The 212,494-nt window shown below is 49.4% G+C and overlaps 1 protein-coding gene across 2 annotated transcripts; it reads right to left on the bottom strand.

Annotated features, from left to right (window-relative positions):
- Window positions 1-33,985: 33,985 nt before the first annotated feature.
- On the bottom strand, window positions 33,986-164,627 carry PBX1 (PBX homeobox 1). Of its 2 annotated transcripts, XM_071564786.1 has the most exons (9): window positions 163,753-164,627; window positions 161,193-161,266; window positions 61,674-61,918; window positions 58,311-58,501; window positions 57,284-57,419; window positions 54,039-54,198; window positions 46,416-46,528; window positions 44,842-44,931; window positions 33,986-38,756 (listed from the first exon to the last, which is right to left on the bottom strand). In XM_071564786.1, the coding sequence occupies exons 1-9, from the start codon at window positions 163,941-163,943 to the stop codon at window positions 38,664-38,666; spliced, it is 1,293 nt and encodes a 430-aa protein (XP_071420887.1). In that variant the 5' UTR covers window positions 163,944-164,627; the 3' UTR covers window positions 33,986-38,663. The 2 variants fall into 2 exon arrangements, with proteins under 2 accessions (XP_071420887.1, XP_071420888.1); XM_071564787.1 differs by lacking the exon at window positions 46,416-46,528 and having other exon boundaries at window positions 38,666-38,756.
- Window positions 164,628-212,494: the final 47,867 nt, after the last annotated feature.

Genomic DNA, 212,494 nt, shown 5'->3' with positions numbered 1-212,494 from the left:
AATGGTCTGTCAGTATGGAGAAATACTGGGATTTTCATTTTACAAGTTGTAAAATAAAAAGCAGTCTAGGAGTAGCTTGGATCTCCTGAGTTAATGTGAGGTTTTTCTCTCTTTCAGGACAGCAGCAGGGAAAAGTGTTGGACTTGGCTTGTGGTGGACGTGTTGGGGAAATTATGGCCTGAGGTTTCTCTGTCACTGGGCTTGGTGGTATTGGAGAAATACTTGGCTGGTGCTGTTGGAGAAGAGGGGATCTGGGCTGAGGTGAAGCTCATAGTCACGAGGGACTGGAGGTGGAGATGTGCCTTGCTCTTGGAACGGGGGCAGTGTGGGAGACGTGGAGTATAAGGATCCAGCTGTAGGCAATGACTGGGTAAACACCACCCAGGCTTGCAGGATAAAAATAGATGTTTTCCTTAGTGCTTATTAAAATTGCCTTAAGAATTCCCCTCACTTGAACACTTCTTAAAACATCATGTTTAAATCTGTGGGGTTTTAATCTTTTGAAGATAAAAGGTGTGTTTTCCCCACCCACAGTTATCTCCTATTTGAAAAATGCTTAAGTACATCAGTCTGGCTTTCCATCAGCCTAACTACCAATTTACACTTACCAAATTGCTTCCCCCAAATTAAAACCCCCATAAAACCCATGTCATACAGACTGGTTGCCTAGTTTTGAAACCTTGCAAAAATGTAATGACAAGCTCTAATAGCAGTTTCTCAAGGTAAGTGCATGTATATGTATAAAATTATTACATATAGTATATAATTCTGGGAAAGGATCGGTATTGCAAATGAGGGCAGATCTTTGTCTAGTAAAATCAGCAGAATTCATGTTTTTAAACCTGTTCTCCTGCAAGTTGGCCTGTGTGCTTGACACAGCCCGAACATGAGCCCAGTTTACAACTGTGCCATGCAGTAGCAGATGTGGGTCCTCCTGTCATCTGGATTTCATATTCTATTGTGCCTTATTTCAGGGTGTGGATGGATCCTGCCAAAGCAAAACTGGCTGGGCCTTATCTTCTGCAGGTGGTGGAGTCACTGCATGGCAGATGACTCTTTTCAGGCGGGGTGGGTTGTCAGGTGTCCTTTGGTTTGCCCACTGGGATGTCCTTTCACGGTGCTGCTTTGCAATACTGTGCTCCAAGTCTGAGCCCACTCTCGGCCTGGGGACCGACTCCCTAGGGCAAATGATACCTTCTTGTCAAAGCCAGGAGGAAAAGAACAAGGCCTGACATGAAAACAGGTTCTACCTTGCTCTCCAAGGCAAGGGCAATGCCAGGAACGGGTTGGGAGCTGACCTTTTGTGTCTCTAGTGACTCAAAACAAAGCTCCTTCTGTTCAGACACTGCTCCGTGGCCAAGGAAAGATCAAGTCAGAGATTAGTTGTCAGTTGAGGACACTGATTAGATGATACTGATAGCCAGCCAGCTCTGAGTGATAATACGTTAATTAACTTGCTCTTTGTGAATGGACTGTACAGGAGCTTGTGGCAGATGCAGGCGGGAGTGAAAGTCAAAATGGCACTGGCCAACGCCGGCTGGGTTTGCATTTGGGTATTTGAATCTTGATGGTATTTTTAGGTATGTGTTGGAGACTTGTAGTGCACAGACATAGGAGCCGGAGCAACCTTCCGGGAAGGATGTGACCTTTATGTCTGGGAAAACCACCTCCAGATGAAGAGCTGGATCCTTGCCCCGAGTGGCCTGGTTCAGCATGTAAGTGAAGTCAGTGGAGCTGTGCTGGCTCCTGCCAGCTGCAGTGTGGGCCTGAGGAACCCCCAAACCTAGCAAAGATCCTGGAGCAGTGAGGAGACCCATGTGTGACCCCCAGGGCACGACCACCTCCCCAGTCCCTGCTGCACAGGGTGTCTGGGGGCTGCCTTCGGGTGGGGTGTGGGCATGATCTCCTATGTGAGAAGAACTTCCAGGAGAATTTCTCATGTGCCCACATCAGTGGATCATCTTTCTGCACGTACGAGGTGGAAAGGACATCCCAAGGAAGCCACAGGCAGGGTGTTTCCTTGGAACTAGACATGGGAGGTGACAAATACTGGTGGGGTTTTTTTCGGTGGGATAATGCCAAAGCTTTGGTTGCTCCTGGCACTTTTCCAGAGTGAAATAATTTGCCAGATGTTTGATACCTACACTGATGCTGTTCTGGGCACTAAATGTCACCCATCATTAGAAAATGCCTGTCTTGTGACACATGATAGGGCTCAAATCACTGAGGATGAGTGTCTTGGCTTTATGGTAGGTCTGTGAGCAAGATCCCAGGTAACACCAACTGCCCAAATTTGTGAATTACATTTCTGAAGTATTTTCTTCCACTGCTGATCATCTGCATGGTAAGTTCAGTATAAAAGCAACCCAAAAACTCTTTATAAAATGGTGAGGACTTGCAACAGAAAGGCAAGAAAAGGGTTAGAAGCTCTTCAGGTGTAAAAAGGTGAGTAAAAACCTCCTATCTTGTTGGAGATCAGACCAAATTCTTGTCTCTGTTCCTCTAAGTAGCAACTGTGTTGGTCATGAAAAGGTTATCTTGTCAGCTGTAGACCTCCTAGACACTGATGTGGAGGCTGACATGTGCCAGCCTGATTGACATGTATAAGTTCACAGGCTGAGGACGAGCGTATCCAACTGCAAACCATGTCAAAACACTCCAAGTGATCAAATACTGACAGCACTTTCGGTGAAGAACAGCAGATTCCCACTGCCTCGGGCCCTCTGAGCTGCTCTTCAGAGGGGAGATCAGATTTCCCCTGTGATGACCCCGAGAACAGGGGGCTCATTCAGAGAGATGCTTGGTGAGTTGAATCATGGTCTCGGGGCAGAGTAAATCCATGGCAGGAGGCAGGGCAGGCAGGCCCTGTGGCACAGAGATGGGGAGCTGGTGGTGAACCCCAACAGGCACTCCCCAAGGGTCCTATTGATTTGGTGGCTTCAAGTGGAGTGAAGAGCTGATGACCTGTTTCTGACCCATCTTATTTAGGACTCAGAGAACCCAGACAGGATCAGTGCTCTGGAGAAATGAGCTTTGACATCTCAGATCTGTGCTCTGAAACTGTCCAGCCCTCAGCAGCTCTGGCTCTCCTCTCTGTTCCTTGCAGTACAGATGCAATAGTATCTGCTTTGGAGAGGAGGGGCTGTGAAGGGAGGTATCCACGAAGCCCTAGGCTTTTCTACACATTCCCAAGAGCATCTGTGAGGAAACAAGTCTGTGCTCAACACAAAATAATATGCAAGCACGGAGAGCCCTCAGGCTGTGAATGAGAGAGTGAGGAGGAGATGGGAAACAGTGAGCAACCACCCATTTGCTCAGCAAGGCAGGGACTGTATGGAAAATACAGCATGAGGTCATGGAACTAGAGATGCAGCGTAACACCTGTGCCTTGGGTGGCTGGTTATGTTGTCCTGACAACCTCACACTGGTGTCCCAGGCTTGGAGGGTTTGGCTCTGCAGCTGAGTGCATGTAGGTATTTGGGAAGTAACTAGAGAGCCCCTGAGGAGTTTGGGAAGAGGAGACTGGTGAAACTCTTCCAAAAGGATTAGCTGGAGCTTGCCAGAAGCTATAACTGACTGTTGGCTGCTCTGTCTCCTCCTGGAGTAGGCGGAGGGGTGAGGAAGAAGTGGTGACATCTCTGCAGAAGACCTGGGGGCTGAGGCACATGAAGCCTAATCCCATGGGACAAAGTCTGCTTTTTCAGGAAGCTCTTCAACAGAGGCTGGGGTGTCAGAGCTGGAGGCAGGATGGGAAGCTGAGGCAGGACACAGTGGATACAGGACAGTAGCAAATGTGGTAGAACATCTTATCTTAAAAAGGAGATGTTAGCTGGGACCAGGGTGGTTGGGGAAGATGAGGCAGTCACTTCCCTGTAGGGCCAACAGAGCAGCCCCACTGTGCATGACCAGGAGGCCTGAGCAGAGGCACTGTGAACAATCTGAAAGCCTGTTTTGATCCTCAAATTAAGCTATGAGAAATGGGGCCAATTGTCAGCACCAGCTGGCTGAGAATGGCCAGGAACCTGCAAATGGTGACAGGGAAGGAGAACAGCATGGCTGGTGTTTGACTGCCTGGGTTACCTGGTAGTGTGAGATGGAGGAGGGACACTGAGCCAGATAAAAATATCAGCGAGTCTTTGGCAAGTGGTTAGGTCCATAAAGAAGCCCGATGGCAGGTGCCATCCTCAAAGGCATTCCAGTGTGCTGGGCAGCAGTGGTGGGACCCATAGCCTGTGCCATGCCCCAGAAATTCTTGTACAAACTGAGCTGCTCTGCCTCTTTCCTGGGCTTTACAGTACCCATCAATTAGAGGCTAATCACCTCCTTCAGAAAGCTCTTAAATGCAAGCAAGCTTCTTCAAGATGATGAAATTGCCTCCTAATTGATTATTCCTGCAGTCTAACAGCTGTTTCCCGACTCACTTACATTTCCTTTTCGCAAAATAAAAATCTGCTGTTGATATGACCAGCTCACTTCCAGCCAGGAGCTCGTGAGGAGCTAACAAATGTTTGTGGCAGTGGTGGCTTTCATGAAGGGATTGACAGAAGCGCCTGGTGAGGAGTGTGTTAGCCAAGGCTGGAGCTTCCCTGTGAAATATGAATAAGCAGAGGAGATGCTACATTTTCAGTCCTCCCCATGATGGCCTCAAAGCTGTGATGTGCTGGGGGAGGAGGAAGAGTCCTGTTTCATCCCACATCTCTGGGCCACCCGAGCTTAGGTGCTGCCTGACCGCGTGCACCCGGCCAGCCCCTCCCGATAGCATCGGGGCGAGTACAGTAGGCGCTTTGTGGCTGGGGGGATCTGGTTACTTGGGAGCAACTCTGCTCCTGGGGAAGATGATGACAATGTGCTCAGGGGAAGCGGGGCTTGCAAAAAAAATGACAATGCCAGTTTGTAAATTTCTCCAGGATTGCTTCAAGGTGCTTCCTAAGGAAGAAGTCAGTGAGTGTGCAAGGGCTTTATAGGTGGATTACGTGGTCTGCATCTACCTGCTGCTGTTGACATCTGCAGTGCTGTGTTGAGTTTGTGCTTTACCACAGGTGTGTTCCCCAGGACACGTAGTCCCTTTTTAGCTGTTCTTATGGATCCCACTCTGCATTCCCAGCAAGACTGGTGGTGGCTCTTCTTTTCCTTGGCAAATGTTTCTCCCTTGCTTTTCTGTTCAGACAAGACTTATGCAATTGCCTGGCCTGTCACCTCCTTGACAAAATAAAAAATGGTGGGGATTGTTACCTAATTTCAGCCAGCTGTGATGAGTTTTTAAAAAATAGGTTTATTTATATATATATATATAAAAAGTCCTTTACTCTTTTTTCTAGCTAAAGGCCTGTCTATCTCTCAGCAGAGAGTTCTAGTGAACATGAGGCTGACAAAACCTCTGGAGGCTCTCACTTGGAGTTTAACAGTGTGCAAGACTCTTCCTGTGTGCAAGTCTTGAGTCACCGTAATGTTAACAGTTCCTGGTGGGGCATGGGATGCTTCAGCGAGGGAGCAGGACTCTTAGCTAAAAGGCAAAAGTCTTAGAAGGTCCATGGGAAATAGAGCAGTGAAATACAGAGATGGTGATGAAACTTTGCCATCTGCTCCAGAGCAAACCTACTGTGGGGAATATTCAGAGCGGTGCCAACACACACAAACTTGCTCTGGCAATGTGTTTCCAGTCCTGCTGGTGCAGGAACCCACTGGAGGTGCCATCTCAGCTGCTGGTCCCTAATAAAATCTACAATGCACCTGGAAGCCTCACCTTTATGTTGGAGAGCAATAGGAAGCTGTTCTTCAGTGCCAGGCAGGTTGCAATTCTATTATTCTGAGCTGTGCTTTTCATGTGGTACATACTGGTTGGTAACTGGTGTGCCACTCAGGTAGCAGGCTGGCTGTCCTAGGAGAGACCCTCTGAGCTGCTTTCTTCAGGAGGGTGCACCTGGTTGTCCTGTCTGTTAACATCCATGGATTGGAGCACACAAAATACAGCTCTTGGCACACCACCTGTATGACACAGCCCAGACTGAGGGCTCTGTCATAACCAGACAATAAAACCATACCTGAAACCGCAGCGATGCGCTGGCTTGGGCAAACTCCCCTTGTGGGGTGAACAGATCCAGTTTCAGCACTAATGGGTTTCCCAGGATTTGCAGATGTGAATTATTTGCATTCTTGACTCGAAGGTGAGTGCAGGTGCATCAGATGGTCGCAGTGAGCACCCCTCCAGAGTGCTGTCCCCCACCTCCCGAGTGCACAGAGCCACTATTGTGCACCGCTGCCTGTGCACCAGCTGCCCGTGGGACTGCCCACCAGCAGCTCTGTGTGTCACTCAGTGCTCACTGGGTGCTTTCTAAAGGTGTCCCTTCTTTCTCTCCTCAAGAGAAGCCGTTTAGGGAGTCAGACCCTGAGATGGCCCTTGGACTTTTGGTCAGAGGTCCACAGAAAATGGCCTTTGCTTTAAACCACCCTGCTTGCATTCGCTCTGCTTAAACTCCAAGACTATTTAACACGCTTCAGCTTCTTATAAAGTTTCTGTCAAGACGGATTAGCAGCAGGCTGACAGATTGCTATTACAGCCCCAGTGAACTTTTAATACCTGCCAGTAAGTTCTGTGAGTCCCTTAAATCCTCCTGTGGATGCTCAGGTTGGGGAGCAAAGGCTGCTGCTTACACTGCTGGTATTCAGGGTACCTCTGCCTCTCTCCCAGCTGTCAGCATTAAGGAATGACCTCTAGCAATTTCTGACTTTACATTCCCCAAGGCCTCAAAACAGTTTCTTCATTGCAAACTCCATCCCCTCTCGTTGTGGGGTGAGGTGATGCTCAGATAGGGCTGGAGGTCCCCCAGCAGGCAGAGGAGGGGCAGCAACACATCTCAGGTCTTGCTTGTCCAGGGGAGGGTGTTAGGGTGTGAGCAGAACTTAGGGTGATTTGGGGGTCCCTCAAGGACTGCAGTCTGGCAGCTAAGGATCAGAGTATCCCTGAGACAAGCTGCTGGCTGCCCTTCAGGCAGGCATGGTTTCATCTAGAGAAGTCATGAGCCGCAGCCCAGGAACCCGAGTATGGGTCAGCAGACTGGTGGGTCTGGAGTGTGATTTTTCTTCCTTCTGCTGAATTTTCATCTTTCGATTTGAATTTTGATGCACCTTTTTCTACTACTGTCACCAAAACTGAAACAACCTCAGAACAGAGGTGAGCCAGGAAACAACTGCCAGATATCCATGTGGTGAAGTGGCTGCCATGTGAAGGCATGGTGCGTGGCAGTGGGTGGTGGTGCAACTTAAATTGCTTTTGTCCAAGATTTTTGGGCCTCTGCTAGGTACCAGCACACCTCCCACTCCTTTCCTCCCACAGCTTTTTTCTCCCACCTTCTAAATTCCCAGCTTCTGGAAACAAGATCTGTGCAGGAAGACATTGGCTATACTGGATAGCTTTCAGTGGAAGAAAAAGGTTGAAACTGTCTTTGCCAAACTCCCTAAACTCAAAAACCAGACATCACCAAGTACTTACTTTGTGTCTGAATGTGTTCTGCTCTTTAGGTTTCACTTACTGGGATACACATTCTCCCAGCAGGAAATTTGCATCCAAAGTCTTCTTAGCCCTTTGAAATGCCATTTTTCTCTTGTGCAGTGTTGGACAAGTTTGTGTAGCTTGGCAGAGATACAGTTGTTCAACAAGAGGCTGCAGCTGAGCAAGATGTCTTGTCTTGGCATGGCCAACACATTGTGGCTGGTATTCCGGCTGGTATTTTGGCCTCCCGCCTGCAGGACGTGCCTCAAGGCACCCAGCAAGTGCTGTGGAGGTGGATGCCGTGTGTCCTGATGCCATGGGTATGCTGAGGTGGTGTTTGCTATGGTTCAAGGCAGGGGTTGCTAGAAACTCTAGCCAAAACTGGCCCTCTGACTGGGGCTGTGTTTGTGGCCGGCAGGAGCCAGGACACAGAGGTCCCTGTACCAAAGGTATGGTGGATGCAGGTACAAGGGGCAGCCTCTTGTCCATGGAGGAAGATTTGGGGTATGGGGAGCTAGGAAGCCCAGATTTGCTGCTGGACAGGAGGGTGACAGACCTTGGTTTCTTGGTGACTGTCCTAGGCCTGCCCGGCTTGAACTGGGTTAACTTGGGCAGCTGCTCTTTAAGCATCTTTGATTTTTTTTTTTAATTGTACAGCAAAATGCCTTTTTGGGAAGCTGGGCTATTATCCCTCCAATAGCAAATCCAACCCAGAAGAGAGAAAGGGAGGGAGGGAGCACGAGAAGGGGGCCTTTGAAGTGAGCTGCCCAAATGAAACGTGTGACATCAGAGAGATGGCAGATAGCTGGCAGAACAAGGCTGCCTTTGAGCCCGCCTTGGGCCCGGCCAGCACGCACTTTACACCCCACCTCCCGAAGTCGGAGATGAAAGATGCCCCAGGCAGCCTGCCTGACCCCATTGCCTCTGCTATCTCCACTTGATTGCACAGTGTTTTGCTCCAAACAATTCTTCACTGTCTGGGCCGCACAGGTGAATCTCCTGGCTTGGCTCGCGACAGGGGATGCCGTGCATAGCACGGCTGCTTTGTGCGGTCCCTCACCTGCTTAAGGGGTGGTTTCTTAGGATAGGCATTGTTTGATGGCAGGGCATGGAGGAGGGGTGGGGATGAGAGGAGGGGGCAGCCCTGGGCAGCCTGGGGACAGGGAAAGGTCTGGCAAGGTATGGAGTTAGGGAGCATCCTCGGCCAGCAGAGAGTCTTGTGTTGGATGGGCCTAGAAAGGATCGAGGCTGGATTTGAAATTAATCTCTTTCTTCATTTGTTACTGGATTCAACCTGCTTGTAGGTTTAAAGCACTCTGCTTTTCCCTGGCATGAGCCATGAAACCAGCCCTCACAGACTGCTTTAACACTCTCCCACTGAACATCATGGGACTGTGGAGTTCTCTGCATGGAGAAAAATCAGACCAGATCCCAAATTGGAGTCCCTAAACCATCAGCCAGGACACAACCAGTGCTTCCACAAGCAAGGCTAGAATAGACTCCTGGCTGGTTAATTTCTGAGCACCTTCCAGCAGTGTAAAGGTCCATGCATCCACTAACTGGTTGTTCAGGACTGCTCTCATGGGACCTATGTCCTTCCAGTTGGGCTGGGATGGGAAGGATAGGGAGACATCCTGCTAGTAAGAGCCATTGCAACAGGAAAAAAATCACAGGGCTGGCCAATATCAGCTCCTGGTTAGGAAAGATGGATCGAGTGCTAGAGTCAGTCTTCAGATCAACAGACAATGCAACTCAACCCCTACTTGTGCTCTGTAGATGGACAGGCTCAGGAAAGCTTTGAGTGTTCAAACAGTACTACAGATGTGTCCACACAACCTTCTCAGAGGGTTCTTCCTCAGCAAATGCAATCAGAGGCAATTCCTGGATTCGTGATTGGGGCAGATGTCAAAACTCTGAAGGGCATTTGAGCAGGTGAGCTTCCATACAAAGATCCGACCACCCTTTTGACCTTTACCGAAAAGATCAGAGCCAAGTTTTCCCTTGCATTCAATGACTTGTAAAGAGTGAATGCCCTAAAATTAATGTTACTAGTGGCAACATGGAAATTAATTGTGTCAATCTATCACTCATCTTGCCCTATTACATCCAGTGATTAGAACTTTGCCTCAAATATATGAACAAAGTGTCTTCTGTGACAGATAACTGCAGCATGGGAGATGGCAGCACATGGAGTGATCAAAAGCAGTGAACAAGAGAAAAGCTTGGGTCTAACACTGTTTGTGTTGGGTTTGGGTTTTTTTAGGGCAATGCAATGCTTTTCCTGCTTGGGTCTAGTCCAGTCATGTGACAACTTGGGAACAAGAGATTAAGTACAAAAAGATAAAATTTGCAAAAGTCTGAGTAGCAAAGGAAGCAAAGTCTTCAGGGCACATCCCTTACTCTCTTTGCTGATGGGCAACAAGTAACTTGCAGATATTTGCTTAGTAAGGACTTGTGAAATGGTGAAGTTAGAAAAAGGTAAAATAGCATGAAACCAGCAGTAGGAGGAGGTACATGCAAAAGGTAAGCATTCTGTTCTGAACTGTCTCTGAGCAGTGCTAAGGAATGACACACCAGGCTGATTGGTCATCTGCAAGTAGCCCCTGGGGCCAAGGAATAGACTTGCATGTCTGCCTATAGGTACACAGTGACCTCCCAAAAAACTGTTTAGGGCCAGGCTGTTTGAAGGTGTGAATGACAACAGTGCTGTGGGCATTTTTGCATCTCCAGCTATCACATCACCCTACCCAAATCTGGCCTCAGGGATCAAATGGTGTTGATGGTGACCTCTATGTCTCATCTTCACCCACAGACAGCCTGGAGGCTGGATGATGTGGTCAGGTTGTAGACATGGCTGTGAAACACACTGAGGTGGCTGATGGCTGGAGGGTGGATGTAATTGTGCTGACTTCAGGAGAGCCTGGCTGGGTAGCAATAAACAGTTCTGGCAGCACAGAGCTTGGATTGGGCTGAAAATTACTCCACCTGGCTATGGTTTTAAGTTCAATTCATGTCCAGCTTAGCTTTAGACTAGCTACTATGAAAAAATTAGAGCTCTGCTGTGCCCACAGCTCACCTGGAGAGCTTTCATCCTGCCCCAGAGCCATGCCACTTTGTCCAAATAAAAAGCTGACTCCCACCCAAGGTGCCTACTGAACTCTAGGCACCTCCAGGTCTCTTGGAGTGAGGTGCAGTTGGCCTGGGGCTGCATGGAGGTGGCAGATGGATGACAACCCCCCTCAGCAGCAGTGAAAGTTCATCTGTCTTCACTCATGGTAATCCAAGGCTTACAGCTTGAGGCAGCAGGTCAGCTTGGAAACTTGCTGATACCTGTAATGCAAGGCTCATTTCACGAGTGTTTCTCAAACTAGTGCTGGTAGAAGAAAAGTCTTACTGCCCTATGGCAGCATCCCCATGTGCTCCCTGTTGCCCTCCAGCATGGCCAGAATTCATACAACAAAGGTGAATTTGGGATGGAGGAGGACCAGCTATTCTCACTAGGCAGCGTGAGATTTGTGTTGGTTAGGCTAAACAGGCTGATGACCAGTTTGAAAACCTCATGAGAACACCTGGATGGGGACATTTAGGCAAGTCCCTGGAGTGGGTGGCACAGTCATGCTGCACCTCAGTTTTACACCCAACACTTTTCCAAGGGATACCTTGTCAAACCAACCAGGACAAGATCTCAAGATGCATAAATCATGTAGGCTCTAAGGGTTCTGGACAGCTGGAGGGCTTTGTGGCTCCATATCTGAATTTCCTTCCTCTGCAAAATGGGGAGAACAGTGTTTTCCTCTGATTCCTCCTGCTTTGGGGCAGGGTTGTCCATCAGAGGGCAGAAACATTGCCCACTGTCACTGAGCCTTGTGAAGATTGCAGGGCTAATACCAAACATCTCTGTGCTTTTCTGTTTCACCAACATCTGTATTCACCAAAAGCTTTTCCATGGACTGTGTCCAGGCACAGAGCTCAGCACATCTCTGTCCCAGCTGGTGGGAAGGGGAGAGAGAGCCCATATCAGAAGCATTTTTCATGCCAAAAAGGAGTTGATTTGAGTGTAGAAATTTGGAAGGGGACCTCAGTAGGGTAAGAGGGGAAAATGACAGCTGGAGCAGGCACTAGGGGCCTCCTACACCCTGCGCTTGCCCTGCATGCTCTGAGTATCCTCCCATAGCCAAGGCAGCCATGCTGTCCTGGAGCTGCCATTTGGGAGCTTCCCCAAGCCTTTTACTGTGTTCTCTTCCCCTTCAGAGCAAGAAAAAGGAGGTGAGGAACAAACACAAGGAGAGAGACTGATACCTGTAAACATGGGTGAAGCACAGAGATGGGGTTCCCATGCCGTGCTTATCCCCTGATTTGGAAGGGTCCAGGAAGATACTTCCATCTCTTCATAGTAATCCATCTCTGGGGTTGACTGTGGGTTTGGTGCACTGGTGAAGAACCCAGTGTTGTGCCATTCCATGGCTCTGGGTTTTTCCAGCCTCCCTGTGCCATGAGGACAGGACAGGAGCTTTCCCTCCCCATGGGACCTCTGCCTCAGAGGTGACTGAGCTTCTCAGTACCTGCATGTCCTCTTTCTCCCTCTCCTTCATTAAGGCTCTGGTCTCTTCCCAATAACAAGGGGGCTTCTGTTCGACAAAACCTGCCAATTAGTCATTCTGGCTGGGTATAAACGTGGCACTTGAACAGCTGAGGGGACGGCGGGCAGTCCTGCCCCTTCTCGCGGCGTTGCCAAGCTTGCCATTAACACAATGTGACAACTAATCTCTCTATAGCATCTGACTGAGCAATTTTAATTAATAGCTCTGTACGCTTGCACACACACCCCCACCCCCTCCACCTCGCACAGGTACCGCATGCCTTTAAAGCTGCTTCCCTCACATTGCAGCCTGCGTGGACAAAAGGAGGAAAAAAGTCTCATCCTGCCCCATTTAGTGCAGAAATGCTGCTTGCTGGTGGCTCTGGCCCTTGGACTGAACCAGGACTTGCTGCCCACCATTCCCTGTCCCCTCTGTGGGTTTGAGGACCTCGATAAATGTGGTGGCTTCAGGGGAGAGGTGTTTTCTCAGCTCTGCTGGTGGTTGAGGCATCCCTGTGGTGGCCTGGGGGAGGTGAGGGGCTGGCAGGGCTGAGATTTCTTGGATGTGAGGAGCTGGAGGGCACTGAGGGGGCATTTGTGCTGCTCCTCCAAAATAGGCTCCCCAGCTTTGTCCAAGTGCATGATAACATTAAAAAAAATCCCATTTCCATGGCCAGGTTCTCCCCTAATGTGAACAGCCACAGCTTGGCAGATGGCTGCTCTTGGGGTCACTGTGGTTTTGGTGCAGAGGGGTTCTGGTTTGTTTTAGGACAACTGAGAGAGCTCATCCATGGTGATCTTGAATACCACTTTAGGCAAAGATTAGCTTGATGATGCCTATTTTGGGACATGGCTCTTGGTGTGTGTTCCCAGATGTGTCTCTTGCCCTGGACAAATAGATGTGTGGGACATGGGGGTACTCTTTAAAAGCCCCTTTCCTGGAGATGGCATCTATGAAGAAATGACCAACCAGCTTCAAATCCCTTTCCCTCTGCTTGAGCTTGTCCTTCCTGGCTTGGTCTTTGCTGGTGACTCCTGGCTTGGGCTTTATTTTTCTCTTGGTCCCTCTCTTGCTTTGGGGGATGCCCAGGCAGTGTATCAGAGCTCTGTCTGCTGTTGCTGGAGAGTGTCTGCCTTCCTTTGGCAGGGAATGCCTCCTGGTGGGGGTTGGACTGCTCAAGAGCACCCTCGGTACCTACAGTGACTTGTTGAACACTACACCCTGTACACCCAAAGCACAGCACCAGGCTGTGGGATGTCCCCTCATCCTAGGGCATGGGCCTTGCTCCCTGGGTAAAGCTGCCTTCATGCTTTGAGCACCTTGGCCCTTCAAGGATCACCAAGGCTGTTGCACTGCACAGAGCCACAAGAGTTTCCCTGCTTCCAGCTCACCCTCCTGACAGAGAGATCACATGCCGAGATGCACAAGAGTCACCTCAGCCAGGCAGCTGGCGAACACAGCCACCCATCCACAACTGGGAGAACACGATGTGGTCCAGCCGTGCGCACACCTAGTCGTGGGGAGAGCATCTCCTCCCCGCAGTGAAGACGAGGGGCTGTGTCAGGGAGCCGCGCCGAAGCCGGTGCCCCGCAGCACGCCAGCGGCGTGGCGGTGGCAGGCGGATGCGGGACCTGCCCCATCTGCCCGTGCAGCAGCGCGGCGGGGAGCTAATGAGAAGCAAGGTGAGAGGCAGGAGACGGTCTGACAACTTACTGGCTCCGCAAGCTGCCGGTGTGGCACGGGCGGCAGAAGGACGGCATCTGCCCCCCCTGCCCGGCATCTCCAGCCTCATAATGAGGTTATTACTGGCCCGCTGCTTGACGGCCGGCACCAACATCTCTCGCCTCTTCCTCCTCCCAATTCCCACTTGTGGCTACGGGAGCGGTGAGTCAGGGAGGAAAGGATCGCCCTGCCCTCGCGGTTGTGTTTGGCGCAGGGCTTCGGTGGGAGGGAAGGGATGGTTTTGACCTTGCTTTCAGAGGAGACGGCACTCCCGTGCTCACTGCCTGTCCACCCGTTATTATCTCTTGAAGGCTGCTGGCCCGTTGCAGCCTGGTTTGACAGGGGGAGAATTCTCAAAGATAATTAAGTTCCTACAAGTTTTGTGAAATATGCAGGTGAGGGAGAAGGATGTGATGAGGGCTTCTGCCGTGGGAAGGCTGAGCCAGGAAGTGGCGGCTGCCTTGTTAGAGGGAAGGCCTTCCTGGGACCTGACTTGGGAAACCAGGGAATGATGCTTAACAGGGGTTTCTCCCACTTTGGGTCAGCTGGGAAAAGGATAGGATTTCATACAGTATGCCCATGAGCAGCAAGATCCTTGTGCATCCTACAGAGAAACACGTGGATAACAAAGGCAGTACTTGTCCCATCAGCTCCTTAAAAATTTCTTAAGGATAAAAAGCCCTATCTGTGTGTGTGCTAGCCATCAGGACAGCATAGCGTGTGCTCTCTGTCTGGCTGCAGAGCTCTGGTTCAAAGACTCCAAACACTTGCCATCGTCTCACCCCATCTAACAGCAGCTGTAAGCGGCTTTGCTGAGCCAATCACCCCCAGCACGCTATTAATGATTGTATTAATTACTAATGCAGCATGAGAAACCAGTGTGGCACCAGACTCCTCCGATATCCAAAGGTTTGCAAGGCACGGTACAGAATGGCTGCTGCACACCTGGCTCGGCTCCCCTCCTGTCTCAGCATAAGGGACTCTCTGGGAGGGACAGGCAGGTGCCACCGCTCGCTGCCCCCGACCCCACAGCTGACCACGGGGACCCACTTCCAGGCACCCACGTAGCGCCTTGGCAGGAGCTGTCTGCGGTCGGGATGCCGGGCAGGGACCGGCCGGCGCTTTTGCCGCTCGGAGCAGCTGGCGCGGATGTCGCAGCCGATTACGTCGGGGAAGGAGGTGAGCGGGAAAGCGGTGACACCTCGCTTATGGCGCCCTGCTGTCGAGGGGCACATGTGGAGGCCGACACATGTTCACCGCCGCCACGCCGCTAATTAATCACCTCCGCCACAGCCCCTGCCCCACGAGGAGGGTGCGGTGGCGCTGCCGGGGTGGCGCTGGGTGTTTGTCCCCGTGCTGTCCCTTGGAGCCACATCGCCCCATCTGTGGGATGGCGGGATGACAAGTCACTCCACCAGCAAGAAGTGATGCAGTCAGGTTTTGGCTACTGCAAGAAAGCGGTTGGAAAAGCAGAGCGCTTTGTTCTCACTCTTCACACAGACACAGCTATCCTATGAATCAATAGGATCCCTGCTGGCATCACCCTGGCTTGAGCACCTGTGGGAAATTGGGCACCCCAAGTCCCTGGCCTCTCACCTGCACTGCAGGGGTCAGGGAGACAAGTGTAGTTTGCAGCTGTGAAGGGTTCAGACAGACAGGAAAGGGGATTCCCTTCCCACTGGTAAAACCTGCAAATTCTAAGTAATACAGAGAGCAGGACTTCTTTTTACAGGAAAATGTGGATAAAACTGGGACTTTGTGGGTGTTGTTCTGTTTGCTCTGGCACAGCCAGGCATTGCTGCTCCAGTTCAGCTCACCAGAAGCACAGAATCTCAAGTACCCACCCAAACTGCTTTTTTCCAATTTCCCTGTTAGCCAGATGAAAAAAAATCCCAAATGGAGAGCATCACGGAATTGCTGAAACCTGGTTTTTTTTTTTGCTGGGAACGTCTTGACTCAAATTCCTGACGGTTTTTCCCCTGCCAGGAGCCACCCAAGCCCCCTGTGCCTGCATAGCCTGTCCCCAGGGTCCCGAGAGGGCCAGCGGTTCTGGGGAAGGGAGCAAGAAGGCCCCTCCCATCTGTTTACTCCAGCTTTCCACCTAGTTGAACTACTATATTTTTCAGCAAACCCCGGTCGTGACCAGGCTTCAGGGATGGGTGATGAGGATGCAGCGGCCACCTTCGGGAATGCTCCGGGGCCAGGTCCCAATCCATCCCCAAAGCATCGCAGTGCCTGGGAAGTCCCGACGTGTCCCTGGGAGATGGGGACACCACAACCGGCTGGGGACTTCTCTGGGGCCTCCGCAGGTCTGCCCCGCTCCTCTCTGTGGGCAGAAGCCTCCACCTCGTGGCCGATCCCCGAACGACAGACTGAGGACAGGAGGGCTGCGACCTGGGGCTGTGTCCTTGCCTGAGGGGCTGAGGAGGAGCCCATCAACCCACTGCCTTGCTCTTTCTCACTGGCCATGGAATTACCTTTCCCCCACTGCAAATTCATCGAGTACCCCCTAGTAAACAAGCTGTTATTTTATCTCTCCCGTGCAAGCATTATTTCAGCAGCCAGAAGTTTTCCAGAAGGTTACAAATCTTTATTATTTTTTTCCTCCCCATTTTTATTTCTGAAGCTGGCAACCAAGGAGGCAGAGGGTAAAATTAGGCAGTGGTGCACCCTTGCTCCTCTGCCTGCTCCAGGCCCTGGCTGAGTGCAAAAGAGAGAGGGAACCTCCGTGAGTTCTGAGTTCTCATCCCTTCAGACTCTGCTGCCTCTTGGCTGGGGGCATCAGGAATGGGGCTGTGCCTGGGCAGGATTCTCTCATCGTATTTGCCAGCCTGCTTTCTTGTAACCTGTGTGTTCCTCAAACATGGAGGGTGTGGAATGCTAGCCCTGGTTGGCCCAGGTGAGACAAGCCTGTCTGTGTGCCTCAGTTTCCCTATTTCCCAGGAGCTTGTTCTGCCTTTGCTTCTCCCCCAGCCTGGCCCTTATGCCAGCCCCTTTAATCAATACAGGGACTAGCATGCAGCAGGTTTGTCACCTAAAATCCTCAGCTCACTTAACTCATGAGCTCTCTGGCTGTTCTTTCTCTTTTTAAAGCAATGGGGCAGCTTTTATAAGACTTTATTTCTGACTCAGCCACCTGTGCTGCACGGCTCTCTCAGTGCTGATTCATGCTGGTCTCGGGGTCCTGCAGCCTCAGTGGCTCTCAGGACAAGACACACCAAGCAGGTGTGAGAACACCACGATGCTACCCACTTTCTAGCCTAATTCTTCCCTGCGATGTATTTTGCATGGGTTGCCTGCAGATTTGGCAAACCTGGTTAGGTAGAGGGCACCTCTGGACACCTGGAGAGAGAGGAACCTGTGCCAACCTCAGCCATTGTGTTCTGCTTTCTGGCTTCTTTCTGCTTTTCTTCCCTCTTTTCTGGAGGGGTGATGGAGCCTTGGTGGTTCTCTCGTGGAGAAGGGCATCTCCTGTCCTTGCTGTCTCCCATCAGTGGTACAGGTCTGGCATGTCTGCCCATGTGCTTCCAAGGTGTTATTGTATTTAAACAATTCCCAGCTGCAGCTCCTCAGTTTACCCACTCTCATCCTGGAGATGGCTGCCTCAGACAGCATTTGCCTGGGAAGGCCATTTTGCACAGATCAAAGACTAAGTTTGACAAAACCCCAAAGAGACAAACAGCAGCTAAAAGTGAAGCCTTCAACCAGGGCTGGGAGACTCTGACACCCATCAACTGAAACCTGGGGTTCTGGGGGATTGGGAATTAACCTTCTCACTGCCAGTGAAGACCATGAGGTGACTTGCAATGGGCCAAGCACCTCATTGTGATGGGAAACCTCTTGCATGTGTCCTCCTGGTCCCCAAGGTGGAGGTCCCACCAGCTGCATCCCCACCACTGCTGCAGGGCTCAGATTTCCATCCAGCATCACCCACCCCATGCCTGGAGCTCCCCCTTGCCTCATTTACCCAGGCAATCGTGCAAATGGACAGCGTTTCTCTCCAACTTCTTTATTTTCTTGCTTTTCAAAAATTAAAATTTCAGCATCAGCACAGGATATTTTTTTCCCATTTCTGAAATTCCACAGGGAATTTCAAGAAAAATGGAAACATTTGCAAGACATCCCAGGACAGAGAACTGGATTGTGAGCAGCTTTCATCTGGTGCAGCCTTCGCTTCCTGCCCTGTGGGATAAAAGTCACAGCAGAAGTGACAAAGACTCATAAATTCTGCAGAACAATTTAGTTCTTTCTGGAAAAAATCTGACTGTTCCCTGAAGTGGGATTGAGAGCTGGGTGTGACTTGGGGTAAAGAAAGTTTCTGCGAATGTCTGTCTCTTAATTAATATTAATACCACTGTAGCTTTTAATCTCTGCTTTAAATAAAAGGAACCCAGCCATGGCAGAGTTCCCACCACATTAAGAAACCCATGAAAGCGAAGTGATGGATGCTTTGGAAGATGGCTCTCATTAATGTCTAATCCTTCCCATCAGCCCCACTTGTCCTAACACTTCAAGCTTGTTAACCATTTTTTGCAACAGTTTTCAGCGACTTCTGGATCTAGGGGGAGATGGCATGGCCTCCTTCCCTTGTCTTTAGGTGACAGTGCAAAGAAGAGCATGAAAAGTGGTTTCTGCTTTGGGTGCCACTGGCTGCCACTCTTTCCTGCTCCACGTTTATTTTAAAATGTCTCTCTCAGGCAAACCCAAGGTTGCAAAGCCAGAGCTTGCTGGAGGTACAGAAAAATATTTCTGTTTCTTTATAATTTTATTTTATTTATACAGGTTTAAAGGCCAGGTGTACAGCAGTTGTTTCTGGCTGCAGGACTGTGTGGAGTTGGGGAGCCAAGGCATGGGGCCTCTGCTGCCTCCTCTTGCTGCTTTGCTGGTATGAAGGACAATCAATGTGAGGACCTTTTGGAAAGCAGCATCTCCTGGATTTATGTGAACAAGTAAGTAACTTTTTCTTTTTTGAAATAAAATCACTTTAGTGCTTGTGGAAAATACAATAGCTTTTGAGGCTAGAAGGAAGCAAGAGGTGGGTTTGATCTCCATGGGGTTACACCGAGAAAATCCAGTGAAAGGGCCTTTTCCTGAGCACAGATATGCCAGGGAAGCACTTTGTCAGCAGAGGAAAGCTTGTCATGCTCATTCCTAATGTTTTTGGCGGCTCCTTGTAACCATTCACCTTTGCAGCAAGTGTTTGCTTATTGCAATGATGGTAGTGAAGGTTCCTTCACTGAACGTTGATTTTCCTAATTTATACCCAGATTGCAATGCTAATTGAGATTCTGTCTCAGGGGCTGGTGATGGCACAGAACACCCCAGGAGGAAGGTGCCCATCCTTCTGCTCCCAGCCTTGCTGAGTGTCCTTACAGGGAGGTCACAGAGCCCTGACAAATGAGTCACTCTGGGGAAAAAATGGGTCTCTGATTCTGCTTGTAGTCTTGCAAAATCGCTGGCGAGAGGATGACCAGGATGCTGGGGCTGTTGGGAGCAGCTCAGTGGGGTCTTAAACAACGTGGAGCTTCTGCATCCAGCCCAGCCATACGGGATAAGCAGGTCCTGGCATTTCTGGAAGAGAAAGTCCACCAAACCCATGACAATTTCTAGACTTAGTCATACACATCCGTGTTTGGGTTGAGGGTGATGGGGTGAAGTTTTTCTCGCTGCTAAATATCGCAGTAAGTCTGCCAGGCAGGGGAATCCAGAGCCCCTCGGAGCGGATCAAGCCCCTGGCTCGGCCGTGGTGCTGCTTCTCCCTGCCTTCCACTAGAGGTAGCTGGAGCCACGCACAACCCGCCCAGCAGCCCTGGGATTTCCATATTCCCAACCCTAAATCAGCATCGATAGGGGTGATTAGCCTGCCATTAAAGGCACATATCCCAGCGCAGGAGGTTCTCGGTCCGCAGCTCTCACTCCCCGGCGTGGCTCCTCTGCTATGCCCGCATCCCCCGCACCACGAGAGCTGCGTCAGCGCTTTCTTGCTGTAAACCCCGTAGTTTGGGGGCTTTTGAAAAACCAGAGGCAAACCCCCTCTCTCTGCTGCTGCAATTCATCACGCGATTCCTCAGCCTTGAGGACACACGTCTGTGGTTCTGGAGAAGGGAAGAGTAAACCGCTCTGAGCTGTTTATTCTGCAGAGGAGGAATAGGAGAGAAGTTTGGTGGTTTAAGGCGCTTTTCCTTTTGTGGATTTTTTCTTTACTTTTTCTTATCCCCTCCCCCCCTTCTTTCTGCCCTTCTAGTAGGTCTAAAATACTATTGCCAGCTGACTCTGCAGCTGCTCTTTATGAAGGATGAAGAATAACCATCCAGCCCATGTGGATGATGGGGTGCTTGGGGGACATCTGGTGCTTGGGGGGGCATCTGACTCCTGCTGCAGGGACCCCTCTGGCTGATCCAGGGTGAAAATGTCTTTTTTTTTTTTTTTGAAAAAGAGTGCATCATACAGAGCAGCTACTCCTGGGGAGTTGCAATAAGCTTGCAAAGTGAGGAGGGAAAGAAGGTCAGAAAGAGTGAGGATTATCTTCCTTCCCCACTCCCAAAGGGATTTTAGCCCTGACTTTTAATAACAGCCAGGAAAGAGCCAGACTTAATGCTTACCCAGAGGAAAAGGCCTTCATAGCATAAAGGATCAACTAGAAAAAGCCCTTTTCTCTTACTTTGCCATCCCCATGGAGATTGCTGTGCCAGGAGCTGCAGCCATTGCCTCGAGCCTCCCTGGACCCTCTGCAGTGGGAGAGAGTCCTGGCTGGCAACAGGAATGCTCAAATGCTCATGCCACCGGTCTGGCTGTGATTTGCTGATGGTGTGACTTCCCTGGACAAGGTCACTGGCACAGCTTTGTGTGACATGGGGGATTCAGGCATGGGATGGAGGGAGAGCCGTTGGGCCCCTCTCTGTGGCCACCATGTTGCCCAGTCCTTGCATGGACTTAGCAAGTGTGTGTCCAGACAAGTGAGGTCTCATGGAGCTGCAGATACTGGAGAAGAATAAATTTGGGTCATGTGGGTGGGGCCATCTGCAGCTCCTAAAAAGATGCCCCAAGCCTGCAGCATGTCACACCAACAATGGCTCCTGGTCTTTTCCTGATACCATGTCAGATGTGACTGCAAGTCCTTGGTTGGATCATCCTCTTTGGTCAGGTCTTCTGACCACCAAGTGTCAGTCTTGTTGTGTCTGACCAAGGCCAGCAGCCACCTTGGTGCTTCCCTGGGCCATCAGGCAGGAGAAGGCTAATGAGTCAAGAGAAAGAAGCCTGGGAGGCTGGCACTTGTGGTGCTTCAGTCTAATCCCTAAACCTTGAAGTGCTTGAAAGTGGTCTCAAAACCATCCTTGACTTCTCCAGAGGGTTTTCCGAGGGCACTGTTTGGGGATGGTGGAGCACTCTCCCAGCCCCGTGGGACAAGGACGGGTGTGTGCCAGCGAGCTGTGACAGATGGAGACCGTTAATATTGAACATATCATTACGCTGGCCAAGGCCGAGAGTCCTTCCACATCAGAGCATGTGGAGGGCATCAATATTAAGGTGAGTTACTAAATGTATCTTGAAGGTGAACTCAAAGGCATTTTGGAGGTCCAGGGCTGAGATTTGAGACTCTGCCATGCTGCAGCCAGCGCTGAGAAGGTACTTGCTGGCAGCACAGCAGAAGAGCTGCTTTCCCTGAGCTGCTTGAGGTGTCCCTGTGTTTGACAGCCAAAAGAGGAGACACACACAGCCACCCCATGCTCCTGAAATCAGCTTTTCTGAAATCAGGGGATCCACTTGAAATGTTTGCTTTTAAAGACCACATGCTGTAAACAAATCAACCTAATTAAAAAAAAATCCTCCCCTCAGGTTGGGGTTTATAGGGTGATTGACTTTCCTCTTGTATAGGATGGCTGGAAACTTTGTTGTGGTTGATTTCTAACACCCAAGCCCTCAAAGGCACTTTGGGTACCTTAGGGAGGACCTGGAAACTGTGCTGGGAGCTCCCAGCTCCCTAGTGAGAACTTTTTTATATTTATGGAGGAAATGGAGTAATTTCTCTCTATCAAAAATGAATGAAAACTTGAAAAATCTCTACCAGGTTTTATTTATTGCCTCATCTATTAAAATAGCCACATATCTATTCAAGTGTGGGGGCTGTGCTTTATCTTACCTTTTCCATGAGTCACAGAATATACTTTTTTTTTTTTCCCCAGGGAAAAGATACTGCTGAGTCTCTCACAAGGGGAAAATGTCCTGGAGGACACCAAGGGCATGACTTGTCATTGCAGCATCCAAGCAGCACCATTATCCTCCTGCTGCTGCTATCCTGCAGCCCTGGCCAATGCCAGCCTGATAGACCATTCCTACCCTTGATGCTGAGGTGAATCCAGGGTTTTCTTCACCTCTAAACCTGGAGCCATCCACTGCTGTGAGTGTTTGTTGTATTAGAGATGCTCTGGGATCCCTGAGACACCGCCAGACCTACCTGCATTGGACCTCTCCAGGGCTGACAGGCTGTTTCTGGCAGATTTGGACATTTGTGCCTCTGTTTCTGTGCTGTAGTATGAAGGAGATATACACACATACACACACACATACAACCTCCTCTACCTTTCCTGCTTTGCATTCAGTGAAACTGCTCATAGTAACCATAAGCTCCAAGTTTCTGCTAAGCCAGCCCAGTGCAGGAGCTGATCTGTTTGGGCTGGAAGGCACATGGTTTGCATTTGAACACAAGATGCCCCAAAATGTGTTAATTCAACCCCCAGAACAGAAACCCCTTCCACTTCTTTTCTCGCCTTGTCTCACACTGAATTGCAAACTCACAGCAGGGGAGGAAACTGAACCTGCTTCCTATGGTCATATCCCTGAACGTGACTTTACCTAGCACTTAGCTACACAACTTTGCTGCAGCCTGGGCTTTCCCTCTGTCCCCAGGAGTCACCACACCCAACTGATGTCAAAGGCTTGTGGGTAACCTGCTGTGAAAATCTGGCCATGGGCGTTGCTGCTGAACCAGCAAATCGATGGCTCAGCAATGGGGATAAGGAGGGGCAGCCCCCCCAGGTTCCTGCCACGGGAGCTCCATGGGATTCTCTGCCATGGCTTTGTCTTTCCACCCCTCACCACAAGCACCCTTTGGTGCAGGAGACTAGCAGATTTACTGTGGGATAAACTTTATTACAGGTTATCCATAATACTGTGAATACTATTCACCAGACTTGATGCTATTCTGCGTACAGTAAGTGCCAGTTTTGCTACAGCTGTGAAACTGCAATGAGCCAGTACCTTTTTCCATAAAATCAGGCAAGTTTTAGCTTTTCACAGTATGGGGCTAATTTTAACTTTCCACAGTATTCTTTCTTGGTGTGAATCAAGCTGAGGATGGCTTTTGCCACGGGCATGGCTCAGCACCACCGGGGGCCGCAAGGACGTGGGGCTCTGTCAGGGGTTGAGTAAAGCCCACTGATGGAGACTTTATTCCTTGGGGAGTGGCAGCAGGGGAGGTACCGGGGCAAAAGTACCGCTTTGCAAGTTTTTTTGTCAGCACATCAGTCTGGGCAAAGCAGGATCGGTGACACTTTCTCCTGCTGTGGGTATTTTACTTTGGGAGCCCCACCCTCGTCCCATGAGCCTCTCTCCCCGCACACCCTTCCTGCCCACTCCCTGCCACAGCTCAGAAAAAGCTTTATTTATACTCATTTAGCTGCTTGCCTTCTCTCTAATTGAAATCATTAACCTTCTCGCTTAATGAACAAGAGGACCGGGGGAGGGCGGGGGGTGCCGGGGCCGCCAGACCCCCTCCCGGGCTGCCCCGCTGACTCCGTCGACCGGCTGAAAACGTGATTCTGAATTTGACCACCGGGAGCTAAAAGGAAAAAAAGCCTGAACAGCCGCGCCGTGGTCGGGGGCTGGCGGGGTACGGTTCCCTGTGCCCCCCGGGCCGCGGCGGGGCTGACGCCAGCATTTCATCTCGGCGGAGAAGTCATCGGCTCTGACCACGGGGAGGGCTTTGCCCGCCAGGTCCCACTTTGCTCCCCTATATTTAGCCCATTATGAATATGGAAGAGCGTTGAAAATGATTCGCCCAGACATCCCTCTGTCCAGCCGAATAACATCAAAGGTGGGAGCGGGGACGGGAGCCGCTCACCCTGACAGCGGCCCCGGCCCCGCCTGGCCTCGTGGGTCACAGAGTGGGGTCCCTGCAGCCGCGTGGGGGGAAGTTCACACTGCTGGCTGTCGGGACCCTCATGGCGGGTGTTCGGAGGGTGCTTTGGGGGTGTGAGCATGGTGGGATGCTGGGTGGGGGAACGCTCCCCCCGCCGCAGTGTGCCGAGCAGGCGCCCGGGGTCTCAGCTGGCTTTGGAAGGGGCCGTGGCGGGGATGCCGCGCGGTGCCCAGCTGCGCTCTCCAAGGGCACCGCGGCCCCGTCCGTCCCTGCCGCCACCCACCGCCCCCCGGCAGCTGGGCACGGCCCTGCGAAGGGCCACGGAGCCTGCGATCCGCAGCCTCGGGACTGCTGGCGCTTGCTGCTTCTCATCGAGCTCTCCCCTCCCTAGCGTTGAGGAAGAGGGACGCTGCCGTCCTGGTGGGTTTGCCGATGCCTCGGTGTCCCCGCTCCACTGTGCTCGGGCTCCTGCATCAAACGTGTGCTGAACATCCCGGGTGTGTGAGCTGGTAGCTTCTCAGCCGTGCTCTGCTGGGCTGTTCCAGGTATTAGACACCTTTTCCCAACTTGGGACGCTCTCCATTTTGGGAGCCCAAGCCTGCATTTGGGCATCCTCCTGCCCAGCTCCAGAGCACAGACATTCCTCCTTGGACGGCCACGCCTTTTCACCCACTGTTTTCCTCCCCTTTTGCAAGGAGCATTGCTCTGTCCCAAAAGCTGGGAACTGATGGGGGAGAGGACACAGAGGGCAAATCCTCTCCCAGAAGAGCCCCCCAGCTCGGCTGGGTTGGATTTGGGTTTGAAGAGCACTTTGCGCGAAAGATTACTGTAGCTTTTGGGCATAGCGGAAAAGAGGAAAAACAGCTTTATTCAAGCCGTTAATGAAATGTCATTTGCAATTCACTTCCAGCGCTGTCACGTGGCAGATCTGCAGCAACCCCGGGTTGCACCGGCTCACACAGAGGGGGTGTTACTTTGGAGGGGGTTTTGGGAAGGGGGAGCACATGCTCAAAAGCATCAGAACACAACTGCCCCGTCCCTGGAGCTTGGGGTCTGTGTTTGCCATGAGTGCTATCGCCAGGTGAGATGACTCAGCCTCCCGTCTCAGCTCAGGGGACAAGAAGGACGTCAGCAGAGACCCGGCAGAGCAACGTACCTTTTCTATGGGGTCTGTCCCCAAAAGTACCTCTGCATTTTATTTTTCCAATTCTATCACCGTGTATCTATATCCTTCGTGTTTCTTATGGGTTGCCAGCAGAGTTCGGCTGCCTTTTTGTCCCCTGCCAAGCTCAAAGACACAATTTGGAAGCCCTTTTCAATCCCCCTCTTGCTACCCAACCCCCCTGTCTCCCCTTCTCTACCCTTTCCCAATTTCTGAGTGATCCTCCACAGTCGTGAGCAGGTTTAACTAATCTTTCTGTCAGTGGGGTACTTCATGGAAATTGAAAACTAATTAACTTTCATCTCAGCAGCTAATTGTGTAAAAAGCCCAGCACCTTTACCTCCCTGGTCTTAAAATAATAATGGCACAGGAGCGGGGAATATCTTGATAAAGCCCACCAGGATGGGATCACCCCTAAGACAGAGCTCGGATGTCCCCGAAACCCCATACCCAGGTATGGATCACCTTCTGCTGGGGCTGGACCTCGCTCCTAAATCCATCTTGCCCATCCTACAGCCCTTCCCTCTGGCTACCTCAACCCAAGAGGTGGAAAAAACGTATTTTGAGGCAGTTTGGGAAGAGGGTGGGTGTGGGGCTGGGAGGGCAATAATGATCTGTGGTCAAAGATGCTCTCACGAGCCACAGTGATTCATTCGGCTTTAATTACTCCCTGAAGTTGCGGGCTGCTGGCGGCACCACATCAGAGATGTCACGTTATAGTCATGCGTGAAGAGCTAATGGTCAAGGGGGTGACACCACCAACAAAACATCCTCGGGGAAGCTGTCAGTGGCGGGGAGGATCAAAGGGCAGGGAGAGCGGCTGTCCCTGTCCCGCTGCCAGGGGTTGGGGCTGCTGCTGGAGATGCAGGTGCCCAGCACAGGAGTGGTAGCAGCACCCCTGGAGATTTGTGGCCAGAAAATCATCCTGCCACATCAGGGCAGTTCAAGGAGTGCCTGAGCTGAGAGTGCTGGTCCATCTCACAACCCCTGGAAAAGATTTCTTTTGGCTTTGAAGATTTTGGCTGGTACGAGTTGGGAGGGCTCATGTTGGCAGTGTCATCTGTGGCTGGTCTCTGCTGTCCCCCAAGCCAAAGGGAGGCAGCCCAGCTGTAATAAACCAGGATGTGAAGGTGGATCTTGGATGTGCAGTCATGGGAGCACCACCTTGTCCCTTTGGGTGTCTGTACCATCCTGTGTACCGGGCAGTTAAATGCCTCCCTGACATCCGATCCCGTCAGATCTCGGAAGCTAAGCAGGGTCAGCCCCGGATTAGTACTTGGATGGGAGACCTCCTGGGAAATGCTGGGTGCTGTAGGTTCTAGTCCTGAGGACTTCACTGGCACTGTCCAAGTTCGCTCGGCCGTGGCAGATGAACCTCAGGACTTAAACGGTGGGGCCAGTTCTGCGCACGCTGAGCCTCACCTAAAATCCACTGCGCAGGCTGGAAGGGCACACCCACGTGGGGAGAGTCCTTCCCAAATCTTCGCTCGCGAAGTTTGGCCATACATATACATACATACATACCCTCCTGTGTCCTGGCTGGGATGCTGCTGGGCCTGGGCTGATTGGCACCTCTCAGGAGTTGAAGGGAAGATCTGGATAAGACCCCTCTGTCACCAGTACAGGAGGTTGGGTGCTACAGTGTGGTGGGGTTGCTTTTTTGGATGCTCCCAACAGTACAAGTTCCAGCACGCCCATTTGCTGACTGTGCTGCATTGACAGTGGCACGGTACAAAGTGCCCTTTCCTGATATTTTTATCCCCAGGGGCCACAGCAAGGCACAGGCTGTTCCTCAGCTTTGCAGCAGTGCCTGTGTGATCCTGGTTTGCATTTGGCTCAGTGCTCCAGTTTCCTCTGTGCTGCTGCTTGGGAGGAACATCTCTCCCTGTGCTGCCTCTCCAGCGGTATAAGGCAGCACCTTCCTGCCCTCCATCAGCAGGAATGATGGAAAAAGCCAAGTGAGAATGGCCAGGCTGCTGGAGCACAGAGATCAGCCTGCTGAAGAAGCAGCCCTGGCCACAGCCATCCTGCTGAGAAGCATGGCAAGGGAGGAAGAGTTATTGCTGCAGTCACACACCAGCTATTACCTCCCAACAAAAGGCAGCGTCTGCACAGCCGGGAGAGAGCCCGAGGACAGGGACAGCCCTGGTGACCTTCAGCGGACATGCAGCAGACAGGCCGGAGCCCTGATCGCCGCAGACAGGTACGCCTGCAGGCGCCCCTCCACCTGGCCCAGCGCAGTGGGAGCCTCCCAGGATGCTCCCCACAAGCCTTCAGCCGCTATCAGCTTCAAAGTCTCCTCACCAGCCCCTGGCCTGGGTGGGTTTTTTATCCTTCCAGCACATGTCAAGCTTTCAGGTTTCTAAAAGGAGGCAAAGGAGATGTTGTTGGTGGTGCTTAGCTGCTGAGAGGTGCCCAGTCTAGTGCTGGAGTTTGGACACCTCCCTGCAAAGCATCATTTTCCAGGCCCTGCCTGGCAGCCAGGGCTCAACAAGGAACATGCTTAGAATAACAAAGGGTGAAGGCTAAGACCCAGGAGGTGGGAGGGTTGAACTGGGACATTCACCTTGAGAACCATGGGTCAGGATCTGCTGGCTGTATCATAGAAACATGGAATGGTTTGTGCTGGATGACCTCAGAGATCATGGTTCCAACCCCCATGCCATGGACAGGGACACACCTTCCACCAGACCAGGTTGCTCAAAGCCCCATCCAGCCTGATCTTCAACACTGCCAGGGATGGGGCAGCCCCAGCTTCTCTGGGCAGCCCATACCAGAGCCTCACCACCCACACAGGAAAGAATTTCTTTCTAATATCTGAACTAAACCTGACCTCTATCAGTTTAAAACATTCTATCAGTAAGGATAACCTCTATCACTGGCTCTGGGACACTGGGACTCGAGGGTGTTGTTCTTGTATTGTCTCTTGCTCTGTGAGTAAAAGTATTTGAGGGAATTCTCATGCCGTGGTGAGAAACCATCTGTAGCCAAGCAGAAATGACCCCTTAGTTTGACTTCTGCTCTCTGCCTTTAAACTGACCTAAATTCACCCTGGGGAGATGTTGGGGGGTGGGAGCAAGAGCAAGGGAAGCCCCATCATCCCCACATTCAGCTACCTATGCAGAGAGAGCTGGAGAGGAGCAAAGGGCCAGGGCTAAATGTGGAAGGAGGGAGGGGTGTCAGTAAATGTCAAAAAGCGAAAAGCAGGACTTTAGATCCAATTAAATGTGTATAATGTGAGAGGAAGTGCTGGTTAAAGACATGGTAGCAGCTGAGCGGTGTATCCATTTATTCCAATGCAGTTTTCCATGGTAGCGGAGTACATGCATGTCATTAGCACCAAATATTTCTAATAAGGCTGTCTCCACTAATAAGCAAAAAAAAAAGCTTAATTAACTTTGTTTTTCAGTGAGCCAGGGGTGGCCCCTCCAATGCATTTTCAGAGGAAAATGTGTCTTGACACATGGGTACAGATGTGGGAGAGCAGGTAGGGATAGCATGGCTGGATTGTCCCATGCAGGAAAGTGCCACCAAGCTGAGGGTAACCCCAGAGGTCCCATCTGGCCACAATGTCTGACATCTCTTAGCTGGTTGGGAGGAGCTGCAAAGGCAGGTTTGTGTGCCTAAGTTCAATCAGAAGCATCAGAGCAGCATTGGGACTATCCAGAGTGAGGTGCCTCCCCAGGGCACACAGGGCCATTGCTGCTCGGTGCCACCACTACTGCCTGTGATTAGAGGGATGGAGGAACCAGACTGAGGTGAAAGTGGCTGCCGATTGTACCTGTCCCTTCCCGTACCTCCCAGTGCATGACCAAAAGTATTCAGCCACAGCTTTCCCAAGTCCACTGTGTCCTCTCCATCAAATCCCTTGTCTGGAGGTTCCAGCAGGGCTTGTCCCTGTGCTCCTTCACACAATTCTGCACCACCAGCAGCACTGCAGAGCACTGATGCTGTTGTAACATGCACCATGCAGAAGGGAGCCTGGCCTTTGAGGGGTGACACTGGTGTTGGCATCCCAGCACTGATGGCACTGGCCACACTCAGCCCCTGCTGCAGGAGGGCTCAGTGTCCAAAGGAGTTTCATGGTGGCAACTCCTACAATTTTTTCACTCCCGTTTTTCCAAGCATGAAACACATTTCTTGGCCTCACCAGGATTACAAATCCTGTGGATTCACAGGTCCAGGTCCCTTCTACCCAAATTCATACACTTGTGTGTATGTAAATACATCATATAGATGATTATATTTATGCCGTGTGTTTCATACAGAGGTCACAGCTGTGCAGCTGCCAGCCCTTTAGCACAGAGACTATTCCACAAGCCCAGCCATGCTGGAAGCAAGGGTGATTTATCAGAGACCCCTGCTCGTCAGAGGGCAGCTGGGAGCCCTCTGTGCCTGCACCAGCCCCGGGCAACACTCCCTGCTTCCCTCACAAACCTCCTAGTCCCCGGCTAATTAATTGTCAGCTAATAACCTGCATGGCCGCAGCTGGGACAGCAGCTTCACCTTCACCGTGGCTTGTTCCTCTGGTTCTGGACTCCAAAATGCAGCCCCAGAGTGGGAGTCTTGCTAGGAGAAGGTGGCCTCAGTTGGAGGGGAGGTCTTGATAAGAAAGGAGGGATCTCGGTGAGTGGGGGGGTCTTGATAAAAGAGGAGGTCCCAATAGGAGAGGGGTCTTGATAGGAGAGGGGAGGTCTCAAGGAGGAGGAGGGGTCTTAGTATGATAGAAAATAGGAGAGGAGGGATCTCTTGGTAAGGGAAGGGTCTTGATAGGACAGGGGGTCTCAATAAGAAAGGATGTCTCGAAAGGCAGGGTCTCAATAAGAGAGGGGATCTTGACAGGAAGGGAGTCTCAATAGGAAGGGGTCTCAATAAGAGAGGACAGGTCTCAGCTGAGGAGTCCCTCAATAAGAGGGGGATCTTGATAGGAGAGGGGTCTGGGCAGGAGCAGGGTCTCACTAGCATGGCTGGGAGGGCGTTTCGTGCAATGACTGCACATGGCCCACAGGACAAGTTATAAGGACACTTGATGGGATTATCCACTTAATGACCCAAACCAGGCTCTGGAAATGCTGCAAACCATGGTCACTGATCTCAGGAGCTGAAATTCCCTGTACTTTGCAGCATCATCCCATCGCCCTGGGGGCTTGCAATAGCTGTGTGCTGGTGGGCACTGATGGGGACCCTCCACAGGATGTCCCTTACAGCGTGGAGGTCTGGCTGGGAGAGGCTGGTAGGCAGGGGAAGGTCCAGGATCTGCTGGAACAGATGCTTCTGTGCCATAATAAAAGGTTAAATATTTTAATAAGCATTAGCCACATGTTGAAGGTAAAACGAGCTGCTTGTTTTCACTCTCTCTTTTTTCTTCCTTTTTTTTTGTATGCAAATGAACTGGAAGCTTATTAACGAGATGAGAGGCTGGAGCCTAATTAGCAGCAGGACAAGGGAGCTGTGCTGGAGCTGAGTCAGCGAGTGTGAGAATCGCTGGCGTGGTCCCTGCCATCACTGCCTGCTACTGCCAAACTGCCCCAAAACCCAGAACTGGGTAAAATCCACGTGTCTTTGGAAGGGTCGGGGAGGATCAGCTTTGCTTGGGATCTTGTCTGGGCACAGCCCATGTGGGTCACCCCAAAGCCACCTTCCTGACATTGTTCTCCATCCTGTGTGTTTTGCAGCTGGGACTTTGCAGTGTCCGTCTCCAAGTGTATATTGAATATCTGGGGAAGCGCCACCATGCCGGGTAGTGATGGACAGAGCAGGACTGAGGTGTTTGTGGTGTGGGCTCATGATGCCACTGACAGGGGGCAGTCCCTGTGGAATTTCTTTTAGTGAATATTTGCTTCCGAATGTCTCTTTCTTCCCTTCCTTCTGAAGAATCATTTTCCCACAAAGAAAACAAAGGGGAAAAAAGAAAGCCAGCAAAAATCAGGGAATTTGTTTTTAAATAATCTGTGTTCTCTCCCATCCGTTTTCCTGTCACCTTTTCCCTGCTCTGAGTTCCTTCACGCACAGGAAAGACCAAGCTTGACCCGGCGGTGCGGGCGGGGACTGCCCACCCTGCGAGGGGGACGCGGGGGATGAGGACTCGGACTCGCCTCCGGATAAGAAGCTGCCGATAAACCCCTCTTGTAATTTGCACCTTCAGAAGGCGACAGCAGCCGTGCGGCCCCTTCGTTCATTTGCATTTTTAATTAGCTGGGCTCTCCCCTCGCCCCTCAGCTGCCCTGCCCGGGGCCAGCGATGGCTATAGACAACCAGGCTTCATTTTGGGGCTGAATGAAGTGTTTTAGTGGCCCAGAGGATGGGCGAGCCGGCAAGGCAACGACAACATTCCACTTTAATTTTTTTCCCTGTTTTCTGATATATTTTTCTTCTACTTGGTCTTGGTCCAGCCCTGCCTCTGTGTCATCCATCTGCCCCCTCCTCTAGGTTCCTTCCTCACCATCTTCCTCCTCTCCCAGCCCCGTGCTCCCCCCTCCACATCACATCTGTGGGTTTCCTCTTCCCACGCAACCCCCAGCACAGGCAGCACACAGGAGGATGCCACAATTCCCCTATGAAGCTATTAAAACTACCTCATTAACAATAATTGAAAGGTGTAGCACAGATTCTCAATAGCTCATGCTTGTGGGCAGAGTATTTTATTTTGTTATTATTTTGGTTTGGGTTTATTTTATCTTATTTTTTAATTTTAGCTTTTATGCTTTTATTTTTTTATTGCACTGTAATTTTATTTTATTAAAATTTAATGATTTCTTTTCTAGGCTCCTACACCCAAAGGATGGGCAGCATCACCCCTTCACCCCATCTCCCTGGTGCTGGCAGAGGAGGGACATGGGGACAGCCACCATCTCCCATCCCTCCTGAGGAGGTGGGGGGCTGCCTGCATCCAAGGCACAATAAAGTATTTTAGTACAAAGCAGAATTACTCCAAAGACTGATGGGCTGACTTGTGAGACCCACTCACATTTATGGAGGTCGTAAGTTATAGACTCACAGTGAACTGGAGGAAAACATAACCCTTGCCTTTTATAGGCGAAACTTCTGCCGTATATTAAATTCTCCAGCAAATGGACGGGGCTTTACTGCAAACTGTAACTTTAACATCTCCCAACCCCTCGGTTAGCTGGGAAGGATTATTAATAACTGGGGTGTGCATTGCCAGCCCTCATTGCTTGCTCTGGTGATGGTGGTGGTGGCGGCGGCTCTTGGATGGAGCCCCTGGGGTAGGGACCCCACCCTGGGGGGTGCCAGCAGCTGCCTGTGGGGAGAAAAACCTGCCAGAGGCAATGCACAGGTCAAGAAATACCCCAGGGAGCTTGGGAGGGACTTGGAGCATCCCAGGGCATTGGCACATCACCAAGCTGGTTTCTGATCACCAAAAGCCTTTTGAAGTTTCTGCTGTGGGAATCTATGGGGCTCAGTGCATGCCATGTCTTCTCCCCTTGCCCCCATTTTTGGTCTAAAGTGAAATGGGAAAAGTGCAGGAGCCTATCCTTGGGGTTTGCCCTCACCCAGAGAGAAAACACATTTTTTGTTGCTCAAATGCAGGGAAATGGGGGGGGGGGGGGAAATCCCATTGGTAAGTGAGTGGCCAGAGAAGGAAAAGGTGTGAATGCAGAGAGGGGGAAGGGGATAGCAAGGAGAAGGCAAACAATCCAGTTTAGATCCCGTGGGTTTGGTTTCTTTTTGACCCACAATCAGGCCAGAGAGGGGAAGTAGTGGGAGGGTGGGTGCTGTGCCTCCTTCAGCCGCCCCCAAACATTCTGGGAGGTTGCATGTGTCCTTTCCACCTTAAAATCATCTTTTATGCAGGGAGGGGGAAAGACTTGAGCTGGTCAAGGTGCAACATGCTCAAACCCACCTTGGCACCCAAAGGATGTGTGCCAGGACCTCCCAGCCCAAAGGGCATCCCATCACCCCCTCCCACCATCATCACCTGCCACCCGCCTTTTTGGGGCGATTCTCTCACTGGGGCCCAGTGAGACTTAGCATTTCTCTGTTTGGAGCTGGGATGAGCATTTATTAGAACAAAACAGCTGGGAGCAAGATGATATTTAAACTGGTATTAGGAGAGCACCGGTGGAGGGAGATAATTCCTGGGGCGGTCTGGCAGCGCGGCGGCCGGGGAGCTCCTGGGGTCTCCTGCCTGAGAGCGATACAGTTAATTTGCAGCCGGAGCTGGAGGCTGGCCCGTGCTGATATTGCTGTGTTATTTAGAAGAGAAAGGTCAGGCTGGAGATTGAATAATCATTGACAAGAAATCCATGGGGGAGTGGGGCAGCAGCTCCAGGCGAGATGCAGCAGCCCTGTGCTGGCTTCCCGAGGGGATTCTTTCCATCCGCTCTGGTCCCTGTGGGGTGTCAGAGGTGTTTGTGGCAGAGATCTAGCCCCCCTTTCTCCATCTTAGGGAATCATGGCCACCCCCTCCAGCTGCCCCCTTTTCCATCTAATACCTCCATCTCTGGGGACATGGCAGAGCTGTCATCGTTTTTGTCCTATGCACAGGCTCTTTTTTAAATTGCAAATTATTTAAAAATTTAAAATTACTTTTTTCTCAGAAACATTTTCCTGTTTTTTCTTTTTTAAAACTAAAACCCTCCTGAAAAACAGAAGAAGCTACAAAGCCTCTCCCTGTTCCCCAGCCCTGCCCCAGTCCCAAGTGTGATAAGGAAAATCCCCATTCTACCTTTTTTTTGGAAAGAAGTGCACTAACAAGTCCAACAAAGCAGTGAACCAACCATGAAAATGAAAGATTGAAAATGGGGTTTTTTGCATGGAAAAATCCATGTGTCCAGGAGCACTCGCCTCCTCCTGCCTGGGGAAACTGAGGCACAGTGGGAGGTCCCAGGGATGCTGTGCCTCAGGCAGCATCCCAATTCGCATCCCTCCAGCTCCCCCACTCATACCAATGGGAGCAGGACCCAGCATCAGGGTATTAATTACCTCTGCTCTACCCCAAAACCTTCCTGCCCCCTTCACCCCATGGAGAAGGCCCCACTGCATCTTGCTTTCCAATTTTTTTCTCCCAAAAAATACACCAGGTTTGGTTTCAGGGTTTTTTTGAATTTTTTTTTTTTTTTGCAACAAAAGAAACTATTTATTTGGAATATGCATTACCAGTACAAATCAGGAAACTGTAAAACCTACACCTTGTTAGTATCGTCATAGAACATAAAAGTCTCAATTGGGATCAGAAAGACAGAGGCCTTTTTTCTCTCTTTACAGAAGCAGAAAAGCTTAAAAGTTTCAAAACCAGGTTGGAACAGAGAGTCTTTTTTTTTTTAGGGTTTTTCTTTTTTTTTTTTTAATATTTGGAATCCATTAGAAAGAGAAAAAAAAAGATGGGGGAAAAATAGAAAAGAAAAAGCAACTCCGAACTGGATCATCTTTACAAGGGATAGAAAGGGCTTTGCAAGAACAAAAAAAGCAAACCGACAAAACCAACCCCCCAGGCAATGTCTGATTTACATCGTCTTAATAATAATAAAATAATAATAATAATAAAGGTGTACGAAAACAAAAGGACTCCAGGAAACCTTGGGATTAAAAGTTAACACCCCAAACCCTAAACCATTCAGTGATGTGAAAAGCTCAGTTTTTTTGGGAGGAGCAGGGGAACTGTTTTAAGGGACAACTAAAGTGATGCCAACTGGCATCTTGCTCAGCGCTTTTCCTTCAATCTCATGCCACAGCCACCGAGATTTTGGGCTGTATCTGGGGGCATTTGGGCTATGTCCCACCATGGGTGGGGGCTGCCATGTCCTGTCCCTTGTCCCTCACCTTTGTCAGCAGCCTGGTGCAGCTGGGGCTGGGGGCCAGGCTGTGAGACACCCCCATCCTCAGCAAGGTCCATGAGCAAAACCAGGTTGGAGCCTTCCCTGCTTTGAATCCCTCAGTTTTGGGCCAAGAGGAACACTGGGATTCAGGGCAGAGCATACAGGTGTCTTACACGTCTTGGGGAGTACTCAAGTCCTTTTGTGGGTCCCTGCCAACTCAGAATAGTCTGTGATTCTGTGATCACTCCCAGGCAGCTCAGCAAAACTCCCAGCATGGTGACCCATGGGGGTTCAGCACCTGACTCCCCATCTCCTCCCCAAAACTCCTTGGAATTCTGGCTCTCTTCAGAGAAATAATTCCACCCCTGAGCTCCAGAGCAGCCACAGAAGGATCTTCTGGAGCTGGGAGTCAACGGGAGTGGGGAGAAAAGGAACACCCCCCAAAAAACACCAGCATCACTTTTCACATCACTCTGGTCACAGCTCAAAAGCGCAAGGGAAGCGGCAAGGCCATCGTCTCGGACAGGTCAAAATAAACTCAGCATCATCATCAAAGCCCCCCCTCCCCATCCCAAATAATGCCAAAAAAATAAAATAAAATGTCATTTCTGGGTCTCAACGTTAAGAAACATAAAGTGTTAGACTGTACCTATTAATGCTCACTATTCCAACCATTTTTTTTCTTTTTAAAGTTTTACAAAATGAATTACCGTCACTTTTTAAACATTGTGTAAGAAGAAATGAGTGTGCACAACTCTACACTTTTCTAGCATTCTTGAACTAATTCACAAATGCAAGAAAATGGAAAAAAAAACAAACCATGGGAAAAAACAAACAAACAAAAAAAAGGAAGATGAATGTAGGTAGTTTGATGTTATAAACTATACAGGAATGAAGCGCTTGTTGCCACAGAAAGAACAGGGATGGGACCTTGGCCCTGTTCAATTTTGCGTGCTAAGAGGGTCATTTTTTATTCTTTTATTATAAACACTATTAAATTCCGACTGCGTTTTTGGTTTTTTTTTCTCCTTTATCTGAATATACAAGAACATTCATTATCAAATGTTCGTTATCATCAATACTACAAAGAACGAGACACAAATCGCAAGAAACAATGGAAAATGTTAATAAAGCTGAAAGAATCGTCGAGTTTTTTTTGTGATTTTTTTTCATTTTTATTTTTTTTGAGTTTCTGCAGGTTTTTTTTGTTTGTGTTTTTTTTGTGGTTTTTTTGTTTCGTTTTGTTTTGTTTTTTTGGTATCGAAGTCAGGTTTTTCTGGGCAGAAAAAAAAATAATAAAAAAAGAAGAAGAAAAAAACCCACAACACTCGGGGCTGGATAGAGGAGGAGAATGGGGAGGAGAAACAAAACCCAAAAATAAAAAAAAGCAAAGAAAAAGGCAAGCAAGCAGCTACGCCAACACAAACTGGGGGGACCAACCAGGGAACACAGAGGGTGAATTGCAAAGTACCGTGGAGGAGCGAGTGCCTGGAAAGGGGCACAGGCAGGAGGGGCAGTGGCTGCAGGGCAGGGGAAGGCAGCACCAGCTTGGGCTGGCTCCGGTGAGCGAGAGGCTTCAGCTCATTCCCAGTTGGTTTCCAAGAGGGACTGTGGCATTCCCACAGGCATGGCACTGCTGCTGCTCCGGAGAACAGACCTGACCTAGTCCCATGTCCCTGAAATGCTTTGCCAGAACAGTTTCATGTAAAATAAACTGGAAATGGATAAAAGGCAGCACTGAGGGAGGCCATGGGAGAAGGAAGAGAGTGGGAAGTGCAGGGTTGGAGAAGGTGGACAGCACCTCCCAACTGTCTTTGCAGGGAAACAACCTTCTTGGTGCTCTTAACACAGCTGGGAGGCAGCCCTAGACCTCACATGTCACATCCCATTCTGCCATAAGGTCCCTATTCCCAGCACGGATGTGAAAGGAGCAGAAAGTGTCTCACCACTGGACACATAAAGCCCCTATGCTGCAAGGTGACAGTGTGTCAGAGCTGTGGGCACACCAGTGCTGTGCCCTGCAGGCCAACAACCACTATCTTTTCCAGCAGAAGGGTGCAAATTTTTTTGGCAGAGCTTTAAGTGAAAATGGTTCGTGCTTAATGCAGCTCTGTGCTGGCAGCTCCATCTCAAGACCAGCACACGCAGGGTGGGCATGGACATTCAAAAGCATGAGACGCAGCCAAGAGGTATTGGGATCCATCACAAGGTGCCAGACATGCTGCACCCACACCAGTCCCCATGACACCCAGGGTCTTGCTGCAGGCTGGCTCAGCCTCCTCGTGCCTGCTGGAAGAACTGAAGGCCAAAAGTAATGCCCTGGCACAAAGCTCAGACCACTGCCCAGGGCAATTGGTGGTGCCTTTCCCTGCTTTTCTATGGAAACCATGTCCTCCCAGCATCAGGTACCTGGATGGGTGTTTGGGCAGGATGAAGCCTTGCTTACCAGCCATTATGGCTTGTCCAAACAGTGGACCAGAAAAGCTGGGCAGAAAATCTCACGATTTCTCCCATGGCCACTGTTCAGCATAACTCTTGGGATAAAAACAGCACCTGCAGCAGAAAGACATTCCCAAGGCAAGCACCCACCTGTCCTTGAGGGCTTCACCCTCAAGCAAACTTGTGCCATTGTGACCAAAAGCATCCAACATGCTCAACCCACTACATCCAGCCCTGGGATCCTGCTGCCTGTCCCTCACTGCCAGCTCAGCAGGGCTTTGGGAATGCAGAGGGTGGCACAAACCTCTGTGCATCCTGCCTGCGCTGGGGAATTCACCTCCTCCTCTCCAATATTGTAGCACACTGCTGGAAACATGAGTGAACACCCCGTGACACTCTCCTCAGGAGCAAAGGTCCACTGCCAGCTTCCGTAGGTGCTGTGGGAAACCTGCTGGGATCCCACTGACCATCCATGTCTGATCCCACACACCTCCATGAGTGCTCAGTGCCTTGTTATCAGCAATGGCTGTTTCTCACCCCCCTGTGCCTCCTTTCTTTCCCCCTCTTCTCCCTTCCAAAAACTGGCAGGGAGGATGGTAGGGTCTCATGGCTCATCCAGCTCACAGCAGCCAGTGGGATGTGTGACAGACTAGGGCAGGGACTGGGAACTGCTGGCAGTTTTCCTGGGGCTGGGAATGGGCTGGTACCTACTGGAAATGACGAGGAGTACACTGGCTCCTTCTACGTGCACAGGGGCTGTGCCCACCCGCCCCGTCCCCACGGCGCCCGAGGTACAGCTCACCAAGGCAGGGCTGGGCACGGGAGGCGATGCCAGGGCCAGCAGAGATGAGGTGGCAGCAGGCCTGCGGTGGCCATTCCCTGCGGAGAGGTAGCGTGAGAGACAGAGGGGCGAGGGGGACTGCCTGCCAGTGAGGGAGTGAGGCGTGACTGAGGTACATTCGTGGCTCCTCAGAAAGACACCGAACATGAGGCTGTACACCGGTCTGGGAGTGGTTTGTGTGGTGGCGGTGGATTTTTGTTTTTCCTCCTTAAAATCCTTCTACCTGCTGATACATCCTTCGGTGGGAAGGGGTGAGGGGAAGGGAGTGGTGTTGTGGCGGTGGTGGGGAGGTGGGGAGCGGCTTCTACCCAGAAAAGAAAGGGAAGAGAGTATAAAGAAGTGTCCAGATTGGCTGAAAAAAGCATCCCGACGAAGAGAAGAGAAGAGAAGGAGTCTTCTTGTGTGTGCTGATTGGGTTCACCTCCAGTCTGACTGCTGCGGTGTTAGGAGAGGCCCCCTCCCCTCCCGCCCCCGCCGGGGCCGGCTCAGCCAGGGATGCAATTTGCTGGGAGATCAGTTGGAGGTATCAGAGTGAACGCTGCCAGGGCCTTCTGTGGGGGAGGTCACCGACGATGGGGTAGTAGCGTCTTGCCAACCTCCATTAGCCTGTGGGAAGGGAGACACAGAGATGTCAGTCACCCAACAGCATGGCATGCATGACCCATCCACCTCAGAGCCCCCATTCCTCCCTCAGCGGGAGGCAATGTAGCAGACAAAGATTTCCCATCTGGCTCCTCCCACTCCCACCCTATCCACGGGAATGGGGCCAGAAACAATTCTGTTTAAAACAGGAGTTCTGATAAACTCTGAGTGCTCATGCCAAGTCCACCTCTTAAAAGAAAACTATTTCTCCACAAACTCTGAGTTCTAGCTGCTTGGGTTTTTTTTATCCCCAGATATGACCCTTTCCCATATGGAAGGAGGAAAATAGCAAACATCTCACTCTAGAGCCTCCAGCCTGGATGTTATCTGAACCCAAGTGCTATGAACATGCAGAACAAGCAATGGGTCCCAGGGGACTGCTAAGCTGTGCTGTGTCCCCCAGAATAGCTCCACGTCTTCACCTTCTGGAGGGAAGCCAAAGCACAGGACAACAGAGTTGCCACCACCATACCCCACTCGAGGGTTTGCACAACAAAGCATGGCAGACAACTTGTGCTGAGCCAAATTCTCCAGCCTCTCAAGAGCAGAGCTACTGGAGGGCCCTGGCTGCTGCAGGGAGGAGCCAGTGGTGCGCAGAAGCTGCTCCTCCATGGCTGCCATCCCCTTTGGAGAGGAGCAGATGTCACACCCAACCTCCTCTGCTCACTGTGACATTGATTCAGTGCTTGGCTAATTAATCCTTCCCAACCACTGCCCAAGCTACAGTTGGCAGCAGTCGCTATCCTGCTTTAGCAGTTTAGCAAACCCCACTCCACCTTGGGTGCAAGTGTGAAAACAGACTATGCCCCGTGTACCCCTTGCCTGCAGAGTCTCCCTGCTCGCTGCCCCCACCAGCTTCCACCCACACCCAGGCCCCGACCCACCATCCCTGTGCTCCCTGAGATGCAATATCCAGCCTTACACGTCTTGGACCGCTGCAAGAGGCAGCAATTACTGTAGATTATCAGCCCGACAATGACAGGCCGCGTAAAGAGAGACACAGAGCCAACTCCACCGCCCCGAGACTGGCATATTCAAGTACACTTAGGACATTAATAGCAATTTACGTGCCATCAGTGAGAGAGAACCACAATAGCTGTGCTGGCAGCCTCTTATTACCAAGCCTGTTATTTGTTGGAGTTACAAGCTATAATCACAACAGAAACTTTCAAAACCCTTATCTTCCGTGACGCACCAAATCTATTTCAGAGCCGTAATTGCTATGTCACCGGAGAGTTTGCTGCTTAATGCACTCAGATGCCATTTAGTGTTTGCAGGGTCATTACGGCGAGCAGGAGGGGGGAGAGCAGAGGGGGCTGTGTAGAGCAGGGCTCCGTCCCTATTGTGCTCAACTATTTTTAGTGAGGCTTTTGCACGCCAGTCACGGTTGGAAGGAGTGAGAGTGTCTTGCAGGCAGCGACTGCAGTGCCTCGATGTTTAGCACCCTTCTCCCCTAAATGCAGGGAAGCCCCACGGTACTCCAGTCTGGGAATCAGCCTTCCTGTGTTGCAGGTGTTTGTGTGGCTGAACACCACCTTGGTCACATCCAGTGGCAAGTCAAGAGGACAGTGTTATAGACAAGCACTCTATAAGGAGGCCAGATCCTTCTGCAGGCAGATGGTGGGCAGGCACCATCCCCACTCCTTCAGTGGAATTCACTCCATTGCTGCATGCTCCCAGCCACATGCATGATGCATCCAATTTCACCCAGAGAGCCCAGCCTCTTTTTGAAGCAAGGGGATCCCTCGGGATCTGAGTATAGTAAATCACTTGGAATCTCCCTCAAAGACAAGGGAATCTTTTGAGGAGGCTGTTGCTCCTTGCAGATCATCTGAGGAGCGTCTGCACACAGCTCTGACTTCCTCAGGAGGGGCAGAAGCGAAAGACAGAGCAATGGTCTCCAAGACATCTCTTCAGATGTCCCCTTCTGGTGCCAAAGAACAGGCAAGGCCTTGGTGACTATCCAAGCCTGGATCCTCAGTGATGGATTGCTGAAGCAACTGGTTTTGGTGCCCATTTCCACAGGCCTCAGCATTTTTGTCACCTCCAGCAAGTCTGGCTGGCTCCCTGCCCAGGCCTCCTACATGGGGCTGAGAGATACTTTCTGCCAATTTTTAAAGGCGCCTTCTGCTTAGCACGGAAGCTGTCTCGGCATCCCACCTTCTGTGACCAAATCCCTGTCCCACCACTGATGGCACAGAGTATCAGGTCAGCCTTCAAACAAACCAGATACTGGCAAGTCTGACAGAATAAAGTAGCATTAAAGAGGTTTCAGACTTCCGAGCTTTTAAGAGCTTGTATCAGGGCCTCATTACAATATGCACTGAAGGTCTTATTACATACGAGAGAATCCACCCTCGTCTAGACATCTCTTTCCAAGGGTCATGGCCAGGCATCCCTGACCACCAGAAGACACTAAGACATCCCTGATGGATGGAGCTTGGGCACTGAAGCCCTGCCAGACCAATTTCCATACCCTAGCCGGTGGTTATGACCATAAACCATAGCTTAACTATGATGGTGAAACACAGCTTGCTACCCAAAGCTCGGATTCTTAAGAGTAAAAAGTCTCAGCCCAAGTAAGGAGCTCTCAGCTCCTACAGGTAGCAGTGCCTGGTGATCCTTGCTGACAAGAGTGGATCTAAAACTCCCCATCACACCCTGCCATTGGCTACCACCATCTCTGTCACACACACTGCTTTGTAAACAGGAACAACTCTGCACAGCAGTGGTTTTAAACCAGAAACCTCACACTCTGATGAACTTTAAAAACAGTCTCTCATTTTAGATTTTTAAACAATCTATAAATTAAATAACAAAAAGCAATTTCTGAAAGGGTTTTTCTTTAAGATTACTGTAGTTCACTCATTCACTACCATATGGGGGAACTAGAACACTTTGTGGATTTACAGCCATGGGGCAGTGGCAGGATGGGCAGTGTTCTAGGGTGGGCCCCTCCAGAGGACTATGGCAATAAAGATCCAACTTGTACTGGAATCCAACAGAACCTGAGCACCTAAATGCTTTGAAACCCCTAGACTCAGGGACCTCCTGGGTACACAGGTGGAACCCCACAACAAACACTGTCCAGACAGCCCAGACACTTATCACTTAATGGTGCAAAACCATACAACCTCAAAGTTTGCCAAAAGGGCTGGCTCAGGCCCCAAACACCCCCTCATTTCAGGTGGGGGAGTCTCTTTTTCCTCTTAGTGTGACCCAAGACTGGGTATCCTTAAGACAGCTCCTGCCTCTACCACCTCTCCATCACCACCAGCATCCCGTCCCTTGCTGGGACCAGTGCTGCCCAACACTGTCTCCGCCCGTGGAGAAGAAATCTGTTCTTCCTCTGCCTCAGCCATCCCTGCAGGTCACAGGGATGGTGATGGCTGGGACATCGCCCATTATCCTGCTAATGATGCAGAACCGACTCCAGCCCTTTCCGCCCTGCGGAGTGGCCTGTCAGCCACTGAGCAGCAGAGCCACGGAGGGAGCTGGGCTTTGGGTAGATTCCTCTTCTCAGCTGTCACAACTTACACGCATTTAAAAATTCATCCTCCATCAAGGAAAGCAAACCCTGAGTGCTGTGTCCCTTGCCAAGGTTTCCAGCGGTGGAGTCGGGCAACCTGCCGCTGACTTCCCGGCGCTGATGGGCTCCGGGGATGACTTAACCTCAGCCTCCTGCAGACATCATTGTGACAGGGCTCTTGACTAGGTTTCGGCTCATCTCCTTCCAGCAGCTCACGGGGACGCTCGGGTGATGTGGGGACGGCAGCTTTCTGTGTCACAATCAGCTTTCCTCCACATTCCGCTGCCCCTCCTTAGCATTAAAGGGTTCAGGGAGAGTCAGGGAAGCCCTGCCTGCCATGAGACAGCCACCCTGAGGAGTGGCTCCTGCACTGAGGAGTTTCCCAGGACCTTTTCCAGGACCACTGCTTCCAAGAGGGCAGCCACACTTCAAGGTGGACAAACTGGGATCCATTAAGGGACTTCACTGGGTAGGAACACATTAAGTGACAATAAGAGCTCCAGGCCGGAGCACACTGCCAAGTACACAGAGGAAACAAAACATTTGGGGATAGAGAGGCAACTCAGAAGATGTTTCCTAAACTATCTGCTCAGCTCCCTGCCTCATTCCTCATGCCTACAAAAGCTTCACGTGGAAATGAGGAGCTACCCAGAGTTACCTATGCCATGAACACTTTGCCACCCTGTTCATCTCTTAGCATTCCAAATGGGCCATTTTGGGCTCCTGCCCTCTCTGAAAACCAGCCCGAGAAGGCATCAGGTGCCGAACATGCCAGGTCCCCATTTGAAAAGGACAGGGAGGACAGTAGAACCCCTGCCACTCTCAGGGCACCATTTCCCAGTGCTGCTCATGGGAACAGTGGTTCTCCAATTACCACAGCCAGAAACACCAGTCCAGTTCTTCTCATCCTATTCAGCTTTCAAGTTTCCACTATCTCTTTCTTCTCCTCTTCCCTGTTGTCCCCTCCCTGCCTTGTAATCCCTGGCAGCAATTCTCCCCCCTTCACCAAATTTTGGCTTAACCCAGGCCACTGTTATTTTCCAAGCCAACTGCAAGTGTAATCAGCTCAGCCTCTTTCCTTGGGGGTATTTTAATTTATACAAAAGTATCATCTCTTATCATGATCAGCCTGCGATTCATTTACTCTCCAAGTATTAAAAAGCCAGAAAGGGAATAAATTCAGCGCATGGAGAAATTAATGCGGAACGATAGGCTCTTTCATGTGGCATTTCCAAGCGCCGTTTTTGCAAGGGGCTTATGTAATGAGACATAATTATCTGCACATGTTCAATTACATTACTTCACAAATCTCCCTGCCTCTGCCTCCTGACGTCAAGCCGCCCACTAAGCCCTGGCACCCGCAGGAGAGGAGAGCACAGCCCCCCGTCCCACTGCACCCCTCTCCCTGCACTCCCTCCCCACCCTGGCAGTGGCCATCATACAGTGATGACCCAAAGATGGTCACATACCAGGTGACAAATGGCACAAAGCTTGGCTGGGAGAGTGACAGGACTGGGCGGTGCACCATACTGAGGTCTTGGCTGCAGGATGACCATCCCACCCGAAGGGCCATCATCTCCTTGCCCAGCTCAAGACTACCCCATTTCAACCTTCAGCCTTCTGGATGGGCACCGTGGCAGCCTGTCATGTCCAGGGCCAGCTGTCCCCTCCTCTGTGCCACCCCGGACACCACTGCCACCACCCACTCGGCGCTCACAGCCTCCTTTTCCAGGCTGCCCTCCTCTCCCAGCTTGCTGTCACCGCTGCTGAGATGGTGGACGATTGATCTGAGAAATGAAGTTGGATTGCTGTCCCGAATCTACACTGGGTTCTCCTTGTGTGTGTCTGATCGATTTCCCCCTGTGCGACACAGCTTGTCGCTACGAATTTTCATGCTAGTCAGAACCCGCCAGCGCACCCAAGAACAAGGAGAAGATGCTCCAGATACTGCCCTCCCCCTCGCATCCTCCCCCAGCCCAGCTGGGCGAGGTTTTCTTGGGTTGACGTTGGTTGGCTCTGTGGGTTTTTTTTCTCCCATTTATTTGTGACCGTTAATGCCGCCAACCCCACCGCCACTGCGCTTTCAGATGCCGGCCAGGGATCGGTTATTTTTAGATGGTTGCTCCAGGATGGCGCCATTGGCCTCTGTGTGGAGCCATCTCTGAACCAGGGTGTTTGCGGTGACATTCCCCACCGTGGTTACACGAGGTGTCACCTGTTTAGCAGCTCCTCTCGGCGGAGCGCGTGTGGCCGCAGGTGCCAGGCGAACGCTGATCGGCTCTGACAGTCCGAGACGCCAGCTGCCTGCACAGAGCCTGCCCCGTCGCCACTTTTTTTGTGGGCAAAGCTCTGCCGTTGGCGTGACCGATACAGAAGCAATAAACTAGGTGACCGTAAAAGCAAAGACAAGTCCTACTAAGTGGCATTCTGAGCCCTATGGCTTTGAAATAATTGGCAGTGAGAGAACAAGGAAAAAAAAAACCCAAAAAACAAGAACCCGACCCTATTTTTTTTTCTTACACTGATGCCCTGCGGACTATACATCTGACTTGCCGCGAGTCCGTCACTGTATCCTCCTGTCTGGCTGATAACATGGCGAAGGGTATCCACCTAAACAGACCAACGACAACAAAGACACAAATTAGAGTGAAATAAAGTTTAGTGGCCAAAGCTGCTTCTGTTTATCTTTGGCAAGATAAAACCAAACAGTAATAATAATCATGATAGTCATCATATAAAAATAAAGGCATATATTCCAAGAGGGGTAAAAGAGAGCCACAGTTGGTCTTGCTGAGAGAGACGAGCCAGAGGACTGCTCCTGCCTCCCTCACCATCCCTTGCCTGCCCCGGTGGCCCTGTCATACTCTCCTTGGTCCCAAGTGTTTAGAGAAAAAGAGTGGAGAAGGAGAACAGTGTGGCAAGCGTGGTGTGGGATCACCTGGAACACATCACTGTGGCCAGCTCCACCATCATGCTCAGGTTCCTACCCCTACCCCCCTTCCACCCTTGACCCCAAGCACTGGGAAGCTCACAGCAGTGGAAGGAGATCCTCAGAGCTGGCCAAGCACCTTCCCTGCAGAGGGCCCAGAGTGGAAATATACCTACCATGGTAAAGGCACCAGCAGTTCTCCTCCAGGTGCCCTGTTCCTCTCCCTGCACCTCCCCTAGCCCAATCCCAGCAGTGGTAGATGTGCTGAGCATGTCTCATTGCCCATGGATGACATGCATGCTCCACGTCCAGCACCATCAGGGAGCAGCCTTGGCTTTAGAGAGCTCTCCTTGTCCAGTGCAGAAGTGTCAAAGTGGCTGCCATCTCTCAACACAGAACAGAGCCTTAGATGCCAGAAAGGGGACTCATGGCATATCTGGACATCGTACAGGAGGTGGGAGATCTGAGTGAGATCCTGGCTCTTTTAAATTCTTTCTTTTTGTCCCAAGCATGGGTTGACGTTTCAGCAACGCTTCTCAAAGCTCCCTTGTTCTCTCCTGCCGGTGTGTTGGTGTGTACATGGGTGGTGTGAGTGCCTGTGCTTTGGGGAGGTGGGGAGATGGTGAAGGGTGGCTTTTAATTATAAAAAAAATAAAAAAAATTTAGCTATGTATTTGAACATTTATTGCCTTTCAGCAGATACCTGGTTTGGCATCAAAGGAGTAAGTGCAAGCCTTGTAAAACGAGACACCAGTCCAAACATCTGGCCCCTTCCCTTGGAAGAATAAAGCAAGCAGAACCTAAACCTCAGCTGCTTTTGTTTGACTTTGTGCCTACTCTCCTACACCTTCTTTCCTCCTAGTACAACTATCAAGCCAGAGCCAAATGCATTCACAAAGTGTGGGCAAGTCTCCTCAAGACTATGGTTGTTGGTTTGATTGGGCATTTGGTTTTAGTTTCTTTTGGATTTTTTTTTTGTGGTTGTTGCTGTTGCCTTTTTTGGTTGGTTGGTTTTTCAGTTTGGTTTGCCTTTTTTAAGTGTTGATTGGTTTGTTTGTGCTGGTTGAGATTTGCTCTTTTCAGACGGGAGGGAGAAGTGCCAATACAATCAAAGGCTCCTCCAACACTAATGCATTCACTGGCAGTACATTGGATGGGTCCCTACCTGTGACTGCACGTTGGCTCCAACCTGGGCCCCTTGGTAAGAATCCCCATTGAGAGACTGCACGCTCATGAACAAATCTCCAGAGTTTGACATGTTAAAAGAACTGGAAGAACCTGGAAAGGAAAGAGTGAGGCACCTGAATCACAGAAAGGAAAAAGATCCACCCCATGACTCTCAGCCAAGAGGAAGGAACAACATGCAAAGCAACCACAAAAACAAAACACACAGTCAGGTTAGTAGTATGAAGAACAGAGCAAGCAAAAAAAAGGATGCACTCTTGAGGTTATTCAAAGCCACATGTTGTTACAGCTCAATGCCAAGAACATTCTTCAACAGCTCCTCAGCTAGAGGAAGGATTCTTCATGCTTTTGACTGAGACAGACAAAGTACAGCCTGAAGGACTTGGACAGCCCTTTCCCTTCATTTCAGGGCATCAAAATCCTTCAGGCAGCTTTGAAAAATCTCAGTTGTTGGAGGTGTCCACCTGGCAGACAGCACTGGAGAACAGAATTACCCAGACAGCCTTTGCTGTTGAGAGCGGGTAATTCTATTCTGTGCTGCTCTCTGTAGGGTGAGCACACTCAGACCTGATCCAGTTCCACAGCTGGAGCTCTGGCTGAGCCACAGTGAGCTCTGCAAGGGAGTGGTGTGTGGGGTTTGCCTTCAGGACAGCAGGGACCCATCACTGGTGGGAAATTCAGCACACCAGGAGCAAAGACTCACAAAAATGTGAAGGCACCTGGGCTAGACTCCCAGTGCCCATCATGCTGGCAAGTGTCTTTCATTGTGATGGGCCATGACAGAACACAAGGGTGTCACAGCTCTCCTGGGCCAGCTGCCCCAGAGGAACGAGCTCTGTAAGAAAATTCCCCACTGCATGCACCAGTCAGTGTTAGGCTAAAAAATGGTATCGAGTCAAGACAACTGGGTGGGATCAGGATTAAAAAAAACACAAATGAAAAGGAAAAAATAAATCCCGCCTTCACAGAAACAAGGTTTTCTGCTTCCAGCTTTGAGATATCTGAGCACCTCCTCAACCACTGAATGGGAGAAACAAATTCATCGTGTAACTGGAAGGCAGGGAAGGAGGCAAGGGGGTTAAAAATAAATAAAAAGGTTTTATGGGATTATTTCAGAACTTATCGTGCAGATCAGCGCGTTAAGTGTGAGACAGCTCAACGTGCAAGGTTTGGTTATATACATGACGTTAGCCTTGGAAAGGAGAGACTTCAGGGGCCCAGGTCAGTTATGCTTTCAGCTCCAGTCCCAAATATACTCTCATCATCTACACTGCCACTTCCAGCTTGGAAGACTGGCAACCACAGTCCTGGTGGAATTGCCCAACTATGGCTCATGCGTACACTCTGACAAATGCCTGGCAATTCCCCTCCCCTTGGTGGAGAGGGAAAAACCACACTGGACAGCCCCCAGTTCTGCCCTGGATGTGGAGCATAAAGGCTCTTCTAAAGGAAACCACCTCTGAGAAAGGTCAGGGAACAGGTGGGAGGTCTATGCTGGAGACTTCATGTTCACTAAATTCTCTGCTGCTCTCTTGGTGACTGACTCCTTTGTCAGGTGCTGGCAGTTCTCAGAATTGCAGGAAAGCAGAAACATTGCCGCCAGATACAATGCCCAAGACAGTCAAGAGAAAGATTCATCTTTAGCACAGTGAGTCTTGGATCAGGACCCTCCCACCGGTGCCTGAAAAGAGTGAAGCCAGGAATAGCTCATTGTCTGTGCTCACTGTCAACCCTGCCCAACCTGTTCCAGAAAGCAATCCCACTGTGCTGCGTAAAATAACGGGGACTCGTCAGAAGGCAGCTGTAACCATTGCCTCCTCTGCTCAGCTGGCAAAGGGCTCCTGTCACTTCCCAGCCTCTCAGGTTACTTGCTATTTTAAAGGCAAAAAACCTAGGGAAACGAGCTAGCAGACTGAGGACAGCCCACCCTGACAGTGCTCAACTTTAAGCGTGAAGACAGGCATGTTTCACACGCACAAAGATGCTTCGACCCCATTTTCTGAGTGATTGCTTTGACCACCTGAATAAAAGCACAGGGTGGTAAAACAGCTTTGTACTCCTGCACTGGCTGAGAACCAAGACTCTGCAGCTACTGCTGACAAGAAGCAAAGAATCCTATTCTTTTTAGGTGAGCAGAAACCTTTGAGATCACACAAATAATCAGTGGCACAGCTAGGAAATCCCCTGGCATGGCACTGCTATCACTCTGCCCCCAGCAGAGCAACATTTCATCCCACCTTCCCTTAGCAGAAGAAAATTATAACAACAATAACAAATAAAAATGCCATAAACTTAACTGATATTTTATTGAAACTTAACAAACCTGGCCATAAAATTGAAATTGAGAGGGAGGAAATAAACAAACAGCCACAAACTCTAGTTCTGAAGAGCGACGGTGTCTTGGAAATCATGAGGAACGCTGGAAATGTCACTTACAAGATATACACTGCTATTGGCAAGGGGTATTTTTACAATATATGTGCATATCTAAACGGTAAATATGTCTCGCTGCTGATGTGGATGCAAAGATAAATATGCGCATACCAATGGCGCCGCACGTATGGATGCATTTGTGTCAGAGCGGTAATTGCAGAGCCCTTTGCGCCGCCGCATTGCTGCTTCAGCACTCCACTGTCTCTGCAGTCGCCATGTCTGAAAATTATGATGGCCCAAAGTCTCAGAGACATGGCTGAGAGGGGCTGACACACTCGGGTGGGCGCAGGGGCAGGAATGTGAAGAGCTCTGAAAATTAAGGCTCAGGTATCCTCCAGGAATACAAGTCAGATCCTTTCACTAGAGGAGGCTTCATCGTAAATCTAAGCTGTCCCTCTGAAAGGCTCCATCCTGAACACGCTACAGGTCTTTGGTGGTCATAATTTGGTTTGGGGCTCCTCAGGAATAGAGAGGCAACAAATGAGAGCAGCTCACCTTTGAGCTTGTGAACCAGGTGAAAAGGGCTCTGATCTTGGCATGGAAGTCCTTGTTTGTAGACTTAAAAACCTACTTAAGAACCCAACATTTTTCATCACTTGTAGCAGTGTGGAGGAGTGGTTCATCTTCAGCATGGAGACAGCTCATCAAACCCATCACCAACAAGACCTATCACTGCTGTTCCTTAGTACTGAGTTTCTATCAGGTCAGCACCATCTTCAGAAGGAATGCTGGAAGTCTTTAAGCAAGTGACAGCACTCAGATCTTACCCCTGGGTGAAGGCCTACACCAAAACAGTGCCCACAAAGAGATTTCTTCCCTAATGCTTCTGATGAGCAAAACCCACTTCAATTTTGCCTCCAATTCAGAAACCTTCACAAGTTTGACTGCTGGTATTTCTTGCACCACTTCTCCAGCTCTTCAGAAAGCTGCTTCTCTAGGTTCTCTAATGTCTTCTATGTTCTGACAGTCTCAATTTCCACCTCAAATTTTCCAGGACTTCTTACAGGTTCCTTTCTCAAAAGTACCTGACAACTCAAATAGCATCAGGAATAAACCAACAGGGTGATGGTGTTCACTGGAGCTGCCATCCTCACCTGCTGCTTCATACCACCTACCACCAAGAGAGAGATCCAGCACACTGAACTGCTTATGTTGATTTCGGCTTGTCTTGCAGACATGACCAAACCTGACATCAATGGCAATGACACAGATGTATTGAGAACACAGGAGATACTCCTCCTGTAACTTTTCCTTATGTCTCTACCATGGCCAAAGACGAGGGAAGAACATGATGGATCTCAGCTGGACAATGCCACTAAGTTTGAGAGCAGGCCTAAGCCAGGAATGATCCAGCATGACATTACGTCTTTTTCACTTGCCAACACTCAAGACACTGGGTGTTACCATGATCAGAACAGAATTTGCTGAAGGAGGGTCCTCTCCAGTACTGTGTTTTGGACACATATGGGCAAAGGCAGAGAAGATACTGCAAGCAGACCTGTTCCTGATGAAGTACATTTCCAGGTAACAGCTTTGCAAGAAGATTTTTAGAAAACAAAAAGGTAAGCAGGAAAAAACAAACTAGCTCAGGACAATTTTGGCTGCTCTGCATGGAAGATTTCACTGGATGTCATCACCTGTGTGTGGCCCTTGAGGACTCAGGTTGGCAAAAGGTTCTGCCCACATAAAATAGCTTTCATTTGCCATGTGGTTTTTGTGCTGAGATTGTCTAGGCCATCAGAATGAGGATGGGGAGTTGTTAGCCCAAATGAGCCAGACATCTCAGCTTATTTGAACATCTGGCTGATAAAGCCCAACTGCATGTATTCACAATGAAAAGGTGTTTGACATTCAGGCCTGGGTGACTGAGGATGGGGGACCTTGCTTTGCACGTGCCAGATGGCCAGACAGATGCAATCCTTGCCCTTGTCAATGTGTGGCCAATCTCTTTGACTGACTGTAGCCATTCACTGATCTCCAGTAACATGGGTATCAATGCAGAGAACAGATGGGCCTGCGTAGCCATAGCAGAAATGAATTTAGCTCCTGTCCCAGGTCCCACTGCATCCAGTTCCACCTCCTCTTCCAGCATGGCCCTCCAGAGACTACATTGTTGGTCACTTGTTTTTCATGATCTGTCCTCTGCCTACTTTCTTTCCACATGTCTTATACTGTATTTAAGCCAGAAGGTCCGGCAAATTCCCAGCAAATCCTATCTTTGTTCTGGCTTCTTCCACACCAAAGTCACAGCCAATGGTCTGGGAACAAATAGAAGTTTACGGTGTAAAAGGAGAGGCATCATACATCTTAGTCCTTCCCCTCTTCATCCACTTTCATATTCCTCCCTGGGGAATTCAACACATGGACACCATTCTCCAAATCTTTCTCAGACAGGTATTTCAGACCCAGCATGTTCAGATGTGCTTCTTGCTGCTAGCACTTATAGCATGACATGAAGCAGGTCACATGACTCCAGATGTCTTCAGGATATGTTTTTGTCCCAAAACATGACAGTGCAGAGGTGCCTGAATGAGCTGTTACACCTGCATGGTTCAGCTGGGGAGATCTCAACCTGGGATGCCACTGCTGGGAGATAAAAACCTCAGACAGTTCCAGCTGTCTTCTCAGGAGAGGACATGCAAGGGCACCCAGACCCACTATCTCTGCCAGCTGACCCAGAGACCACTGCAGTGCTGACAGCAGGGCCTCCTTGCTGCTTTGCCACTGTTGCAGTCTGCAGGCAGGGTGGTGGGATCCAGGCCAGGTCAGAAACACTTCTTTTCTAGCAGAGGAAGGATCTCTGTGGCCTGAGAGCTCCCCTTGCTTTGCTTGAGCACCACTGACACATCAGGCACTTGAAAAGGGGTCGATTCTGGAGTTCAGACAAGTGAGCCAGAAAGAGGACCCAGGAGCTCAAGTTTTACCTGTTAATAACAGGACTGTTTGTCCTTCCTTGAAAGAGCAGTGTTACCCAGGGATTATTTCAGCTGTTTACTGCAGGGTACTGGCCAATTTATCTCAGAAACAACCATATTACTGCCTATGGGGAAGGCAAAGAAACAGCCTCGCACCAGAGCACTATTTAACTGGGCAGGCTTATTATCCTACACGCAGGCCAGATCCAAACCCACTTAAGCAATTTAAAGCTCTTCCCTTGCTATTCCAGAGCTTTGGATCTGATTCCAGTTGAAGACAGAGAAAAAGAAGGAAAGCTGCGTCTCTTTGGTCCAAGCTGATGTGGTCTACAGGACAGCATCCCAGGCAGCAGGCATCTCCCTCAACACATGCAATTCCACCCTCGCCAGCAGAATTCCTTCCAGTCCTTTCTACAGGGAGTGTTAACATCAAGATACCCCACCCTACAAGAAATTTTAAGTGAACTCTTTGGAAATAACGACATTTTTTAAACTGCAGCTAAATCTTCAGCAGTTCAGACAATGGAAGGGGACTAGGAATTCCCAAACTAAAAAGCCTCGAATAAAATTTCTGCAAACTGTCCCTGCAGAGCTCTGCTGCATCTACCTGAGCCCTCAGAACATCTCACCTGAGCCAGAACAGGCAGTTCTGGGCAAGGAGGAGGTGGGAGAGATGTGTTCCAGCAGTACTTCTGACCTGCAGGTCTCTCCCTTGGGGGCTCTAGGGGGTAGACCCTTAGCAAGTACCATGTCCCCTGAAAATTAAGAGGTTGTGTGTAGGGACTTCTCTCCACTGCCTGACTGAACAAGCCTGCTACCACTTGCTCTGTCCAAGCCATCCACAAGCCGCTCCAAGGTGTGGAGTTGCTCCCCAGCACAGAACAATCAACCCCCATTTACTAACAGGCTGCTTTTGCCTTCCTGCTGAGGGAATGGTTTGGGACATCAGCCAGAGACCCATGCCACTGGTTCCTCCCTTTGTTTGACCCCTGGCTCTCCACTTTCTACTCCGATCCTCCAGCCCTAGGAGTGCATCTGGGGTGTGATTCCTCTGATACTTGCACAGGCAGGGTTCTGCTCACTGCAGAAGCATGTCCTGACAGCAACCAGCATTTACACAGTCAGCTTAACATCTTGCTGCCCACCATCCTTTTTTTACTCCATTCTTTCCTCTGAGTAGCCTACCTGATAACAACAAGCCCTGGGCAAAGGCACCATGAGCAGACATGGAGCTCAAAGGCACAAGAGTGGCACATTTCCACTCTCCCTCCCACCTCTAAAAAGAAAACAGGCATGCGAATATTTGCATGGATAACAAAGTACATGGCACCCATGAAGTTTCCTTTTTCCCCTCTTTTTAAACACATCCCAGTTTTCCAATGCTCTTGGGAGCAGAGCACAACCAGCTGACCACAGTCCCAGATCATTTTTGGGTCAGCCAACCTTGCAGCAGGCACCATGCATGAACTAAGCATCGTCCTCTAGCAGAGGAGTTGAAATCTGGGCAAAGTGCTCTGTGCCTTTGACCCTCAAAACAAACAAATGGAAACCACATTAAATGGGAAGGAAGGGGGAAAGGGAAGGACCCATGAATTTCTCTGGATTGCACTGACACAAAGGAAAAATAAAATTCACACAGAGCACACTCTTGCAGGTGGTCCAGACACTGTTATGTAAGCAATCAAAGATAACCACAATGGAAATAAAATCAAAGGATACAAATTTACCCAAAACAACACCCAAAATGGCATGAGTTAGGACATCCCAGAAATGCTGGGGTTTATCCATTAGGGTCATTCATGCTTTCAGCCCCAGTGAAATAAAATCATTAAGCAATAACTTTTCTGTTACTTTTTCTCTCCCTCCCAAGTGCAAGCAATCCCAGCAACAGTTTTTGGATCAATTTCTGGTTTTGTGTTTACCATCCATGCACATAACCCACAACATGGTCACAAGGTCTGATCACATCCTTTTTCCAACAAAAAACAGAACAGGAAAGGGAAAGAGGAAAAAACTGAGAAAATAGAGGGGAAAAAGCAAAGAAAATAAAGTACCCCCCACAAAAGAACCCTCAAAATCAAACCCATTTCTCTTTTTCATTTTTTTAAAGACCACAAAAGTGAGCAAACCAGATCCAGAAAATAAAAGTTGAAATAACCAAAAGGAGAAAACAAGAGAGAGATTAGAGGGATGGGGGAGAACAAACAAAAACCCGAACACTAACGACCCAAAATAAAAGAAAAATAAAAACTAACCAGCTGAATTGGGAGTTGAGGGTGAGTTAGCCTGGCTTCCATGGGCTGACACATTGGTAGCCGTGACAGCCGTTTTGGCAGCATAAATATTGGCTTCCTCTTGAAATTTACCTATGTTCTTCTTGTACCGGATTCTCTTATTTCCAAACCAGTTTGATACCTAGAGCAAGTTTAAGAGAAGACAAAGCATTAACATTTTGACTCTGGCAAGATCACCTGGGTGAGGAGGTGGATTAGTTCAGGTTAAGCAGTGCATATTCTTTTGCCTCCCACAGTCTTCCTAGCCATGGAAGGAAGTGCCAGGTGTGTCACATCAAGCCCAGGAAAGGTGATGGGACCTCCTTGAGAGCACTGGGTTTGTGTGGATATATCTGGTTCCTCTAAGTCCACTTAAGGGGATGGGACGCTCCACAGGAACCACGACACCCACCCCATGAAAACAGAAGATAGAGTCAAAAAAGCCTGAATTTTGAAAAGAGGTTATGTGTCATTTTGGAACTTTTCTTTTTGTCTCTTCCTCAGTACTTTTTTGATGGGACAGATGCCCTGATTCCCAGATACCTGTTCTCCCTTTGGAGAATCCAACGTGGCTTTCAGGGAGAACACCCAGCAAATTGTTTGGGGCCTGGCTGACAGACAAAATTGCCTTGGTATCACTGAAGCTCTTCTTTGTTCCATCTGAGTGAAATCAGTGCACAACACCAGAAGTGGATGCTCTTCGTCCAGCTGAGCTCAGCTTTGCAATGTTTAGCATGAGCCACCACATAAACTGGGAACCTCAGCGGAAGGTTGGACAGGGAGCACAGGGCTCATCCTAAAACCTTACTTTGGTCCCAGGAAACCAGTGTCCTTTGGAAAGAGGTCGGAGATGCTTCCACTGTGTTTGCCCAGAGACCTGCTAATAATGATAATACTGTTTGCTTGCAGGCACTATGTCACACTGAACTATTTCAGAGAAGACATGGGAAATATTCCACCTACAGTTTGGGAAGCAGCTCTCAGCTTCTTCTCCAACAACACTGAACACAGAGAGCCAGGGGATTGTCCTCTTATGTGCAGGTCTCTAAGCAGGAGACAACTTCCAGCCACTACCAACCTTCTTTGAGAAAGCTCATCAGGATGAAGAGAAAGGACAAATGTTTGAGCATGCTGCAATGCTCACAGAACAGTTCCAGCATTCCTAGAATTGCCTGGAACTGCAGCTTTGACCTTGCAGATCAACTCTTTGGTGGCACTCCAAGGACATTCTCCCTTTGCTTGCTAGTGAGCAAGTACATCAGTGCTCCCCCCTTCCAAATGGACTGAACAAGCACCAAAACACAGAAGACAATAATGGATGTTTATCCTTGGAAACCCATGACTTTTCCCTTATCTTAGGGAAATTGTTTGGGCTTGGGTGTTGATGACTGAAACTAATAAACTTTTACTCCTGTGATATCTCTACCTGCAGTGCTCCTAGAGCCTTCAGCAGCTTCAGTAAAGAAGTGGTTTTGTCCACCAATTTACCCACTACTGAACTGCAGGTATCCAACCCTGCACTGCTGCAGAGCAGGAGAATAAAATATAACCTGCAGAGACTGAGATCAGCACCCAACACAGACATGGGAGCAAACATTTGGATGGCACCAGGAGCAGGTCCTGTTTGCAAGGAGCTCCATTTCACCTCTTGGCCCACTTTTCTCACTAAGGCCATTGTGCTCCTTTGTGATCTTCCCATTTGGCCATCTCTCTAAAACAGCTCTTCTGGCTTCAAATGCTAGAGCCAGTGTGTGAACTCTGAGTACCACAGGGCAGGAAGATGGGATAAAATGACTGCACAAACAATCTCCATCTTAAAACTTCTGATGCAAAGAACTTGCCTGGCTTGGTCAGCCTTTGAGTTCAGATCAACTCTGCTTGTGAGCTGCACAGATTCATGTGACCCATGTTCCCACTTAGTCCCAGCAAAACCAAACCTGGATGTGTGTTTGCTTCTACATTCCCTGGACAAAGAAGGGAGGGAGATCCTGGAGACAGGCACAAAGCATCCTTGATACAGCACTGCCAAAAAAACATCCTAGTGCAAAATTTCTCCTGGGCATTTTGTCTTTGCAAGGGAAATGTTGCAAGTGTGAACAGACGAATTAGAAGTGAGAGGGAAAACATCAGGACAGTTGGAGCTTTACTTAAGCCAATATGTGCTGTCTCTCATAGGTAACTCTGGGAAGAATCAACATTTGGGTCTTGTTGACCCAGGGGAGGCAAGTGGAGTCACTCAGCAGGCATTCAACACAGTGACGACACCTACCCTTGGACGCTGTTGCTCCTGCTGAAGGCAGACATGCTCTCACAAGGACACCAGATGCTACTGCTGTCTTCAGTTTACTAAAGCAACAAGCAGACACGTGCCTGGGGCTGGGAAGCGGCCCAAGACAGGGAATGCAATGGGAGCCTAGAGGGACCACTAAGCATATACCAGGACAAGTCTACCAGAGGCCACATAGATTGGCTCTCAATCACACAGCTTGCTCCAAAATGAGAGGAAATAAAGAAAGGCAGGTCTGAACAATGTATGGCAGAACACTTCAAGGACTCACTGCACTCCTCACAAATCCAAGCAGCTCCCAGGTCAAAGCTACACGCTCAGAAACTATGTGGCTGCCTTGAACATATGGAAGTAATTCAGTTTGTCTTTTTTGACCATCCTTTTTCAAGGGATAGGCAAGTAATTTTCTGCAGCAAAAGAGTAATGCAGAGTGAAATGATCCTGAGAAAGCCCACTCTCTTTGACCATAAACTATATTCATTAGCCTGTCTGTCCCAGATTCTTCCCACCAGGACTTGTCCATTCTACCTTATCAAGCAAAATTTGCACAACTCTACCTCCTGCTTTTAATCCCTTGGCTTGAAGAATGGACTTTCAGTTCAAAGAAGCTCTTCTTGCAAGCCAGCCCAGCAATAACTCCTTGAGGAGAGGACTCTGCCTCTTTGGGTGTGACCACAGAGAGTTTCTGTGCTGTTAACACCTTGGCTGCACAAAAAGCCACTGCTCTGTGAAGTCTTCATCCCTCTCCCAAACTGTCCTTTTCCATCCATGGTTTCAATCTGCAAATGCCATCTGCTTTCCCATCTACTCTCACTAACTTGCACTAAACTCACTTAGTAATTAAATACTCAACACTGAGACATGAGTGACTTGTGTGAGGTCTGGAATGCCCTTCACCACACTGAGGTGTTCCATTAGTACAGTCTTTGGTCTCCCTCACCTGTGAGACTGTGATGCCGCATTTCTTGGCTAGCTCTTCTTTGGCTTCCTCACTGGGGTAAGGGTTGCTGAGATGGGAATAGAAATACTCGTTCAGGATTTCCGTAGCCTGCTTGTTGAAGTTCCGTCTCTTCCGCCTTCACATGAAGAACGGGGGAAAAATAGAAGGAAAAAGGAAGGGAATCAGTGTCAAGGATACAAAAATAGGAATGCAATTTTAGATATTCTGACTTTCCCACTTCCCCCTCTCCTTCCTCTCCTCCTGGGAGTATGGAGTGCAATACTTCATGGCCAGAAAGTTTCTCATCTGCACCTTACTGGTGACTCCTCTCTCAGGACCTTTCAAAGCAAGTAATTCTCCATCTCAAATTATCACTGTGTCCTTCAGCTCACAGGAGAGTCTGAAAACTGGCATCCAGCTCCTCTGCCTGGGAAGGTGACTCCTGACACCTGGCTGTCGTGGCTAAAGACATCACTGTGCCGAGGAAGCAGCACTGGAAAATCCTTGGGGAAGTCTGTTCTATTTACACATAGGCATTATCTGTCTGCCATCTCTTTCCTTGTACCCCCAGAGTACCTGCCTCTCCTCCCTATTGCAAGCTGAAGACCAAGACACAGTCTTCACATAACTAGCTTGGGAAATGTATTTTTACAGCAAATCAAAAATCTGGGACAATGGAAACAGTAGGAAAAGATTAGGAATCTAGAGGGGACAGGATGGCCTGGAGGATGAGCTTTCCTCCCTAACTGAAGTGCACATTTTCATCACAGAGGTCTGTTGCAAGATGCCACAGAATTTCCTTCTGCCATAGCAAAACCAGGAGATGCAATTCTCATGGTACAGTAGGGAGTCTCCTCGAGACAGAGGCTGGACGTCTTGAATTGTTGAGCCACAGACAACTAAGATAAGGAAAGTAAATAACCTCTATGGCTCAAGACCAGGAGACCTGAATTCATTCCAGAACCTCTCCAAAGCCTCAAAACACTGAATGGTGGGTGGGCAGAAAGGTTTGGTGGGATGAACTCACCGTGCATCCAGAAATCGGGAGCGCAAGATCATGACGGCTTCACACGTGCTCTGCTTCAGCTGCATCTGGATGGAGCTGAACTTGCGGTGGATGATGCTCACCATCCGCTCGATCTCCTTCGGCGAGATGGGGCGGGTCCGGCTCTGCTCACGAAGCAGGTTCATCACGTGGGTGGTGAATTCGTTGCATGCCTGGGATGGCAAGAAAAGCAAAAGAAACCCCAGGATCGGAAGGTCATTCGAAGGTGTAGAGGTTGGTAGAGACAGTATGGCTAAGGAAGGGAGACCCAAGTGGAGGCCTCAGTGGATGGGGCTTTCAGGGCAGACACAGGCCAAGAGTGTGCTGGCATCTGGGGGAGAGAGACATTTCTCTTATCTGCCAAGCAGATGTAAAGTAAGATGTACATAGGTATCTCCCCAAAAATGCCAAGCAGTGGAAAGAATTCAAAAAGGTTTATTCGAAGGCAAGAACACTGAAAAACTTAAAAAGCAAAATTAGCTGTGCTTCCAAAGCACAGAGCCTGAGAAAAGGCAAACCTCCGGTTTGTTGCTGGCTTTATCATCGTCTCTGGCCTCCCTCCCTCAGGCTCATGGCTGGCATGGCTGGAACACTGTGAGGATTTATCTCTCCTCAGACCAGAGAGAGACTGCAGCTTTCCTCTGGTATGCAAAAGACAGGGAAGAAAACCATCCTACTACTTATGAGAAAAGTACTCTTAGGCAGGAAAGGCTTTCTAGGTGAAAACAAGTCCTAACTCCTTGTTACAAATTCTTACAAAGGGATACCATCCCTACACAGAGAATATGAGACTCCCAACAAACATTTTGGGAAAGGCAGGAGCTGATTTCTTTGCTCTCAGAGGGATCATGGATGGAGCTGGGGCAGGTGAAGCCCTAGGATTCACGTAAAGCATGAAAAAGTCCCCACCACTGTTTTTCTGATTGTGACTGGAGGAATTATAGATTTATCCATGGAGGACCATGAACCTTTTGACCCACTGTCCCCCCTCCTACAGTCTCACCACATGTCCTGCAGAGCCCCCTGAGCTTCACAGGAGCAGCTCCTAGAGAGACATGGCCCTGCTCTGCACTCTTGGCACATCAGATAAGAAGTAAATAACGATAATAATTAAAGCCTGAGTGAGGCAGGAGCCCTGACAAGTAAGGGCAAGCAGGTAACAATCCCAATTAGTTTGCTGCTGGCACAGCACTGTCTGGCTGCTCCTGCTGTCCCTATGCTGTGCTGTGAGGACAGGGCAGTGAGAGCAGACAGGGGACAAGGGAGGGATTTTGAGGCCCAATGAAGGCCACTTCATTGCCCTCTCTTTCTCTGCACAAGCACCTCATTGGCATTATGGGATCCTCTGATTCCCAGAACTAACCCCCAAGAAAAAGGTAACAGCTGGAAACTGGTGGTTGGAGAAGCCTTTGGTGCTCTTGGGACATGGGCAGCTGCTCTGGGGACAGCGCCCCCAGTTCACACCTCATGATGGAGAAAAAGGGGCTAGCAGGGGAAAGAAGCACTGGCTTTGTGGACAGGTGACATGGGCTTGACTTACAATGCCTCACTCCACTCTTCCAAGCTGAATCCTTACCATGGTTCATATCCAACAAGGAGACACCCCTGAGATCTGCAGAGCCCCTCCAACGGCCCATCCCCAGCCTCAGCTGATGGCTCCCATCTGCTGGGATGAGCACTGGCTACAAGAGCTCTCAGCCAGGCACCGCTTTGCTCACAGACACCCAAGCAATTTCAGATCATCTCCTCTAGTCATGAGATAAAGAGCATTAAGGGCAGTATCAGCATCAAGTGCTGTGGTGTCCCAGGAGCAGCCAGACGCTGTGGGTAATCAGGTACTGAGCTCTCAGCAGTGGGACTGGAGAGAGGGAGATGGAGATTGAGAAACCTCAGCCCTGGTTTTGCAGCACTGCAGGTGATGACAGCAGAGATGTGGACTGGCACAGCCCTTTGCAAAGCAAGTTGGTGGCAAAACCAACCATGTCAGTAGGTTGTAAGAAGGAAAGATGAGGTCCATCTCACCCTGCAGGGCTGGGTAAAGGCTTCTCTCACCTGGGTGGATCTTTGGGGAGCAAAAATGATACAAAACCAGAATCAGAACAGCAAATAAACAAAATTCACACCCAAGGGGAGAAACAAGCAGAAAGTCTGTCCCTGAAGCCTGGCCCTGTCTGTGCCAAGGGTCTCTCCTTGGACTTGGGTAGCGGAGGACATGAGGTCCCTCTCTCCCTCTTCAGCCTGGGGCCTGAAAGATGAGCCTTGACGTGCTCTCCACTCTCACCCATGTGAAACGGCTGAGGCTCCCCCTTGTCGCACAACCCTGTCTCCATGCCTTGAGGGAGTGACAACAAGGGATGAGGAGAGCCACCAAAGGTCATCCTTCCAACCAGCCTTCTGCCTGCTCTCTGCCTCGTCTAATATTCTGTCAAAATGCCTTTCGTGGTATGATGGCACTCGGCTCCTCCAACACCATAGCCCTGCCTGGATACCCTGACTCCAGCTTTAACCCAGGGCCACCCATCTAACGTACCTCACCTTGGGAAGTGTGGCACCTTATGGGGTGAGACATCCCCCAGCCCCACCAGACATCCAGTCAGCCAGGTAGAATGGGGGCTGGGCTGGCTCCAAACCAGAGACCTGGAACCCCACCTGGCCCCTTGCTGTGGAGCCCCTCCTGCACCCAAAAGGGAGGGATGCCTTCTTGCTCACACTCCATAAACCACAACCTCTGGATAGAAACCACAAGGGCAGTGGTGAAGAGAGGTCTGCAAAACATCTGCAAGCATTTGAAAGGAACTCGTTCTGAGCGTTGGTCAGTGAAGATCTTCATGCAATTGTCGGTGTTACCCATACCCGCATTTATGATCCAAATGGTTTTTCTTCTTTTAAGAATAACTTTCCCCAAGAAAAAAAGAAATTCTTTTCTGGAAAAAGAGCTTTTCGAGCAGAAAATACGTTCAAGGAAGATTGTGATTCAAATCTTGCTTGGAAAACTGTTGTCACCAAGGCCAGCAAGCCAAAGAGGGCCCATCCTTCACAGGGTCAATTTTGGGCAAGTTTTTGGGAGAGGAGTGAAAAGCAAAAATCCAAGGGACAACCCATTCTGAGTGTATTCTCATGTCATGTCTCAGCATAAAATCCCAACCCTCCCAGCCCTAAGAAAGCATGTTTTCTCTCCAATACCCACTTGTATTTGCCCATACACTCCTAACAATAGATGTCAGTAGTGATCCAGGCTGTGCTCATCCACGCCACCATGCCGGCACCAAACATCAGCTCGCCCACTCTGGCTCCTCTCCCACCATCCCATGACCACTCTGCCTCCGCCGCGAAGGAGCCTGTTACCTGCTCGTACTTCTCCAGCTCCGTGTGGTAGATCTGTCGGATCTGGGAGAGTTTGGCTCTGTAGTCAGAGTGCTCCACCGAGTTGTCGGAGCCGGCTCCTCCCGATGCGGCAGCAGCGGCAGCGGCGGCGGCCGAGCCACCTCCTTTTTCGGGGCCCGCTACCCCCTCGGCCAGGAGCATGTTGTCTAATCGCATCAGCTGGGGGTCCGTGGGCTCCTCCTCCTGCGCTCCCCGGATGCTCAGCACTGCCAGAGACACAAAGGGCAAAGGACTTAATTCAGGGAAGGGGATGCTCATCCAAAGTTAAACCATCAACAGGGCTTTTCTTCCTTTCCACAAGGCATCCCAACAGGTAGTCTGCTCCAAGTACTCACCACCACGTACAGATACTTGGCTCCCAGGGGCACTCCAGCTCCCTGCTCCCCTTCCTACCTCTTCCCCTCCTTCCCACAGGAAAGAAGTAGGGCAGAACTGGCAGCAAGCTCATATCAGAGCTAACCCAGAAAGCCACACTTTCTGTTCAAATAGGCAGCAAAACTAGCAACACCAATCAAAAAAACCCAATAAATGTACTCGTTCTTGCTGCCAGAAGGGATAGGGACCATATCCCGACTCAGGCATGGGATGGGAAGTTAGGAGTCTCCAGCCCTGATCTCATCTCGCTCAGGGGTCCTCTCATGTCACCCAGTGTGTCATTTACATCAACCCCAGATGGCAGAGAAAGACACACAGAGCCCAGGGCTGACGGTGCCTTGGTTTCCTCATTGTTAAATACAGACAGAAAGGGCTTGAAGGCCATGCTTTTAGCCACGCAGTGGGAGCACATGCAAAAAAAGTATGAAATAAATTTTATTCTTTGGAAAACACTTTTTTTTTAAGAATCCAGACGTTCCACTGAAGTCTAAACCATGCTGAGAAAAAGAGCAACAATAAATTAATTCTTTCAGAGCAACTTTCCAAGGAGAGAATTTTCCTCACTTCTTTGTACTCCCTGCCTCAATTAGTGTTCCAACTAAAATTCCTTCTCCTGAGAGGGTGTTCCTGCAGAAAAAACTTGGGAGCATCCCAACTGCTTGGGATGTCCCAGGTCTGAAGGATGCAGATGCCTTATGTGCCCCACTCCATGTCCCCCTCTGTGGTCTATGTTTGAAAATAGAAGGCAAACTTGAGATTTCCACATGCGGATATACAGGGCTTCAAAATAAATGAAATAAAATGAATTGTATTTCCCCATCTCATATGACACAGGAGCTCCAAGCACTTTGTAAACATCCCCCCCCGCCCTGAGCACACACTCATTGCACGTCCAGAGCTGGGAATCATTGCATGGAGTTTGATAAAGCAGTGCCCACTTACACTTGAGATGAATTGGACTCCCCCAATCTAAAGCACAAACAAAAACAAGTGATTCTCCCTGTCATTAAAACAAACAAACAAAACCAGTGGAAAATCAGTTGACTACAAGAAGTAAAAACAGAGCAGCTAAAAAACCCTGGCAACCACAGCGTATGGTCTTTCTCACTCTGAAATAAGTTAGAGTTATTATCAGTATAAAATCTAAATAAAAGATGCTGCTGAGAGGTTTGCCTAAGATTAAAAAGAGGGTTTTTTAAAAAGCCTCAAAATCTACTGAAATAACTGTTTTCAGGACATTTTATTCATTGATTTCACTTATTTATTTACTTATTGGCATTTGGGGGATTAAAATATTCACTGTCAACAAAGGTGGGAAGGTCAGGGGAAAGAAAAGCCAGAGAAAAGCCAAAGAAGACGTAAGCAAGTAAGATGAACTAATAATAAATAATTCCACGCTAGGGAGGATCATTTCTACATGGAGGAATGGAGGCATAGTGCCAAATTTGGAGCCGGGTGCCAGTTGCGAGCCCTGAGGAGACAGGACCGGCATCTCCCCCCACCATGGGAGGCTTCCCACGGCACAACTGGCACCCAGCCATGACGAATAAATCCAAAGGGAGAGGACAGATTTCATCAAGAAAATGGTTTGGGGTCTGCAGTCCAGACATCAAACTAAAATAGGAGGTAAAAGTAGTCAAATTCCTTAAAAAGAGAAGAAGGAAGGTGACAGGCTACAACAGGGAGAGAAACCTGTGGAGAAAATAAAAGAGAATAAATTCTTATTCTTCCAGAAAAAAAAAATCAGTAAATGAAACCACATCAAAAGCTCAAATACAAAAAGAACGCAACACAGGTTAAAATAAAAAAAAATTAAAAACCCTCAAATAAACAAATCAAAAGTAGAGTTGCCAAAACAGGCGCATCTGGATTTCAAAAGGGAAATATTTTTAGATTAAAAATCTCAGGAATCATTGACCTGACAGGTAGGCACGAGTGATTAATTAGTTTATGTTTAGAGAGCTGCTTCCTGATGAAAAGCACTGTATATTCCCATGAGCTTTATTCCTGTGCTACATGCACAGACCAGCACCTGCTGGGTGGGTGCATTCCCGGCATCAGACAGAGGGACCTGTGTCCCCACAGCAGAGACCTGAACCCAGACGGGGACCGTGTGGAGCCAGCCTGGTCTTGGCTGTTTGACTGAAATAAGGCATGGGAGTAAATAAATGGAAAGGCCAATGTGTCTAAGCAGGACTGATGCTGCCTATTTATCCCTGGAAGGCTGTGCTCAGCCGAAGAGAAGACAAAATGATTATTTAAAAGCTCCTTTTTCATCTTCCCGGTGCTGTCCCTGGCTCCAACACACCTCCTGCCAGGATGCCCAGATTGCTGGGCTCCTTGGGAGCTCTGAGCCTCCAAACTGCTCTCTGTGATGGGATGTGGCTCTGCTGGCTGGGGGCTCAGGGTGAGCTGGTACAGGCAGCACCCAATCCATATTGCCTGGGCAGCTGATGGTGAAAGAACCCTGCTCTCTCACCAAATTAAAATAGAATAAATTAAGCAGAATGATCCTTAGTCCAAGGGGTTACAGCCATGCAGGCATCCAGGCATCCCCAGACCTGCCATTTGCTGCTCCTGATTAAAAGAAAAGGAGGAAAAAAAAGAAGAACAAAAAGAAAGATAGCGACTGGCAGCCGGGGGGAGGAAAATTCATGCAAGACTTTCTGTCCTTGGCTGCTTTCCTGCTGGCTCGGCAGCCCCCGGAGCTGCTGCACAAACCACTAGATGGTGCTCGGCCCTCGCCCAGGTCCCCCTGATCAAAATGCATTTTTCTATGTAAATATATACATATGCACACACATAAATATATGTATATATGTTTTATACATACATATACATATACATATCTGTGTGGGTGCATTTTAAAAGCAAACTCAAGCTTTGTGCCTTGTCCCTGCTTGCATTGCCTGGCTGATGGTGGAGCGGAACAGAGGAGCGTGACTGTCACAGGGTCACACCTCCCATGGCAGCAGTGGGAGCAGCTGGGGACTACTGAGCCACCAGCCTGTGGTCCAGTCATGGATGCCACCAGGGTCACAGAGGCCTGTTCCAGCAGCTGGGAAATGACTCCCAGCTCACATACTCGCTCCTCCTCCCTCTTGAGGAAGGTATCCCAGCCATGGGGTTCAGAGGCCATTGACAACTCCTAGTCCTGGGCTGGTGGTGTGGCTGCAGTGCAGGACACAGGGAAGTGGTGGTAGGACTGACCTCGGAAAGCAGGTGAGAAGACAGAGACAAACATAGCTCCGTGGTTCCTTGCCTACCCTGCCATTCAGGGACGCAGGATGAAAACCACATTGAGTCACAAAAGCTTCCACATGCTCCAAGCTGCTTCCCACCAACATCTCCAAGGAGCAGCTGCTCCAGCTCCGTGCTCATGTGAGTTGGGCAGCCAGCAGTCCACATATGTGTCCCCACATCACAGCATCTGTGCCTGGTGTCCCTGTGTGGTGGAGGTACAGCCAGCGTGGGGAGGCATGGGGCAGGAGAAACAGCCCTTGGAAAGGACAGCTCCCTGGGGATGGCCTGGGACTGTGAAGACACCTAAGAAATCCACAAAGGAGGGTACCAGATTCCTCTGGTCCTCCATGTCATCATCCCCTTCCATATTTACTCCATTTTCCTGGGAGCATTTTTCCAAAGGAAACTGAAAAGCACAGGAGCTGAAAATATACAGACACCTCTCTTCTCCAAGGCCACAGCAAAATGCTTCCACTTAGCAATTCTTTGCTCCCCACCCCTTCCAAACCCCCCAGATTAGAGGTGTGCAGGCAACACTGGAAGAGCTATATTACAAAGGCAATCGAACACGCTGAGGGATGATGGCAGAAGCTTAGCAGGAGACTGTGGTACAGTAGTGACAACTTAGAAAAGTTAGCATCCTTAGAAAAGGATGCTCAAACCTTCAAGCTCCACCTTTCTTCTAGGAAGGGCAATTTATCCTACTGTGATCAGTGCCCTCAAGCTGAGGCAATGTGGGAAACAGGGGGCTGTCCCAGTCAGACTCCCAGCAGGGGATATATCCCCTCAGAAGGGGCTGCAGGTTGTGGTGCTACCACACTCCCCACCACTTCTCACCTTTGTGTCTCCCCTGGGGCATGGCTGAATGTGTATGTGCTCATCCCCAGTCAGCTGCCAGCCAGGACTTCTGGGGTGGAAGCCAAAGACCAAGCAGAAGACACTGGAGGAGGCTAAGGCAAGGTGGAGCAATGGGAGCAGCCTCTTCAGGGATGCAGGGCAGGCATCTTGGAAGAAGACACAGTGAATGCCAGTCTAGGTTGCAACAATGAAGGAAGAGGTTCCCCAGAGCTGGTCTGGCTGCTCTCCGCTGACCTCAGCAGTCAGAAGCACAGTCCCGTGAAATTTCTGTGACTGCTTGGTTAAGATTCCTGATAAGGACATGAGCTGGCAGTTCCTCTGCAGCCCCATTTACTGACACTCCCAGCCAAGGGCTGGACCCAGCAGTGAGGCATTTAAACAAACCCACCCTACAAAGAAACCTGCTGGGTGGTTTTAAGGAGTTTGCGATGAGCTCTCGCCCTCCTGCCTGAGCTGGGCTGCTTCTGAAGGAGTTTTCTCATGGTTGTTTCCGCCCATTCCCAACTTGCTGAATTGCCTTTCCAGGGGGACATTTTAAAGGAGAAGGAAATTTCAAGTAAATGATTGCAACTTATCGAAAATAATGTGCTACTTAGCATCAGAGACAAGCATCCTGGCAGGCAGAAATGGGAAGCAGTGTCGGAGCAGATGGGAGTAATTACATTGTGATTTTCAGAAGGGTTTTCTTTCCTTCCTCCACTGTGCCTAAGATGTACTGGAGGGGGGTGGAAACAACCCACCCAACAAAAGAGTTTCAGGAGAGGCACACAGACAATTCCCTTGTTGGGCTGAGCTGGCCTTTGGTGCGACCACACCATGGGGAAATCATAGATGCTGGGCACTGGTGGAGCTGCTCTCACTGTCCCCTCACACAGCCAACAAGTGGGGTGAGATGCCTCCTTCCCCACCAAGCCACTCATCTGCCATCAATGACATCTAACCCATGCCTCAAGGTGTAGCCCAAATCCTTTTCTGGACCAGTGGGTGCCCCTGCAAGGTGGTGCAGACAAAGAAGGGATGGCAACTCTTCCCTGGGAACCCCAAAACTTCTGCACAGAGTGTCCAGTCTGGGTTTGAAGCACACCTGGAACATCAGCCCTCTTCCAACCTTTTGCAATTTAGTCACCACCGACAACATTTGCCTGAGGACACCCAGCCTCAGGAGTCACATGAGCTCACCAGGTGTTTTTGTTAAACCTATGTTTTTACACCTCCAGGACTAACACAGCAGCCAGCAAACACAGGGTTGGCTGTGATGCCAGCAAGTGCCCTCCTAACAAAACTGGTAACTAATCACCTTATTTTAAACCTATTTCAATATTCCCTTGACCCTGAAACTACATTTGTGAATATTGAAGATCAACAGCACTGAACTTGGGACAAGAATATACTCCCATCTGCCTCCTGTTTGAGGACAGTTACAGATTCAGTGGCTTGCAGTTGGCTGGCTGCATCCTCCTTGTACTCCTATGTGTAACTGCAGCCAAGTCAGGAGAGTTGACCCATGATGCTGTGGGCTTGAGCTGCTCTTCCCAAACTTTCTTTGTGCAGAAAGGTCGCCCCTACCTAAACTCTTGGGTTTTATCCCAATGCAAGCATATTTGCAGCCTACTTCCTTCTGCAACAGCAAATCCCCCACACCAAGGAAAATCCAGTGTCTCCCATCTTACCATAGAATCCTGGAATGGTTTGGGTTGGAAGGTACCTTAAAAATCATGTTGTTCCAGCCCTCTGCCACAGGCATGGACAACCTTCCACTATCCCAGGTTGCTCCAAGCCCTATCCAACCTGGCCTTGAACACTTCCAGGGATGGGGCAGCCACAGCTTCTATCTGGGCAACCTGTGCCAGGGCCTGCCCACCCTCACAGTGCTCTCATTAAACACGAAGTTGGTTATTTGTCAAAATAAACTCTCAGAGCTTTGTGGAGGATGTGAAAGCCCTTCTAGCTCAGTCTTCACACTGCCAGGTCAAGGGCAAAGTACGCAGTGTACACCTCAAATGGGAATCACAGTCTTTGGTCACCAAGGTGGACCACTTCAGTGTCAAGTAATCACAGGGATTTAAACCTTGTTTGGATCTATTCACCATGTTCACATAAAGCCACTGAGAAAAATCAACATAGAAATGAAAATACCTATTTCAAACACGAATAGAGGCTGGAATTTCTAAATACACTGACACACGCCCTTCCAGAGAGCAGGAATTAAGAGAAACTCATTTTTTTTCTTATAATTGACATTAAAGTTCCCCTCCTCACTCCAGCCTTTCCAGAACTTACAAATGGATGAACAGATTTTCACTCAGATTTTCCAAAACAGGCTGCCGTGAGATGAGGCATGGAAAAATTCAGCTGGCAAAATGGCTTTTTGTGCATCTACTTATTTATTTATTTCCCAGAAAAATAAGGAACTCTGTGAAACCGATGGGTCATTTCTGCACCAGTTTTCACAGTCTAAAGCCATGAAACAAAACAAAAATCCCAGCAACAATCAAGAAAGAGGCTTGTACCCAGAAGCACTACAAAGCCATCCTGGACCATTGCAAACCCACCTCCTCTCCCAACACAGCAGTGTCCTTCAGGGCTCTCTGGAAACGGAACACTAAAACTATTTTGTGAGAGATGCTTTTAAAGGTAGAGAAGTGTTCCTTGAATCCATAAAACTGTGATAAGATACCCCCACAGAGATGGGAGTGAATCACATAAGTTCAGAGTAATGGTCCATGTAGCCCCAGAGGACAACTCCAGCCGTGACCAATGAGCCCAACTGGTGACCCAGCCAAGGCCATGACCAACAGCACAAGCTCAGGGTAGTCTCACTTCCCCCAGCTCCCTCACACCCACCACCAGTTTGGGGACTTGCATTGCAACCCAAATTCAGATCAATCAAAAACACTTTCTAAATCAAAAATGAAATTTCCTCCCACTTCATGTTATCATTTTGTCTATCTTGCTTTTTTTTTTTTTACAATAAAAATTTGTGTCAATTTCAAACCAATCAATCTGCTTTAAAGAACAGCAACTTCCCGTCTTTCTGGGGTAGAGGTGTCCAAATTATTTGCTGAATCCAACACAAACTGGGGGAGGAGGGGGGAAGGCATAAAAGATGAATTGCCCTCAAACATTAATTCTGGTGTGTGGGAAACAGGAGAAGGGAATATATCACATGTCAAAAAGTTTCTCAGCTCCCAGCAGCAGCTCTCCATCACTTCAGGAGGATGCAGTTTGCATGTGCCACGGAAGCCGCAGAAAAGAGACACTTATTTCACAGCGCTGGCAAAGAGTCTGCACCAGTTTTTTCCTAACCCCGTCCCAAATGCCAAACGGGTTGCCATAGTGAGTGAGGGTCTGGCAGCAAAATGATCAAAAGGTCTGGAAAATTACTACTAATGCACTGGGGTGATAAAGAATACCCGCCCCAAACTGGACAATGATCTAAAATAGCCACAAAAATAAGGCACAATGTTGCTGTGATGACTGAAAACCAGATTCTCTGTGAAATGTGACTCTGTGGGGAAGCTGAATGAACACAGATGAGCTCCTCTTTACAGTCCTTCCCTGTATCCTGCTCCTGCTGACCAGTTTAGCTCATGGCCAGTAACTGAGCCTGGCATGGCAACTTCTGACACTGGCCCCACATGCCCAGTTATTGCTACATTATGGTTGACTGAAACACTGTGAATCAAATTTAAATGTTTTCTAATTTTCTCTTTACAGTCCTGACCCGACAGGCCGTGTTTCCTCATGGATGCTTCGCTGCAGGCTGGTGGTCAACTCCCATCAGCTTTGGCAGCAACACTCCCAGCTGTAATTTTCACACCTAAAAATTGGGGACAGGTAGCACTCAGAGCCAGAGCTGATTGAACCTCTTGCACCACAAGCAATTGTCAAGCAGAGGGTTTAGCACTAGAAAGCAGGTTGGAAGTTCTTGCAAAAATTAAAAACAAGACAATCAGAGTCAACCACCCCATGAGTGGGCAAACCACCTCCTTCCTGACCAGTCACAGCAGCCAAACAGGGCCAAACTCTGGGCACCAAAGGCTCAACCCTGCCCTGTTGGCACTTCTCCCTTGGAAGAGCATGGATAAGTTTTGGCCTGCACACAGATTCCCTCCCCATCCCAATGAGCACCTCACACATCCCTGGAACAGGCTGATGCTGGGGAGTGATGCTGCAGCTGGCTGGAGCAATCCCACACTTGGCTTATCTCACGAAACAGTTTTGCCTTTCCTAAGCAGGGCAGGATTAGCAGGCTCCAGTTACAGCCGTGAAGTGGAATCAATCCCTTATCTGCATAGGCAAACCCAGCACGTCTCAGATTCTACAGCCGCACCGGCCACACCGTAAGGGAGACTGTGCACAGCCACCTGGCCTCCTCCATCACACCCTCCTCTATCCCACCAGGACGAGGGCCAGGCTCCAGCTGCTCAGAGCAGCAGTGACAGGAATTAAAGGAAAGCAGAGTGAGATTCAGCACTGCTCTGTTGCTGGGCCAGATTTGAGCAGAAGATACAGAGCATGGAGAAAAGCCTTGGTGCCTTCACAATCTCCCATGCCAGGATCCCACCTTCTCCTGGCAAAGTTTGGGGGATGCACCCACATCCCCCTGCAGCACCAGGAGAACAAATGGTCACTGAGAGACAGAGTAAGTCATCACACCTATCCCAGGAGATGGCTCGGACCTGATGTTCGTCATGCCTGGAGACGCATCCCAGCCTGGAGCATAGAGTGGACCTGGGGCTCCCTAAGCCTTGCAGGAACAAATCAGCAAACAAAAGATGGGATTGCTCCCAGGTCAGGTCCAGCCATAAACGCTCTTTCTGAACTGGGCTGGGATCTGCGTGGTGCTTTGCATATGAATTCTCCTCGCTGAAAAGAAGTGGGTCCTCTGAATGAGCTGAATCTGTTAATGAGAAGCTGGGGCCTCCAGAGCTCCTCTGAGGACAAGGGTCCCGGTTCTACCGCCCCAGGCCAAGCCCTGAAACCGGAGAATAAACAAAGAGAGGTTTTCCCCCAGAAGGAAGCTGCCTTTCCAGCCTGCTCCCCTCTCCAAAGGTCATCTCCCCTGGACACGCTGTGTCTGTGAATGGCTGCTTAATGCACAAAGTGGCTGGGGCATGGAAGTCATAAGTGAAAAAAGACTGGCAGGAGCCCATGCTGAAAAGCTGCATTTCAGATTCCCTTCTCCTGCCATCCTTCAAAAAAGATGACTGGCCAGACTCCATCCAAGGAAAGCTGGCTTGGAGCTCATTAGATGGCAATGTCCCACTCAAGTCTCAGGTTTGCTAAATACTCTGAAGGTGCTTGCTGCCCATTACACATCTGAGAGTCCTGCCGCTCGCTCGTTGCCAAGTTGATGGCCTTGCCACGGGCTAGACTTGGGATCTTGTGCAATACAGGAGAGATTTTCCAAGTATCAGAGCCAAGTCATCACAGAGAATACACTGTTTTTTCCCTCCCTTTTCTCTGACAAAGTGGGCAGTACAGAACACGACAGACATCCTTACAAAAGCTGGGACAGACATGGAACTGCTCCCATTGCAAAGCATCCTGGGGCTATGTCCTCTCCCTCCACTGCCAAGGGACCTCCCCCATCTCTGGTTATGCCATCCTCTCTTGCTCTCTGTCCAGAACCACCTCCCCATTTCCAAGCAGCAAACTCCTGATGCAGCCCAAGAGCTGAGTGTCACCCTTGTCACTCTTCTGCTCAACTTTAAGGCAGCCTGGGTGCTCAGAGAAGTTTCCTGCAGGAATAGTATATCCTTTTTTTGGTGCATGCAGACAAGAAGGAAGCAAAAGAGGAGGAAGAAGAACTATGAACCAAGGATTCACCATCCGTAAGGAACAGATTTTTTGTCTACTGCCCTGACAAAGGGGAGACTGTAGCCACTGCTGAGTACAAGTGGATCAGAAGTGCTACTACTGGTGATTGTCTCCTCTGAGGTCAGCCATGGCCCAGGGTCTCTGCCTTGTGGAGGCCTGACTGCTCTTCCCTGAGAGACAGAAGTACTAGAAACCATTCCTTCACACATTCACCTCTCCCCAGCCATGGCAGCAGGCAATTCAAAATCTTCTCTGTGAAAAACCTGAACATAAGTTACACGCTTATGAAGACAGGCCAAGTGCAAAGCACAGGAAGAAACCACAACCAAAGATATTGGAAATTCCACTCCAACTCCTGCAGTGTAATGCAGTCACCATTTAGATGCAACATATCAGGCCACTGGACAATTTCAGGCATTTACTTTCAGTGTTACAGATGTCACGCCAAGGCTGGGCCAGAGCCAGCCTGCCTAGTGCCTTTATGCATGTCACCTCTGTGCTTCTGAAGCACCACAACTCTCCAGAACTAAATGTTCCTCTAACTCCTTGCAGACTTCACATATGCACAAGGGAAGTGGTGGTGTCACCATCCCTGGAGGTATTTAAAAGACATATAGATATGGCACTTAAGGACATTTAGTGTGGAGTTGGCAGTGCTGGGTTAATGGATGGACTCGATGATCTTGAAGGTCTTTTCCAACCTGAATGATTCTATGATTCTAGGTCTTTCTCTCCATGCCAGACATAGATCCTACCAAAACCTCCCTGAATGCTCCTCTTCCATTTGCTTGGTTTCCAAGCTGGTCCCACTCAAAACACCACAGAGAGGTCATGTTTGCCCAAGCACAGACAGTCCATCAAGCTCCCAGGGCTAAGACATGCTATCTTGAACCCAACTTTGCTGCAATACAATGACTACAGGCAAACAAACGAGCACATTTTTTGCACGATGCTCAGTCCCTCGCACCACCGTGCCGACCTGCTGAGCCTGGCGTCAAACACGGTCCTTGAGCGCGCCAGACAAAGCCCGACTCTGTGAAAGGCAACAGCCGGTCGGCAGCGTTTTAAGGCCAGAAAACAGCTCTGAACGTTCAGTTCCTTCTTTAAATAGAGGCCCCTTCTGTAAACGATCTGTTTGGACAGGAGGGAGAGTGCTGCAAGAGTCCAAGCGCTTGTGAAATAGGATCGGATGCTTTCGCTCCCGCTCCATTCAAAACATGTGGGGGGAAGAAAGAAACCTAAAACTGGCAAGGCATGACGGGAGGAGAGAACACCCACACCTCTGCGCTGCTGGAAGCATGGGAGACACCAGAGAAAATGGGAAAAATAATTAAAAAGGATCAATTAGTGGCATTTCTGTTTTGAGGCACCTGTGTGTGTTTAATTATATTCCATGCAAGGGGCTGTTGACGCAGATTTCCGTGCTGCAGGGTGGTGGTGTAACGGGATCCAGCTCTGCCTTCTACCTCAGACAACCTCACTCGGGGCTTTATCGCCATGTTCACCCATCTCCTGAGTTTGGCAGTGCCCTGGGGCAGAGAAGGGCTGACACCCAGTCCCACGGCACACTGGCCAGACAGACGGATGCACAGCTCCCCCTGCTCCTGGGAGAGAGGCCCCCACCAGAACCAGAGATTAAAAAGGGACCAAAAAAAAAAATCTTTGCCCGACTCCGGCTGCGTCCCAGATCAAAGATCATCTCCAGCGAGGCCATCTGGTCCTTGTAAATGTAAAACCAAATTGAAAGCCCTGCCCTCACCTCCTCTGACTCCCTCGGCAATATTGCTTTTACTGGCCGGGGATGGGGAAGGAGCTCGCAAAAGGCATCTGTGTGTAATATAGAGCCCCCCGTGCAGCTGGGCTAGAGGCTTGCAACCCCCTTTTTGCTAATCACAAAGCAGAGGTAAATGTTTTCTTTGGATCTCTAGGGGCCCTGTTATTCCCAGGGCCTTCAGGAAGAGTCCATGGAAGCAACCCTGGGATGGAGGAGGGCTGCCCTGCATCCCCATCGCTCTTCTCTGCCTGCAGATAGGGTTGTTGACCCTGTCAACAGAGACACACTGAGAGGGAACACATCCCCACTATCCCAGCAGCGTCCGCAGCAAGCCATGCAGCACCCTCCTTCCTCAGCCCAAGCAGTCTTCTCCTACCACCGCTCCTGGCCTGAGATGCAAAAAGGGATGTGGAGCATGGCAAATAAACAGAGAAAGAGGAGGACTTCCAAAAAGGGGACACATTGCAACTGAGCCAAAAATGACTTGTGAAAAACCCCACCATTGCCAACCCAAATACTCCAGGCTCAACTTGAAAGGCAAGTGGAATCCAGTGTCAAGAGGAGAAAGTTACACCGGAGACGTCGCAGGCAAAAGAAGAGGCAGCTTGAGGAATTCTTACCCATCAAGCTTTATTGTGTTATTCCAACTAAGCACAGACAAAAAGACAAATCTCAGCTCCCTACTTTCATTTATAATTGAACCCAGTCCAGAAGGATGGAGCAAGTACCATCTGTAATGCAGAGTGCATTAGCAGCCGGCAGAATGAAATATTCAAATTACTGTAGGCTACCTCGCATTTCAATGACAGGGTTACAAAAACCTGACTTGTAAGTGGAGATTGGACTGGAAGAACAGAAAGTTTGTTTCTCCAGTGCATGAATTAACCTAACAAAATGTTACTTTCAGGAAAAAAAAGCATTTGCCTGGGTAATTCTGCAACATATCCCAACAGGCTCAGGAGAAAAAAAAATATTATTCCATTTAGCTATCCTAATTGATATGTTGTCCAGGGAGATGAAAAAACTTGGGGAAAAAAGGGCAAGGCTTTTCTTTTTGGCTGAAGACACTGAATAAATAGACTTAGGTGTGCATAGCCCTCACCAGCACATACAGGTCCTGTTTGCAGGGCTGTGTGGCAGCAGGAACGTGCATCCATGGGCTGTGTCGGTGCAATACCTGCACGGGCTGTAGCCTTTTGATGCGTTGTAGAATTTGAGTATGCAAATCACCTCCTGATTTTCGTGCTTGTGCCTGTGCCGGGATCCATTCGTTTTGATATCGTTAATCAGGGCTGCCGAAAAGCCTGACACAGTAAGTGGCTGTAGCCCCTAGCAGTAGTCAAGATAGAGTGACAGGCTCCATTTAAGATGTCACAGCATATAATAAAGTGTAAAACTATACTTAAAATAAACGAGATAGAAACAATAAACTTGACTTCAGCTTTGAACTTTCTGGGAGAGCAGCAGGGAGATGTGAGCACCTGCGTGTGCCAGTGGGCATGGGGCTGGGGTGGCTGGAGAGGATGGTCCCACACCAGCCTGCTGCCCAGGTGAGTGCAAGGAAGGGTGCCACCCACATCCTCTGAAGGATCAGAGCTTCTCAGCAACCCTACGATAACAACCAGTCTGTACATGGGACATCTCTGGTGCTTCTGGATGTGGACATCAAGGAGGATGAGGAGGAAGACAAGAAGCCATAACTGGGATCTGCCAGGGACTGAAGGGATGGCCAGGCTGTGATGGGCATGTGACTCTAACACAGATATCACTGAAGGGGCTGAGTTTTGCTTCCAGCAGGTCCACAGAGAAGAAGGTATTTACATACTGCTTGTGTCACCTTCAGTCTCCTGAATGGAGACTGGGACAAGGCAGTCCATATCACTCTTCTGCCCCAGGCACCCAGGGAGCATCACCAGCTTCTGGCCATGCTCTGGGGATATCCCTTCCTCTCCATTTCCATACTATAATGCCGGGATGGGATCAAGCAGAAATACCCTCAGCATCTCCAGCCTGGGCTTGGCCACATGCCCCAGGACCAGAAGCCGCAGCAGATGCTGGAGCCCTTCCCTGGCAGGATGAGGATCAGGCCCACACAGGGTGGGGGAGTAAGGGGAGAGAGGCATATTAGAAAAAGCCCCATTTCACTCCCCAAATCACTTCTCTGCACCCCAAAACCTCCTGCATGCCCGACAGCAGCTTTCAGTGCTGAGACAAACCAGTCACTCTCCCTCCTGCTAAGCAGTTAAATTAGAGAGTATTCAATTAATAACAGCTGAATATTCTGTCACATTTAGGAAGATGTATGGTAAGACAAGCGAGTTGTGATGTCTGTGACAGAAATGATAAAAGTTCTCCCGACACAGCCTGGCAGATACTTGGCTGGAGGAACCGCTTGCTCTCATGGACTCCAACGTCAGCACAGACACCAGGCCCAGCGCCGCCTTCAAAGGAGAGACATTCCAAATTGCACAGGAGAACCACTGCCAAAATGGCTTGCAGGCAGCTCCCTCCTGCCCTCCTTCTGGGATCCATCTGAGATGCAGGGACAAGACCCTGAAGAAGACCTTGGCCAAAAGAGGTCCGAGACAGCGCCTGTCAGCTGTCATGTGGCAAGCATCACTCAGCAGAAGCTCAAACCCTCCCATGCCACCTAAGGACCACCCCATAATGCTCATCCCAAGGTGCCTCAGTTTACCCATATACAAAACAAACAGTGATCATCCCAAGCAACCCACTCCAGTAGGGATTAGGGCAGTGCTTGCATGACACCACAACCGTGGACAAGACCCTGCTGTCCAGTAAGACATTCTCCATTTAATTAAGGGATGTGGCATGGCCAGGGGACACATGGGAGTGGTGCTCTGGAGGCTGCCTCCTTTTCTTCTGGGGGGTTGTTTTTCACCGGTGTTGTTTGCGAACACAGTTTTGTTGCTAAGAAACTACCTTCATATTGCTCGGAGAGCAAAGACAAAGCAACCGTCAAAATAACACCCTATTTTGACAGTAGCCAGATCGTAACCATAAATGATCCATTTTCCTCACTCTCCTGTGTGCTCATTAATATGCTCTAAATGGCATAATCCCATATACAACCCACACCCTATAGGTACATAGGCACGGCATGTGCAGACTCCAGGGACCCCATGCAGGGGGCTCCACTGCATCCATCCACCCACAAGTAAAAGCTGAAGGAATCAGACATGGAAAGAGGAAGGGCTCCCCAGGGAGGCCCCATGGCTGCCTTCTAGGCAGGAACATGGCACGAGGTCTTTAAGCAGGAGATACATGAGAAACAACAGGGAGAAGGTAAGACCTCTGCCCACGGCTGTAGCAGATGGCACAGCTCTAGTTTGGGAAGAAATGTAATTATCATTGGCTTTGGGTTTGCTGGGTAGGTTGGGGCTGCTTGTTGTGGGTTTTTAAGTCCCAGGGGAGAAAACGCAGAGGGGAAATAAAATCCATTCAGTGTTCAGTTTTCAATATGTCTGTGCCTCTTGCTGCTTTAAAAGTGGGGAGATCTTGTCACATGGGGAAAGATGAGAGCACCCCTTCCACCATCACTTCCACACATATGTGTTCCCAAACCAAGTCCTCAGGATCCCGAAAACTAGTTTGCCAATGCATCCACCTCCCAGGCCAGGAGGACATCTCTCTACCTTTCCTGCCAGAGCATCTCTGGCCCCTTTCTGCTGCTGATCCCAATGCAACCTGTGTGGGTCCCAAAAGAGATGTGAAAAGCAACACACCTTCCTTCCTCAAAAAATAGGCAGAAAAGGGATAAAAGCACATCCCGGAAAGCAGCAGCTACAACAAGATGCTTCTTGGTCTCATGCAGGACCATTCAGGATGATGCATGAGGCTAAAAGGTTCAGTGGATGCACAGTGAGGTCAGCAGTGCCCTACTCACACAAAAATTCAAGTGCAAAGCACATGGCCTGTTTGCCACGGACCTGCCACCGCTGACCTAAGGGCAGAGGGAATGGCTGGTAAAAGGTAAGGGTGAAAACTGCAACCTGTTGTGCCAAGGCAATCCAAAGGGCCTCCTGTGCTTTAGCAAACTTCTGGTGCAAGAAAGGATGCCCAGAATCACAGCACAACTGCTGTGGCTCTCACCACCCCAGCAGGACAGCAAACACAGATCTACCATTCTTGACCACCACCAAACCTCTGGCAATCACTGGCTCAAGAGACAACTGAGAACACAGACTTGGTGCCAGCAAGGATCACTGCCCTCTGATTTACATCCTCAGTGTGCACTGTGCAGCAGCAGCACCTGCAGGCAGGGACACCTGGGAGAGCAGCGCCTGCCTCAGATGCTTTTTAGGACAAATAAGGAAGAAAACTGAAGCCGTGGGAAGTGATCCTGCAGTATCTGGGTTGTTTTTCCTCTCCCCTGGGCCAGCTGAAGCACGGGTCTGGCTGATCCCTTGCTCAAGCACAAGATGCTTCTGAACGTACCCAAACCCCCCAGCCCAGCACCGAACAACCCGCCTCCTGTAGAGCAGCAGCTCACCACGTGTGCTTTCCCTGCCAAAACCCCGAGCTCCACCCCACAGTGGGAGAAAAAGGGAAAAGGGAGAAGAGCACTGTCAAAACCCACCAAAGCCTGAACAACATTTCTCTGCAGCAGAACAAAGCCCTTAGAAATCTCTTCTCTGCTTGGGTCCCCCGACCCACATGAAAGCAGCATTTTTCTGGGCTAATTACACAGGCTGCTCTGAGCCTCCTGGCAGAATCTGAGCTGCAAAGGCAGACATCAAAGGGCTCCCAACTTTAAAATAAATAGAAAGCAAAGACAGTGATGTCCATGGGAGATCTCTCCCACACTGGCCGCCTGGGATGAATGCTGGAGGTGACTCAGTTCATAACCACCCCCAGCGAGGATCGATGGGGAAGAGAGGCACAGCTAGTTTGTACTTGCATGGCAGGCTCACTGCACGCACAGGCAAGGAGTGGGACTTGGTCCTTGCAGGACCAGCCATGGTCCTAGCAAAGCTTTCTGAAGCCTCCATCCAACAGAAGGACCAAGTGTAGAGCCTGTCTGGTATCTGGAGTGGACAAGCTGTGCGGCATTGGATGGAATAGCCAAGGCTGGGATGTGGAAAAGGATGGAACAGCAGTCAGTGCCACACACCAAGCAGTGGTGGCTGACGTCACAGCTGGTCTGAGCCGGAGCCCCATGCACTGCATGTCTCAATTTCCTCAGAACTAAATATAACCATTGCACCTGAAGCTTCTCAGATGGGATTTTCCAAACAGGTGTATTTTCCCCCAAACAGCAACCTTCTAGAGAAAGCTTTGGTCCTGCTCAAGCAGTCACAGCCTGCACCTGCAGCTCTTGATGGACGAGAAACCTGAGCTGTGCCCCTTCCCATTCATCTGGGAGAGAAGATGCCTTTGTTGTCTCCTCAAAGAAACAGCAGCCTCAGGCCACTGGCACCCCATGGCCATGCACTCTGCTCCTGGTCCAGAAGGCAGCCAATTCTGCTGGCCTTTGGAAGGACACCCTGATGTGCTGGGGATGATTTGCATCAGAGATGACTGGGAAGGATGAAGCCCATCCTACCAGCTCCTCTCCCCCATCTTTCTTGCTCTCCTTTGGGCATAGCCAGAACATGCTCCATAGAGCAACCAGCCCTTGCTCCTTCTTGCTGATGAGCACACAGAGATGCCTCCAAAACAGCAAGGCATGCCTGAAAATCCTATGGGTCTTCAGGCTCTGGTTCTTCTATGGGCAGCAATCACCCAGGAGTGCTGCCACAAGACATTTCTGCAGTGCCTTGGAAAAGCACAGGGGTAAGGAAATCCTCAGGGGATTTTCCGATGTTTGGGAAAACCAGTGCTCACAAAACTGGCATGCAAGGATGCCGTCCTGCCACGCTCCTGAACTCATCCTGGTCCATCCTGGGTGTCTCTGCTCCTTCCTCAGCTGTGTCTCCAGGGGCGTGGGGGCCAGGAGGAGCGCTGGACCACACGCTGCTACCTCCCGGAGAGGAGAAGGAAGATGAAAGAAAGGATGGGGCTGGGACGGGCCAAGCGTGGGATGCGAGGGGAAAGGTGTCAATTAAAGCAATGAGGCCCTATGCATCCCGGTGCCTGACAGCAGGGCTGAGCGGAGCTGACAGCCGGAGCGCCGGCTGGACCTCCCCGCCTCGCTCACCGGAGCGTGCTTCCCCCGCGCACCCCCGGCTCCCAACCGGCAAGGCCAGGCCAGGCGGACACCGGCAGCAGCATGGTGTCCCCTCCCCTGCCCCCAGAGATGCTCCTGATAATGGGAATTATCTTGATTTGGGGCTTAAGCAGGACACGGCCAGCCTGGAGGCGGCGGATGGCAGAAAGCGGTTGGGGCCGGGTGGGATGGCAGAGGGAGGCGCTGGATCCTGCTGAAATAACTACTGAGTGCTGCAAGGTCTCAGCCCCTAATCAGGATGGCATCAGTACAGTGCTGAAGTGCTGGGATGCTGGGAAGGTGGAAATCCAGCAGACACTTTCTGGCAACGCAACCCCTGAAGCCACATGAATGGCCAGCCTGCACTTCTGCTTCTCCTAATGTACCCTGGGGAATCGCACCCTGGGAGCCCCTGCTTCACCCCCTGCCTGCCCTCCCCGCAGGCTCAATCCGATTACTGCTGATACACATCTCCTCCTGGGCTCCAAAACACGCTCTTCCCAGCTGAAGGATTTGCACGGACACTGAAAACTTGTCCTGATTGCGGCGTTAATGATCGTGTGGCCCATGTCATCACCAAAATGGCCTTAGGGGGAGAGTTGATGGGTCTCTGAAGTCATCAGGACTACCCCACCTCATCTTGCTCCCCTTATTAAAACCATTCATCCTGGGAGCTAAATGAATATGTTTCATCTTCAAATGCTGAGATACAACAGCAAGCAGGCAGAGATCTAATAGAACAATACCCATCTAATCATGCCGATTTTTCTCTCCCCATCTTGCCTTCATATTACACACGTGGCCACGAGACCAAGCCAGGGCCGTAGGCAATGGGTGAGGATGGGGCATTGCCCGCTCCCAGCTTTGCTGCCACCGTCACACCTCATGTTCCCCCTTCACCCTCCTCTGCAGTGAATTAAAAAGCCCCAGGACTTTAAAAAATAATACGGCCAACAGATACGGAGCCTAACAAATCTAAGGGAGCCAGGGAAGCAGGGCAGGCCCTCTGCCACCAGCAGACCCTTGCTTCCCATGGGAATACTCCATGCTGCACTGTCCATGAATCATTTTGGCACTCCTTCCCGCATCCACGGCAGGTTTTCCCAGCTTCCGTTCCCTTAGATACAGGGTTGATTCTCTCCCTTGTTTGCTAGAGCACTTTTTGCTTGCATCATGCTGGGGGGAAGCACAACAATTTCACATCTCTCAGATATTAAGGGTCTTCAGCAAGGTTGGGGACTTGGTGGTGGAGGACACAGCAGGTGGGAGCACTACGAAGGGCTGAGGATAGGGAACGCAGTTAATCTGCTGCATCTTTCCAGAGCCTGCCAGAGACACTGCTGGCCTCCCCTTCCTAACCAGGGTTTGCACAGCAAATCCCTGCTCTACCTAATTATTAACGATAATAACGGTGGCTGGCTTGCTGGATGCCATCTGGAGCCCTGCCATGCCTGCCCACCAGCCCCGAGAGGGCTGGGAAGGGGTTGATCCGGGGGGCGAGGTCCAGGGCCAGGGGCTGGCCGGGTGGTGGGTACCAGCTCAGGATCGCCCCGAGGACCCGGTGGGCCCACCCAAGCTGCCATGATTGTGTTCGCTGCTGTGGCAGGCTTCATAAGGCTCCGCTCTTTGACTGGCGTTGAGTTTATGTGAAAGTAATTAACAGTAATTAATCCTTAATTACAGTAATTAGCCAAGTCGCAGTAAATTAAACCACATCTGGAGCAGATGAGGGCTTCCGAATGGGAGGCTAGTGCAGGCGACAATCGGAGAGATGCTGAATTCATCTGACAGCATCTGATTAAGGCTACCTGTTGCAAGCAGCTCATTTGCATCATGTTTTTGTTTGTGTTTGGCAGTAACCCCTTCTGCCAGGTGCCCCCACCCACGTCCACTCCCCCTGCCCCCTTCTACCTCCCAGTCTGCCCCCGGAAGAGCTGCCTGCATCTATAGGAGGAGGGAGTAGCTCCAACCCAAGAGCCAAAGGTCTCCCCACCATCCCCACCTGGTGGGGATGAGCCAGCACAGGACCAGGGAGATGCTGAGCCCCCTCACACCCACCAGGGAGCAGGAGCTGCTCAGGGGTTGGTACATAGACCACCCACTCTGCAGGCAGGCACCGGGCAGGGGATGACAGAGCAGGATGGAGGAATAACGATGGAGGCAGCCAGCTCCACCCCTCAGATTCCCCATGTCCCATGTCGTAACAGCTACAGTAATAATAATAATAAAAGACCTGGACTCCAAAGGGAAGCACATTAGCAAAAGGGGGTAGGTTATTATTAATACCACTCAGCATTTACCCAGTGCCGTGCAACCTCAAAGCCCTTTACTGATGTTTAGCCACGCTCACAGGAAGGGGGAAATCCTGCCCTTCTCTTTCTTCCTACAATGGAGCAAGCACAAGACGGAGAGGCGAAACAGTCTACAGCCTGTTGTGTTGAACACTGCAAGAAAGAGCTCAGGGAGCAAGTTGTGCTGCCCTGACTTGGTTCCATGCCTTCCTCCCACATGGCCAGGACGCACGGCTGGCTCTGACCTACTAGAAAAATACTGGGGACAATTCATAAAAATACCTTATACTCTCCTGGTCCTCCAACTGCACCACTCATCACCACTCCAATCCCTGGGACAAAGATTTCAACAAGGCAAGGAGATGCTACTGGGATTTCAAAAAGCAGAATTGCAACCACAAACACAATTGCCTGATTTCAGTAGGTATTGCAAAAGCTTCAGAGCTTAATTGCACGCAATTAATGAGCATGAAGGTCCTGTGTATCTTGCCTTTTCATCACACAGTACAGGGTGGATGGCTGATGTATCCAGGCTCTTGAAACCTACACAGAGTGTGTTTAAGAGCCTTTCAATACTGAAATATTGTCTCTCCTCTGGAACTAAAACCATTTAGGATTGCCAAAGCCAACAGCTGCAACAGGCCCTGGAAATGATCAGAAGAACCTCATTTAATAAAACACGAAAAAGACTACATTTGCCTCTGACTGCAAAATAAAAGAAACCTTCCAAATTTCCTGTGTGCACAAGAGCCTGGAAGGGAAAAAACCCAGTGGTTTCTCCACCTCTGCTTTGATTTTGCATTGGGCAGGATTCCCCTGTAGTGTTGAAACCCAGCAAGTGCTGCAACAGTCACCGACCACCTGACATATATCACCTGTCTGCACACAAATACACCTTGCCCTCTGTGTTTGCACTGGGGAAAGGGGAATTCGCAGCCTTCCTCCCCTCCCAGGGCCACCAACTGACAAATGGAGTGGGAAAAATTAGGTAGGCTGAAGTGATGCTGTACCAAACCTCCTTTTCCCAACACAGGCGGGTCTCTAAATATGGATACTACTCGAGATGGCTGTTTCTGGTGCAAGAACATGTGCCCATCCATGGGGAAAGGATTTTGCAATCTACTTTAGAAAGTGGAGAGGGGTCCTGATTCCCACTACCAAAACAAATTCACACTGTCCTCTCAGTGCAATTCTGCTTTCATTCAATAGTTTTTAAGAATATATTCCATCAGCTTTGTGCTTAAGATCCTTCACAGCCATGGCATTTACAGCAAATCACATTATCTTGCTGCAGCCAGATTTTTGGCTTAAAAAAAAATTAAATTTGTATGAATAAAAGATTCCCTCAGAAATGTCTTCAAGAAATTCATGCCCCAAATCCACAATGCCAACATTTTGCCTTGCACAAAAATAACATAAATTGGAAAGCTGTAACCAAATAGGCAAAGCCTGCTCTGGCCAGGCAGAAAAAGAGCAGGAGATTGGTCTGCTACAGAAGCAGAGACAATCTCAGATGATTAAAGAGTAGAGGCAGGAGAGCCTGGTTGGGCCCACTTCTTCTCAGAACATAGATGCTAAAGATGTGGCCTTCAAAGCATCAAAATATTTAACATCTCAACTTGAGTGAATAAGCAAGTTCTCAGTGCCTGGACAACTCAACACTTTTGGGAAGACAGTAATTTCAGGCCCAAGTAGATGTTTCATTTCAGCTTGCGCATGTTTTGTATTCACATTTCCTCTGACCTCACTTGGCTCCCTGCACATACAAGGAAACCCCTTCCCTGTGCATCAAAAGGTTCAAGAGAAATGGCTCTCAAGATACCTCCCAACTGTCCCACCCTGGATCAGGACACAATGAGGCCCCTCTCCCGAGGAGACAGCATGAGTGAAGCAGTGAAACCTCCACCACTCACCTGCCCAATGCTACTCTTAATCCTGGCAAAGACTTGCAGGAACGTGAGGACTTGGTCAGTGCCTCCTACAAAACGATCAGCAGTGTTGCCATTGGGTCCAACTAGACACAAAGATAAAAGCTCCCAAAACTTCCAGTGCTGCTCAGCCCAGTTGTCCTACCTGCTTGCAACTGGTACATCTCAAACTTCCAAGTGTACATCCTTCATCGTGTCTCTGTGAGTCCCTCTGGCTTTTACTTATGGGGTTGGGAAAATACATTGTTGCTTTTTGCACTATAAATTACTGGGAAACAACCAAGCAAAACATTCCTGCCATGTTGGTGGGGTGACTTTTAACTCCGCCAAATTAAACTTCTCCATCTTTTCAAGCCCTAAAAGCCCCTCAGGACTTTCACTGCAAGAATCCTTTAAAGAACAACCCAGTGGCTGCTCCATTTTTGGGAGTATTGCACCAGCTCAGAGGAAAGAAATACAACCACAGAAATACCAATGACAGTGTGAAGGGGAGAGGCACACCTTGCATTTTCCTCTCCAAGCGGATGGGAGATGTGGCCAGCAACATTCCCCAGCCATAAACTACCATCACGTTTGGATGAAGTGCTAGTGCAGAAATTTTGACCTGAAAATAGAGTGGTAGTGGGGAAAGGTCCCATATAAAACTAACTAAAACTGAGCCTCTAAACCTTACAGGCCAGGAGGGCTCCATGGCCCAAGGAGCTGTGCTGGGGAGGCGAGAGGCTGCAGGTCTGCCATGGACCCAGCACAGATGTCCCTGCGTTGCTGACAGACACACACACATTTTATGGACATGCGTGCGCTCCTTTCAGGCCAAAGACTCGGGTCCCTTCTCATCTGCACAGTTTGAATTAATTATACACTTTAATTTCATGAATTATTAATTTGATTCTGACTCGGCAGCTTACGATTATCCAGCGCTACAGACTACGCAATTCCAGCTTCATTAAAACATCACCAGCTGCCTGAGAGACAGACATTAAATAGCAGAGAGTAATAATAAAATTAAGCTCCCTGTGCATAGCAACAGAGTCTTCCCCAGCCGCACGCGGCCAGGGCCCAACTGGTAAATAGTCCTTTCCAGGAGCTTTATTCCCTTCCCGAGGCTGATCCCACCCCGCTCCTTTGCCGGAAGGATGTTACTGCTGGGATGCATGGCAGCAAAGGACTGGGGGTCTGCAGCAGCACCCCTGTGATGGGGGGCATTTCCCCTTCCAGTGCCCTCCCTGGCGCCTGCAGCAAGGACAGGGAAGGCTCCAGGGCTAACACTGCTTCCAAATAAATAAAGCCGGAGCGCTGCCTCCCAGCGTCTCCCTGGCAAAACAATTTATAGAGGGAAAATGTCGGAATTTAGACATTCCATTTAGCTGCTTCAGAAATCTAAGGACCCCAAACCTTGTGGGATTTGAGAAATCGATGGAATTAATTAAGGGAGATGTCCAGCGGTCTCCGCTAAGTAATCAGCAGGTACAGTAGACCTGAAATTCTATAAAGAAAAATGGGAAGGGATGACATTGAAGGAGGCAGTGGGGATTAAAAAATGAGCATCCGAGTGGTAAAGGCGCACACCCATTGATCGCTGCATTACGGATTAAGGCTTCAACGAGCAGCCAGAAGATTCTGTAGCAGAAAATGGTTACAGAGGATGAGCATGAGCAGAGCGGATATATATAACCTCTGACAGCCGGGAACAACTGAGACGGAGGAAAGCTCTGCAGCGAATCCCAGAGCGAGAAAGTTTTGGGGAAGGGGAGGTGAGGGGAGCTCAGAGGGAGCCATTTTGTGCAAGGGAGATCTGCCCAGGAGGAGGGCGTGGTGTCACCTGCCCACCCCAGGGAGGAAGGCACCCAGAGCTGGTGCCAGATGGAAGGACATGGGGTCGGCAATAAGGTGTGGAGACCACACTGGTGTGCTGGCCAGAGAGGCCACACCATGAGCAAACAACGTTTGGCAGTGTGGTACAGCCCCAGCAGACACACATGCACAGACCAGACCTGTCACAGGGCTCCAAAGACCATGCTTCACCTCTCTGCCCTCTTCATGGGCTCTCAAGGAGACCACTGCCCTCTACCCTATGCCCCTTTTGATTTCCCAACTACCCCACATCCCATGGGATTACTGCATCCATGCCTGGGAAGGCAGTGTCACCGCTCCAACTACATCCATGTGGCAGCAGCTTCCCAAGTCACTCTGCCCACAGCACAGCAGCAGGATACACAACTACCTGTCCTCGAAAGCCAGGCTGGACCCTCCTCCAAAGGCAGCTGTGGGCAGCAGTAGGCAATGCTGTATTCAGGGACAGGTTGCCAGTAAGCACCATTCAACTCCAGGAAGGAAATAAGTAGGTTATTATCATGTCTTCAGACACTCTGGGAATGTACAGGAGTGGAATAAGGCAAGATCACCCAGGAGGTGCCATCCTGAAATGCCCGAGCATATACAGCCTCGCCCTGCATAGCACTAGCACCACACGATCCACCATTTAGGACCAACCACAGACAGGATGGTGCTGCTCCTGAGGTTCCAAGCATTGCCCAGACCAAAAAAACTGATGACATTGCATAGCAGCTGGTTCAGACAAGACTTCGACAGTGTAGTGAACTCCATTTTCCATGCTTAAAACAGATCCTTGCTGGGAATGTTACAGCTGCATCCAATGCCTTGTGCAAAAAGAGCGGCTGCCCTGGGGGAAGCCCTTGGGAAGCAGCAGCAGAACCCCAACCCAGCCAGCCCGCCTTCCCCGCCAAAACTGAACCAGGATTGTTGGAACATTTCAAAGAGAAAATTCAGAAATAAAACCCAAGCCCCTGGAGCCATATGCAGCACATGCAGCAGCTTTGTGTCTGCGGGGTCTGGGGGCCAGCCCCCCATCACCCTCCCGCCTGCTCCTCATACATATGCATCGTGGCAAGCCAGCACGAGCTAAATGTCAGCAGAGCCAGCACACACACGCAGCCGGAGGGGACCCTCGCTTCCCAGGACAAAGGCTTTGGGATACGGGAAGCATGGACTGGCTGGGCACAGCAGGAGCAGGGCTCACCCCATGCATGGATGTGGCTGTGGGCACCCAGCTGCTTCGGGAGGCAGCTGCGAGCTGGCAGTGGTGGTGAGGCTGAAGCACACTGCCAGTGATGGGCTGCTTGCAGCCCCATGCGTGCCTGGATGGGTCTGGAAGCCCTTGTGTCACTACCCTGGCACTGCTGCTCCAACCACCACTACTCCCACACACAGGTGAGAGTATCTCCATCCTTCATCCCACAAATATGTTTCAAAAATCTGGTGGGGATCAGAAAAGCATTCCTGAAAGAGCCAAACTCAGTGAGAGCATCCTGGATGGGGAAGGGTTCACAAAACACGGCACAAGCTGGATCACCTTCCCAGTCCTGCAGGAAATACACTGCTGTGGGTGGACAACCTTCATGGAGCATTTGGGTCACACCTCTTGTGCAGCTCTGTGAGACAGAGCAGAACATCAAGTGGACTTCATACCCTTCACCATTGAGGAAGACAGCATCACCTTCTCCACTGCTGGCTGAGGGACACAGAAACCCCAGTGTCTGTGCCAGACAAGCCACAGGGACCTGCAACACAAGAGGGGCAGTTGCCTATTCAGGCTGAAGTGAGATGGTCCTGCATGCTGAAGGCTGAATACCATGTTCCCAGGCACAGCACCACAAGACACCAGCCTGAAGAGCCCAAGACCTCCTGAGAAAGATGGACCTAGAAGACATGGCAGCATAAACACAGTTCATCCCTTCTCCCCAGACAAGCTTCCTCTGTGTCCAGGCTGTACTTTGAAGGCTCTCCCTGCCCCATATCCTTGGACCAAGCCCCATATCCCTCAAGACAACCCCATCTTGCCCCCAGGCAGGAGCTGCTGAACCCACAGGCCGAGCCAACTGCAACACCCTGAAATCACACATGGGAGGCCTTACGGGTGCCCAGCGACACGCCAGGCGGTGTGTGTTTTACAATCCATGTGTCGAAGAGCCCTGAGCAAAGGCTGTAGCAGATGCAGAGCATTCAGCAGATTCCCTCCCCTGGCTGCATTACAGCAGGAGGCAGGGAGCAGGCCCAGCCCTCTGCCCCCGCCTCTCCAGCCCCAGCAGGCACTTGGCATCCAGCGCCATGAGCTCCCAGGGCCAGCGAGCTCATCGCCACAAACATCCTCCCTCAAAGCAGGACGCCTTCTCCCATGGGGCAAACATTAGTGGGACAACTGGAAACGTTCAACTTGATTATAATGCTTTAAGAAAAGGTCACGGTGAAATTTCAGCGCTTTACCTTGAGCTCTGTTTGTTCTCTGTGGGATGAGATGGGAAGAGTCAGCTTGCCCTGGCTCATGGCATCTGCGTAGCTCTGACTGCATTTCATGGGCCAGCAGCAGGCTGTGGAGCCACAGGAAACCTTTCTCCCAGCCTTGGGGACTAAGATAAATAACAGCAGACAGGCTTGTGGGGCCATGCACTGGACGACCACACCACAGCTGCCCACCATGCCATAGCTGGACCACATTTTCACTCAAAAAGTTGTCCAGCCCTTGGCTGATTTTGCACTGGGCTTGCATTTCCACTGTCAAAACAGGTCAAATACACACAAAAAGCATGGAAAAGCAGCCAGCAATTCCTAGACAGCATCTCCCTTGGAGTTGGGAAGGTTTTCCAACACACCATTTGGCTTTGTCTTTTCAGATCTCAAAAGGAGCCATGGCCAAAGCTGCAATGAGGCAGCAGCGCTGCAGGACTCCAGCACCACTCCAGCATTGCCCAGATCACCAGTGACCCTGAGCCACCACGTCAGCCCCACCAGCACCCCTTTCCCAGCTCCTATAGTGAAGGAGAACATAAGGGCAGCCAGTACTAATGGACTGACACAGTTTCTGCCAGCACTGTGAGCAGGACCAGGTCTCAGCCCTCACTGAGTAAGTAGCATGAAGCTCAGGAGCATCCCGGCATCCCCAGCCCTTATCCTTCCACTCCTCCACAATTGCTTTGGGACTCATTAACAAGCCACTTTACTCTCCAGGATGAGATGCAGAAGGATATCCCACCGAAAGGCCCACACACCTGATGCAGGAAGTGGCCAGCTCTCCCCAAAAATGCACAGACACAGGAGCATCACAGCCTAGCATCCCTTCTCCTCTGTGCATTGGAGCAGGAGCAGCTCTGACCTGCAGCGAAGGGTTTTCTATCAGCTGGGCAAGAGGAAAACCAAGGTCAGTTTTGTTTGTGGCCAACTGCCCCCAGCAACATTCCTGCTGCAATAATTACATCTGTCATCCAACAATTTGCTGCCAGGGCAGTTCTCAAAAGGTCTCCAAGCAGAGCCAGGAGATGGATGCTACTGGAGATAGAGCCCTCTGCACCCGCTGGGCTGCCAAGTTCAGGTCCAGAACTAGGCAGATAAAGGGAAAAGGAAAAGCCACCAGGAACTACCTTTAGCTGGGATGACTCCCCAGGAAAAGACAGTCAGCAAAGGCTTTTTGGGGGAGGTTTTAAAACAGCCAATTTCAGCAAATCAGACTGAAAGCCTGAAGTGCTGGGTGCTCTTGCAGCACCTAGAGGTGGCTGGGAAGGGCTTGGCTTCCCTGAAGGAGGCTGTGTGATCCAGCCTGTTAAGTGTTCCCCAAAGAAGAAATGGCTCAAGATGTTACCTCAGCACAAAGCATCCTTTGCTGATGCAGCCAGAGCACAGGGTCAGTGTGACACTGCTCCATGAGCTGGGGTGCAGCTCAATGGAGGGGTGGGTTGCCCTGGCAGTATCCTTCCACTTAATGCCAATCCTGGAGAAGGTGACACCTGCTTTAAAGCCAGGGAGGACAGAATCAACACCTCGGCTCATCAGTGGGGCTGTGGTGGACCCAGGAGACAGACACACCCTTGTCCCCACAGCGCTTGCTCTCACTTTCCCAAAGCACACAGATACACCTGCCTGCAGAGCCGGGATGCTGTATTCCCACCACTCCAACAGCGCCACTCGCAACAACTCCCAGCTGCTGCCAAAAGGTATTTTTAGCTGCATTATTTATTTGAACACCTGCCTGAGACTTCAAGGCAGAGTACGGAGACTGAGCAGTGCAGGGAGGGAGGGAGGAGTGGCATTGGGAAATCTGGACCATTTCCACTGGAAGATTTGAGAGCAGTGACACAGGGGCAATGGAGCAAGACTCAGGTTACATCAAGTAAGATGGGATGGGATAACGAACCTGCCCCACAAACAGCACCAACTTAACCCAGTTGCTGCACAACAGCCAAGTACCAGTGCAGACTGGGAAGATGCTACAGCCAGCCTCAATGCTCCCTTCATGGAAACTGGGCTCTAGGTATCTCACCACACATGATTTCAAGATACTCTGGACCAACACAGTGTCTTCAGCAGGAATGCCCAGGTCTCACTGCTATACATCATCTTTTATGAATAACCTAATTTTGGGAAGAAAACTCAGCCAAAGTTTTGTCTTTCGAATTGCCTTTCCACCACACAAAACCAATTCCACCCCAAAACCAGCCCATTGTCCTGTTTTGGAGAGAAAAAAAGAGGATGAAGCAAGCAGAAAGCAGAGGAAGGAGGGATGCTGTGAGGGAGGATGTACTCCACTCTTATTCCCAAAAATGGATATTCCTGTAGGGGCTTGGGAGGACCACAGGGTAATTCAGGGGCACACAGAAAGCCATACAACATGCCTGTGTTATTTCTGCATGCCTTTCTTGCCACCTCATTTACTGAAGTGAACAAACCCCACCACCTCCCTCTCCTTCTGCTGAAATAATCTCCTCTTCTCTTTGAAATCAGCCAGGAAAAGAAGAAAAAAAAAGAAAAGACCATCTAAAAATAAAGGCCAGGCCAGGGTATGTGCCTCCTGGTTGGGCTCCTGTGCTCACAGATCTGCTTATTTTGGCCTATCTCTCCCCAGCGATAAGGCAGCTAACAGCCCGTTATCAGCCAGTCGGTGAAAATGTGCTCCAGCCTGATTAGGGCTCAGTCTTTGCCAAGGTTATAAACAGCCGTTATCGTTCTCCCAAACAGAATAATCCGGACAGTATCAGCTCAGAAACATATGGGCCACACAGCGAAGATAGCCGCTGACGGACACTTCATTTTAATTGTAACGAGTGGTTAGCAGCAGCCTCCAGACAACAGACACAACTGCCCAATTGGCAGTGGGTTCGCATCTCCGCCTGCATCCCTCCTCCCTGCAGCTTGCTGTCGGTTTTCTCCTCTCCCTGCCGCCCTCCTCGTCCCTTGGACTGAGCAGACCCCTGGGAGAGCATCCCTGGAACGCTGGCAGAGCCCTGCCCAGTCCCTGCAGAGCCCGGGGGCAGCAGGCAGGTAGCATCTCATCTCTGCAAAAGGAAATTGGGCACTTAGTGGCAGTGGCACAAGAGTGGCCATGTCACACCTGATGCGCTCGTGCCCAGGCTGGTGTGAGGAGGGAGCAAGAGGGTACACGAGGCCGCTGCGATGGTGGGGTGACACCTGCACTCACCTCCTTGTGAGGATGGAGACAGAGCCATGGGTCAGAACACAGCACTCACAGGCCTGTATCCCAACCTCAGTGCAGCATTCCGACCTTTCCTCGTGCCAGCTCGGCAGCAGGCAGGGCGCAGGAGGAGGGGCAGCAAGCCCTCATTTCACATTCTCCCGGTGTCCCTTCTGTGTCATACTTCTTTTTTTTTTTCCCCCTTTCCCCCCTCCCTCTTCCTGAAAGGGGTGGTTTAGCTCAGAGAGTCTTAAACACATTTGCATTCCCAAGACAAGCTTAGGCATAAATTCATCTCAGTGCAGGGGTCTTTTTTTTTTCCCTCCCCATCCTCCTTCTTTTCCTCCCTTCTTTTCTCTCCAAACCCAAAATGAATTCAGTAAGCACCCTTGCAATTCCAGCACTGTCGCGCTGCGCAACGCAGGATTACAAGGGATCCGAGGGCTTTCCTTTTCTTCCAATTCACAGCGTGCGGTGCTGCTGCTTGGTTTTGTTATTAACAATAAGCAGAGATAACACTCACAGCCTCATTAGCCACACTATCGTTCTTCCCACTTTCTTCTCCAGCTAGACCTGAAAATCGCACCTGAACGCCATTCCTCCTGCGGGAAGAAAGCAGGAGAAAACAGGGAAACCCCCCAAAAAAACGACAGCAAAATGTTAATATGGGAAGGCAAGCTAAAAACCTTAGGAAGACCCAGGACTGAGCCTCAAGTCACGGATGCTTTCTCAGATGATCTGTATTCCTATCTCAGTGCCAGCGGAGCTGTGATCAGAATATCCAAGGTCTCATAAAAGATTCAGGGCTTATTGACTTCCTTGCCTTCGCTGCCGGTTTGTGATGCTCCTGCCTGCTCCTGCTCAGCCTCCAAAGCACCCGTGGCCCCTTGCAAGTTGCCGTGGCAGATGCCAAAGTTGACATCTACTTCTGCAGCTGTGCTGGACCCGTCGAGCAGGGAAGTGGAGGAAGGCTCTCCCTGTGAGCTGGGGGATGTATTTCTAGCCCCAAGCCCTGGTTAGAGGCACCTAAGGAGAGTCTTTGCCCCAGTGGGCATCCCCAACCCACAACAAACTCCTCTTAGATGTCCTCATGGCTACTCCAGCAGCACTGCACACCATGGTGGGCAGGTGATGCTCACAAGCAGAATAACAGATTTAAGAGTTATTGTCATTCCAGTCTCATGTTTAGGTGAAATCGTCTCCAAGCTGAAAACAAGAAAACTTACAGCAGGAAGCCCTCAAGAGCAGCTTTCCCCCAGACTGCACGTGGATGAGCTCTCTGAGGGCTGTCTCTAGCAGCACTGCAGCCCAGTTTTGCTGCATAAGCAGCCCCAAGCAAATGTGCCGACCAGAGAGCCCAGTCCCTGCAAATTTATGATTACTGCTACTCAGCTGCAGCCTTAAGGAGTAGGCAAGGGATGGGGGCAGGTGTTCCTTTTGGAACACACTATCCCACTGCCACTCATGTACTCACTGATTTTAGGCACAAAATACCAGGTGAATGGTTGAATGTGCCATAAATTGTGGAGTTTTACATACTGAAGGTCTTCATATCTGAGTTACACTGAGATGCCCATGAACACCACATCAACCAAGCACGATAAAACCATCAAACCCACCCAGGCACCCCATTAATTGTATTTATGCGTCACCTAAAAGCCTTCCGTGCACACCAAGACTCCATGCTAGAGAGCACTGCACAATATAGGAAATAAATCCATATAAAAATAAAACAGTGTATAGAAACACATAGATTTATATATACATATATGCTCAAACACACACAGGCACTTGTGTGTTTCCATATTGTATGTGCACACACCCTCATACAGTACAAGTGTGTACACCCTGGAGGCATAACCAGACACACACCCCCCTACCTGCATGTAGGTACCAACTATTTATACATACACAAACCATACGAACGCTCTACGCACCCTCTCGGTGACAGCTCAGATTTCCAGTAATATCATAATATTATTTTTTAGATCAGTTAAGGTATAAAATGTGCGCGCTCTCAGTCTTTAATATTAATAAGTCTTGTAACTAGCAGTTTCTTGTAGCTCCGAATTCTTGAGCACAACTAGAAAGGGCACTTATCCTGAAAAATCTAATAAATTTACAGTTTTATATACTTCCTTCAATTGTAAAAGTCTTGTTCAATAAACTTTAAAATGCCACTATAGAGCAATAACACAGACAGTATAAACCCAGCCCTGGGAAAGCTGTGCAACCAGAAATTGTTCCCCTTTCTGCTACAGCAATAAAGTTTTATATGTTTGAACTGACTGTAAAAAGGTTTGAATGTTGGCAACTGGGGAATAATCTGTCTTCTTTATAGTTATTATCATATTTCCCACAAGACCCTTTGGTCTGTGTCAATCCTTCTCGTCTATGACACCTTTGTACTGTCAGCGAAAGCAAGAATACTTAACTTTTTGCGTGCGCACGCGGCTGTGACTGGAGGTCCTTCGCTCTGCTTTTCTTCAGATTACAGTACCCGGGAATAAATTACCTGTGACGTGCTGCAATAGAAGCCTTTTGCCAAATCAAGCTCATTTGGAGAGCAAAGCTCACAAAAAAAAGAAAGAAAAAAGGGATTTGTGAACCAGGTCTCAAAGTGCTGGGGTAAGAGCAGCTGATACCCAGCATGGATGCTGATGATATCCCCAGGGTCCCTCATGGCTGCACCTCCAGGGCAAGCAGCATCCCCCACCATGGCTCTTTCATAAGAAAGAAATTTTGGTTTGAGATCAGCTCCTCCTGTTTCCCCACCACCATCTGAAGGCAAACACAGGTCCAGCACCAGCATATCCAGGTTCAAGCAGTTGGAGCCAGAGCATCCAGACATCTCTTGGACAGAAACATTTTAGAAATTCCTGCTGAACCCCTAAGAAATCTGACCCTGGCACCAAAGAAGCAGCAGGCAAATACAAGGAAATTCCTCAAACTCACCTATTTCACAAACAGATGATCCTTTAATTGGCTGCAATCTTCAATTAGCTAGGAGCTCACAAGCAAAGGTGAGGATGAATTTTATCGTAACACCTACACCAAGTCTGGACCTTGGCATCATTCATGCAGGGCCAGTTGCTGGAGGAGTGGCTATGGCAGTGACCATGGGGTGCAAGGATGCAGGGGAACCCAGTCTTCAGCCTTCAGCAACCCAACACCATGTGATCCCTCACTGTGGGCCATCTTTCAGGTGGCAAAGATGAGGCTCAATCAGAGATTGAGATGTCAGAAGAAGTGATGTTAAAGCACGTTTGGAAAATGAAAAATGAGGAGTCACCAGGACCAGATAATACCTGCCTAAGAGTTCTGCAGGGACTCAGCAATAAAATGATTGCATATTTTCATTAGCAGCTCAATCTCTCATTACACTAGAGGACACAAAGTGTCATACCCTATTTTTAAAAAATGGAGTGAGATGAGCCACAGATTCACCGAATGGTGAGTCTCACTTCAGTACCAGCTAAGATGATAAATAGATAGGATAAAGCCTTGAGATGGACACGATACCACCGAGATTAACTAGCACTGTCCGTAAGGAAGAAGAAAATGTACCTGACTAATAAATTACAATTGCTGTGCACCCAGGAACAGCAGGGACAAAATACCGTTGACATAATTTGGAGTCCCCCAAAGTTTCATCAGTTGATCAATTTAACTCTTTTCCCAGCAAAAGCAAGGACTAAAGGTTAGTTAAGAAGTGTCAGAGAGTAGAAATAAAAGGCTTTTTCCACAAGACCAGGGGTGTAGAAGGTTTGCCCACTGCTGCTTAGTAAGTTTATTTCTGGCAGAAGAGCATCAGCTGCAGTGGGTTTGATGAGAACATGAGCAACAGGGGTTAGCAAGGACTCATGAGGTCTGAGGGACTCCTACAAGGACGTGAATGAAGCTCCATGAGCTGGAGATAAGATGGTGTCAGCAAGGGTAAAATGCACAAGGAAGTAATTCAATTACTCACACACACTGACTACGACAAACTTTGCGCAGTCAGGCTGGACATCCAGTGAAGCATGAAGGGAAGGGGCAGTGAGAGCTGCCAGGGCTGCCCCCTGCCCTGAGGCTCCACTCCCCCTGCAAGCCCAGCATCCTTGTAAGAAAGAGGGAGAGACAGATTTGTTTCTAGGGCCTATAGTGTTGGGACAAGGGGGAATGGCTTCAAACTGACAGAGGGTAGGTTTAGATTAGATACTAGGAAGAAATTTTACCCTGTGGTGAGGCACTGGCACAGGTTGCCCAGAGAAGCTGTGGTTGCCCCATCCCTGGAAGTGTTAAAGGCCAGGTTAGATGGAGCTTTGAGCAGTCTGATCTCCTGAAAGGTGTCCTTGCCCATGGCAGGGGGCTTGGAACAAGATGCTCTTCAAGGTCCCTGCTCCAACCCAAACCACTCTATGTGTCTGTGGTCCTACAGGCATGGAATCTCCTCATGGAGGGAACTATGGAAAGACTCTGTAAGGAAGAGGCATGGAAACAAGCAACCAACACTCATTAGCCTTCAAAACACAATTTGATAGTTAACTTGATGACTGGAAAAACCATTTATGTGAACCAGAAGAAGAGGTCAGAAATGCACACAGCCTGCCCTCTCATGACAACCACAGAGTTGGAGAACCACCAGCCACCACAGCATCTCCCTACCCAACCCATCCCTCCAGACACAAGAAGTTATGTTTGAAACACAAAAAAGCACTATAAATGGGGTTTCAGTTCTGGACCCTCACTTAGCACTCTGGGCAACTGGCCATGAATGAAGGGGAAGGCCCTCAGTTTCTCAGCTCTTCTGCCACTGATAAAAAAGTATGACCAGGTTGAGGGCTACCTGTTCTGCTACCTGAGCTCTTCACTGGGCCAAGTGAACCCCAAGATCTCCACATCCACTCTCAGAAGGACTCCAAACCCAGATACACCCCAAGTGAGCCATCAGGTTGCTGCGGACCAATGGCTGCCTCCTCTGCACTTCCTGAGCAGCACAAGTCCCTTTGCCAACAAGTGAGGAATACATCTCTTGGTGTTCACCATGAAGATGCTCCATCCTGGGCTTGTGGCCAGCCCAGCAAGCACTGCTGTAGGAGGGGGGTCTGCAGGGACCTGGCAAGTGCTCTCCTTGCTCCACAGGGACAATTAAGCTCTTCTTATCACACCTCAACATCCTGGCTCTGAACCAGTCAGATCTCAGGGCCACAGTTGAGCAGGGCACACACCTCCCATCCCACCCCATCCCACCAGTGGAGTGGCGAGGGTTAAGTCCAGCCGGCAGGGCGCATCTCTGTTGCAAGAGTCCATTACCTCCCGCCACATTACCTCATTCATTTCTTATATGCGGATGGTTTATTCTCCCATGAGCACCCTCGCTGGCAGACATGGCTAGTGTAAAGTCCCCTCCCTCCCCTGTATTTCTCTATCCATCACATTTAACACTCTGACAGTAACAGTCTATAATGTTTCTATTCTACAAAACCGCTCTGTCAACTCCGGGCTTCCAGAGCAGCAACTGAGGAAAATAAATAACATCAACGCCAGGCCCGACAGTATCACAGCTTGCTTTCTGCTGGGGGTTTAGTTTATTTTTTCTTTTCTTTTCTTTTTTTTCTTTTTTTGAGGAAGGGAAAAAATAGGAGAGTGAGAGAAAAAGGGGAAAAAAGTGCAGGCACATTACATGCAGTGAAAGACAGGTGTGAGGTTTGTTCCCACATAAACAAAGGGCTGGGAGACCCTCAGAGATGAGCACAGGACATCTGATGTGAAGGAAGAGGGAGCCCACTGACCCGACACTGTGCCTGTATTCCCTGGGGACACAAGGGCTTAGGGAAGGGGAGACAGGGGATCATAGCCCCACCCGCTCCAGCTTCCCTTCACCACCAGCTGAGGGTGAGTGCAGGCACGCAGGCAGGCCTCCAAGGGCAGTAAAGGGCTGGGAAGCCCTCACAGAGTCTGTCTGGGGGAACAGAAGATGGGCAGAGGGGGAGAGAGGCTGCAGATACTAGAGACAGAGGGTTCAACCTGCCATTACTCACCATAACCCCAGAAGAGCAGCAGGCAAAACCCCATCTGTTCCACACCAGCCCCTGGTCAGAAATCACTAATCCACTTAGATAATCCATTCTGGCTCATGGCTTAGTGGCCTCACAGTGTTTTCCATCTCCTTTCACTCCTGAGAAATCCCCTGGAGTTGAGATCAGGCACACAGCCACTGTGCTGGGGTCTGCATTCCTCCTTCCACAGCTGCACAGGGGTAGGGGAGAGTGAAGGGGAACCCACTCATACAAGTATTACCAGCTAATAATAACAACAACCACCATAATAAACAACATCTTAAGAAACTGCCTGGCACTTTAGAAAGTAGAAAAAAAAATCTGCATTTTCCAGTATTTTTGCTCGTACTTCATAGGACTACACTAGTGTTCATTTTAAGTCCCGGTCTGCAAACTCACCTCCCTTCTGCACAAGCCATGCAGGCCTGACAGAGACCTGCTCAGGTGTTGTTCTTCAGTGTGGAAAAAAAAAAAAGAAAAATAAATACATGCAGAAGAACTTTTCCAATCAATTGGAGAGATACACAGCCTTTGACAGCCTGCAGACTTGGGAGCTGTGCTCACCAGGCAGCTTACAGAAACCAGCAGGGATGCACCCGCCAGCAGTAGAAGGATGAGGCTGAAGGGGATGCTCAGAGGAGAGGGAGACTTGAAGGGCTCAAAAAACAGGGAGAGCAGGTAATTGTCCTTGTAGCCTCCCAATTATTTGCTTCTCAAACTCCTTTGTGCAAAGCAGTTGTAAAAACAAGATGACACACTGTAGCTTGACACCAGGCAAGGCCACCACCAGCTCTGGATGGGGATGTGCGTGAGGGTGACATCGCCCCACAGTGCTTTCAAATAAACAAAAAAATATAAACAAAACGGGGGGAGGAAAAAGCAGGGCAGGGGTGTGTGGAAAGAGCAAGCAGAAAACGGTTTCCTCTTTTGTTTACATACCTGCCAAGAGCTGCCGCTGGCTGCTGTCAGTTATTTGTATGAGCTGATGGTTTTCTAGCTAAAAGCAACCCAAGCGACAGCAAGGCAAGCAATGGAGGGTTGGATCCTGGCTCCAAGAGCCCCACAACACCCCCCACTCCAAACTCTGCTCTGGGAGGAAAACACACCCAGCCACCAGAGCAGCTTTGGGTTGGAAAAAGAACGGTGTGCTCTGACTCCTGGTAAGGGAGAGCATCACCTCAGGACCCCAGAACAACACCAGAATTGAGCTGTGACAAGTATTCTAAATTTGGAGAGCTCAGCCAGAATGGACAATGTCTGCATGTGAGCATCACCTCCATGGTGCCCCCAGAGCTGTGGGGGCTCCTGCAGCACCCACCACAGTTCAGTTTCACTGGCTAGACCCTGCCAGACTCTGCACCTCACCAGCTGCTCAGAAAACCCTGACCCTGGGAAGGATGCTCATGGGATTTGGGCTACTGTCTGGAATGAGCTGAAGGATTAGGACTCTAAGAGCAACTACCTTGCCACGGACTCCTGGTTCTCCGCTGGGAAAGGCCTTTATTCCACCACGAAAAGAAACTTCCCACTTACAAAAGCAAGAATAAAGCTTCCCGCAGCAGTCTGACAGCATAATGTGTGTGCAGCCCCTGCGTACACACACCCCCACACGGGCGTCCTCACACAGGAACATACACGAGAAACACAAAGAATTAAGGCGCGATGAAAGGTGCAAACCAAACTCCGAGCTGTGATGTGGAAAAACGCACTAATGGTTTTTTTTTGTCAAGCTGTATTATTTTCCATTCATAAATATCCCCCTCAACAGCTATATACGTACACAGATAAAATTTGTATTTAGCTAAGTCCTGTCACCAGGAAGTATGTTATTTGCTTTTTGATCGCTGTCGTTATTCGCTTTACAGAAAAAAAAACACCTCCCTTTGCCCAACACCAGAGGAGAAACTGGGTGCTGGGACTAACCAGAGAGCAACCCTTGGAGAGAAACATTTGCAAACAGCTGACAAGCTGAGATTTGTTTCTGGAAACCACATTATGTTTATATAATTAATCCATTTCCTATTTACTTTTGCATCAGGATTTGCTGACAAACAGTTCACAAGGCTATAAAGCAAAAGCAGCGGGTTTGGGAGCAGGGAGGAGTGCTCACGACTGGATTTATTTACTCCCAAACTCTAGGGAGAGGCAATGCCCTGTGGCTAGACATGGCAAGTTTGGCTGTTGTGTGGAACAGCCAAACCTTCCAGGTTTTGGCTACCAAAATTCAATGCTGGAGACTTGCTCGCAGGATCAGTAGCATCTTTCACCGGTGCCTGCAGCAGAGCCCTCCAATGGCCAGAGATGATGTAAGCTGTGGTACAGGAAAATCCAGCCTTTCTACCTTCAAGAAACATTTAAGGTTTAGGTTGGGTTTTGGAGGGCAAAAGGGAACTGAGGAAGTAGAAAATCCTTCAGTTGTAGCGAATGCAGCACTCTGGGACCCCCGGACTCTCTGGGGAGCCACCAGAGTGGCACCAGAGGGCAGCAGTGCCAAAGCCACCCATCACTGCCCTACTGCAATCCCAAAACACCCAGATCCTATCAAGGCATTTCTCATCAGGCACTCACAAAGAGAAAGAGAAGGCAGGAAAATGTCATCACTGACCATTTGATCCCTTTCCTTTACAGAAAGCTTGAAGTCACTTACCAGTCAGGAGCAGCTGTGTATCAAACCGAACTTCAAGCCCTTTTTGCTGCTGGTTTGAGGACGTCCTCAAATACTGGGAGCTTCACTCTGATGACAATGGCTGCTTGCGAGGGGCTGTGCCACGGCAGTGCTTTCCATCAAAGCACTCTGGCTGGGACACAGTGGATGGTCCCTGTGCTTGGGCATTTCTGGGCTCTGAAACACCCAGGCATTACTGCCAAGGAAAGGCAAAGAAGGTTGGGATGGAAAGCCATGAGGAAAGCCCAGTGTGCAAACAATGCATCTCTGCACTGCTGTGAGCATCTCTGTGAGCATCACTGCATCACTGCCAGCATCCCTCCCACAAGAGGCTACGGGGCCAGTGCAGCTGTGGGCAGCGCAATGGCACCCACAGGCCACAGCCTCATCCCACACGGCCTCCTCTTGCCATGCTCCTGCCTAAAGCCCACCTCTGGAGACGATAATGAAACCCACAGCCCGGCGATAATGGGAGATCAGGCGAGGCAGCAGCAGAGGCGGCAGCAGCCAGGCTGCCGAGCGGGCTGGGATGCATGTAATCAGAAGGGTTATCTAATGCTAGTTTCATTCTAATTGAGTCACTACCATATGTCACCCTGCAATAACAACGCAAGCAGCATGCAACTGAATACATATTTAATTCACATAATGGGTACAACAGTAGAAGTAATCAAGGCAGTTTGCCATAAGCCATAAAGAAGTGTAGCGTGTTCCTATCGAGGAGCAGCCTGCACTAGGGGAGAAGGGGATGGCAGGAGTATCGTGCTGCTGAAAAAGCTGCAGAGGAGCAGGGGGAACCCCCAAAAATGCACCCCAGCATGGACTGAAAGTGAGGTTGCCATTCGACGCGAATGGGAATCAATGGTGGAATATTGTCGACAGATCGTTAGTCCCTTCAATACAATTAACAGTAATGGATTTATTGGCGGAAATTTAATGATTTGAATGTTAAATACCGGCCTGGAATTGCATTGCGCAGTCCAGGCAAGGGGCAGTCACTTCATTTCCAGTTTCTAAGAGGACCAAAAAAAATGAAAAAAAAAAACATCTGGCACCAGGAGAAGGTGCAGCCCTGAAGGCAAGGCCAGGCAGCCCTGGCCTCCCTGCTCCCAGCTCACCCTCCTCTTCCAGAGGCACCTGACGGCCCTGCTTGCTGCCTTCATTTCCTCCCGCAATGAGAAGATTAATACGATTGAGGACCACTCATCAATATCTTTGGACAGATCAACCGGAGTTTTCATTAAAGCCATATTAATGCTTTTGGATACACAGCTGCGGATGGGTTAGGCTTCAAAGCCAAGGCCCAGAAAGGAAAGAAAAGAGGAGAGGAGCAGTGCCTGTTCCCAGATGGGAATTAAGGAAGAGCCGTTGGGTTTCCTCGTTAACAGCCTCTCCCACCAACATGTTTTGATGTATATTTCATGAGGATAAACAAACATTCATTTCACTTTGGGAAGGTGCTTGCTGTAATGTATTGGCAGCCTCACCAGCAATGAGGGGACATTAATTTCAATTCTGGTGTTTAAACACCTTGTTGATTCCCAATCATTCATCCCTGACTCAGCACATCCCTGGCGTGGGGAAAAAATCGGACAAGCAGAGCCCCATCCTCACCCTTCTGCAGAGCCTGCTGGAGTTCGTTTGCTATTTAAAGGACTTAAGAAGGACCAGACGTTAGAAAAGAGGCAGCTCTATCTGACTGCTTGCCTTGGGGTGCAGCCTTCAGCATCCCACAGAATCACCTGAGAAAAGCTCCCAGCCTATGTTGGGAAACAGCATTCCTCGAGAATAGGCTCTGATAAGTACTGCCAGCTACAGTGAACCACGGGATGTGCCAGAGATGGAAGGATGACATCTATGCTGAAAGACTCCTGCTTTATTCCAGGATTCCTCAGCCTTCCACCTCTGTATTCCCATCCTAAAGACAGGGGATTCTCAGCCTGGTACCAAAGGCCAGATCTCATTTAGCAAACAGCCTACCCAGTCCATGGGGCTTGGCTTGCCTGGACAGGAGACTATATGTGCAAGTGAGGTTCCGTTGCACATACCTCCTTCCAAACCAGCCATTGTCCTGGGGTAACACCTGCAGCCAGCTCCTGGCTTCAACTGTTTGGGCAGATTTGCTCACTGGGTAACCTGCACCCCTCAATGGAATTCTGGGGATACACAGGCTCCATGGTGAGAAAATGCCCATGGCATTCCCCAGGGAAATGCAGGTATGGATGCAGATGGCTGCATCTTCTATCCCATCCCTGGTCTTTGGCTCCTTGCATGCACAGATGAATTAACTGGAGCTTGCAGAAGCAGCACAGTGGAAGGAGCAAGGTGGTCGCAAGGTGGTCACAGGGAGTGGGAATATCCACAGGGAGTGGGAAAACTAGAGGCAAATACAGCCTAGAAAAGGACACAAGGTTCTGCTGCACAGCAGAGAGCAGGACAGGCTGAAAAAAGAGTGGTTGCAATACAACACCACGTTACTACTTTCACAAGTCTGCAAGAGGAGATGCTGCTTGCAAAAACCTTTTTACTTTTAACTGTGAGTTAAGATGCGTGGAAACAGGAAAATAAGAAAATTATGCCTTTCTGAAACAGTAACATGTTGTTTATGTGAGTGCCATGGGGTTTGCTTATCCCACCACTCCTTGAACACACCACCACCCTAAAGGAATTTGGGAGCTCTCTCTACCAAAAAAAAAAGAGGGGTCATATCAAAAGACCAACAAATAAATATCCACCTGAAGAGTCAAGACAGGGGAGGGGAGGGCCAGGAAGAAGATACTGCACACTGGACAGCCAGAGCTGCTCCCTTGTTCTTCCTCCCACTTTTATTCTCCTGCTTCTTTTTCTGATCACTAAATATGCCAGACACCCCACACAGAAGGGGACTTAAAAGTAAGTTTCAGTACCTGACACACATCAACAGCTCTATGAGAACACTGTGGAGACATTGCAATTACTTTATATTACAAAGCATGCACAAAGAGACATAGACACACACACACACTCCTCTCCAGCTCCACATAAATGCAGGCAATGCCATAAAAACATTTCTCCTTTCACTTTATTTTGTGTGATCTGCATTGTGAGGATGTTGTAGAGGCAGCAGCACTGCCTCCCTTCTCATCCATGCATCTCCCTGTCTTAAAAGATAAAAAGCTCCTTTAAGAGGAAAACACATTAATGCCTATAAAATGAGCTTATGACAGTAGAATTGCCATGATCAGGGGCATTGAGGGACAAAAAACATTATGACCCCAAACACCTTCTAGGGTCTGACCCCAATGAAAGGGTTTAACATAAGGTGCTTTGCCTGGCAGGACAGTCCCTTCGTACTGAATGGCTAATCCAGACCCACAGAAGTCCCTTCCTCATCCTCCATCAGAGGCTGATGAAGGTCTATGACTGTCCCAAAAACTCCCACCATGTCTCTGTCCTGACTTCTCCAAAGACAGGCATTTCCAGTAGCAATGCAAAGGACACAAATGACCTGATGGCAGCCCACAAAGAGACACAGTTGAACTTCATGCTGTTGGTATAAAATGTCTATTTCTTCATGGCAGGGTTAAAAGCCGCCAAATTTTCAATTCAAGCTCCTTGCAAGGAGCACATTCAATCAAAGAGCTCCTTGTCTAACCAGCTGGTCAATGAAGCAACATAGAGGGAAGGATGAGGTCAGACCTCTGTGATCTCAACTGCCCCACCACAGCTCACTCATTGACATCTAGCAGAGCCACCCCAGCTCTTGATGCTTCCCCATCCAGCTGGGGCCATTGGAAAAGATCCATGGTCTGAAGTTGTATGGAAAATCCCAGAGCCTTCTTCCCTCTGCTTTCCTCCCACCCTGTTCAATAATCCTGTTAAACTGAACCCTGCCTGGATTAATCTCTTTCCCCAGACAAATGGGCGATTATTCAGGCGTCACATTGGGATTTTTAGGGTTTGTGTGCATTTCTACTGATCTTCTCTTGGCTTCTTTTGTAAATGGCTTTTACTGCTCCCCCGACAGCACACACGATTCAATTCAGTCTCACTATTAACATTTCAGATACAAATACCTGCTCCCCAGGGCTACCCGCAACAAATACTGGCAGAGCTTTAGGGAATCCTTCCTCACTTCACCACCAGTTTGGTGGCTTGAAAAACCTACAGCTACTCATAGCTGTAAAGTCCTCTCCTGTCCAGAGCTTGCTTAGGCAAGCTCTGCAAATACTCAACATAAGGCCAGAGCATCCAGAAATCAACCTCCTAACCAAGCCTGGCAAATCCAACACACACTTCAGACAGCCTGGGATAAGAAAGGTCCTACTGAAGTCAACTGAATTTGACATTCAAATATCCAGGTGTAAACAGGTGTAATTTGACCAGGAAACATTCAGGTGGGAACATCAGGGGACTGTTGAACCTCCTGCCCAGGAGAACAGAGACTCACTAAGAAGAGTTAAGAAGCAGATGCAAAGTGACCCAGGAGATGGCACCCAAGTTGCTTGCCTGAATAACAGGAGATGATCACCTGCAACACCAGGGAACTGGCCCTGGTCCCATGTGCCCACATTTACAGCAAGAGTCGTCTCCCTTTATTCAGTAATCAAAGAATTTGGGATCAAGGCATATGGCCCCCACACCCTGCACGAAGAAATTTAACCATGAGGTTCCTTTGCTCCCCGGAGAACCTCTACAGCACAGCTTTATATACCAGGCCAACAGCTCATGTTTCCATCATTCCACATTAGCATTCCCATACATGTCATTATGTGTGTGCATAGACAGATATATGCATACACAAACACATAAACATGTGCTTTTGTAAACAGCATAAAACTAGGCAACACTAAAACCACCTTTCTATTCTTTGGGAAAATCTGTTGTTAAGGTTTTTCACTCCCAGCCCAAACTAATGCCATCACATAAAAGCCAACAAGCCCTTTCGCGCTGCCCAGATGTTTTCCCCGCATGTCCTCAGCTATATTTCTATACTTCAGTGACTGCAATAAGTTGAAACTAATTTATACTCTGGTTTGCCCTGCCAAGGCGAGCCGGCGAGGAGGAGCCAGCTGGACCATGGAGCTACAGGACTGTTTACCAAGACCCAGCCTGCTCTGCCTGTCTGAGCCCAGCAAGGAGCACATCATCCTTGGGATGCCAGCACGACCCTTCTGCTCTCAGCAAAGAGAAAGGGAAAAACCACAGGAGATATCAGCTCTGCAGTTGGAAGGAAGAGGTCACTGGTAGTGCTGCCAGTCTCCACTTCAATGGGATACTTGCATTTTTGCTAATCTTTTTTCCTCTCAAAGCTCCAGCAGTGTTGGGAGAGTTGAGACTCACAGGACATGGTATCAGAAATGCAAGCACAATGCAGAGCAGTGCTGATCCTCAGGAAACTGGTCGACCAAGCCTCAACAGTGAGGTTTCCCTCTTGGCTTAAGATATTGTTAGAAAACACAAACCAGTATTTCCATCTCTTCTACGAAGTCTGGTTTGTGGCATTCAGGACCTACAAGATGTTACTCAATACTAATAGGGATAGAGGATGCTCTGTCAATTCCTGCCTGGATTGGGGATCAGGAATGGCAGTGGAGGACTGGGAAGGAGCAGAGGTCCTCAGGAGAGACCCGCAGAACAATGGGAGAGGGACACTCTGCTACTCTCAAGAAATCCTTTCCATTCCCTTTGCAGCAAAGGATGGCCTACAGTACCAAACAGGCCAAAAAGCCACAACATACACACTCCCCCAGCCTCTCTCCCCTAATCAGGATGGAGATAATCCAGGCAAAATTCCCATTAACCAGCTAATGTGTGTATAGCACTGTTTCCCAGCCAGGGCTCCTTGCGACTAAATAACAGTCTTTATCCCCCAATTTCCCTTCATCATTTGTCATCTTCCTTCAAATCAACTCAGTATTTCCTGAATTCTCAAGTACTAACAGGCTTGGGGGGGGGGGGGACGGACCCAAGAGGAAAGTGCTTATGACCCACTAGAAGATTGGTTAATGTTTCCTACTCCTCTCTCTTCTCTCAGACTTTCCCCTTTCCATCCTGGGCCTCCAAACACTTCCTGGACAGCCACAGATCAGCTCAGATGCACTGGCCTGGGGAAGGAAATCCAGCAAGCAAGAAGGCAGATGAATCACAGTGCTGGGTGAAAGAAGCACAGAGCACTGGGATCTCCAGCACATACATCTGCTCCCCCATCCCACTACAAATCAGCTCAGCATCCCTACATCAAGTGATTCTGGGACCTTTCCCAAAGGAAAAGGGCAGGAAAGCAGCTCCACACAGGACATGCACACAGTTCTCCCTCTGCACCAGCCTCCTTCAAGCTGACCTGAGTTTCTACAGCAAAAATGGTCTGTGAGGACACAAGAGAGGAAGAAGGGCTCCACTGAGGGCTTGGCAGGTTTATATGGAGTTTCGCACTTAGGGGAGTCTTCCCCCTCCACATGCATCCATGTGCATGGTGGCAGGGGAGCCAGTGTGGGTGACCAGAGCATGGCCCCTTACAGGACTGGCAGTTAACCACAGGTGCACCACCACACTACATGGCAGTTCCATCCTATACGGAGACCTTCAGCTCCTGCAGAAGGAAATCTGACCCATCCTGCAGTCTCCAAAGCAAAACAGACAGGCATGGATAATTTTTTTACCCACCCTGCTTCAGTGTTTCCCCCTGGCCTAGGCTCTCCTCTCTCCCTTGGTTTCCTAATGCACCACCACATCCCCAGATGAATTGTGTAACGGCAATTCAGAGCAACCTGAAAGCAAAACAGAATGGCTGCAGACTAGGGAAACAATGAGGAAAAAACAAAAATAGAAGAAAAAAATGAGTACAGAGGGGTTTTAACAGGAGACGGGACTAGGGAAAAAGCAATGGCAGCACAAGGAAAGGGGAAGGGGGGGAATTCCTCTGGAAATCATTAATACTCCAGGAACCTTCAGGACTAAACCTGAATACAGACACTTAAGCTCTCAGCTCTGCCATTAACGCTAGGGCCTAAATTATTGATCTTTTGCCTTTATCAGCATAACAGTCACGTCCCGGTATCAAGATCTAACTACACTGCGGTCCCTGTGCTGCAGCCACTGAAATAATTAGGAGAAATTCTCATTAAAGAAGAGTGAAAGGTTCAGAGATGGAGACAGAGAAAAGGGTCTGGGAGGGTGTTTAATGTCTTCCACGGGGTCGGGAGAGCGCTCTGATCAAATCCCTGCGCGGGGCTGGGGGATGACAGCTTATCAAAAGGAGAAGTCGAAAGCCTCTGCTGGGCTGCACCATACCAGCATCCACCCACAGCCAGTGGGAGGGCCAGACAAGGGAGGTGGGGGGAAAATGCATGAAAAATAAATTTAAAAAAATAAACTAATAATGCAGGGGTTGCTACAGGCTTGGTCAGAGTCTAAAAAAATTCAGCCTGGGGTGAGAGAAGGGGTGCAGGGAGAGGAGGTAAGAGAGGGAGGAGAAGGAAGGAGCCCAGCATGTTGTGCTCCCCAAGGCACACAGGAGCTCTTGCTATCTATTTTATCCTGGACTGCACTGCTCAGGATCCAAAAGGAAACTGCAAAGCGAAAAGGAAGAATAGCAAAACCAAAGCGACACTGTGTGCACAGCCGAGAGGATGGAAGGAAGAAGCCACAAGGATGGAGAGAAGCCACCCAGCCTGGTGATGGCACTAGTCCCAGCCCAAACACACCTTGGAAACAAATTAAAAACAATTAAAAATTAATGTATAAAAAAGGGAAAGATGCATCCCCATCAGCCTGAAATGCCAGAAAATACTTCACAAATCGCAGAGTGAAAAAAACAATCCTAGTCTGGTGGGCAGCAAAAAGAAGTTGCTTGAGATTTTGGCATGACTGGGGAGGGGGTGATGCAAAGATGAGGAGAGTGATGGAAGGGGAGGGAGAAGGACAGGGATGAATGTAGAAAGCCTGTCCCTTCCCCCTGCACAAAGTTTGTCTATATTTAATGTCAACGCGCTGTAATTTAAAAGAAAAATTCCATTTCACTCGGCTAATCAGAATGGTTAGAGAGACCATTACCACAAACACTGGGAACATCTGAAATTGATTATTTTTTACTTCGTGCAGTTAATGAAATCCTCCAGCGACCGCGGGCGAGCGCGGTGGAGGGGTCTGCACTGGGGATGGGGAGGGGGACACTGCATCACCACCGCCGACCTCTGTGCCCAGGGCTGCAGGGGAGCAGCGCAGGGCTGGAGCAGCCGGGCTGGGCTCCCTGCCCACCATTTTGTGAAGGCTGGGGATATTTAGCATGGGCGGCACATCCCATAAGGAGCACCACATCATTAAATGTCTTGGGCTGGTGCGGCAGGGAAGAGAAATGCAGGATGTCACTGCCTGATAGGGAGAAGACTCGGAGGTTATTTATTAGCGGACACTTACCACAAACTGCATTTTCTCCATTTGCATTCGATATGCTGCAGCCGGCTTAGCGCTGGGCAAAGGCGGGCGGGATGGAGGGAGCAGCACCCTCACTCTTCCCTTGCCACTTCCCACCTACCTCAACCCTTCAAGAGTCACTCTGCTCCTTGCCAGTCCCACCACAGCCACCGGTCTATGTGCTCAGCATGATCTGGTCATGCCAACTTTCCCAAAAGGCCATGAGGTGGTTTCCTACTGATGATCTCCATCACTATGGTTCAAACAACCAAGCCCTGGGCTCCAGCCAAGGTCCCCTGAGCTCTACAGCGGCCCTTCGGCCACCAATGCAGGACACATTCTTCTGCAACACCACCTGGAGCAACACACCAAACAGCCCACAGGATGCTTGGACACTCAGCCTATCACAGCTGCGTAACGAATCCCTCCTGGAAGCATCATGAGGGGATCCCAATGCATCCCTGCCTCAGACACAGGCACACACAGGGGGCCACTCTCCCCTCGATCCTGTGGCCACAGCCTCTCTCCCACCTCCGAAAAGTGGCCGAGTGTAATTACGCAGAAAGCTCCTCTGGAGCTATATCAATAAGACAGACGTCTGTTGTATCATTCTCTCTCAGTAAGGCATTTCTTCTCCCCAATTGCTCATATAGAATCATAGCCTAATAGCATGCTATTAACATAATTGCCAACACAACTAGTGTTCCGTGTCTCACAGCCATTTGCTTATTTTGCCATAAAGAATATCAAAAAACAGCCCCAAAACCAGCAGCCAGGCTGTGTGGCCAAGGGGACTGGTCGCTTGGATTTGCCAGTGGTTCCGGGACCTGGCGAGGAGAGGAGCGACACCGACGCCGGCCCCGGTTGCCGACCACGGCACCGGCAGCGCGCTCCGACCGGGCTCCCGAGCAGACGTGTGCGAAGATCTAAACGGATTCTGCCAGGCGAAATGAAATTCCCATTATTTTTAATTAATCCTTAATTAAAATATATTACTCCGCAGATTCCGCAAATCTCTCTTAATATGCAAATGCGGCCCATTCAAGGATATTTACATATCATTAATTAAAACGGCACATTCTTTCAGTCTAACAAGCTGAGAGCCGTGTCTGTTGCCACACTGGCAAGAAAGCCTGGCCTGGCACTGCCAAATCCATCCATGAGAAAGATGTTCAGTGTCATGGCAGGGGTGGAACAAGGCTGGGGAAAGGAGACAGGCTTCAAGGAGATGAGTTTCGGAGATCCCAATCCGCAGCAGAAGAGCATCTCAGAGCCTGGCTGGAGCAGTGGATGGGAATTCATGCTGGCACCACACCAGCCAGGGAGGAAGGGGCACAGTCCAGGCTCTGACCTCAGCCTTAGTGCTCACCCACACACCATGTTTGAGGTCAGCCAGTTCTGCATAGTCTTCACTGCCAAGGACTGTGCTGTCCCACCAAGATCTGTCACCAGGGCAATATTCCCACTCTCCCTGTCTGGCTCAGCATCTGAGCATGGAGATCTCCCTGCTTCAAAACTAGAACATACACCATTTACAACAGTCAAGTTTCCAGGATCAAATTGACTCTGGGCTGAGGAAGTTAACCCACCCCATTAGAAGGGTTGAACTCTATGAGACAAGGCTTTCAATGGAGTGAAGCACAGAGGTGACAATGAGCTGGCTTGAGGGAAGAAAGCTTTCTGTCCCCCAGTAATCAACTCTGTGGCTCTCTAAGAGGAGTCTGTGCCTCCTTCCCCAAGGTGTAAAAGCAACAGGCTCTTTGGGCAGCATCACCAACATGAACAGCGGTGCCTGCAGCTCCTACCCCAACCACCTGTCCAGCAGCACTGTGGACTCTGAGATGCCTTTGAATCAAGTCAGAGTATGAGACAGGCAAGAGGTTCATCACTCTCCAGCACAGGTCTGATTGCTGCAGAGAAAGTTGTGTTTTAATACCTCTGAGAGGCTTATCAGCTCACTGAGTTCAGGCACTAGTCAGGCACAAATCCACCCCTCCAAAGAGCCATCACTTTTGCACACATGATGACAACTCCCTGTGTCTTAAGTCTCCCATGGGCTGGTGTCAACATGAATGTCAAGCACTCAAAACCCAGGCAGCAGCTCTATCCCAAAAGAGGAAGGCCAACACTAACCAGTGTGTCTATGTGTTCGTGGCTCCACAGGTGCCTGAAAGGAAAGGCTGGCCAGGCCTTCACAGAGCCATGTCATCCATCACAACCTGGATATAATGCTTCTAGAAACCTGAAGGTTTTCAGCTTCTGGGACTGATTTCTGTAAGAATGACAGTCTCACTCTCATCATCTCAGTACCATCACTACCTTCTCCTAGGCAGAGCAGACAGCAAAAATTCAGCTAGCAGCTCCTCAGACAGGACTCACAGATAATTCTCAACAACAATTAATAAGCCTCTGTCCTTCTCTCCAGTGCTTTTCACCTGAGGACTTCAGTGCTTAAACGAACTTGTCTCCACCACACTCCAGAGCAGAAGCAAATGTGTACCAACCTCTCCGCCCAGTCAGGGAAACCAAGGCATGGCACAGGAGACTGTCCCTGCCACACAAGAAGCTTTAACACAGAGACCAAAATGAAAGCTACCCAAGCTGGGTGACAGAACTTGTGGTGAGCATTGCCACATACATTCCTGCTCTCTGCTGGGATTTGGGAGGGACATCAGCAAAGGGGCACTTCACTCCTCATCTGTCCTTTTTTGCTCCTACCCCTGGCAGCTGCCACCAGGCTTTGGCACAAGGGCAGCAGGGGGTGCACCTTCAGCCTGGTCTGGCACAGCCACCCCTAAATCCCCCAAGATATTCACATCACACAGGTACTTATCTAGCAACACCTTCAGGCTTTCTCAGTAAATGAGGCTGTTCAGATCACATGAGCCGACGCTCTCCTGGATCTTCAGAGGAGGAGACAGTCACCCTATTACCAGCCAGCTGAGAAGACACGATATGAACTGCTCAAATCAAGATGACTTGGCTTCATTTCAATGCCTCCTGTGCTGGGGAAAAGCAGCAATACCTCCATGTACCACATGGGTACTCACACTGAGTCTAGTTTAGGCCTTTCTGCTGCACATGGAGTTGTTCAGTCTTCCTTGGGCTGCACCTTTAAACAGAGAGGTGTAGCAAGAGGGGATTCTGGCTTTTCTTTTCTCTTGCCTTTTTTTAGGACAGTGCAGGGAAAAAATTTCTGCTTTATCTCAGACTGCCCCTTCAGGGATTTTTCACATTGCTGAAGTCCTGTTCAGGTCTTCAGTGCTGTACCAGTCCAGGAAGCTCACCAAGGCAAAACACGGCAGCTGGCAAGCCTCCACAGCATCTTTGGTCCAAACCCTTCTCAAGAAGCAAGTGGGATTAGGCGAAGAGGGAAGTCTGGGCTGGGCTTGGACCACCCATTCAACCCTTGCACCAACCTGCTGAGGAAGTGGCCAGTGCACCAGGAGCCACAGACAAAACCCACCAGGAATGCCTTCCTCACTGGTAGGTGGCAGTTTTGAGGAACTTTGCACTGACCCCCAAGCACCACATCATGGCCTCAGGAGCTGCCTGGGCCAGTGGCTTTTACCTGCTTTCCAAAACAGCCTCAAAGCTCCCTAAAATCCCCCCAGTCCAGAGAACCAGGACACTGCGAGGACAACACGCCACAAGGTGCCAAATGGTTGACGAATTACGCCAATTAATATTCCCCCGGCATCTCTTGTGACGAAGGTGTTTGAACCTTGGTGGTCTTGGCCCAGGGCCAGCCGAGGTGATTAAATCACGCCTCCCTCCACTCTCCCTTTGCAGTTCCAATTGCATGTGAAATTGCTCCTCACCTCCCGGCGCAACCAGCTGTGTCCCAGGCACCCATACAGGCCATGGGTCCTGAGCCAGTCAGCTCAAACAGTCCCACATCCAGCACATTATGAGGAGGAGCAGACAAACACTCCTGCTTTCTCTCTCCTCTGGATCTTCCTTTCATTCCTTTCAAGCAAAATTCACTGCTGTGGGCAGTGGAGGGTCCCTGCTCTGCTCCCCAGGCTGGGGGACCAAGACCCAGGTTCCCCCAGGCAGGTAACAATGCTATTCTATCCCGTGCAGAGGGACAGGCCTTACCTACTCTCTCACCAGAAAACAAGGCAAAGCAAAACCAAATGCCACAGACCATTAAGGCTTCACATCCAGCAAAGGCTGCAGGACAGGAGCTAAGTGGAAGAATCCCAGGGCCACTTTGTCACCCAGGCTGGAGCTCTCCAAGCCAAATCCTCCCACCAGCACCCACTGGTGGCCCTGAGATGCCAAACCTACGGTGCAAAAGGGCTCCAGCTTCCCAACATTCCATAAAGACTGGTCCCTGTCTCCCTCAGTTCTTGCTCTGCTCCTCTGTCCCCAGCAGACAACAGGGCTTGGCACAGCCTTCAGTCATCCCGATTCAGGGGGACACCAGGAACAGTCCCAGTGGAGAGGGCTGTCCCTCCCTGCCCACCACTGACACACGCTCTGCCATGGCATTAATGCCACATTAATATGTTCACCACAGCTGAAGCAGCCGATTTAATGAAAAAGCCCATCCACAAGGAGATAATTATATCACAAAACTACTTTAAATCAATGAGAGCCAAGACAGATGGAGCAGAGGGGTGCTGAGGACAGACTGCCATCACTCCAGGTGTTCATGGTCCAGCCAGCTCTGAGGGCTGGACTCCCTGGTTATGGAGGGCAGGGGGATCCCCAAGCCTTCTGTGCCAGTGGCTGGACAAACCAGTGGTGACTAATACTAAAGAAAGGTGAAAAATGGTCCAGGAGGGCCTGGCTGCAGAGCTGGTGGTGGCGTACTGTCAGTATGGCTTTTGGTGTTCCAGTTCTCAGGGCACATACCAGCTCACTCCAAATTCACCACCAAGCAGAGACAGGGATGGCAGCTTTCAATTAAAACCACTTGCAAAACTCAGTCCAGCTTGAGGGCACAACCCAGGAGGTGGAGTAGAGCTGAGAAATAGCCACTTGGTTTCTAAAATGGCACTTTCACACTCACCATTGTCTGCTGTGTGGACAAGACTGAACATGGGCTGAGGAATCACAGAATATAGAATGGTTTTAGTCAGAAGGGACCTTAAAGATCATCTTGGTCCAACCCCCTGCCATGGGCATAGACACGTCTCACTACACCAGGCTGCTCAAAGCCACTCTGCAGTGGAGTTTAAAAAAGAGGACATTCCTCCTCCCACCCCAACAGAAGAGGACTCAGAGCAAGGACAAAGTCACCACCTCTGCTGTGACACATCCAGCCTCAAAGAGCAACTCCAGCTGCAAAGGAAAGAGCTTAAAAATAAAAACAGCTGGAAAAAGGGGAAATCCTGGAATGAAAGGAACCCCTATAAGACACATCTTCCCCCTCCCCTTCTCCTTTTGCGCCTTGTTCTCTCTCTCCTTTCCCCGGCCAGGTTTAATTTGACACCTTGAGCTTTGGTAACGAGGTGGGGAGAGAAGAGCCACAGTGGAATTCATTAGGCTGAGCACTGCAGGGCCCGCTCTCGGTGCGCTAATGACATCGGAGGATAGGGAAACGAGACAGCCGCCACGCAGGATGAAATAAACATGAGCACTGTCAGCCCTGACAGCAAAAGGGACAAAATAAGGCAGGTAGAGACCTTTCCCCAGCCCCGCAATGCAAAGCGACAGCTTCCAAAGCCCCCTGCCTGCAGATTCCCTCTGCGCTCTGCCTGGTAAAGGGGAGGGTGGCTGAGAAGGGGATGGAAAACGAAAAGTGGTGATTAAGCCACCTTTCCCATGATTAAAACACCCTTCCCACGACTAAACCACTCTTCCCTAGGCAGTCGCACTCCTTCAGTCTGCTTCCACAGCAGGAGGAACTCCTGCCACCTCCTTCCAGTTGGTTGGTGCAATCCCAAACTTTGCGCTCCTGCTCCCTGGGTGGGGGTTTTGGGGATGCTACCTCTGCCTGGGGTACACTTCTCCCTCCCCCAGGGAGCATAGAGAAGGGGGGAAACGATTGGACAAGTATTAGACAAGTCTCCCAGGCTCATCGCACCAGTGACCAAGGGGGAGAGGACCAAGCTCTGGTGTGTCTCAGGGCTGATGTGCAGGCACAGACAGGGCTCCTGGTGTGCCACAGTGCTCTGTGAATCTGGCACCATGACTCTGCCATAGTTTTTGCCAACACTCACTGTCTTCTTCCTATCTGGAAATACCAGGCAGGCAGCAACACCTTCCTTGCAAACCCTCATCCCAAGTCCCTAAGTACTCAGGTACATCATTCCTACTGAGATAGCAACGTTTGAAGGGCAATATGCAAGTAACAAAGGACAGGGAACCCACAGGATCTAAAAGAAAAGTATCTGTGTACATCAGCTCACCAGTTTTTATGCTGGACTACAGGCATACAAGGCCAGGATGGTTCCAGCCTGCTTCCCTTGCAGGATCTGCACCTGCATGACCATCAGGCGATGCTGAGGTCTCCCATTGTGTCTAAAATGTGAGAGGATGGTCACAGGATTGCTGCCCACCAGCAAGAAGCCAGAGCCTGGATGCCCAGCTCAGCTTCCAGCACAGCTCCTGGCATGGCACAGCCTCTTCTCCATTTCCAAACATCACTCCACCACCCTCCTCCCCCAGCTGCTAGTCCCCTCTCCCCAAAATACTCTTCAGGACGATGGGGCTCTTCATTTAGCATAGGGCTGCTCCAAGGTGACAGGAGGGTCAGAAAACCAGGCACTATTTGCAGAGGGTCAGGAAGAGTCATATAAGCTTTAAGAAACCAGATCTTACAGAAGACAGGGACCCTGACCTGATCTGTCCAGCATTAATTCTGCCCAGTGTCAGGCTGAGCTCAGGGCCCAGCACAGCTCCCCTTCGTGCCTCACTCTGCCACTATTTCTCCGATTCATCAGCCAGGGCAACAGTCAGGTCACTTTCCCTCAACGCACCTGATGCTCTGAAAGGTGAAATACTTCTCAGCCCAAGAACATCACAACTAAACTTTTCCCTTCCTCCAAAACATTGACCTGTCCCATTTCTTTGCATTTCTCATGTGCACCAACACACAGCACAAGAGCTCATCTGCTTGATGCCAGACAGATCACTTGGGTTGACAGATGGCCTCTTCCAGGAATCTGAATTTTCTGCTTGGGTTTGGGGGCAAGTTTTTCTGGCTGGGCAAAGTTTCCAGAAGGCTCTTTTACAGCATTTTCACTCCAGTGCTTTTAGTGCTCCCAGTTGTTGGCTCTGCTCCCAGGACACAGAAGCATGCAGGAGGGAAGGGCACACGAGGGAAAAAAAAAGCAAAATTCTGGAAAACAAGACCACTGAGCACTACTCCTGTATTGGCCATTGGCCTGTACCCCATCTGAACAAGTCATGTGTAACCATCTGACTCAGTTTCCCCAACTATTAAATATCCAAATCCTCATGTGGCCGTTTTCTCCTCCTATTCTGAGCCAAGGATGGCACCCACCGATAGAGGCATTGCTGGATTTGCTGCATCTTTGCCACCCTGATTTTCAGCCCAGCAAAGAACCTCACACGTCGATGAGAATATGGGACCCATCATATGGTTTAAATGACTCAGGGCTGTTTCCCAGTGTCCACTCAAAGGCCAGGAACACTTCCAGGCTCAGCTACTCTGCCTCTGCTCCATCCTCTGCTTTTATTCCCTCCCTCCAGCTCCCCCAAGCATTCCTTGAAAGCGAATGGCAATTGAGTTTGTAAGTCCCTATTCATCAAGGAAATTAATTCCTTATGCATAATTCATTTCTTTTGTCAACTTTTTTTCCCCCCAAAAGCATCAGGAGGGGAAGCAGCAATAGGAGAATGGGAGCACAACAGGCTGAGAAGGGGAAGAAACAGCCTCACTATAACGTGACCCGCCTGTCACTCCAACCCCCAGCTCACAAGGTGTCCCATGAGATGTTTAAGCAGGAAGGAGGCCACCACAAAGTCTGAGCTACCAGCAAGCAGTGAGTTTGCTGGTGGGACAAAGACCTTGTGGGCTGAAAGCCTGTGCTATGTCTGTGTTGTTGCCGGCACCTGGAGGTAGCCAGGCTGAGGATGGTCTTGCCGTGGTTGAGCAGAATATCAAGTGACAACTCAGAGCCCAAATGGGGGTTCAGGGCTGGCACAGAGCAGGGGAACCAGAGTGCCCAAAAGGTCCAAGACAGAGGGAGCTCTGATGGCATGAAATCAGTATTCTGGTCCCTGAATCAGAGAGGTTGGCAGCCTCTTCTTAGGCTTTCTGTCCTCCTCATAGCAAGTTATGCCGGCCTTGCACTGTGCTGGATGGACATGTCCCTTTCCTGGTTTCAGAGCAAGCTACTCAGGCTTCCCCATGTGTCTTGTCTGCAAGGAGGCATCCGCCCATCTGAGTTATTTATGGAGGAGAGCTCTGGAGCCATGTCAGAGCTCTGCTGACTGCAGGAGCATTGCAGATAGACTTACCTTGTAGCAAGTGCAAATCTGGAAGGAGGCTTGGAGGTAACACTCACACCTTGCCAGCTCCTGGAAGCACAATCCAGGAAGATAAACTCAGCTGCAAGAAGAAGAGTTGGCTAGAGATGAGCTACGCCTGCACTCAGATAGGGCTCTGAACCATCAGTTCCTGCCTATGTCAGGATGGGTTCATGCCACCAGCAGCACTCCATCTTTTATTTCTCTGCAGCTCTCAGCATGGCAGGAATGGAGCAACTCTCCCTGTCAGCTCCACCTTGCTCCTTCCCAAGGTGAGATACCAGTTCACTCCAGCATTGGCACAGCCCAGGTCAGACATGGAGACACCATCACTGACACTTAGACTGGAGGTGCTGGGGTCACATACAACGCTGTTGTCCCAGCAGGACTGGGCACAAGAGGATTGGATTACAGGGCTCAATTTACCTCTGACCTATCTACATTTACACTCGCACACAGCCCATAAATCGCCCTCAGATACCTGACCAAAAAAGACTGTGGCATTTGGCCCATGCTGCTAATCCCCAAACTTGAGGAGAAGTTCACACACAGTGCTCACACCCACGTACCGTCACTTCCCACCCTGCAAGCTGGGAAACCCCATATAAATAAAGCTTAATTGCTGCTACTCCAACACAGCATGTGCAGGCAAAATGCGGGGTAGCCAAACAAACAGCAAAGCCCTGGGATTTCCTGACTCCCCCACACACCAGACCCACCACTCGATGTTCAACTGAAGTCAACAGGACAATATCCTGCCTTACCTGCACACCTGGCATCTTACAACAGAATGTCTCCCTCTGTTAGGGAGGGGAAGGCATTTGTATAGTGAAGCTGTGCTCTGACTCTCAGTGGCACTAAAGAAAAGGGGGAAATTAAGCGATGTGCTGAGCTGCCAGTGCCATCTCTGACTCTCTGCAGAGGGCACACAGCCCTGGCTGCATCCCACCCCATCCCACAGAGCAAAAGGCAGAGGTTCATGCTGTTCCCTGCACTAAATTTGGACAGTAAGTAACGCCACCTTGTCACGGGGGTACAGAGAGCATTTGCAACGCCCCATTTAACTGCACTGTACTCCTATCCACAGGCTTCATCAGCATATTTCAGTGGCGCCTTGATGGATGAAGATAGATGGAAGAACATCATCCTTGGTGAAATCACTGTTTTATCAAGGTTAAACCATCCTCACGCTGCACCACCTCTCTTTGTTGCTTCATTTCCAATTGCAAAATTAGTGGCAGACGTAACACACATTTGCACGGACCTTCTTCCTCCCTCCCCTCCTCAGCTCTCTCTTCTGTGGGACAGGGAGGGAGGAGAAGATGGGGAGAACTCTCCCATCTTCATGCCTAAAGCCTGTCCAGCTCTGTGGGCTCTGAGGACCCAATGAAACGCAAAATCTATGTGGATTTCATGAAGTTGCCTCTGCAGCACGGAGGAATGGTGAAAGCACAGCTATGCTGTCCATCACTGCTTTCCAAGAGCTCCCACGAAAGCCAAAGGACCATCAGTGCTTCTCTTTTCACCTTGGCACACCACATCTGCCATCACACTTCTGCAGGCTGAAAGCTAAAACCATCGCAAGCAGAGGATGAGGAAGGAAAGCAGGAGGCAGGTAGGCTTTTAGTGGACCCAGATGGTCTCATGGTGAAGGTACTGGTGGGAATGGGATGCAGAAGGGTGGCAGCACAATAAATGACCTCTCTCCATTGTAAGCCTGGCTGGTTGTGGGTGGGAAAGCCTGGGCAATTTGAGGAAAAGGGCATGGGAGTTGGGGAGGGAGGGGAAAGGCTTTTTTCTCCGGGTCAGAAGTTCAACCCCATCCCAGGTCAGCAGCGACAGAAAGCTGTTGCCTTTTGTCACCTCTCCAGCAGCCAGCTGGGCAGGGTGATGGATGTCCCTGCAGCTCCCAGCCCCAGCGCTCTGCATGTCCACCTGGCGGGCTGGGCCCATCTTCTTCTAGGTCCTCCCAAGAGCCATTCCCTCCAGACTCAGAGGACATGGTCTGCGACAGCTGTGCCACGCCACTAAGGCAGAGTCAGCTCCTTTCCAGTCCCCAATCACACTTTGGAGCGGTATCAAACCCCTTCCATGGATATCTCCACAGAGAAAGGCTTGCCCCTCTGCCCTGTTTTACCAAACTCAAGAAATACATGGCCTTGAGCAATGCCCCTACTGTATCACCTTGAATCATCCCATTTTTCCAAGATCACACATGGTACACTTGCCATGGATAAAAACTTTGTGCAGAGTCAACAAGGCCCCTACACATCTCCAGCAAAATCATCTGACAGGGAGCCCTTAGGACTCAGAACGCCTGTCCTGCAGGGAACCCGAGATTACAGGCTCCTGAGTTGCTTAGACCCGCATTTTGGAGACCTTTTGGGGCTGAGTCATACCTGCCTGGAGGCAAGGCCCCAGCAGAGGACAGCACCTGTTACCCCTCTGGCCCCGAGCCAGGCACTCACTGGAGGAACATGATCCCGGTGGCTTGGAAATATATAAGGACAGCCAGCCAAGGTGGGCAGTATGCAGCTTTTAAACAGTCCACAGGACACCCCTCTCTGCAGCCCCAGGCTTCTACATACCTTTTAAAAAATCTGTGCCCCCTTTATAGCACTGTTTGACTCTGCAGGGCGCTATTAAGTTACAAGAATATCTCTGGGCCCGGGGCCAGCTGCCTTGTTGTGTGGTCCCCATTAAACACAGATGGGTCAGACTGCCTCCTGCAGGGAGACCTGCTCCAGCCGTGGCTTTGAGTAGGGAAAAAGTCAGCCTTGGCAACTAGGTTTTCTATCTAGCTCATCACTCGTTGCCTACATGTTGCACAGGCCCCCATGGCACCTTTCAACCAAGTCTCAGTCGTGTTTTGCACCAAAAAAAAAAAAAGAGGGTGAGATGGCTTGCAAGATCATTGGCTTTACAGTTGAGGAAACTGAGGCACAGGCAACCCTGGGGGGCAGCTCAGGCTCATGAAATGCTGCATTGCCACCTCCCTTCCCTTCATACCTCCTCTGGATGAGGTCCAGACACAGCCAGCCTAGGGGGTCAGGTCCATGGTGGCTGCCAGCTTTCCCCTCCTCTTCCTCCACTGGGATCTCCTCTTCACTTTTTCAGCAGCAGCGAAAAGCATCTTTGACATGCAGCTGAGCAGCCAAGTGACCCTGACAGGCAGTGACCTGGGAGCAGGGCACCAACTGAGTCCTGCTGCCTCCAAAGCCACTCCAGCTGCAGGGGGAGCTAACTCTCCTGGGGGCTGTAGGTATGTGCACACACAGAGACACCCACAAACTTTCTGGGAGAGATGTCTGGTTTCACACCTCAGCTCCTTCAGGGCTGCTTCCCATGCCAACGGCGACCAGCAAGAGCAGGGCAAGCCTTGTCCTGGCTCCCTGTCCTCTGCCTGCTCCTGCCATCCCCATTCTGGTACAGGCAGCTCTTAAGTTGCACATGCCATCACAACAAGTCCAGTGGAGAAGGAGCTCAGGATGAGATGCTCACAGGGAAGTTTCCTCTGGGCTCAGGATGCGGAGCTTGGCTCGCGCTCCAAAGCACTGCGGTTTACAGCCCTTATAAAAACATTTATATAGAAACGGCCTGTTCTATGCATATAAGGCCAATGCCTTTAGACTTGGGCAGGCCCCAAGTCCTTATTCAGGCGCAGGGAATAACCCAGCTTCCCAGCGAGCCGAGCACATCCAAAGCTGGACAGAAACCAGCCAGCATCTCAGAAAGCCTCTCCAAGAGCTATATATGGATTCTGGAGCCCAGTTGCTGTTCACCCTGGGAGAAGAAGGCAGGAGGGCTATGCTGACCAGTGCTCTAGAGACACAGCTACAGGAAACATGTTACCAGAGAATGGGTTTATAGCAGTAAAAAGAAAAGTAAAAGGTGGAGATTTCTTTCACTTCGCCCCATTTCAGCGCAGAGAAGTAAATGAGAACATGGATTAAACAGATACAGCTTACCCTAGATCCTCAAACAAAACAAAAGCAAGACTTTCTGCAGTATAAATATGTCACTAAACAGCCCAGCTCTTGGTAACAGTACTGCAGCAGCGGACATTTACAACAGCCCAAATATGGCTTAATGTGAAATATCCAGGCTAGAAAACAATCAGCACCTGAATCTCAGTTTTGCAAGAATCCCAATCCATGCACAGCAGACATAACCAGTTCCTTTTAACCTGTTTCACACTGGTTGCCTCCAAATCTCCTTGGGTACCCCACTGGGAACAGTGAAAACCTCTTCTCTCAGTTGCTACTTCATGCACTACCACTGAGGAAATGCTTTCGTCCTCAGTGATCACTCCCAGTGGTCATCCTGTCCTGGCACAGAGCCATCCCTACAACAGACTTGCCCCCTTCTCCCAGTAACAACGTTTGTTCCAGACACATGCAACTTTCAGTAAGAGCTCATGGATCACATTTGTCCCCAACTTCTCCAGCTCTGTCCCAGGCTGTCCTCTGACACAGCAGTGGCAGCACCTCAACCACAGGGCACTTGGGCATCTGTCAAATGCCAGGAGGCTCTGCAAAGCTCTGCTGTCTCACAGGAACAGCCACTTCCAAGACTCAGAGATGTGTGGATTTCAGTTCCCGGGGGCAATAAAGAGAAATAAATCTGGTTGCTTTAGTCTCAGCATTGGAGGGGGAATGATTTTCCCCAGTGCTAATGAAGGTGCTTTTCCTTACATATATATCAGCTGAGATGATGGCAAGGCAGAACATTAAATTAGCCAGCCTCTATTAATTACAGCACTCCTATAGCTCTTCCCATCTTCCAAGTGCTTTACAAACAGCATTAATTCCTACACATGTTATCTCCTTTCCAAAACCTCCCTGAGGAGCTGGCAAAGCCCCATAGCCTGGAGCAGCTGTGGAGTTAAGCAGTCCCCACCCAGGCTCCTGGTCCCACCATCCAGGCTCCCACCGCGCCTTTGCTCCAGACCATTGTTTGGAGCTGGAGTGGGAGCCTGGATAATTTACAAGTCATCAAAACAGTCAGGACTCCACAGAGAAGTCTGCCCCTGACCAATCTCCTACGAGCTGGGGCTTACTGCTGTCCTCCCATCCCCGAGGGCTGCTGGCACTCCAAGCTGAGCATCTCTGCCTCTCTCCCCGGCTGGAGAATTTCTCCCACCATTAAAATTAACGAGGTGGGTTTGTAGAGAAGAGCTGGCTACTGAGCCCATCCTGCTCCTGCAGTTTGGGGTTGTTTTTAAATTAAGTTGCAGTCCTGCAAGTGCAAAGTTATACCAAGCATCATTTACTTTACTGCTGAGCAATAAGGAGTAGGGAGGAAGGCAGGGTGCTCCCCTCCAGGCACACCGTAACGTGCCCGGCACACACAGATGCTGCCTGCAGTTCTCCTCTGCTTGGTCCAGCAGCACTCCCTGTGCCAAGAGCTACAGCCTGGAAAATGGCACTTGTGCTAAAGTGCCCGCATTAATCAAATCTTCATTCACACCAGCAGAGAGAGAGAGAGAAAGGCAGGGAGAGGTCCCACCAGCTCCCCGAGCTCAGCCTTCAGTCCATCCTGTCTGGGAAGCAGCACACTCCAGCACTTTGCCACCTAGAAGCCTCTGCACAATTGCAATGGAGGCCACGACAGCAGAAAAGAGCAGTGAAAGCCTTCCTGTTGCAGTTTTCACAAACCTAAGTGTTCCCAGGAAGAAAGGTTAAATCACAACTTTCCAAATGAGATTTAGCAATAGGGCAAAAAGGAGCTACAGAAGAGGGACACGGGATTCCCAGCAAAATTGCCAAGCTCTGCTTTGACCTGGGAGACTGACTGCAACTTTTAACTAGATCTCATCCCTGGCACCACTGATTCATCATCCACAGCATGACAGGGAGACAAGCTTAGCAACAGGAAGGGGGACAGCATGTGTTGGACCCCCAGAGGCAAGGAACCCATGGGAGCTACTTCTAGACTTAGAGCTAACCTTAACACCACCCAAATAAAGGGCAATTTCAGCCTCTTAGCCACAACTGGCAGGAGCAGAACAGATGGCAATCACATCAGCACTGACTTCATATTGAGATCCAACACCAGACTGGTCCCTCAAGCCCCAAATCAGCTAGCAGAAGGGGTGGGCAGACACGTATGGAGTGACCCCTTATCTAACACTGGAACAGGAGCATCCTTGATGGGTATTCTAACCTGTTCTTAGACACCTACGGGAAAGTTGAGCCTACCACCTTCCCAGGCAGACTTACACTTGCACACACAGCCTGAAGAAGAGGCTATTAAGAAGAGCCAGAACAACCTTGATTTTCATCTGCCCAAGAGTGTAACTCACACTCCCATCTAGCTGACTGTAAGGAAGAGTCTTGTCCATGCTTGGAGCTATGTGGCACGGGAAAAAAGTCAAATATAGATCACCCAAGCCCCAAATGAGTGCTCTGCCAAAATAAATCAGGGAAAAAAAGCATTGAACACAAAGGGCAAAAACGGGAAGTAAAGGAGGGATTCCCTTCCTCCCATTTTAATAACCCAAGGCTGCAAAGACAGGAAGAGCTCTTCAAAATCACACTGAGCTGGGCGCAGCAGCATCATGACCTTCACTGGTTTTCCGCTCATCGGAGAGGAAACAAACACAACATGCTCCAGTTTCTTCCACTCTTCTGCCTTTTTCTGTTCCCCACAGCCCCTCCGGACAACCAAACGAGACAAATTTAATGCTCAAAGGGAAAGTCAGCTGAAGCATGGCCCCACCAAGGTCTTGAGAAATCAGCCAGACTTTAGGTCAGACTTGTCCTTTCTCTGCTCCAAAGATATGGCAGGAATCAGTACCCTGTCCTCCAGAAATTACCTGTGAATCTTTGCAAAACCCTGCCAGACACTCATGGCTTCACCATCCCTGCACAAGAAATGGGAAGATACTCTATAGGTAGGCTGGGACCTCATCCTCCCAACACCAACAGCTGGTTTCAATACTCCTACCCTCCATCCTCCCAGGCACTCAGCAACAGGACAAGGGGGCACAGGCTTAAGCTCTGCCAGGGGAAATTGGAGAGCAGAAAAAAATTCTTTCCAGAGAGAGTAATCAGGCATTGGAATGGGCTGCCCAGAGAGGGGGTGGATTCCCCAGCCCTGGAGGTTTTTAAACTGAGATTGGTCATGGCACTGAGTGCCATGATCTGGTAAAGGGACTGGAGTTGGACCAAGGGCTGGACTTGGTGATCTCTGAGGTCTTTTCCAACTCAACTGATTCTATGATTCTATGATCCCATTATGGTGTCTAGAGCATAGCACAGCAGCAAGGCAGGGCAAGGTCTGCTCCAGGTTTCAGTTACAAAGCAGCCTGGCAGCCAGCTCACAGAAACAGTGGCAGACAATACTCAGATGCCTGTCCTCTCCAAAGCCATCACCCCCCAGCTCCATGGCAAACCAGCCAACACAGCCACAGGCGTCCCTCAGTGAGGTGCACCACGAGACCTTTGCTCAGCACTCAGAGGTGAGAGGATGAAGAAGGAATCCATCTGAAGCCACTGTGCAACCCGTCTTAAAAAGTTCATGCGGAAATCTTCCCAAAGAGTCTGGCTATAGGAGACATGGGTCTCCACTGAATCAAGATCTGTTATGTTGTAATATAATAGATGTAAATTAAAACAGAAAATCTATCATGCCTCTAATGTAGCCTGATAGCTGAGCGTGTGGATCCGTACAAGCAGAAGCACAGAGAGGAAGGGTGATATATGGCGAAGCTGGATGGAGGGTGAAAAGCGTGGCGAGACGAGCCGGAGAATGGCGCAGCCCGTTCTACGCTCCTCAGACCCAAGGGCAAGAGAGGAATAAATGTTGATTAGTGTTGATTTTGTCCGACGAACGCTTGTCGAGTGACAGTTGGACTAAGCTGCTCTGAAAGAGAAGCATTAATCTTGGTCTGGTTTAAGTAGAGTATATTAATTTGTGTCATTTTTACTAAGTCGTACTGAGAAAGGCTTCTTACTGCTTTGCATCTGACTGCTTTGGTGGTTTAGCCTACTTTATTTTTTTTTCCTCCTTTTTCCCTCCTCCCTTTTAAACAGATATGGCGGCAGCAGCAACATATTCAAATAGCTCAGCAGGAGAGCTGGGGACCAAACGCTTCGCTCCTGGATTAAGAAAATAAACTCCCAGGGTGTTGGCATAGCAACAGCATTTCAGATGAACTGCTACATATTCTGTGATTAATAAATTAACATTTTTTTCATATGGTTGTTTCTCTTTTTCTTTCCCTCCTTCTGATGGCGGGGGGGCGGGGGGCGGACAGAGAAGGCCAACCGATGTCCCCACGAACTGGGGACAGGGCTTTGCCCAAGCAGAGTGGCAGAGTCTCCTTTCTTCTCCATGTGCTCAGCCAGAGAACAGAGCTCTCGGCACCCTACAAAGGCATGGGAATACAATAGGGACATGATGCCACATGTGTTGGGGACAAGTAGAAACGGGCCTCAGGTGGATGGGGATGGAGATGTGGCACAGCCAAGGAGGCAGGAACATGGGCAGGGCACAGGCAACCCCTGATGAGATGGTTTTAACTCCCCTTTGAGAGCTGGACAGCCCATTCCTGCTCTTAGTGAGACCAGGGGTTTCACAAACAGGTCTATGCCCCTTGCTGGTGGATCAGCCTTTTTGCAGCTGCTTTCTCCTCTCTGCTGCCTGCCTTTCTTTTACTTACTTTTACGGAAAAGGGACCAGAGGGAGAAGCCAGTGAAAATACCATGAATTAAAAGCAAAAGACTGCAAAGTTCCCCAGAGCAAACTGCATGTGCAGAGTTAATTTTCCATGGCTGGAGCAGGTAACAAGAACTCCTGCACGTTTCTCAAGCCCTTCTGAACATAACTGGGCAATCCCATTCTCGTACGAACAAGAAATCAGAGCCTCCCCAAGGAACACTGGTGAGTGACTGACCCAAATTCAAACACTTTCTCCCCCCTGCCAGTGCAGGCAAAGTGACGGTGCTGAACTGTAGCTGCCTTTGGGGCCTTGCTACGCTGCACTGCTAAAAGCCTGAACAAAGGAGAGGCAAAACCAACACTTGAGGATTCATTATAGCTTCCCCCCAAGAAAAAATTCTGGGGACATGCTGAGCCAGGAGAGCCTTGCCAGAATGGCAGGTGCCTACTCAGGTAAAGCCAAGGGTGGGACATGCCCTGTTTTCAAACACTCATACCAAGTACTGCGTTCTATGGGGGTGAACGTGATGAGAAGGTTCAGGATTGGTATATATGCTGCTCCTGTTGAATTCCAGAGGCCTGGCATTTGTTTGGGGTTTTTTTAATAAGTTTTACTGTAATCTACATTTTGCATCTGCAAATGTGCCCTGAACATCCCTCTCGTCCACATTGCTCATGCCTTTTTGACACCATAGCAATCCTCCCTGAACTCCACAAACCAAACTGTTTTACTTCAGGCACCAACCAAAGTTTAAATGCTTCCTCTTCTTACCAAACCCTAAATTAGCCAAAGTTTTGTTAAAGCATGAAATCATTTTGACGAGGCTTGGGTTACATCCACCACAGGCTGCACGTGCACACAGGCACGCTGTAAGCACACACTGTGCACACCTCTGAGAATTCAGATCCTGAAGAACCATTACATTTTTCAAACCATTTCAGCAGTTCAAGACCCCAAGTCTACTTTTCAAACCTGGCTAGGAATGCAGCTTTTCGGCTTCTCCCAAGAGCAAGATTTGGGCAATCCAGCAACATTACCAATGGAGTTTAAACACAAGCCAAACCCACACTCGCTGCCCCACACATTGCTGCAGGCACATGGCAGAAAACCACGATGAGTCCCAGCTGCTACAAAGGGGTAAAGTTCCTCCTGCACCACAAGCAGGAATAGCCCAGTTTAAACCCACTGCCAATCCCTCCTAGCATCTTCTGAAACCCCCGACTTCCTTCACAGCATCTCCCCTCCAACTGTGCAAAGCCCCCACACAAGCTGTGCCATCATGCCAGGTCTTTTCATGTTCTCTATACCATAGCAGGGTACAGCAGCGTCTTCACCTGTGCCCTGAGGGCACCTTCTCACCCAGGAGACCTCCCTCTGCTGCTGGCAATCCTAAAGGCATGGACAAACCTTTAAAATTGAAGCTGCTGGGGAGAGGGAAGCAAGCATGGCGCAGCAGCACTTTCCTCCATTCATTATTCGTGCTGCTGGAGATGGTGGGCAAGCAGCACCGTGCCGTGTTCTCCCCTTAACGTTATCTTACACTCTGAAGCACAAAGGACTACTTAGAAAAGCCTCACTGGAGTAATGCTGTTTCTCAATGACTTTTCTTATGGATCCTGGAGGATAAGCCATATCAAAGCATTTCCACAGCTGCATACAGACAGCCAGGGTAACCTAAGACTTTTATTTCAGCAACTGCCAGCCCCTAGCCCAGCACTAGTAGCTTTTGGGGTGAAGACAAAGGCAAGCAAGCACCTGTGGTGACATGGGATGCTCAGCACCAAATTTCAGAGGTGGCTTTGAGTATCAGCACATTCTTCATCTAGTCCTATTTGAAAACACATCCTGACTTGCCAGATGTTCATTAAACACACCAACAATTAGTCTGTAAATAAAGACAGTCCCACATCTCAAGTATGCAGAGCCTCGGATTTGTCTATGCATCTGAAGACAGGAATGTTCTTTATCCATTTCAGAGACCATCAGTGAGAGCCCACATGGAGTCACTGCAGCATCAACACTACCCAGTCCTTCGCTAACACCTTCCATCTAACCCAAGATATTTTTTAGAATAAATCAATCCATCAAAATACTGAGTCCAAGTGTCAGCCCCATCACTCCCAAGGAAAGGGCAAGACCCCAGCAGGCGAAGTCTGCACACACGTCACAGCTCATTTTCCCAGGGCTGAATTGAGGGAGCCAGGTTAGCATGGGAAGAGGTGCAGCTTCTGTTTTCCAAGGTGTAAGACACTGCTTGGCCATAAAGAACCAGTGCCATGACCTAGGTGCTTTTCCAACAGTCTAAAATGGTAAAGAAAAGATCCTGTTGGCCCTGCCTTGTTATCTAAATGCTGCCGTGTGCAGAGGCTGCGTCCCTCCAGCAGAGCCTCGCCTGCTTCAGGCACTACATCACACTCGTCCTTTAAATGATGAGTCCTTAAATTGGTTTGCTGGACCAGATGGTTCTCAGCATCCAGTATGAGATCCCTTACTAAAAATGTACAACTAGCCAAGAAGGGAATGGGGAAACCCTCAAGGAAACGTAATGACAAAAAAAAACCCAAACAGAATCAAAACCAAGCCAAGAGATCATCCTGGAAGTTGCCCATGGTCATCTGCACTAGGTTATCCTGTCTACACCAGTTTAAAATGAACTCTGCAAGGATGTGGGAGTTTGACACAGAAGAGGAGGTATGTAGAATAGAGTCAACCACACAGCATGCTGCAAAATCTCTCCAACCCCTTGCAGCTTTTGACCCCCACAGTATAACCCCCTGCCATTCTATTCAGACCCTGTTTCTGGCCCCATTTTTCAATTCATCCCAATCCATCCAGAATTTCACTGCCCAGCTCTTAATCCAGGGAGAGGTCTATGTTACTCATTTGATAATTACTCACCATCTGACACCCACACTCCTCATCAAGTTCATCCAGGGCAAAGCAAAGCAGCAATACTCACTCTGTGAAATTGGCAAGAGGGAGCTGCTTCTTTGGAAAAAAATCCTTAACAGTCCCCAAAATCAAGGGGAAAATCTTAATTCAAACTCAATTTCAGAATTCCAAATAGAGGACCAACAAGACAATGATTCATTAATTCCACACTGCTCAAAACCCCAGATTTAGAAGCTTAGCCCTGGACCACATCCATCCACATACTTGGTTTAGGGATCCTTCCAATTTGCTGGGTTCTCCATCAAGCTACCACAGCAGGTTTGCACAGTTCCATGCACTCAGAGACCTGTTCTCAGTAATTTGCAGCAGAGAACTCAAGAGATGCCTGTAAAAGGTCTTCTCCTCCTGTTACTCTTCCATTTTCACAAAAGAGCCCATAAAACTCTGGTGCTGTTCAAAGAAACCACACAAATAGCTTCTACTCAACATCCTGGTGCTCGTTAATTTATTTTCTCAAGTTTCTCTAAATCCAGGTGTTTCTTACCATGTGCAAGCACCTCATATCCCCCTCAGAGAATGACTGCTGGTGGGTCTCCTGGTCGCCCGCAGAAACTAATGAGGTTCCACCACAAAGGGAGAATTGCTCTCTGTAACTTCCTAGCTCCAATCCTATACATCTGGAGTTCTTGAAACTCCATTTATTTCACCAGTATCATTGCATTAATAAGATGTCTGGAGACACACGCCATACCCAGTTAGGAAAAGGAACTAAGATCTCTGCTGCTCTATCAAGTGTGGCCTCTGCAGCCCAGAAAGCCCACTGCTACCCTTTTTGCCAAACCACACTCCAAGTAACACATCTAATTTGCTCTCCACTGTGCTCCTTAGGTCTTTTTCAACGTTACTGATTTCCAAGAGCTTTCCTCCCACTGAACCTTTCCGGTTTGGATTGCAAGGGTAGTATTTTGCAATTCCTTCCTCTCACACATTCATGAAGTGTTGCTGCTTGCTACTAAAAAGTCACTTGCTGGGCTCTATCCCAAAGGCAGCTGCGTCGCGATGGCTGGAAGCTGATCATATACATTACCATAGCAGGAAGGCAGGGAGAGGCACACTCGTGTGTGTATCTTCCCCACACCACCAATGCACCACACAGATGGGTTTTTCAAAGGAGAATTTGGGGATGGAGGGAAGGAAGCACGGCACGGGAGCGAGCGGCAGCGCAGCGCCAGCACCCAGCTCCCGATCGATAGGCCATCTGCAATAGAAGATCAATCGCTTCCATTTTGCAAGGTGTTAAGTGTGACGGGGATTGAATTAAAGCCAAGAATGTAAGAGTGGCTATAAGTTATGCTTTTCTCCTCCCCACCATTTTTTGCCTTTTAAGAAACAAACCCATAAAATCATACTTTTTCTCCTCTCCTCTTCCCTGCCCCCTCCCTTTCCCCTCTAAGATTTTCAATTAGGTGAGTGGAAGGACGAATGGAGCAAATACATTTTGCTCAAGTTCTAAGTGCTTTTGAAACCCCCTGTCAAAGCATTTAGTAACGCAAGATTTAAGATGCCCAATTAATTTTTCCCCAACAAGGAGCCAAAAGTAGATGCAGGAGGAGGTTAAAAGCTAAGTGTTTAATTAATATTAAATTTATATGATTCTTTATCACCGAAAGCATTGTAAAATTGAAAAAGCAGTTAATTTTATGGTCACTGTGTATTCCTCTGCTTTGATCTTTGATCCGTGGAATGAAATCACGGAGTGTAAAGATTCTCCTGCTTTATTATACCTGTCTAGTGGCAGGAATGCTGGGTGAGGTGAGCTCATCTGAGCCTCAGCACAAACCAGGCAGGGTGAGAGCTGGGCACAAAGCCCCCACACTGCCTGGGGGGGCTGGGGGTGAACAGTTTGCAATGGCTCCCCAAGGGGGAACTTTGTGCAATTTGGCCAAGGATGGCACGGAACTCTTCCGTACGCCACCGCTGCCTCACCGCGGTTCCCGGCCTCCCCCGTGCCTATCTGCCAGCGAGACAAAGAGCTATTATGCAGAACGGATTGCACTGGAAAGAAAAAAAAGGGGGGGAATAATTTCTGCAGAGGTTTTTACGTGTTATTTTTTTTTCATATTTTTAAATCCCACTGGGAGCCTCATTATAATTTAGTTATTAGCAGGGGGAGAAGAAATCAAATAAGTAAAAGAAATTTAACATCTTTAAAAATATATTTAAAGGGAGGAGAAAAATCAACAGGATGAAAGTTCTCCAAGCTTCAAAGCAGCTGCAAATTCCTGATTCAAATGTTTCAGGCAGCCACACTGGCAGTGAGCTGTCCTGATGTCAGATTGCCTTCACGGATCCATCGCTACTCCGGGATGAACAGGTAGTGTTCCCCAGACCACAGACATCCACACAGTCCAGATGGACAGTCAGGATGGGATCATGTCTCCACTCTGAGAAGGACCATCTGATCCCACACCTCTCATCCAGGCCCCCCATTTGGAAACCCTTTGAAAGGCCAGGTACATTTTTGCCTGTCCCTTCAGTTCAGTGCCTCCTTCCCAGAGAGAGGTACAGTGTATACATTCATACAATAAGAAAGTGAGAGTTTTAATGAGAATTTAATCTTATTAAAGTCTAGATTTTAGGGCAGGTACATAACTCATGCATATGAAGAGGCACAAAGTAATGAAATGGTGCAGCTCTCAGGATACAGCTGGGAAAACTGGGAAGTCATTAAGGACAGACAAAAATTAGGCTTGGTATCATGAAATAGATCTAATAATTGGCACTGCTTCATAAGCAATGGGAATTAACTCTGTTAACCCTTTGTCCCCATGCTTTGACTCATTTCCAGTTGCTGTCAGACAAGGACAGTCACCTATTCTCCACATGAGAGGCTCCAGCACAGCAGCACCACAAGCTGCCCCAGGGTCATGCAGCAGGGATGGAGCAGAGCCTGGCAGAGAAACCAGGTTTCTCCTCTCCCATGAGATGTAAGAAGGTGGCTCCTTTTCTACTAAGCAGAAGAGATGCCAGACACACAAAGCAGCAGTCTGCAACCTCATGGAGCCAGAAATGGGATGGATAACAACCACACTGCTGTTGTTAGCAGGTTGTCTCTGTTCTCATTCATGGCATGGGAAACATGAAACACAGACTCGTGTTTTTCACATCTCCACTGCACAGCCATGGAATCCAGCCCTCAGAGATGCTGGCCACTAAATCACATCCTCCAGCTGGCACTTCTTCGACACCATATCCAGACTGGTTTTTTAAGGTTCAGATTACCCTTGGTCTAGCCAAGACAGGACATCAGATTTCCCAACACTCAGCCCTGGCCTTGAACCAGCTTGCACAAAGCACATCACACAGAAACACCTGAGAAGTATCTGCATTGCCCATGGGGAGGTTCCTTCAGCCAAACCGCCCTTTCCACTGTTCAGGGAAGAGAAACCAAGGAACCCACCTACTGCGAAGGTTCACATTTAAGGTGATGTTTTCAGGAACTGCCTGACACAAGTCCTGCATGACTTGTGGTCCTCTCCCATGGACCAGCAGTCATGCACGCTCATGCACTGCTGTGTATCTATCTTGGGAAGGGCTGCCATTAAGTGAGATGTTCAGGGGACATATAAAGCACACAAGACGTGGTGCTGCTCTGACAACCCCTTTGCCTCCTCCCAAGGGGTGAAGAACCACAGCTCTGGCCATCCACAGTGCAGCCTCCCCATGCAGACAGAGCGACTGTATTTTATATGTATCCGAGCAGATATCGACAGATGGAGAAAGAAAATTACTGTGCCCATGAACTGAAGCTTTGGTCATGTCAGTTCAAGAAACAGAATAGAAAATTTAGAGCCAAGAAACCAGCTTATGTCAGTCAGGCTGACGAGCACAGGCGCCAAATAACACACCCCTTAGCATGGGGAGGCGAGACGCAAGCACCCACACGCACGCAGAGACCCCGCTCCTCTTCATCTATTCTCAGCAACTGTTTGTCTGAGGCCACATGCAACTGGATTTGTCAAGCCCCCTTTTAACAACTTCTTGTCACAGTCCATTACCAAATTGCATATAGTTATATATTCCACTAATTAGGCTTCTAAAATATCATTAACATGTCTCTTGATCATTAGCATAACGTATGAGGCGTCCTCGTTAGGCACGACTCGAGTTTGTTAATGCGGTAATGAAAGGCACGGGGCTGGTACTGCAGGAGCCGTGCAGAGATAGGAGGCTGGGAACATCAAAAGGATCAATGCCAGGCTTAAAAAAATAACAACAAGATCAGCAAGAGGCAGGGGCAGAAGCCAATTGCTGGGAAACCAGGGTGATGTGGAAGGTGGAACAAGCATCTCCAGGTAGGGAGATGCTTCACATACACCGTGTGTTTTCCCCAGGCTAAAATAACATTCCTGTGATCTGGGTACAGCACAGGTCAGGGTCGAGTCACAGTCACAGACCTCAACACATCATCATGGATACAGTGGGAGCAATGACCAGGGTCCACACAAGCACCTCAGCTTGTCCCCCAGTTGAACACTTCCTGTCTGGCTGACCCCAGCACATCCCACATACCTATTTAGGCCAGACCTGCTTCACATAAGGACATCCTACATCCAAAATCCACTGCAAGACGTGTACATGCCTCCTTCCTGAAACCAACACTGAGGACTTCCTCTCCCCAGTCCCAAGTTTAAAACTGGTCCAAGGCAATGCCAGGCACCACCCTCACCCCAATAGCTCAGACTGTGCAACACTGAGCAACCACTTCAGCTAAACTGATGATGGAAAACCACCACCTACCAGGCTTTACGCAGGGGCAGATCAAGTGCGTTGGAAACAGGAATGGCACAGGACCTCAGGAACGTAAGAGAAAGGCCTGAGATCTCTTCAGTACCCAAATATGACCCCTAGACAGCAATATTTGGCTATGTACTTTGATGCATCCAGGGCTGAGGGGTGAAGATGTGAATTAACAGGCAAAGGTTTGACCAGGACAGATGCTTCCATGCTCAAGCCAGCTCATGTATCAGTGGTTACCACCGTTGCTATAAATAAGCAGGGGCTTTTTTTTTTTTCCTTTGAGCAAATAACTCAATAAGTCACCGCATGAAAGATATTGTAAATAGCTCCAGCAGAGTGCAAGTCAGGGCTGCTTCCAATTAGCTTTCACTTACGCTCCCCCCGCCTGCGCCAAGTTTGCAGAGTTTGTTCCCAACACGCTGCTTGCTCGCTGTCTGGGGAGAGATGGGGAGCAAACCCCGCTGCAATCCAGGCCGACGCTCCTCCACCTTAGAAATGATCTTTTCATTAAAGCTGCAAAGACGTCAAAGCAAGTGAAAACAGCCCACATATGCATTTATCTTTGTCCAGATGTTAATGCAAAGGTGGAGGGGGGGAAGAAACAACCAAGATCTTTTCTTCAGCTGCTGAGAGCGAACACCAGCACCACCGCAGCAACAGCTTGGAAATGGGAAGCAGCACACAACTTTCATTAGAACAAAGACATAAAACACACTCGGCAAAGGCAGCCCGGGGGCTTTTACGCACGCATCTGAAGAGACCCCCACAGGTCCCTGAGGAACGGGTAGGAAGCATCCTCGTGGGCAACACTGCTGCCAAAACAACAGGGGGAAGATGGATGATTTTCCAAGTCTTCATCAAAAAATTCCTCTTCCATGAGATAAAGGCGGCATTAAGACTCTTTCCAAGCTTTTACTCATTCATACGCGCAACCTTTGTGTCCCACACATGCGCGCGCCTTCACGCAGCAGCTGGTCCCGATATCAGAGGAGCATCACAGCCAGGAAACTATCACCAGGAAGATAAAATACAGGGCAGGAGAGTGCAGGATCGGTTGGTAGCCTACACGACCAGGAATCCTGGGGAATGGGCTTAATTCCTTACCACCCCTGTCTGAGAATAGCTCTGGGGAAGTTATGGGGTGTCTGTGCCTCATCTTTTGCCATCAAGAGGGTGTTACAGGTGCCTAACCAGTGTCAGGAGATGGTAGCGGACCAGGGAGTCAAGACTCGCTCATCACATCATAATTTCAGCCAAATCTCTCTTCTCTAGTCACCACACAACTGGGTACCACCCACACTCAGGCATTTTGCAAGGATGTCAACAACACTCTAGAGCAGGACCAGGAGGTCTCCCTAAACAAGCAGATGTATTTGTTCACTCCCAAGCAGATTCCCTGCTCTGCCACCCCAACCATAACACTTCACTGAAATACGGACACTGGAAAGCATCCACTGCTTCGGGGAGAGGGGCTTACAGCAGCCAGCGCAGCACAAACTGCTTTTGTTGGCTTCCTGCCTTTCAGGCCAAAAGCAACAATCACAAAAAAGAAAAGCCACTAACATTTGATAAAGCTTTTCGATTTGAAAGGGGTCAGGAAAAAGTTCCAGGAAAGGGAAGAGAAACAATCTTCTTTAAAAGCCTTTAATATGGTGAGAATCAACTCTCAAAGGTTACAGGTTTGTATTTCTGACCTCTAGTTTTTCAACCCCCTTTACTCCCCTCTCCATGCTCTATCTTCTTCCCACTCCCATGCTCCCAAATGGCAGCAGCGTTCCATTAAAATGGCCAGGGAGGAACCTCTGTCTTCCCTGTGAGGGGGGCACTAGGTTGACCTCTCCACATCTGGACATGTCTGCAACCTCCAGCTCTCCAGGGCAAACACCGGCAGCACAGTGACCTTCCTGGAATCATGGTACTCTGACCTCCCCTCTCTGACCCACACATCTCCTGCCCCTCTGCTGAACTCCTGCCCGTCCACGCTGGGGACAAGGCACTATCTCACACGGGGTGTCCCCAGACAGACCTTGTCTTGTTAACTCCCACAGGCCCCAATTCAAGGTGTATTTAACTGGGAGACTGAGGGGGGAGTCAGGGATCCAGACTGCAAACCATCCAGATTTAACTAAAGAAACTAAAGAAAACAGCCTCAACAGCCACAAATCTGTTCAAATCTTAGACCCATTTCACTTGCCATCCTCTGCACACCACTTACAACTGCAGACTGTCTTTATTATCCTTCATGCAACCAGCCAGGAGGTATTATGGATCCATGAGCACCTCTGTCGGAGAACTGGAACGGCCCTGGTGACTTTTTTCCTACTTGGACTGTGCAAGTCCACCAGATCTCACCAGGCTGAGTAAAACACTCCTTGCCACAGCCATACCAACATCCCTCAGCCTTCCCTGGCCAGTTGAGCAGTTCATGCTCCAGCTTTTCCAGGCCACACATGAGCTAAAACAGTCACTGTAACCACATCATGTCCCTTTTCCATGCAGGTTCAGTGCTCCCTCTGCTACATCCCAGCTTTCCCACAACTCTCAGCCATTTCTCTATGGGAGTTGCCTCTCCCAAAATACCAACAAATTTTAACACATTGCTGGAGGATCGCAGTGATGACCTCATCCCAACAGGCCCCACAACCAACCACCATGTCCACTTGGGATTGTTTTTCCTAACACCCTCCCACCCAGACCACAGCTACTGAAGCCCCCCACATCTTGGACCATCTCAGCTGGAAAAAGCATGACAGAAAGCTTAGCTAATGGCCAAGATGCAAACTGTGACTGGGACAGGCACTGCACCAACAAACAGAAGGGCTGACACCAGTGGCATCACTTGATCCTAGTCGGAGGAACAGGCAGAGCTCTTCTTCCTAGGACTCAAACAGCTTTTCCATGCACACCCCCACCACCAAACCCTACTTTTTCAGCCCTACAGCAACAAATCTACTGATTTTTTTCCTCCTTGCTGGGAAAGCGTGGAGACTCCAGCCTCACCCTCAGCCACACTGGAGGGAGGACCATATCAATAAAGCTTCATGCTTGCAGTGAGACTGTGAGCCTCCCTGCTGCCCGCAATCAACTCCATTTGTTTATTTTTATTTGAGCTAAACCTTAGCTAGGCTGGGTGGGGGGAGGCTGGGAGGGGGACAAACCTTTGGAAAGCCAGGCTGTGCGTTGGTCTCCAAAGGGACTGAAACTGGGGATAGAAGGAGGGGCCAGCTCTCCTTTCCAAAGAGCTTTCAATAGAAAACAGATGTTGAGGGCCCAGTGACCAAAAGCAGGGTCTGCAGTGGGCTTCCCTGGCTCCACGCTCCCAATAGAATCCATTTTAATTAAAATATTTCAGCTCAAGCACGAGGTGAGGGGTAGGAGGAGTAGGGAATGGTCTGGGGGTGATGTGCTTGTTATCTCTGTGCAGGCAGTGGGGTCTGTGGCAGGGCTGGAGGAGGCGCTTGGGGTGCATAGGTTTGGGTCAGAGACCCCATCCTGTACCCCCAGCCCAGGCTCCCTCCCTCTAGCAGGTCTCAACATAAATTCTGCTGACCTTGAGTGAAAAATTGCCTCATTTTGGTACCCCAAAAAATAACATTACATCATGTAGCTGTGTCAGGTTCTATCAATGCCCCCTTCCCGCCCACCACAAAGTGAGGGGGATGTAACACAACACTATGAAAACACTAGACTGGAGAAGAAAGGGGCCTTTGTCGTGGACCATCAGCTTCCCGCTCCTGCCTGAGGTGAAGAAAGATCTCCGAAAATGTTCGGCTGGGAGGTACAGACTCCAGACATGTCACCCCCACAGCCCCTTTGCTTCTCCATCCCCAGCATCAGTGTTGTGCTGGGTGGGCGGGAGACAGGCTGTACCACTCACACTACAGCCAGGGAACAGGCCCTAATCTGCTTTATTTACTAGGAGAGAGTTGCTGCAGGAACCTGAGGCCCCACAGGCTCCCAGACTGAGCATGCAAGTGGGAATGAAGTGGGGTGCAGGTGGACCCCCCTGGACCATGCACACTGCAGGGCTGCAGGTTCCTGTCTTCCTGCTGGGATCATGCTTTTCCCTGACAAAAGACAAGGATACAGTGACATGCACCCCAGCCAAGTGTGACTTGCTCAAACCCTGCTTGCCGGCAGCACTCCTGCTCGCTGAGCAAACCTAAGGAAAAGGAGCTGCTGCTGCCTGTGGGCAGCACAGCACCAGGCCATGCACGGGTCGAGGGGAGAGGGAGGAGAACACCCAGCTTGCCCCAGGCCCTTGGCTCTCCAATGTATTTTCTCATTAACGTGTAATACGGTTTTATTGTCTCAAACAATGTCTGTTTTCGATCAGTTCCTTTATCCCAGACACTGCCGCGCAGAGAGACCGAGGAGGCCAGATGGTTTGTGTTGCAGGAGTCTTCCCGCTCTTCCCCACCCGCTCCCTAATTCCTTACAAATTCCTGGAATGCCTGCGCCCCCGAAACCCAGCCCTGGGCAGAGGCAGGCATCAGCCCTGGGAGCAGGGGCTGGGGGCTCTCGCATCTTCTCTTTTCACCCCTGAGCAGCTCCCAGCTGTCCTCTCCTCCATGGGGTCACCGGGGAGCATTTTCCACCCAAAACTGGAGATGTGTGGGTCTCCTCTGCTGAGGGAGGGATTTGCAGACCCCAAAAACTCCATCCCAGCTTCAAAGAGACAACCAACAGCAGGGAGGACGCCTGCCCATAATCCCCACCACGTGCCCAAGGGCCACCAGGCCCCTGCCACACCATTCAGTGCTCCAGCTTTCACCCACGCCTCCAGCCGTTAATCCCCCTGATGGCAGCTGGACACAGAGGTTCACTGAGTCCTGCCCAAAATCCAGGGGCCAATCCCAGCCTCAGCCAAATCAAAAGGAAGGCTCCTGCTGACTTCAAGTAGCTTCCCCCTGGCCCCATGTCTGGTTTCCAGACAGGCAGCTTGGCTGGTGGCTTCAGCCCACCCCAAAACGTCTCCCAGAGATCCAGCAAGGCTCATGCACCTCTTGTCATCCTTCTGACACCCTTGAAACCTTCTTCCTTGAAGGAAGACAAGGAGGGAGCCCACCAGCCCCAGGAAGGAGTCCCACTGAACACAACCCAGCGGGGAAAAAATAAGGGATGCTGAAAGTGATCATTCAGCCTGGAAGGCAGCCAGGAGACGAATGTTCACACTTTTAGCACCACAAGAGCAAAGATAATCTCATCTGGGAAAAACCAGAGCCTGGTGGAAAAGACGGCACTTTCCTCAAGGCACTCAAGCACCACACGACATGGCAAGGACACAGTTCATCCCAAACCAGGCACCAGTTGCAGGATCCCACGGTCTCTCTGACCCTGGAGGTCTTGTCCTGTCTCCAAGGAGCAACATCAGCTGAATTTTCCCCCTGTTTCCACTCCACAGCAGCCACTGCCCAGGAAACGTCTTCACCGAGGAATGACCAAAGGGGACCCCCAGCCTGCAGCATGGCAGGGCTGGCAGCCACTCTCCAGGATTTGGCTGCCAAAATGTCGCACGGGCTCCTCGGAGACCTGCCGAGCAGACGGGTATCTGCTCTCAATTCAAGTGAATTTTCATGAGGATGACACAAGACAGCCCTACTGCCAAGTTTCCACAGCTCTTTCAGAGAGAAGGGGTGCCAGAGCTCAAGAGGCACCTCCAAAAAATCTCACTCACACAGTGAGAAGGATGCCTGCTTTTCTTCCATCACTTTTTTGCCTGAGCCACTCAGCTCATTTTAGCAAGCCCTATGCCAATCCTGCCTCTACCCAGAGAAATGCCAGGGCACACAGTTAAAGACCTGCCAAGTTCTGAGCAATGAGGAAAAAAACCTAAGGAGGTGGGAGGTTTACAGCAGGTAGATTTATACCTGTACAATCATGCCATGTCCTCCAACACCCTTCCTACACCTTGTCCATGAGCACAACAATGGAAGAAGCTGTTCTTGCCATGCCACGGTCAGATGCTCAAGAGGCAATGCAGCAGAAGCAGAAGGGGTCTGAGATGTTTGGTTTCAATACAAGAAGCTCATGGGTAGAAAAAAGCTGCTACAGATCAGAACTGAAGGGTCCAGGGCATCCTCAGCCCCCAGGCCTGATCCCCAGACAGCCAGGAAGGGTAAGTAGAGGATGTGTCCTTGGGACAGTGGAGGGCTGGAAATAAGTGATGGTAGGGGCAATGCAAGCATTGTGGTGATTTTGCAACAGAGAAAATATCACCTGCCACCTTTTGGCATTCCCAGTACTCAACTTTGGCTCCATCCAGCAAGAAAAAACACAGCAGGAAAGAGCAAGCAAGCTGAAACCTGATCCCCTGAAAGGCCGGACTCGGTGTCTGGCTTTTCTTACCGGCTCGGTCGACCTGTACGTGCCAGCCTGGGAAAGCGTAATGGTTCCACCGACAGAACTTCATTAACTTTTTATACACTCGGCCGCTAATTTATAATCATTAGTGGACAAACAGCCAACAATTACACAAGCAGCACGTTAAGGAGAGAGGGAGAGAGCTTGAAGGAGCACTGATGGAAACATGCTCATGGTCATGAGGGAGCAAGGATGGCGTGTCCCCTGTCCCTGGGCTGGCATGTGAGAGGGGCAACCTCTCCCAAGATTTACTGGCACATCATTTCCTCAGCTGTAATTAATGCATCAGGCAGCAGAAAGGCAAAAGGTGCAAGTGAGCACGGGGGGGGGGGGGGGGGGGAATCCTCACAGGCTCTCTTATTTTCAACACAAAAAATAAAAGCAGATGGGAAAAGGAGGAGCATACATATTCCACGTTTCCAATTCCTGGTGCAGGCAATGCACTCATTTGCAGAAGAATGGGAAACTGTACACACACAGAGCATTAAATTAATCCTGATTTAATGAAATCTTCAAACATAGATCACATAACCTCAGTGCCTTTCCACAGCTCCCCTCCTGCTGGAGGCAGGTCTGTGCAGGAGGCAGGACATGGTGTTGCAATGCACAGCCCTGGCACCCACAGTGACCAACACCTGCAAATACCCAAATCCCAAGGATGCATCTACCCCAAGGATGGAGATGTGATAAGAGGGGAAAGGTCTCAAACACCTCTGGGATCAGTGGTCTCTGTTTCCCAGAAGAAAACACACACTCTATATCCCACCCAGGCCCTGCCAGTAAATCCTCACTGCACAAGGCGAGGCTGCAGGCAGAGGACAACAGGCAAACTCCCTCCTCTGCAACAACCTGAGCTGCTTTAATCGATCAAAGAGCCGTAAGATGTGCAGATACAGATGTCCTCGTTGTGCAGGCAGGCCAGCGAGGAAGCAGAGTGACCTGACCAGCATCACTCAACAACACGGCGTGCCCAGAAACCAAACCTGCACCTTTTTTGGCTCCCGCACAAGGGCTGAGCCCGCTCTCCTGCCCCACACCAGGCAGCTCAGCCAGTCCTTTTTTGAGACGCAAGCTTCCTGCTGAACAGGTCTAATGAACAATGGGTGCACCTTGCAAAGCCTCTGCTCCAGCACCTCCGAGCAGCCAAAGCACCCACTGCCTCTGGTCACTAGAGAGGAAAGCTCCTTCCCAAAACTCCATGCAGCAGGGAGGAAGGAGCAGCACCCCTTGAGAAAGGCAAAGCAAAGGGGTGGCTGGCTGAGAGCCACCCAACTCCCCTCTGAAACCAGGGGAGGATGGAGCAAGTGAGGCAGCCTGTGCACAGGACCTGCTGTGCCGTGCAAGCCCCAGCTTGCTAAACACGCTGAGGGCAGGTAGGCAGAGCCCCGTGCTCTGAGCACGCAATCCCGGGCATGCTCGCAGCTGGAAGAAGCCGTCGCAGCCCACCAGCTCCACCCGCTCCCGCTCCAGCTCCCCGCGGCACAGGCGTGCAGAGAGGCTCACAAGCTGCTTTTGCTCACAGCGGGGCCTTTCCCCTTCCACCCTTGCACTTCCAAAAGGAAAGTGCAGGTCTAACACATGCTGAGTCTTATCACATCAAGAGACCGAAGTGTTCAGACCAGCAGCATGAATCCCTCCAGTATTACCGAGTGCTAAAGCCAAATTTCTTGTGTGACAAGCTCTCTTCACTCTACAGCAGCTTAATAACCATCCAGCATCCACATACAGAAAAAAAAATTAAGCTCTCTCCACCTAGAAGTGCAGCTCTCAGGGCAACTCAGGGGATCAAGCAGTAAAGCTAATTTAGATGCAAATTCAGACCACTTGTCTTGCCTGGGATCCACCACCTGGGTACCGCAGGCTGCAGGATCACGGAGCCTTTTTAAAAAGCTCCTACCTGATCCACTAAAACTACAGAGGATATTGCTCAGATTATTTTCCTGTGGTTGTTCAATATCCATAGTGTCACGAATAAAACCCTCCGTCCATGTATCTAAGAATATCCAAGGGGGAAAAAAACATATGAGAATTTTCTGGCAGTCCATGGTGGGTAACAACCCCAGACTGAATGGTGGGATGCCCAAGGAGAAGTGGAGGCTGTGCAAATTTCACTTTGGCATTTCTGCCTTTGAGTAACTTTCCAACAGAATTACCCAAATACCTGATCTTATAGGACATTTTTTCTTTCAACAGCATCACTTGAGAGCTGGATGTGTCATTAAGGTATTTTTAATATACACCAAAGTCAAATTTCAGAGAAATACTTTTAATAAAGAAGGCAAAGTCTTAATTTCAAATATTTAAATATGAGACATTTCCATCTATTTTATGCTTCTCAAAAGCAAAGCAAGAGACTTCTTTACTGAAACACACTGGGAAATTGAGCTGCACAAATTTGTACAACATTTCTGTCAACTGAAATACACATTATTATTTCTTTTCCTCCTCAAGACCTTTTACTTTAGAGTGGGGGGGAAAAGACCTCATCTTGCCTAAAGACATAAAGATACCAATGCTTCTCATGCCCAGAAACAACTGGTCCATATCACATCACACAGGGATGCAGTGTGGCATCCACAAAGGGCAAGAGGAAAGAGGGAGCATCTCCCACCTGACCCGGGTCAGCATCCAGTCTGGGGGCTCAGCAGTGGCAATAGGAGCAGGATGTAGGCATCAAACCTTGCACAGGAATTAATCACTGCCCTTAGGAGCTCTCTGCCTCCTGCTGCCTTGCCCACACCACCAGGTCACAGGAAAGCAGATGGAGGGCAGGAAGTCGTTACCATGGGGCAGCATTGAGCTGGTAGGAAGCGCCAACATCTGGGAACCCCTGCCAAAGACAGAATTAAAAGCAGCCATGCTCCAAAGGCAATAGTAGGTGGTGGTAGTAACACTTCCTTAAGTCCAGGTAGGCTCACAAAAGCAACAAACCCTGATGTTTTTCAGAAGAAATGCAGTTATCTGGGCTCATCTAGTCCTAGGGATGCCTGCACAGGGTGGGAGGTGAGCACAGGGGCCACCAGAGCTCCTGGAGCAGAACTTTCACTATCCAAACCAAAGAGGGGACAGACAGTCTTTTAAAGGACAGACATGGAGAGCTGGGCAGAGGGAACCTGACAGCAATCTCTGCATCTAAAGCATTGCAACATCATGCTGTGGTTGAGAGGTTCTCCTGGGAGGTCTTTGCACAGACCCAGGACCGTTCCTCTCCTTGCACATGCAGGAATACTCTAGCTTTTGGCGCTCCATTATCCAAAGACTCTGGAAAACGAAGTAAGACCAGCAGTGGCGCGACTGGACTTGATGCCTCCCAACAAAGGCTCAAAGTCGCCAGAAGAGGAAAGGAGTGGGGGAGCTGGCAGAGAGCACCCCCTTGCCCAAACCAGCCCCACACAAGCCTCATCCAAAGCCTTCCCTGGGGAGGAGGGGCTGCACAGCCAGCACTACTGTTTGCAATCCCCCTCCGCACCACCCCCTTTCCCTGTCCCTAAACTTGCTCTCGCCCCGTCCTACTGAACAATCTCGCCGCAGGCTGCTTTTGTAAGACTCCAGCCCCAAAAGAAAAATGATGGGTTTGAACTCTTAACCCCGCCCCAGAAAAAGGCTGGAATTAAAAGGGGTTTATGACTAAGTATGCAGATGGGAATACTGTAATAACAACAGGCAAAATGTTTGCCCAGCAGTTCTGGGCTGGTTTCGGAGGGAGGGAAAGAGAGAGGGAGGGAAGGAGGGAGGGAGAGTGGGACGGGGCGGCTTCTGGCCGGAGGATGACGGCACGGAGAAAGAATTTGGCGGCTGGGAGGGAAGGGAGGTTGCTGATAAATGCTGGGGCAGAGGCGAGGCGGGGGGGGCAGGACCCGAACGCCGCATGGCTGGCACTTCAGGGAGGCTGCTGCGGCACTGCAGGTTTCTGGCCGGCTGACAAAGGCACTGACACCGAGGGGGCAAGCAGAGAAGGGGGAGATGGCAGCAGAGCTCAGCTCTGGGGGTAGCTCTGCACCGATCACACGCCTTGCCGGACACTGTCACACTTGACGAGGCTGGGATTCACAATGAAGAATGTATCAAGGCAGACAGAGAGGCTCCCCCATACTCCAAATCCCTTCTGATGAGGGGACTCCTGCACACAGATTCCTGACAAAGAGGGAGCCCACAACCTGAAATAAGTAGCTTATTTTTACTAGATATGGGACTCCAGCTCTGTTGAAAAGGTGATAAAACCTAAGTGCCTATGTCACCTAGGAGGGCGTTTTCAGGATATCACCTTCCCCTTTTAGCAACAGGCTGCACCCAAGGCCCCATAAATGGGAGGCTCAGGGTAAGGGAGACCCAAACCTCAGCCACTGTCCTAGAGGAATGCACCCTACCACTGGCATAACCTTTATGCAAGGGGGGAGAGTACTGCTTCTCTGGCCCACAAGCCTGCTCCCAACACTTCAGGCACCCAGGGAAACCCAAGACTCTGCTCTCTGTAGGGGACCAGCCAGGTGAGGCACCTCGATGACTCTGTCACACAAGGAGTCCCCCAACACTGTTCAGCAGAGCCCCAAAACATCTCCATTGGCATACAGTTCATGACAGAGATTTATAGCCCACTGGGAACACAAGTCCTTGATTGTAACAAACCAGCACGTTCCTGTTCTCTGGCTCTCCAAGAAGCAAGTGCCTGCAAACTTCATACAAGATGCAAACCACTTGCACAACATTACACACAGCTTGGCAGCCACAGGCCAGAAAGCCACCAAACACCCAAATCTTGTAACTCACCAGGACCCATGGGACAGAAACTGATGTCTGGCACAGGGAAACAAGCCACAAACCCACAGACCTCCCCCAAAAACCCAGAGGAGCCACAATATCAAACCATGCTCCTGCCATAGGCACGGGAACCTTCCCCCTCCACCGCTTGCTGGGCATAGCCCAGCCTGATGCAACAGCACTGCGTTGCCAACCCAAGCACCTCGCAGGGGTACAAGCTTCAGATGGGAACATGCCCCAGCTGCTTCCCTGAGAAGGTAAAATCGCGTGCAAAAAAAAAGCATGAGTGGCAAGGCAGGGACTCCAGAAACTCCCCAGCTTACAAGAAGGGGATTTGTGAGCACGCCTCACACCCACCTTTCCTCGACAGGGGCCTCAGAGTTTGCAGCACCATCACATGGAGTTTTGACTGTGGTCACCTCCTGCTGACCCACTGCATTTACAAGAGACAGGGAGTGGTGGAAGGAGCCTGTGGATATTAAAAGCTCTCTCATCACTACAATCCTCCTCCAGGTCTGACTTATTGCACTTACAAACAGCAGCCCTACAGCAACCAAATGAGAGGCACGTGAAACCCCCCAGCCTACCTCCTACCGCACCTGGTGCTGCTTGTACCAGCAACACAACGCAGGGGAGCAAGGAATACAAAGTTACTGTCTCTTAACAATAAGAAGGTCTTCACTTTCCGTCTCAAGCAGAGAAAATGCCTCAGTGAAAACATGCAGAGACTGTCAGCAGGTTCAAGAACGATGGTCACAAGCAGTGGGAGCGAGCATTGCAAAGGGTGACAGGGACAAGCAGGCTCTGGTCCCTGGCCCACAGCACACACTGCAGCCTGCAGTGGACACAAGCTGCACAAATGCACAGCTCCCTTCACAGCCACTGCTCTGCCACAGCACGGCAGGGAGAGCTGACACGCCAGGAAGCACTTGGATCAGGTAATGGAGGGTGTAGGAGACTCGTGAGAGGATTTCTGTGAGTCAGCCGAGCTGGCCAGGGCCCAGATCAGCCAGCTCTGCAAAATCAGCAAACAAAAGAGGGCAAAACCTGGACCTTCCCAGCCCCTTCCTGCTGCCTCCAAGATGACCCCTGTGAGTGCGGGCTTGAGAAGAGCAGCCATGGTCATGTGGAATGCTACAGCAACAGCTGGAGATGGAGACTTAACTTGCTATGCCTTGAAGAGGGGAGGTGGTCACCCCAATTCCTCAGGGAACACAGTTCTGGGACTCACTGAGCAATCTGGATTCTCCACTGCCAGCACAGGAGACAACACTGCCCTTGCTCATTTAAACCATGAGCAGTCTTTCTCCACATGTAAACTGGACCCATGAGATCCTCCTCTCATTTTTCCAGGGCACCTCTCAGGATTTAAGGACCAAATATCCTTTGAAAGTCTTTTTCTGACAGCAGTGTTTCCCCTCCCTGCCCAATCACGGAGCCACTCCTCGAAAGCCAGGCATGGAGCTCGGCTACACAAGGGACATCCCACCTCCCTGTCAAGAGGGTGGCCCCTGCACCAGCACATCTCTGCTGGACCACAGCACGTCTTGAGGAGCAGCCATGAATGAAGGATCACCAAACATTTTGCAGAGACGTCCTTCTCCGTGGAGGCTTGAGAGCCTTACCCTCCCAAACTCTGCCGAACTTAGTGCTACAGCCAACCCAGCTTCTATAAAAGCCACCATAAGGTCTCTGCCATGAGGTTCCACCCTCCTTTCCTTGTCTGGGACTTCCAGTTGTCATTATTTTTCATTAAAAAAAAAGAGAGAAGGTGAACAGTGGGGAGGACATCTGGAAGAGGGATAAATACCTATCAGGAGTCATCCCAGTTCTGACAGCTGAATGAGTTAGACAAGTGCTAACAAATAAACAGGCTAAATTGCTTCTTTCCCTTCCTGACAGGCTGAAGCAAGTCTCCAGAGCACCCCTAACACTGAAACAGTCCTTTCACAGCTTTTAGTAGTAGTGAGAAGCCCACCCTGGGCAGCTGCCCAGCGACGCCAGTCCGGACATGCTGCCCCAGCACAGGGAGGTCTCCAACACTAAACCCCTCTCTCCCCTTGCCCCTTCAGTGGTGTACCATCCACCACCCAGACAGGAGCCCCAAAGCCAGGTGAGATGGAAGACCAAGGCAAGACCAAACTGAGCTGCCTTTCTTGATGAGATGGAAGACTAAGGCAGGGCAATGCAGCCTTAGAAACAGCTGGAGTCTAGGACCATGCTGCTCCTCTTTCCCAGGGCAAAGCCTGCTGTTCCAGTGAAGAGGCAATACAGGCAGACCAGCAGCCTATATCCCTCTGATCCATAACATCCCATAGCCCCTTCCTTCCCCTGTTTCCAATGAGAGGCACACCCAGTGCTAAACACTGAGACTAACTCCATCCGGTCCTTCTTCCCTGTGTCTATTGTTGCTAAAAATTTATCCGGTTTCTGCCAAACCCAACAAAACAAAAAAACAGAAAAAAACCCAATGCACCTTCCCTTTGCCCTTTAAACTAAAAGCAGCTCTGCTCTTTCCCCAGGGTGGGGGAGATGAGTTTAAACATGAGTCCCCCTATACCCAGCACTGCTCTACTCCTCCTCCTCCTCCTCTTCCAAGGACTTTCACACAGCCCTGTCCCGTCAGCCTGTCTGTGGCATTTGATTCCTGTCTGTCACTAAGTGATGAGGACAAAGGGTGAGGAGTCAGGAAAAGGTCTGAGCTACTTTGTTCATCGTCTGGATACGAACTTTGGATGAACTCCGTGGGGAAAGAGAAAAGCCGCATGGAGCGGGATGCACCGTGCATAGCACTCTCTCTCCTCAAGGGAAAAAAAAAGAAAAAAAAAAAGAAAAGGGAGGCTTGAACAAGGGGAAGGGGTGGGAGGGAGAGGACAGCATTCCCCATCCCCATGGCGGCAGGCAGTCCTGAGAGCTCCCCGCTCCGAGGAGACAGAAGGATATTCAAACCGCCTTCCCAGGAGGCATGTTCAATAAAGCAGGATGCCAACGCAGCCTTTTCTCAAACAAATCTGTTAGCGGTGGGCCAGGGGCCAGCCACAAGGGCTTGCTTTTTAAAGCAACCAAATGGGAATTTCCTAATAAAATAACATTTTTTTAAAAGTCCCACCGTGGCACAAGGAAAGGGAAGCTTGCAAGCAGCAACAAGAAGTATTTTACACACAGACCTCTCTGGAAGGATAGGAAGATGAAATACAGTGCAGGACAGGGAGCTCTGGGATGCATCCAGGGCACTGAAGCACCCCTATGCTCCCTTGGCACCCACCTGAACAAGCTCAGATAGACAACTGCCCAATCATGTACCAGAGTGAAAGTTTGCAGTCACAATTTCTACTGCTCTGAGCAAGAGAGGAGGCTCACACTGCACTGGAAGGGAGGCAATTCCCCTCCTGCCGACCTCGGGGACCTGGAAAAGCCACCGCCGGGCATGCTTGGCTCCTCTGCTTCACTCCGCTTTTCAGAGTGAAGCCAACCCCCTTTGCAACTGGAAAGCCCTGGGGCAGTCTTGCAAACATTAAGTAAATCAGCCCCTCCTGGGCAGCAAAGCCACCACAAACTTTCTCCTGAATGGCTGCTGCCAAGCAGGTAAGATGCTTGTCCTGGAAAGGGACACAGCCTCAGTTGAGGATTATTGATTGGAAGAGCCTTAGCACAAGATCTGCCAAACCACACAGGAAAATGACTGCAACTCTACGAGCAACTCTGCAGCTTTCACCAGAGACCTGCTGGGTGCTGAAGATGAAGAGTGCAGTAGACAAACCAGCCCACCACGCTGCACCAGCACCACCCCCTGCACACAGGAAAGGACCCACAGCCCCACGGGCCAGCTGAGAACACCAGCTCTGCCCCCTTGGAAGTCTCTACCTGAGGCAGGAGCAGTTGGGAATCCAAGGGCCATAACTAGAGGCTGCCCACCACCAGCCTTTCCCAGCGCATCCCTGTGAACTTACTCTTCAGGATGGGGAATCCTACATAAAACAGAGATTAAGCGGGTTACAAAACCCAGGAGACCACCTGAAAGCAATATGTTAGAACATGCTGGAGGTTAACCCAGATGCCTTGTCTCTCTACTACACACCAGCAAATACAAGAACAGCTCTGTACAAGAAAGCTCTGCCTGGACACAACCACAGAAGACCTGCATGTTGCAGCAGCCCAGCCCAGTCCAGCTGCAGAAGGCACTGGTGAGACAAGGCACATGGTGGCAGGAAGGGGGCATGTGCCCCTCCAACTGGGAAAAACTTCAATGCTTGCATAGTACCCAGCACAGGAGACCGAGAGCTGCAGAGATGGTCATGGGAGCCCCAACCACAGCTCCAGTCCGGCCTCTCTGCTTGGGAAGCTGATTACTTGCCACCAGCACTCCTTAAAGTGGAACGGATCAAAGGCTCAGCTTCACTGACCCACAGTTATGCACGACCTCAGCTCTCCCAAGATCCACCTGCTCTGCACCAAGACAATGATCAGGGAAAAAAAGAAAGAGGGAAAGGAAGTACATTTCTGCAGGGAACTGATCTGTCCATGGAGGCTGGGAAAGCAGTGTCCTCCCTTGCAGCCCCCAGTCACCACCATGTCCCAGAGGAGCACATGTTAGGAGGTAACTCAAGCATCTCGGAAACACTGCCCAAGACCTCTGATGGAGAAACTTTGATCTCCTCCAAGCACAGCCAGTCCCTGGGGACTGCCTCTAAAGTACACAGCAGAGCGTGCCAGGGCAAATTGACTCTGCACAGAAAACCTCAGCCCATTTGGAGGAGTTTGTTCCGCTGTTTGCTTCAGAAAGTCCAAAAAGTTCATCTGGCGGTGGGAGGGACATGGCCCCAGCAGCCCAGCCAAGGCAGCCTGGCTCAAAGCAACAAGCTCCAGATATAGGAAGATATAGGAGAACTAGATATAGGAAGATTAAAAAATGGACAGGATGCTGGTTGGATTGGCCAGTAAGGTGGAAGCTTGGGAAGGCGATGCTGGTGCTGATGGATCCAGGGCTGTTTTGAGAACAGCTAATAAGAGAAACAGAGGGAAAGAGAGGAGGGTGGGGGAAAAGAAAACAAATCTCCTTTATTATTGCTTGAAACTCAAGGAGACTGATTAAAGCAAACATTCCCCCTGCCCCTTCTAAAGGGTTGTCTCGTCTGCTTCCTAAATCTGATTCCCATTTGTCTCTATATGGTTCTCATTTGCTCTTCATTTAGGTCTCCTCCATGCTCCTTGCCGAGTCTAGGACAGCCCTCTGGAGAGCCATCAGGATAGGCTTCCCCAGGAACCTGCAAAGGCAATCGCTGACCAGGGTCATACCCAGCACCAGTGTCTGCACAGAGGGAGAAGATGCAGTAAGAGGAAGGCAGGAGGCTGACTATGCACAATGGGCAAGAGGCCAGGAAGATACTCGGAAGGAGCTGCCCAAGGGAGGAGAGCACCACTACCCAGGGGCTCTGGGAGCCTGGGTGCCTCTGGGGCAGCAGAGTTGGCCTTCCCAAAGGGTGAAGCAAAAGTAAAAAAAAGCAAAAAGAAGTGGAAGAGCAAATGCAGCATGAGCACAGACCCATCACACAAGCAGTTTCCCTCCTTGTCAGCAGACAGCCTTCTGATTAAACAGGAGCTTAAAATTTGAGCTTAAAAATTACCCTAATGGAGCTCCTTTCAAACACAAACTGCGGACCTCTCCTAATTGTGCAGCTCCTTTCTCAATCACAGCCCAAGTAGGATGAAGCAGGTCCATATGCCACCCTTGCCCACTGCCACCTGCCTTGGCACTCGGGGCTGGCACACTCCACCAGCTGTGCCCACAGCTCGCAATCGGGCACTGGAGCTGGAAGCACCATGTCATCACAGCCCTCACTTTCTGCCCTGGCCCCTGGCTGTTAGACCCCTGGGCACGATGCCTTTGCCACAGGATGTTTCCAAGGCCCAACCAAACACAGCCAAAAAAAGGAAATAATAATCTGTCCTCCTACCCACGTTGACTTTGCCACCTGCCTAAGGAGCATGGCAAGACCAGGGACTTCCCCTGCCACCACTCTTTGCTGTGTCTCATCTCCTTCCATATTGCTTGTGGGGTTTTTTATGGTAAACAATCCCTGTCTGCCCTTGGGACAGTCTCCCTAAACCTCCAGCCACGCCATGATGATGCTGCACATGTCATCCCCCCACCTCCAAGAGCCCACAACTTTCTAGACTTGGATGCAAAGAGAGCTATTTTTAAGGAGAATTCCCACCGCAAGCTGTGCACCTCCCAGCCATGCACTGCAAATCTATCCGAATGGAAATACAGCCCCCTCTGCCACAGTAAAAACCAATCAGGCACCCACTGGCCAACCAATCCATCCACCACAACAGGAAAGAGAGCCTGGTCCGAGCTCTCCAGAGCCAGGGCCAACCCTGCATCCAACCAACATGAGAGCAGGTCCAGATGGTTGCATAGGTATCATTGTGCTATGCTACACCACTTCCCCCCTCCTGCTTGCAGCCTTTGTAGAGGGCACAGTACCTACCTGCTGCTCTCTGTGCTCCCTCCTGCCCATGAGGAAAGCAGAGACCCCTGACCTTCTCCAGCGCATCCCCCCAGCCCCTTCACAGCTTAAGCAGCCCAGGTGTGCAAATGTTACCCAATGCCCTTGCCAGGCAGAAAGTAAATTCCACCAAACGGGGGAAATGCCAGCTGCAGTCAGACACTGGGATGTGCAAATAGCAGCCAGGGACCTTCGGGAGACGAAGAGCCTGGGCCCAGGCACTCCTACTGATAATCCTTCTCATGATGCCCCCTCCAGCAGCTCCTGCGGCAGAGAAGGATGCTAATTTGACTATTTGAGGGAGTGGAAAAAAAAATTAATTAAACGTTTGCTATTGCGCTAAATGACCTTTTCAGCCACTTGGGGACAGAATTGTACCGGGGCTTTGGAGCAAGCTACAGCGGGTGCTGCTCACTCCCTGCTCCCATGCTGGATGTTTTGTGCCTCCAGATGCATTTAAGGGGTCCATGTCCCAGAGCCACCTCTGACCACACAGCAACAGAACTGAAAAACAGCTTCTTTGGAAAAATCTGCATGAAGCAGGGAGGAAGAAGTGGTCAGCTAAGAGCTCGCTGAGCAAAGGCTCCAGACAGTTCCATTTCACATCGCCAAAAGCGTAAATCATGGAATTGCTTCTTGGGTTCTTCTCCATTAGCAAAGTATATTGCAAGTCCCCTTCCCACCACAGATACCGATCGACACTTCACATCTGCTGACCAGATCTATCAGCCAGGATTTTCTGGGGGAATAATACATTTGCCTGAAAACACCATTCCTGCCACCTGCTCCCCCCAAACACGCAACCGCTCCGGGAGCAGGCTCCTTGCTCTCGGCGAGCACACGCACAGCACAACACTGCAGCCAGAAGCTTCACGAACTCACATCAGAAATAAATAGGTGACCCCTTCAAAGCAAGGGTCATAAGCCCTTCAAAACACACCTCCAGCCAGTGGAGCATGTCCCACTGTCTGCAACTTCCCTATGCACGGACAAACACGCTTCTGGGAAGCACAAGTGTCACACAAAACACACGGAGGAGGCTGTGTCCTGTGCTATCAAGTCGAGATTGATGGCTGCAACTCCTTCCAACTCATTTCTTTTCCCCTATGAACTGTGCCTTTTGTCTAGAGATTTGCAATAACCAGAGTATTGCAAATTCATCATGTTATTGCAGTATCCGAAATATTTTTGCAGTTCGTTGCAATATGGCAGTTAATAATTTTATTGAAAATTCTTGTGGTATCATTGCAATTAATGATAGTATTGTAATAATAATTTTGCATATAAGCATCCTCCTCCCAAATGAAAAAAGATTAAGTTAAAACACTTGCAACATTTTAGAATTAGAGACTTAAGAGTTAAAAGCCAAATTCACAGCTTAAAGCCAGAAGACCAATCCATTCAGAGGCTCCTGGGATTGTATCATTCCTAATGTTTCACCAGACAATCACTGCACAGGGGAAAAAAAAATGATGCGTGTAAACAAGCAAAGGTACACCCACCAGCAGCCTGAGTTTTGAAACATTAATGTTGAAATTAGAAAGGCATATATCAGAGAGTTATGGGCAGATTCACTTTCAGTTTGGCTCCAGACGTGTAAATATCAAATGCCAAAGGAAACAACTGCAGTGAGTTAAGAGCAAAAAATCCTCATGCTGCAGAGACACATCTGGGATCAGGACCACTGGACTTGGGAAAGGAGCAGAAACTAGCCATGAACACTTCACAACTGGAAGGGTATTTTTGCCGGGTAACCTGCCACTGCTAATTCTGCTAATCGACATCACTCTGGAATTTGAAAATGTTATCCAACCAGGAGAGAAACTTGATTTTCCTCTTCTGATAACGAGGATGGGCAGGCCAGCCAGGCTGGGTGAAACCGAAAATGGGACGTGGAAATGATGAACTGAGAAACAAAAACCCAGCCACCAGCATTTAGACAGGCTGATCCCACTTGCAAAGGCAGCTCCACTTGTTTTGCAACAAGGCTGAAGTAAAATGGCAAGTTATCATTTTAGATTAGAGTAGCGCCTCACAGCACTGGCTCTTCTGAGGATTTTCCATGTATCAGTATATTTAAAAAAAAAGGGGGGGAGTGGAAATTGGAAACAGCCCATCAGCTTAGGGCAAGCAAAAAAGCTATTTTGAGTAAGGCTTCTCCTATAAATAAAAGGCTGGGCAGGGAGAGGACAGTGACAATGTATGGCTCGCTCAAGGTGTCAGAGGGGATTGCTATTATCTGTGCTGGCGACCTACCCAAAACACAGAGAACCAGCAACAGCACATCACTCCTTGGTAGGCACAGCTTTCCCAGCAGCCAAACCCTCCATCAGGCTGCCGGTTCTCCTACTGCCCTGCCCTCCTCACCAGGAAGAAGAGCCAGTAAAGGTATCTTTCTGTACTGGCTTAGAAATATACGTACATACACGCACGGCAAGGCTCATGAACACAAGGCCAAGAGATACAAATATTCTCCCGCCCCACACACTGATACAGTTGCAAACCACTAATTCCAGCCCAAGAGGTTCCCAGCACCAGAAGGAAGCATCACCTGAGTCGCTCCCCAGTCCAGCCACCAGTCTAACAACACACACTAAGAATTCAGCCCCACATCCTCCTCAGGTCATGGCTCTCTAATTTATCCCTATACTGTAATATTTAAGTTGCTGGGGGATGCAAAACCTCTGAGGCAGTTTTGCCAACCATTCTGCCCACAAAACCATCAGTTTTGGTTTAAAGGGGATTCCCAGCAGAGGCTTCCCCAAAGGCAACAGTGAGAGGAGGGATTTCATGGAAAGCCTCCAATTTTGATGCCTCTGGAGCACATAGTGGAGGTGATGGTCCACAAAGGACCACACAGCACCTACAAGCACCAGTATATCCAAAAAGCTGGGGTGCTTGCACAGCCCAGGCTGTAGCAGAGGGTACAGCCTGGGAATGCCATGTAACTCCAGGCTGGCACTCCAGGAGCCAGGCACTGCTCACAAACAGTTTCCACCACCATGGGGAACACTCAACAGACTGACCAGATCGGGATCCAGTGGATGTTTGGGGAAAGCAAAGAACGCAGACTGAGGTTGGTTTATTAGATTATGGACAGCCCCATGCAAATAGGGCCATATTGATCTGGTCTGCAAACACCTGGCTGGGAATACAAGCAGCCCCTGAGTACACAGAAGCTGCTGGAGATTATTAACCAGATCCATTCCTGTAAATCACATTACCTCCTCCCAAACCCCAACCCAGCACTGAGTCCCCCTGTGCTAAGCGCTGTACAGGGCACATCCTTGCAGCACAGGGGAGCATCACTTCTTCCTGCCTGGCACTCAAAGGCCCAACGATTTAGCCCAAAAGTGTGGAGTCTGACAGGGGCATCCTGCTCTGGGGTCCATGGAGACAGGGTTGTACAGTCCACATTCTTCACAGCAACTCCCAAAGCAAAGCATGTATTACCAGAACCCACTGTATAGGAAAACTGTCATGGGAATGCAAAGTAGAAAGAAAAAAAAATAAAAAAAGGTGAAGAAAAAGAAAATATAACATCTTCAGAGGCAAACTCACCCTCTGCTCCTACTGGGTACCTGTATTTTGCATAAACTGCAAACCACCACCCCTGTAGTGCACAGGGCAAACAAGACAGGCTCTCCTGCCTCCTAAGGCACCCCAACTTTAAGCAGAGGAAGGGCAAAAAAATAGTAGCAAAATACTTCACAGTAGATTTCCAAGAGATCACAAAACTCTTCACAAAGCTTCATTAGTAGAGAAGGTAGCAGCTCCTGGACTGAAGGAGCAACTCTGGAGAGAAGTGCCAAACCAAAGGTAGGGAAGGAATCCTGCCTTTCCTCCCTTCTCCCTGCCAAAATCCCCAGCTCTGATTCAGCAGAAGTACCAGCAACAGCACAACCTGCTGTATCTCACTGCAAACAAACCCATTTGTGTTTAAACCACCACCCTACTCCCCTCAAGGATTGCTGCATGCAGTAATTTCCTTGTGACGGGGAGAGAAAAAAAAAAGCCATGATGAAATTGTCTGAGAGTTTCTCTGTTTTGTTTACAACCGCTGCCCTCAAACCCAGGGCCAGCACGAGCCTGCTAACAGGAATAAATCTTGCATTTGAGAGCATTTAGAAAAGCTCTGCTCGCAGACAGTGAGCGCTCCAAGGGGGAAATCCCTTTGCAGGTCTCAAATAAGAGAACTTGAACTGTTTATCCCAGGAGAAATTTAGGCCTGAAAGATCTTCCGAGTTTCTCGTTTGGAGCTACAAGGCCCGATAACAAGATCTCTTTCCCTGGACTCACTCACAACACTGACTGCTGCCAAGATCACACAGAGGCAAAAGGAGATGGACTGGAGAGAGACCTGTGGCAGCAGGGAAGACATACAGCATTCACATTAAGAGGATGCTCTGGTTAGCTGCTATTTATGCCCACATCTGGTTAACATAGATATTTTTCCAGCATGCATTAACTGAACAGGAAAACCCCTTCTCCTCCATGCCTTGTCTGGTGCTGTCAGCACAACACCTTCCCAGCACCCTCCTTCCCCAGCCACACAAGCCCAACAGCCAGCACTACCCAAACACCAGGGGAGGTCAGTGCAAGCAAAGCCTAGGAAACTTGGGATCTTGGGATCAAGAGCTGGAGGACTGGCTTGTCCAACCCCCAAGGAGCAATGGGACACAGCAGAGCCTCGCAGAGCATCCTCCAGCTCTGCTGCAATCACAGCAAAGTTTACTCAACATCAGGTACCCACAAAAACCAAGCCTCAAAATAAAAGCAAACAGGTTTGCTTCTGTATTCCCTAAATTCTGGGGAGTTCCTCAAGAGTGGGAACAATGCACCAGAGCCAGGCCTGGTTTCTCCACTTTGATGGCAGGGCCAAGGGGGAGGAGGAGGAAGAGCCCACTGGCAGCCCTGTTCTTCCCTGTTCTTCCCACCTCCTCCCCTGGAGGATTGCAGGAGGCCAATTTTGATTAAACTAATTAAGCCTGCTCCGTTCAAAGAGCTCCAACCACATGTTACCAGGGGAGAGGAAGAAAATATGAAATTATAAAGAAGAAAAAAAAAAGAGAACTCCCTCTGCAAGTGCACATTTCCAAAGCCACTCGTCCCCAGCACATCCCTCATGGACAATGCCACACTGGAAGACAAAAGCCCAGAAAAAGGACTCACTGCAGTGACAGGTCCAGCCATGATGACCCTGCACCTTCCAGCCACCAGGACCTACTGGGATATGGCCCCCTTCCCACCAGGGTGACTGGTTTCCATCCTCTCCCAGAGGTGACCATTCCTATTGCGTTAATACAGCCCTCGACCAAGCTAAGGTCTCACAAACTACCCCTATCTTCCAACCCCTTGCACATTCCCTCCCTTTCTTTCCCTTGAAGACAGCAGATTTCTGTAAGCAATTTAATTGTGAGCTACAGAGAGGCTTCCTCAGGCAGTGTGGGTCAGCTGGAGGCCCTGCTCTCCCAAAACATTTCACTTGCCCCCAAGGCAGCCACACCAGGGACTCTGCAGACCCTGCCTGGCTGGGAGAGAGAAGCATCACTTTTGCCTTCAAAGCCTTTCAACTGGAAGAAGAAAAAATAGTAATGACAAATATCAAAGCAAAGGCTTCCTCCCCTTTGAAGGGCAGGAGGGAGAGCAGCCGGGCAAGGGCTGGACCTGCCGAAAGCTGAGCGGGGACTCCGATCCTGCAGGGCTGAGCACAAATTTCATGATGAGCCTTTGCAGAAGCAGAATGATGCCTTAGGTGCAAGAATTGCATTGAAATTCAAATCGGGGTGTTGAACTCTCTCCTGTGCCTTGGGAAACCTCCTCCTCGATGGTAAGGAGGGCAGGATTTGATAGCCTGGAGAAGGGCTGGAGGAGAAGGAAAGCAAAAGCTGCCTCATCCTGCCCTGATAAACACTTCAGTCATGGGGTGCTGGGCTCGCCAGCATACCCTGCACCCCAAAATCACCAGCACCGTGCACACTGTGCCTGCCCCTCTCCTGCTCATGCTGCTCCTGGTGGGATTTTAGCTAGGGGGTAGGGAAGAGAGGGGAGGGAGAAAGAAAAAGAAACCCCATATCGTAATTGCTATATTAAAGAGAAATAGCAGGCAAGAATAATAAGAGAGGTGTCAGAAGTGAAATACAATAACAGACATTAAAAAAAAAAGAGAGAGACTACAGTTCTGCGATGGGGGTGTTAATTGAACACAGAGCTGTAGAGAACAAAGGGGTGTTAAGGAAGAAAAGAAGGGGAAAAAATCCTACCTCCTCCAAAGATCTGATTTGAGTTAAGTTTGGTGAAGATAGCGCACAAGGAAAGGTAGCTAAGAGGCACCTTATATAGCTATTATGTTCTAAAATTAAAAGAAAAAAAAGACAACAAACCCATCGTTCAACAACAACTGCACCGCTAATCAGTGCTGTCTATAAATATTCCACTTCGTAGATCTCCCCCCTCAATTGGTGCCATGTACATTTTTCTTTTAATTCTGAATTCCTTCAACACGGAAGGGCGAAGAAAATAAAAATCATGGGAATTCAAATACAAAGTCAGGGTCTTTTTAAGAAGTAGAATTTGCCCGATGCCCTCACCTCCCCCAAATGAGCAGAGAAAGTGAAACGATGGGAAAAGCTCTTAAGGAGGAGGAATCAGATTAAATGGTCATATATCCTGTGCTCAGCCTCTCCCCACCGGTCCTCGCCGAACGAGATGGGAGTTGGGAAAGGCTCACAGCTGAAATAGATGCTGCTGCATTTTGACAGCAGATATTTTCCAGTTTGCCATCCAAGGACCCCACGTCTGCGTACGCCTTGCCTGATTCTTCTGCTTAGCTATTCTGCTCATGCAGAGAACAGCTTAAAAAAAAAAAAGAAAAAAATACCAAGAGAGAGAAAAAAAACAAGGAGAGAAAAAAAACAACCATAAAGACAGAGCCCCTACCCCTGCCTTCAAACTTTTTATAAATCAGCAATGCAATTTCCGATTTCAATCCCTATTGACGGAGGAATCAATTGTATTTAGGACAACAATGCCTCCCATTTCCATAATTATTATTCCAAAAAGCCAGCCAGCCAGCCATTTGAAGGCAGTCCTGCCCCTTCCCTCGCAACAAAGCGACCAACAGCAAGTGAAAACACACCAAATGAACGCCGACAACTTCAATGTATATTTAAGCAGCAATTTTTTTGCCCCCATGTACTCCTGCTTGCATCAAACCTCTCAACTTATATTACTTTTAAGCAGACATGACCCCAAAAGCAGCAATCTCCGCGCTGCAGACAAAAGCAACCCACTGAGGTGGGCTTTTTCATGATTATTATTTTCTAAAAAGTGTTTATAAATGCTTTAAAATAACTGAAGAGTCCAAACGTAAAAGGGAACTCTTTGGTCAATACAGAAGACTTCTTTTTCTAAGAACTTTATGGACACTTTGGGTTTGCTCAAGACAAGGTTAACACTATGAAATATTAGCCATAACGTTGCGAGAGATGGTGGTAAAGTCTCCGTAAGGCTCTGGAGTCACTTAAATCAGGCAGCGGGGTAACTGAACGCACATTTCTGCACATCATAACGCCAGGGGGAAGATGTATACACACACATTCAAACACCCACCAGTGACCACAAACAATCACCAGGATTTCAAATGAGACACATGCAAAAATCTGGGAAGCTAAATGGAAAGTGGGAAGCAAGGAGTTGGCTCAACTTTCACACTGCTGCCCACAAGGAAGGGGGTAAGCAAACAGGAACAGGAGGTACCCTCGGCCCCAGAAAAACAAGGTGAACTTCCTCCTAGCATTGGGCCCACAAAGCAATAATTAAAAAATAATAATAATAAAAATAAACCAAAACCATCTGGCCTTTTGCTTCCTTACAAAGTGTGACTTTTAGGGATGCAGATGGGGGAGAGGGGAGGAGGTCTTTGAAACTGCAAAGTGAGAGAATTCCCTGTAAACATATCTAAGGGTAGATAAACAACACTCCAAAGCCATCTCTAGTCAATCTCTTAGGAGACCTCCATAGAGTAACCCTGTAGCCAAGTAACTCAGGCACAACAGCAACAAATAGCATTTTAAAAAAATGTAGGACAGCCCTAGTTCACACCTGAACATCCTGATTTCCAGCAGAACGTTTCACCCTATACCATCTCTTCCCAAGTTCCTTAGCAGACAGGAATTATCACACCTAGTCACTGTGGTTATGTGCTTGCTGGGACCTCACAGCATCCCCAAACTCATCTGGATTTTCCCAAGCTTAGTTCCAGCAGATTCCCCATCCCCTAACCTGAAACTGCACTGACAGCAATGCTAAGCTGGGATTAAACAGCTAACCCTGCCAAAAAGTGTCCCTGCACAAGGCAACACACACACCATCAAACAGACATGGAGAAAAGACAGACAAACATGTACTTTGACTAACACAAAATAAAAGGAGAAAGGGGAAAGTGGCAAAGGAACTCAGTGGCTCCTTTTTTGTGGAGACACACAGGGAAACACTAGAAAACCCATAAAATTTATTTCTAGGCAGACTCCCTCATGTTACAACACATGAACCATTCAGTTTCCCATACTAAACCCACTTCTTGGTATTACAGGAACTCTGTGAGAAAGGACTCCTCGGGAAGGTCAGAGCCGGCCCTGCAGCCGTGGGGACTTCAGAGAGCCGAATGCCATCGGTAGGTGCTTTGTCTGGGCTACACACTGCACAAACAACGCTTAACAAAGGGCCCCCTTAGTCATTTTATATATATTGCAAGAGTCAAGTAATTGTATTTTCAATCAGCTGCTCATGCTGGGAGGTTATATATAATATATATATTTGAGAAAGGAAAAAAACAAAATGTAAGACCCAGTTCAGGTTTCTGAAAGCTGTTCCCCTTTTATGTGTAACTATCAATGTATATCAACTGGGTGTGCAATCATATTTATTGTCACTTTCATTCATGTCATGCCCTTGCTTATATGGCTTAGATATGAATTATTGACTGTTTCAGTCCTTGTTGTAAAGAGGGGGGGCAGGGGGGAGAAGTCAAGTACTTTCCAGCGTGCTAAAACAAGGCAGGTAGATTCGCATGGAAAAGTCCACGGATTTACTCTAGTCAGCACAGAAAACCAACAGCAGAGACAAATAACCCCCCTCCCAAAATTTCCATCATTCCCCCTTATTCTTTATTTGTTCCCAATTAAAAAAAGAAAAGAGATTCCAACAAATACATAAATAAGTGGTTCATGTTGCTAAATGTCCTTCCCTGAGCATCTGTTGTTTAAGATCACCCTTGATTGATGACTGCTATTTTTTAATTGTTGCTTTTAAAATTTAAATGCCCCCCTGGGATGTGTTATAAGTGTGTTAGTACATGGTAGGAGGTCTGGAAAGTGGGAAACAGCAGAACCAACGCTCTCATGCCATTAGCTTCTAAAGAAGCCTGAGAACACCCCATGCCATAAAACAACAGTACCCTAAAGTAACTAACAATCTAATATATTGCCTTCACTAAAGGCAACTGACAACTCGCTCTTACATGAGCCAGCCTGGATGATTGGCAGACAAAAGCATTTTAACTCTTTCTTTAAAAGAAAGTAAAAAACCTTTATGTTTACCTGAATACTAATGGTAATAAAACTGCACAATTTCATTTTGTTGAGGTTATTTCTCCCACACACATTATGCATCCACATTTTATTTTGCTTTTTAAACAGTGCCATGTTCTAATGAAGAAACCAGGGCCAGACAGACATTGCTAGGGAGTTGAATTTTTTCTCCACAGAAAAAGCAATAAATAAAGGCTATACAATAGAAATTAAACCACGATATTTTCCCTTCCAGACACAAACCCCATCATGCAAGTCCACTGCCCGAAGCATTAAATACTGACGAGTTATTTCTCCTCACTTAAATACTCCTCTGGGGGGGAGGCAGGGGCTCCCAAAAACTTGATGGAATAAAATCCTCAAAGAGCAAAAAGAAAAATAATACAGAACCAACCAACAACACTGATTTCCTACCTGTTTTTTCTTTGATTTCACACAAGACATTGAAAAGCGCTGGCTTCATCCTGTGGCAGTTTAAAGCATGCTTCCTGGAGAGAAAAGAAAAGAGAGGAGGGTGAGGTTAGGATGTCACCACGAGGAACAACTTTTCAAATTCATGCCGGCTGGCATGTACGTGCCAGAGGTGGGGAGGATAGGTTTGAGCCCCCCTCGGCCCAGAGCTACAAAGAGCCACCCACCCAACACAGGGCAGGATGAATTACACTAATTTAGGAATAGCTTGAAAATCATCTTTGCCACCAAGCAGCTTCCACGGCCCGCAGGAGCCAGGCAATCTCCAAGCCGAAGCCTGCAGCTTCTGGGAGCCAAGCTCGGATCAACTGTCTTAATACAGAGAGAGCACTGGGTTCTCTCTGTCCCCCACCTCTGATATTACACCTGGGCATGTGCTTGATTAGGCTTATCCTGTGAGGCAGAGGGGAAATAAACCCCCCTTTGCCCCAGCACTGGAAACATCCTCTGCTTAGAGTTGTCAATTTGAGGGATTTCAGCGCCCAACTTGGAGAACAGGAACGCACACATATGGAGAGAGAAACCCATTCCTCTGCCTCGATACCACTTACATCCAGCTTATTCACAGGTGTTAAAATTTAATTCTTTACAATTGGGACAGTAAACACATTAAAAATCACAGCCGGCTGCTTCTGCAAGGGGAGGGAATGCTATTCAATACCGCTCTTTTCGGCTGCTGTTATTTCAGAGCTGACCATTCTCCTGTGGGTTTTGAGGAGAGACTTTGGAGGGGGGGTGGTTTTAACTGGCTGTTTTCAAAACCCACCACGCGCCCACTGAGGCAAAGAAAAACATGATTTAATTTTTTCTCTCTAGCCACACAGCCATTTAGCCAAGGGTTCAGTTGTATAAAGGGGCTGGTGTTATCAGGCACCAGTTACGGGATTTCTGTTTACCAACCGAAATTACACGCGAAAGGCGATGTGAACATCTGGCAAACATTCACACTACTTACCCCACCACCCACAACATGTTAAAAAGATTTATATCTCTGATGAAGTCTCTCAAAGGTATATACCCTTGCAGAACCACAGTGGTCCCTTATCAGCACACCCAGATGGGAGCAGACATTTGGGTATACGCAAATCACGTACATATGCTGTGGGGGCCCTAGTACAAATAATACTGGTACTTTGCACCTTTCCAAAACTTCATTAAAAAAATAAAAAAGGCATCAAAATAACCATGCAATAGTAGGATGCAAAGAGGAAATGCAAAGCCAAACATTTTTGATAAATACAGTGTGTTTGTAAGCTCAGCACTGAAAATATTTAAAAAAAAAAAAGTACTGTGAGGAAGCAGCTGAAATAGACCAGCAAGGCAATTCCATAAAGCCTTCTCTTAGCTCTGTTCTCCTTCGGTTTTATTGATTTGACTAACTACACTAAATTATCCAGTCAGAAACACACGATTCCTGCAACTTTCCAAAGGAAGATCCCCTCACTGCCCCGGGTCTGGCCGGGGAGAAAGTGAATGATTTTCTCCTCCTCTCAGCTACTCTGCCCCTGCAAGAACGTAAGAAAATAAGATCAGCCCTACAACAAGCCTTTTAGGTAAGCGGGAGCTTTACAGAACCTGTGAAGGTGGGGAGGATGGAAGTTAAGGTTTGGGGGATACTTTTGTCCTTCTGAAGTTCTTCCTAAGCAAGTTTTGGGGCTGTGCGGGGCGTTTTTCCAGGAACAATGTATTCTAGCAATCTGCTCCAGCTCGGGGCATGAATACCAGGGGGAAGGACACCACACCGAGCAGCTCCGCAGCCCAAGAGAAATTTCAAGCGTACCCTGGGCAATTCAGGACAACTTTTTTTGTTTTAATTTCTTCATTTGGGGATTATTTTCCCCCGCCCTTAACTTTTGGTAGCGCTTTTGAAGGTGCGTTTTAGGTTTGCACTCCCTAGAGCTCAGGGCAATTCATATACCGGCTTTTAGAGCCTTATTTTTCCTTTATATATATATGTGCAATTAAAAAGAAAAAATAAAAAAGGCAAAGCTTCTACGAGCATCTTCCAAGCGCAGAAACACGGCCTTAAAAAATAACACCACTACAGGGCCCTAAGAAAGAACATCATTAGCGGCCCTAAACGCGGGGCAGCACTTCGTGGCTCTTTCGGAGGAGCCCGGAGCGGAGCCTCCCGCACGCCCAGCCTGCCCCAACCACCATCGCCCTCCGCAACCATCCCCCAGCCCAAAAAGGCTGGGAAAGGCCAGGCCCAGTTTGGGGATGGAGGAGAGGGCTGGATGGGGCTGCGGGCGCTGCGATCCCTCGATACCCCAATGAAGTTGGGAGGCTGAGGGGAGAATGGGAAATAGAAAGGAGGGATATTAAGCAGTCCCCTTTCTTTTCGCCTCCCTGCCCGCATTTCCCGGCGGCAGGAGCAGCAGGACCCCGTCCCCCGGTGCGCCCCGCGGCCGGGCGCGCTGCCCCCGCCGCACAACAAAGGCCGGGCCGGGGCGCGGGGGAAACTTCCCGGCACCTGCCCCCCCGCGCTCCCCACCGCTCTCACCTGGCCTGCGCCTCGTCCAAACTCTGGTCCGTGATGGTCATGATCTGCTGTAAGATGTCTCCGATGTCCTGCTTCCTGCCTGCCTCCCCCTCCGCCCCGCCTGGTCCATCCTGCATGTGCTGGGACAGGCCCGGGTGCCCCGGCATCCCCACCCCGCTGTGCGTGTGCATCAGCCGCGGCTGGTCATCCATCGCCGGCCGCCGGCCCCGCTGCGCCGCCGCCTCCTGCCCTGGCTGCCGGGAGCGGCGCGGCTGGGCTGGCCGCCTGGCTCCTCGCTTTCTTTTCTTGCTCGCTTTCTTCTTCTTCTTTCCTCCCCCCCCTTCCTCCTCCTCCTCCTCCTCCTCCCCAGCCTCTTCCTCTTCGCTTTTTATTTATCCTTCACGCTGGCGCCCGGCTCCGCGGCGGGGAGGAAGAGGAGGAGGAGAAAAATGAAGGAGGGGGGAAAGGGGGGGGAAGGAGAGAGAGAAAAAAGAAAGGGGAAAAAATCCCTTTGGCTGCTGGAAGAGGAGGAGGGAGGAGGGACGGAGGGAGGGAGGGAAGGAGGAGGGAGGGAGAAGGGGGGGTTCCGGGGAAGGGAGGGGAAACGGCGGCGACTCCAAAAGCAGGGCAGCTCAGCCCCGCACCGGGGAGGCAGCGGGCGGGCCGGGGGCAGGGGCTGCGCCCGGGGAGGAGGAGGCGGCGGCAGCGGTGGCCGCGCCGGGGCTGCCGCCCGCGATGGCAGCGCCGCAGCTGCCGCGGCGGAGCCCCCGCGCAACCGGGGGAGGGCTCCAAACTTTCCCCCACCCTGGGGCCGCGCTCGGGGCTGGCTGGGCCCCCCCTGCGCCGGGCCTGCGCGCACCGCTCCGGCCCTCGCCGCCTGCTTTTGTTCGGCTCCGGACTCCTCAAACTGGCACGGAGGAGCCCGGGGGCGGGGGGAGGAAGGGGCAGCGGCGCCACCCGCCCCCTCGGCCCCATTGGCGGCGGCGGCGGCGAGAGGGACGGCCCGCAGGCCGCACCGCCCCTTGCGCGCCCGCCCGTCAATCTCCGGGTTCAGAGGTGGGACGGGGCCGCGCCCCGCCCGCGCCTTAAAGCGACCGAGGCCGACAGAGCTCGGCGCCGCAGGGGGAAGGGGCGGCGCGGGCTGGCAGTGCAGGGCCCCGCAGGCCGCCATGCGCTGCTCGGCCCCTGCTCGGGCCCCGGCCCGCGCTCCCCGCAGCTCAGAGCGGAGACTCAGCCTGCCCACCGCCCCCGGGCTCACCGCGGCCCCCCGGCTAAGCCTAAGGCTCCCCCAGCCAGCCTTCCTCAGCTCCCCTCCGCCCCCCGCCTCCCCTCAGTCTTCCCCATCTGCCCTCGGCCTCTCCTCTGTCATCTCGCCTCCCTTCAGCCTTCCCCATCTGCCCTTGGCGTCTCCTCAGCCATCCTGCCTCCCCTCAGCCTTCTCCATCTCACCTCGGCTTTCCTCATCTGCCCTCAGCCTCTTCTCAGCCATCCCACCTCAGCCTGCTCCATCCCACCTTAACCTTCTCCATCTCACCTTAGCCTTCTCCGTCTCACCTCAGCTTTCCCTCAGCCCCCCACCTCCTCTCAGCCTTCTCCACCTCCCCTCAGCCAGTGTGCCCCCATCCCAACAGCCTTCCCCATCCCTTCGGTCCCCTGATGTTCCCCAGGCAGCCTCTGTTCCTCCCCACTGCCCCCCAGCCATCCAGCTGGTGCTGACCCCACACTGTCCCCACCTCTCCCAGGAAGGAGCAAGGTCCCCCCTTCCACTGCAGCCACCAGGGAGATTGTTCCCTCTGACCTCAGCCACTGGTGTCTCCTCATGGTGCTGTTTCTCTCACCGAATCTTGGACCAGATGACCCAGTGTTGTCCCTTCTAACCTGACTGATTCTGTCATTCCTTCCTCCCTGACCTATGCACAGCCTGCCCAAGCACATCACACAAGCCACTGGTGCCACATCCCACACCTGATGGCCCCTCATCCGCCCAAACACTGCAGGAACAGCTGGCAGAGGTCCCACGGCCACCAGGAACCACCATTCTGACCCATGTGTCACAGCACTCTGGAGAGAAAGGACTTCCACAGCCCCTTTCTGCATTCCTTTGGATCTGAGACTGTCCTGTGCCCAGAAAGACCTCTGCAGGTCAGCAGGCATGGCCCTGGGACCGGGCTGGCCTGCAATTTTTTATATACAAAAGAATAAATAAAACAGTTATGGTGATAGAAGAATTTCTTGCATGGCAAATGGCTTCATCAGATTGTCCCTTTCTCAGGATGCCAGCTCCGGGCCCCTGGGAAGATGTGTCTAGTCCTGGCTTCTTGGCCTCAGCACCATTTGGGGAAAGACTCATCAGGTTTGTTGGAAAGAAAAAGTATATAAGGCAATTGTTTCGCTTCCACTCTTCCTTTTTAATGAAACACTTTCCAGTGTTTTAAGCAAAACACGACTTTTAGTTTTGAAATTTTCTTTCAAACCATTAAAATGTTTTAAAGTGGTTGAAGGCGAAGTGAGATGTTTTGATTTTTGTCGCTCTGAAATGTTTCACTCAACACATTCTTCATGTGTCTTGATTTGCCAGAATTTTTCAAGGGTTTCTGCTTTCTCACCCAAGATGTATCTGTGTATTTTTCACTTTTTTGAAAAGGGGAAAAAAATAGGGAGAAAAAATATCCTTTATCTCCACAGCTCCACAGGAAGTAGAACTGTATCCAAGAAACAAAGAGCCAAGGGACTCCTCTGCAAAGGTCCAAACTTTCAGACACTTAGTCATGCCTTCACTTGCTTGCTCACACACCAAGTCTAGACATTCGCTGTCTCAAACCCTGGCAGGGGCTCTCCCATCCCCAGAGGTCAGCCCAGGGTCTTTTGGGCTTGATTTTGCAAAGCTCCAAGGAGAAGCAGCGCTGCAGAGCTGAACATACACAGCAGAAAAGGGAGCCCGATGGATGACGGTGACATTGGGGACCATGGGGTGTGGTGGCCTGCTGGCCCTGCGGACACTTATTTTGAAGATCATTCCCCTTTGTCCAAGTCACAATGCAATGCCTCAGCACATAGGAGAGAGCAGGAGCCAAAAGACCCTTTGGGGAGCTGGCATGGGTAGGGATAGGAGGCACACATGGGGTTGGTGAGCCCGAGGCAGCCCCACAGCATCTCAGAGAAAGCAGGGCAGAGCGACCCAGCAGCTCCAAGAGAAGCATCCCAACACAGGGCCTTGGAGGAGCTGTATGCCAATGCAGAAATGGCCAGGACTGCCTCTGCTGTCTGCTGGAGTCTGTAAAATCCTTCCTGTCAGAGATAACTAATCCTGGGGCCCTTACAACACCTCTCCTGAAAAGCACATTTCATTCCTCTGTCTCTTCCTGCTTTCCAAGTGCATGAGATTGCAATAGGTATTACCGAAAATATTCCCCATGGGAGCCGACACTGGGCTCCCTTAAAACCCAAACACCATCACCCCTCCTTCCCCAAGACACAAGTGAGCACTATGCTCTATTATCTCTACACCCACTAAATCTTTCTGAAATAAAGAATAAACATTTCCACCACACATAGTGTAAGTGTATGTGCCAAGCTGCATTGCTTCCTCTCCTCTGTGGTTATTATAAAGTGGTTTTGTTTCAATGGCGAAGCAGATGGACAGCTTCCAAGTCTGGCGTCCCCACTCCCCCCGAGTATGTCTAACACTATCTTTGGTTTATCACAGATTCCTGAAGAAAATGTTTATGGGAGTCTCTTGTTTAAAATCTTGGCTGCATCACAGTATAATTCCTATTATTTATTAAATGAAAATCAAGCTATTCTTAATGCACCATTACTGTGGCAAAGTAGAGCCCTTGGAAATGAAGGCCAAACACACTCTCTTTCTCTCAGAATGAGAGAAGCATCCCACTGTCACTATCACTTAATGCTCATGCCACTATGGATTGGGAATCAGTTTCCTGGCCTGGGACTCCTTAAACATTTCCTTTTGCTAAGGAGAGCCCTGGACTCTTTTGCTCTGCTGCCCCAAACCTGACATCCCAGGGCCAGACATTGTACAGATCATCCCTCACACCACTGGAAAGGCTCTACCTATGACACCTCTGCAGCCATGCCCTTCTCAGTTCACCATGACCAAATTAATTTTCCTCCCTCTTCTGCAATTTTCCTCTAAAGGAAAACTTCCATGGAAAAACCAAAGCCCTTCCTATTTCCCAGCCAGCCTCAGCCTCTGTGATACAATGAGCTCTGTACGGATACCCTCCCTTGAACTGGAGCATTCTTAACTGGTTTTCAGAAGAGATTCTTAAATTTTCCAGGAAGTGTCGTGTTGCTGCTTTGAACTGATCATTTATTTGTCAATTTAGTCATTAACCTTCTTCCTTACTTCTTTGGCTTTTGGTAAGACAGAAAATGTCAAAGGGAGGGAAATAGGATCAAAATGATTTCCCCTGGCAAAGGATCCCAGTCCCCAGAAGCAAAGGAGTTTTCTCATCAATTTGAGCAAAAATGCAGCTTCACTTCCAATGCCAGGTTAAATCACCCTTTGAGTTTTTGCAGGGTTTGTGTGTTAGTCTTTAGCAAAGCACCTAAGTCTTCTGGAGGAATCTCAACCTGGAGATCTCAAAGCCCTTTCAAAATGAGCTAAATACTGATCCCATTCAAGGTGGAAAGAGCCAGAAACAGATTCCTACTCACCCCATTCCCAGCCTCATGTTCAATCTTCACACTGATTTTACCGTGGTCATGGTTTATTTTACTGAGAAATGCATGTCTTAATTAATACATTACTTACTAATATTACCCATTTTTGTTATTATTATAAATAATCTGAACACAGGTAAAATCCTACAAGCACAAGAGGTGGGATCAAGTTCTATTCACACAAAAAAATATGTTATCTAAACTTATTACTTATTCAAATGCAAGGAACAAAATTCTTACCACCAGAAGTCTACCAAAAAGAAAAATGTCTTTTCCCAATAGCTGACATAAACATGTAAGTGCTACCAAACATATTTACATGTTTGAAATAGATGGTATAATTACAATGAGTTATAGCCGATATTCAGGCTTTCCCTTGTTTAAATGCTACCTTCTGATACAGCACAGCACATCCTTTAATTGTGATCACATGCTCTTTCTTAGAGACTGCTGCAATTTTTTTTCCACAAAAATGTCTATAATTGAAAAGAAAATGGCATTGTTTAAAATAAATTGTCTACCCTCCTGGAAATAAGCAGGTGACTTCCCTTACAGAATGCCCTATTTCTGGGACTTCTACATCAGAGGAAGCCATCTGCAAAATAATTTTGGATGTTTTTCCAGCCCCCAAACTTGAATTTCAGCAAGGAAATGCAGTTTTTTGAAGACAGAAAAGAAAATCCAACAAAGATTTTGAAAACAAGTCAGGTAAAAGCTATTAGTGGAAATAGCAACAAAAACAGCCGTAGAATCCTCCAATAAAAGCAGGTCCATTTCCAGACTCAACAAAAAGGTCTTTTTCCTTCTTTCAGCCAGTACTGATGTTCCTCAAAGGATACAAAATAGCTGTTAAATTCACTTTTATCTAGTGAGTCTCATATTCCATGCAGTACTTTTAGAAGGAGAAAGCCACATTAGAGATACGAACACATGACTATATTCCATAGATTCTCCATGAACTCTGACAAGTCAAGCCTCCAAATGGGGCCTCTTCACCACCAGCAAGATGGGTGTTCTTTTGTAGCAAGTCCATTTTCAGATGATTTACCAAGAAGGTATATCCCTATCCTCCTTGTACACACGGAGATATGGAGAACCCAGAAAAAGAAGAGCCTTATCTCTGCTGGCAAGAGCCGAGGTTCTCACCCAAAGGTGATCATATAATGCCTACCTTGATCCCAGTATCTGTGAAAGAAATCCCTGCTGTCTCAGGTGAACAAGAGGGATCTAGAATTACTTTTTTTGTGTCTCAGATGTAGACTTATAGTTTTTGGAATGTTTTCCATCGCATCATCTACCTTCAAGTGGTCTTTATGGAGCTCATCTGCAGTCAGAAGTTGGTTTTCCACTCTTGAGTTTCCAAGACTAAGAAAGGCTGCCCAGCAAGAGGCTCAGCTACAGGTTTCTGATTTCACCTTCAAAAAACAAGGGTTTAAGGTTATCCTAAAAGACAGTTGTCACCAGCCCTGAATTGAGGGATAGAGCAAATGTCATCAGCCCCTCCACAGCACCAAATTTGGTGGGAAGCATCCCCCCCACGCAAAGGTTAGCCAAGGAGACCCTTGCTGTTCCTTTGAGAGAGAGCCTTAACAGGCCATCACCACAAAGTACTGAGCAAAGAGGTCACAGTGAGGGACTTAGGTCTTGATGGTAGTAAGCAAGCCAATTTACTGAAATGCTTTTTGATAAATCCCCCCGCCCTCCTTGGCTTGTTCAGGGATTCCTTCAGTCTCTTTCCCATCGGGGTTTGACCCATTGTTCCTGCAGGCTTTCCTATTACCAGTGGTCCCATGCTTTCTACACAACTGCTGAAGTTGGACCTTAGCCTTTCAATTCATTTTCATTTGGCTTCTTCCCCAACTTCCCATATTTGAGCATTTTGCTTATTATCAGTCTGGTCCCTTCTGTACTTTGCTCAGCTCCATTCTACTAATTGGTTCGAGTATAGGCCCAGCATTCACTAAAGTAGAGTCACTTCCCCCCCCACACCATCACTGCCATGCATTCAACACCCTCCCCAGATTCCCAGAGCAGGAGCAACACTTCCTCTCCAAAAGGTGCTGGCGTCCTTGGACTGAATGGGTCTGAGACAATGATCGATATAATCACTGATATATGATTGTGTCCCATATTGGTTTTTCACAGCCCAGGAAACACGTCCCCTGGCAGGCCCTGAAGGTTGTAGGACAGATAGGCTTGAAATCAGGCATCCATTTTCCCTATTTCTCTTACCAACAGCTCTCCCCATAATATCCCTGTGTTGTACACCACTTTGGGAAGCACCCAGATTCAAAGAGCCAGCAGCCGAAAACTAGAATGTTCACTTTAATTCCTATGAATTAAAAATATTTGGATTCTAGTATGGCCAGATGAAGGAAAGATGCTTGTACCATCCTTGTCAGTGACCTTGTCGTTCCAGAGCACAAGTCACCACCACTTCCCTGTGGCTCCCAGGTCATAAAGAGGTGTCAGAACCACTTGCCTCTCACTTGTGAGTACAGAGGCAACACAGCAGAGAGAATAACCACAAATCACAACAGCAGCTCTCATGTCCCCAGACCCAGCCCAAGTTCACCAAGGACTTTTCTTTCCTTGGTCGACTGGGCAGAAAACCAGCAAAGCTTAATTTCTTACCACGCTTTCCCAGGAGGAAAAAATCTCACCTCGAATTGCTGTCAAGTTGAATATCGTATCTCACCCCAAAAAGACTTAGGCAGGTTAAGCCCGGAAGAAAGAGAAACTATCAAGGGCTGCTTGTTTGATAAGGGCACATGTACACTCCAGCAGCACCTGGCTACTGTGGGATACGTGGAGCTGGGAGCTGGGCTAGGGGAGCAGGTTGCCCTCCCCAGGCACTGTTCCTCCAAAGGGGATGCCAGAAAGGACAGGTTGTCACCAGCTCTGAACCAGAGCAAAGTCTGCAGAGCAAACACTGTTCACATCTCACAGTGAGCTCAAACACACCTACACTCGCATTCCATGCATGGTCCACTGGCTCCATCAGCTCAGCACCGGCTGGGGAGGGAAAGCAACAGAATGGAAAGGCAAGTTCACTGAGATTGCAGCTTTGGAAGGAGGTCTTGTTAAGGCAGAGGTGGAACTGTTGAACACAGCTATGGAATGAGCCTTCAGCCTCGCACACTGGCCTATTTAGCAGCACCTTCAACCTTCCCAGCCTCCATTTAAAGAACACAAAAGTCAAGGTGTCAAAGGGATAGGGACAGAAGACATTTGCAAGAGGGCTGGAAAAAAAGATGGGGGTGCTGTGGTCCTGGCAATGGGGAAGACAAAAGGTCACATAACACTCAAAAAGCTACCAGCAACTCTAACATGCTGCTTTTTCCCCAGTCTTATGCTGTGAAAGGTCTTTAAAGGATGTAAATTAATAAATCTCAAGCAATACCAGTTTAACTCCCAGTAAAGACCTGGCTTTCTAATTTTTACAAGTCCCAACTGGGTGTTGCATGGGAGCCAGGATTTCAAGGTGTAGGCTGGGAAGACCCTACTTGACTCACATTGCCCTGGCCTCAAATAAAAGAGACAAAACTCTTCCTGTGTTCCAGGCTGTCCAGGCTCTTCTCCCAGACAATTGTTGTTTCCCTAGTTGGATAGTCTAGTTCTGGAGGGATACAAGAATTATACCAGAGAAAAAGACAATGGCAGAGCCCAAGGAGGAGCAGGAAGAAGAAGAGTCATCCCAGGTCCCTACTATCCCCATGGAATAGGCAGTGTTGGACTTCCAGTAGCCAGATGGGAATGGAGTGGGAGGAGAGAAATGGGACTAGTGTCCTGGGAGATGCAAACTGCCATGAAAAAGGGGAAAGGGGGGAGACAAAGGAAGCCACAGGGAACATGGCTGTTTTACAGACATCAGCCTCCCTACCAACTGACATGCCTGACCTGCGACCAATCCAGGGGTGGGCAGCAGATGCAAAAGCAGCAAAGGGCCGTGTGCTCACCCAAAGGTGCCCTGTACCTTCGCCTCAGAGCTCTGCCCCAAGATGCAGGGCAGTGATTGGCATGTTAAACCACCCACGGACCAGGCTTCTTACTGCTTCTGCTGCAAAGCCCTCAGCTCTGGCCAAATCAGCCAGCAGGTCTGCTGCCTCTCAGTTTACCCCACCTCCCAGCCCTGAGTCAATTCCCTTCCCATACTGCTCAGTGTTGGGTCTTGGGAATGCCAACCATCCCACTAAGACATGCTCTCAACATCCAGCCCTTTCTATTTCCAGTTCTTCCTCCCATTCAGCTGAGAAGAGCCAGGCTGAGAAGGGTCAGACTCACCACATGAACACCAAGGCTCAGTGTGAACCAATGAGAGCAGTTCTCAGGGCTTGGACTGGAGAGTGGGTAAATGCCAGGCACGTCTCCTGAAACCTCAGCAACCTGCCAGTCTTGTGCCCTGAAATCAAGACTGTCAGGGATTGCTCAGAGCTAATAGCAGTGGTTATTTGCATTCGAGCTAAGGGGCTGGCTCAGAAGCTTTAGGCAGTCACTGTTCCAAATAACAAGAAAGGGTACTCCTTGCACACATGCTCTGGACACATCTGGCCAGCTGCTGCTCCCGGGCACTGTGGTTGAAGTCAAAGGCACAAGACTGGAGAAGGAGCAGACAGAGCTCTATGAGAAAGAGCAATGTCAATTCCTTTCATAAGAGCACCTCCAACTTGCTGACAAAAGAGAGACAGGAGCTTAGCCCAGTCTGGAGCACTGGTCAGAAGACTGCAGGGTGCTCCCTGCTTTACTCCTTGACCACACAAGTGTCACTTCCCAAAGCATATTCTGCCTTCTCCAAGCCAGTGCTTGGCAGGTGGACTGCATGTGGACTACAGGCCACAGTGCTGCTGTCAACACTGGAGTAGCATTCCAAAAGAAAACAGCTCCTGGGAGACTTCACCATCACAGTCTGCTCTGGAAGAAGACAGCATCTGCCAGGTCTTCCCTGCAGGTCAGGGACCTTCACTGCACAGAAACCCAAGGGACACCAGGATTATTAGAATGGCATTGTACCAGATTTACTCTGTGGAGTGGGGATCAGACTCTAACCCTGGCTTTTACATAGCTTTTTTATCATATCCCCTCACTACCACCACTTAACTCCAAATCCAAGCACTGGAATAACCAAATGCCATCAATTAAATTGCCTTGGAGGAAACAAAATATGCATTTTTACAGTCCTGAGCCAGAGCCCTGTTCTCATGCATGATAAAAGGAGTTCTTTAAGCTGCACAAAACACTTGCATCAAACGCAAATGTTATTATTTCCTGCTGTTTTTTTTCTTTGGAACCCAGAGCAGATGAGAGAGAATTCATAATATGGAATAAGAGGTATGCCTTAAAACAAGAAATCAATGTAACTAGTCCTCAGCTGATGTAGGACTGGATAGATCCTTTAGATGGGTGGAAGAACAGTCTCAGCTTGGTGGTAGAATTGCAATATGAAAAAACTGTGGTAAGACACAAGAATCCTTTCATGATGGACTAAGGAAAAAAAATCAAATTTCTGAATCTTACCATTAGACAAGTGTTTCTGCAAGAGCAGCTCTTCACACATGCTCAAACACCCTTCCCCTAACTAAAAGAGAGTGGCGCTGTTTGTTGCACACACAAATCCCACACATGCCCTTCCCATCCCGTTTCAGGCAGCGCTTCCCAGGCTGTATCAAGCGCAAAGTGAAATCACCTGAAGAGTGTCGCTTTAAAAGCCACGGAAGTGCAGAGAGCAGCACCAGCAGCAGTCAATAGCAATTTCCACCGCCGGGTCGATACCATCTGATGGCTGTGTAGCTGTAAAGATTGTTTCACACACATATCAGGAGGTGGGCAGGGGCAGGAAAAGTGGAATTGGTTTTAATGATTGCAGGATTCAAAGTACTCCTGGCTCCCTCTCCCTCTTTTTCTTTCACAAGAAATACACACACAAAGAGTCAGAAATCAAATTTCCAGCCCTGTCAGTTCCTATCACACCAGCTCCCCAGCTTGGACTCCTTCCCAGTTTGCCAGGGAAGCTTCTCCTAATCCACTGAGGAGAGCATTACCGGGAGACAGAGCTGCAGCCTGTGTCCAAACTTCCCTGCAGTCTCAGGTCATTAGCTCCACTGGTTTGGACATGGAACTACAGCAGAAGCCCAGTGCTCAGGTTCAAACCCAAAGGGTTTCCATATCAGGGTAATTTGCACTATTTTACCTTTCTAGACAAGATCACCATCTCATTTTCATAGATGCTGGTTAGGCAGGGAATAGCAGGCGACCACAAACAACTAAACACAACAAAGAGGGAGGGTACCCGCTTTGCAGAGAAAAATGTGTGAAAGGCTCTAGCCTAAAAATAATAGCCCATTGTGTTTCTGCTGCCTCATAAAGTGCTTTTCAGCCACTGACTCCAGGGGCAACACATGAACGATCGTGTCTTGGTCAATGTTAAGAGCATTGCTGTGGGAGGAAGGAGGTCGGTTCTATGGCCTGGGGTTCCCAGGGCTGGCCTCGTGGTCCCAGCTCTGCTTTTTGGCTCCTGTGAACGTGCTTAAATACCAGTCACGGCTTCTGTTTTCCTTGCACTGTCTGTCTGTCTCCTGCCTGAGGCACGGGCTCTTTCTTACAGGGTTTCACTAGCTGGAGCTCTGATCTCTGCTAGCAAAATCTCTCAAATGCTTCTGCAGTAAATGAAAGCAAAGTCTGCGTTTTCTGAAAATACTGAAAGTTAGTTTGATTCTTTGTTTTCTAATTCATTAATTCATGGACCTCTAAACACAAACTTCTCCCCCATCAACACAAAACATAAGCAAGATAATTTTCCAGGGAACTGAGGCCCCACTAGTGTCTCTTCTGACCCTTAGCGCCTGGGTACCAGGGCAGCAGCAGAGCTGGGCATCTTCAAGCATCTCCCTGGTGAAAACTGGAGCAAAGCATCCTCTCCACAGTTCATCAGGGTGTGCCAGATGGAGCAACCTACCTCCTCTGTTCTGTCACGGCTGTTTTACATGCCCCTCATGGAATATTTTATTGACACCCTCATTTAGGCCTCACATGATAACTGAGAAGCAAACACAATAACCACAGGTGTATGCTACTGACTTTCCTTTGCCTTGCAGGATGCCACATGAACCTGTGGATGGGTATCACACAGACACACCCATCCTTCCCTCTTTTTCTTCCATCCTTAAGACATCAACCCCTATTTGGTGCAGTATTTACTTTTTAATAAATACTCAAGTATTTTGGGGCTTGACTGCAAGCTTGATTCTTTCACGGAAGGGATAACACAGACGAACAAAATCCACAGGGGCTAGGAGAACGCTCCCAAGCTCCCAGTCTCCAGAGCCCTTTTAGAAGCAGAAATCGCAGGTAATGGTACCCAAATCTTGAAGCCTTAAAATGGTGAGTGAGGCAGAGCTTCACTGCAAGGGCTGGAGAAATTTAAGTGGGGTAGGCTGCTATTAGTAGGACTTGTTGAAGTTTTAAATCAACAGAAAACCAGTGGGGGTTCAGCCACCAAAGCTACTATTGCTCTGGATCCAACTTCACAAATAGGTTTTTTCCTGGGAAGAAATATAAAGAGAGGAATGAAGGAAGGGGAAACACATAATTTCAATATTTTTAAACAAGGCATCTTGCTGTTTCAGTTTTAAACACTCTTGATTTATACTAGGAGTGCCAGGAGTTATGGGGAGTGTGACAAACACAGTGGAAGATAAAGAAAGCTGAAATCTTGGGACTACTGAAGCATTTTAGCTCAGCTGAGGGGGGTTGACACAACGCAGTGGACCTCTGACCCTTGAAGGAAGCCGTAAAATAAACTCCATCTCTCTCCACATGCATGACACTGATGGTGAGGCCACTTGTGCCCTTCAGCCTGTCCAGCAATGCAGAAAAACCTGCAGAGGATGAAGACTTGAATTCAGAGATGTCGAGGCCTTAGGGGCTACCCTTACTAACTAAACCTACCCTGGTAGTGAGCAGGTAGAAGAGCTGTGGGAATTTCAGGTCAGTATGTACCTTGCCTGTGGAACCACATTCAGTGGAAGGAGACACTCCCTGAGGCCCACTGTGTCTCCTTGGGGAGTTCTCAGCTTTGCTAATTATTCACCAAGCCAGCATCCCCTTCTGCTCACAATAAACTAAAACATCAGAAAACTCTTGATGCATTAAAAAAAAAGTAATCACCAAATTGTTTTTGTTTGTCTGTTGAGTAATTATTTTCAGGTTTCTGTGAAATAAAAAGTGGAAGGTCCTTGTAATGGCACAAGTCCAGAGGCTGGGACTTTAAATAAAATCCCACGCACTGGGAGATGCTCAAGGCAGTGGTGAGCACAGCTTCTGCTCTGCCTGTGCTCAACCCTGAAAAAGACTGAAAGGGCTCTGTCTGCTCAGCAGTCAAAGAAAATCTTCGTCGTGACTTGATCCCAGATACCCACAGAGAGAAAATAGCTGAGATTGGCATGTTGGTTAGGCTCACAGGTAAAAGGCACAGTATGCAGCAAAACCCAAAATAAATAGTGGGAGTTGACAACACTGAGTGAGGGAACCTTGCATGGCAAATAAAAGACAATTTTGAGCAGAGAGGGTAGTTAATCACCAGGTCTGGTTACCGAGGGAAATGGCAAATTCATCATCAGTCAGAGGTTGTGCATGAAGGCTGGATGTCTTCCAAAAAGCGACACTGGTTCAGGATCAAGTTTTTGTGTTCAAGAGCATCTCTCAGAAGAGAATAACACCCTCACAGCCTCTGTGGGTACTGCTGGCCTGAGCTGCCAGGCGAGTGGGTGAGGGCTGTGGTGCTGCAGAACCCATCTGACAGCCCAGCTTCTTCCCCCAGCCTGGCTCCCCCAGTCTCACCAAGGCCGGCTGGGGGGACCCAGCCAAGAGCTGAATCTGCCCTGACTGTGGCCCTTCTCCAGACACCCTGCCTGAGCCAGGCTCCAAGTCCCAGCCTCCATCACGCTCAGCCCTAGTGTGGTGCTCCTGGACACCATGGCAAGCTGTGCTGGCTACCCTGCACCAGAGCACTGGATGCTCAACACAGCCAGAAAGCAGAATAATCATCTCTTTTTCTTTATTCCTTTTTGTCTCTGCATCTGCTTCTTCCTTCCTTTAGCTGCCATGCAAAATCCAGCCCAAAATACATGCTCTGGCTTCCATTTACCCCTCCAGGCAGTTTCCTTGAAGCCCAAGATGGTGATTTGAACTGACCCCTCTCTCAGTGCCACCTTACCACAAGCTTGGCTGCCCATCCCTCCTTGGAAGCAGACCCAAAAATCCAAGGCAAAGCAACATGACCTTGGCATCCCTGATGTGCTTCTGCACACCTTGATCTCCCAACCACCGCCTGTGAGAAAAGCAAAATGGATTAGTCTCTGACTTCCACCTTTAATTGAAGACATGGAGAGCAAAACATCAGCTGGGACATCATGGGGCCACAGCCCCTGCATGGAGGTGACTTCCCACATCCCAAAGGGCAGAGTTGTGCTCTGTTTCCTCCTTCTGCACCAGTCAATATGGCCAATTTAAATAGGTTTCCAAAGAAAGCAAGTGCCTGTAGCTCATGCCACTTCCCTGACCCTTGTAAATCCAGTCTCTTGAGTGAATGGCTTGTTTGGAGAGAGCCCTCCGTTTGTTTGTCTGGGCTCTAGTGATAATAGCTCTAATTTATCTCTGAGCTGGGCAGGCATGTCTAATGTGTTTGAGTATTTAGAAGCATTACGGAGGTTTCATTTGGTCAATTGTTTCTTGAAATCCTTTCCCACACACAGAACAGCTATGCAAAGGTGGAACTGCTCCACTGCAGGCAACCACGGGAGGTGCAGTCTGTGCTGCCAGCCTGGGAAGGGCACCCACTCTGGGGCAGCTGGATTCATGGAAGGGGAGGCACAGTGATCCCAAAGCCCTGAGTACCCAGTCTCAGAAATTAAAGACCAAGGATGACCTTTGAAAGGAACAATGACAAGGCAGTTTGGAACGTGGCACCACCTCACCTCCTACTTAGACTTTCCATCCTTGTCTGCTTTGTCATGCTCCATGTAGACACACTCCATCTGAGCCCAGACTGGAAAGGGTTAGCTTGGTGTCTGCATTGGGAAATACGCACAGTTGGCCAACACATTGTTCCTAATCTTAAATTAACCCTTTCTGCACTCTGAAGTCCATTCCAGCTGTAACCCGACACCTGCTGAAGACCCTTTAAGCTGGATCCCAGCAGAAGGGGTTAACCTGAGCCAGTGCTGAGGAACAGTGGGATGAGGTCACAGGTAGAGCATGAGGTCCAGCTACCGAGTTATGGCTCGAAGACTACACGGCATGACACGCTCCTGCACATCACCTGCGCTGTGCCAGCAGGCCCGCGCGTGCTCCGGCCCGTGACAAATGCAAGGTCACGTGCTTCGGCTTAAATCACTTTCGTGGAGGTTTCAGCAATTCTCTTCATGCCATTTCAGCTAATTTTAGCTGTGAGCCGAGAGGCCGTCACTGAGGTTCAGCTGACTGGTGGCAATTTATCAGGTCACTCTGTTGGGGTAGGGAGCCCGATCCGACTCAGCTCTGCGCTCACCACTCTCCCTTTCTGAACACAGGAGCATCGAGAACCAGACATGTAACCCCAGAGCAATTTAGCAAAGTGTTAGCACAAGCAAGCCCTCATTGCTCCCTGTGCCCATCCCTCCATGCCAGCCCATGCACTGAGATGCAACCAGTGCCTGGGTAGACCGTGCCGGGCATCGTGCAGCCAGAAGGAAGTGACGCTGCAGCTTCCTGGCTGTGATCATGGGGGCTAATTTATAGAGGCCGAATGTAATTACTTACCCTGGCACATGGCCAGGAAAACAAGGTTAACACCCCTTGCTCCCCAAAGAGTGCCAGGGGAATGTTGGAGGGATGCTGCCAAGTCATTTTATACGTCTTGACTTCAGGTGCTGCAAACAGCAAGATTTAGCAGGGACCAGTCAGAAGGAGAAGGATCATCACAGAATTTTTTTAAAAAAGAAAAAAAAAAAAAAGGAGGGGTTTACTTTTTGCTTGGCTGTTTGAGTTCATTAACTTAAGCTTTACTGTTCTGTGCCAGGAACCCAAGTACAACAGTCCTGCAGAAAAGCGAGGACTTGCAGATGCCTTCTTTGATTGCTTTGGAAAGTTTTGAGCCTCACTTGGCTTTGCTAGAGAAATCTTGCAAGGCCTTGAAATATATCGCTTCATCTCTGTCCCTGAGCTCCCCATCCCTGCGATGGCCTTGGCAGTGTCTGAGCTGTCAAATCCTGGAGCAGGGACTGGCACAGACACCATGTCTGTGCCATGCTGGCTGGAGTGACTGCTCGGCTCCACAGACTCCTATGGACCTGGCAAAAGTTTCCCATGGCTCTAATTTTTTTTTTTTACATGGGTTTAAAGCCAACTGAAATAGCCCTTGTTAAAAATAAAAGCCACCAAATTTAGCCTTCCTTCCCTCTTCCCCCACCACCTCCCATTTCCTGGAGTATTTGCAACAGGCAGCTGGTTGGGAGGTTTTTCCCCAGGGGTTTTGCCTGTTATTTATAAAGCTTTGATGAAAAAATGCAAAAGAAAGAGAAAGAAAAAAATAAATCAACTTCCAGGTGACCTCCTTCCTTCTGCAGCAGCTCTGCTCCCCGCAGCAACGAGGCATCACGGCAGCCACAGCTTCAGGGACCACATCCAGCATCCTTTGGGGTCAGTGCAATCCTGCCCTCTGCCTTCCCTGAAGGTTCTCTCCAACCCCCTTCTCTGTCCTTGAGGGATATAGCAACGAGAGATACAATTCCCTTCATTTAAGCTTTACTAGTTAAGCAAAACATTTCACAACCCCCCACCTCTTAACAAGCACCGTGTTACTGGGAAGTGTCTGTGGAACTTGATGGTTTGGAGGACTTATCATAGAAAGAATAGTTTGGGTTGGAAGGCACTTTAAAGATCATCTCAATCACAGAATCACAGACTGCTCTGAGTTGGAAGGGACCCACAAGGATCATCGAGGCCAACTCTTAAGTCAATGGCCCACATAGGGGATTGAACCCATGACCTTGGCATTACGATTCCAGTCCTTCTTGCCATGGGCAGGGACACCTTCCACCAGGCCAGGCTGCTCCAAGCCCCATCCAACTTGGCCTTGAACACTTATGAGGATGGGGCATCCACAGCTTCTGTGGGCAAATTGTGCCAGCACCTCACCACCCTCACAGGGAAGAATTTCTTCCCAGTCTCCATTCTAACCCTGCCCTCTGTCAGTTTAAAGCCATACCCCCTTGTCGTATCACTGCATGCCCTTATCCAAAGTCCTTCTCCAGCTCTTTTGTAGCCCCTTTAGGTCCTGGAAGGTGCTTTAAGCTCTCCCTGAAACCTTCTGTACTTCAGGATGAGCAAGTCCAACTCTCTCAGCCTGTGAAAATGTCTCTGGCCTTCACCTGAGCCCATAAACCCAAACAGGAAAGGGCAGAGCAGAACACCAGTCCCTTTACCCTCTGCAGGTCACCTTTGCAGCAGGAGGGTAAGGACAAGCATGGCAAGAAGAGCAGCCACATGGCAGTAACTCCTGCTGAAGGGCTGTGACATCCCACGTGCTCCACTCAGCCTGATGCGGAATCAGGGAAAATGGCCATTCTGGGAGCATCAACCCATGCTCCCAACTCCTGTGGCAGCAGCAATGCATATCCATGTATTTATCTATATGTACAACTCTGTATGTACTATGGCATGCATACAATGAGTATTGAGATAAATAATATTTTGAGAACAAACATTTCATTTTAAAAGTCACTGTCTGACAACAAGTTAATTATCTATCATATCATCTCTCAAACCCAAACATTTTGAAAGCTAGGAAATAACTAATTAAGATCATCATAAATCTTGCTCTGTCTCACAAGCCCATTTTCCTAGGAAATAGGAAGAAATACATACTTCATCACAATGCAACATCCGTAACTCTGACCTATAAGATATTAATGACTAGTTCACGTGGCTTCTCTGTCTAAACACTTTCTTGCAGAGGTTACTATAAGGAAGCACAGGATAATTATTTGGTAACACTCTCCTGGCAACCTGTCTTCCAACAAATCCGTAGAAAGAGATAGTTAGGAGGGGAAAAACAGACAACATTAGGACCTTCTTGTCTAACACAGACCACATGACTTCCTTGGATCCATTTTGCTTTGAACCAGGACAAATCTTAGAGAGGAACACAATTCACTCCTTCCAGTTAAAGCTTCGCTTCCTCTTCCTCCTCCAGACAACTGCTCTGAATAGGCTCCTTATACCCAGGTCTCTACCTACACCTGAGGCTTTCCTCAGATGCCTGTTTGGCCACAGCTTTGAAGAACAGCTGGCCATTTCTAGAAGACAACTTCAGATTAATAGACAGATAAATCGAGCTCACTAGAGAAGATACACAAAGCTATACCAGAACTACAACACTGTTAATGCACTCAGCATGACTGAAGAGCTTGAGAACTTGAACATGGAGGAAATTTATTTTTTTTTAGTTAGAGTGTGAAATGCACATGGGACAGCCATTCAAGCCAAGCTTTGAGCCTGGATCCATGTTTTATAGGGAAAGCATTGCTCACAGTTAGCATCAGGACTACAAAGGAAAAAGGATAAGGTGGGGGAGAGATCAGTGAAGGAAGACACACTAGAAATCAAGAAATACAGGAACAAAATGAAATTTGGCAGGACTTAGGTGGGGTTAGACCTTGAAGGGGAGACAGAAACACAGCCAAAAGGGTTTTCATCATAAAAGGGAGAGCAAGAAACAAAGTATGACTGCTCCACACTCACAGTGTAGGTCTGTGTTAGGGTAGTTTGATCATGGGCCAAAGAATAAATCAATGCTTGATGCCTGGTGAGGGCAAAGGCAAGGGCAAAATGAGGGCAAAATGTAGAAATGGCAATGATCCTCACCCATGTGATGGTGCAGGGCAGAGGGAGGCAGATACTCCCCATCGTCCCTCACTCTGTGACTGCAGGGTAGGAGGTGTAGCACTTCCACTCAGCTCTGCAAAGTCCATGAGTAAAGGGTCTGCAAGGCCTCAAAACAGGTTTGAAACTGGGATCATGTGGGACTTGGAGCTCACTACATGAAAAATGAGCCAAAACACGACATGACTAGCAAATTTGTGTCTCAATGGGCAAATCCCCAAACCAGCTTCCTAGATAAAACAAAAGGATCGGCTGGGGGAGACTTCAGTGAATGGTTCCCCATGGGAGACATCCCCTTGGAGTGGGAGGATGGGGAGCATGGGACAAGGGAGCATGGAGAGCAGAGAGGGCAGAGCAGGGTTAAGCTGAAAGACTGCAGAAGTGCCCTGCAAGACCATGTGTTTGCTTTGGACACTAAGAGCTGCCTCCAGCCAAGCAACTGCCAAATACCAATCCACTTCCCCATCCATGAGCCAGGGCCATGGCAGGAGCAGAAACTCCTGGTTTCATGGCAGAGTGGGCTTTGATGCAGTCCAGAGTGGGAATTCAAACATAATACTATATACAGGGTGGCTCCTCCACTGATGAGGCCCTGACTTTGTGAAGGGCATGTGCAAGTGAATTCAAGCTAAAGGAGAAAAGGCCCTTTTTATACTGGAATTAAAATGTCTAGACAGAGCCTTCCTGGTGTAACTGGACCTACATATACTGATCATGATACACCTGATAAAACTTCCCAGGTAGACAGGGACTAAGAAATACCTTGGCATAAATTGCAGCAGGAGCCATTTCAAAATTCTTTAATCTCAGGAATTACTTATGCTATGTAATGAAGTCTGCATTATGGCTTTTCATTTCATGGACCCTGAACACTAGAAAGCAAGAGGATTTTCTTTGGCATTACGACAGAAAACCACGGCATAGACAAGGCTGGGCCTCAGTGTGAGGTCATATCTCCCTCTAGCTGCTGGTCCTGGGGACTCAGCAGCCTTTGACCACCCACCTCCTGCACAAGCTCCTCTTTGGCCTCTCCTGCGAGCTGGTGTTTCCAGTGCTGCAGGTCTTGGGGTCACTTCTTGCTGGCAGCAATGATCCTCCAAGAAGTGCAAAATAGCTCATCTTTTGAAGAGGACATATTCCAAAAGCGAGGGAGAGAGGCCAAGAATAAAAGCCACAAGGTTGATGTCTTCTTCAAAATAAGCCAGTGTAGACTAGTCACTGTGGCATGACAAGAGCCAGGATCCTCTGCAGAGGAGATGTCCTACACAAGATACTCATAGCTTATCACAGAACCATAGAATTTGGCTTGGAAGGGAGCATATTGTTCCAATCTCTCTGCAATGGGCAGGTACACCTTCCACTAGACCAAGTGACACAGAGCCCCATCCAACATGGCCTTGAACAATTCCAGGGATGGGGCATCCACAGCTTCTCTAGGCAACCTGTTCCAGTGTCTCACCACCCTCACAGTCAAGAATTTATTCCTAATATCTAATATTTAACCCTGCCATCTTTCAGTTTAAAGCCGTTTCCCCTTGTCCTGTCACTACAGGCCCTTGTCAAAGTCGGTCTCGAGCTCTCTTGCAGACCCCTTTCAGGTACTGAAAGCTGGTGGGAGTGACTCCTCCTGGCAGGTGCCAAATAGGAAGCCAGACGACCAACAACAACACACCAAACCCCCTCGGCAAAAAAACCCTTTCTTTGCCTGCAACTTATTTTCTTCAGATTCATCTGGATATGTAAGTTCTCTAGAAGTGTCAATAGGCTTTGAGGAACAAAAACCAGAGAGCAGCAGGAAAAAAATAAACCCTTCAATGACTAGAAAGGGTCCAGCTAAAACACTCACAACTCATGAAGCTCTAAAAAAATGCTCCTCAGGCACAGCAGGAACTTTAGCAGCTCTTCACAGCACAAACACAATTTCCAGCTCCAATCACTTTTCTAAGCCAAACCCACAGGAGAACTAAAATGGAACTTATCAGGCAGCTGAGTGCACCCTGAGGCTCTTTATCCTCCAGTCAGGCAGGCTATTGGCACAGGAGCTGGCTGTCATGCTGTTTCCAGCACTGGTTGTAGCAGAGAAGCACTATGGGGCAAACAGGACTTCAAGCCACCTTCCAGCCTAGGGCCAGGGAATGTCTCAGACCTCTGCTAAATTCACCTTGCTTCTCCCCAGATCTAAAAGCAAAGCATCTCTGCATGCCAAGGCAAAGGTCACAGTTCTGCTCTTCCCCTTAAGCAAATCCTGTCTTTCCAGATTCCCTCTGCAAGATCTATGGAGATCTAAAAGATCCTTCTCACATCACCTGAAGGTCCCCTTTACATTGCCTGTGGACCATAGAGGGGCTCCAGGCTGGAGCCAACCATGGAGCACATCTGCAACAGATCTAGCAAAACCGGTGTGTCAGAATAGCCACACACACACACACACCACACACACAGTGTCCACCTTGCAAAGTTTCCCCTGGATTTTTGTTACCATGTCATCTATTAATTACCTAATTACATCTCCTAATTATGGGATTCCTCCAGTATTTATACTCATTACATAAATGGCGGCAATTACACTAATTAGGTTAATGATACAGGATAACAGTCTACAAATTGCTTTAAAGGGACACTCTCAAGACACAGAGGCCAAGGATGCTCCTTGGCAGGTCAGCTGGTGGGTGGCATGCAGACATACTCCTTCACCCTGCTGCTGCCACCTTGACTGGCCTCTACCTGAGTACCTGGGTTGCCTCACTCTGCCTCAATAGAGAGGGACTCAAAATAGAGCTACCAGTGAGCTAAGGAATCCTAGAATCACAGAGCAGTTTGAATTAGAAGGGGTCTTAAAGCTCATAGCATTCCAGACCCCCTGCCATGGGCAGGGACACCTTCCACTAGAACAGGTTGCTCCAAATCCCATCCAACCTGGCCTTGAACACTTCCAGGAATGGAGCATCCACAGTGTCTCTGGGCAACCTGTCCCAGTGCCTTACCACTCCCACAGTAAAGAATGAGTTCCTAATATCCAATGCTCTATTGTTTCCACTGAAAACTGTAGTCCAGTGCTTAAGCATGACCCTCCCTACACTGGAATGCTGGAGGAAGGGTTGCAAATATTTTTTCTCTGCCTGTATGGAGACCTGGGAGGAGAAAGGCAGAGCATCTGCGCCCTTCCAGGCTGCCCTGTACCACTTCTGAATGCACCCCAAGTCCTTGAGTCCTGCTCAGCTGGATACGACCCAGTTTCTTGCTTATAGGCATGGGAGGTTTGGAGAGAGGGAATCCAGCCCCTCTGCTCCAGAGAGATCCCCCGGAGCTGCAGCGGCACTCTGCAAAGACAAGCATGTCCTCGGGGTGAAAGGCGAGCCACGGGAGGCTGGAAGGAATCTATTTTGCTGAGCGCCCTACTTACCCAGATTTGCTGAGCCTGAGCAGCGCATGACAAGGTGCTTGCCCCTATATCTCACCCAAAAGGATCCTAAAGCAGCGCCAAGCTCCATTACTCTCCAGAGCGGCCTGGAGCACGGGGAGAAAACTTTCTCGCTTGGATTCAAATGTAGGCACTTCTCTGGTGGAACACGGGAGCCTTTTGCAGCACTTTGGAGCGTGATGAATGGCCCTTTGTCCTGCAGCCACTACAGAAAGAGAACGTAATTACCCAAACTGGAATGAGGCCAGGACGCAATTTTACACGGAATGAATTTCCCCACCCCCCCCCACCCCCCCCTTAAAGTGTTTGCAAATCCCTCTTTAAAGATAAAATCCCAGAATAAAATCCAGTGCTTGCTTCAAAATTGGCCCAATTCCATTATAAGTCAAGTGAACAACTCCATTTTGCACCTTTAAGGCCATGGAGCTCTCTATGTTGCGCAAGAGATTTCATTATTGGCAAGGGTGAGGAATGCTGATTTCTGCTACTGAACTGCTGTCTTAGGCCTAAACTATATCCCTGTGTCAGCTGCCCAAAGACATGTGTAACCAGGTCCATTTTCTGAAAGATATACAGCTGCATCCAGCTTTATAGCCTGTTCCAGCAGGACATGGCTGGCACTTCCAGTGGAGCAGGCTGACCAGTCTCCACTCTAACAGGCGGGGTCTATGGCTCCGGCGGGAGTCTTGCAGGAGCGTATATCGATTGTAAATAACGTCTCAATATCCTATAGTAGGTCATAAATCAAAAAGGGGTTGAAATATCTTTTCTCCAAGGGACTTTTTTTTTTAAAGGAGTCTATTTCTTGTTTAGTAGTTTTCTTTGTAGAGTTACTGCATCGACCTTTTACCCCAAGTGCCAGGTTTGAATCGAGGCTGGCGATCCCTGCTTGACCTTCCCCACGGACATGCAACAGCTCTGCAACAAGTCCAGGCCCCAGGCATCCCATGGGAGAATAACCATATCTCCCACCTGGGCCAAACCCCTTGCCCAGGTGGTGCCACTTGCCTTGCCGAGCAAGACAAGCCCCACAGCAGCCACATTTCCCCTGGTCATAGTTGCTGGCTTTGGGAAGAGTCTCCCACCAAACAGCATTAGAGACACTCACCATGGCGATGGACATCTCAGAGTGGCTGCAGGACACCCAAATTCTCCCTTCTGGGTATGGACCAACACCATCTTCAACTTTTGTGCAGCATATTTGACTGATACCAACACAGGAAAGAAAACCAAGCTTTCAACCAATGAAGACATCAGCTTTTCTCCTCTTTCACATGCCATAAGAGATCCCAGCAAAAGCCTAACCATCATCACAAACCTCTCCTTTCCTTATTTTTATTTTTGGGAATAAAAACCAACTCCACCTGTGCCTCCAAACCACATCTGCTAGCACAGCAATGCAGCAAAAGGAATGGCCGCAGGGTTTGGTCCTGCTGGCCATGACACTGGCACATCCATCAGTCAAGGGCTCCAACCCCCATGTTGTTATTGACACAAAACATGGGACAGATGCAGCTCCAACCCACTGTGCTCTGTGCCTGTCACCTCCTCAGTGGGCATGACTCGCAGAGCTATTTGAAATGTCTTAGGGCAGAGACACCTTTTTTTTCTCACATCTCTGTAGGGCTCTGTCACAGGGGCCAGTGACAGAGTCCAGTTCCTCAAAGTGTTGCAGCATTCCAGAAAAAAAAAAAGAAAAACCAACAAAGAAAAAGCCTTCTTTGGGCAATTTTAGGGGTATTAAGCAGAGGGAACTGAATACCTGGCAGAAGGAAAAAAAAAACCCAATACTCTGGTGTCCAGAAAGCCCCCTAAAATGATCCAAGCAGAGCCTCCCTGTTGCAGGATGCCATGTGGCACTTGGAGACACCTCCAATCTCTCTCCCAGCATCTCTTTCATGCCACCAGCATCTTGCAGGGAGCAGGGACAGGCCACCCTGATGGCCATTGGCAGTGAGACAAAGTCCTACTGCTTTTTCTCCACCACTGCCTTGGTAGGACCAGGGCAATATCGATTTCTTCAAGTCCAAGAAGTAGCTGAGCTTGCCTGGCAATAAAACTAAGCCCAGAGAAAGGTGCAATGGGATCTCCTGGGACTGAAACAAGAACTACAATCTTTAAAGAAGCCAAGAGGGAATAAAAAGGAAGGAAGGGTGGGAGGGGAAGAGCATTTACCTGCAAAAATGCAAGAACATTGACAATAACCCAGCTCAGCTCCAGTTTGCATGGGAGACTTTGGAGAAGGGGGTGGGAGGTAAGATGGGAAATTACCAGGAGCTTAAGAAAATATATATGTAAAAATTAAAAAAATAAAATAAAACTGTATAATCATTGACTAATAATTTCCGGGCTCTGCGCAGATGTCATTAATGACCCTTTTTTATTCATGCAGGAGTTCCCAAAGAGGAGCATAATGTTCCATTAGTAATAATTGAGAAAGTCTCCTGTCGGGATTATGTCAAAACCTAGAGATGCTGCTGCTGCCAAAACATTTTGGTGACAAACGTGTGAAGCGTTTGACAGAAGGTGCCACAGCAGGTTGAGGCGGCTTCAGGAGGGGAATCCTAGGAGGAGAAAAGAGGTGGGAGACAGGCAGAGTGGGAGCTGAGCACCAACGCACTGGGAAAAAGGCTCAAGGGGTGAACCTACCTACCACAACAGCTTTGGGATCATAGTGGACTGCTCAGGATTTAGGCTGACCCATCTCTTCCTCTACCCTCTCCAAGATTTTGCAACACATCAGCAGTATTACCCTCTGCCATGGCTCAGTGCCCCTGGACCCTTTCACTCAGGGATGGCTCTGTCCCCTCACCCACTGGGGACAGGCAGGGGTGTTGCAACACCTTGAATGTTTCTTGCTGCTTATGACAGCCCATGGGCCAGCGAGGGCTGGGCACCACTGCAGCCACGGACACAGAGGGCAAACCCAGGCCAAAGCTGCTCTGAACAGTGTTTTCCATCTGAAGAGGATGGAGAAAATTTTGTGTGACACAAGTAGTTTTCCCCCTTACTTTTCAACCCATAGCAAATCTGGGCAATGCCTTTCGAACTATGAAACACCAGCAAAATTTAGAAAAATAGGAAAATAAATTTTATCTACCAAATCTTTCCCATTTATAACTGGCATATCTCTTTTTTCACCCAGCAGATGCAGAGCCCTGCATGACCACAGCTGGTGTCTGAGCACCAGCATTACACCGCTGCTGCACAGGCACCACTAGAAAACACAGGGAGAGTGAGAGGTTTTTCAGGCTCAACACTTTTCTGAGAAAGGGTTAGTTTATGCCTTGCAAGAGCCAAAATAACACGCCCTGCTCTGTCCTCATCCACCCTCACCAAGCCCGTCTTGGGACTGGAGCCTTCAGCACTACCTGCCCTACATGCTGCTCTTCCAAATAAAAGACCATCTCCACACAGCTCAGTTCCACAACCTCCTCAGGCCTGACAGACACAAGTTAGAGGCTTTGGGCAGAGGGCCAAGCGTAGGAGAAGAGCATCAGGGAGATATGGGAAGGGGTCCGCATGCATCAGCAGGGACTGGGGATAAGCCAGGCAGATGGGCAATGCAGGGAGAGCTGGAAAAGCCATCCTGGCTCCCCATTCCCAGACAGGGAAGCTTTATCCCCCTTGAGCACAGCTACTCCTGCATGGGAAGCACCCATGGCTCAAGAACCACGAGCCACACATTCTCCACTTGCTGCACAAAACCAGGCAGATCACATTGCCCACTCAGCCCCCACTGCCAAAGGGGTGGAAAAAGGGAATTAAATGCAAGCACTGTCCTAGCTGCAGACAGGGAATTCAAGCCAGAGCACCACAAAGTCACTATTATACAGAGCCATGGGCAGACAAAAAGTTTGTCATCACGATATTATTTGCCCTTTTAGAGCAGAGAGATATTTGGAGCCAAGATGTTGGTTCAGGTAGCATGTAAAGCCATGAAATTCCAATTTGGATCCAGAGCTGGAGTCTAGAAGCCATCTCAGTTTGCAGAAGCTGGTTCAGGCATGTTTCTAGTCCCCAGACCACAGCAGAAGGGCCTCTCCTCCCTGGGGCAGGAGCAGAGCAGCTGGTACTCTTCAGCCCAGTTAACAGCCGAGGTCTGGCCACCGCAGCCAAAGGCTGCTCCAGATTTGTTTTCTAGTGGTTTGTTCATTGAGAGGCTGCCAAAGTGTTAGCAAAGAGAAATGCACACTGGCCAGATCCTCCCCAGCCCAGCTCTGCCTTGCACCAGAGAAAATCTGCTGCAAGCTGTAGTGAAGGAGAGCACGTGCTTGGCGCTCTGCTCTAACCACCTCCTTAAGTAGAGAGCCAGGGCACATCCCAAGTGGCTCCAATTAGGGCAACCCCCTCAGAGACAAGCCCATAGGCCCTGTGTGACCCCCACACAGAGTCCTGCCCGCAGGGATGGTGTAGCTGGATGAGCCATGTCATCTCCCCCGACACCTGTGGGAATGCTGCTGCTCCCAGCCCCACCATGGTGGCCCTACAGAGTCGGAGGCAGCAGGGCCATTGAAAAGAGCATGAAGGCTGATTGCTGTAATTGAGCCTACCAGGGGAATTTCAGTCTGTGGGAACGCACAGTACATCCCAGCCTGCAGGAACGGGGGTGGAGAATATCCGAGCTGTTCCTTTCGAGGACTAATGATGATGGGTTTTTGCTAGGACTCAAGCTGGCATGGATGAGAGCTCCCACAGAGCGCAGAGTCAGCCAAATTAAGCGCTGGTCGTCCCTTGGAGAAATCCAGTCTAGAAGAGTTAGTCACAGGATGCTGCCAGCCTGGGTGCAGGCTACGCAGAGGAGGAGGTGGCAGGAAGGGAATCCTGTGTCTTTGCTGGATTCCTTGTAACCCTGGTCTTACAGTCCTGCTATTTAGGTGGCAAGAGGCCAAGCAGCGATGGTAAGGTGGTTCAGATGTGAGCAAGATGATGCTCAGGTTTCTCTTCTTCTGTCACTTGGAACCACAGGGCAGGCCTTGTGTGGAATTTACAGTGGAAGAGGGATAATACATGCAATGTGCACCTTTATGTGGGCAAGCACACACAGGTAGAGAACCCACACCACAGTCAATGCCTTTTTTTTACAATTTGGCCCCTTTTTTGGGTTCTCTCAGGCTTATAAGTTTACTGCCGTGTGTACACATACAAACTTACTCCAACATACAGTCAGATATGTACTCAGCATTTTCTAACTATCCTGTAAAGGATTTAAATCCTGACAAAATGTGAGATGCAGGTCTCAGAAGTCTATGGGCTGGAAGGTGAGCATGGCAGCTGCACTGCTTTCCTGCCTAGCTTGGAAAATTATTGCTAAAAGATTTAACATGACTGTAAATAAGTTTAGTATAAACTGATTCTTCATAGCCAAGTTCAGAGAGAAGATACACAAGGAACACATTGCTGTACTTGTGGTTAATTGCTGCCTTTTCTTTTGGGTCTACTTGGTTTGAAATATTAAATGCAGAAGAAACCATCTATTTTTCCTCCACAGCCTGTCAGTAGCAGAAGTGAAATATGGGGGGTTTTCTCTTTTTTTATAAACAAGTAATATAAACTGTTTTATAGTAACTAGATAAAATTACACAGTATTTTACTCAGTGGGGAAAAAATATGGATCTCTGCATGGCGGTATTTCTCCTATCTTTCTCACTGGCTGTACGTTAACATGACGACTCCACATAACTCAGCCTTGCAGAGTTGTCAGGGACATCTCTGAGCTCAGACACCCTCCAGTCTGTCCCATCATTGCCACCTTCAGGGCCATGTGCTGGGGACTGTCCCCAGAGCAGGTGACACGCATTTTTAAAAGAGGTCTGGAGTTCCATGTCCCTTCCTCAACACCCCAAGAACCTGGGGAAGATTTGGACTGATAGCCACAGATTTAAGCCTGTATTTCACATCCTGTAGTGGTCCACAGTCAGCCTTTACTCTGCAGAAGAGCTCTGGTCCAGCCCATGCTGTCACATCATCACTTGTAGAAGGATAACAATAGGTCAAGAAGATGCATCAACATTTCCCTTAAGAACAAGCAAACCTATAAAACTGAAACTTTCTTTTCTCTGAAAGACCAAACCTTCTGCCGCCAACACCAACTGTTTTGCTCCAGCACGCTGAGCCTCAGCTTCACACTGCAAAGTGTTCTGGCAGACCTCCTGCCCTTGGCAAACTCCAAATCTTCCACAGAAGCACAGAATTTTTGATTTCACAGTCATAATACTTCTCCCTTTAATCCTGAACTTACTCTAAGTACTAGGCAATATTTCAGAATCAAAATATCTCTATACCATTTTATGCCCCTTCTGATGGCCACTCTGAAATTTTGACTTTTCATCACAATGCTGAGATTTTCCAGACCTTTATAGGAGGTTAAAATTCAACATTTTCCATCACTGCCTAGCAAACAGCTGCCCTAACAAAATTCACACTAGCACTTGAGGTAGAAAACTCTGTGCATTCCATACGAGTCTTTTAAATTTTGATTGAACAGTCAACAGCTGGTTTAGGTCAACCAAACTGAACATCTGGAGCCACCACAAATATTTCCAGAGCCGCCTGCAAACCATGAAGAAGAAGATCCACTGGTGTCCTTATCTTTGGACTCTATCCTTCCACCTCTGCTGCTGGGTGAGAGCTCTGGTAAAGGCTCAGACACCAGTTCCCCACCATGGCTGTGATGGGAAGGAAGACTGAACTCACTGCCAGTGCCTTCAGCTCTTCAGCACATGCACAGCTGTAAATCCAGAGTGCAGAGGAGAAAACCATAAAATGGTTTGAGTTCGAAGGGACCTTAAAGATCATCAGGTTCCAAACCTCTGCCATGGACAGGGACACCAAGATATGAAATGGATTTAGCTTTCCCCACCAGGCACTGAACACCTATCTGCTTTAAAAGCAGAAATACAGAAACACATTCCTAATCAAATAAGCTGGTTTTCCCTCACAAGATGCAAATTTTCATTCAGAGCCAAGCACATCCACCCCTTTACACAGCCCCTTGCCCCCACTCTGATGCCACCTTTAGTGCTACCAGAGCATCCTACTGCTTCCAATGAAAAAGATTTTTGTGATTATTCCTTAACCATATTCTATAGAAGAAGGAAAAAAAAAAGAGAGGATTTAATCTAAAAGTTTCACCGTCTGGAAGTCTCAGTTGCAGTGTTAGTGCCCACTGTGCAGGGCTGACCCATGGGATTCCGGCGCAGGACGTGGTGTGGAGCTGGAGCAACGCTGTCTCAGCATCGCCCGTAGAGGGAGCTTCCTCGGGGAGCCGGGCAGGGCTGACAACTTTTCATCAAAAGTGTTGAGCTTTAAAAAAAAATTAATTTTTTTCCCAGACAATATAAAGTATTGATTTTAAAGTTCTTGTGGTTTTTGCTTTTTGTTTTTTGGTGTTTTGTTTTTTTCCCCCCTCTGTCACAGCAAAACAAGCAGCTTCGGGTTAAACCTTGAAAATGGATGTTTTGTGAGAGTGGGGAGGAAGAAATAGGGAAAGAAATGCTTTGCCCACCACTAGGTGTTCGTTTTTGGTTTTTAGTTCGATTGAATCAAGCAAATGGTTACTTTTCAGTTTCATTTTGCTATAATGAAGGGAGGAAGAGCACTAATATTTCAGCAAAAATAAGGTTCTGCAGTCTGCCAGTGCTCAAGTGTTAAACAGCTTTTCAGACCTACTGGATACCACTCTGAGTTTGAAATGTGAAGCCCCACGGCTGTTTTTCTACACATTTTTAGTTTAATTTCCTTGCAAACAGGCTCCCAGCCTCCAGTTACTTCTCCATGATTTCCCCTCCTACCCTTTGGGCACAGCCACAGGATTCCTGCAGCTCCCGAGCCGGTGGAGGAACATCCTTTTAATTTACTCCGTGGACGGCCGAGTTAGCGTCCCAGTAAATGATTACCTCGGGGAACACTCGGGTCTCAGGACTCGGCAGCCAGCTGGGAAGGCAGCCGGCACACGCCCCGCGTCCCCGAGCAGAGCCGCGAAGATGGAGGGCATTTTCCCGGCTCGGCAATGACGCTCAGGTGGCCGGGCAGCACAATTAGGCTGGGAGAATTACAGATTATCCCTGGTTTATAGCTGCCTGATAGAAGGGAGGGGGAGAAGCGCAATAAAAACATGATCAAATCGTTTGTTCTGCTGTTCAAACTTCTGGACAAAGCGAGAGATAAGTGCAGCTCCACCCCCCAGCTGCATTTGATCTGTAGGGCTTTGAAATTATATATTCTCACTGCAACAAGCATAGCTGTGCCCTGGTGAAAACTGCTTCTCCTGGCTCTCCCACAAGTGGGGGTTTGGGGCTCTGTCCACTCAGCATATTCACAGAATCACAGACTATTCTGAGTTTGAAGGGACCCACAAGGATCATCGAAGTTCAACTCTCAAGTCAATGGCCCACATAGGGGATTGAACCCATGACCAAGTTTTAACCAACTGAGCTGATCTCCGAGTCAATTAAGAAGCAAAATCCCAAGAAGCTTCTGAGACCCCTCTAGTCCAAGTGCACCCATGAGCGAAGGATGGTTTCACACCAGGTCCTTTTCTCCCTGCAAGAAGAGGCAAACCCCTTCTTTGCTTGGGCAGGGGGACTGGAAAACACCAGGGGACCAGGCCACACCTGTGCAGGAGATTGGTGTCCCCAGCAGGGACACAGCCAAGATGCCAACATGGCCCATCACAAAGCTGTTCTTCCACCTCAGTAACCTGTTGCCACCTTCTTCTGAAGATCCTTCTCTCTGTTCTCTCCCTCCAAAATGCCTTTGCAATTCATGGGAATGAGGCACAGGCAAGTAAAGCCACATCAAGCCCACACTGCAAACAGAAACTGTGACCCTGTTGCATTCACTGTGAAATACAGGAGGGGTGGGGGCAGGTAAACTGGCCATTTGCCCGCTAAACCTGAAAAAACCCTCCCTTTGGATGAATAAATCTGGCACAGGTGTCCTTGCTGACCTCAATGTACTTTGGCTTCAGAGGGTCTGTGTGAATTTTTTCTCCCTGATATCAGCAGCCCAAAGTTCCTCTTCCAAAGGTTTGCCAATCTCAATATCACAACAAACAGCTATTTTCATGAAGTTATTTTCCAACCTGTTTTCATCTGAGACAGTACCAGCTCACAGACACCATTACCAGCCACTGGTCAGGGACATTTTGGCTTCATGAAACCTCTACAGGCTTCAGAGGATGGTGTAGGATTTATGAAGTGCTGTTTTTTAATAACTTGGCAACTTGGGACAGATCTCCTGGGCTCTCAATATTTCTCGATGCTGGCTGTCAATGTTTCTGCAATGGGACATTCACTCCTTTTTCTAGACCTGGGTTTATGTTACAGTATCTCTATCAATTCTGATGAACCTAAACTTGACAAGGTCACAGTGGGAAAGGGGAGAGCTCCATCCCTTAACCATATTTGTTTGAGCAACCATCAGAGCTCCCCCTGCCCAAGCTTTTGCAGCCTTAAGATAAGGCACAACCTGCTGAACACTCCCTGTGAATTTTTCACCTTTTTTCTCTGGTCCTTCCCAAAATGGGATACCTGAGACACCTTCCCTGTCCTATTTGCTAACTGCCCATGTCCACTCTCACTTTCTCTTCTCCCCATACAGCATCATCTTTCTCTCTCAGCCAGACTCCTCCCCTTCTATGTATTTTAGATTATCATCTCATTTTGCTCACCTAGGTGGGAGCAGCACTTATTCATCTGCACTTGCTGGAGCAAACTACCCATCAAGCTTATGTCTAAAAGTCCAAAACAACCCTGCTCCAGTCATGACTTTTTTTCACAGAACTCTGTGTCCCATTTATTTGAGTTATTTTGCATGCTAGTCTTATTCTCCACCTCAGCTAGGCTCATGCCACCTGGAAACAACTACAGCCCCATTCCACCATCCAGAGTCACTAATGAAAATGTGCAGCATCACCAGATACCAGTCACCCTATGCACACTTGTTCAACAAATTCTTTCAGTGCAAGCCCGAGTTTGATTTTCTGGCCACTTTTTCAGCCTCTAGCATTTGATCTAAATGATTATTCCACACTTATGAGACCACTGTGCCAAACCCAGGATGCTCAGCTTCCACTGCCATGGGCAAGGACACCTTCCACTACACCAGATTGCTTAGAGCTCCATCCAACCTGGCCTTGAGCGCTTGCAGGGGTGGGGCAGCCACAGCTTCTTTGGGCAAAGGAAACGAGATCCTACCAGTCTGACATAAGTTCCCTTGAAGCCATCAGTGTTACCTCTTCTCACACCCCTGTTTTCTCCTACGTTTTCACAAGTTTGACTTTTCTGGGAACTGCTGTTAAACTGAAATCTTCATAATTATCCCTTTCCTACTTTCCTCTCTTTTTAAAGGTAGGTGTATCTTTCCCTAGTACTTAATTAGGGTCACAGCTGACCTTCTTAGGGGAAAACAAATGTGATGCTGCTTCTTTGGCATCATCTTACGAGTGCTTTCCCTGTCCCCGAGTACCAAACCAACACCTCTGTGGTGCTCCAGCAACTGCTGATGTACTGCTAGAGCAATCTCTCGTTACACTTGATGTCCCCTGCTAATTGCATCTCACCATGTGCCTTGGCTTATCTGATCTTGCCTCTGCATGTGCACACTGCACTTCTGTACTTGATCTTCATGGCCTGACCTACTTTTCATTTCCCCCAGGTTTATTTCTCAGATCTGAGCCCTTTTCCTGTTTTTCCTGTGACACCATGGTCTGAACTGTGCCCACAAGAAGTTGTGACTGGCTCTCATTAACAGCTTTTTCTCCCTTAAGATCAGCTGACCTGGGGGCCTTACCTGGGCATAATCAGCTGGTGCTGGATTGCCCAGATCTGTATGTAGACCCAACATTCCCTCCTGCCCCTCAGCAATAGTTCAATCATTTCCCAGCAACTCTAACAAGGCACCTTCCACATTCCTACCCAGTTTCTACTGTAGGAATAACCATCAGAAACCAGCTCTTCCCTGTTCTCCCAGACTTGGTGAGGGAGATGGTCGCTCACACACCCCCAAGACTCTTCATTCCTCAGGAAGAGATATAGCACATTAACCAAATTATGATGCCAACTGCTCACTAATGCTTGCTTTACATGGTGTCCTGGAGGTCCACCAGTGTTTTCCCATTTAACTACCAGCTGGAGACCTCCATCAACTCTAATCCCCCTGTTTCCTCTCCCTTCATGCAAACACATGCACCCTTGACATGGAAAACATACCTTCTCCCTGATGTCCCTGCCTGCTTTCCCTGCCCCAGCTGCATTCTTTTAGTGCTGCAATTCCAGAACACAACTTCTCCTGCTAATTGAATCCTGTTGCTTTGTTGCAAGCCCAAGGCCCCAGCTCCCCCTACTCCTCTCCCATTCATCTTCCATTCAGCTACTGGGCACAACAGCCTCCTCTGCTCTTTCTCGGCCCTCCTTTGATCTCACACTGAATAGGAGAGGTCAAGCTACACGACCACAATTTCTTTCTTCCACCCTCAAAGCCCGTGACTCCATCGGTGGTGGCTGGCACGCCGAGCGCCTGCAGACAGTGCTTCCAGCAGCGGGTCAGGGCTCGTGCACCCCAGCGGGCTGCCGGGCTGCCTCCACGGGGGAGCACCCAGCCCTGGCCATCTCCATCCTTAACAGGGCCCCGACACTCGGCGCTTTCGCTCCGCCTCGGCGACGCAATTCAAAGCCCATTGAAGGCCAGAGAAAGGCTCCCATTAGCTTCAGCAGGCTTCTAGTCAGGGTCGTGAACCCCAAAGGATGGGATTTTTTTACACTGAAGCTGCCGGATCCAGTCAGTAAATTGTTCTTAGCAGGCAGGTGCCTGCCAGGTCCTCCAATAACGCAGGTTCAGGATGTATGTCCTGGTGCAGAAAGCAACGGACTGGGGGTTTTACTTTGCTCTGCCTTTGCTCCACAAAAGAAATCTGTGCTAAGCCCACCAGCAGCCACAAGGGCGATGTCTCAGCCAAGAGGCAGGAAAGAGAGAAAGGAGAATTACCTTGGTTTAAATCCTCTCAGCTGCTCATACCAAAAAGATTTACCTTCCAACACAGTATCCTGATAGCACTCTGAGCTGAATCCCCAGCCTGAAGTGTATGAGGTTTAATTACTGCAGCTTTGTTAAATCAGCTCAGCTAAGCCCCTGTGTAATTGCCTTCTTCTGGCCCCAGCAGTGGTTTATTTGAGGACAGCTCAGGCTGATTTTCAGACAACTTGAAGCTGCTCCTGTGCTGTTACTATTCCCTCGTTTCAATTGGTTTAAAGACTCATCTCTTGAGAAAACACCTTTAGAGAGTTCAGGCCTCAGCCTTTGCTATGCTTTGTCCTGGAGAAAACAAAATCCTTATTTTTTGCTTTAAATACATCATGCTCAATGGCACCCAGTGCTGTTGGTGTGCCCTAGACAGCATGTGGTAACCATTGGCCTCAGGGAGGATGTGTAATGCAATCCAAAAAAGGGAAATGTCAGCTGCCAATGTGGCCAGGGCTCCTGGCTGGACAAAATCATGCACCACAGAGCCCACAGGAACCACATCCCAAATCCCGTTGTGCTTCCCACCGCCCTCGTCTGGCTGGAGAGAAACCCAGGACACGTGGCACCTCAGTGATCCTCCACTCCATCCCTGCATCCTGCATTTGTTCTGGTTGCCACGGTTACGGGCAAACCAGTGCAGTTTGCAGGGTTGGAGGGGGTGGCAGACAGGGCCTGGGGTGCTGGGGCTGCCAATGGAATGGCCTTTTTGGGGCGGCAGGACCATCACCGAGTCCTCCGCGGCCCCGCGCCGGCTGCGGGCGCCTTGCAAATTTGCATGGAGCTGACAAGATGACAAGGTGCAAATACACCAGGCTGCTCGGGAGTAATTTTTATGGCAGCTCTGCCTCGTGCACGTTTTTATTGCAAAGAGGGTAATCGGGCCTCTTCATTATTGAAAACATATTTACTACCCCTCGGCCGCTCTCTCCCATTTTTGCCAGCCCCTTCCTTCCCCCCTTAAGTACCCTGTCCTCCACGAGATATGATCTCATAAATTTACAGTGTACTTGCTGTCTGCAAAGTGGATGTTCAGTTTCATTTTTATTTGACTTTATGATACGGGCGGATTGCATTTTATTTGTTGCACTGCTACCAGAAGGCCTGAAACTGCTGGAAAGTGCTGGCTGCAACAGGGATTTGGACTGAGACAGGGCTGTGGGATGAGACTCTGCAGAGCCCAAAAGAGCTGCTGGCATGGGATATGCTGGCTGCAAGTAGGACAGCTGCAGGAGAAGATGGAATCATGGAATGGTTGGGGTTGGAAGAGACCTTTAAGGGTCCCCTAGTCCAAACTCTCCTGCGATGGACAGGGACACCAACTAGATAATTGTGCTTTGGAGGATGGCTGCCTTCCTCCTCTGCTGGAAGAAATGCTGCTCCTCCCAAGAGGAACTGGAATCAATGCAGGACCATGTCTGTCCCCAGCAGACAACATGATTGACAAGGGATGCACAGCAGGAACACAGCAGGAGCTTCTCATCACTCATCACCTTTTTTGTTGTTGGTACCCTTCCCAAAAATACCTTACTCAAGGCTTGCTTAGGTTAGACAGGCTTATCTAAACCCACCTGTCCACCACTGCCCTTATCATGACACTAATGTACAACAAAATTGCCTGAAACCACAGGGAACACTAGCAATGCACGTGACACCAGAGAGGTCGGACTCTATGGAAACACCTCCTGCAGTCAGTGCAATGCTCCAGACTTACCCCACTGTAACTGTGAGCAGAGCATAACCTCATCCCTTAACTCCAACCCCCTTGGACAGCTTCTACTTGCTGCCTGGCACTCAGGCAAACCCCCCTGCCACCCAGGGAGCACTGCCTGGAGCCTACCCCACAGGCAGGGGCACAGAGAAGCCCAATGTTCCCATATGCATCAGTTCCAGACTGACCACCGAGCCAGCCCCTGCTGTCAGAGCTGCTGTAATCAATCGCTGGGTCATTATTAAAATTCTGTCTTGCTGGTGCACAAGGAATTTGTTAGCATATAGCGAGCCACAGGCCCTCTTAGCATCGGGTGGGTGGGCTGGCACCACATCTCACCAGAGAAATACCTCCTTCTCCAGGGAAAAGGGCTTTGCAGCCCTTTCAGCAGCTGTCCAATGGTCTTAGGAGCCCAACACACTTTGTAACCACCTCAGCACAGTGGAAATAATCAACTTGTGCCATTTCAATCCAAAAAAAAGGAAATGTGGGGTTTTTTTTTCTTTTCCAAGGTAACAGGGAGAGGCCAAGCTAAGCACCGCAAAGCAACATAAATGATTTAGCACCCTACAATTTTGCCAGGGAAACGCTAAAGACGGAGTCTAATCCTTTCATCTAACCCTGGTCCTTCTAAAAGCTTTAAGCTAGGAGTTGACTCAGCATGTCAGTGCCAAAAAGATCCATTGACCTCGAGTTCAGTGCTGAGAAATTGAGAAATGTTCTTTTTAATGTCTATTCAATAAATACAGCATCACCCTCTCCGTGGGCTAAGCAATCCACTTCAAATCCATTACGGCACGTTCTCACAGACTGACAAGTTGTCCTGAGACAATAGTGGCTGCCAGATGAGGTTAACCCTTGCTGAGGGGGTGTAAATCTTTGTAGCCAGAAGCCTTTTGCTCTCAGAAGTCCTTGAGCAGAGGGGAGGGGGTATCTGAATTGATGATAAGTGGCTGCTGCGTGAGCTCCTTGCTGGACCAAGGTGATCTGCGTCAGTAAAAAAACATGCCCAGTCAACACAGCAACCAGGCTTTGGAACATCTAGATGGGAAGGAAGGGAGTGCTGCTGCCCTTTGCTCACTGGTGATGCTCCCAGGCACTCATGCTCTCAGTTCCAGCTGGTCATCACGGCATATTGGATTGGCAGCAGGACCAATGCTGCTGAAGCATGGTTTTCTTGGAAAGGACCACACTGTGGTGCTACCAGCACTTGTGCTGCTCTGCCAACAGCCAAAAGCAACCCCTGGAGCTCATGGTGCCTGGGGAAATTTGGACCTGCCTTGGAGACCTTTGGCACAGGCACCTTGAGTTCAAGCTCCATGCTCAGCTCCTCCAGGGCTGTGTGGCCATGCTCTGGGCAGCACCAGGCTGGCTGGATTAAATAAGAAACAGCCTCAGGTTGTTCTAGGGGAGGTTTCAATTGGTTATTAGGAAAAATTTCTTCACTGAAAGGGTGGTCAAGCACTGGAAGAGACTGCCCAGGGATGTGATCTCCCTCTAAGGACAGTAGAATGTCCATCAGAGCTCAAAGATAAGGAGAGAGGAGTCCCTGCAGCCAGCGAGACCTTCCCTCTGATGGAAAGTCCTGGACTCTGCAGCTTCCAGCAGTAAGTCGTTAATGAAAATTATCACCTTATTAATGGTAATAATGCAATAATTCCAAAAGGTAAAGCTACAGGAGCACAGTCAATCTGCAAGAAATTGGAGCAGAGGCAGCAGGGGAGCCTTATGTCTTCGGGTTTATATTCAGTTACAGATATTTTACAGTGCCCCCTTCATCCTGCCCCTGGTTTCAAGCTGCTGAGCTTTGGCTCAGCAATTCACATCCATACTGGAGGCTGTGGCAGTTTGGGGGGGACAGTGGGGTGCTGCAGCAGCCACCCAGCCTTTACAGGGTGGAGGAGGTCGCATGAGCAGGTGTTTGAGGCTCTCTGCTGACTCAAGGAAGCTGTCCTGCATCGTGTTTATCTGGGTCACATTTACAAATTCTCTCTTTGGTTTTGGAGGCTGGGAGTTTCTATTTTTTCCCTCTGTCCCCGTGTTTGTATGTGACAACTGAAGGCAGCTCTGCTAAAATCTGTGGCATACTGGGGGCTTGGCTTTGGGGTTGTACTGGTAATTACTATTTGCCAGTTAACCAGATCATGAACACTAGCAAATGTTTATCTTCAATTAAACTGCAAAACCTTCAATACAGAGTTCCTTGCTCACAGAGTCTTTAAAGCTACAGAATTGTTAGAAATCAGCAAAAGCCTACTGTTTACAGAAATAAAGCTTATATATAACTGCACCCAAAGGTTAAAGTCTGCAAAGGCACAAAACAACCCTTGGATTTTTCTCTGGTGTCCCTGAATTGAATTAAATTAAAAATCTCATGATTTCTTGGCATGAGTAGGCACCCTGGAGGCTTTTACAAGGTGGGGCTGGTAACACTGAGAGCGTTTTCCCAGCACACCAGTCCTCACTGAGGAACTGTTGGGCAGTTGGATGCTTCGACTATGCTATTAAGAATTTCCATACTATTAAATTCTGCTCAGCACTCTTCTCCAGCACTACTTTGGAAGTATTTAAGGATATCCCATAGGAAGTATGCCTACCTCTTTCACAGGCTCCTTAGATACTTCCAAAGAGCCTATGCAAAATCCCTTGTGTAGGAGGGCAGAGCACACAGTGCTTGAATGCTGCCCCAGCTGCATCACTCCTGTTCATATCAACACCAGGACCTTCCTCTGAAATTATGCCCAAGTCACATCCTCATTGCTATAGTCTGGTTGGATGTTCTGGCCCTGAATTTTTTTTGGTCCTCCAGGCACTCCGTGTCACTCTTTGCCAAAACAAAGCACAGTTGCCACCTAGGAAAGATGCAGCTTCTTTGAGTTCGGATTTGAGAATGATCCCAAATCTCACCAAAAGGTGCCTAAAGGTCCTCAGGGCAAGGATTACAATTGTTAGAGACACTGCTGGCTGAAATACCAACACTGAGCAATGATATTTCAGTCCTTCTCTTTCTCTCTCCTGCCACACCAGCCAAATAGGCCATATGGTAGAGATGCTAACACAACAATTTCCCTCCTAATGTTTTAAACTCCCCATGTGCATAACAATACACCATATGTATAACCAACAATGAGAGTTCCCTAGACTTCAGGAGAGCCTGGGCCTTGTCATGCCAGCACAGCCCTGCAGCAACCAGCACTGTGTGTGAGCAGCCACGTGCAAGGGCAGCAATAGTCTGGAGCCAAGTCCCCTGCTTAGGAATTCAATGCCCCAGATGCTCCTATGCTGGGTATGGACTGACCTATAACATCTGCATAGGCTGAGAGACTTGCTTTGGCCATATTCACAACCTTGCACGGGGATGGACGATGTGCCAATTGAGATCCTACACCTATAGATGTGTTCAAACAGCCTCACCAGGGAAGGGGATCCTCGGGGGAGACTCCTTGAAAAGTGAGAAGCCTTCAGCATACTCCTGGCTTAAGTTCACTGGGAGAGACAGTTTGGAAAAATCAGGTCCTAGACACAGCCAATTCATTTGAAGTTGGGTTGCAATGCCAAGTTGTCACCCTGTCCCCAATTCTCCCTGCTCAGCTCACCAGCACCAGCCATGACTTTGGTGCCCCGTGGCCCAAGGGCCACCTTCTGGTAAGGAGAGACAGGACATCTCTCTTCCACACAGGGACAGGAGACAACATCAAGACGGTGGAAGAGCTGGCAATGGACCAATTCCAGTGATGATTCTGAGATGCAGAAAAGGACAAGGATGGCTTTGCCCAATGCACCCATCTCTGCTGCCACCCTTACCCACACACACCGCAGTAGCTGCCTGGCCACAGGGATCCTTTTTTAGGACCCAGACTTTAGGAGTCTCCTCCAAGGCATCTGCTGACACTGCTAATTACAGGCCGGGATGGCAGCACTTGGTGCACCACAAGGATTTCTTGATTGCTTTTTTGGGGAGGGACAGGAGCTTTCCTTCTCCCTTTGTCTCCCCGGTGAAGGATGTGCTCTCAGGCTGAAGTCCTGACAATCCAAGCTGCTGAAATGAATCCTCTTCAGTCTATTTACTTGATATTTACCAAAGTCTGCGATCAACAAGAAAACACATCTCAGCAGCTCACTTGGCAAGAGAACGAATTGAGGCAGCACTGCAGCTGTCATATTTATTTCAGTGGCAAAGCAGGTCAGGAAAATTGATAAAATTAATCATACAAACTAGCAAACACTGGGAGTGAAGGAAAGGGAGAACGAAGGGGAGAGAATGAGAGTGAAGGAGTGTTTGCAGCACCAGGCTGCACCTGCTTTTATTTCTTTTAATGGATTTTTTTTATGCAATGTCACAGATAAAACTGGTGCAAGGTACAGTATTTTATAAGTAGGTTTGGGGAGGGTTGTTGAGATTACTGCAAGCAGATGCCTATTACACCAGGGCTCAGCCCTAGCCACGGGGTTTGCAAGGAAATAGGAATTCAAGGACAGAAGTGATTTTTCAGACAGTCCCCGTAGACCAGGTGGGAAGGTCCTTGAAAACAGTATCTAGAGGTGCTCTGACTGTGCTGGGGTTTGGCCCAGGGTTCCACGTGGCTCCTCAGGGTGCTCCCAAGGTTGTCCTTGGGCCATGTCCCCATCACCACTGCCAGCTGGGTGCAGTTGTGCCCAGGGCTTGTGGCAGCTGCAGAAACACATCTTTCTTCTCCCCTGCAAGTGAGCAGCTCTGGGGACATCTCCCCAAATGCAGCCCCCCTGGTTTCTGGATCTCAATCTCAGGAAGCATGGATGAGGCACAGCACCAGTGAGCCCGCCCCCACCTTTGTCTGTGTCTGTGCTGGATTAATGCACCTTTACAGTGAGGATTAACCCTGAGTGTGCTCTCAGAGCAATTTATGGGTCAATCTGGAGAAGGAAACTTGCAGAAACAAAGCCATTTTTGTTATGGGCTCCCCTATGAGGCAGCACCTGCCCCATATCAAGGAAGGGGTAGGCAAGCCAAAGAGAGCAAACTGACTCTGGGAAAACCATCAGAGAAGGTTTCAAGCATTGAGGTTCAAGTGTAAAGCCACCCACTGCCCCCATTTTCTTTTCTTTAAATAAATAAAAAATAATTTAGACCAAGACTTAAATTTAAAAACTTGACATTTCAGAATGAAGAGTAAAAAAGTACATTTCTAGGATGTTACGAAACGGCATTTTGTCATTTCTACTCTTTAGTTCTCTGTCACAAAAATACCATTCTCAAAACTCAAACCAAATTAAAAAATAACATTGGTCCCTCTGAAATATTTCCTTCTTTTCTCTTTTCCTCCTCTCTATTCTCATTGTCCCTCTCACAGACTAAAGATTCATTGAAAAATGTCTCTGCTCTAATTTTGAGTCCTTTTTCTCTGACTTTCCATCCTCCTCTCCCACACCTCTCCAGGCCCTTGCTGCACGTCCCTGTTCCTACCATGAATTACTGTTCTCATTGCTCCAAGCACATTAAAAGTGGAGCTAATTAACCAGCAGAACAATTTGCCTAACGACGTGGTAGATTCTCCATCACTTGCAGCCTTCAAGTCAAGCCTGAATGTCTCTCTGACAGAGCTTTAGTAAGGTGGGGAAATCTGGGGGCAAAGGTTTCAGATCCACATGGGGATGCAGGACACACAAAGTCACCTTAGAGACTTCAGGACACTAAAGTAGGGAGTCCTACCTGCCCCTAGGGAGGGGGCATCTGTCAGGTCCAACTTGCTCATCTGCTGCCTCACACCTCTGTCCTCACCACGGATGGGACTGCTGAGGATGACAATGGTGACAGTGGCCTTTGCTGAGCCGTGGGTGAGGAAGGATGGTGGAAGGGACCCCAAGGAGATGACAGACCAGGAAAAGGCCACCATAAACACAGAGGCTGCTGTGGAAATCACAAGAGTTAACAAGCATTTTAGGACAAAACTCCCTCTATAAGATCTTGCTGACAAGCGCTATTAAATATTCATTCCATAGACTGCAGAGACATCATTAGATACATACGTTCAGGCCCTCCATACTCCCAGCTCTGGCATTTGTTTTACACTGCACTGATGAGCTGAGGGCACCTCGGGGTGGGGAGGGGGCTGGTGCCAGTCCCTTTTAGCAGAGCTGGGATCTTTAGGGGCATGCATGGCTTACAAGGTAAAACCCTCCGTGGAAACCTCAATGTTGTCCATAGGATAGAGACTAGAGTAGTGGGAGATGCTGATGTTTAATGAGTGTTATCTGCCCTGCTGAAGAGCAGCAGCAGAGGCTGGAGAGACAGTCATGCCCTGGGAAGTCATGCTGATCCCCAGGAGCCATGATCACACCACTGACATCCCCCCAGACATCCCCCATGTATGCAAGGGTGCAGGAGGGACTGCCTTGCCTCCACCCTCTGCCCCACATGCACACCCAAGCAGAGGCAGCACTCCCTACCTTGCTCCAACCAGTCACTCCCACCAGGGACCAAGAAGGGGTCCTACAGACATGCTGGCAGATGCCACAGCCCAGCCATCGCCTCAGCAGCCTTGCCAGACCAATGGCACAGCCACATCTTTCTAGCTCAGAGCCACCCCTCCTGCACCATGGGAAAACCCACGTGCTTGCCCTGTCCGAAGCCAGCTCTGCCCATGGGAGATGGAGCTTACACACGTGCATTTGTGTGTTTGTATGTATATGTATTTTTTCATACATTTCTGGTGACAGTACCATTTTTTTAAAAAACAATCCGTCCATAAATGTCACCGAAAATCTCGGTCTCCTTTTATTAAACCTGAAAAATGCGTATAAATGTAAATAACAAATGACTGATACAGGGAGAGGAACCAGAGCGTCTGCTGGCGTCACCCTCCCTCCCTCTCTCCCTCCCTCACGCTCTTTCCTCCTCGTGTAATTTGCATTAATAAAGAGGCTGTTCCTTGTCGGAATGTGTTTCATCCGGTTTAAAATCCCAGGGCGATCCACCAGGAACAGCTCTGGGAGAATCCGACTGTCAGAGCCGACAAGACAAATGAATCCCGGTGTCAGGAGCGTGTGGTTCAACGATGACAGATTGAGAAGAACTGTCCCCCTCTCGACAGGCGGGCTTCATTTTCAAATTAATAAATCTGAATAAAATATTTTCCCTTTCATTACGAGCCGAGCCCGGATGACAGTTCCCGTGACAGGAGGGAGTCGCAGTGTTGATGAGGAGACTTTGCATGAATTCCACCTGGGCTTCTTCGGCTTTATTTTTACCTGCAATTTCATCCCTGTTTACTTCTCTCACCATCCCTCCTCCCCTTGCCCTCTCTCTCACGGTCCCCCTCCCTCGCTCCTTCCTCCTCTTCCTTCACCTGCTCTCAGCCCCTTCTCCCCTTCCTCCTCTGCTCCTCCCTTCCCCACTGTTCCCCGGTGATTTGGAAGGCGAGTCCTGGACGTCACTCCTACAACACACGCGCCAGCTGTCTCGCACCTCGAATGTGTACATGTATGAGATACACCAAGGTCTCACGTTCTCGCTATGTGAGCACTGCTTTATTTCCACACATACACAGGTGTCCCAATCCCACTCAAAACCCAAGCCCATGCACCTAAAGAGAATTCCCCCAGGGTTTTGACTTTCTTTACACAGAGATGAGGCTTGGCTTGGGGACCAGCCACCAATGGCTGTCCCAGAGGGGCTGGTCCCAGGGCACAGGCAGCTGGGTCACCAAGGGCTGTGCATGTCTGGCAGTGTGGTCAGCCCCAGCTAAAGAACGCAGCTACTGCCCCGTTGCACAGACAGTCCCACCACCCTGCTCTCAAGGTGGAAGGCATTTGCAGACATGGGTTCATTAAAGAATCACAGAATGTTAAGGGGTTGGAATGGAACCTAAAGACCACCCAGTCCTAAACCTCCCTGCCATGGGCAGGGACACCTCCCAGTTAGACCAGGGTGCTCAAAGCCTTAGCCAATCTGACTTTGAACACTACCAGGGGTGTGGCATCCACAGCCTTCCAGGGCAGCCTGTTCCAGAGTCTAACCACCCTCACAGTAAAGTATTTCTTCCTAATATCTAACCTAAATTTACTCCCTTCAATTTGTACCCATTATTCCTTGTCCCATCGCTCCAGTTCCTGACGAAGACTCCTTCTCTAGCTCCCTATGGGCTCCCTTCAGATACTGTAAGGTTGCTATGAGTTCTCCATACAACCTTTTCCTGGCCTGCTGCCTCAGGTACATAAGTCCCCAAATTATCTTTCTTTGAGACAGCATCACGCCAGCCTTGGTTGCACGTGCCATTTGCACAGCAGCATGACCCAAACTGGTATCGAGCTTTGCCTTGGCACAGGAACACGTTTCCCCCCTGCAGAGATGTGCAGTCTGCAGCAGCACAGTGAGGTTCTTCTGATCTGCCCCTTGACAGCAATCCCCCCTTTTTCTAAGACTGCCACAATACCCAAACCAGTCCTTGCTCCAGAACGTGCCTTTGAATGCTGAGGGCAGACAAACAGCAAACAGTTATGCTGCAGCCAAGTGCACCTGACACTCAGGTCTCCATTTCACCTCCGGATCCCACTGTGACCCATAAGTATGGCTGGAGAGTCCGTAAACATCTTTACTGCCACTTAATGTCCAAGGTGGTGATGTGTCCCACTTCCCAAGGATACTGCAGAGATTATTCAATAAGCCTCCTCATGCAAGACCAGAACAGCAAGGGCTAGCCCGGGATGAGGACTGGAAAGCCTTTTTATATCCATGAAGGATATCCTGGTTTAGGTAAACCTCCCAGCCCTCCCACACAAAAGTTGGTGTTTAGTTTGGATCATCTTCTGGATCACCCCAACTGAGATGTGGCACCCATGGAAAATCAGGCAAACCCAAAATTTAGACTGAGCTGGCAGTGACATGGAGAGAGTAGAAACAGAAGAGATTACAATGGGAAACAGAGTGTCTGAGCTGGCTTGGGAATTGCACCAACTCCAGGGTGCATTATGGACAAAACCAGCAGAAATGGAGGCACTGTCTGATTCTTTGCAAGCCCAATATCCCCCTCTGAAGAAATTAGAAACATTCCAGCAGCTATAGCTGTGCCTGACAGTAAATTTGATTAACTTGCCCGTGGAGTTAATGATATAGAGGGCCGTGTGGATTTTGTTGTAAAGAACACAGAAAAGACAGATGAGAAAATGAGAAAACAAGAAAGTAAATTTAAGCAGCTGGAAGCTTTAACAACTGGCATGATAAATCCAATAAAGAACTGCTCGATAAAACTCAACCACTGGAAAACCAAACATGGGTTGGGGAGGGAGTGGTTGTGCTTCGGAGCCACAACCAAATCAGAAGCATGATTCACTCATGGTGGGAAAATACTCCCAGGTCATCGGTTTCTTGGTCCCAGAGCATATGGCAGGGATGCTCCTGCTACAGCCATCCTAAACCAAGCAAGGCAAAGCCAGGGACCTGCTGCCCATGCTCGCTCCCCATGCCTTTCCCACTCTTATTCCAGTTTCCTTTGCAGCTCTCTCAGGACCAGGATGAATCTGCTGAGGCTGACAGGAGCCTGAGGGGATTCACACCTACCAAGCCAAACCACACTAACTCCGGAAGGCAGCACAGATCACAGGCACACTTGCCAACCAAATGCAGGCCAGGTACTGCCAAAAAGCCTGAAGTAAAACCCAACATTTGGACATCCATATTCTTAAATTCTATCTTCTTTAAAATTTAATTCTGCTGAACCCTGCTGGAAGTCACAGCCAAGAGGAAAACCTCTAAGAAAATGACTGATGAGGACTCATCTCTTCCTATATGAGTAGCAAGAGTTGTGGAGCAGCACCCTATTATCCTATACAGAGGCAGACTTGGAGCATCACCATATTACAGAAGACCCCACAGATTTTTGCTGTCTGCACACAGAAGCAATTTTGGCATCCTTACACTGAGCTCATTGGTGTTCCCCACCCAGTAAGCTGTGCCACGTAATTCCAGAGGTGAGCCACCACTACCAGCCTGGTCCTGCTGTACCCACTGTACTTGTGCAGGCGGAAGGTAGAGACACCGTCTGGGCGAATCCAAGGACCAGGAAAGGAGGGAAACAGGGACCAGGGCTATCCATTCAGTAACAGATGCAGCTGGCAACAGTCCAGCTGCTGTTTGCTCTGGTACGGGTTCCCCAGGGCTCAGCATTTCAGAAGGGGGTGTTAGCTTGGCACAGTCTGACTGCACAGAGCTGGCCTCCAACCCAAACCAACCAGCTCTGCTGGTACTAGCCCAGCAGCATTTAGGCTAGGCCCATGCCGGACCACTCAAGTGTCTCAGCCTGGTACTTCCCACCATCCACATCCTCAGCACCTTCATTTTTTCAGTCATTCATGGCCCTGTGCAACAAAGAACCTCCCTGTTCCCAACGAGGATATTCAAGCTGGCTGTTGACCCAGGTCTGAATTTGGTATTTGGACTTTGCAGATCAAAGTCTGTGTTGCAGCACCACCTACATCCAACTTTAATGGGTCATGGGCAATCCAAAGATATTTGCTACAAACAGCAATGGAGAACAATGGCTCCAGATGTTCTCCATGTATTTCATAAAGAAGCAAAGATACAGATGAAACCCAGCTCCCCAGAGTCTTAGTTTGCTGCCATAGTCCTAATTCTGAAGAATATCCCCTAGGTCTCATGTCGAATTTGGAATTGGAATGAGGGAAAGCATCATAATGAACTGGAGACCTGCTATAGCCACAGGCTTTCAGGGCTCTCTCAAGCTGCATTTGGTGACCAAGAAGTACAAAGCATCCCTTCGGAGCCATCTCCTGCATCTCTCCTGCCACTTCCCTGTAGCTCAGTCGCCTGCAAGACCAAGTGGCTGGAAATGTGCAGAGTGCTCTGAATTGAGCTGTAAAGAATGAAGGTGAAGTTTTAAGCTGCTAGATTCATGGCTGGGATTTTTATACACACATAAAATATGAATCTCAGTTGTATACAAAGCTGAGCCCATCGTGCCAAAAGGATCCCAGTCAAGCAGGCCTGTAAAATGAAATCCTCTTGGACTAATTTAAGGAGACCCAAGCAATATAAATTCTGGCCTGCTCAAATGCAGGAAATAAAAAAAAATCTGACTTGAATACAGGCTTTGCTCTCAATGCACTTGGCAGCATCAGTGTGTGAACAACGGGAACAAAAAAACAGAGCGAGAAATTAGCTCAAAAAAATCTGTTCCGACTCCCTGCTTATACCAGTCTTGTGGGCCTAATGGAGCCTTCTTTGGCAAATATTTAATGCAGAGATAAACTTTCCAATAAATAAGGAGTCCTTGTATTTCCTGACTCCTGGTGACTTTTCTGACCTGCACAGTCACTTCCACTGAGCTGCTTTGTATGGAGAAAGCAATCATGAAGATGTTTCTTATAAAAGAAAATATTAACTTACCTGCGAATGAGTGAATATTGGCTTGCACACCTTTGTCTCTCCAAGGTCCTCCAGTTTTACTGGAGTAAGTCTACTTTGACAGGTCGACTCCCCGGAGGCTGAGAGGACTTTCTTGCCCTGCTCCTGTTGATGAGTGTGGCTGGAGGCGGTCACAGGGCTGGAGGAGCTTGCTCTGAGCCACGGCCATCATGGGTCAGGTACAACAGTTTATGGCAAGCCTGTAGGTCAGTCAGGCAGGGTGAGGAGTAGGTGAAATAAAGTGCCTATGTCGCCTTTTCTTTTATTTTCTTTTCTTGGTCAGGGTACTGGGGCAAAAAGAGCAGAAGTGACTTCGCGCAAGGTCAGAAAAGAGGCCTTAGATCTGGGAAATGCACCCAAAACTCCCTGCAAGGGACAGAGATAACATTATCCTTCCCAGCAAATTAAGGAGACAGATAAAAACCCTCTAATTACAGGATTAGAAATGCCTTAGCTGAAAACACTGTCTCTTTTCTGCAGAGAATGTGTGGCTAGTTTTCAGAGGGCAGGAATGAAGAGCACCACTCAGACTTGCCTAAGATTATCTGCCTGCTCTCAGGCACCAGAGCACACTTGTTTGGGCATGTGCCACAAGGCATGGCAGCTCCCGCTCAAGCAAAGTATCCTGGGGACAGTTTGAGTGATGTAGTGTGGCTGTGCTGCAAATGCTGATGGCCCCTCAGCTCCTCTGGAGTTCACATGTCCCATGTTCTCCCCTCTTCAGCATCATCACTACCTCTCCTGCTAGAGGAGCCCTCATCTCTCTCCCGGGCTTGGTGTCCTCCCCCCTGTGCCAGCCCCACCTCTCTATTCCACAGAGACCTGAAGCAACTGGGAACACTGGGGAGCCTTTCAGTAGCTGATCAAAGGCACAAGACATCCAGCAAGGCTGTACAATAATGCAGGGGGCATCCTCCTGTGACAGAATATGGTAGCAAGTTTTCTGGGGCTGTTTTTCCAAGCTTTCTCCATTAAAAATGAAAATAAATAAATAAATAATCCCCAAAAGCAATTAACACCCCCCTCCCCCCCCCCCCCCCCCACACACACACAAAGCAAAATACCAAAGCCAAGCACTAGCCAGTAAAAACCTCTCTAATGAATGCATCAGCTCCAGCTCCAAAGCTGAAGGCGACTTCCAGCCCAGCCCATCTTTGCTCCTCAGGGCCTTGGAGAAAGATCTCCTCTTGGGCAGCCAAGTAGCAATTGGGTCACAGTGCAGGATTATCTCTAGTAACAAGCTGCAAATGTGCTCTGGGACCAGTGATTCATTAATGCAGTTCATGGTGACATATGAACCAGAACCCGAGGGAGCCTTTATTTCTGCCCTCTCTATCCATTCAGTTGAAAGACAGGGAAAAAGGTTCCAGTCCCGCACTGATTTCTAACACTGATCAAATTAGCACTACCCTACAACCAAGGTAACTAATCAAGGACATCAGGGAGAAGGTGTGGTTTGAAGTGCAGCAAAACCCTGGGTCTCTGAGAAGTGGTGTAAGACAAATCCTCACTGTTAATAGTGACTAGGAGGAGAGAGGACTGGAGAGGCAGGGAGGGAGGCTTTGCAAGGAGACAGCGCTGCAGGGAACCTGTGGCAGACCCTCATGGC

This window comes from Pithys albifrons, chromosome 10 (assembly GCF_047495875.1).
Source record: "Pithys albifrons albifrons isolate INPA30051 chromosome 10, PitAlb_v1, whole genome shotgun sequence".
Lineage (NCBI taxonomy): Eukaryota > Metazoa > Chordata > Aves > Passeriformes > Thamnophilidae > Pithys > Pithys albifrons.
The sequence above is the reverse complement of the archived record's forward strand: the minus strand, read 5'-3'. Positions and strand labels throughout refer to the sequence as shown.

Coding starts and splice junctions, on each gene's coding strand:
- PBX1 (XM_071564786.1), bottom strand. CDS start 163,943: ATGGATGACCAGCCGCGGCTGATGCACACGCACAGCGGGGTGGGGATG. Junction 58,502..61,673: donor AGCTGGAGAAGTACGAGCAG/GTAACAGGCTCC, acceptor TTGCCATCCCAG/GCATGCAACGAATTCACCAC. Junction 46,529..54,038: donor CTCAACTCCCAATTCAGCTG/GTTAGTTTTTAT, acceptor TTTCCTTTCCAG/GTTCTTCCAGTTCTTTTAAC.